This window comes from Bicyclus anynana, chromosome 23 (assembly GCF_947172395.1).
Source record: "Bicyclus anynana chromosome 23, ilBicAnyn1.1, whole genome shotgun sequence".
NCBI lineage: Eukaryota > Metazoa > Arthropoda > Insecta > Lepidoptera > Nymphalidae > Bicyclus > Bicyclus anynana.
In genome coordinates, this window is record NC_069105.1 from 7,470,297 (window position 1) to 7,758,654 (window position 288,358).

A 288,358-nucleotide genomic window follows, 5' to 3' on the forward strand; every position below is an offset into this window, starting at 1 on the left:
TTTATGTCACTGTCAAGTTTGACATCACACACCCAAGTTTAATGTGATAGTGAATACAGAATAATCAAGATGAAAGATAATCATTTTAGGCCACAATATCTTTACGTTCGCGTATCCCGTCGTTAAAATTACAGCAATTATATAATAATTATACATTATATACAATGGGAAATAAATATACTATATGCACGACGAATATATAACCGTGTATGTACATTCAAACGCCCGAGACCAAACCACCTGCGTCAATATATCACAAATGTAATTTTGTCTATTAGCGGTGTGCGACTCGAGCGTTCAGTTTTTGGCTTAGCTAGGTTTTAAATGTAGCAATTATTTCACTATCCACGCTGTGTACCTACTGTAGCGTTGGCGAAACCACAAAATTAACAAAAAAAAATAACTATAACAAAGAGGAAAGAAATCAAATAAGTATAGTAAACCCATAGACAATCTTCTTTTTTTGAAAGAGGAATACTCAGCGTTTTTAGGTTCCAGTCATTATCTATGTAGGAACAGATAATTAAGGACTTCTTATTTAAGTTCAGTTGTTTTATCTGTCTATACTATGCATAAAATGAATGTCTAAGTTACGAATAGATACTTTTTAAATATTTTTTATATTTTATCAGGGTTTGGTGTATAGTGGTGTTGAGTCTAAAAACGAACCAGATTAGTTACATTATTATAATATATAGTATAAAATATAAAGCCTATATTGTAATTTACTATAATTAGTTGTAATTTTGTGATTTCGCCCATCACTTCAACTAAGTCGGTCGTTGCGCAAATTATAACCTAAGTCAGTAAACGTCACTAGAAGTCAATTTTTTTGGTTTCCACATTGTACAAATATTCTCGAAAAATACGCCCGCCCCACCCGTGGTACCGTCAACACAACAGTCGACTTTTTTTTAAAAAGTGTACAAAATTGGGCCGCGGAAATTATGCACGTCGGGAGATATAAAAAGCGTCTAAAAGTTTTCACAATAATATGCATATGAATAACAAATTGTAGGTCTATTAACATAGGCCGGTAAATTAAAAACGCCTATACTCTGTTGCCTTAGGCCTTTATATAAAGTATTGGAATATAAGGAGAATCATGTCATCCGGGATATAGCTAATAATGTCCGATTGTAAAATGATAATCGTAGTACAAAATTCAACCATAATTTTTAATTAATAAAATTAAAAATCCATTTTTTATAAAAGATATGTCAAAATTGATATTCCATAGACTACCAAAATCAACAGAGTAAGGTTGTTTCTAATTGGCCACGACGTTCGCACAACACTTTCGAGTGATATATTGCAGCTATCCACCGCTTGATGGCGCTGTCAAATTTGTCACAGGATCGTATCGCGCAATCTTACAAAGTTTCTTACAAACTAGTAATAGCCCCACAGAACTCAATGAAGGATGAAATGATTCATAAGACCGTTTAAAGCTGACGACCGACACGTGGCTCCGTATCGCGATACGTCCAATGTCAGGGTCACAATCAGATCTTGTCAGGGACATCCTTCATACAATTTGTATGGAACTGTTCAAACATACCTTATTTACATCGTACCCAATCCTACATGGGCGTAGCGAGGTACGGGCAGGGAAGGGGGAGGTAGCTGGACCCCCCTCCCCCACAACAGAGCGGTCGGTTACTTAAGAAATAATCGTTTCGGCTAAAAAACCGGCCGAAACCGAAACTGAGGCTGAAGCTGAAAATCGAAATGATTCATAAGACCGTTTAAAGCTGACGACCGACACGTGGCTCCGTATCGCGATACGTCCAATGTCAGGGTCACAATCGGTTATTGTCAGGGACATCCTTCATACAATTTGTATGGAACTGTTCAAACATACCATATTTACATCGTACCCACTCCTAGGGGCTTCGCCCCCCCCCCCCGCCCCTCCCCACAGAGCGGTCGTTATCAGTTAGTAATGTGAGTTATTCAATTTAAGTATAGACCCCCCCCCCTCCTCTTTAAAGGGCCACTTTTCACCTAACACCACTTTCTGATAACTATTGGATAGCTTAATCACAAGTTTTATAATTGTTATTTGACATTTATGTCAAATAACAAGTGAAATGCCAATTTCTCGGTAGTCAACAAAGTTTAGCAATTCAAACAATAGAATTAAATTAAATTAAATTTCATGATAGACAATGTCCCTGACAAGTTTGACAGTTCTGGGCGGCCTGACCTTGACATGTCCGAGTATACTCCTAAACTGTACTATATATTTATTTTAAACTGATTCAACAACACCTATTCTGTCAAATTGTAAATTTTAAAACATCTTTTGATCGAAGCGTAAAAATTCTAAAGATTTTTTTTATATGCATCTGAAAGGCCCTCCGCGCACTACAGTCTATAATTTAAAAAAATAATAACAATTAAAAATGTTGTTTTTTTAAAATGTGGTGATTTACATAAAGTCAAGTGCTAATACTTGAATCGAATTCAATATTTGATTAGTAGAAATAACTTAAAAATTTGGCGAATCGGCAAAAATAAGTGTTGCCAGTTGCCAGTGTGATTTATTAAAAAAAATAAATTAAAATATGTACTATTTTAAACAATTTCGAGATGGCATTTATATGATGGCTTATTAATTAATATACAACTAAAAGTGCCAAGTGGGATCTCTGTTTAATACATATCTGCTTCTCTCTAATAATCGCGACACAATAAGTGGGCCGTTATGACATTCTCACTTTGTGACATTTATTCCATTTTATAGCTGTCCTTTTCTATAAAGTTATGGTAAAACAAAAAAAAAATACAGTAATTTATTGTAAATAGAAAACAAAATATGGAATATGGTTATGTATGGTATTTTTAGAAACTGAAATGAAAATTTAAAAAAGAAAAATTTCGTAGAGATAAGTCGGGAATGGTTAGTATTAATAATATTGAATGGTTAAAAATATATACAGCGGTGGATGTATCATGAAACAATAACTAGAAATAGCCACTTTCTTCATATGATAAATTCCAATAATATATATTACTATTGGAATTCATCAGGGTTCATATATATATATATATTTTATTATCACAATTTAGCTGCTATCTCGTTTAAACGACAACAAACGTCAAAACGGGCCTATTGTTTTGTGTCGAATATAGTAGCCAAGTCAACTGCGTCACAATTATAAGAGAGAAATAGTTAATTTTACAACGAAAAGTTTTACATTTTGTATGAATCAGATGTACCTAATGTTTATGTACTAAAATATGACTTAAGTGTGACTTCACAGGAAATTAATTTGACATACAAATTACATTACAATACGCATTTATCTCCGTTTATTTTTCATACAGCAGAATAACAATGTCAAGTTTCAATTCACTTTTGAATAACATGCGATCTGGCGAGCCAAATGTTACTGAATCGTGCAATAATTATATAACCCGCCAACCTACATTGGGGCAACATGGTGGATCTAAGCTATATCCCCTCTCCTATAAGGAGGAAGGATGCTGTGTAATGGACCATTAGTGGTTAGAAATGATGATGGAGACTTTTGAAACTCAAATTAAACCGCAACATTTGTGTCCAACACAAGGAAACCCTTAGTTATATTAAAAATGAGCTGTAATAATAACTAATCAGTAACATTGGCTTCACAATTGGTCTTCAAACTCTCACTATGGCAGTAGCCATCTTTGTAGCCAACTTTTTTGCGTGCTTCTATAATAACTATCGACTCTAAGAAATAGAATTGGATATTCGAAATTGCCGTTGCTTGTAATTTTTTTTCCCAAATAACAGCCTCGTTTTTACTTTCATTTGGTGACAATGTCCAATATCAGCATAAAAATACTCATTTCGATCACAAGTCATAGCTGTCAGAGTCCTTGGACAAGAACTCAAAATTTGACACAAGAAGTTACGCACTTGCTTATGTGTAAGGGCCTGCGCAGACTGCAAAAGTTACGCGTTTTGCGTTTTCTATGTATACAATTCAATTCCATTCAATTTATTGTGACGACCCAACGATTTTATACAATTAGACATGTTACGTGCCTACAAAATCACCGCAAAAGTGATCGGAATTTATCTACTGCACTGAGCGCATATTATGTGCACAATTTCGTGTTTTTACACTTCCTGAACGCACAATAATTTAGACGATATTTAAGTATTATTTGTTTAAATAACTAAGCGATTAAATGAAATTGAGACAATTGGCCACCTTATTTCGCCTAAGTTTTCACGCGCCAGTGACATATCTAATAGTACCTTTAGGAAGACCCAACAGCTTAATAAGACCAAGGGGACTCTCACGCCACACAGCAATGGATTCGAACCTAGTTTATTGCCGTGCTAATTCCTAACACAGTCTTTTTGAATAATTGGAGGAGAAAATTGGTCATATTTTAATGATTTGGCAAATATTCTAAAAAAAAAAAATAGTCTAACCATCTGGCGGTTATTTGCGGGTAATTATTATCTGTGCGGTGGTGTAAAGTTACGAAAATGAGCAAATCGCTGAACGCAGAAGGCCAACTCTTTTCTGTCTGCGCGGGCCCTTAACATTGGCTCGACTTCGTACAAAGACAAATGGCAGCCATCTATTTTACAGGTACCTACAAATCGCGCCGAGTAATTACAAATCGTATACGCCCATCGATCAATAGCAGCAAAATGGATAATATTTCTGTCTATATCCCTTTATCTTTCGTCTCATCGCGAAAAGGAAGACCTATGCACTATAAAAGTACACAATTATCTCGTGACGAGTTAAAAACATACTATCGACCAATAGCGAGAATAACGAAAATATTTTCAGTCTTTCTATTGCAACGAAATTTTCCGATGGTTTCGCTATTGGTTGACAATATTTCTCACGTCATGAGATAACCTACGCTAGGCGTGAAGAGCGACAATTTTACTAATCGCTTCGCTTTTGAACAGCTACATAGTTGTTGTTGCGGACTTGTTGTTTTAGCTATTTAGACTTGCATTTAATATTGAATAGTACGCGTTACGCTTCGCAAGTGAAGGCCTAAGAAGCACTGCCGGCGTTGCTACGCGACGCGGCGAAGCTCGCAGAAGCGCTAGTGGCCCACGGGCTCCACGTAGTTGGCGGGGTAGAGCCCCACGCGCCCGTCCTTGCGCCCTTTGCACCAGCCCTGCTCGTCTTCATCCTCTAGTTTCTCGAATAGGTCACCTGTAACACAAATTTATAAAAAATAAATCACTATGTAGCTACTAATTACACTTATTTGAAGTGATTGTTATGGGAGGGTAACGGTAAACAGCTTTGTAACGTTACGCGATTCGACCATTAATAACAGGACCTGCCTCGTTGGCCGTTACCCCTCTGGCAAAGATCAAAAACCAATGATCTAACGCGTTTATAAAAACTGTTGCTATAGAATCGATGCTTCAGTGTTGTAATCGTTTTATTCGTGTAGAGAGCTCCCTAAAAATGCCGGTTTGTGTAGTTGAATAGCATAAAAAACGGCCAAAAACTTGTAGTTTAGTAAAAGATGCGAGTAATGTTACATTTGTAAGTATTTCTACCTTAATTTTATCAAATTTGTAATAAAAAAAACAATTCCTTAAAAGAATCTTTTGACGGAACAACAAAAAATCGATCAAGTAATCGAACATTCTTTGTATATATTCTGTGGATAGTCTAAGCGATATGTTGGTTAGTCTGAGTAAAAATTACGCGTGTGTGTATTGCGAGTCTAATATATAGTTGTGTGTAGTGTATGGACACAGAATATACTTAATGGTGTTAAATGTTTTCGATGTGTGAGTTTACCTCGTCTCCCTCAAAAAACGCCAGATAATTTTGTTGGTGAATTTGACTGAGGTATCGCGCTTTCTTATTTCAGTCTAGATATTATTGTAGGTACCTTGTCGGAAGCTGAGCTCGTCGCTCTCGGCGCCGGTGTAGTCGTAGAGCGCGCGTACCGGTACGCCGGGCTCGCCGGTGTCGGTGAGCGCGCCTCCCGACTCCTCGTCCCACTCCTCCTCCTCGAAGGGGTTGTCCTTGCCGCTCACGCTGTCCTTCGCCGGGGAGGTCTTGGCCGACTTGGGCGCGGACGCTGTGCCGTTTCTGGAATTACAATGTTATCATCACAGATTAAGAATAATAGGTAGATGGAGCGCACGGAACACGACGGTGTCGTAGCTTCTCCAAATACAAAAAAAATAAATTCTTGAGTCAGTACGGCACGAAGCGTCGCATCAGTAATTTTCAATATTATTCAAGAAAAATGGCGTCTTATGTTTTTAAATATTTTAGAAACTGTTCACAAAATCTAAAGAAATAAGATGGAGTATTTTTTATTGGTAATTATTGATTATTCTAATAATTTACGTAATTTTTGTACTGTTAAATTTTAATTACAAACTATGATAAAAGTTTGTATATGCGGATGTCAAGCAATACGCGTGACTTTTTATAGTTTTCACTGGCTTCACCACGCTGCTTGTAAAGACTTACAAGCACTGTATCATCTTTACTATGTGGTTATCATATAAACTTATTGTGCTCTGTGTTTTCAGTTCATGTAACGTATTTCCTTTTCGCGTGGGAGCTCTCAGAGAGTCGTTTCGCCCATCTACTCTGCTTCTGCCTTCGGGCTCCATCAGGCAATGCTTCAGCACTTACCCAAACCCTCAGACTAATCACATAAGGACCGCCCTCGCTAGACGTTACTTTTCTGTCAAAGTATATGGTCAACGATCTAATGCATTGTAAAAACTGTCTTTAGAGAATCGACGTTTCGTAGTTGTAATCGTGTTCCTCGGTAAAAGAGCTCTGTAGAAATACCTTGTCGTGTAGTTGTATAGTGTAAAAAACGGTCAACAACTTCTAGTTTAGTATAAGATAGTTTATCCTCAAAAAGTTTACAGACAATTTTGTTCGTGAATCTGAGTGCGATACTAGTCCTTATGTTATTAGTCTGAGCCCAAAAACCCCGGTGAGGTCTCATTAGCGATGAATCTGCAGGCATCACAGCTTGTGCCCTGTCTTATTGTTATTATTCTTATTGTTCTCTACGAGGTCCTACGATTTCGAATTCACTCGCGTGGAGGCTGGTCCAGGGTTTGTACTATGCTTTCATAAATACCTACTGTTGCTACTACTACATTACTAGAACTCGATAGAAAGGTACGATTGCTACGAATAAGTTACTTTACATTTTACTTAAATACTTTTCTGTTTACTACAAAATGTGTCGAATATCCACGTAACTAACACATAGACAACGTCGCTCGTATCGCAGATGGTGTACCGTGAGAGCGAATGGTTGCACGCGCCGCCGCCGCACGCGTATATTTCCAAACGTTGTATGCTAGAAGGTTGGGATAGGTTAGGTAAGGAAATAAATTGTTCTAGGGATTAAATCATTAAACATTTTGTATGTGGATAGGCCCAAAATGAGCGCGAAGAGATGACGAGATAATTTTGTCTACATACCCATATTCGGGTCACTGCTGAGCTCGAGTTTCCTCTCAGAATGAGAGGGGTTAGGCCAATAGTCCACCACGCTGGCCCAATGCGGATTGGCAGACTTCACACTCGCATAGAATTAAGAAAATTCTCTGGTATGCAGGTTTCCTCACGATGTTTTCCTTCACCGATTGAGTCACGTGATATTTAAATTCTTAAAATGCCCACAACTGAAAAGTTGGAGGTGCATGTCCCGGACCGGATTCGAACCCATACCCTCCGGAATCGGAGGCAGAGTCACATACACTGGGCTATCACGGCTCTTTCCTATTGTATTCTTATTTATACGCACGCAGTGAAAAAAAGAGCGATTTAATGCTAACTTTTTCGTTGCGATGAGACCAAAAGAGAGAGCGCGATATGTAGAATGTAGAAAATTATTTTGTTATCTCTTGGTCGTCGTCTCGAGCCTAGATAGTACGAAGTGTTCCGTAAGTTAGGTGGGGAGTAGTAGTAGACCGCTCGGGTGGTCTCGCTCACTCTTGTCACGTTCACGTTCGATCCGTCCACACCTTTTGTTGGTTTTTTTTGGGATAGGCGGAGAGAATATTATCTTGAGTGGATAAGGGAAGTGTTAACTAGTTTTAAAAGACGTCTTTAAACCTACATACAACGGTCACAAGTGCGGGACTTCACTCAAGTTTATTTTCTGCCACTCATATTGGGAATTGTTAGACTTGATAGGTTCCCATTTATTAAATGTGTTTTGCTATTAAAATCCGCTTATGATGTTAACCCGTTTCTCCGACACGCGCGTGTCAATTAATGAATAACGAAACCGCCCGCACCTCACTCCCGTCTGTCGTCACACTCCGACCCCTGTAACCCGCGGGCGAGGACTCAATTATGCAACTTTTTTTTGTTTTTTTTCCTTGACTACTACCTCACCTGATGGTAAGTGATGATGCAGCCTAGACGCTAAATCGCTTGGCTGTACGTCTTTGTCGGTAGGGTGGTAACTAGCCACGGCCGAAGCGTCCCAACAGCCAGTCCTGGACCAATATTTGACCAACTTGCCCATAGATTAACAATTTTCTTGTTCTTTTGGATTTACTGGATCTTAATGTGGTTAATAATATTTTTGTAAAATTGGCTTGGAAATTGGGTTTAACAAGGAAAACATCTTTAAATAGAATACTCAAGATTTTGAAAAAGGTAAAACACTTTGGATTAGGATCAACAGGGTAAATAATGATTGAAGTCAGATTAAATTTGGAAGTTAGTAAAAGGTATAGACAATGCAAAGTACATAGTAAATAATTTAGAGAAAATTAATGTTATGTAATGGTAACTCACGTGACAGCTATGGGTGCGCTAATGGTCTTCTTGTCTATGGTATTGTTCGCGCTGGTGTTGTTCTGCATTATGGTCGTGTTGTTCGCTGGCGGTTCCGTGTGGTTGTTGGCGGTCTTTCCGCTTTTGTTGTTAGCTGTGATCGGCGGTAGTTCCTGCACCATAGACAATATTTAGACCTTTTTTTTTTTGACGGTACAATTTGAAAGATATGTACTTATATAATTGGGTAATTTTTTTAGTTTTTTATGTATGTTGAAAGATACAATTTACTTTACTTATTCCATAAACTAAATATTTAATAGTAAAAAACTTGATAAAATATACGTTTTACATAATAATAATTTGTTAATATTTAATATTAATGATAATACAAAAAACATATAAAAACGTGCAAATATGCATATCGAAAGCGACATCCATCATGCAACATCGATAAATATAAAAAAAAAAAACAATATTGAGGTCAAATGAAGCACTATTTTTTATAAATAAAGATCGAAATGAGAATGACCCATACACCGGTTATTCGATATTCTACGAAAGTTCTATATAAAAGATTCCATGCAACATTTATCTATAAATAAATAAAAAAAAGCAATAATATGCTAATCTTGGTCTCTTACTATTTTAAACTCTTCATTCTCATTTGAATCCCATCTCTGGGCCTAACCACACTTCTAAAACTAAAACATCTCTAAATATAACTTCAAAACAGCCTTATTTCGTAAATTATATAAAAATGTGTTTAGCCCCTCAAAAACTTGCCTTACTTTTTCCTTTTGACATTTTTACGCAGATAACAAATTGAACAAAAAGAAATATTTTTGGTTCAATTGGTAATCTGAGAAAATTTAACAACTATTATTTAAACGCCTGTGTGATCTCACTCAATAACCATAAAGTAAAAAAGATCAGCCAAAATTAATCGGGACTTCAAAAACAAACTATAACTTAACTCAAAACAAATCCCCTCGAATCTCCGAAATTATTTATGAAACTTCTACACGGGAACTAAATTGGATGGAAGGAAAATTATTTACATCGTAAGTCAATACCATGGCCATCAATACTATTTTTTTTATTGTAAAATATATTATAATTATCAGACTATTAAGCCAATTGAACTATTTTTCAATTTTGTGCATTTTCACAGCAACCACGCCATAGAAAATACCATTTATAAAAGTCACACAATTCCCAAAAGTATTGGTAATAAAGTAATGTCATTTAATACCGATTAACAAATGCTATTGAGTGAGATGCTACAGTGACAGCGTTTTGTTCGCATGTGGAACGATACGCCATTTTGTCATTTGCCATTGCGCAAATATTATGAAAATATATTTTTCAATATTATTGTATATGTATCCAATCATTGTCGATTTACAGGACTTATTTTATAAATCACATTAGTAAAGCGAAAATCTCAAAGGTTTCTTTGAACAGTCCAAAATATGGAACTTTCCAAAATGGCGTATACATTCGTGCGTACAAGACGCGCACGCAGGCAGTGACACGTACGTCTTCGCTGACTGGCCGCTGGTTGAGCAGCGTGATGGGCCCGGTGGGCAGGCTCTCCTTGGACTTTCCCTTCGCGATGTCCCGGAACTCCTCCGTGTATTCCTGGGTCGACACACGCGGTCACAAGCGTTGGCGCCGGACAGACAAGTTGGGACACGATTTGTACGCGATTTGTGTTCACTTTATTGATTGTAAGCGTATAATGTCTGACTTGAAGAAGGATCATAGACCAAAAATCAAGGAAACTAATATGGAGGAAATTCTTACAGAAGAAATAAGGATCAATAATACATAGTCTGATTTAAAGAAATATCGCAATATAGGAAGTCTAAAGGGAGCAAGATAGGACAGGAACATTTCAATGATGACTATTGTAAATAAACAATTTCAGATTGAAGGAAGGATCATAGTTCACAGATCAAAGAAACTAATATCGATGATATTCTAAGTAGGAATAAAAAGGAATCAACAAGGTTTAAAGAAATATCGCAATATTATAGGATATATTAGGATCATTTCAAATGATGAGTATTGTAGGTCTACAATTACAGAATCGAGGAAAGATTATAGACCAAAGATCAATGATAGTTAATCTGATCCAGTAAATCCATTTGGCTTTAGATGTAGAAGTAAGATGACAGACCAAACATTATTGTGTAAGTAATGGTTAGACAAACTAACCATTGATTATTTGTAATCAAGAATACTAAAGGGTAAGGAAATCATAAAGACAATAAGACGGAAGTGTTTAAGAAAATATTGAAAACAAAATTAAAGGAAGCAAAACAAGGAAGGGTGAGGACGGGGTAAAAAAAAACATATCCCAACTTGTCCGTACGTGAGGGCAAAATTAAATAAAATGAAAAAAAAAATTAAATTAATAAATAAAATAACATTGTAACACATCCATTCAAAGCTCGTGTTTTAAATATTATTCGACATGGCCAAAGTCAAGCTGCGCACACTCTGGTGTGAGACAACGACAAATACGGGGAAGATGTTGATGTTGCAAGTGACCATGCGTCTATGGGATGAAATGAGCGATGCATGGTGTGTTCAAATTCGTGTGATTGCAGAAGAGTTAAAGTATTACAGAGGCCAAGTTAGAACGAGTATAAAAGCATCAGTTTGTAATAAGATTTATCGTCAGAAGCAGCATTTATTAAATTAGGTATAAGAAATAAAAAGTAATTAATATAATTATGTTAATCAGTATAGCATTAAATTTTGGTAGTCATGGCAACTGTACCTTTAGTAGACCTGCTATAAACTATATAAGCAATCATAACCTTTTTAATAAAAAATCTATGGGCGATTAAAATTATTATTTAAAGAGTCTTTGATTAATTAATTGCAATTTACTTGTTATTTGCTGCCTACCTTAAAAATAAATTTAGCTTTCTTCCTTAGCTTAAACATATTTCTCATTTACTAGCATCATCCAAAGACTCTTTTTATTATATTTTCTTAATTATCCTTTCTTTTAACATCAGTGTTACTCCCGATAAGTGCTAGTGGGTTGTCTTTTGATGTACTTAAGTGTAGTCAGAATTGACAATGTTCTCTCTTACAATTTTCATTGTGTTAAATTGTTAACAATTTGTATTCTGTTCAAGTTTTGTTTGATTTGTATCGCTGTGATTTTATATTATAAATTAACTGCTGTTCGTTAGTCTTGATCAACAGATTTGAATATTTGTTTGTTGTTCATTTGCTCTAGTAGTGATAAATAGAAAAACCCCAAGGGACCGCCGCCTAATCAAATCAGTCGATATTGGTAATTTTTGTAATTTGACTTTAAGAGGTGATCTGATAATTAGAGACTTCATATTTACTAAGTTATTGTAATTATTAAGTTTCTTCAAATCTTCTTTCTAGGTTTCAAAATTAGTTTTTTAAGCTGTACAATAATGTTGTCATATTTCAGTTATTTTTAAGTATTGCTACGATAACATTAGACTGTGACATGTTTTACATGTGTGAAAAAGCGTCATGTATTTCCTTGTAGGAAATCGCCTACTACACGAAATAATAAACTAGATTTTTGTATATCGTGTAGGTATAACTTTTACTAATGTCGTTCAACCAAGATGTAATTAATCTGTTTGCTGAGTATAAAATGCATCAGCCGTGGGTGCAATATGATGTCCATTGCAGCTTCTAAAAACATCAATGAATTAAAGCTTCTGTGCCCATTCCAGGTTTTGTGTTCAAATCGGAACAATTTTGAACCACTTGGTCGAATTGATCAGTGGAGAAGAATGGATATTTGGTAAGTGGACAATTTGCAAACATGTGAAAGAACTAGTTAAAAAATTGTGGACAAAAAATTACCAAAAATATTTGGCGTGGAAAAGCTGGTGAAAAATTGTCGGGCGTTTCAGTGTGCCGTGCGGATTGACTAAAATTAGGCGATTTTCAGAGCTGATTGGGAAATATTTGGGAATACTGAGCGCACTTTAGCGCTGAAAGGGGAAACCAGTTCGACGGACTCTTGTTTAGAAACGGTGCTGAATTTGCCAATTGTTTCATGCAGGAATAATGGTGTTGGATTTGAATATCTCCCACAATTTTTGGTTTTAAATTGAGAAAGATACATTCGAGCCTAAGTGTTCCATGGTGGTACGATCCAGCTCTGCCAACCGTCCCAACACCGTGACCGTACCGTGGGCACCGGTGACGTACCAGGAACGCGATGTTGTAAGAACAGCCGTTGTTGCAAACGCTGGTGGTGTCCGAAGGGGCGACGCGGCGCTCCCTGTCATCTCCGAAACAGATGGGCAGAGCGCGGCGGAGTCTCCTCTGCGCGCGTGCCCACAGCGCACCGATGTTGAGGGATGGTGGGCGTGTGGTGACGACGCGCGCTAGCAAAGCGGTCGCGCCGGCGGGGAGGTATTTGAAACGTTTTGGCTCCGTGGTCTCAGGCGGTTCGTCCTTTTAATGTCAATAATCGTCAAAAAAAGCATTTTTGTTGCAACTACAGAAGCTGGCTCACTCCCAACAACCGATTTTCATCATGAACACAGTTAGGAATTCTTAAATGTTGAAATCAAACTGTAGAGTAGTCTCCTCTTTATCAACAGGTACAAAATCCTAGAGATTAATTTAACTTGTAGTAAGTAAAATACGACCTTGATCATAGAAGCTTCTTACAAAACTTGCCTCACGATGACACAATTCTTAGAAAACCCTAGTTGACACATACAGTGCTAAAGAATTTTTATTTTAAAAGAATTTCTTTTAGGATTCCCAAGTTAAGGATTTTTAAAATTGCTGCTTAATCATAATGTGAATATTGGTTTTGTAAAGTCTTTTAAAATTGCCATAAATTCTTCTACTTTGTATAAACCCTGACAAAAATTATCATCTTTCTTATTCAACCATTATTCATTCTTTATAAGCTTTTAAGACAAACGCTTCAAAAAGTTTAAAATGCCTTACGTACTTTGTGCCGAGTAAACTTTTAAAAGGCAAAACTTTACAACTTCTTTTCTTTACTTAGCTATATATTCATTAAAATGCGGGTCGGTATATCAGCGTTCATGCCGTATTTAGGAATACAAAAATAAAATGAATTACATGTATGTTTTAAAAAATATAAAATCTACAATGAATATTATTTTTGTCACATCCATCATACTTTGATATGCTACTTTTTTTACATACATTTTGTTCTCTTTCAGATACATCAAACTATTTTTAATTAGTTTTCTACCTCCTTGTCTTTCCATATTTAATATTTTTTCAAGCAATTCAATTAAAATAACTTGTTGAAAGTCAGCAATTCAACTTTCATAACACAGAAAATTCTGTATATGCCTACGAGTATTTGAACTTTAATAAAAATTGTTCTATAACTTTCTATATCAACTTACTTCTTTTTCATTTAAGTCAGTCAATAACACCTCTTTGTTTTTGGAAGTCTTGACAAGATATTCGTACATTTATAATGTATATACCGTCAGTTCCTTACAGTTCGTTTCAAGGCATGACAAGCTAATCCCCAGGAGAATCAGCTGGGTCCTTTTATTAGCAAGTTGACCCAACCGCTGTCAATTCTAACTACACTTTGAGTACTTTATACAAAAGGGATCCCTTGCTCTATATTTTAAGATCTTGCTATTGAAAGACTACAAAACACAACGTCTTTGGGTTACACAAAAATGGCCTGTATAATTAAATGTAGAATTTCTAAAATTTTCTGTTTGTTTTCTTTTTTATCTTAAAATTTTATAATTTTTCTTCCGATTGTCACTTGCGAAAGTTTTTTTCCCTGCAGTTTAGTTAAAGATACTATTGACACAATCTAAATATTGCTATTTTGTCTGTGGTTTTTATGGTTACCCTATTTATATTTTAATAGCTTCTTAGCCAGTATTCGCTTATAGTAAAAGTATTATTAAAGCATTTTCTCGGAAAAATGGTAAATGACCGTGGTTCGAAAGATCCGGTTACTGACATTCTCCATTATTATATTAATTAAATGAATAAATAGTTACTTGGTGCTCGATAGTAACAATTGTTTTAGTTACTTTAAAACTTGTCAAGGAAATTAGCTTCACCATTTACATAGATGAACACGAACCTACCGCTTCTTAAAGCCTACCTACGTGTTTGCCAAATATTTGATCAAATGTTCTGCAATCGGTAAACCAAATAGACGCAGTGTCAATATTGAAGTTAGCGGATGACTCAAGACTATGAAGGTTGCTCATAAGAAGCGCTTCTACTTTATCTAGTGTTAGAACTTCGACGTTTTAAACTGCCTACAGACGACCCAATTTGGTTGGCGCTAATCGCGAGACGACCTATTGTCTTCGTTTGGTAGTTTTTTTAGTTTTTGGTAGTTTAATAGTTAAAATATAATGGTTTTTATTGTTGACCGCCGAGTTACGGATTTCTTAGTTTAAGGGTCCATAAATGAAATTGTCATTTGTTATTTGGAACATATGTAAACTTATCATTCTAATGATGCAACTCATATAATAATGATCTAACTTCACTATTGCTTACTTGTTTACATTTCATAAATGAATTAGTCCCTGTAAATCTATTATTTATTATGTTAAGTTTATATATTATAATATATATGTATGAATATGTAATAGAAATAGATATTACAGATATTGCTGTAGATGCGTTATTTTAGTTGTTTTAGATTGTTGTCATAGTAATTACGGACATAATAATTATGGTAACAACTTGCTACTACATACTCCCCTTAGACACGAGAATTGTTAACAGATTTCTTTAGCACATCAGAAATCGTTTAAGAACTCGAATTTTAAAACTTATAACTTAATAACCTATGGATTTTTATATCAACAGATTTAAGCGTAATTTAGACAAAAATTGTTATTACTTATAATCAGTAAGTATCGTGAAAATGAGATCTCTGATACCTACCAAATTGGATCGTCTGTAGATAGCATTTTATCAGTTTCATGAACTACTCGTACGAAAATAAAGTCTCAGCCAATAAGAAAAGAAAGAAAAAGTATAGATAATATTATATGCGTACAAAGACGTAGTTCGCATGCCACTAATACTCCTAACTAATACTGATGAAACACCTAGATCTATTAGGGGTTTATCTATCAAGCATTCAGTTAATAACGGCATACATAACGCTAAAATTGCATATATAGTTATATGCTTTGTTAAGTTTTTGGGGTTCAGGACAAAGTATATCGATCATACAGTACGGAAACAGTGGCGCCGACAAGTAAGCGTTTTATGCTTTGCTTTAATTTAAAATTAATTTTTAATCTGTGATTCTGAGATTAAACATATTCCATTCGGAGATAAATTATAACTATATATATTAAAATATATTTTTACTAAAATATATATTTTTTTAATTTGTGGTAATACAAAAGCCGAAATAAGCCTTTTAACAGTATTCAGCATAAGGCGCGACTGAGACATCTCTATATGGCTACATACAGCTTACTAAGGACTATCATAATCAAGTTTAATTTTATAATGTGCTTTAACCATGTCTGCCACTAGAAACATCCTCGTTACATTAAGCCTTAATAGGTATTAATGCTTACGAGTACGTTAAGGAGCCGGATTCAAATTTAAAAGGTCTAATGGTTGGATATCCGCACAAAAAACTATTCTTGTACCCACTCCTAGCACAAACCCGTTTACTTGGAAGGTAAAGTGGTATATTACTTATGTATAAATTTAAAAAAAGAATGAATGGCGCTTACATGGCTTCAATTTTTTTTACCATACAGCCGTTTCCATACTGTACGATCGCTATACTATGGACAGGAAAGGCTACAGTGTGTTGGCGTGTGGTGGTTACCTCGAACTGCGGCCACGCCATGGCCATGTTGACGCCGTGGTTGTTCGCCCACCACTTGAGGTCCTTCTGGTGGTCGGCGTTGTTTATCGTGTGGTGGAATTCTTCGTATATTTGTGGTAATCTGGAAATTGTAACGGTGACATGTTTAATGTCTAACAAAGTCTCCGATAGGCATTGAAGTGAAAATTAAATGTAGAGACGTATAAGCTGTGATTAAGCTTTGACTTGTACTGTTTATAATACTTAATTGAAGTTAGTGATAAATGAAACATCGGAATAAAAATATATTTTTATTTGTTAATAAGTTGATTAATCAATCTAGGTAATCGTATATTTTCAATTTTAATATGCGTAACAACTCTGGGCCTCATCAAAGCTGAACTCACTCAGCGGGCATTAGACGCTTGAGCTATATCTGAGCGATCGAATCAGAAATGAGATCTGCAGAATTCGAAGAACCGAAAGACGTTGGGGTCCCAAGGAGCAGGAACATCGGCCAATGCAGTGTCGGTCGACTAGATGGACTTACAATTCCAAACAAGTTGAAGGAAGCCGCTGGATACAGGCCGTTCAAAACAGCGTTGTTTAGAAGTCCTAAAAATTGGGATATACCTACGAGTAGTAATAGCCGTCAATCGGCTGATTATGATGATGCTTTAATGCTATTATACTAATTATAGTCTGACAAGTTCGTTGATGACGCTCCCATGATATGCGGGCGACGGGGAGAAAGACTGCGTGGGTGTGAAATCGTGATACGAAATACACGCCCCCCGGCTCGCGCAGACCATGGAGAGTGTTACGAACGAAGTTGCCACGTTACGTGGTTCTTTTGATAGGTGGGTTTGGGTATGGGCACGTGATGAAAGTCACATTACAAGAAGAATGTGGGAACGAAGATATATGTGTAAAAAGAGTTTGAAATATGAGTTTTGGCTGGTGGATGGCTTGGCTAGTTATCACCCTACCGGTTCCGGTACGATGCCGTGTAGAAACCGAAAGGAGTGTGGATTTTCATCCTCCTCCTAACAAGTTAGCCCGCTTCCATCTTAGATTGCATCATCACTTACCATTAGGTGAGATTGTAGTCAAGGGCTAATTTGTAAATAATAAAAAAAAAATACGTGATTTTTAAGCGGATATTGTGAAAGGATAGATAGTGACATAGGCTACTTTTTGTCTCTCTAACCACCCACTTACCTAAAATGAGGGTAGGTAGGTAGGGAAGAAGGTCTAGTATTGGTATACTTGAAATTTTCTTAGATGTCAATTTTAAACAACAATAATGGCTGACTATGAACCAAAGACAATCAGTAGGGTTGAGAAGTTAACCGCGGGCATCGTAACGATATCAAGTAGGTATCGTTATATCTGAAATAACTAAACTAAAATATCCGTTACTATACGTCATCTTAAAAAACGAATATTCCATATTCGTTTCGTTTTCCAACTTTTCAGTTGTGTGCATTTTAGGAAATTAAATATAATTTTAAGAATATATACTCCAAGGAGAAGAAGTGAATCATGAAATACATGAAAATGTTGGATATAATAATAATAATAATAATAATAATAATAATAATAATAATAATAATAATAATAATAATAATAAAGCCCCCAAAATCCTACCTTACGTCCGGCCCCCAAAATCCTACCTTACGTCCGCGCCGAACATCTGGCCACGTGGGGGTGGAACGTGTATTATTTAAACTTACACGGCTAACAAGGTAGGTGACCCATCATGATGGAGAAAAATAAAAGAAAACGTATAGGGCCGCTTCCCGGGGGCGATCGCCGGGGCACGTCTGGAGCTGACGCTGGACGTTCCAGCATGCAATCCGTCAGTGACTCCTTACTGAGCAGGCGGGTGGGAGTCGGGGAACCCGAAGATAGTACAGCCGACCAACGGGGTGGGGAGGGGGCGGGTGATGCTTTGCAGAACAGGGCTTCGCCCACAGGTTCTGTCGGCTCAACCGCATCGACCACAGATAAGATAAGTGACGATAAAAGAAGAAAGTGGTCAACAGAAGAAATGTTAGAACTAATGTTTTGCTACTTCAAGGCAAGATCAGAAGGTCCTGGTTACATAGGTAGGCTACAGCAACTTTTTATAGAAAGAAATTCCAATAATCCAAAAATACACAAATTTAACGGAAACACTTTATCAAACCAAGCTCGTAGAATTTTAAAACAAAATGTCATAGCACAAGAATTACTGGACCGGGTACAGAGGCAAGCGGAGGGCCTGGTACCTAGTGAAAACACTGAACCGATTGCGAACCAGGACCACATTGAAACACAAACATGCAGTACACAAATAAATATACAAAACAGTCAACGCATACAACATACACCCGAAAAAGTAGAAGAAGTTAACCAAATGACACGCAACATACAGGTAAATGAAGATCAGGACCCGCTCATTTTACAGTTTCTTCAAGTACTATCTGAAGTAAAAGAAACACCGATTGATAGACGTCTACTTCTGCCTAAGGCTAAAATAAATAAACAATTCATAAAAAACTTAAATAGCTTAAATACTTACCTACCCAACGTATTAATTACAAACAGTACACTGCGAGAAGTAAATAATATAATATACGCTGCTGCTAAAACGCTAATATTAAACAATAAACAAACACCTTACACACCTAAAACTAATATAAAACCTAAAAATGATCCACCTTGGAAAAAAAGAATTCAAAACAATGTAGAAAAACTTAGACGAGAATTAGGACAATTAATAGAAATAGAACGGGGGGTCAGCACACGAAAAATGATAAAAACTAAAGAAAAACTATATGCTAAATATCAAATTCGGAATGAAAATGATCACAGTAACACTGCAGAAATAATAAAACAAAAAATTAAAGCTCTCGCAGGTAGAATTAAAAGATATGTAGATATAAATACAAGAATAGAACAAAATAAACTATTTAAAGTAAATGAACACCGGTTGTACAATAGTTTAGGTAATAATAATTTAAATACAGATATTAAGGTGCCCGATAAACAAACAATTGAAGAATATTGGAAGTCTATTTTATCAAATCCTGTAAATTATAATAATGAAGCTAAATGGATTAAAGAAATCGAAATTTCATCAAATGAGGTAAAAACAAGTGAAGTAAATTATATTACAGAGGAACAAATTAGAATAGCTATTAAAAAACTGCTGAACTGGAAATCACCTGGCATTGACAAAATACAAAATTACTATTTAAAATATTTTACTAGTACTCACAAATATTTGGCTTCATTATTCACTAGTATAGTTTCAGGCGCGGAAGAATTAGAGGAATGGTTTACCACAGGTCAGGTTATACTTATACCCAAAAACGAAAACACAGATGATCCTAAAAATTGGAGGCCAATAGCGTGCTTGCCAACTATGTATAAATTACTAACATCCGTTTTAGCTAATATAATGTACACCCATTGTCAAGAAAATAACATAATGGCAGTGGAACAAAGAGGTAGCCGACGTGGAGCTAGGGGCTGTAAGGATCACCTGATGGTTAATAAATGCATACTAGAAGATGCACATGAATCCAAAAAAAATCTAAGCATGGCGTGGATAGACTATCAGAAAGCTTTTGATAGTGTATCTCACGAATGGCTCCTTAAAATTCTAGATATCTACCAATGTCCCCCTATGATTAAGAAATTTTTAATGTTAACTATGCCAATTTGGAGGGTTATTATGACAGCGCGTGGCTCACAGGAATCAATTACTACTGAACCGATTTATATTAGACGTGGAATATTCCAAGGAGATTCTCTTTCACCACTATTGTTTTGTTTAGCCATCAATCCTCTCTCATTCATACTAAATAAGTATGAATTGAAAGGGTACAAACTTAAAGATAGTTTCTGGATAAATCACCTATTATATATGGATGATTTAAAAGTATATGCGAACAATAAGAGTAATTTAAAAGTACTATTAGATAGTGTCGAAATTTTCACAAATGATATAGGAATGCGATTTGGGTTAGACAAATGTAATACAATACATCTTTCATCAGGACACAGAAATAACACAACAGGAGAGGGACATATATTATTGAGTGGGGATACTGTTCAACAACTTGCTATAGGAGAACAATATAAGTACTTAGGAATACATGAATCTGGAAAAATAAATCACAGTGAAATTAGAGATAAGATATCCAAAGAATATTTCAAAAGAGTCAAAAAGCTTACAAACACTCATTTAAATTCTAGATTTTTAATAAAAGGTATTAATACTTATGCGATACCAGTTTTGCTGTATTCATTTGGTATCATTAAATATAAAATCAGCGACCTAAAAAAATTAGATGTTAAAACTAGGAAACTGCTAGCAATGAATAAAGCTCACCAGCAAAAAGCTGAAGTTGAAAGGCTCTACTTACCTGTTGACGAAGGTGGGAGAGGTCTTATTAATATAGAGTACATGTATAAATCACAAATAGTCAATTTTAAACAATATCTTAACAATAAAAGCGATTACCTAATAGAAGCAATAGTAAAACACGATAAAAATAGGGATAAATATTCAATAATAAAAGAAGCAGCAGAAATAGAATCAGTATTACGGTTAACACATAATGACACATACACTAAAAAAGAAATTAAAACTGCAGTAACAAAAAAACAAAATGAACAGTGGCGCAGTAAGCAATTGCATGGGCAATTCCCTAAAAAAGTTTTGGACCAGGCAAATATTGATCGTCAACTCTCGTTTAGGTGGTGTAAAAAACAACAAATATCCCCTAAAGTAGAATCATCAATATTTGCCATACAAGATCAAGCAATATTGACCAGACAGCATCAGCGAGATATACTCAAACAACCAGTAGACGGCAAGTGCCGATTGTGTTCAAATAAAGATGAAACCACCCAACACATAATTTCCGGATGTGAAAAACTGGCAGGGACCTATTATGTTAAGCGGCATAATAACCTTGTTCAGTACGTTTACTGGTGTTTAGCTAAAAAACACAAAATTGAGGTTTCTGACCTCTGGTGGAAAGAAACCTTAATTCAACCACAAGTTAAAGAAATAGAATCCGCGAAGATCCTATGGGAAATGCCCGTTCAAACTGATAACACCGTTACGCACAATAGGCCTGATTTAATTTATATTGACAAAACTAACAATACAACTTTTCTAATTGATATTACAGTACCATCTGATTACAACATAGGGGCAAAAGAAATAGAAAAACTCAGTAAATATCATTTGTTAAAAACAGAAGTAAGTAGATTATGGAACACTAAAACGGTTGTTATCCCTATAGTAATAGGTGCAACAGGTGTTGTGGCTAAAAGCTTGGAAAGATACATAGATAAACTAGACGCCAATATTGATATAACTATTCTACAAAAACAAGCAGCAATTCACACCTCGACCATAATAAGCAAAGTTTTAGGAGACACAGTATTTGTACACAACACACAAGTTACAGACCAAAACACACATGAATCACAAAACAGCACTATTACATTAAATTTAACGAATCAAACATTAACCACAACAAATAGTCAAACACAAAACACAACGCAAACTCAGCAAAGAAGGAGAGGAAGGGGAAGGAATAGAGGAAGAAGGAAAAATAACTGAAGGGGAATAAATGTTCTTTTTCCTGCGAGCCGCAGGACGGAATGTTTATTAAAACCGACTTTTGGGTCGTGAAAGAGAAAACTCTCAACACATATAATAATAATAATAATAATAATAAATAATAATAATAATAATAATAATAATAATAAGGCTTTTATATATATTTATTTTGTACCGGGCGTGAGAGTAGAATGCATGTATAATAATAATAATAATAAACGCCGTGTGGCACCGGCAGATTAGAATGTTGCCACCCCTATCTTTCCCGAGGGTGTCGTAAGAGGCGACTAAGGGACATCGGAGAACCGTTTGGTATCTTTTGGTTCTCCGAAATCAAGCTAGCTGGCTTAAAAAAAAGCCTCCTCGGGGACCTGAGTGGACCCCGGGTGATGTAACCTCCACTCACCCCCCCCTAAAAAATATGATGATGGAACAACAGAGAGCGCGATTAGGGCCGCTACCTGGGGGCCGCCAGGGCGCGTCTGGGGCTGGCGCTGGACGTGGCAGCATGCGAGCCGCCAGCCAACATAGTCGACCGGCACTACCACCTGACCGGTCGACACTTCCATCATCCCCATCAGAGGGCTTGGCTTCGACAGGGTCCCCTAGGGCCCAATCTTCGGAGCCCGCCGCTGGTGGCGTACGGCGCATGAAATGGACATGCGACATGAATAAAAATGTCATGCGCGCGTACTACAGGGCTACAGGGGGAGAAACCGGACGGACTGGCTACCGAGCAGCAATGTACCGCGAGTTCTTGCTGCTTGAGCCGCACTTAACTGTCACGGAACAGAACCTAGCAGATCGAGCTCGGTTTATTCAGCGTTCTAACATCTTCAACGCGACCGAGCTCGAACGATTACGACGTGAGGCTGTTCCCGAAGTGCCAACCTCTTCTGCAGAGCAAATCGTCTCACCGGCGGCGCCTGTCCGCGAAGAGACTGAACCTATGTCCCAAGATTTGCATGCAGAGGAGGAGGACACTGAGGGAACCGTCTCCCTTGATTTAGAGCGGATGAGAAGGATCCTAGAAGAGACGATTGCTGAAATCCGTAATGCTCCTCTAGAGAATCGTCCGCGGCTCTCCCGTATTGCGCTAAATATAGCGACGCGGGATGTCATTGAGGCTGTCAACAAAATGCTGCCCCAACATCTGGCGGGCAGCACTGGTCTGGATGATACGGCTTCTATCCTTTTCGGGGCAGCCCTAACCGTCCACCGTTTCATTGGTATCAAAACCAAGGAACCTGGACGCCCGGGGCGTTCTGTTAATAACATCAGAGCAGAACCAGCCTGGAAGAGAAGGATAGAACGCCGTATCACCCTTGCCAGAGGCCTCATTGGCAGACTGCTATGCTTCAGGTTGGGCAATAGAAGGCCAAGGATTGTGCGCTCCGTCAGAATAGCCTTTAACGGGCTAGGGGTTAGGCTGGATCAGCCGGACATAACCCTAAAACTGACGGAGCGCATCGACGACCTGAAGCAGAAAATCGCTGCATGGGGGAACCGCATACGACGATACTCGGAAAGAGTTGAGCGATTTCAGCAAAATCGTCTTTTCTCGAGTGATCAGAAAAGGTTCTACAACAGATTGGAGTGTCCTGCAGTCTGTTCTACCTCTCCACAGCCGAATCCGGCTGACCTTATCGCTTTTTGGCGAAACATATGGTCAAGAGAGGTAGAGCACGATGAGGGTCCTTGGATTTCGGCGATAGAGGAGACATGTGCCGCAATCAGGCCGATGAACCCAGTCGCCATCTCTACGGAGGATGTAGTTGGTGCAGTAAGGCGGGCCGCGAACTGGAAAAGTCCGGGGCCCGACGGACTGCATCACTACTGGCTGAAGGCGTTCTCGACTTGCCATGTCACCTTGGCTCGCCAATTCCAAGAGGCTCTCGAGCAAGGGACACTCCCGAACCTTTTCACCACCGGGATCACTCATTTAGCTCCAAAGACCACCGACACCGTAGATCCCTCAAAATACCGCCCCATCACGTGTCTTACTACCATCTATAAGACACTGACATCCGTTCTGAGCTCTAAGATAACTCGTCATGTAGACGATAATAACATCATGTCTGGGGCTCAGAACGGATGTCGGGGTGGTAGTCGTGGTACCAAGGAGCTCCTTCTCATCGACTCCGTCGCGGGCCAATTGGTCAAGCGCAACCGCCGGAATTTTGCCGCAGCCTGGATTGACTATAAAAAGGCATTCGACTCGGTGCCTCATTCGTGGCTCTTGAGGGTCCTTGAGCTGTACAAAATCGATTGTACAGTTCAAGACTTCCTCCGGTCATGTATGGGGCAATTGAGCACGATCCTTTGTCTCCATGGCGAGCGGTTGGCGGCTGCCGATGACCGGATTAGGATACGCCGGGGTATCTTCCAGGGTGACTGTCTGAGTCCACTATGGTTTTGCTTGGCCTTGAATCCTCTCAGTACATTACTAGAGGGTTCGGGAACAGGCTTTCAGTTTCGGAGAGGAGGGACAAAAGTGCCTCACCTTCTCTACATGGACGACCTCAAACTGCTAGCGCCCAATGCTACCCGACTGCAGGAATTACTGAATCTCACCACGGGATTCAGTAATTCCATCAGAATGGAGCTGGGACTAGACAAGTGTGCGGTCTTGCATGTGGAGAGGGGTCAGGTCACTCATACGGTCGGGATCAATCCTGACCTGCTTAACATCAAGACCCTTTCTGAAACTGAATCTTACCGGTATCTGGGCATGTCACAATCTATAGGGGTGCAAGAGGCGGACATGAAACAGTCAGTTTGCGAGGGTTTTTATCGACGTCTGACAAAGATCTGTAAAAGTTATTTGTCGGGCGCCAATAAGATTCGAGCTTATAACGGCTGGGTCATGCCTGTTCTCATGTACACCTTTGGCGTGCTCAGATGGACTCAGACCGAATTAGACGTCCTGGATAGAAGGGTCCGCACGACTATGACTCTCTATCGTATGCATCACCCAAAATCGTCTGTCATGAGATTGTATGTCCCCCGAAAGTGTGGTGGTCGAGGCCTACTTAGCGCCAAGACCATGCACAATCGGGAGATATGCAGCCTCAGGACCTACTTCGAGACGAAAAGGGAGTCCCCGATGCATACAGAAGTCATAGCATGTGATAAAGGACTCACCCCGCTATCCTTGGCCAACAGCGAATGGCAAAAACCAGTGGTACAGAGCATCTCTGACCGGGAGACCGTATGGAAGGGGAAGGAGCTGCACGGACGCTTTTTTAAGGCTCTTCATGAGCCCCATGTCAGTAAAAAAGCGTCTGTGCAGTGGCTGCGCTTCGGTGACCTCTTTGGGGAAACCGAAGGGTTTGTCTTTGCGATACAAGATCAGGTGGTAAAGACGCGGAACTACCGAAAGTACATTCTGAAGGATGGCACTCACGACATCTGTCGAGCCTGTCGCCATCCCGGCGAGTCACTCAGACATGTCCTTTCGGGTTGTTCAGCTCTTGCCAACACTGAGTATCTGCACAGACACAACCAAGCAGCCAAAATCCTTCACCAAGAGCTTGCTCTGACGTACGGTCTCCTGGACCAGAGGTTGCCTTATTACAAGTACACACCGGTGCCAGTGCTTGAACGCGACGGAGTCCGGCTCTATTGGGACCGGTCCATTATCACGGACAGGACTATTCTTGCGAATAAGCCTGACATCGTGGTGTTGGACCGGGCACAGTCGAGGGTGTTTTTAGTGGACATCACAATTCCATATGACGAGAACCTTGTGAGAGCTGAGACAGAAAAAACGTAAATATCTAGATCTGGCTCACGAGGTTACCGCCATGTGGCATGTGGAGTCCACTGAAATCATCCCCATCGTTATATCTGCCAACGGTTTGATCCCAGGCAGCCTCGCTCACCATCTGAGGCGGCTGGGGTTCCGTGGCAGTTCGCTCGCAGGCAAGATGCAAAAAGCGGTCTTGCTGGACTCGGCTAGGATAGTCCGCCGGTTTCTCCACCTGTCGCCCTGACCCCCGGCCGTTTGGTCTCCCTGCCGGGGTGAATCCTCCGCCCGGTGCATATATGTATTTATGTAATATATATTTAAGTTTATTTATTTTGTGTATTTAAGTAAGTTTATTTATTTTCCCTTTGGCTTTTATATATATTTATTTTGTACCGGGCGTGAGAGTAGAATGCATGTATAATAATAATAATAATAATATAGCCTTTATTTCCAAGTACATAAATTACAAAAATTTTACAGTTTACATTTTTAAAAATTACAAAAGATACAAAAGTTACAAAAGTTAAAAAACATTAACATTTCATTTCATTTTGTTGGATATAGTAGCGACATTATTTCCGCATACGAATATTTTAGAAATAAAGTCAGTGGCAATTTATAATGGAAATTTTTAATTTTTAAATTGTTGAAGAAAACAATTGAGAAAAACAAAAAAGCGACAAAAATATTTTTCTATTGAATTAAAGATTGTTATTTCTTTCTTTTTTTACCTTGGTTATACACCACTAGTCCAAATGACTATGTAGAACATAATTGGAATTAATGTACACTTACTGTCTGTCTCTAATTATAATTCGTAACATTTTTCTAGCTCTAGAACCTACTAAATTTATTACCGCATAATGTCATATATTCAAAAATCTTTATACTAAAGTTTCGGCCCCTTGTACATCACTATCTCTCAAACTTCTTTATATAATATCCTAATAACTCTGACTATCACGATTTACGTATACCAGAAAAATAAAAATCTCACCATGTTGCGAAACAAAAGTAATAAATTTTTTTCCATTAGTATTTCAAATCTTTTATTTATTTTTCTGATCCAGCAATCATAATATTCAAGTCGTATTTGTGTATTGTTTTCTTTATTCTTAACTTAAAAATTTTGCAAGTGATTGAAGAATCGGTTTATCGGTTTTTTAATAATTTTTGATCGTGCTATATAATTACAAACATTCGGGAGCACTCGCGCCGCGATCGGTTAAGCTCGGTTTAGGGTGAGTTAACTGCGAGCAAAAAGTGCCACATTGTCGCTTCCATGCTCACAGTGAGGTCGTGTCAATGTTTGTTCCATATCATCATTACTTATTTGTTTCGTTTGCAATTGTTAGTCTTGTTATTTATTTGTTGTTTGGTTGTTATATTATTGCTGATTGCTGAGTAGTGTATGACTAACAATAATATAACTAACCGAAAATTCCGACTTTCAGATGGGTGGATTTTAGGTTGAATTTCATATGGATTGATTTATTTATTAGGTATATTAAAAATATAAAAAAAAAATATTATGAAAAAATACAACCGACTTCAAAATGTTAACGTACCCACGAAACTAAAAATGGGAAAGATAACCTTATTATATTTTCTACTTATTGATCATTTTGAAGTCGCTGCCAAGCCCGTCTGATGTTGACTTAAGTCGTTACTGAAAAAAACACATGACAGACAAAAATAATCTCTGAGAAACAAAAATCTTTACGATAGGGTACACCTTGAATTAATAGATTGAATACACTGGCTTGGCAGAAAATATAATGATATTATTTTTCCCTTTTTTAATTTCGTGGGTACGTTAATATTTTGAAGTCGGTTGTATATATTTTTTTAAATCATTATTTGTTTTTTCTCAATTAGGTCCTTCAACTATTTTAAAATTAAAAATCTCCATTTAAAATTGCCACTGACTTTATGAAAAAATATTCGTATGCGGAAATAATGTCGCTGCTATGTCCAACGTTTTCATGTATGTAGATTTACTTCTTCTCCATGGAGTATAATATATTCTTTGGTGCTGTGTTAATAAAGATACACATTTATTTTATTTATAAGCCACAAAGGACACAAATATTAAAATTAAAAAATATGTACATAATTATCGACAAGTTATAATTTCATGTATCTTTCCCGTCTCTTCAATTCATAGACAATCTAGCATTACGAAATGTCAAATTCGCAACATTTTCGTTAATCTGTAGAAATAAAACTTGTTGTGATTTCGTTTTTAGTGAAATAAATGTGATATAATAGTTAATTACAAGCAGTTTTTATGTAATTCGCGGTGTGCGCGTTAAATGAAGTGATGTGTATATAAATGATTTAGTTTAAACGGACGGTTTGTGAGAAATATGTGAATGTCGTGACGACGGATCTTTGTTTACCTTTTTTGCCATGTAAGGAAAAAAATGGTATATAATGATGAATGATTGGTACTCACGTGGGTTCCTTGCTAATGTCCAGGCATTTGTGGAAACTGAACAGCACGTCCTTGAAGAACGTCAGCCTCTGCGCCTCCATCTGCTGGCAGCGGTCGAAGACTCCCGTCATGTCCTCGATGTACCGGGGGTTGTACGCCGTGATCTCCGCCAGAGCCGCTTGGTACTTGTCGCGGTTCTTGGCGACGTCCTCGCGACACTTTGACACGCGCTCCGCCATTTTCTTTATCTGTTCGCAGTAAAGAACATCGTCATAAATAAAGTTAACATTAATTGTGTTAAAGTTTGTTGGGTGATTACGAAAAATAATTCTGTTATATTAGGGTCAATCTCAGAGCAATTATTGTATAGGACCTGCCTCGCTAGACGTTACTTTTCTGTCAAAGTATATGATCAACGATCTAATGCGATTATAAAAACTGTCTCTATACTATCGATGTTAAATAGTTGTAATCGTGTTCGTCGGTTTTAGAGCTCCGTAAAAATACCTTTTTGTGTATTTGAATTGTGTAAAAAACAGGCAAAACTTGTAGTTTAGTATAAGATATATACCAAATCTAAGCTCGTTTTCTTCAGAAAATGACAGACAATTTTGTTCGTGACTATGAGTGCGATACAGGTCCTTCTATAATTGATCTGAGGGGTCAATAGATTTACATGTTCCCGACAAATATGTAAGTTGCCGACGTCGCCAGTTATTTGCGGTGCCGTGTGACAGAACTAAAGTTAGCCAGCATGCTCCGCTGGCTCAAGCGCTGCGCCTGCTCAATGATCTCACTCGTAGAAATTTAGAATTAGACATTTTTCACACTCCTGTTTATCAGCTTGTAAATAAAATTAAATTGTTACTAGAATAGATTTTATGTATAGGATATTTTTAATTTTGTTTTTTTTTTGACTAGTTAATTTTTATTGTTATTTTTTTGTGTATTCTAATTCTTGACTATTGTTATTAATTTATTTGAAATGTTTAATTTAAATTTATTTGATTCGGTTAATGTTAATTTATTATTAATTTTTAATTTGTTTAAATTTGAATTTAATTTATTATTTTTAAATTATTTTGATTATTTAATATTAATTTTGTAATTTTAGATTTATTGTTGTAATTATATTTCTGATTGCTCGAGAAACGAATTGGGAAACTGTAATGTTTTTCTGGCCATATTATAAAATAAAAAAAAATGGGGGAAATCTTAAGGATGACAAAAAAGTTCTTGTTATTCAAAATCTTCTAAAATAAATCATACGTAACCGCGGTCGAATATTTTTCTTAGTTTTTACAATATGTTTGACTACAATCTTTAAATATAAAATAACGAATTATAATTTAAATATATAAAAAAAGTTCAAGTGAGCCTAGCCTTACTCTTAATTAAACGGAAGTTAAGTTTCCTTCCATAAACTCCTAGCAGATTATGGTAACCTGGTACCTATTTCATCGTAAAAAATAAATAAAAAAGCCGGTTGTCTGTAAAGTCGGTTTACTGACGATAGTTGAACGTGACAACGTCATAAGAAAATACTGATGGAATGGTTGCATTTTTCAAAAGAAAATGTTCGTTTTTTTAAATACTGTTTAATAATCCTCATAGACCAGAATATACTTTATTTCTTGTAAAAAAAGTTGGGGACGCATGACGTCATATTTTTTCGAGTGTGCAGTGTTTCGGTTCCATCGATATATGAGACGTTGTCACTTCAAAAATTGTTCAGCGTATATAAATCAACAACCGTAGACAGATACTCCGGTCACGTCAACTTCCTAATGTTCTCTACTACACTAATTATTTATTTGAAGCTTTTGCGTTACGTGACATACTGGCAGTTCAGTCTTACTGGAAGCGACATTGTAGAACTTCGCTTGATATATAAGTTTTAAGGGCATTGTTAAAAAAAAACAAATAAATGACATTATTTTTTTAATAAGAAATTAGAAAACTAGAGCGCACAGGTACTGAACGAGTTTAACGTAAACCATAATTAGATCTCGGGCGGCGTCGACGAGCGCCGTCACCCCTCGTCTGGGACTTAATTGCTTTATTTCCTAACCAGACCCACCTGATGGGGGCTACCTAGACTAACTACGTAACAAGTGTACTTCTGTTTGTTATTACACCACAAAACAGAAACAAAGTACCAAATAAGCAGAATACAAAAGGCGAGCGATTTATTCAATTTTATCTAATTTACATGATGTACCTAATCATGTTTTTTTTTTCGAAAATGTTGAAGTCAATTCAAGTGCGATTTGCTAATTAATATTTGTTCCTTACATGTGAAAGTTATCTTTATCTTATAATTATAAAATAAATTGTTTTAAAGAATAATATAGATAAATAATAGCTACATGTTAAAATTTTCGCAAAGGAGATGGTCCAAAATTGTATGGAGCCTAGGATTAGTCATTGTACAATAGCGGAAATAAAAGAAGATATTTTTGTTAACTATTTTTGATTATACAAATCTACGAATTTACTTTAATTCTTTCGAAATAATATTCATTATCTCCCAAGAAATTCAACATTATTAGGGGTAATAATGGCGAATTAATGACTAATTTTCAAAGCAGTAATCGATTTGACGTTTGCTGTCAATTGTCATGTCATAGTTGCTCTATGGGCGCCATCTTGTTAAAACTCAAAAACTTGGGGTTTTATTGTATTTCTTTCTTTTTATTTAATTAGTTTTATTCACTTTAATAAATTGTAATACGGGGAAAATAAATAAAATAAATAAATAAATTGTAATACGGGGATACGGGGTACAAGATGGACCTGAAATGGATCATCTCCTTTAATGTTACCATTGCATATATACTAATACTTCTTTTAATACAAATATTATTTCAAAAAGTGATACCTCGAAACGGCATCGTTAGATTGATTAATAGTTTGCCAAGGGCATGGAGTTTTGGGCTAAAACCCAAAACATTAGTATGATATTAAAATATACAAAGAAAAACCTATTTATCTCATAGATTCGAGACCATTCCATAGCTATAGAACTACTTAAATACATGAAGGTATAATACAATGTAAAATTTAACATTTTCTAATATAATAGCGCAAAAATGTCACAGTTAAAACTATAATTAGAATATTCAAAAGCCTCCATTAGCCGGAGCAGCGGAAGTCGTTAAGTTAAATATTCAAACAGATAAAACTCGCCGTGTAGTTGATTTCCCTCGCGCCCAAACTCATTACACTTCGTACGATCCCAATATCTTTCACTAAAACCTTTTACATTACAATTCTAGTATACATTTTAAATTTATTTACTCTGGGCATGATTTTTTTAATTAAAATATTTGGCATAGGTATCTTTTTTTTACTCCATTCTTTTAATAGTTAAAGAGTCGGAGAGTTAAAGAGTCCGAGATTTGGATATGATAGATCCCTGCCCGTTGCCCGTTGTATAAGAATAATAATAATGACCATACCACCTAGTTACCACCCTACCGACAAAGACGTACCGCCAAGCGATTTAGCGTTCCGGTACGATGTCGTGTAGAAACCGAAAAGGGGTGTGGATTTTCATCCCCCTCCTAACAAGTTAGTCCGCTTCCATCTTAGACTGCATCATCACTTACCATCAGGTCGTAGTCAAGGGCTAACTTATAAAGAATAAAAAAAAATACCGCTGATATTTTATATTATTCTGACAATTTACATAAACTATTTCGACTTTTTAACCGACTTCCAAAAAGGAGGAGGTTCTACGTTCGGCTGTATGTATGTTTTTAATTTTATTTTTGATTTTTGTTTTTATATTTTTCTTAATATATTAAAAATTCATTTATTTCAATCATATACCGCCTGAAATAAATGATTTTTTTTTAACTATTGTCGTAGACATTTCGATTGCAGGAATGCGGTGTATCGGTTTTGTTCAAATAAAAAAAAAACATTTTTTAAAGAACATTCAAATTAGAACGATAATAATTAACATTTATTTCACTCCAACTTTTCGTCCCAATTAGTAGTGTCTACTTCACGGAACATTGTAAAACTTCGTCCCAGCATAAGCCACGCTGCGAGTTTCGAGGTGAGTTTTAAAGTTTCCCCCTTTAAAGTCTTTTTAATTCGAACGGTTCTAGCAAAGTTCTACTTGCGAGCTTCACAAGTACTTATAGCCAAATACTTACATGTTAATATTGCTACCGAGCTTTTGATACAAAAACACACAAAAACTTTACTGAAAAAGTTGTCATACTTACCAGCAATATTCTCTGTTAGGCGCATACAAATAAAAAATAAATAAATATACAACATAAATTCCATTTTTATTTCAATAAATAGGTCCTGGGTTCGATCCCCGGCTGGACTGGTTGAAGTTTTCTTAATCAGTCCAGGTCTGGCTGGTGGGAGGCTTTGGCCGTGGCTAGTTACCACCCTACTGAAAAAGACGTACCGCCAAAGAAATTTAGCGTTGCGGTACGACGTCGTGTAGAAACTGAAAGGGATGTAGATTTCATCCTCCTCCTAACAAGTTAGCCCGATTCCATCTTAGATTGCATCATCATTTACCATCAGGTGAGATTGTAGTCAAGGGCTAACTTGTAAAGAATTAAAAAAAAATATCATTTATACACAATTCACAAGTGCTCTTCCTAATTAGGGTCTGACAGAATACCAGCGATGTGGGTATCAGTAAGTACTCTCAACAATATTATCTGATTTAGGTAATTTTTTTTGGCCCAACACAATTTCTAGGGTTAAGGTAAAATAATTAAAAGAAAAAAAAAACATTTTTAAGCTGTGTTGTGCTAACAATAAAAATATTTTTTATTATATTGCGTTCTCTTTTCCGTAACCTTTTTTAGGAGTCACGGGAAAAAAGAGCATAAAGCCATTCGATTCAGAAGAAAATGTAGATGATTTATGAAAAAAAAAAAACAAGTTCCGCAAATTGCAAAAGGTTCTTTACTGGAGTTATTTTTTAAAAGGTTTCAAAATATATTTTAGCGCAGTAAAAGTATCGTAATTTCGGTTGTAAGTACACATTTTCCCCAAAAACAATGTGTTTTCAATATTCCGTGTCAGGCGGACAGCTTCCATTTAATATAAACCGTTTCAGCTTGACGGGGAAAACAAAAGAGAAACAATATCTGACAAAGCTCTGTATGTACTATACATTTGTTATTACAACACTGTTCATAATGTTTTAGAAAAAAAGAATGTTTATTTTTAGGCGTTTAATCTTAACACAGGCCAGCAACCGTACAGTTCAGGAAATAAAAATAATGAATATATTTGTGATACCCCTGATCTTACCGTATATGTAACAATTAAACAAACACACTCAAACAAAGTATTTTGATATTATGATTTGGTCACATTTTATATAGGAACCATAGTAAGTAATGTACATTTGCTTATTTACGAGTATGTAAATTCTACAAATGTCAAGCAAGTTTCATGACAACATTGCATTACACACTCTTAAAATTAATTATTGATTCAAATGATTTACCACTTCCGTTTATAAATATGTAAGCTAACGAAATAAGGATATCGTTGACGGCACTAGGTACGTGTTGATTTCTACATTACGAGTAATTACTAGTCAGCAATATTACGCGTAGTATGTATAAGAACGTTAAATAAAAAAACTATATCACAGTGCCGCATCTAGTCGCACATTACTCTCTAGTAATGTCGACCAGCCGCTGTTGGTATTTTTCTTTCAATGACTACTTACAAATAGTCATTAAAAATTTAATTATTATGTATTTTTGTTTATCACGTTATAATTCTTACTGTATATTTGTTGTTATATTATTGTTTATAGTTTATTTGTTAACACTACTATTACTATTATTACTATTCTTGTACGCTCAAACTGAAATGCCTGTAAAGTGAATTGAGTTAATTCTTAGTGAAATAATAAATATTTTAAACCCAAATCAAACTCGAAAAATATTATCAAAATCTTCTTGTAGTATATGTTATCCCAGTTGTAGTTATTGTCTATATAAATAAAAATGTATAATCGAAATGTATGTGCGCGCATAACTATCGAATGACGGCACCAATTTGAATGATTCTCGGTTTTATGTATTCGTTATTGTTAGGACAAGGACAACAATACAAAAATTTAAAAAAATAAAAAGTCTAATATACTTTGTAGGGTTGGGTAGGGTTAGGGGAGATTAGGTGGAGGGTGGGAGTAGGCACAGTTTAGTAAAAGTAATACCAACTTCTGTCTATATATAGCATTTGCCAAACGATAGTTTGCTAAACCACGGTCGTAGGCGGTCGCTACACAAGTGGCAGCCCGCGGCGTCGCCTTTGATGAGTGACGGTTCAAAGGAACCTAGGGGACGTCATGGAGCTAGGAGTATCTAGCTCTTTGTGACGTAGCTCAATAGGAAAAGTAGGTACTACACATTATTTTATTTACTTATCTTTTGTGGCCAGGCGTTCACCGATCCGCATCGTACCTACGTATCCGACGCATCGCATCAAATGGATTTTAGTATTGTCTGTATAGAAAGCCATACAAGTAGCGTCCACTGATCCGCATTGTAAGGATTGCATCAAACGGATTTTATCTACCTTAAAATTAAAAATCCGTTTGATGCGATGCGTCCGGTACGTACGATGCGGATCAGTGGACGCCTGCCATTAATAAGTATTGTAATTTTAAATCAACATTGTAACAAATAATGCAGTTACGTTTCACAGATATAAGGCCACTTTGATTACAGTAATATAAAAATTACAAAGTAATACAAGCGTCACAGTAGTGTTACATAAGGAAAAGAATAATAAAAAATACAATTTAGTAAAATGTAATAAGTATCTGCAAATAAATACCTAAATTGATTGATTTATTGAACAAAATTCACAATGTAAGACGGTCAATTATTCTCACGTTTCTGCAGCGCAAACGGCATCGAAGACGTTTTATAAGTCGAGCAGTCATGCACGCAGCGACCAATACCCGATCAATTATAGTCGTGGGTGCTAAAGAAACGTGAGAATAATTGATCGTCAATGGCGTGCGTAAGTATAACTCGCTTACGAACACACACATTCGCATACTCATACTTACACGGACACACACATTTAAATATTATGTAACTCGTTGACAAGCGGCATCGTAACATAATGTATACCCAAAAAGTTTATGTTTATACACAGGAGCGTAGCTACCGCCGCATCAGCTGTATCAATGATAAGGGGCCCCCAAAATACAGGGGCCCCTTACGTGCAAAAATTTGTAAAAAGTAATCTACAATAAGTCTCAATTACAATGATTCTCGGGAAAAAAATACATAAGTGAAAAAAGTAAAAAAAAGCTATAGATTGTGTTGAAAGCCTTAGAGAGTAGAGTGAATCAATAACTAAACCGATTTTTCGGGATTTGTCGCTCGTCTATGGGGCCCCCGATCAAATTTTCATATAGGGCCCCTCTACGCCACTGTTTATACATAAACTTTTTGATGTACAACCAAAATGTGTTTTTTTATAGACTAAGCTTAATACCACTTAACATTAGGTGGATTATCTCATCTTTCATGTAACCCCTTCAATAAGTGGTTGCGCAACATAGCGCCGATATAAGACCGGCGCCGCAACTGACGTCCAATTTCCTCTACGTTTCCAGGTCAGTGTGAATAGACCCCCGTCCACATGGCAACTCATGCCGTGCGCCAGTTCTCATCTCATCTATTCCTAGAACACGAGACTATTGAGATTCCTATTGCATGCAAATTTTACTCGTGTATATGTATTTTCGCTAGTTTTTACCTGGTGCGAACACACTATGTGTCTATGAATAAACTTAAAACGTGACATCGTATTGAAATGTTCGATACTGATTTACGACTCTAAGGGTAAACTTTAAGACTAAAAGGGTTTCTAAGGGTGCCCACACACATTCAATAATATTGTCAAAGATATTTAAAAGGTATATTATGACAGTATGATTGGTATGGGATCCTTGATAGCCCAGTGGATATGTCATACTCGTATGACCTCTGCCTGCATACCTGAGAATTTTCTTAATTCTCAACGTGTGTAAAGTCTGCCGCATTGGGCCAGCGTGGTGGAGTTGGCCTAACCCTTCTCATTTTGAGAGAAAACTCGTGCTCAAAAGAGAGCCAAATATGGGTTGATAATGATGATGATGATGATGATGAAAGGTATATGACAATATACCTTTCATCATCATCATCATCATGTATAGGTTATATACCTTGTATATTGTCATAGTCTTGGCAGATAGACAGAAAACCAAGTAGATTAGATTTTTCCTTCCAATATCCGAAACGGAATCCTAGAACATCATTTATTCTACTAAAATACACAGGTAATCAAGAAAAGTAGTATCTACACAGAATACATACGAATAAATTCAAAGAGTAAAAAAAAAACAGAAAGGCACACATTGCATTGCATTAAATATTATAACAAAAGTAGGTAAATACATAAGTAGTAGACAAATATACTTTGTGGATTATATTTTAAAGCATCCAAGCGCTCGCTTGATATACCTATGTAGGTCAAGAGTATTATCATTGTTGTGGAGAGGAGAATTTCTAGCCACAACCGTACACGTGTAGCTAAACTAAATATTCAACATTATTCAAAGAGTTAATTAAAAATACTTTTTTATTAGCGGACTTCGTCCGCCCTTAAGAATTACTAATATCTTTGTTATTTGTGCGTTTATGTTTATAGTTCATTTATTAGAAAATGTCACATTTAATGTAGGAACTTTACGAATTTTCATCTAATTACGATAAAAGATTTTTAAAAGATATTGAAATTTTATAATCTTATTTATATTGCAAATCATGTTAACTTATTTATACATAAAAAAACATCCTTTGCTTTTTATGTATAAATAAGTTAACATTGACCTTATTTATCCGAATGTATCATAAAAATCAATATATTCAAACCTAGTCGTCATCCCCATTGTAAATCTTTTATTTTACAGTATTGTAGAAATTAGGTATATTTACATTCGTCATTCACGTTTAGGTTCGGTAGCGTAACCGTGATGAAAATTTGTGTTTACGGGCGTCGAGTGAGTCGTAAAAAGTGACATTTTTAGGTTACCGCCGTTAAAGCATGATCGTAATGTTCTTCTGGGTTATTTGCCAACTTGGTGCTTTTCTGTAGCCTTTTTACACCTGGCAACATTTGTAGAATAAATATTTAGCCCCTAGAAACTTTCTCAAAAGACCCTTACTTAGTTTGAAAACCGTTAGAGAGGTGTTTTTCAAAGGGTTTCCACGAAGCTAAGTGCCTGGCGGCTGGAGACATGATGTCAAAGACAAGAGTGCAAGTTTATTTATTCCAATTAGGTTAAGTTTGTTTTCTGTCTGTCTGTCTGTTCCCTTTTCTCGGCTAAACGGCAGAACCAATCAAGATGAATTTTGGTATAATGTTAAATGGGACCTTGAAGCAAAACATAGGATACTTTTTGACCCTAAAATAAAAATAGAAGAGGGTGAAATAGGGGTCGAAATTTTGTACCGAATCATAAAAAAAGATATAAAGTGGTTCAAGTATTTTTAAAATTGTGGTGAAATAGGTGTTAAAAGTTTACATTGATTTCCACGCGAAGTCGCGGGCGTCCTCTAGTTATTAAATGAAGAAGCGACGCCCACTAAACAATAAGTTCGTGTTCCACCCACACCTTTCCGCTAAGCTCAAACCACTCCGACCGCAGCACGTAAGAGCTCGCCACGATCACTGATAAGGCACGTCTCCACTGAGACGGAAGGGGTGCCAAATGCCAATATGTAACTAACTAAGCTAAAAAGCCGTGATAGCCCAGTGGATATGATACCTACCTTTGATTCAGAGGGCGTAAGAATCCGGTCCAGGACACCAAGTACTTTCCGTGATAGTCCAGTAGATATGACATCTGCTGATCTGATTCGGAGGTCGTTGGTTCCCATGCACCTTTTAAGTTATGTGCATTTTAAGAAATTAAATGTTACATGTCTCAAGCGGTGAAAGAAAACATGGTGAGGAAACCTGCATACCTGAGAATTTTCGTAATTCTCTACGTGTGTGAAGTATGCCAATCCGCATTAGACCAACGTGGACGACCATTCTATTAGCCTAAGCCCTTCCATTCTAGGAAGAGGTTCAACATGGAGCCGAATATGGGTTGTTAGTAGTGAATAATGAAGATCTTAAAGGAAAATATCATATTTATTGTCTGTGATTAATGTTTTAGCTTTCAGCCAGAGCTTTTTTAGCAAAAATATGAAAAACAGTACCTTATCCTACAATATATTTACTTGCAGAATGGATACTTATTACTCCATCACAAATATGTACTTTACGAAATGTTCTTCAAGATTTCAAACAATTTAGGTCAATAAATGAATGGGCGCAATAAATAAGTTTTGCCCTTGCTGGTTAATTCACAATTTTTGACGTATGCTAGTTGTCATACTTATACGAAATTGAAATTCCATGTGAAAATGTCATCCGGTGCTTACTGGTGGATATCAGGTTAATGACATTTTGTCAATTGATTTGATGTTAATTTTTATAGGTTGTTAATAAAGACCAAAAATCATCGAGACGCTGGAATGCTAGTGGCTCGAGACCATTGTACTTGGAGGTTCATGCAAAAGGCCTGTGCCAACAGTGGACGTCTATCGACTGATAAGGTAAGGTAAGGTAAGGACCAAAATAGTGAATAGGCCAGCTGGTTTGACATTACTCGTAGTTCAACGGTTAATTTTTCTTTCTTTTTCTTTCATACAGTAAGCGATGTGAAACGTACACGCAATTCCCTCGCTATGCACAGCTCGTTGGTAGAATGCCCTAAATAAAATGTGAAATAAATAATCTTAATTCACAACGACAGGTTAATACGAACACAATCCAAACAAAAACAAACTTTTTATCAATTCGAACCGAGAAAGTAAATCGTAATGCGATACAAATCGCAGCCGAGCACGCAACTCGAAGCCCAATCGGCGTTGCATAAGTTTTCCGCGGCCGTCCTTGTCGGCGCAGGTGGGAAGGAGCGAGACGGGCGACCCCGTCACCCCGGTTGCTATTGTGCGGCACGCTCGTAATTAGGCAATTATATGCGTGCACACATGCTTTTACTGGTGACACCATGATTTCACCTTTTATAGGATAAATAACCATCATCATCATTATCAACCCATATTCGGGATTAAGTCAAATAGTCCACCACGCTGGCCCAATGTGGATTGGCAGACTTCACACATGCAGATAATTTGGAAAATTCTCTGGTATGCAGGTTTCCTCACGATGTTTTTCCTTCACAGTTTGAGACAAATGATATTTATTAAATAACTTTAACAGACATAATTTGCAATGTTAACAATGCTACTTAAATAGAATCGCGCGCTATTTGTCATAAAGCTATTTACTGATTGAGAAACTATCCCGTAACATGGACAAATAATAATAATTAATAGTAAAATAATAGTTTCACTTCTGTTTGCAGTCCCCATAATTGTCTTTAAAGTTTTTATAAAGTGCTGCAAGTACAAGTTTTCAAATGCTGTAATAAATTTTTCCTTAACAGTTAGTACGTAAATATAGGCGATTTTGTATGGAAATAATCAAATTACTTTAAATATTAATTTATTAATGTCTATGGCTGGATATCTGACGGATCAGCTATTTTAAATATAATTTAAATTAGATAGACAGATATATAAAGCCTTTAATACACAAAAAATATTAAGTGACACAAGAAAACACAAAAGAAAAAAGTGTGTCAGCTCCGTCGCACGAATGGAGTTTACTCTTTTCAATAGCAACGCCTGAAAAGTGAAAGGTGCGCAACCGAGGTGCAGCGCTGCGTGCGCGCCCGCCAACAGAGTGCACGTGCGTGCGGACGCGCTAGGCATGTGCACGCTATGGCGGCTACGTACGCACGGTAAAAAACGTACCGAGGGGTATAAATGAAAAATCGATTGTTAAGGAGTAAACTCCAATAAGTTATGAAATGACATGCGTTACGTTTTTTGTGCGCAACCTATTCTGCGCACCTTTCACCGTGCGCTGTGCCGCCAACAACTTGCACATCGCACCCATGTGCACGCTGTAGGCGGGTGCGCACGCCGCGGCCTGCTGCACCTCGGTTGCGCACCTTTCACTTATAAGGCGCGAGTATTGAGACGTGCTTCGAGCTAACTTTTTGTTTTTTTTAACATACACTTTTTTTTGTTGGTAAACAGTGCACATCGAGTAGGGCTTTAGTAATACTTATGTTAAAGAAGACTAAATGTATAGAATTGTAAAATAACTAATAGACTTTATAATATACTTCACATTATATATTTTACTCTTACAATGATATAATCATTAAACAAACAAGCCCAATAACATATAGTATATAGGTATAGTCGCCTATACAGCATACCCTATGTACGTCTCAATACACTCACAGCTAAATTAGAAGTTGCGCACTAAAGGTGCGCACCAAAAACGTGACACTTTTTCGTTAGTTCAGTTGGTTTTACCCCTCGGATTTTTCTCATACCGGGCGCCTTATATATAAAAAATCGATTCTTAAGGAGTAAACTCCAAAAATAAATTTCGCAAAAACGGTCTTATTGCTAAATGCGATAAATCTCCTCCATAGGCGACCTTCATTGAAATATTTAAAGAAAGGAAAACGGATACTGCAATAATAAAAATAGCTTGTAACTTAACAATTCCGGTACGATGTCGTGTAGAAACCGAAAGGAGTGTGGATTTTCATCCTCCTCCTAACAAGTTAGCCCGCTTCCATCTCAGATTACATCATCACTTACCATCAGGTGAGATTGTAGTCAAGGGCTAACTTGTAAATAGTAAAAAAAAAAAAAAATTACAAATGTTAGATTGAAATCAATAAATCAAAGATAACGATCACGAGAGAGCAATCTTCAAACTCAATTTAGCTGAAACATTTAGTTTCTCTAGCCTACACCTCGAGTACTAGTCGTGTCCCGTTTTGATGTACAGCTAGTTGGTCACCGCGGATCATGAGGACATTCCCATACGTGTGATCACGTACTCGCAGTTTCAGATGCAATCGATCCCACTTCTGATACTGTTAAGGTGTCTTTAAAACATCTTACTAAAGCTATTTGGGAGTTATTTAAGTCAACAAATCGTTTCATACTCCTAGGTTCAGTGTTTCAGTGGTGGGGTGTAAGGGGGAGGCTAGTACCAGTCAGTCTCCCTAACTGCCAACCTCACCTGCTCGTAGTGCACCCTGCAAATGGACTGACGAGGCTCTGGCGACCGACAAATGGCGGTATATCCATTCACAATTACTAGGTTTTTTAAACTCAGGTGTCGGGTCAACTCACATGCCCAGCGTGGCCAGTATCCGGCAAAACTTTATATGGACCGAACAAATATAACAAGTCCCTACAAAAGGCCAATGTCCTGTAGTGGACGTCCATCAGCTGATATGATAATGATGAGGATGAGGTTCAGTGGTTAGGCTATGCAGCTTCGGAACGACAGGTGTTGTTCTAGACGCCTGTTCACGGCCTGTTCACGGCCTGGGAAATGTTGATATTTTCCTTACTGACAGTAACTGAGGAGTCGCCAAGTAACCCCGTGCCCGGAGATTTTATTGGGTCATACCTGATGGTTATCGTATCAAAAATTGGCATATAGATATTGTTAGTATAAAATACATGTATGACTATATAATACGTATGAAAATATAAATTGTACCTATCCCACTTTGTTTCATAATTCATTAAAATCGTTTCAGTAATTAAGGCGCTACTTAGCCAGCTAACATCATAACCTATAACATTTTCCCGTTCGTCGCCATAATCTGATAAAAAAACGGAGGGTCTCAGTTCGGTGTCCCCCATTTATAGCGACACGTCTAAACTGCATCGTGGGAATCCTCATCTGAAAGGTAGCCACGTAACTCAGTAGTAGAGCAACATAAGTATGATATTAGTTACTGTTATTGCGATCGTCACACAGCGGGCGATGGAACGAGCTATGTTAGAAATATCTCTGCGTGATCGAATCAGAAATGACGAGACCCGCAGAACCAAAGTCACCGACATAGCTCAACGAGCTGCGAAGCTGAAGTGGCATTGGGCGGGGCACATAGTTCGAAGAGCCGATGGACGTTGGGGTCCCAAAGTGCTGGAGACCCCGCACTAGTAAGCGCAGTGTTGGTCGACCCCCCACCAGGTGGACTGACGACATCAAGCGAGTCGCAATGATCCGTTGGATGCAGATATATGGAATTGATATAGTGATATTTGGAAGTCCCTACAAAATGCCAATGTCCTGCAGTGGACGTCCATCGGCTGATATGATGATGATGATGATGAGTGCGATCTAGTGATTCCCATCAGCTGCTCATCGTCACGACACGTTTTCTTCGTCCCACGAGCAACCACGATGTTCTTCCTCATCATAAAAAAAGCCATAAACGGCTCACCGTCGAGCACGAGTCTTCTCTCAGAATAAGAAGGGTTAGGCCTTAGTCCACCACGCTGGCTCTATGCGGATTGGCGGACTTCACACATATAGAGAATGAAGAAAATTCTCAAAGACCTCAAGACTCTTAGAAGGGCTATTTCTCAATAGTGGATGTTTTTAAGATACAGTGTTTTGTCATTGTACGGCAGCGATTCTACCTATCTATGATACTTGTCTATTTTTGGATAGCAAATCCGCAGCTGTCACACGAGACGTACGTTCAGCGGGCCGTAACGCTGCCGTAAAGGGAGGGTCGGGAGCCTTTGTGCTCGTAAAAGGATTCCATCCCTTAAAAAGTTCACGCTCTATTCGCTCCGCACAGAACTTTTAGTTACGCGTTTTTGAACTGTAGTTTTAAACTAGAACCGCTTAACACTAAGGTTCGAGTTCACCGACATTTGTTTTAACATAATCAACCGTTTAAATAAGTTAAACGCCGTTTAGTCCAAATTTCCTGTTCACCACAGCGCATATGCCGATTAAGGGCGTAAAACGGGCGTTTATCTTAACCGACCGTGCATTCTTCTGTTATGACGTCTTTGACAGATATATTTGCAGGCTATGTTTTTGTAACAATGGCAAGTTTCGTGAAGTTTACTCTCTCAAACACCAAAATGAAAAGGACCCGTAAAATTGTACAAGAGTATATTTTTCATTTTAGAAATAATGCATTGTCTCGCATAAATCAATCACTGCATAGCTTTCCTCAATAAAAACACTCCTTGTTCAAATTACGTTTAATATTTGACGGGACAGTTCTGTAAACACCGTTTAAATGAAAGTCGGTAAACTCGGGTCTAAATTACTCAACCACCAGTTATATCGTCAGTGTTATGGGTAGAATAACTTGTAGAGTTTTTATATTCAACGTGCTTCATGTAAGCCTTTGACTGCAATCTGCTTCTGGTGTTCTGCTTCTGAGCATCGGAACGAGACAATGTATGTCATTGTGGCTGTTAAATTGTATAACTATCAATTAAACAACAGTAAAAAAAACAACTGGTTAGTAACAACTTTTGGTAAACTCCCCTCCCAACTTGTTTCAATAACGAGGTTATTAACGACCCTGGGCTTCTACTCATAATTAGTCGTTCTAATAATAACCATAATCAGAAATAAAATTACGTTAAGCAGAATTCAATCAGCGTGGTGGGTTAAAGTCCTACATCCTCATCGCCTGTGAGAAATAATACTAAGGCCTTCAATAGATATACTTATAGACATAGAAATTAGATTAACTCTTAACGTAACTAAGAACAACAGTTAAGAATCGTTAAGCTTAAAGGATATCCCGCAATTGGTCCCATAAAACCATCATGTAAATAAGGTGCATTATTGCGTGCTCATAAATGATCATCCCAAGCAATTACTTTAATACTAAATGGTGTTTAATTATGGAAATATCGACCGTAATTACCCCAGTGCGACGCTCTATGGGGGTCAGGGGCGTGAGGAAGATTACTGTGATTGCTTTTAAATGCTTATTGTATTTATACAAATGCCTCCTTGGTCTAGTTGTTGATTTACAAGGGTACGGATCAATAAGTCCATGGTTCGAGACCCGGGTCAGAGCTATAGACAATGTTCTCTCGAGCAAATTTCGTCTATTGCGGCCAAACTTATTTGGAGACTAACCTTCAAGAAACTCAGCAACCTTTAGGTTGCTACTCGAAATGACTAATAAAAGTATTGAATGAATATAAGAAGAAGTCTGAAAGTGGCGCCAGTGACAGAAAAATTATTGAGTAAAAAGTTAGCTTGGTATGGGCATGTATTGCGGAGATATGAAAGTTATACGAGAAAAATGTTGAATTTGCAAGTGGACAAAATAAAAAGGAGAGGAAGGCCAAAGACGAATTGTTTGGAGTGTGTGAAAGAGGGCATGTGTGTAGAAGTGGATGATGAGTTGACGAGTAATAGAGACGAATGGAGAAGATTGACACATTTCGCCGACTTAAGTGGGAAAAGGGAAAGAAGACGATGATCACTCTTCCTGAATCCGGTTATCAATACACGAAAAAAAACGTTTACATTCCGACTTGCAGTTCCAGACATTAGCGCATTTAAACAAACATACTCTTCCGCTTTACAATAATGTATAATGAATCTTTAGGTTGTGTACTAAAACGGAATCCTTATTTCTATATCACAAATGCACTATCTCGAACATTTCACGCCATACGAAGAATTTAGCAACAACAAGTAAAAATATCGATTAAGTATGTCGATAGTATCTTAAACCACTCATTATTGATACGAAATACAGAGAATTGAATAGGTGAGTGTAGTGGAAAGTTATCGACCAGGAATACCTACACGTACCTACACGTACTCGATATTAACAGATAGGTGATGGTGAATCATAAATGAGTAAGTCAGTCAATGTGCTGGAAGAATCGAGCGCCCCAGATTTGGTAACCACGTCATAAGAAACTTTCGTAAGAAACATCAACTAAAGTCTTGAACTTTAAACTTACGAGCATCATCCAAAACCTTGATTTGTTTTATATAAATAAGTATTTTATATTTAAACATATTTTTTTTTGTTTACATTCCAGGGTTCTTTCAAACAGTAAAATTATTGTTCTAAGTACAGCAAGCAAAAAAATATTCCTTGATTTACCGTAACAAAATTTAACTATGAAAAGAAAATTACGTACTTATAAAATGTATTTATGAATGAGTTGTTTTATGGAGAATCTTCAAAGATGGAAACAACCCTTTCACTCCCTCAAAGTTAGGGTTACCTATAGAGTCAAAAGGCTGCTCCTAAGAAGGAAGTCACAAAGCGGGCGATCGAACTAACTATACTCGTATATCTGCGTGATCCAATCAGAAATGAGGAGAACCGCAGTCACCGACATAGATCAACGTGTCGCAAAGGTGAAGTGGCAATAGGCACATAGTTCGAAGAGCAGATGGACGTTGGGGTCGCAAGGTGATGGAATGGCGACCCGCACTAGAAAGCACAGTGTTGATCGATCCCCCATCAGGTGGATTGACGACATCAATCGAGTCGTATGGATTAGCTGTTTGAAAGTCCCTACAAAAGCCCATTGTCCTGCAGTGGCCATCCATCGGCTGATATGATAATGATGATAATAAAAAAGGCTGCTAACTGCCAAAAGTTAAGAAGCAGCACAGTCAATCAAATATTGTGATGACTTTTCGTTTTCACACTGACTTAGTCTAGACTTAGAGAAAAGTTTAAAGGTGGTCCACTGACCTGGTCTGGACTAAGCGAGCTGTCTCCACTAGCATTTCGCTCCTGGTTCTGCGCAGTTCGCTCCTGCTTGCACGCCGTGTGGTACTCGAGCCTCGTCCTCTCCACCTTCTGAAGGAACTTCGCCCACGGCTTCTGCGCCTTCTTGAACGCCTCGTCCATTTCTTTGCGCTCTTTTAGCTGGATCATTGACTGTGGACAAGAGAAACGTTGTAGGTTACAATATATGCAAATACTTGACGTTTAAATGAATTTTGAATTAATTGCTAACTTCGCAATTAATATTTTGTTTTTTCTTTTTTTAATATTTGCTTCTTTTCTCTATCTATTAATCGTAAAGATTGTGTTATTTTTTTTTTATTCTTTACAAGTTAGCCCTTGACCACAATCTCAACTGATGGCGATGATGCAATCTAAGATGGAAGCGGGCTAAGTTAGTTAGTGAGTTACACGAAGCTTACAGCAGTAAACGTCCACCGTCTGACGATGGACGCTATCAATCCATCATTCACCCTTAGTCATTTATTAAAAAATCGTGAAAGAGTGGTTGTTTGTTTTGTTCATGCTCTAAATACTCCATCGATCATCTGCAACGTAAACACGTTGTCAGGGGTACGGAAAAAGGCTTTCATCTCGGAAAAAGCGTGTTCCCGAGGGATGCAAAAAAAGTTACACGCCAGCATTACTGAGTTAACCATGGAATACTATGTGACAGTAAATCTGTTTGTTACTTTTTTACGTCTCAACCACAGAACCGATTTGGGTGAAATTTGACAAAGAGATAAATTGGAGTTTGGAGGAGAACATAGAATATATAACACGGAAAAAACGGAATTTCACGCAATCAGAGTCGCGGGCGTCCGCTAGTTTTATTTTTATAAAAAATTTTATAAAAAAAAAGAGTTTGTTTTGTTCTAAATACTCTATCTATCATCTGCAACGTAAACACGTTGTCGGAGGGACGGAAAAAACGGCTTTCATCCCGGAAAATCGTGTTCCCGATGAAAAAAGTTACACGCCTGGATTGCCTACATTTACTTATAATATCAAAGTTTTAATCAAAAGATGTTTGTTCTAGTAAATTGAGGGAAGCGTTTGTGGCTTAGTGTAAGTAGGTTTGAGGACATTCGCTTCAATAACGTTTGCAGAGATCGCCCTGATTGGGTGATAGTATTGATTACTTAGCGTTCTAGTTTCTTCAAGGACCGAACTAAGTACACCTCTGTGTGTCCTAGATATTAAACTCTTGCATGTAAATATGAAGGTGTATTAACTATAATAAGGAATACGCATGTGTATTTTTTACATCTATACTCAATCGATTTCTGACAACTAAACAATAAGACTTGTAAGTGTAAAATCCCGAGATAAAACCATTATTTTCTGCAAAATAAAATGTTGAAAAATTTTCCGCCATTATTATTAGCGTCTGTTATTGTAAACGAAGAAGAGCCTTTGTCTATGGGTGTAAAATAAATAAATCCTGTGCGTAATAGAGATAGATAAATAACTTATAGTCCGCTCTGAAACTGAACATGCTTTTTTTCCGATTGAGTAAGTGTCGTAGGCTCCTTAGGGGACCTCAGCGGCGTCACCGGGGGGTTTGGGCGAGCGCAGAAGCATCGCCTGATGGGGCCCGAAGGCAGAAGCAGAGTAGATGGGCGGAACGACTCTCTAAGGGCGTCTCCTCTGAGACTCGGACCTCGGCTTAGAGGGCCGCTCGGGAAGGTTATTTTGGCCTGAGTGCCTACATCGATACGACAAATAATTGAATGTAGAACTATCCCAATTTCAGTAAGCAGTACCACTGATATTTTAATATTCAATGTATGACATATTTAACGAATAATCCATCGGCATCGTACCGTAACGCTGAGCCGCTTTACATTCGAAAATCCAATCCGAACGCGAGTCAATACCGTGACCGAATTTGTTATGCAAAATTATTCAAAGAAAACGAACGATTATAATAATTATTATTACGATGAAGGTGAAAATAGTGCTAAAATATTACACTGCGCGCAGCACTTGTTCAAATGTAATTTTAATTTAGCCCTTAAGGCACGTATGAATAAGGTTTATAATTACGCTTTAATCCGTCTGTTAACTGTTAATGTTAGGTCTGGGCGTGATGTTGAATACATTACAATAAATTTGAACACAATCGCATCATCTAAATGTAAATGTTAAATAGTGGATGTGTTTATGTGACGGCCCGCACTGATAGTTTTCGGGTGAAATTATATTTGTGCGGAAAATTTACCGCATACTGCCATGTTAGGGCCGTCGCTCACCGGACGATGCGCGGCAATGCGATGTTTTTTAACCGACTTCCAAAAAGGAGGAGGTTCTACGTTCGGCTGTATGTATGTTTTTTTTTTTTTTTTTTATGTATGTCCAGCGATAATTCCGTCAATTATGGACCGATTTTGAAATTTTTTTTTTGGTTTGTAGGGTTTACTTCCAGGGTGGTCCCATTTTTTTTATGTTAGGATCTGATGATGGCATCCTGGAGAAATTGAGGGAAACTTTCGAAAGTTGTAGAGACAGCTAGTGCGTTTGTTAGAGTTTCCATAAGGTATTTTAAACCACTACAATTTTATGAAGGTTTGGAGTTGGTCTGATGATGGAGCCGAAACACAGACGATGGAACTCTTCAACGATTTACAGCAGTCACCTTTTGTTTGGGTTTGATTAATTTGTATTGATGAGTACTTTCCACCTATATGGATTGTGACTGTATTAAGGGTCTGGTGATGAAGACGAAGCACAGTGAAGAGAACTCCTCGACGGCTCACAGTAGCTACCTTGTGTTTGGACTTGATAATTTTGTATTGATAAGAACTTTCCACTTAGATAGGTTGTGACTGTACACACGCAGTAGGTATGCTAACACTAAAAATAAAAAAATAAAAATTTTAATAAAAAAAATTCAACCGACTTCCAAGTCAAAAAATAACTTTAACTAAAAAGCAAAAAATAACATCCTACCTATGTGCTACCTTCTGATCAGTTTGAAGGCGGTGCCAAGCCAGTGTCGTGTTTTAATTAAAGCTGTTTCTGAAAGAACCACAGAAATTTTGTAGTTAAAACGTGTTTAATTAAAACATCACTGGCTTGGCACCGCCTTCAAACTGATCAGAAGGTAGCACATAGGTAGGATGTTATTTTTTGCTTTTTAGTTAAAGTTATTTTTTGACTTGGAAGTCGGTTGAATTTTTTTTATTAAAATTTTTTTTTTTATCCTCTTTGACAAGTTAGCCCTGCATGCAATCACACAAATTCAAGATGATTTATAAATGCCGTAAAACGTTGCAGCAAACTTGGTAGCTGTTCTCTGTGGCGACTGTCAACTGTCAACTGTCACCTGTCACCGGGCTTTTAAGAGGGAAAAAAAAGATTGTCGTGTCATTGAGGACTGAGATGTAAAAAGTTAAACTAAAAAGTGTATAGAACTATAAAAGATTGTGTATCAAAGGACTTTAAAACAACAGTGATTATCTAATTAACAGTGTAACAGCTTTAATTGTTGTTTCTCTTTCAATAAGAGCAACAAAATAAACTACAAAACAATAAATAAAAAATCTCTTAACTTACAGTGTATTGTTATTTTAACATAAATGACATTATATATATTTATATGCCGTATGGGTAAGGTAGATCAGGGCCGAGAATGGTTCTCTTTTGAAGGGTATCAAGCGAAGGATATTCACGAAAGTTAGGATGTGTTAACTGAAACATGATTTCTCATGATTAATAACACCACGGCGGAGGCCGGACTTACGAGGTGGTGGTTGATCCTCGCTCGCTGGACTATTGTCGTACCCCTAAGTCCTTTTGGACTAATTTTAAAACTAATTGGAGAGTTCTTTTTTTATTCTTTACAAGTTAGCCCTTGAGTACCTGATGGTAAGTGATGATGCAGTCTAAAATGGAAGCGGGCTAACTTGTTAGGAGGAGGATGAAAATCCACACTCCTTTCGGTTTCTACACGGCATCGTACCGGAACGCTAAATCGCTTGGCGGTACTAGGGTAGTACCTGCGGGCGGTAGGGTAATGGGGAATATTGGTCATATTTAAAAGATACGGAAAATATTCTTTAAAAAAATCACTTATGGATATACCTACTATGTCACCAACGCATAGTATACATAATAACGTTATAAATACCATTTTAATGATAGCACTATCGGCGCGTGTTTAGTATTCTATTCCATTCAACCGTGACAAGGTTGTATCCTCCCATATTTACTGATACTTATTGCACGACATGCGCTATAGTAAAACTCAGGGTTGCCAAGTACAACACAAACTGGCTCGTTCGTCTTGTGGGTTCTATGCTTTGGATATAACCCCAAATACACACAACTGAAAAGTTGGAGGTGCATGCCCCGGACCGGATTCGAACCTACGCCCTTCGGAATCGGTGGCAGAGATCATATCCACTGGTCCACTGGACTATCACGGCTCTATAGCGACGCTGTATCTACGAGTATCCTTTGGTATTGAAAATTGAATAAAGGCTGAATATTTCATAGCCCCAAACTAAAACTAAATTTTTAATTATTTTTCATTAAATTAAATTTAATATTGTTAAATTTTCATCACCAGTGGATACTCGAAGGTATAGCGTGGATATGACCTCTGCCTCTGATTCCGGAGGGCGTAGGTTCGAATCCGGTCCGAGGCATGCATCTCCAACTTTTCAGTTGTGTGCATTTTAAGAAATTAAATATCGCGTGTCTCAAACGGTGAAGGAAAACATCGTTTTACTCTGGAAATTCGATTTATGTGAAAACTGAATTCCTCGCGGACGAAGTCGCAGGCGTCCGCTAGTGATCAATAAAATAAGCATGTGTCGACAACCCTAATCCACCTGCACAACGATGACACAGCGCCAGTCACGTGAAGATGAGATAATATCGTGAATATTGAGCAGGCAGCTGCTACTTGCGCCTGTACATTTTCTCTATACAAACACTTACAACTATTTCCATTGATTTCTCATACAACTAATGTAACGTATTTTGCATGATTGCATGATTGGATTGTTAAAATTCGCTCCCGAAGTTGGGAAGTGGTCACTATCATTAACATCTGATAGTGTCTGTAAATTTAACAACATTACCCTCATACCGCAAACCCGCAGAGAGAGCAGAGTGGTGGGTGTAAGCTCCATATCCCCTCTCCTATAAGGAGAGATGCCTGGCTCGCGAAGTGTAGTAAGGAAGCAAAAATAACTCTATTTAAAGCATATTGCCAAACCTTCTACACCGCGAGCCTGTGGGTTAACTACACACAGAAGTGTATGGACACCCTAAGGGTGCAATATAACAATGGGTTCAGGGTGCTGTTGGCGAACGCTACCACTATTATGTTAAAATCCTAAATTCATGCGGACGAAGGACAATAAAGGAGGCTACATCTAGTCTGTACTAAGAGGTAATGTTTGTGATGAGAAACCGAAAGGGGTGTGGATTTTCATCCTCCTCCTAACAAGTTAGCCCGCTTCCATCTTAGACTGCATCATCACTTACCATCAGGTGAGATTGTAGTCAAGGGCTAACTTGTAAAGAATAAAAAAAAAAAAAAATGTTGTAGGGATAATTGTTGTAGGGGAAAGTTGTCTGGATCTATTCAACAGATATTAAAAATTATTTTACCAATAGAAAGCCACATTAATTTGTCATGGCTATATCTTATCCCCATATTCCCACAGGAACGCCAACTACACGATGATTTTCTTACACCGTTTCAGGATATTTAATTTCTTGAAATGCACACAACTGAAAAGTTGAACGTGCATGCCCCGGACCGGATTCGAACTCACACCCCTCCGGAATCCGGAGGCAGAGGTCATATCCACTGGGCTATCACAGCTCTACGGCACGGGTATTTTATTTACTATATCATATAAATCCTATTAGCAAGTACCCACGATACTCGTACTGTATGCATCGTGTTACTTTCCGCCCAATGTAACGCCACACCCTCATCCTCTTTACGGGAATTAATAGACTCCACTACATTGTAATTCTATTCTTCCTTCCGCGTTTACGTTACCTACTAGGTATAAATTATTATTATTAAAATTTTAACTTACAGTAGGTACTTGTTATAGTATTTGTTAAGGAATATGACCCCCCCCCCCCCCTCCCCACCAGGTAGAATGACGTCATCAAGCGAGTCGCAAGAATTTGCGTGATGTTTGGAAGCCCCTACAAAGGCGTATGTCCTGCAGTGGACGTCCTTCGGCTGATATGATGATGATGATGATAATGATGAGCACAAAGGTTTTATCTTATTGTTGTTGATCTGGTTTAGTTTTTCAATTTCTATTGCCTATGTTCGACTGGTATCATCAGATCACCTTTTTTTATTCTCTATAAGTTAGCCCTTGACTACAATCTCAAGTGATGGTAAATGATGATCCAATCTAAGATGAACGCGGGCTAACTTGTTAGGAGTAGGATGAAATCCACACCCCTTTTGGGTTTCTACACGACATCGTATCGGAACGCTAAATCGCTTGGCGGTAAGTCTTTGCCGGTAGGGTCGTAACTAGCCACGGCCGAAGCCTCCCACCAGCCAAAAATTATAGTCGCCTCCATAATAAAGTTTACTCACAAAAAACGAGTGCACGTACACGCTAATCTCCAAAACTAATAAAAAAAAATTTCATTCAATCCGCACAGCAATACATACTATTAAGAAAAATAATTCCGGGCGGAGGAATTCGCGGGCTTTCACAAAAAATCTAATCATTTCATGTCAACGTATCGTAAACACTTGATAAACTACAAAGTAGGACTCTATGTAGGTATTTGTGCCAAAGATATCGCGTTCTCCGCACAGATAGAAAAATCATAATAAAAGAAAATATTTATAAAATTTGGCCAAGTTCGGCACAAGGCGAATGTTTTATCAATGACTTTTATCGATAAAATAACTGAAATGTTTAATTAAAACGCATCATCATATGCACTCACGGTGCTTCATAAATGGTAGATACTGTCATTACTAACACACTAACATATTTTAATTTAGTTTTTTCAAGTACCTATAACTACTAATATTACTAACAATAGGATATTAAAATTTAATCAATTGAATGTAATTTATGGATTTTGTTATCTGAAATAAAGATTTATTATTATATTATTATTATCATAGTCTAGCTATATAGATAGATAAGAACTTAATCCGCGCTATAGACGTTCAGTTTTAACTGTACGGTTTATCTAACCGAAAATTCAGAAAAACATGTAGGTACAGTAAAACTGACACTACACGGACGATTTAACTTTTTATTAGTTAACTGTGTGTACATTTAATAGTTTAGTTAAAATTGTAGATCTGTAGCACGAATATTCCTCTCCTCTTGAACTGAGTGAAAATCTTCGAAACAACAATCTAATGAGTGGGGATTATTTTTTATCTGTCGGTCTGCCTGTCCGATTTTAATGTTGAATTAATTTAAATGAAACTTGGCACTATTTGAGACCATAATACGTAGAAAATTACAGGATACCTACTTTTAGTCGCGAATATTAAATCAAAGGGGGGTGAAACAGGGGTTGAAAGCTTGTGTGAAACGAATGATTTTAAACTTATTTCGTGGTTGTTCATTATGAATGATATTTAAACGGGTACATACCACGATAAAAACGCGATTGTGTGAAACGTCCTTTATTTTCAAGTTACATTTCCAAAAATTGGTAAGTGTGTGTGCTACCAAAAAAAATATTAAAAGTCATGTCTTTCAAGATTTTTTAAAAATTCTACCCCTAAATGTTCATGTTTTGAGTTATAGTTTCACATATGCGTGAAAATACATACAGAAAGGAATGAAATAGGAGTTGAAAGTTTACATCGATTTCCACGCGGACGAAGCCGCGGGCGTCCGCTAGTTTTACAATGAAGCGGTGACACTGAACCTAATCCCCTAATTCTAAAAGCAAGCAAACCAAGCCAAGCCCGATGTTTGGTGGCCACATAATCTGGTCACGGTTTCCGCATACTGGAGGGCTTATCGCGTATACGTTATCTGTATTGCGGAGTTACGCACAAAAATGCGTATTGGTATCCACGCCAGCTGTTTATATAGGCTGTGGGTAAACATTGTATATATCCGCGAGGCCAACATATTTATCGCTAACAGAATCATTGCAAACACTAGGTCTTTCGAACAAGTTAAAATTCTAAATTAAAAAAAAAAACTCCAGACAGTCAATAGCTAATACATAAATAGTTGTTATAACAAAAGCAGAACTTGATATTTGATATTTATACATTTAGTGTTATATGTCTAGTGATACACATCGGCCGTGGCTAGTCACCACCCTATGGGCAAAGACGTACACGTGCTGCCAATCAATGACATTTTATAATAATAAAGAGGGCCAGCTTGGTGGACTAAGGCCTAACCCCTCTCATTCTGAGAGAAGACTGGTGCTCAATCGAATATAGTTTGTTAATGATGGGTAATAATATTTCGTACCAAAAATGTTGGAAACGGCAAATAACTGAAAGAATATCGCTGACTTCTTGGAGAGATTCATAAGAGAGAAAGAAGAGAAGAGAAGAGAAAATGAGAAATACAGACAAGAAATAGACAACTATGTTTGCAGAGTTAGGCTGAAAGGCAAAGGTAAATAACTAGAAGTGTATCGCTGACTTGAAGACAGTCTTATGAGAAAAAAGGGAAAAGGAAGAGAAAAGAAGAAAGACAGGCAAGAAATAGACAACAATGTTTGCTGTGTTAAGCTGAAAGGCGGGTACTTGGACAACAGGGAGGACTCATAGACACTATAGTCTGGCAAGTTCATTGATGACACTCCCATGATATGCGGACGACGGGGGAAAGACAGCGCGGGTGTAAAATCATGCGTGCGGAGAAGTGAGGTTTTTCATTCATCGCTACACGCCCCCCCCCCCCCTCCCCGCGGACCTTCTCGAGTGTTACCAAGCTATACCTAACGCAGCTAGTTATGACCTAACCATGAGTATTTCCCCGTCTGTATACGGAAAAAAGACAGGATTTTTTATATCGTATGCCCAGCAGTGGACGTCAATCGGTTGATAATGACTGCAATAATGACGACAATAAAGACCGCATTGATGTAATATTCAAGATAAGATAGTAAAATATTTAGCTTGAACAATATGTCGCAAACCTCACGTCTTTGCTCAATACATAATATCTTCACGTATTCTGCATAGTTGTTGCTTGTCATACATAAACGCATGTATCTATTTGTATTGTATTAAACTTGATGTGTATACATAATAAATCTATACCTACTTACTTACGTACTTACTTTAATATGAAAGTTATAAAACTGACTGCCTTTGAATAAAATTTTTAAAATTTCACGTTAGAACAAAATGAACATAAACAATTTAAAAAAAAAAACCTCTATTTGAGTTACAAAACTGCTTTCCAAGCAATTATCACAAGTAAATTTAAAAACATATAATAGACATACAATTTTTTGTATCGCTATTTCACCGAACCCTAAGAAACCTTCATATACCGAATCCGAATGGAATCAAAATTCGAAAATTCAGTTTACAAGCACTATTTCAAGATGCTACCACCGGTTCAGAAGGCAGGTTCTGCTGAGAAGAAGTAAGAACTGGCAAGAAACTCAACAGTAAGTTGCTCTTTTAAATAAAAACAAAAAGTATTATAATTTACAATTGATGACAACATTACAATTCCTTATACTTTTACTTCTTGTGTGAAGGTGGAAGCTGGTCCCATACCCACCAAGCACCTTTATCATTAAGGAACTCATCAATGATGATAGTAGCCTCGACTAAGATCGAACCCAGTATTACTTAAGGACATAAATCAAAGCATTAACACGTGAGCTAGAGAGATGGTACAAGAAATTTTCCAATCAGTCAATTATTGATAATGGAAAGTTTTAAGATTCAACATTTAACTAAAATTTCCTTTTACTGAAAATTTTATTTTTATAGATAAATCCCCAGTACGTTGAAACCCTGAATGGATAAAACGTGGGCGATAATTCCTTACTATCACAAAAAGGGTATGGAAAATTTTAGAACCCGTTCGGTGGACAAAAATACACGTAATATTTTCCTATATTAAAGTGTATTTAGATGAATATATGCCCGGCACAAAGGATTTGGGAACACGTGGGCGAAGAGTTATCATCATGGAAAGGTCACCGACAGGGTCGTTGTGTTTCACACTTAGCTAGGCATGGCTGTGTAAAATCGATTAGACGCAAAATCGATTAGGCACATTTTTTAAATTAATATCTTCAAACAGTTTAAAAAACTAAGAAACACGATTTTAGCACGCACTAAAAATTACAAATATTGGATTTAAGTCACGTGACTATTTTTTCGTATTCCTGACAGCAAACCCTTTCATTTGATATCCATATCATGGGGGTGGATTTCAAACAGCCAGTCCGCCATCTTGGGGAGGCCGCCATATTGGATTTGTAATGACGTTTCTTAGCTAGTCATGCATTGTCATCAGAACTCAGAGCGTGTGCAAAATTTCATCCTAATCGAAGACCGGGAAGTGGGTCAAATTAAGATTCCAAGACTTGTCTTTCTTACATAGTTACAAGTCATTGGGGAGGCCGCCGTGTATTGTCATCAGAACTCAGAGCGTGTGCAAAATTTCATCCTAATCGAAGATCGGGAAGTAGGTCAAATTAAGATTCCAAGACTTGTCTTTCTTACATAGTTACAAGTTATTGGGGAGGCCGCCGTGTATTGTCATCAGAACTCAGAGCGTGTGCAAAATTTCACCTAATCGAAGACCGGGAAGTGGGTCAAATTAAAATTCCAAGATTTTCTTACATACATAGTTGTTACAAGTGAAGCTTTTAAATGTAATGAAAAGCAATTATTTACATTGAACATTATTTTTAATTCCCATTAAAGTGTATTTGGATGGATAAATCCCCGGCACATCCCGGAGTGGAAAGACGTGGGCGGGCGAAGAGTTGTTGTCATCATAGAAAAGTCACCGATAGAGTCGTGGTGTTTCACACTTAGCTAGGCATGGCTGTGTAAAATCGATTAGACGGAAAATCGATTAGGCACAATCAAAAAATATTATTTTTCAAATTAATAAAATATTTTTAACATAAAATTCAACCGACTTCAAAATCACAAAAATAAACTATAAAGCGAAAAATAACAAAATAAACACTTCACGCGCGTGAAACCGCGCAGCGTCAACTAGTAACCTATAACGAGAAACCCTATTGTTAAAAAAATTACTAATAATAATATAACAAGTGGGTATACTTATTTTTCAAAATATATAAGACAACTAAAAATAAATGAGTAAGTATAGTATCGCGTCTCACAATATTTATATAACATATGGAAAATGCCGTGGGAACCATGTTAGGGCGTCGCAGATGGGTTAATTGACAGACAGAGAGTGTTAGTTACTAGAACTACGAGTCAATTAGTAATTCATTCAAAAAGTCAATACTAAAATGTTTAATGTACTTTTTTGAAGTGATAACTTCTTATGGGAGGGTAAACCGCTCCTACTGGTCTTTGACTTCAGAATGTCTGCGTTTTCTGAAGTGCTTATATTTTAATTTTTGTCAGTATGTCTGTCTGCTTGTTATACTGAATTTCACGCTAACGAAATCGCGTAGTTTGTTGTATGTTTCTTTTACAAAATAAATAAGTAAGCATACTGCATAATAAAATGATCGATTATTCAAAGATCGATCATCCAATGATGCAGTAGGCACTACTCGATCAATCTACAATCGAGATTCATACACTCGATTTGAATCGAATCTAAAATCGATTATGTTCAGAACGAACGGACATGCCTACTTAGCAAAAGAGCTGGCAGACGGCCAGCACGTGACAGGCATTGTAAAAACTGAGAGATCGAGTCGTTCTCGACTCGATGAAGTTCTTTGTTCATCATATTGGCTTATATGGTTAAAGAGTTTTGATCAAATAGATTAGAGAGGAAGAAGAAAATACGTGGAGTAGGTATCTTTTTTATTTATATTCAGATTATGAATGACATATATTTTTTTGTAAAAACGGTTTCCAACACAAAGTATAAAACTATAATTTATTTGTTTGAAGTCGACGACCTTTGCACATCGGATTTCGCTTTTTTTTAAACAAATAAGCAGTAATTGTTATTTTGGACTGCTATAATTTCAGCGGAATTTTCATGACATTTTCTGAGCTAAATTTAGCTCGTTTTTATGGCATGCGAGAACATACTGTGATTGAGACAATTGAAGCTATTGTCAGTCACTGACGATCAAGTAATCATGAAGTATGCATGACATCACGCCATCGCGACCAATACACGAACAGTTTTGTCGTGCGTCAAGCCGTTAGCGCTGCATGCATGTGAGATTACTGGATCGTCCGCGGCTGACATAAAAGGGCATCGGTAATCAGGGATGAAGACATATTAAACACGTATACAGATGGCGGTCCAAGTCGCTAACGCCTACTAGTATCTATCTAAATAAGATAACCATCAAAATGTCTGTAACGTTTACCTGTCCGTTTTAATGTAAAATAAAAGATACTTCTCTCACGTTATCAGTAGAGTGGCCCCGCTAAAGGCGTGATAAAACTGTTTTACGACCGTACCTACATACTTACCTGTTGCGAAACGTCTCACACGCATATCTCCCGTACCTACTTAGAATTTAAGATAAGCTATGTACCCAGCATCGAAACGAATTTTTTTTTCTTAACTTTATTTATTTTTGCGGCTCTATGTCCTTTTATATTCCGTATAGGTTTTAGTTAAGCTGGGTTTAAATAATGCTAGTTTTTGAAACTGCTATTAAAAAAAGATAGCTTTTAGTAGCTTCCACTTTTAACATAATATTAAGCTTATAAATAGAAGGGTACAAGAGGTATAAACAAGAGGAACCTAAGTACATTGTTTCTTATTCTTTCAATATTATATACTCGTAGTAAATGTAACTTGACCGAAAGGTACCTATTTACTATATTTAAAATTGTATGGAGCCCAGGATCAGTCATTGTACCCTGGCGGAAATAAAAGAAAATATTTTTTTTAACTATTTTCGATTATACAAATCTGCGAATTCACTTTTAATTCTTTTTAAATAATATTCATTCTCTCCCAAGAAATGCAACTCTAATAACAATGGCGTGAACAGGGTGACAGGGTGAACTTTATCCCTATACTAAATTTAGTTGAAATATATTGAAATAAACAAACAGACAGCCCGACTTACTTTGGCATTTATAATATTAGTATAGAAGTTTAGATATACTCGTAATAGTTCTATGTATTTTTATAACAACTTTTTCAACGATCCGCGATCACGTGGGTATCAATTGGAATTTCTTACAAGCGATCTGTGTGCCTAATGGGAGTTTTCAATATTTTCATACTGTTACTATCGCGATAACGTAAACGCGAATTTATATGGAATTGAAACACTTACGCAGTAGTGCCACTAGATGGCGCTGTTTTAATTCCTTAGAAATTCACGTTTACGTTAACGCTATCGTCACAGTATCAAACTGCCATTAGGCCCTCTGTAAATCGTGTGTAAATAGAGCCGATGTTTCAGACAGTTACATAACTATTCGGCAACTATTGGACGTGTAATTAGTTTATTACTTTTCTCCCTCAAGAGTCGGTTTACTACTTCATTAAGTTTGGTCGATATATCAATTGATGGGCTTGGTAAAAACGCTTTAATAGCGAGCCTTATAAACATTTCAACTATTAACTTATATTAAACCTACAATAAACGAGCATAAAGGTCAAAATATTTATGCATAACACACAATTAAATGTCACCGTAACCACAAACGTAATGATTAAATTAATCGCCAACATGGACAAAGAGCCTGAGGTAGCTAGATATGAAACATTTAAGGAAGGCTTAAAGTTTGTTATCTTATGCTTCTACCATAGGTATGTAGGTACGGAAGCCAATTATGATATTTTTACTGTGGTAACTTTGGAAGACAGCAGGTTTCAAGTGACATGCGACCAAGTGACTCTTCACTTGGTCGCTTGCAATTGACAAAGTATCGTCCAATGGCGGCGGAGATATTTCAGTTCCATCTTTGTCGTTCCAACACAATGAAAGAGATGGCGGCATTTCCGGTTGCACCGCCATTAGTTGAATTTTGTCTATAACTCTTTACGAGATTATCTCGTTGGTCACTTGTTAACGCCACAGACATAAAACGTAATTTTTCTCAATACTTTCTCCAGGAATTACACCAGTCGCCCGAACCATAGCTTCGTGGTAAACTTCTCTTTAAAACACCTTTAATGCAGTTTTAGAACGTTTCCGCTAAGCTAATTGACTGGCGATTAGGGAAATGATTTATGCCGAGAAAAAAAAAACTCTTGATCCTACCTATCAAAACCACCACAGTTCAAACTCCATAATTGGCTACCGTACTTATAATAGGACGTTAGTTTGACGAAATGAGGTATGTCTCGCTACGACAGGCTCTCGGTTCAACACGATCACAGTTTCAGTGAACCGTTACGAAATCACCAACGTATAGTAAACAAATCACGCGAAATCAATGTGTGATACAATCACAATTTTTGTGATTAAAATAATCACAACGCAACATGCCGCGCGCCGCATTCCGACCAGCTCGCCGCCAATCATAATAATCATATGAGTCAATTGCAAAGGTCATCGCATGATCGAACCGTTAGGGTATTTACACACGGGTGCAATTTAAATTGATGTAATACCTAATAACGAAGTCACTGACGCATTTGAGTATGCTTTTATAAACCCACAGTTCTCTTGATCAATCTTTCTATTTTTGTAAGTGTAGGCTTGTTAATGGGACCTCAGCAGCGTCATCGTGGGTTTTCACGAGTCAAAAAAGTAAACTCAAACCACAACCAAATTAAAAAAAAATCAAGTAAACACACTCGAAAAGCCTTTTAACCTTGATGACTTCCAACCAATTTGAAAAACCTGAGAGCTTCACTTACTAAACAATGCCCACCAAGTAAGAAATAAAATACAGACCAAGGACAATCCCAGACCCTGAAAAACTTGGCTATGGGAAAGTAATCCTAAAACAATCAGAGAAGATTGATATCCTCATCCAACACCTAGGTACCCTAAAGGGACTCCTAACGACATTAACAGACCAATGTAACAAGTAAAATCCTTCAAGATTGCTACATGGAAAGAGAAAGGGGGAACGATAAGGGTGTCTTCTCTGAGACCTTGACATCGACTTAAGAGGGCCGTTTTGGAAATGCATTTCGGCCTGAGTGTATTCATATACGAGTATGTTTCAGACAGTTGCGTAACTACTAAGCTACGATCGCACGTGTAATTAGCTTGCTCCCTCAAGATCGAGAGAAGTCTGTTGCTACTCCGTTAACTTTGTTATAAGTTAGGTTGATCATACAGATCTTTTGCTTATATACCGATGTTTCAGATTGTTGCGTAACTATTCGACAAAGATCAGACGTATCTTTTAATAGTTTTCTCACTCAAGAGTTTGTTTTATATTTCATTAATCTTGTTCAAGAAATTAAATATGACGTGTCTCAAACGATAAAGGAAAAAAGCAACGTGAGGAAACTTGCATACCAGAGAATTTTCTTAATTCTCTGCGTGTATGAAGTCTGCCAATCCGCATTGGGCCAGCGTGGTGGACTATTGGCCTAACCCTTCTCATTCTGAGAGGAGTCTCCAGCTCAGCAGTGAGCTGAATATGGGTCGATAATGAACCTTGATATTAGGTACGTCGATCTGATCGAAAGATAGGCAATGTATAAACTGTGTTAAGCACTTCAGAGTAAAAACTTTTGCTTTAGAACAGAAGTCATTTAAGATACAGAACCCTTAAACCAAATCAAATTAAATCTTCTCCGATGCAACATGTAGGTATACAGAATACCTTATCCATATTAGGAAGTCGTTTAAAAACAACAGAGTTTTAGCATAATTAATTAATGCATACGTACGTGACTCCACAAGTGGGTCACACGAACACACGCTCGTGTAACGAAGCCTCATTATATATAAGTTAGTTAGATAAGTAATCGGTCATGTATGTGTGTGTATCTATGTTTAGGTGGCGATTGTTTCTCAGTAACAATAGGTAGTCGTGAGTCAACTCCGGCGCCCAATACAGGTGATAGTGTTCGGTAGAATAACTAATGTCTGTAGCCTCTCCGCAGTTAAGGGTCCGATTTCAATCAAAGGGGCCTTGGGGTCGATCACCGCTCGAAGTTTATAATAGCGGAATCGCACCCCTGTAGTAATTTTGAATGATTCGATCTTACTGCGTTAGATATTTAGTGCATCGAGATCAGGCTACGGCTATTGAGGTAGCGCATTTTTCCGAAAAGGTGGTCATGTTTAAAGATACTTCTTAGTGATGCGTCAAATTGTTAGACGACCTCCGTGGCGCAGTGGTATGCGCGGTGGATTTACAAGACGGAGGTCCTGGGTCGATCCCCGGCTGGACCGCTTGAGATTTTCTTAATTGGTCCAGGTCTGGTGGGAGGCGTCCGCTGTGGCTAGTTACCACCCTACCGGCAAAGACGTACCGCTAAGCGATTTAGCGTTCCGGTACGATGCAGTGTAGAAACCGAAAGAGGTGTGGATTTTCATCCTCCTCCTAACAAGTTAGCCCGCTTCCTTCTTAGATTGCATCATCACTTACCATCAGGTGACATTGTAGTCAAGGGCTAACTTGTAAAGAATAAAAAAAAAGAAAATAAGCCGATTCCATAAAAACGAACCACGAAACCATAAACAAGATTTGGTACACTAGGTATGTCCTTAATTTTAGCCATGGTGTATCCAATGACCTAGAGTACGTACGGCTACATAAGGACACGTACATAGGACGTCTGAATAGGGTTGGCCATGACACACGGATTGACGGACACTTCCTTGACAGAATACCAGCTAGTCTATCACAGACCGTTATAGTGACCTATTGCACTAGAAGCCTGCGATACCATATTTCATAAAGGCTGGTAGTTTGACAGCCCATGTTCGGATAACACCGTGAAAGATTTATTCAAAGAGAATCTGAAGGGTCTCTAACGAAGGGTTGCCACAACGCTAAAGGTCTAGCGACTAGGAAACATGATTCCCGAAAAAACTATAAAATACTATATCGGTTTATTAAGACAATTTGATAATCTGGATTTCTGGACCCTTGACGAATTATATCGGGACCTGACTCGCTAGTTACCCCTCTGTCATCTTTGGCACAGGGGTAACTTCTAATGTAAGATCAACGATCTAACGCGTTTATAAGAACCGAAAGGGGTGTGGATTTTCATCCTCCTCCTAACAAGTTAACCCGTTTCCGTCCTTAGATTGCATCATCACTTACCATCAGGTGAGATTGTGGTCAAGGACTAACTTGTAAAGAATAATAAAAAAATAATAAAACTGTTTCTATACAATCGACGTTTTACTGTTATCATTTTCATCGTGTAAAGAGCTCCCAAAAAATTACAAAAATTGTAGACAATTTTGTTGTCTGTGTTGAATTTGAGTGCGATGCAACTCTATAGTTAGTTACATACAGGTAGGAAGCTTGTAAAGAATGAAAAAAAAAAGCTCAACCAACTCAGCATTCACAAAATGAATTATATATAACTATCTCAGATTCTTAGACACAAGCACGTATTGAATTCGAACTCATTTTAATGCAATCGGAACCGTTATTCTATCTGTCAACTGCACCCACGGACACCGTCAAGTATAATTCGGCTCATTACAATAAATTAACAATTGAAAGCGAAATTAACACCGGAAAGCGGTTTTCTATTTAGTTTTATATTCAGCTCGGTGTTTGTTTACGCGAAAGCTTGCGTTGTGTTGATTTTTTTTCTGCATCCACTTTTACTTTTAGCTGTTATTTATTATTGTGATTATTGCTAATAGTGCGTTATGTAACTTCGTTGACTTTCGCTGGGTATTTTGGGTGCACTTTTTCGTTTCTTTAATGTCACCACAGAATATATAAGGAAGCACAAACCAGATTATTATTTATCGTAGGTAAGTTTAATTTTTCAAATGGTGATAGAATGATTTTTTATAATATTGCAATATATATAATAGTTGCAGATGACCCACCTGCTGGGTCATTATATGTATCGGTGTACAATTCAAATAATTTATCACCGCATCGTTTTTCATCATATTTTCGTTTTTGTGATCATCTAACAAAGTTATTACAACGAAATTACCGCAACAACGTAATTTTTATTGGCAGTGGTTGTTTTTGCGATCATCTAACATGATTACTTCAGCTAAATTACGTTAATTACCATTACTTTGTTAAAATAAGTTTACTGCTTGCTATTGCCACTACTTTAATAATGCCATGTAATTTCGTTACAAAAAACAATTTTAGATGATAGATAAAAAACGATAACCGGGCAAATGGCCAATCTCATTATTCCGTTAACTATATTTACTATTCAAACCTTTTAAACCCAAATATCAACGTGGTAGGCTGCAAATCTTAGACGAGGCATGCGCACAGTGGCTCATAATACGGCAGGATAAATGATGATGAGTTTAAATAAAAATACGAGGACAAAATCCTCGTTTTCGTTCGTTAACATGTAAATGTCCGTCTGGTCATAGAAGCTCATCGCTTCATACTGGCTGGACGCTACACGCTGCGTTAACCTCACAAAGACGTGTTTGCACAGCGACCAGCCACCGACGGATATTGGGGCCTTTCATCGCCTTCTTTACGGATTTTACGCTCAAAAGAAACGAGCATGGATAGCTATTTTCAATAGTGTCACTAACATTTGTATATACGAGTACAATATAAACAAACAAATGTTAGTGACAGTATTGAAAAGCAGCGAATTCGGTTTAACGTTGAAGTTTTTGTTAATTATTGTTGGGTTGTTTTATATTAATTGCATTTAAAAAATTAAAGCATAGTCTACATTAAATAACTACGATATTTGATGTTTGTTAAGAACTAAGAGAATTGTTAAAAAGGTAAGATTAGAATATAGTATAATAACTATTTGACTTTTCATTTAAACTTTTAATTAGATTTGTTATTTTACCTTGAAAAATATCATTTATGATTTATCAACGGCTGAACTAATCCGGTTGAAATTTAGCAAATAAAATAAAAATGCATTTAGAATAGCACTTTTAATTCTCTACGTCCACTTCACGGGTAAAGCAAAAGCAACCGCAGGGCTCTTAAAGTAATACATTAAACTTTGACTTTGGTTTAAACATTAAATAGTACGTTTTATAAAAGAGCTGTAATGTAACGTTTACACAAGAATTTCATAATTGTTATAATCCACATGCCGACTGTAATATATGTTAATCGAATTAAGGATTACAACTGACTGGACTTCTAACTTCACGTATGTTATGTAATGAACATGTTTTCATTGATATTTGTAAAAAAAAATGTAGCTGTAACTTTCTACAATACCAACTAGTTCTACAGAGTTAACAAAATAATTTGGTGTTAAACAAGGCAACTATTTGAAGCCGATTTCATTAATTATCCATACATAACATAGAAATGACGTGGGAATAAAATTTCACCGATATTTTGTAAGCAATTATAGACAAATATCAAATTAAGTATTTACTGACCTTATGATAGGTATCCTTTTGCCAGTTTTTGATCTGAGCGATGACGTCGTTTACTAGACGATCTCGTACGCTTAAATGTAAATCCGATAGTCGTTCCGCTTCAACCATGCCGCCTTTCCATGCTGCCTCCATTGTGCCATATTCTGGACCTAGAAATGAGAAAATTACTTAAGATACAGACGATATTTTCTTAATAAATAACCAATCATCTGCAACTTCCCCTTAATATGTTTTTAAATACATACGAAGAATGAGTTTGGTATTTTTATTATGTCATCACTATTTTTATCGATACAAACGATCAACAAACTAAACCTTGAACTTTTGATCTTGAACATTTTATTATAACGAATGGCATGATGAAAGGCCCAAGACACTGACTGATGCATTAGCGTTTGCGTTTAAAGTAGCAGTAGGCAGACGTATCAATAATGATAACAATGAAGTACTTGGATTTCTAGTATTAGGAGACTCCTTGATTTAATAAAACGAAATCGTAACATGCTTGCGTCCTAAAGTCTCTACAACAACTTGAAGTTACATAGCGATTGTAAACTGGGTAATAAAAACATACAAACGCGAAAAGTAGATCATCACGATATCTTGAAAACCGCTTAACGTTGAAAGATGTTTGGCAGGTAAGTAGTTTATAATTAGTAGACACTCGTAAAGAATTTTGAAACAGGGACGGATTAAGGAGGTTCACTAGTTTAAAATGAATATTTTACACAAAATCGTTTACACATAAAGTTTGATACATTATTTTACTCGAGGAAGACGGCAATACCAATAAGGCTTTAGAAATTATTTTCATTTTCAATTTTCCTTTCCTCTCATTCTCATGACCGTTGCACAACCACCCTAAACGGGTTTCATTAACGAAAATTCCGCCATGCGCCACACATGGTGGTTGCACAAACTCCCATCTCGCAACGTCTCCAATGCCCGGTTATTATATAATTATTCATCTCAACAATCAGTCGTAAAAACTGGTCGCGGCGTCAGCGGCCGGTGCGGTGAGTTTCATAACTTTCCCCGCAACCTGCCCAGGGTTGACGCAAGGTGCTGCAAGTGCCTTTTGTGGACGTAATCTCTTTACTATAGGTTACTTGATCGCCCTATCCCAACAATGTGAAAATCTATCTGATACACATTGCTAGCAGAAACTTGTGGTTTCACCCGCGTACACAGAATCTATACTAATATTATAAAGCTGAAGAGTTTGTTTGTTTGTTTGATTGAACGCGCTAATCTCAGGAACTACTGGTCCGATTTGAAAAATTCTTTCTTTGTTAGATAGCCCATTTATCGAGGAAGGCTATAGGCTATATATTATCCCCATATTCCTACGGGAATGGGAACCACGCGGATAAAACCGCGCAGCGTCAGCTAGTAAAGAATAAATCCAAAATTAGTGTTTACAAGTTGCGCAGTGAGGCCGGTGAAACCTCGACATCCACTTTAATTTTTGTGAACAGTTTTTAAAAATATTTTAAAAACATAAGTTTTCTTGAATAATATTGAAAGTTACTGATACGACGCTTCATGTCTCGATAATGTGTTAAGAGGAGGATGAAAATCCACACCCCTTTCGGTTTGGTTGTCGGTAGGGTGGTAACTAGCCACGGCCGAAGCCTCCCACCAGCCAGACCTGGACAAATTAAGAAAGCCTTAATCGGCCCAGCCGGGTATCGGACCCAAGTCCTCCGTCTTGTAAACCACCGCGCATACCACTGCGGCAAGGAGGCCGTCTAATTGTAATAAAAAAAATACTTATAAGTCATCAAATATATAGAGCTTGAACTCGCAAAGCGGGTGGGAATCGAACCCACGACCGTGGATGTAGAAAGCAGGGTCACCACCCACTTCGCAACGCGGCCGTTTTTAATTGTAAATAGACATTGATAAATATGAACATGTGATTGTAATGATTGTCCTCGTCGCAGGTCAACCGCCGACGTTCATTTTACGTGACGCCAGCAACACCTACGCAACGGAACCGTAAATAACTTTCGATTTTACAAACAGTGTAACGCATGTTAACGCACTTTCGGCGCACGACCCGATCCGTATCGTGCTCGTATCGAATTCACTGCGCGTATTGAATTGCCGATAAATATAACGCCTGGTTCACACGAGCGAGGGATCATCAACATCATATCAGCCGATGGACGTCCAGGACATAGGCCTTTTGTAGGGACTTCCAAACATCACGGTACTGAGCCGACTGCATCCAGCGGCTCCCTGCGACTCGCTTGATGTCGTCAGTCCACCTGGTGCGAGGTCGACCAACACTGCGCTTTGTAGGCGAGAAATATGCACTTTAAAAATGAATTTGTCTATACCAATATTATAAAAAGTTAAAGTTAATGAAGTTGCACGGGGTAAACCAGTGGGATACTCACTTAAAATAATAATATTTAAATAAGTTAACTTTTATATAAATTTATACTCAATAATGAATGAGGCTTGGCCCTGCACTGTCACCACAGACCAATTATAGAAGGATCTGTATCGCACTCATAGTAACGAACAAAATTGTCTGTCATTTTCTGAGGAAAATGAGCTTAAATTTTGTATATATCTTATACTAAACTACAAGTTTTTGCCCGTTTTTTACACAATTCATCTACACAAAAAGGTATTTTTACGGAGCTCTTTAACCAACGAACACGATTACAACTATTTAACATCGATACTATAGAGACAGTTTTTATAATCGCATTAGATCGTTGATCATATACTTTGACAGAAAAGTAATGTCTAGCGAGGCAGGTCCTATACAATAATTGGTCTGAGACTGTCACCAATGAGTACACTTCCCTAATAACTTTCCATTTCGTTTTTTATATATATAAAATTCGAGACAATCACTTACGAAAGTCGTAACAACACATATGTAGACGAATTTAAATCGAGCTATTACGTGTACCATTAGCATTATTTTGGCGACAGGTTACGTACAAGTAATACATTACAATAATACGCGCCACGAATATAATGACAACCTTCTGCTGTGTACAGAAGAAAGCAAAGTCGGTTATATGAACCTTATACTTAATCAATAGGGATGATGATAGTTTTTTTAAATTGTATACAAATTAAGAGTACGCTAATAGTAAAGCAATTTTGTAAAAGGAACAGGGTATCTGCGATCATTACTTTCGGAGCTACAGGGATTTAAAGGGTCAGATTTGCGGCGCTGCCACGGGTCCCTGAAAAACGCCCCATACAAAATGGCACGAACTAATGACGTCGTAGGCAATGTAATGGTCGTTAGATTTGTATGTGCGTACAAATAAAATTATTAATATCTTTGTTATTTGTGCGTTTATGTTTATAGTTCATTTATTAAAAAATGTCACATTTAATGTAAGGAAGCTAAAACTGTATGAATTTTCATCTAATTACAATAAAAGATTTTTAATAGACTTTGAAATTATATAATCTCATTTATTTTGCAAATATCCAGACAATCTTCGCTTTTTATATAAAAATTAGTTAACAATGACCCTATTTATCCGAATGTATCATAAAAATCAATATATTCAAACCTAGTCATCATCCCCATTGAGTATATGAAATGCGTATATTATTAAGTACATTCCGCACCACCAGGGTAAATATGTGTAAAAAGTATAAGCATTTACACCAAATAGCAGTGAGTTTTAGTACCAACGGTCATCTTACAAGGATGTTTCAACAAAATGACGTTAATAACATCTTCTTATATCAAGTGGTATTAATATAGCAATGATAGTGGGCAAAAAGTCGTATACCAAAAGAATGTTAAAACTGCAAGTGGAAGGACACAAAAAGAGAGGAAGGCCAAACAAGAGATGGTTGGAGTGTGAGAAAGAGGAAACATGTGTAAAAGAAGTAGGAATGAGTAGAAGAAATAGAAGAAGTAGTGTATACTACTTTAACGAGAAGAAACACTAGAGGTAAACACGAGCGGACAAGTACACGAAGCGACGACGGAACAAACAAAGTATGTCTATCTCTTTTTATCTTGTTTATTTGCTGTCCGCCGCACTGCTCACGCTGGCATTCCGTTTGTTTACATCTGGTATTTCTTCTTGTTGGCACCACTATAGATGATCAATTGATAAAGTCCGGGCGCTCAGAGATCGCGTTACTGACAGGTCGTGATCGAATGGGCGATGTAATATGAGAGAGAGAGAGACAAAAAAACGAGACAATTGTAATTAAATATGTTTGTCCCATTCTCACGACCTCTCAGAAACAAAATCTTTAACCGGCCGAACATAATGTCTCCTCTGCGCCATAGGATTTATCGTAAGAAAGAATGTTTGCCACAACAGTGTATCGAGTTAGCGTACGTTGCGATAATCATTGATGGGCTAAGTACTGATAATCCAGTTATCACATCGCTCGTGGTTATGCAATAATACTTATTGTACAACGCTGCTGGTTAGTAGTACATTAGTGGCTTTATTGGTGTCATATTATAACATTGATGAGTAATAATAATTAAAAAAAACCCATAAGCTATCTTTCGCATTTTAATATATTCTAGGGAAACCTACAGTTTCATCCGCGTTTCCCTTCCCCGTGAAAATACCGGGATAAAATATAGCCTATGTCACTAGTTGATAATGTAGCGATTATAAATTGCAGGGGATAAAATATAGCCTGTTACTAGCTGATAATGTAGCAATTTAAAATACGAAGAAAAAATATAGCCCATGTTACTAGCTGATAATGTAGCAATTGAAAATACGGAGATAAAGTATAGCCCATGTTACTAGCTGTAAATGTAGCAATTGTAAAATACGGAGATGAAATATAGCCCATGTTACTAGCTGATAATGTTGCAATTAAAAATACGGAGATAAAGTATAGCCCAAGTTACTAGCTGATAATGTAGCTATTAAAAATAAGGAGATTAAATATAGCCCATGTTACTAACTGATAATGTAGCAATTGAAAATACGGAGATAAAATATAGCCCATGTTACTAGCTGATAATGTAGCAATTAAAAATACGGAGATAAAATATAAATATAGCCTATGTTACTAGCTGATAATGTTTCACACAAAAATGCATCTACACCTTATTACTACATTTAAAACCAAAACAGTCTTCCGAAACTAGAATATCTATACCAACATTCTATTTAAGATGAGATAAAATGATAAGTTCGCGCAAGATAGTGAGATTTTGAGATAAAAATTATTTCATCTATGAGAAGCGGTGACTTTTGTCACGTAATGATTTACCTACTAACAAAATTGTCTAGGCGATCTTCAAAGACGGAAAGAAAACCACAATGCCTTACGCTAATTGTAGTGTGTGAGGTATGTGGAGAACAAAACCCAAGTAAATACGGCCTCCGTGGCGCAGTATAAGCGAGGTGGATTTACTAAATGGAGGTCCTAAGTTCGAGCCCCGGCTGGACCGATTGAGGTTTTCTTAATTGGTCCAGGTCTGGCTGGTGGGAGGCTTCGGCCGCGGCTAGTTACCACCGTCAAAGACGTACTGCCAAGCGACTTCGAGTTCCGGTAGGACGTGTAGAAATCGAAAGGGGTGTGGATTTTCATCCTCCTCCTAACAAGTTAGCCCGCTTCCATCTTAGATTGCATAACCACTTACCATCAGGTGAGCTTTTAGTTAAGAGCTAACTTGTAAAAAATAAAAAAAAAAGAAATAAAGAAGAAAATACACCGCAAAGAACATACAAAGCAATAGATACAAAAAAATTACGAAATGCACAATAAAAGTCGCCCTTATCGCTAACAAGCGATTTCTTCCATGCAACCGAAATACCCGTAGTAGCAGCACAGAAAACTCATGTACAAATAGCAGTATCAAACACCACTTTGTCATGATCGGCACAACCTTGAAAAATTAACCAGCTCATCATATTTCTGGATGACCAATTATAGCAACTTGTCCAGGTGTCACCACGAAAATGCATAGAGACGTACCGACAAAAACTTAAGCTTAACAAATCTAAACTTAAATAAAGCCAAAATAATAATTACTTACACATGATATAATTAAAGTAATATATAAATGAATCCCTATTTCCCTTGGTCATCGCATCACAGATTTGGACCCAATAAATCAACCCCTATAAGTTACTAGCGGACCCGTTCAAGCTTCGCTTTGACTTATTAATTTATTTATTTGCACTTCTTCCCTATCCCTACTTTACACTACCCTATTCCTACCCCTACCCCTACCCTACCTCTCCTCTACCCCTACCCTAAACTACCCTACCGCTACCCTACCCCTACCCTATCCCTATACCATAAACCTACCCTACCACTACCCTAACCTACCCTAGGATTTAGGGGTTTGAAAAATAGATGTCGGCCGATTCTCATACCTACTGAATATGCACAAAAAGTTCCATCATAATCGGTCAAGCCGTTTCGGAGGAGTATGGCAACGAAAACTGTGACACGAGAATTTTATATTTTAGATAACATTAGTTTAGCTGTAACCTTTATTACGTTTAAAAAAAACTGGTGCTAATATGATCACAATTGTAGACAAGTCTTGGCCAAAGTTACGTATACAAAAAAAAAGAATTCTACTTTTATACTTTTACATCATGTGGTTTACAATAGAAACGCGGAGAAAGTAACAAATGAAAATTAAAAAAATTAAAATGATGAAATTCTACAGAATAAAAAGTGTTTTTATTTCGGAATCATGACTACTGACTAAAGAAAGAAAAAAAAATGCTTTTTCATCAAATACATGATGTATGAAAAAGTAGATTACAACGTAAGATCCAGTTTATAAGAAATCTCATGTGCAGTGAGATTATAGACAAAGATACAGTGGCAACTTCTTCGCTATTACCGAGATTACATTTATTTAAAGAAGTTTCTCATAAAAGCTCGCATTAAGTAAATGAAAACGATATTTTAAATAATCACATATTAAAACCGTTCTAGATTAATTCTCAAGTGCTAGAAAAAACTTACTGATCCGTGTCTAATTGATCATCATATAAAACAATGTCCACTGATTACCTACGAGTATGATTGATGATTTGATGATGTGATGGATTAACTACTTCATTAAGTTATATGATTACAACTATATTAATCATTATTAATAGGGTTCACACACAATAAACTAAACTCTAACTAAATTATCACACAAAGTAAAATCCGATTATTACATTAAATATTAAATAATTTGTACCTATAACTAACAATTTCCGGTGAGAATATTTCCTTTTCAAACTTTTCAAAGCGCAATTTACAGATGGCGGGTTTTAGTTTCTACCCGACTACAAGAAGAGTTATGTTTTTCGCGCTTATCTTGTATGTATGTATGTATGTAATATTCTTTACTAGGTATATCTTTCAAACCGCTGCACTGATTTAAATAATTAAGATATCGTTAGATTCGTCTTAACAACCTAATTGAAATTAGTTAGATAGGTGAAGTTAAAGAAAAAAAACACGACGACTGTGAGATGCTATAAAAGACTCGAGGTAAAAAAAATAATTATTTTTCGAATATTGCGATATGGGTATAAAATTCAAGAGCATTTCAAAATGGTATATCTTATCCATATTATAAAAACCTACAATTAGAAAAACGTTATTTATTAATCGATCCATAAAAGCGCGAAGAGGATGATTGAAGTGGAAGGTGCGAGCATGTTAGGTAGTCTGGTTTTTTAAATTACCATGTTGAACTTACATTTTTAGTTTATTGTATTTAGCAATGTCTTTAAAGATTCTACTATAATACGGTCGTCTCCTGCACTACAACTTCAATAGATGCGGGCGCACGGCTGCGCTGCCGACATTATGTCCAAGTCCTCAATTCGTAGGCATTCTTTGCTAATGAAAGCCGTCTCCATCAATAAGCAGTATGAATAGATTTCCGCCACTAGAGGAGACGTCAAAGATATCGCATTACCTATTCCTTTCAACGCGTCACGGTTTGGATTGTCAATTTACAATTCATTCTGTAATAGACCGTATTGTTAATGGTTATTTTGTGATGTTAACGGAATGTTAACATGTGCATGACTTAATGGTTAACTGTTAAATAAGCGTTCGTTAACTAACAATTCGAATCTGTTTTTTTGTTAACTGTTAACTAAGGTAAGATAAGTATTCGTTAACTATTGTATTTTTATTTTTGTTTGCCTGATTGATAGATGAAGCTTTAACACTAATGACGAAATATTTATACATCATTTAATAATTGAGTGAGCCCTCATTCGCACGAGTGAGAGTGAGCCCTCGGCTCTCGACACGTAGTAGTATTATATCGATGGTTGCACGTTAAAAATTTGTTACTAAAATATGATAATATTTTTGAATTTTCGCGTATTCGTAGTTTTTTTTTATTTTCCAAGATAACAAATTAAAAATTCATATTTTTTAAATTGACTTAGGTCTGATTTGACGTTAGCTTTTGGCTTTTGCTAATTACCACCCTATCTTGTAATTTTGCTGGTCTCCCAGAACGTCGCCAGTTATCAACTACAGTTGTTTTTTTTATTCTTTACAAGTTAGCCCTTGACTACAATCTACCTGATGATAAGTGAGGATGTAATCTAAGATGGAAGCGGGCTAACTTGTTAGGAGGAGGATTAAAGTCCACACCCCTTTCGGTTTCTACACGTCATCGTACCGGAAAGCTAAATCGCTTGGCGGTAAGTCTTTGCCGGTATGGTGGTAATTAGCCACGGCCGAAGCCTCCCACCAGCCAGACCTGGAGCCTTGTCACCGCAAGTAGTGGGTTAAAATTTACCTTTCTCTATAAGGTCGTTCCACTTCTTGGCCCAGCAGCGCAGGCTCTTGGCGTACGTCTCCTCGATGTCAGCAACGCCTGCTCGTCGCTGTGTCATCAGTCTACAGTCCTAGCACTAGTTAGTTACCTTTCTCTATAAGGTCGTTCCACTTCTTGGCCCAGCCGCGCAGGCTCTTGGCGTACGTCTTCTCGATGTCAGCAGCGCCTGCTCGTCGCTGTGTCATCAGTCTACAGTCCTAGCACTAGTAACAGTTACCTTTCTCTATAAGGTCGTTCCACTTCTTGGCCCAGCCGCGCAGGCTCTTGGCGTACGTCTTCTCGATGTCAGCAGCGCCTGCTCGTCGCTGTGTCATCAGTCTACAGTCCTAGCACTAGTAACAGTTACCTTTCTCTATAAGGTCGTTCCACTTCTTGGCCCAGCCGCGCAAGCTCTTGGCGTATGTCTTCTCGATGTCAGCAGCGCCTGCTCGTCGCTGTGTCTTTAGTCTACAGTCCTAGCACTAGTTAGTTACCTTTCTCTATAAGGTCGTTCCACTTCTTGGCCCAGCCGCGCAGGCTCTTGGCGTACGTCTTCTCGATGTCAGCAGCGACTGCTCGTCGCTGTGTCATCAGTCTACAGTCCTAGCACTAGTTAGTTACCTTTCTCTATAAGGTCGTTCCACTTCTTGGCCCAGCCGCGCAGGCTCTTGGCGTACGTCTTCTCGATGTCAGCAGCGACTGCTCGTCGCTGTGTCATCAGTCTACAGTCCTAGCACTAGTAACAGTTACCTTTCTCTATAAGGTCGTTCCACTTCTTGGCCCAGCCGCGCAGGCTCTTGGCGTACGTCTTCTCGATGTCAGCAGCGACTGCTCGTCGCTGTGTCATCAGTCTACAGTCCTAGCACTAGTAACAGTTACCTTTCTCTATAAGGTCGTTCCACTTCTTGGCCCAGCCGCGCAGGCTCTTGGCGTACGTCTTCTCGATGTCAGCAGTGACTGCTCGTCGCTGTGTCATCAGTCTACAGTCCTAGCACTAGTAACAGTTACCTTTCTCTATAAGGTCGTTCCACTTCTTGGCCCAGCCGCGCAGGCTCTTGGCGTACGTCTTCTCGATGTCGGCGCGCTCCTGCACCAGCGCCTGCAGCTCGCCGCACAGCCGGTGGCCGTCGTCGACGCGGCGCGTGGTGCGCTTGTAGTTGCCGGGCTCCCAGAACGAGTCCGACGTCACCGTCAGCAGCGCCTGCTCGTCGCTGTGGTGCGACATGGCGGTGCGGCACTCACACACCGCCCCTCTGCGGACAAATAATACTTTTAGTCATCATCATCATCATTATCATCATCATCATCATCATCATCATCATCATCATCATCATCATCATCATCATCATCATTATCATCCTATTTTACCAGTCCATTACAGAGCCAGTCCTCCCTCTGCGTAGCTTCGTAGAAGAGGGCATTACATGATTAAAGGAACCTTAAAAGTAGATCTCCGTGACAACAGTTTTGGGCTTCCAATCATCATCATCATTAATGAACATTATCATTATCATCCTATTTTACCAGCCCATTACAGAGCCAGTCCTTCCTCTACGTAGCTTCGTAGAAGAAAGCACTAGATGATTAAAGGAACCTCAAAACTAGATCTCCGTTACAACAGTTTTGGGCTTCCAATCATTATCATCATTATCATCCTATTTTACCAGCCCATTACAGGGCCAGTCCTCCCTCTGCGTAGCTTCGTAGAAGAGGACATTACATGATTAAAGGAACCTCAAAACTAGATTTCCGCGACAATATTTTTGGGCTTCCAATCATCATCATCACCATAATCTATCATTATTATCATTATCCCATTTTACCAGTCCAATACAGGGCCAGTGCGCCCTCGAAGCATCGTAGAAGAGGGGCTTACATGATTAAAAGTACGTCAAAAGTAGATACGACAATAGTTTTCGGTTTCCATCTATGGTCGAGTCAGATTTTAAATCAAAACAAGTTATCGAGTGATGTCAATAGTTACAAAGAAATTGACATGGACGAGAACATGAATCCAATATTATCTGTGTCAATACGCAATCAATGATAACAATGTCAGAGATTACGAACATCGTGATCGCTTCAGTCAACGTAATTGCATTCCACATTTTTTATGCAACTCAAAGTTAACATTTGACTGCAATATCTTCAGACCAGCAGACGCCCGCGTATTTGTCCGTGTGTAAACCTTATTACCTTCAAAAAAAAAAAAAATTTGCATAGAAGGTTTCCCCACTCTTTCTTTACCGTTTACAGTAAGGCTATGTCGTCCCCAAAAGTCCCTATCATATACAAACCTTAAGTTCGTTAGATAGTTCCAGAGATTGGTGAGCTTAAGCGAAGATACAAATAAACAAACTTGTCGGCTTTACAATATTAGTATAGATGTTTGTTTGTGACATATAAGAATCTATACTAATATTATAAAGCTGAAGAGTGTTTGTTTGTTTGATAGAACGCGCTAATCTCAGGAACTACTGGTCCGATTTGAAAAATTCTTTCAGTGTTAGATAGCCCATTTATAGAGGAAGGCTACAGGCTATATTTTATCCCCGTCTTCCTATGGGAATAGGAACCAAGCGGGTGAAACCGCGCGGCGTCTAGTAGTTTAATATAATTGACTTTCATGCAAGGGTTTAACCCCTTTAAAGTAAGGCTCACTCCCCATAAGTCTGGCAGTATCATATGCAAAACTTTTGTCAGACTGTTAGTTCCAGAGATTGGTGAGCAAACATACAAACAAACTAACTTTACAATAACTTTACAATATTAATTTAGATGATGCAGCTGGTGATGATCACAATGAAGAGGTCAAAACCTGCCACCGAATAAAACAAGCAATCGTGAAAGTAACATAATGATCGGTATAACGTATCACGCAATTTCAAAATTAACCACCGGTTATATTACATGCCATGTACTTAACTGCTGCTTAACCTGTGATTTAATACGAATTAGAAGTAATAAATATTTATAAACGTAGATATTATATCTGTTTGTTAATTTTTTATGGCTTAACTACTGATCTGATTTTAACATGTTGATGAAACAAGCAAATGACCAACCAGCAGGCTAATTCACTATCTTTTATGTTAGTTTGACGTACTTATGCTAGAGTACTCATACGAAATTGAGATTCTATGTGACAAATGTCATCTGGTGGATATCATACAGTAGGCAGCAGTGGCGAAGGACGGAATTTAGATAAAGGTAAGCTGTCCCAAAGAAAAAGAAATTCATATAGTGTGATACAAACTCCGGTTTTTCATATATACAGTACAATAAAGAATATGCATGGGTTTTAAAGGTAGTCCGAAGGGAATCGGCTTGCATGAACTCTTCGCCGTTGGTAGGTAGAAGATACTTGTGAATTAATTTGATGTTTATTTTAATAGCTTGATAGTAAAGACTAAAATATCGAATAGTCTGGTCTATCTTAAGTTTTACGCCACTAATGGACCGATGGGCTTAAGTGAAAATCCATTGTCCAGGGCATTATCATCTCACAGAGTATACCCACCATAAACACGTCCTACTTTACGTCCGTCTACTCGATAAAATATACGTGTAAAAACCTCAAGCTTTTGTTATTTCACCCATTTTATTTTTTAAATAATCAGCAGTTAGTAAATATAAGCAATCTGTAGATATAAGCATAGTGATAGTACTTCCGCAAATTAAACTACATTTTTCTCCAAAAAATGAATACATAAAGAAAGAATGGTAACAAAAAAAAAAAAAACAAACGCGAGCAAGCGAGCAAAGCAACGGTCAACAACTAGGGCGATATGAAACACGTGATGTAAGTATATTACCAGTCGGCGGTAGGTGGGAAATATTTGTAATGTTAGTAATTATTTTGCAATTCATAAAGGCACTCGCAAAGGTTCATTTGTTGCGTTACATGGTATGAATATTTTTATTTTTAAGTTTTCAAGATTGAGTACAAATTCTCTGAATCACTCCTATCTGAAAGAGTAGTTTGCGCGCTACTCTGAGAGATCCAAGGTTTGATTCCCAAATGATAATCAGTGGCACATGCACACCACATATGCACGAATGCCCTGCTTACCCTGAGGACTCATTACGAACCCTGCATTAGAGAAAGTATTTCCCACTTTGTACATTTGTTCACATAGTGCATACCCTAGTTAAGAACCCTAAGCACGCCACTGATGATCGCTAACTTCTAATGTGCTCTTTGAGATACGGGGGGTGTACCTACCGGACACTTTCTAATTTCGGGCTCAGAAATGTTATTGTACTTGGAAAAAATAAAAGCTCACTACTTTCAGGGCCAGGGCTTGAGAACCCAGGACCTCGTGATCTTATGATGCCACGTGGACTAACCATTGCACAAACGAGTTAGTTCTGGACCAACAATACATTTCGATGCTTCATTCATTATCAGCCTATTTTCTTTTTAATTCTTTACAGGTTATCCCTTGACTACAATTTCAGCTGATGGTAAGTGATGATGCAATCTAAAATGGAAACGTGCTGACTTCTTAGGAGGAGGATGACAATTCACACCCCTTTCGTCGTTTCTATTCGATATCGTATTGGAACGCTAAATCGCTTGGCGGTACGTCTTTGCCGGAATTAGTCACGGCCGAAGCTTCCTACCAGCCAGACCTGGACCAATTACGAAAACCTCAATCGGCCCAGCCAGGGATCGAACCCGGGACTTTCATCTTGTAAATCCACCGCGCATACCACCGCGCCACGGAGGCTGTCAAATTTCGAATTTCAACAGCCCACTATTATGCCATGCTTTCTTTCTTATGGAGAGAAAATATGGAGCTTACACCCACCACGATGCTCCAATGGGGGTTAGCGGGAGAGTACGATGACGCTCTAATATAATAAAAATAAATACATCCAAACAACATCCAAAAACACATTGCCACAAAGTTTCTACAACCTTGAAATGTCATAGATATGATCGAATGTTCGAAATGTATGAAACTGTATACAAAAAAAAAAAAACAAATTCACACAAAACAGTTTGTCAATAGATCGTGGAGAGATAAAAACTTCATTCATCGATAGATCAAGGTCGCGGCATTGTAGTATACAAAACAGTGATCTCTACCATTGCTGTTTGCATTGATTGCATTTGCCTATACTTTTTTACATTTCGCTGTTTTTGAAAGAAAGAAAGAAAGAAAAGATGTTTATTTTAAAGTTGTCTGATGCCTCAACGACTTGGGCATGACGAGACCATAACCCAAGCAGTGGGAAGCATCAACCACCACTTTGTCATGTTTGACACAACCGGATAAAGGTACCAGCTCAGCATTTTGTCGCATGACGAAGCATACAACGCTGATTTTCAAAATCAAAAATAAAATCAAAATTCATTTATTTCAAGTAGGCTCAATTTACAAGCACTTTTGACACGTCAGTTGACTATTTGTAAAGATACTACCACCGGTTCGGAAAGCAAGTTCTGCTGAGAACATACCGGCAAGAAACTCAACAGTTGCTCTTTTGAAATGAAAAAGTCATACAGTATTATAATTTACAATTGATAACAATTACAATTTCTTATAGTTTTTGCAATGCGTCCGATACGTACGATGCGGATAAGTGGACGCCTATGTTTACTTATCAAGCCATAATAACAGAACGGATTGAAAAATTCCATTGAATTGATTCACAGCGAGTATGCACAGCTAAGTAAGGATGGTAGGTATATGACGTAACGCGTGGATCCGCGATGACGTAAACTGCGCCAACCTCGTGGAGTCGGTGCGAGTCGTAGACAGAGAAATATATAGACAGATAGAATATAGATACCACCCAACACATTTCCACAAAAAAGAGTACCTTCCTACTAACTCCTTTGGCTATTTGTCTTATAACAATAAATCGCTGAATGTTTTGTTAAGCTCAAATCTCGTGAACAGCTTACCGCTTTCGCTAATTCTTTTTTTTAGAATATTCCTTGAAGTACAAGGATGGTGGGTAGAATGGGGGTAGTGTGGGGGTAGGTAGGTAGTACATATAAGACAGAGCGAAGCTTGACCGCTTAATAAGAATTAGTAAAATATCATGTTTTTCCTGTATGTATTTGCACTCAAGTTGTTAAAATAAACAAATATTAAACGGTGAAATCTGCGATGATCGTGGACTCTGTTAAATAATCTAGGCTAGGCGATTCCAAACTTTAGTGTCATGACGCGAGCCGTGCACCGATGGGACCAACAAGAACAAAACTAGTGTGATCACGATATGATAACCTTGTTACAAATTAGTATTTAGTTTAAAATATATTACTAAAGAAAAATGTTTTACTGTAGTGTTGTGGGATTGCTAAATCGTAGTTATATCTTTCGACATAAAACCGCATTCCCACCAGTCATCTATTAACTTCTCTGTCTACGTCACTCTCACCGATTCCGTGGTTCAAGTGAAGCGATGATAAATACACAGATACTAATGACCCACTTGTACAGTGAAATACAAAAGCTACAAGTACTTTACATGCTCACATAATTACTGTTTACTACTCTTTATCTGCCAACATGCGCCTAGTGATCTTTAACTTTAAAGGTAGATTATTCATGATTTATAATAATATTATACACTTACTATATTGTCTTAATAATTAACTATGAAATTAATAAATGTGAAAAGTCATTCATCATGATACAAAAACACTTGGGGTACGAAATTGAAGTTTGGCAGGGAGGTGGCTCATAGTTAGTAGACGTCCACTAGCAATGGATTTTGCGAAATGGTCAGATTAAGGGTATCTTAGGGCGGACGAAGTCGCGGGCGTTAATTAGACAATAATTGACTTGTCTACTTGAAGCACAGAAAACATTATAAAGGTACAAACTTAAAGGCGAAAATTAAATTAAAAAAAAAAAAACAATATTGACTCGACTTAATCGAACCCGAACCCTCTCAGTTATAAACCATACATTTTCCGTATACATCGAAATAAAATAGAAGTTAATTATGAAAATTCTCCCTAAGTCTCTTACCCAAGGTATTGAAGCATGTGATGCATCTTCCCTTTACATCTCCGCGCCTTATGTCTGTTTTTCAGTTTCGCCATAACTAATTCACTTTCGACAGAATCGTCAATTCACTTCACTTCACTTTCTCATGTAAAAGTGTTGCACTTTAGGTGTTCACTTATTTATTACTACACTACTATCGTGTACCAAATAGCAGGTAAGTAATAAGTGATGAGCTATGTACTAGTTAACTCTTTCGAAATTGTTATGTTTGAATTCACAGAAATCAAAGAATAGATTCGGAAAAATTAAAAGCCTTTTAGGAGAATGGACTGTTTAAAAGGCTTATACATCTAAAATATACCAGGTAAATAACGAATACCTGAATAAAATATAGCCTATATTACTCGTTGCTATGATGCTTGAAAATGGCATCTGCCTTCGATTCGGAGGGTGTAGGTTCGAATCCGATCCGGGGCATGCCATCTACAACATTTCAGTTATGTGCATTTTAAGAAATTAAATATCGCGTGTCTCAAACGGTGAAGGAAAAACATCGTGAGGAAACTGAGATTTTTTTTAATTCTCTACGTGTGTGAAGACCGCCAATCCGCATTTGGTCATCTGTGGTAGACTATTCGCCTAACCCAGAGAGGAAACTCGTGCTCAACAGTGAGCCGAATATACTTTAATAATGAACGATGCTCATCAAACTGTTGTTCCATTATCAATATGTACTTAGGTACTAATATTATAAAGAGGTTAAAGTTTGTTTTATTGTAGGGGGTAATCTCTGGATCTACTGAACCGATTTTGAAATTTTTTTTACCAATAGAAAGCCACTTTACTTGTGAGTGTCATGAGCTATTGTGCCCGTATTCCCACGAGAACGGGAACTACGCGGGTGAAACCGTGACGCGTCTGCTTGTATGATATAAAAATGGTCTCCTCCCACTACCATTACAGCACTTGTTGTTATAAAACGATTCACTTTAAATTAGAGTTAATTTGCACGCAAAATCGTGCTCCACTATCTGAGTAACGTGGTTAAAAATGATGTACGTTTCGACCAGATTACGTAATTGTTAATCGCGCAGTTAACGCCCGAGGTGGTAACTATAACACAGGAAAAACAACTTTGATAACGTTTAGTGACGATTTTTAGTATTAAGTAGTTACTTATAGATAGATCAACCCATATTCGGCTCACTGCTGAGTTCGAATTTCCTCTCAGAATGAGAAGGCTTAGGCCAATAGTCCACCACGCCGGAGACTGGAGACACGATTGGCAGACTTCACACACACAGAGAATTAAGAAAATTCCCTGGTTTCCTCGCGATGTTCTCCTTCACAATTGAGACACGTGATTTTTTTTTTCTTAAAAAGCACACAACTGAAAAGTTGGAGGTGAATTTTACAAAAAGAACATCGTAAGGAAACCTGCATACAACCTCCGGAATCGGAGGCAGAGGTCATATCCACTAGGCTATAACGGCTCTTTAGATAAATAATATCTTACTCTGACTGATAAGTAAAATGTTAAGCCCTAATAAGTTAGTCGAGTAGTGATATGGTGTGCATCACAGGCCTAACAGAACAGACTAGTAGTTTATTTAACACATCTGCTCCCCAGTTACACTCCATGAGGCATTCGGCGACCTGGGTGGCCCGCTAAGCTTCTGGAGTGTGCTCGATTGGCTGGAGGACCAGGGACGGATCGACGCACAACGGCAACGAAAAATACCCCGGAAAGAAGAAGAACAAGAAAGAAAAAGGAACTAACCTAACCTAACACAATTACATATAATGTCGTCATAGAGAGACAACACACAAGCTTAAGCGTAATCTAGATCTGGGTGGCCTGCTAAGCTTCTGAAACCTGCTCAGTTGGCTGGAGTAACTCCAGCGAGGACCAGTACCAAACGCATCTACGCACAACGGCAACGGAAAAGACCCAGGAAAGAAGAAAACGGAGAAAGGAAGCAACATAACTATGATGTCGTCAAAGAGAGACAACATACAAGCTTAAGCGTAATCTAGACCTGGGTGGCTTGCTAAGCTTTTGAAGCCTGCTCAATTGGCTGGAGTAACTCCAGCGAGGACCAGTACCAAACGGATCTACGCACAACGGCAACGGTAAAGACCCAGGAAAGAAGAAGAAGAAGAAGAAGGAGAAAGGGAGTAACCTAACCTAACATAACTATGATTTCGTCAAAGAGAGACAACACACAAGCTTAAGCGTAATCTAGACCTGGGTGTGCTAAGCTTCCGAAGCCTGCTCAATTGGCTGGAGTAACACCAGCAGGACCAGTACCAAACGGATCTACGCACAACGGCAACGGAAAAGACCCAGGAAAGAAGAAGAAGAAGAAATAAAGTAACCTAACCTAACACAATTACCTATAATGTCGTCATATACAAGATACAAGATAGAGCGTAATCTAGAACGCAACTAAGAACGCAAGTAAGAACGAATGCTAGAACGCATGTAAGAACGCACGCTAGAACGCAAGCCAAAAAGCACTCTAGAACGCAAGTAAAGTCAGAACGCACGCTATAACGCAAGTAGTAACGCATCAGTGTGTCCGTCCCCTAAGCGCCTAGAACCGGTCGGACTTGTCTTAACCGTCGGTATCATTTTCCTTGGACTTGAATCTCGGAAACCGGAATAAACAATAAACGTGGATTCTATTTTATCTTCGCGTTAGATACAAAAACACCACAGACGAACAAAAAATACTTACATAAACTTAACGAGTGTTAATGTATTTGCAGTTGTAGATTGTAGGATAGGTATTTTTTAAAGACATAAATTGCATGTATTCAAGGTTTTAAACTATAAATGTGCACCAAAAATCCATTCAACTTAACTGTTTTCGCGTGGTAGAGTAACAAAAATCAATTTACTTAACACTAGACTAGTTGTGAATCCAAATAGTTCTATAAAGAAATAGTATAGACCCGATGTCTAACAGCGTTCTATGAGAGTTTCCCATTACCAATTTTCTAACTAACAAAGCAAAGAAAACTATCTAATAATGTAGATATTTTTGTAACCCAATCAATAGTTATTTTGGAAATATATTTCATGTACAGAATTGACCTACAGATTTATTATAAGTATAGACAACCGAACAACTAATCAACAGAGAACATATAAAAAAAAATCGGAATCTATTCTCATTTCTTAACTTTTGAAAACACACAACACAACTTTCTTTACACCACCCGTCGCACATAAATAAACACAAAATGGCGTCGTGCCTTAATAACCCACATCCTACACGCGAATTATATTATTAGAACACGATATTAAGACACTGTTTCCTCCTCCCCCAACGCGAACTGATTGCAAAACTGAACTACATACACTGTCACTTTCATGTATAAATTATAACACGAGACGAATAATTAATTCCATTCAAGAAACGGATAATTAGTCACTAATTCAAGGTCCTCGGCAACGTAATTTGTGACACAAAAAAACATGTAACATTACATATGCAACGAAATGTAACTTTACGCTCAACTTGTTACGCGATCCTCAGCCGATGTACCGCACGGGACTGGTGTGGAATGACGGAATAAATCTCACAAAACTCGACCGTGACCAAATCGTTCGGTTTTCGACTCTATATTGTGCCGAAAGTTGACGGAAATTAGACGATCGCCGAGCGGAAAAATCTCACATGCAAGCGGCCTTCCAACTATGGAGCGGTGAATCACGAACGGGCAGACATCGCGTGTCTTTTGATACGGCATATCGAGAACAGATCCTCGGTTTTAGGAAGTATAACAACCGGCCGGCTTCTATAATACAACCAGAGCCTGTCATAGCGAGACATTTAGAAATGCTGAAATTTTTGTCAGCTCATGAGACGAATATTAGCTTTCCATGGATTCACCGTGCGGATGGTGCGCTCAGAAAAACTCCTAGCAGAGTCCTGAACTTGTGACTACAGGATGTAGGGTTAAGGAATTCCTTGGCGATCGATCAACACTCCCCGTTCTCTGCTCGTGTTGTTCTCCCTGCCTAGTCAAATTTGCTAAGATCCTATTAGAGCAGCTTTGGATACTCATTCTAATATAGAACTAGCTGCACTTCTAGAGAGGCCAAGGTCTCTAAGCAAGTTATAAAAAATTTAAAATTTTTAAAAACCCACCGCCCACATCTTTTAAACAGCTCAACCGATTTTCATCAAACATGTCTAACAACACTCGCGTAAGTCAACTTTAATAAAAAAAAAAACTAAATTGAAATCGCTTCATCCGTTCGGGAGCTATGGTGCCACAGACAAACTGACAGACAGACACGTCAAACTTATAACACCCCACTTTTTGCGTCGGGGGTTAAAAACCACACTTAATCATTGGCGTTGAGGATCTGGACCCTTAAAGTCTCAAGGCGCAAAGCCACCGCGGTTCAAACTTCATAATTGCATGTCATACAGACCTATGCATGCCGAACCGTGTCCAAGGTTTTTAATTAGGAAAAGCACTATAAGTACGTTCAAAATGGAATATTCCTCCTCCTTCTTCTTCTTCTTAATAAGTCTCCGTAGACAGTGATTTTTTTAATCCAAGACGTGCAGCTTTTCATCGAAATTTTAGCTTCTATAAAATGAAGAAGGTCTGGATATTCTAGGCCATAATAACTGGTATATCTGTAAAATATCCGTGCTTCGTAGATCTTGGTAATTGTCTTTCAACGGTATAAGTTTGGATGAATCGAAATTCTACTATCCTAGGCTTGTTTGAATGTAACAGAAAAGGTAAGTTTGACTGACTTTAGTGATTTTTTGAAGCCAGCGGCTTCGCGCATTATTCTCCATCCTCGGGAACAACTCCTAACACATTACACAATATTAACGTTCGTTAGTTAGTTATCAACCCAGTCTTCTTTTAGAATGAGAGGGGTTAGGTTAATAGTCCACCACGCTGGCCCAATGCGGATTGGCAGATGTTGGGGTCAGCGCCTTGTGTCTTCGGGTGAGAAGGAGATCTGACCGTGGTATGTTGTTGATAATAATTTAAGCCAGCGTAAACTGTATTAATATCAAGTTTATTTAATATAAGATTGTACAAGTAAAACGCGACAATTTGATCGGTCGTTCAATGCGCAGTGCCGTGTCGTGCGTCGCGCAGGTCTTGGTTCCTCGTCCCGCGCCCCGCGCTCCGCTCGCCCGTATGCGCAGGCGCAGCCAGTAATTGTCGTGAACAGCAGACATCACACACGCAGACAATTATGAAAATTCTCAGGTATGCAGATTTCCTCACGATGTTTTTCTTTACCGTTTGAGACACGTGATATTTAGTTTCTTAAAATGCACACAACTGGGCTGTCACGGCTCTATAATAATATTGAATATTGGTTGTATTTTAAAAAATAATGCCCACTTTATAAAAAAAAAATACTTGTTAACCATATCTTAAAGCACCTAGTTTTGCTCGTTTATCTACAAGTAATAGTAATGTGTTGAGGTAGCTATCTATCACTGCAGACGAGCACAGAGGCCGTCTAGTGATGGGGCCGCGCACAATCATCGGACGCGTGACCGTGACGCTTGTCTGCGGTCTTACCGAGATGGGCCTTAGGGCGGGTTCACAGCGATGCTGAGCGATTGCGTAGATATAAGCAGGGTAATATAATGGGTATGAAATATACATATATAAAATATATATAGATAGGGAAAATACCCTAAAATTTCGTCATTGACATCCCATAATCGGCTCACTACTGAGCACGAGTCTCCTCTCAGAATTAGAGCGGTAAGTCCACCACGCTGGCAAAATGCGGGTTGGCAGGCTTCACAAACGAGTGAACTAAGAAAATTCTTAGGTATGGAGGTTTCCACACGATGTTTTCCTTCGCCGTTAGAGACACGTGATATTTAACTTCTACTGCATATAACTGAAAAGTTAGAGGTGCATGCTCTGGACCAGATTCGAACCTACACCTTCCGAATCGAAGACAGAGGTCATATCCACTGGGCACCCTAAAATTGACTAACATATAAATAAAGTTGTATTTTAGATGATGAAACACTACTATCGTACGTCATCAACCCATATTCGGCTCACTGCTGAGCTCGAGTCTCCTCTCAGAATGAGAGGGGTTAGGCCAGTAGTCCACCACGCTGGCCCAATGCGGATTGGCAGACTTCACACACGCAGAGAATTAAGATAATTCTCTGGTATGCAGGTTTCCTCACGATGTTTTCCTTCACCGATTGAGACACGTGATATTTAATTTTTTAAAATGCACACAACTGAAAAGTTGGAGGTGCATGGACCCGGACCGGATTCGAACCCACACCCTCCGGAATCAGAGGCAGAGGTCATATCGACTGGGCTATCACGGCTTCTATTAATTTACAAAAAACATGGACGAAGCTAGTTACTTTGTATAGATAGACTAATAACTATTCATTTTAGTGGCTTTAATAAGCTTAGCTCTGGTGGAAAGTAGGTTAGTATGGCTAAATTTGATTTATACGCCGGGATGTGAGCTCTGAAGCTGCACTCGAGATGCACTCTACAGATTCAAGAGAGGAATATGTGTATTATGTTTTGTAAAAAGAAAATGTATTTATTTTTAGCATGCATTTATACTATGTTTACTAGGTGACCACAGAAACCTTTTCTGCCATATTTTCTTTCTAACAATATAAAAGCATTAAAAATGTTATAAAAAATGGTGAGTAAAAAATAAAAGTGAAAATATTTACGGAAATAAAAAAAAATAACAAAAAATACGTTAAGCCTTATTAGTTAAGTTATGCGGAGAGAAGATAACTAACAAGGTGGGTATAGTTAGAAGTGGGTAAATCAGTTGCATTTATCAATTAATTGTGTATATAATAAAAATTACAATAATAAAAATACTGGCCACGTGCGTGTAGGGCCACGTGCAGTGTAGGCAGATGTGTATGTTCCGCAGATTAAATTAGCACTTTTAATGCACAAAAATACCGACAACGATACCCTACACCGCGGGATAGTTGACAAAACAAAAATTCTCACTTTGCATGTAGGGTAACCCCAAAAGCTATTATATCTAATAGTGTGATCACTGAAATAAGTATAAATTATATTATTCAAATAGGCTTAGTTTAGAAGTACTATTGAAACGAGAAGTTTTCTGTTGGTACTGACTCTACTAATGGTTTCGAAAGGCAGATTCGGAGCCGGCAAGAAGCTTTGTAGTTGCACTACTAAAACAATAATCATGTTATACAATTTCATACATGGCAGCTAGCTATAAAGACTTGTATAGCTCAGCTATCTAGCACAGCTTTAGTGGATAGTCGCCCTAAATCGATGATAATAACGCCGCAAAGCGCACTAAGTAGGTATTGAGTTAATGTTTTGGTTTTTTAGTTCGAGTAAACACCTCTCGCTTCTATTTGTTCTAAATCTCGTTCCGGTTATTGTTAAAGTTAAGATTGTTAAACGCACTTTGAGAATGGTTAAGTACTAACGGTACTATGATAATAGTAATTAGTAGAATAGTAATAGTATGGTAAATAGTAGTGGTAGAGTGGTGAATTTTTGAGCCTGGATCTTTAGACGTAATTTAGCCACAGACCGATTACAAACTTGAAAAAAAAAATCTCAGTCGGGAACTGAACCCAGGAGTTTCTAATATAAATTGTATGTATGTTACATAGCAGGCCAAAACTTATCTATACTACTCGTAGTTCTAGCGGAAACCCGCGACTTTGTCCTCCCTAATACCTCCTTATTCTGACCCTGTCGTTAAATCCGTTCTTAACGGATGTCTACTATAAACTATCTCCCTGCCAAATTCTCTGGTATGCAGGTTTCATCACGATGTTTTCCTTCACCGTTTGATACACGTGATATTTAATTTCTTCAAATGCACACAACTGAAAAGTTGGACCCACACCCTCCGGAATCGGAGGCAAAGGTTATATCCAATGGGCTATCACGACTCATCAGAAATAGTATAGTAAGTAATATGTAATGGTGGAGTGAGGAATTTCTTGGTCTGCGTCTTTAGATGTTAGGTTAGTAGTAGAGCATTTTCTAGGGAGTTTTTTTAGTTAAGTGTTGCTGCCTTGGAGGCGACGATATCGACTTTACCATTAGATGTGCGATGTATTTTTGTTCCATCAAATATACCTTAATAAAGATATAATTATATAACTAAACAGCCAGTGAATTCGTGCTTCGGGCATGCATGTAAGTTCAGTAGCTCACAAACTAAGTAGTCAGTCGCAGCTTTCAGAAATTCGTGTCCGAGATAAAACATTATACATGTAACTACTTATTTCCAAACTGAGATTTTACTGGGGAAACAGCAAACGTTTAGCTGCTAGGGCTACCACAGTAAGTTGTGCAATTTCAAAACATTTATTATTCGTAAAAATATGTAAAATATCTTTTATACAAGTTATACATGTAACTTATATTTTTCGTTCTTCTCCATCAATATCATCATCATCATCATCATCATCATCATCATCATCATCATCATCATCATCATCATCATCATCATCATCATCTTCATCATCATCATCATCATCATCATCATCATCATCATCATCATGAGTGAGAAAGTGCAAGTGAAAGAACATAAGAGAAGAGGAAGACCAGAGATGGCTGGAGTGTGTGAAAGAGGACATGTGAGTAAAGGGAGTGGATGATGAGTTGACGTGTAATAGAGACGAATGAAAAAAAATACATATTTTTCCGACTTCACTTAAGTGGGATGAAGGAGATGTTATCATCATCTCCTTTCCCTAACCCATCATAGTGGTTGATACTACTTCCTTGGATGAAGAAGAATCAGAACCCTTAGGTCTAAACATATTATTGGGAGAAGCAACCCTAAGAGCCATCTGTGGTTAGCCTGCACCGCAGATATTTAAGGTCATGGGAGCCGGCGGAGTCGCGTCGCTCATCTATTGTTCACGTAACCGCCGCCCGGCGTGCCTGTTCGGTGGTTTGATCTTGGAATACAAACTTGGCTTACTCATCTATAAGGCTAAAAGACGCCCGCGACTTCACCCGCCCCTTAATCCGGCCCTATCGCAAAATCCGTTCTTAGCGGATACCTACTAACTATAGACTACCTTCCTGTCAAATTTCATTTTTGTAAGTCAAGCAGTTTTCGAGATTTCGTAATGAAAGACCCTTCGCATTTATATCTATACTAATATTATAAAGCTAAAGAGTTTGTTTGTTTGAACGCGCTAATCTCAGGAACTACTGGTCTGATTTGAAACATTCTTTCAGTGTTAAACAGCCCATTTATCGGGTAAGGCTGTAGGTTATATATTATCCCCGAATTCCTACGGGAACGAGAACCACGCGGGTGAAACCGCGCGGCGTCAGCTAGTATTAAGATAAGATTTAGAGGTAAAAGTCTGTGAGTTTGCAACCTAAAAAAGTCTCTGGTCTGAATAAGTCCTCACGCCCATTAATATAATGTCTTCAACCCTTACTGGAGAATATTATTTTGTTGGATTATAATTTTAAAAAAATATTATTATTTTTATACCTGTTTCTACTCGTAGATATACAACCGAGCCGCAATAGCCCAGTGGATTCTCCCAAAACCATGTTTAGACCTCTGCCTTCGATTCGGAGGGCTCAGGTTCGAATCCGGTCCGCAGCATGTATGTACTTCTAACTTTGCAGTTATTTGTATTAAAAAAAAAAATATATCACGTGTCAGAAACGATAAAGGGAAACCTGCACACCTGAGAATTTTCTTAAAGTGGTGAACTATTTATTAGCCTAACCCCTCTCACACTAAGAGGAGACCCGTGCTCAACAGTGATCCGAATATGGGTTGCTAATGATAATGATGAGGTATACAACAAAGAAAGAAAAAAGTGTACTGCAAATAATGAAACAATCTAAGTTTTCACGAATCTGTGTTCCTGAAAGCTGACAATAATGGTACCATCAGACCTGGGGACCACCCGTGAATCGCGGAAGAAGCTTGTAAAGCACAAACGCTTTTGGGTTAATTACAGGCAGCCCATTAAAACGCCGCTCTCTATTACAATAATTAAATCTTTCGCCGCACATCGTCGGTCCAATGTAACGGAATCACTGGGTACGATGTTTTGATGAGTGGAAATATACTGGATACAAATCCTTCTGTTTTTTGTTCATGTAAAGCAAAAAAAATCATGTGTTGTTTTAGAATAAAATTGCAATTTAAGATAACAAACTTCAATCTGCAAGACTACGTTCAAAAGTGTTATTATGTATCTCAGTGTACCATTTAAATAATGAGTCACTACTGTCGTTTTCATGGTATTTTCGTTTATGTAATCAGTCGTTTTACATCATATTTACATTTCATCTAACATTTTTTTTTTTGGGCGAAATAACATAGTTATTAGAGATGGGCCGAGTACTCGGTTGATACTCGGTACTCGGCGTACTCGTCGGATTTTTTGATACTCGTACTCGGCCGAATAACTCGGTGGGTGAATGCCGAGTATACTTTGCTTAAGAAAAGCATTAAATAGGTAGATATAATTAAAACAACAGTGTTAATCAAAAAGTATTTATTAGTAATTTAGGAAATCTTTGAAAATCTCGATTAAATTTAAATAAAATTAAAATGTTTAAGAGCAACTGTTGAGTTTCTCGCCCTCTCGTCTTAACAGGAGACAGCGCCTCCCGAGCTGGGTGGTAGAGTCACTACAAATAATCAAACTTGACGTTTCAAAAGTGCTCGTAAACTAGGCGTACTTGAAATAAACAATTTTTTACGCGCGCGAAATAGAAATTTGATTGAACCGAGCTACTCGGCCGAGTACTCGGTTGAAAAAAAATTTAACCGAGTAAAACTCGGTACTCGTTACTCGGCAAAAGTGTTACTCGGCGCATCTCTAATAGTTATCATCATTTTACATAAAGTGGCTTTAGTATAGTAGTGGTAGTAGCAAGTAGCAACGTTTTTTTTAACTAAAACCGTTATTTACATAATTTCGATAATCACATTAGATGATCGTAATAACAAAATATCACTGCTGGTCAAGTCAAGGCCATTTCGTTGAAATAACATGTTAGATGATTACAAAAACGAAAATACGATGTAAAACGTTGTAGTAACTCATTATTTCAATGGTACACTTAGACACATAACAAACTTGCAGGTGAAAAATCCAACGCGCGTTTTCCAGTCACGCGTCTAATTAAGTAAACACATTTTAACGTTCATGGACCAAGAGCCTGCCTTGGCCAGACCTTCGTAATTTTATAATACAGGTAGAGCGACGCGTGCGTCGACGGCGGCGTTCACTACGCCTATTGTATGCTAATTGCTAAGTTGCTAACACGTGACCATGTGGTTCAAGTTAAGAGATCCACAAAACAATTAAAAAAATATTTTGATACTAACCACGGCAGCCCACGATAGCCTGGGCTATCACCCCAGTGGATATGAGCTCTGCTCTGCTGCTGCTTGAGTAAAAGCACACTTAACTGGTTTCTTAGGTACTTGAAACGGCGCACCGAGCGTGACGGGCGATTTGTTAACGATCCACCCGGGAAGGTAATCCTATTATAGACGACGAGTAGGTTTTACCCACAATGAATGGGCACTCACTAATTACGTGATAGCCCAGTGGATATGGTGGGTTCGAATCCGGTCCAGGGCATGCACCTCCAACTTGTCAGTTGTGTGCATTTTAAGAAATTAAATATCACGCGTCTCAAACGGTGAAGGTAAAACATCGTGAGGAAACCTGCATACCAGAGAATTTTCTTAGTTCTATGCGTGTGTGATGTCTGCCAATCCGCATTGGGCCGGCGTGAACTATTGGCCTAACCCCTCTCATTCTGAGAGGAGACTCGAGCTCAGCAGTGAGTCGAATATGGGTTGATAACGACGACTGGGCACTGGTCACTGTCCACGATTTGGTCCGCAGCTAAAATTAATACAAAACTAAATATATAAAAGCGAAATATGCACGCAGAACAGCCTCTGTGGCGCAGTGATATGCGCGGTGGATTCACAAGACGGAGGTCCTGGGTTCGGTCTACGAATGGGCCGATTGAGTTTTTCTTAATTGGTCCAGGTCTAGTTGGTGGGAGGCTTCGGCTGTAGCTAGTTACCCACCCTACCGTACTACTAAGCGATTAAACGTTCCAGTACGATGTCGTGCAGAAACCGAAAGGGGTCTGGATTTTCATCCTACTCCTAACAAGTTAATCTGCTTCCATCTTAGGTTGCATCATCACTTATCAGGTGAGATTGTTGTAAAGAATAAAATACAGTACACAAAGAAGCACGGACTTAGTTTGCAGTTGGTTTGCAGTACGTCCACTAAGAACGGATTTTGCGATGGGGCGGAAAAAAGGTAGAAAATCGATTTCCACGCGAAGTCTCAAGCGTCCGCTAGTTTTTCACAAAAACAATATTTAGCCGTGTTTTATTAAATTCGACCATTTTTCTGAGTGTACCACCACCGATTACCCAACTCAAAGCAGATTATTTTTACTGAAAATTTCTTGAGCCTAACCCAGGTATCGAACCTTAACTAAATTAGATAAATATTAAATTTCGAAACTGAAACAACATAGGCATTAGCCTATACGAGTATATCGGTTAATAAACCGACCCAACAAAGCATTTGAAATGTTAGCTAATAATGAACGTACGCAATTTTTTGGTTAATTAATACGAAATAAATGGTTAATTAGCGACTAACTGCGTATTGTTTGACTTCAAACGCCAAGAACAACAAACGCAACAACAACAAAACAACAATGGCCAGCTCACAGCTGTCAAACATTTCCCCTTCGAACCGAAGGCAAAGGGTTATTTCATTTTTTACGCGCGTCCCACAATCGCTTTTGTCGCATTATACTTGTACATATTTTTCTGTGGCATATCAATGATATTTTAAGCTACTAGATATGTTATGTGCCTACAAATTCAAAGCAAAAAGTGATTCGAATTTAGTTACTCCACACAGCGCTCACATGCACAATTTTGTGTTTATTTTAATTATATATACAATATACATACACTTCCTGAATACAGCTCGACATTGTAGACAATATTTAGGTGTTATTTGCTTAAATAACTTTTGTTGTTTACTATGTGACTAAATGAAATTAAGACAATTAGCCACCTTTGTTCGCCTCAGTTTTGACGCGCTAGTGACATATCTAATAGTATAAAATCTTTGTGTAATAACGACTACAAAACATTTTAGTAGGTAGAGTCACCCTAATTATGAAATAAGTAATCATATAAATTGCAATTCCGGCTTATTTATTTTATACTAGCCGACGCCCCGCGGTTTCACGCACTTAGTTCCCGTTCCAATGAGAATACAGAGATAAAATATAGTCGATGACATTCACAAACAACGTGGTCTTCTAGTGATAAAAGAATCTTCAAAATCGGTGTAGGAGATTTAGCTATTACCCCTACAGTACCTACTACAAACTTTACCTCATTATAATATCAGTATAGAAGTATATTACATTCCTTATTTCTCAAGGTCACTTTAGGAATTTCGAACTCATGGTACTCAACTGTTTTGAAGCCAATGTAAAAATACTCCCAGCCTCGGAGAGCACGTCAAGTCCTTATAGCTTGGGCAACTTCGTTCGTAACACTCCCGATGTTGCGCGCGGTCCGGGGGGCGTGTAGCGATGAATGAAAACCCCACGACTGATGCACGTCACTTCCCCGCACGCACTTTTTCACACCCACGCAGTCTTTCCCCCTGTCGCCCGCATATCATGGGAGTGTTATTAGGATTATCAACCGCCAATCCTCATTGGAAAAATGTGGTGGACACATACCGTTTCCTACAGAGAGGCATGGCCTTGTTGTGGCCTAAAACAGGCTGATAATGATGATGAGATCACAGTCAAGGACTTTAGCGCATGTTATCGTTTATAAACAAATCGTTTATAATCATACATCGATATATTTATAGTCTTTGGCATTGAAAACCCCACCTGAGCACACACCAACAATGAGGACCCACATGTAATCGCGTATAATAACACTTGTTATTACGTGACATGCAAGAGATACCACAGCACAACAGAGCGGACATTGAGCACCTTCATATTCATCATCATTATTAATATTTTAACGGCCCAATACAGGGCCAGGCTTCCCTCCGTATAAAAGAGGGGATGTAGAGCTTAGATCACGCTGCTCCGATGCGGGTTGGCTGAGAATTTTATCTGAAAAATTCCTTAGAAGAAAGAAAAGCTCAGTATCTCATACATCCCAGGAACTCTTGATCCGAAACTACGTATAAGCATAAACATTAGAACAACGAGGCAGGGCAGAACTTTCATATTGATATTATTAATTGGAAAGTAAGTTTGATTATCTGAGTAACTGTTGTTTCTTGCTGGCTTTTTTCAGCAGAATCTGCCTTCCAAGCCGATGGTTGAGTCACTAGTCGCTACAAACTGACAAACTTGACATTAAATTATGTATAGCCTTAATAGCTCTACGGTAAGAGTCGTTTATTGAGTTCATTAACTACAATTTCAATTGTACACTAAAATCCAATAAAAGCTTGTAAAATTATAATATCCCCTCTGTCACCACAACACTAATAATATAATCTTTAATCATGATTGCCAATATGGGAAAAATATATCGTTACAATATAAACTCTATACCGATCGCTATAAAGTCTAAAATATGATAACAGCAGTAATAAATGTATAGTGAACACAAAATACCTTGGGAGCGGTGGGCGTGCTGTGTAAGCTGTAACGGTACGTGCTTAGCTTGATTTGGGATAGGCTGGCTAGTGATGGCGAAAAAATATTTGTCGATATTAATTAATTAGTATATTGTACTTCCATCAAAAGGGAAAATTTTATAACACAAAGTTCAATCAATGCCAACAAAAACCAAACATCCTTTAGTATTCGCATTCGGTTGTTACGAATGTATTTACGTGAGAACATCTCGATTGTACTAAATTACAAGGCCTAAAATGTGCCAATGTATGATTTACAGGGAAACAGACACCAAACTATTCTTGTTGTAAACTTTGTGATAAGCAAAATTTTAATATTTTCTTTTTCACTCGAATTCAGCTACTTACCTATTTTATAAATTATATGTACAACCTTTAACATGGCAACTTTCTAAATAAAAATCAATGTTACGTGATGGTTTAAATATGCAGACTTTCTTAATCACCTATGACATTTGTTTTGTAAAGTTTTACAGGCTTTCTAAAAGTTCTCTATTTATAATAACCAAGTTTGCTTTTTTCGCATCTTCTCCTTATTTCAATTTTAAAGCAGATGTTTACTAGAGGATTTTTGTCTGCTTAATTTCATTAAATATATAATTTACTTCCTATTTTAAAATAAATCGAAAATAACATCTTTTATCGACAAATATCGTACAAACATCCCTATTATGATTTCGCAGTTCTTCCGTGACGATAATAGGATTCCATCGCCGTATTTTGGTCAATACGTGGTGTATTTATTGTGTCTGATATTTATTACTTTTATTTTTATTTTTTATTTAACTTAGGACATAATTATATGACTTTCTTTTTCAGAATTAAATGACTTTATACATAATGACTTTCGTTTACATTAGACTAAAACAAATAGTAAGAGAAACTACACTATAAGCTTTTTTTCCGTGCTTGTAAGACTATTAATATAAAAATATAAGCCTCTTATATTTTACATCATGATTGGTCGAATCCACTCGTACTTAGCGTTCGGATACACTCAACGTTAATATTTGCAAAATTTTGTTGCCTCGAGCGTTTTCTTGCTCGAAAATTTAATTGCATATTTTTCTTATATTATTTTATTCCGGTATTCTCACAGGAACGGAAAGTACGCAGGTGAAACCGCGGGGCGTGAGCTAGTTATCAATAATCTGATAATTTTATTGGTGGAATTTACACACTGCGTTCGGAATCGAATACACTCAACCATAATGTTTACAATACGCTAAGAGCACAAGCCGGGACGTGGGCGAGCGCGGTGAACAATTTAACTTTGCATGCAATTAATAAGTACAGGATGAAGAATAACATACATTTAACTTAATCTCAGCCTCACGTTACAAAGTCCTTCAAAGTATACGAACGTACTCGTGGATGTAGATAATTTGATTGGTCGAATCCACACACAGTGTTCGGATACACTCAACCATAATGTTTACAATACGCTAAGAGCACAAGACGGGACGCGGGCGAGCGCAGTGAAAAATTTTACTTCGCATGCAATTAATAGTTACAGGATGAAGAATAACATGCATATATGTAATATCTTATCCTCAACCTCAGGTTCCAAAGTCCTACAAAGTATCCGAACGTACTCGTAGATGTAGATAATTTGATTGGTCGAATCCACGCGTGACGTTCGGATACACTCAACCATATTGTTTACAATACGCTACTAAGAGCACAAACCGCGTACGTGGGCGAGCGCGGTGAACAATTTCATTACGTCACTTTCACTTCGCATGCAATTAATACACGATATCGTAACTCGTAACGATTATGAGCGTCGGTGCGGAAAATTACGGCGTTTTAATATGTTGCGGCGATAATTTGCGAACGGGCGCGCATAAAATACTAATTATAATTTTGTGTCCAAGATTATGAACGTTCATTCAGGCCACCGATACAAGCCGCCGGCTCCCAAAAAATTAGCCCCCGACACAAAAAATACTTCCAGAGGGTGAGGGTGACTAGCAGCGGCGAAGAGTCAATACAGTCCGATTACCGCCGGGTTACCTTTTAAAAATACATACCTACATACATATTCATTATTGTAATGAATTTACGTTTGTATCAAGTTGTATGAATTTTCTTTTTATTGAGACGGCTTGCCTTCGTCCAAATCTTTCATCTTTCGCCACTGGTGACTATATTCTATTGAAATCTTCTCATAGAAACCATTCATATGAACTCTCAGTACAGTACACCAATATTATACAGAGGTAAAGTTTGTGTTATTGTAGTAGAGGGTAATATAAGGATTTTCGGAATCGATTTTTACCAATAGTAAGCCACGTTATCTGTGAGTGTAGAAGGCTATATTTTATATCCTGTATTCTCACAGAAACATAAACCACGCGGGGGAAACCTTGAGTAGTTGGCTAGTCTTTACTAATATTATAAAGAGGTAAAGGTTTGTGGTATGGTAATCTCAGAATCTTCTGAATCGATATTAAAATATATTTTACCACTAGAAAGACATATTATTTGTGTCAAAGCGATTTTTTAGCTCACGATCTCGGGGGCGCCCGGACTGATATACTCAGGCCAAAACACCCTTCCCCGAACGGCTCTCTAAACCGAGGTCCGAGTCTCAGAGGAGACGCCTTCAGAGAGTCGTTCCTCTCATCTGCTTCTGCCTTCGGGCCCCATCAGGCAATGCTGCCTTTCAAAGGAGCCTACGGCACTTACACAATCAAAAAAAAAAAAAGCGATGCTTAACATAAAAGTCCAACTGACAAGATATTTTTGTGTTACAGTCACGTCCTGCAAAGCATCACCCTACTCCAATTAAACCAAGGAGTTAAACTTGACGTGGCTGTAATTTCACCATTACCGCGGTACAGAAAGCACGTGGCGCTCCGTATGTGGATCAGTAGGTAAGTGCGTCGGCGTGGACTGAAACAACCGCTTATACACAGCGTTGGGTTATTTTTACAATCTTTTGCGAGTTACCGGCGGTGTTTAAATAGATCAAGGGAGGCATCATTACCAACTATGTGAGCTTGTTTTAGGTAATTATGGACTTATTTATCCTATTTTTAACCCCCAATTATCCTTTAACGCAAGAAAAGGTTTCCGACGCAATAAAGGGGGTCCTATAAAGTTAGCTATGTGGATATATTATGTCCACATAAATGGACTGGAATGGATGGAAATGTAAATGCATGAACGCGACGTATGCAGATTTTTTTTATATGAAAGCTTGATTTCCAGCGACGGTCCTTAGATATTGTTTATCAAAATTTTCGTTAGATATGGTTCAACTATTAAAACAAGACCTGGGGGAGAGAGAAACAAGGCGAGGAGAGGAATAATGGAAATATTTTTTAATCGAGTTGTGTAACAAATTAAAAAGCATTTAATTATGTAGGTACATTACACAACTGTAAATTGCCAACATTAGGAATGCTGGTATTCCGTAACTTTTCAATAAAGATCATTTTCCACAGGTTTTTAGGTGTAGGTATAGATATGTGCTATGTAGGATAACTAATAAGTCATACAAAATGGTTCAAAACCTCGTCAGGTTAGCCTACCTACCGCCAACGGTAGTTACCTGATGGCGCCAGGGTATAACAGAGTAAAGTAAACGTAACATAAAAATTCATAAACACCACAGTTTACAGCCGCGGCGCGTAGCTACATAAACATGGTTATTTATAATGCACCTCTCGGAAAGTCGACAAGCGATTTATGGCGGAAGACGGTATAAACTTGCTACTTGTATACCATTATTTGGTATATTTTAATGGTACCTTATGATACATAATAATGGTACACAGCTACATATCAGCTATATGAAATCTTCGGATGGAGTCTGAGCCGCATTATGAAATAATGCGTTTTTGTAATAAATTCTCGTTACCAGCTCGGAAAAGCCCGGAAAACTGGCGCAAACAAATGCAGATCACACGAAAGACACGAACATCTTAACATTCCGTAGAGTAGCAGAGCCCGGGAGTAGGGTTAAGGAACTCTTCATAACGTGTCCCAGCCAATGATATGACCTTTACCTCCGATGCCGGAGGGTGTTGGTTCGAATCCGGTCCGTGGCATGCACCTCCAACTTGTCAGTTGTGAGCATTTTAAGAAATTAAATATCACGTGTCTCAATCGGTGAAGGAAAACATCGTGTGGAAACCTGCGTACCAGAGAATTTTCTTAATTCTCTGCGTGTGTGAATTCTGCCAATCAGCATTGGGCCAGCGTGGTGGACTATTGGTCTGTCATTCTGAGAGGAGACTCGAGCTCACAATGATGATCAGATGTTAATGATAATGACCGAGACCGGCGACATAACGAGGCAGTCAAGGCAGCCTCAAGGCGTGAACCCTAAAATTATTTGCCATTCTCGCTAAATAGAAAAGTATGCAAATGTACGCACGCCCCTGCGGTATACGAGCGCTGCGGACACGGACAATCCTAACGTCTCATTAGCATACATTGCTCTTAGGCCACGTTCACAATGATGTGTTCGTCTTCGTTGAGTTACTATGTACTAAGTCCTAGTACTAACCTAATTTTGTTAGAAAATATTTGCCATATCTTTTTTTATAATATGACCAATATTCCCATTCCCTTCCAACTAGTCGTAAAAAGACTGTGCTAGGAGTGGGTACGACAATAGACCAACGGGGCGGGGATCGAACCACCACTCCTCGGTGATGAGTCCAACCGCTCTTACCGTTGAGCTAATTGAATCTTATGACTCCTCAGCGGTGATGGGTTTCCACAGCAAATATTATGATTACCTATCATGGTGACATTGCTAACATGTCAACGCAATAGTTTGTCCTGCACAACCTACTTAATTCATTATATCTTCCGAATTGCCATTGATTGGCTGAAAAATAGAAGAATTTATAGATGTGACCTAAGGTGGAATGCCTAAAAGATGACTATTCACTCTTTATCTTAAAGACGTTCAGGTTCTAACAATCAAGAAACACCACAGAATATAGAAAACAACAGACTTAAGAAGAGAATTCCATATGATAATCACACTTATTAGAATTAGCAAAATGCTAACGAATTCTATGGAGACATCAATGACATGTAGAAATGGCAACCCATGCGTTGACTTTACGAGGGTAAAATAGGGTAAAAAAGCTCAAATAGCTCCTACACACACTCTCCTATCCTATCCTAAAATATCGACAGACTAGCAATTGTTGTGATGGTCAAGAGTTTTTAGATTTGCCAGGTGAAGAGAGATTGCAAAGAATGCATTATTGTGGCCATGACTTAAGAGCACTTGCACTGTACGCAATCTCAATAAAACGCGTACCGTACAACAAATTAATGTGGAATCACACTCACGAAGCGGGCAATCGTGACTGCGAGTACGTATCGCTCGTCATGCCGCGACTCGCTTGCGACTAATGAAGAAATGACGACAACCTTCCAGCGCTAATGACAGTGCCACAATTGAAAGTATACATTCGCGAGACGAAGCTAAACACTTAAATTATAGCGCGAGTGTCATTGCCAGATCTTTTTCATTCATTTTATAAAAGTGGTTATAAAGACAGAGATCATATCCACTGGGCTCTCAAAGAATAAAATAAATATTCGCTTTGATTGAACAAGGCTACACGTTTATTGCGTACGAATGAATAGGTATGTTTTGTGGTTCGTCTCAAAGGTGTGATTTTAGTAGGGCATGAACGTTTTCATAGAAAATACCAGTAATAGTCACAAGAAAGGCAGCGGAAAGTAGCTTTAGATTATTTATTTATTTATTTTGTATATTATTTTGTATATATTATGTAATATATATTTTTCAATTTATGAACTCTCTTAATTAAGGATCTGCTATATTTTTTTTTGTAAAAATACAATTTTGATATGATAGAGTGAATGACACAAAAGTTGACGTCCTTTTCTGAACATTTGATTGTTAAATGAGAAAAAATCGTCGTATTTGAAACACCTTGACTTATCTTTTGATAAAAAAAAATTTACATACCTACCTAGCTAATACTACTGAATTTTGAATACTCCATTGATAGCCCTCCATTCTACAGTTAGTTACAGTTTGCCTGGTGGGAGGCTTCGGCCGTGGTTAGTTACCACCCTACCGGCAAAGACGAACCGCCAAGCGATTTAGCGTTCCGGTACGATGCCGCGTAGAAACCGAAAGGGGTGTGGATTTTCATCCTCCTCCTAACAAGTTAGCCCGCTTCCATCTTAGACTGCATCATCACTTACCATCAGGTGAGATTGTAGTCAAGGGCTAACTTGTAAAGAATAAAAAAAAAAGAAAAAAATATCTTTTTCATTTTATAAAGACAGAGGTCATATTCAATGAGCTATCGATATATAGCTCTCGATAATATTAGAAAAAAAACCGGAAGACAAACTGCATTTAACACCTTTTATACGATCAACGTAAATGGAAGACCAATATAAAGGGTCCTTGTCGTCGATAGAACAATGGTACATCGAATAGGTATTCTATGGGTACCCGGTCAGCAGTTAGCACTAAAGTTTAGGGTCCAATTGTTTCCCATATATGATGTAAGATGGCCAATGATGATTTGCATGTAACATGCGCATTCCGTTGCTTATAAATGAACCCACGTACATATCAATGACATCAGATGATATTAATTTTCGCGTTCATAATCTATATTTAATAGACGCCTTGCAGTTTCATCCACGTAGTTCCCGTTCCCGTGGGAATATGGGCATAAAACATAGCTTGTGACACTCGCAAATAACGTAGCTTTCTATTAGTAAAACAATTTTCAAAATCGGTTTAGTAGATACAGAGATTACACCCTACATATACCGCACAAACTTCTTTATAATTATACCTGGTTAGTTCAGTTTGATGTTTCGAGTCCTAGTTAATTATGACAAGTAGCAAAGTTTTCTTACAGTTAATTGTTAAATAATCAATTGTACATAACTGACATAATATTACTTAATGGTAATTACATAATATAATTTGTAGTTAATAGCTTCGAATCGGTATCGTGGTCAAAGTTTATCTTAATGTACATAAATAACAACGAACTCGTTATAGAGGGATTTAAACTTAAGTGCTTAACCATTTAGAAACATATTATTTAATATGATTAGTAATGATAATTATAGATAGAAAGTATTAATACGGGTCCAAAACTTATCACTTTTCACATATTTATAAATACCCGGCGTCCATTCACTCGCGTAGTTCCCGTTCCCGTAAGAATACGGTGATAGCAGCATATAACACAAATAACGTAGCTTTCTAATGGTAAAAGAATTTTCAAAATCGATTCCGTAGATCCAGAAATTACCCCCTACAATACCACAAACATTACCTCTTTATACTATACAATTAATAAAGTTATATAGATTTCCGAGCGGAACAAATCCCGCGCGTTCCTAACGATTTGAGACCTTGCTATAGTCAGAGGCGTCTCTAACTCACGTCGCGCGTGCAATCATCACCCTAGCACCCTTGAGCTCTCTAGTACCGTAAAGAGCACTTCAAGTGTACTACCACACACTGTCTATGTAGTAAACATATAAGTCCAAATCCGTGTAATGCTTTACTACTTACTCGGACGCCCCTGAGATCGCGGCGCCCGGGTGCACCATAGGTAAAGGCGCGTCTGGCTATAGTATACATTCCGAATGAGAAAAAAAGATAAAGCCTTACGGAATTCCAAATCGAAATAACGCATTAGGGAGACGAATACGGAAAACGAGCGGCAGGTCTAATACGAGGATCCCCGTTATTATCATTAAAAATCGAATAGGTCACAAAACTGCATTGGAGCAGTGTGGTGGGTCCAAATTCATTTTTTTTCTTTTTCTATAAGTATGGAGAAAGACGTCTCTGTAATGGGCCATTTAAATCGTCTGATAGTGACACACAAAAACAGGATCAATAGTTTGTGAGATAATCGCCACATTATAAACGAGTGTAAAACAGAACCTCCTTTTTTGAAATCGGTTATCAAAAGTAGGTTGTCCAACACATAAAGTCGGTCTAAACACCAAACATCCGGCGCTTATGTGTAACCGTTCAGCCGAGACGACTACACATTCAGACCATGCAATAGAGTTGCTCGAAATAATAGTCTCGGAGGATTATAATAGACTTAGATGTAATATGCTCGGAGAATTAAGGCTCAATAACTCAATGATCCAGGTTGAGGATAGAAATGCCCCTAGGATATTGTTTATTATAGTAGTCTTGAAGGTTTAAACATAAATAATTCCACCAGCTTATAGTGGTTGTTCAAGTTGTGACGTTTGTAATGGTAAATAAGACCACGGATGCTCGACGATTATATTATTTAATAGGATAGATACGTGTACAGACTTTAGGACATGACAGTAGACAATAGACAAGACAATTAGACAGACAAGTAACATAACATTGACATTAACAGTTACTATAAATATTATTAATGCATATAACACAAGTATTACGTAAGCACTAAAAGAGGGAGGGCGGGGGTGTTTTGCTTTATTTATTTTTGATGACCTATTTTTGATGGGTGGGGGGGTCTAGATGGTAATTACGTCAGCAGTAGTTGTTTACATACAGCCCATGTTTGAAAATTAAACACATTTTCGAAGATTCCCACAAATAAAAAAAATGCATACGTAACAACGTTTACGTAAGCTTGAAAGGGGGGAGCTTGGAGCTTTTACTTATTTTTGCAGACGAGGCTATCTCTAATAAACAGATAAACCTGTCTTTTCTAAGATCATGTAATTTTGAAAGCATTGCTTTCTTGAAATAAGCGAATTCACAAGAATTATTTATGACCTTTTGTATGAATTGTGTGGGTATTGCATAACACTATCCCCAAAAAAATTAATCAATACAACGACCAACTACACTGGAGCAACGACCCCCCCTCATAAAGCCGTGCCGTCCAATTTACTAGATTGTAACTGACAGCTGGATATTTTATTTTAAAAAATAAAAACTCAAAAAAATAAATCATACAAAAAAATGCTTTTACTTATAATAGTACTCTAACATGTTCGTCACGATAATTGAGCCCAAACTGGTTCTAATTAAGATTCCAAATTTGATTTACACTTACTAGACAGGTTAATTAAAGGCTTGTGAAAATAACAGCTGTATAAATATTAACTTGAACCTTGCTCACAAGATGACCGCCATGTGGAAGGTTGAGTCAACCGGTATTGTTTATGACTTTACAGCGAAAAACTTTGACCATCGCCATAAAAAGCTTTCGCCTGGCTGTTAGACGAAAGGTCTCAGATACAGAAGCCGTATTCTTAAAAAAAAATAATAAAAAAAATTCAACCGACTTCAAAAACATAAAACATACTGATTAAACTAAAAAGCGAAACATAACATCATACTAAGTTATATGTATCATATTACGTTCTAACAGATGATCAGTTTGAAGGCGGTGGTAGCCCGATGATGTATTAATTTATGCCATGTAAGAATATCATAAAGATTTAGGTTTTTCAGACAGTGTTCTTTCATGTAGTTCTTTCAGAAACGGCTTAAATTAACATAACACCGGTTTGTTACCAGTCAGTATGTTTTATGTTTTTGAAGTCGGTTGAAATTTTTTTTTATACGATTTTTAGTTGACATTCTGTTAAATAATTTGGAAAAGAGAATCTAAAAAAGAACACACATTTTTACCTTTTGTATGGATTGTGTGGGTACGTATTGTGAGACGGTTCCTCACTTCGTAGTCCTAACTCAAAATTGCAGAATAATTTCCGTTTCTGTTTTTAATTTTAACAGTGAATTTTTATACGATTTTTTGTTGACATTCTATTTAATAATTTGGAAAAGAGAATATGAAAAAAAAGTCAATCAAATAAAGACACATTTTTATCTTTTGTATGGATTGTGTGGCTATCGCATAACACCATCCCCCGTACAACTCAATTCGTACAAAATCAACTAGTCTGGAGCAACGACCCCCCTCATGAGATAATAGTAAGACTATTCTCGGCCGCGGACGGTCAATTCATCTGACGCTGAGTCGCTGACAGTCCGCCGGCTAATCTAACGAATTACGTAACTGCCCCCTAGCCAAGTAGCACGTCGATTCTCTTTCTACGATCGCTAACGCTTCGAAAACTAGAACTATGTATGGGAATGACAGATCTTGATCACGTGACCTGTCGATAGCAAATGTCACTCCCATACATCTTTCTAGTTTTCGAAGCGTTAGCGGTCGTAGAAAGAGAATCGACGTGCCACTGGGCTAGGGGGGCTGGTGACAAATGGTCCGACGAAGGAGACGCGGATCATAATTCAAGATTGTATCGCTACTTACAATTTTTATGACACAGTATAAGTCGCGAACCTCATTAAAATTTTACCATCGTATGGAATTTTTTTTCATAAAACCTATAAAAATAATTAAGTACTTTCTGGTGCAGTTGGTAATATTCTAGTGTTAAATACAGAGGTCCTGATTGCCTCTGCCATTTATGATTTTATAGTTTCTAAATTAGCTCAAGTCTGGTGGCTATAGCTTGGCAAATTCGTTCGTAACACTCCCGATGGTCCGCGAGGGCCGGGAGGGAGGTAGCGATGTCCCACGCGCACGACTTCACACCCGCGCAGTCCTTCCCTGTGCCCCGCGCGTACTACTTCACACCCGCGCAGTCCTTTCCCCCCCGTGGCCGCATATCATTGGAGTGTCATCAACGAACTTGCCAAGCTATAGTTACCACCCTACCGGCAAAAACACGCGTCCAAGCGTAGAAACTGTCAGAAATGTGGGTAGATTAAACATGTACTACTTCTTGCAAGTGACTTCGCTTCCAATTTAGACTATATCGACACTTTGAGCACAGGTTGTGTCGTTTTGTTTTTATTCTTCACAACTTAGCTCTTAAATACAATCTCACCTGATGGTAATGCAATCTAAGATGAAAGTGTACTTGTTGTTAGGAGAACTTGTTAGGAGAAGAAAAAAAATCCACACCCCTTTCGGTTTCTACACGACATCGTACCGTAACGCTAAATGCACGTAACTTGAATGAAAAAACGTCACAGACCAACACGTCGCTAAAGGAACCTGACGTCGATTCTCAGAACAGTTTTCGAAATGTCTCCATTACCGTAAGGCACGAGCTTCTTCTCTTTATGCACTTATGCCGTCTACACACTCGGTTTCGCTTGTATGCCTATCAGGCTAGTCAGACTGTATATATCCATTATCCAAGTATATCCAACCGGCCGACACACATCAAACAGTGTACGGTAACAGATTAATTGTGTTACAGTTACCTAACCATTGTGTCACATATCGTGTGAATGCTCAGACCAATTATTGTATAGGACCTGCCTCGCTAGACGTTACTTTTCTGTCAAAGTATATGATCAACGATCTAATGCGATTACAAAAACAGTCTCTATAGAATCGATGTTAAATAGTTGTAATCGTGTTCGTCGGTTAAAGAGCTCCGTAAAAATACCTTTTTGTGTAATTGAATTGTGTAAAAAACGGGCAAAAACTTCTAGTTTAGTATAAGATATATACCAAATCTAAGCTCGTTTTCTTCAGAAAATGACAGACAATTTTGTTCGTGACTATGAGTGCAATACAGGTCCTTCTATAATTGGTCTGAGTGTGAATGACATTATTTTTCAACGCTTATAGAGCCATGAATGTAAAGACACTTTAAAACGCTTCAAACGCACCATCTACTGAATGATGAACAGAGAAATTAACTTAGGATTTTAGAAAAACTTAAATGTTACATCTTTACTAATATTATAAAGTTTGTGGTATTGTACTGGGGTAATCTCTGAACCGATTCTGAAAAATCTTTTACCACGAAAAGGCTACGTTATTTGTGAGTGTCTTAGGCCATATTTTATCCCCGTATTTTCACGGAACTAAGCAGGTGAAAACGTGGGGCGTCGGCTAGTTGTAAATATTCGTGTTACAGTAATTTCCTTTCGCTGCGTTTCCTTAATTTTCTGCATTTCTTCTAACTTGGTATTCGGTTTTAATTTGTATTTTCGTTTTTGAGAAAGAATAAATTAAGAAACTTAAGCTGATTTATGCTAATATAAAAATAATGCCCATATATAATTGTGGCAAGAATACCGGTTGCATTTCAGCCTTGGTCAGCCAGGCTGATACTTCGCGAAAGAAATGTGCCAGCACTTCTGTCACCCAATGTGGAGGCAACTAGCCACGTGTAAATAATTCGAAGATTTTTTGGCAATACGACTCCATAGCCTAAGGATATCAACAGCAAAAGGAACAAACATGTAACTCTCGATCAGAGAGGAACAGACTATGTTAAAAAGTATTTACTCACAAGTAAGTAAAGCACGCAGTGTGGCGGCGGCCGCTCTCCTGCCGTCACTAGCGGCGTCTCATCGATACACTTTACACTTTAATCTGAAAACAAAAGTCCCACATTAGTCACTACTTCAATAAGCAACAAATTGAATGACATACTCGTATGATTGAATGGCATTTATTGACGTCTTGTGGATTGTATGTAGGTATCTCATATTTCACAATTTGCAGAATGACATACTTAATAAAAAAATCCCTTTTAGTTAAATCAGTTCACATTCTTTTCATTCTGTTTTCTTGTAATAATAAGACGCAAAACGGTAAGCAAAATGTGCATTAAGATTTGAGGCAAAGTTTATATTAGCAGTAGAGCATTTCGTAACATCACTCGTCTGGGGAAAGACATAGAGTTGCTTAACTATAGGCATATGATGCTTCTCACCAACGCCTCAGGTTGATGATGGTCAACAGGGGACGTATTTCTTGTATGATCTGTTTATAGACGTTGGTTTTCCACTTAACATCAGGTGGGCTATCTGCTTAAGTCACTAATTACAATAAAAAAAGATAGATAAACTTTATTGCGACACAAAAGAGACAATACAAAACATTAACCGTTTATTAAGGTTAATGCTTTAATAGATCAGCCACCTTGTGTAATAGATTAGATGTGACCACAATCAGAGCCATTGGCACAAACTGATGACGCAGATAACGGAATCTAGAAACGATCTACAATAGTTAAAGAATGATGAATAATATAATAATATTTTACAAAAAAATATTTGTAAGAACTACCTACCATTTGAACATTGCAAAGTCAACAACTGAATTTCAAGTGATATGTGCTCAAATAACCTGTGCATAAATATGACAAGAAGGACTGATAGATGTCTGAGTATAAACGTACTAAAATATTTATAACCCTTTCACTAATAGCTGTTTCCAATAACCTACCAAAGGATGTATAGCAATCCTCGTAAAATCAACAAGATTTAAGTTTTTAAATGAAAAGAAAAAGTCTTAGGACAGATGCTTTCGTCTTTCTACAATAGGACTGATGGTGCGTTTCATAGATCTGCACCGCTACGTTGTCGATATCCCTTGGACGCGTATTACACGATTTGGTTCTTTTTTGCGCATACTACAATGCGCAATGCAAGGATATGGAATGCTTTTCCAGCTTTCGTTTTCCCATTCACCTTAAATTTGGGTACATTCAAGTCAATCGAGAATTGGGATTTTCTCGGCAAGCGTGTTCCACCATAGGCAGCATTATGGCGTGATAGCAATGAAGCGCTATCTCCTAGTATACAAGATATACAAGATATATACAGTATATAGAGTGACATACACAAGACGTTTGATTATGGTAATCATTAAACGTAAAAAATTTACAAAATGGTAAATTCCTCTCCAATCCTCCTCCTCCAAAAAAAGGCGAATAATGAGTCCTCAAAGGCAGTGAATTTTTGCAACTGGAGTGCACGTAGTAGGTTAGTAACTCCGAATATGCATGGTCAGCAGTGACATATAACGCAGAAATATTCTGTCGTCTATCGATAACATACATAATGATAACGACAAATTAAAAAACATTGCTTCTGCAAGATGCATTTTCAACCAAGGTCAGCGTTCCTACAAACAAAAAACAATTTAGCCCCGCATTTCCAAGAGACAAGAGGTTACATAACAAATGATTTATTGTTCCTACCTACATCCATACAAGGCAGGGCGACTTACCGGATCTCCACAATGAATGACCTTGGACAACCCTCATCTGTGGAGCTAAGTATCTATTTTGCATTACACAAAAATCGCATCTAATTCACAAGTAAGAAGGCGTATTTTCGTATGAACTGGACGTGATTAAGTACACCGGTGTTAGTGATTAAGGGGGAAAGAAGCGGACATTTCATTTGAATTAATCTCTACATTGAGGGATTTGAATGTCATATGCGGGGATCTCGTTTATAGAATCATGAGGGGATTTTATTTTCATGCAATGTGTTTTTGTCAGATGGGAATTATTTGGATATTCATTTTTAATATCCGTAACACCTAAATGTGTCATCAGTGAATTAGTTTGCCTACTTTTGGAAGTTGATTGACTTTGGATGTGGACTGTTTGTGTTTTTGACTTTTTAACAGTAGACAGTTGAAAGACAGCGTAATACGGTATACGATAAGCGTAATGTGTACGATGCGGATCTGTGGACACCTTACATTACAGTTAGGTGTCCACAGATCCGCATCGTACGCATCGCATCGCAAAATTACATTAAAATTCCATTTGATGCGATGCCATGTGTCTGATATCTACGACGCGGATCTGTGGACGCCTCATATTATAAAAATCAAAGAACGTACTCAACAGTTTATACACACAAACGTTATAGATTGACTATAACTATTCTAATCCACAAAAATTATAGTTTTGCTAGACTATTTTCATAGGAAATTCCAGGTCCCTCAGAAACTACTTGAAAACCTACGAAAAGAAATATCACGTTTGATATTATTGGATATTCAAAATCTAATCCAAACGACATCCAAAAAGCTACCTAAACCTAAAAACCGCAAATCTAACTTTGTCTAAAATTATATAATTCGTATAATCGTCTCACAACGGAGGCAAATGTGCTTCGTGTATAGAAACTGAATTCGTCGGAATAATATCACCAGTTACATAATATAATTTCGTCCTAAGCGGTTTCTGTACAATTGAACACAAATGAAGAGAGGCATTGTCCGAAATTCCTCTAGCACAAGAATGACTAATGATCTCGGCGACAGAATGATGCTCCGGCGGCGGTTATGCGGCACTTTACACGTAATAGCGGATGCTAGGGCTCTGCATCGTATAAGTACATTGCAAAACATATTAAAGAAACAACTATTTTCTTGTATACAAGTACCTACGCGTTATATATCCTTCTACACACTGCTAAGGTATAGAATGCCCATCCAGCTGCCGTTTTCCCTACCATCGTGGGTACTACCACACCTTCAACTTTTCAGTTATGTGCATTTTAGAAAATTAAATATCACGTGTTTCAAATGGTGAAGGAAAAACATCGTGAAGAAACTTGTATACCTGAGAATTTTCATAATTCTCTGCGTGTGTGAAGTCCGCCAAACTGCATTGGGTTCATTCTGAGAGGAGACTCGTGGACGACAGTGTGCTGAATATGGGTCTTTAATGATGATACAAAAGCATTAGAAGCTAAGCGCCAACCCTAAGATCTTTGGAACGGCATCCGTCGTTAGTAATGGTCATTGCTCGAGGACACGCGATCTCGCAAAACAGTTAGGTTAACTATACACTGCGGACCAGATGCTCTGAACTCTGTATTCCCTGATAATAATTCTGGTTATTCATGATAAATTATAACATTCTCAGATTATTAATCTCTATTTTGAGATAACGTTATGCACATTCCGGTACGATGCTATGGAGCCGCTATCAGTTGAATGGTAATTATGTTTATCTCGATAGGAATAAATTCATCTTAAGGAATATGATTAAGTTGGATCTATTTCGTTTAGTTGGTTTAGCATTTCATCGTTATCAGGTAGAGTTAATAAGAAATCTGCAGGGTTATTCGGTTCCTTTTTAAGGATATAATTGACCCACCCTTTTTGTTTTTATATAAAAACAAAAAGGGTGGGTCAATTAGGCCAGCACTTGACTGATGGCAAGAAAAGAAGATCCTACAGTGGTACGCGCTTGCCTAGAAGATGCTTATTCTTGACTTTTAGATACTTACGTTATAGGTGGCAGAAAAACGGAAGCTGGAAGGGCATTCCATAACTTCGCAGGGTTTAGGAAATAGCTTGTATGGAAATTTAAGAACCGTACCTGAGGTGATTTAAAAAAGACGTAGATACTTTTGTAAAATATACGACAAAACTTAGCACATGAAAGTCCCTAAAATTTAAATTAATAGAGTATTACTCTCTCCGCCATGTTGTCACAATGCGGATTGACTGGCTTCACACACGTAGCGATTTACGAAAATTCTCTGGTATGCAGGTTTCCTCACGATGTTTTTCCTTTTGAGACACGTGATATTTAATTTCTTAAAATGCACATAGCTGAAACAGCATACGGGCAACGGCATAGCATGCCCTGAACCAGAATCGAACTTTGCCCTCCGAATCGAAGAGGTCATATCCATTGGGCTATCACTGCTCTTCTATCATATAAATCCTCTTCTGGTATAACTACTTGAAACCCTTGGTCATCGTAGGAAGGTTGCGAATCTCTCAGTTTTTTACAAAATATATTTCGGAGAGTGCACAGGGTCTATTTGAGCTTGTACCACCGTCACCTTTTTACCATCGCACCGCAAGACACCGAGTAGGTTTTCATCCCTATGTCATTGACATTGACATCCCTACAACTCGTTTCTTATACGCATAGCTAGGGAATGAAACTTTCTTCTGAAGTCAGTATACCCTAACTCTTACAACCTGAGCTTCTTTAAGATGAGAGTGAATGGCATCTTCTAGGCAAGCGCGTTCCACCTTAGGCCACATCTATTCTTACCATCAGGTGAGATCGTGGTCAAACGCGAGCTTATTCCTTATAAAAAAAATAGTCAAGTTAATATCTATAATACTGAGTAATTGCAAATAAAGTCCTTCATATCAGCATCGACTCCAACAACTTTGTATACAAATAGGCGCATGTTATTCAATTACTACATCGCGGTACAAAAGGACAATGCGTCGATTCATCCGTCGGCCAATGTTCCCGTCTCCCCGGCGAATATCTACCGCGGTGATGCGACGCGTGACCGGTTTTACAATAGTTCTGCATGATTAGGACTAAGTGGGTACTGGCATTCAATACATAATCAAAATGGCGAGCACGAGATTTTTAACTAGGGTAGGCACTATACAAATTATACTAAATGGAGATTTCTTTCAGGTTCGTACTGAGTTCTGAGGTTAGGCAATGCATTTTTGCATCTATGACATCCATATCTTAGCGATTTTATAAAAGCTAAATGTCTTTGAGCCCATGTTACTACCTAGGCAAGCTATGTACGTAAGTACTTATGGTAGGCAACTATGGAGTTGGACTCTGGTGGCTTTGAGAGGTATCAGGCTCCAAAGCAGGCAAGTCCAAACATGTAGTTCCATATTGTACTAATCTTTTAGGTCAGGCCATCACAGGCTTTTAGTCCATCATGATCGGCCCTTAAACCTCCTTAATTCGGCGTCTACTACTAACTATAGGCTACCTCGTTTCCAAATTTGGACGTTTTTTTTAGAATACCAGCAAGGTTATCCGCCAAAACTACTAAAGTTAGCAAGTTGGAAGGACGGTAGTTTTATTTTGTGGCAAAGAGAGACTCACTTAATATGTTCCTGGAAATTTCAATTACTTTAAGAAGGGACACTTTAGATAATCTATTCGAATGCGTTAGCAGGGTCAGTGTTTCCCAAGCTGACAAAGAATCTTTTTTTTTATTTCCAAGTTAGCCCTCGACCACAATCTCACATGATGCTAAGCGATGATGCAATATAAGATGGAATGGATGGCGGGCTAACTATAATAAAAACAAGTGTTCAGCAGTAGTGTGAAGGTGGCCTATTAGGCTAGTCTCATTGGTATGCGGTTGGATAGTTTAGTGCACTGGGCAATGGGCATTCAAGTCGATTGAATGTTGAGCACTAAGCCTAACGTTACATTCTAATGAAATTCCATTCCTGTGTTCAGTTACGTAAGTCACTTGGAAACTTGACGTTCATTTGATGACAATAATAACAATGTAATCTTGAGGGCCTCTGTGGCGCAGTGTATGCGCGGTGGACTTACAAGACGGAGGTCCTGGGTTCGATCCCCGGCTGGGCCGATTGGGGTTTTCTTACTTGGTAAATTAACATGGCGAAACGATAAGTGTTCCTTGTTGATTACGGAATCCTAAAAATTGCCACGTAAAATAATCTTTTTAACATAAAAATGGAATCGACTTCAAAGACGTATTTCAGTTATTTTGTTTTTAACACATAATTACTAAACCGATTTCTATGAAAATTAAATGGGACTAATTTGGAATTATACTCTTTCAAACAAAAACAAAATTTCAAAATTGGTTAATAAATAACATAATTATGAGGTAACAAACATAGAAAAATTCAACGGTTAATGAAAGTTTATATGACGGTCGAAGCCGCCAGAGTTCGCTAGTAAAGAGATAAGTGAGAAACAAACCCGCACATAACTTCGATCTTCGGATAGCTTAAGTGTCTGCTTGCACAACTTTAACTGGATTAAGAACTGTCTCTCAAGATGGTGCCTCAAAGTTTAGAAGACCTCACATATTTAGCCAACTTGGTCCCACGATCAATACAAAACTGTATTTGACTAACAGAATTCGTCGGCCGAAACACATTCAAGTCATACATACATGTGTACATAACACATTTACATTGTACTAGTAGACGCCACGCGGTTTCACCCGCGTGGTTCCCGTTCCCGTTGGAATACGAGGATAAAATATAGCTTATAGCCATTCTCGATAAATAGGCTATCTCACACTGAAAGGATTTTTCAAATCGGACCAGTAGTTCCTGAGATTAGCACGTTCAATCAAACAAACTCTAAATCCATAGTAAAATCCATAGTAAACTAAAAACTAAGCTAACCATTGGACCAACTAAAATCTATACTAATATTAAAAAGCTGAAGAGTTTGTTTGTTTGTTCGATTGAACGCGCTAATCTCAGGAACTACTGGTCCGATTTGAAAAATTCTTTCAGTGTTAGATAGCCCATTTATCGAGGAAGTCTTTATATTATCCCCGTATTCCTTTAGGAACAGGAACCACGCGGGTGAAACGGCGCGGCGTAATCTAGTCTATAATAAACTAAAAACTAGGCTGACCATTGGATCAATGAAGCAGTGTTCTGAATGCTTATTAAGACAAATGAAAAATTTACAACCAAATATCCACCACCCAAACATGCTAATCGTATAGGTAAACAAAACAACCCCCAACAATCGAAGCCAGAACCCAAGGCTATTAACGACTATACCGTACGTATAGGTTCAAACTACCGGAAACACAGTCTAATTCTCTCTTCCACTTGATCGCGGCATTCTAACTCCGGAATACTTGTCTATACAACAAGTTTGCTGAGTCCGGCCGGTGACCATTAAAATACCTTAGACTATACCATAGATTACTTAATAGGAACCGCTCAGAAATGGCTTGTTAGAGCAGTGATTATTATACAGGGTGCTCGGGAGTATTTCCCATAACTCTGCGGTTATATTCTTTACCGAAAATTAATTAAAAATATTCAAGGAACATTTGTTCTAGATATAATAATTTCGGGATAAATAATATGTCTTTTCTAAATAGATCTTAAAATGTGTCCTCTAAACGCATCCTTATAATTATGACGTAGCCATGTTTTGCATATTTTACAAGAATAGATAAAGGCTTGTGCTACATATGGATAGTCGGAATTATTTGAATTGCTTTGTATAAACACATAAAAAGTTTTTATTTAATAAAATATTAGTTATGCAGTTCGGCTCCTAAAAGTGGACTTGTCAACAACAGTTATGCGAAATACTCCCGAGCACCCTGTATAATAATCACTGGTCTAAGCCTCAAATGCCGTCTTCTATAATGAGGGAGGTCTGGCCTCTGTCGCAAAATGATTTATTACCACTAAAATATAACGTCACTTTACGTAAACGCCATTTCTATAGTTTTGTTAATATCACTATGGTCACAACCCACGCGCGAGATAAACGCAACCGGTTATGATTCTTAATGTGTATAAGCAAAAAGTCTACTTTCCCTCACCCCCGCCAGCAGACAGGTTCGCGAGGCGCGTAACAACTATTAGATGAAGAGCCAGCGACAGCCAGACCTTTGTCATTTTATAAAAGCTGAAGTTTGTCAGCTCATGCTCCTAATATAGGTAAGTACGGTAGACAACTATTGAGTTTGGACCGTGGTTACTTTGTTTTTAAGGATCCAGACCCTCAGCCGTCTAAGTATAATGTGTATTTTTTTTCAAGTGATAATGAGAGTGTAAAGTAAACCGCTTCGTAACGCGTTACGACGCCACTCTGTCTGGCTTCCCTTTCTGTCACACATACGGCAGCAGGTTTATGTTAACACTTCTGTCGAGCATCCCGAGACACAATTGTTTTTTTTAATATTTTCCTCGGCATAATATGTGAAATTATATCCCCAATACCCCAGTCATGTAGCTAAAGTTATGTAGTTAATGTTCTTATAAGATAAGAAGTTATCACTTCAGTAATATTTATAACCTAAAAATGGAACAGAGTTCAAAGACGTATCTCAGTTATTTTTATTACAACACAAAATTACTAAACCTATTTTCATGAAAATAAAATGGGACCAATCTGGAATTATCCTCTTTCAAACAAAAAAAGATTTTTTAAAATTGATTAATAAATGTCAACGTTAGGTTAAAAATTACATGACGATAATTTTATGACTACTTGGGGTCTGGTCTGGACCCTTGAAACCTTCCAAAGTAGCCAAGATACAAACTCCATAACTGGCTACTGTGCTTACCTACAGTAGGCGCATGAGCTGACAAACTTCAGCTTTTATCAAATGACGAATGTCTTGCTGTCGCTGGCTCTTAGTCTATATAGATATATCGGCGATGTAACGTCATACATTGTTATGATTTACAACCGAACGGACCATGCGCATCCTTGAGAAAGTCGTTTTCTAACCGCACCACTATGTAATAAATATAAATGCGAAAGTAAATCTGTCTGTGTTGTTTAATCACTTCATGGGTATTCAAATCGATTTTATAAATAGCTTGATGGACTAACGTCGTATCTACCAAATACTAGACACTTTCGTTTTCATTAAGGAAAAACAAAAGAAAACACGGAAAATGAAATCGCCGTTATCATATTACTTATTTCCCCTCTTAGCATGCCCTGGGGGGTACCTACATAGGGCGTTATTGTTTTTTATCTTTCTGTTTTATGAAGGTTGAATATTTTATATAAAAAAAAAAAACATTTTTATTTTGCCGTTTTTGGTGACCTGGAATTACTTCATTGTCAAAAAGTCACTACATAAAGTTATTACGAAGTTCATCTCGGACTAACTTTTGAATTTAAAAACCAAACCAAGTACTTAACTGATTCTTTTAAATACTGGGGCCACAGCATTTGAGAAACTCTTTCAAATAAAAAATTGGTTAATAAATGATAGAGTTATGAGGTAACACGGGCAATTAATAACAGACTTTTACATTGTCAGGTAAAAACGCGTCGAATCGTCTTTATTTTAAGTTGAATAAAAACGGAAGTCAAGCTACTTCAAATCAAGTACAGTCAAGAATTACTTAAATTATAACAACAAAATTAATTGTTAAATACTAAAAAATTAATAAAAATTTAATTTTGTGCAACAACATTACATTACTTATATCGTTAAGAATAATATCGTTGAGCAAAATCAAGCATTTTTCATGATTTTCACAGCAAATTAAGCGTACCTACAGATAATTTTAGAAAACGCTTTTTGATAACGTGACGGAGGTAACGAAGCACCTCTCGACTTCTCGAGTCTCGACCTACCTTGGATTTGACAGTAGATTGCTTCACTCGAGGAAATCCCTTGATTCAAGGGTCTCTTCGAGTCACTGTGTATATGACATAGGTAGGTACACATAACTCGTTATGTATTAATGATTATCAGGTCGAGTATGCAGATACTTGAACTTAGAACAAATACTAATATTTTGAGTAGACAGAAACCAAATTTAAAAAGGCTCATAGAATATCAACCCGTAGTCGGCTCACTGCTGACCTCGTGTCTCAGAATGAGAGGGGTTAGGCCAATAGTCCACCACGCTGGCATAATGCGGATTGGCAGATTTCATCACTTCACACACGCATAGAATTAAGAAAATTCTCTGGTATGCAGGTTTCTTCACCGTTTAAGACACGTGATATTTAATTTCTTAATATGCACATAACTGAAAAGTTAGAGGTGCATGCCCCGAACCGGATTCGAACCAACACCCTCCGGAATGCAGAGGTCATATCTACTGTGCTATACTGCTATAGACAATATACTAATGGTATATTATTCAACTGTGCCATAGGGCCGGTAATAATTAATAAAGATAATAGAATAATGCCCATTGAAACGGACCACCTGGACAATAGTGTAATATGAGATTGTATTAAGGCGAGTACGCACCGGCGTTACGTTATGTATTGTAACATTCGCAGCGAGCATATTGTTACGCCTTGTACCAAATATGTAGCAGCGAACGATTCGCTTAACCTATGTATAGACGCTCGCCCGCTTTTTATACATTTTCTATTGACAGGGTTTGTTTGTATTATTCGCTTGGTTCGATTACCGTAACTCGTACCACATAATTATGTGGTTCATATAATGAAACGCCGTTAAACGAGGATGTGATCTTTCATACTCTCTGATTTTAGTAGCGCCTAAGTACCTACTATAGTTTTTTCTGATATCAAATACATACGGAAAAGCTTGCCAGCTTCGCTATTATATGGCTATGGCTTTATTAAACGCCTCACATTAATTGACAGTGCGGCAATTTATTACAGTGTGCCTAGTGGCAGTTATCAATGTTTTCATACTGTGAAGATCGCGTAACCGTAAACGCGAATTTCTAAGGAATTTAAACAGAGCCATCTAGTGGTACAATTGTTTCAATTCCATATAAATTCGCGTTTACGGTTACGCGATAGTAACAGTGTAAAAACATTGAAAACCGAAACTAGGCACTCTGGAAATAACTAGACGTTACAATACAGGGGATCTGGATGTGATTAATAACAAGTAATCTGAAAAGTCATCAACAATGTTAAAAGCTTAACACGTTACGATGAATGCCTGATGATAATAGAATCAATAGCTCAACGGTAAAAGCGGTCGGACTAATCACCGAGTGAGTGATGATTCGATGATTCGATCCTCGATCCTTCGGTCTATTGCAGGGTTTCTCAAACTTTCGGCTCCACGAAGCCCTGTTAAAACTTCCAAGTGACAGCGAACCCTACTAATTACTGCCCGATTACTGAAGAAAATAAGGTTTTTATTTGAACAAAAGGTTACACATAAAGTACCAAAATATATGTTTTCGCAATATTAATGTGATGGGTGTGCTTGTTTCGTGTCTTGTTTGTTGTTGTCGCGAACCTTCTGCCGTCAAATGGGGTTCGCGTACCCCACTTGAAACCCTGGTCTATTGTCCCACTCCTAATACAGTCTTTCCCGACTACTTAGAGGGGAGGGGGAAAATTGGTCATATATAAAAAAAGATATGTCATTTAAAAAAAAAAATGATACACGAAATCTCGTGCGAATGATGCACATGTGAACCCATCTTTACGCCGGTCAGTGGCCACCTTTACACGCGTGTGGCAACAATACAAACTGTGTGATCCGATACTCGATACGGGTTCTCGAACGTATCGACTTACAAACATAACGAACAACTGTCGATGATACATCTAAATCATTTTTTTTATACAAAACTGCGTTTTTTAATGGCTCTCTCTAGACGGCGAAGGTTCAGTTTAGTTTTTTTAATGGTAATAATAATAATAATTGTGGACCCCAGCTGATGGCTCAACTGGGGGAATAGCATACGACCAACGAATCCAACGAGATATCTATACTAATATTATAAAGCTGAAGAGTTTGTTTGGTTGAACGCGCTAATTTCAGGAACTATTGGTCCGATTTGAAAAATTCTTTCAGTGTTAGATAGCCCATTTATTGAGGAAGGGTATATATTATCTCCGTATTCCTACGGGAACTGGAACCATGCGGGTGAAACCGCGCGGCGTCTGCTAGTATCTTATAAAGAGTAAAGGTTTTTTTTTAATATTCTTTACAAGTTAGACCTTGACTGCAATCTCACCTGACGGTAAGTGATGATGAAAGCAAGATGGAAGCAAGCTAACTTGTTAGGAGGAGGATGAAAATCCACACCCCTTTCGGTTTTTACATGATATCGTACCGGAATGCTACATCGCTTGGCAGTACCTCTTTGTCGGTAGGGTGGTAACTAACCACCCACCAGCTAGACCTGGACCAATTAGACGAATATGGGTTGATAATGATGATGAATGATGCAAACTGCAAATGGCTTTTTATTTCGTTGGAAATTCATGTTTACGATGAGCAAAAATCGTCAATTTTTTACAAATAGGTACCTACATAATAACAGTTTTATAATTTCACAGTCATCGGAATCCGCTTCGATTACGATCAACGGATAACCGTAACGTCCGAAGGTCGCTGCACCTACTTGTTACTTGCGAAACGAATATAACAACCGGACAAAATTACACACAACCGGGGAATGTTTTTTAAACGTACATCACTTAAACGTTCACTTATTAGCCGACGCCTTGCGGTTTCCCGTGAGAATACGGGGATTAAATATAGCCTATGACACTCACAAATAACGTGGCTTGCTACTGGTAAAAGAATTTTCATTGAATTGCAATTGTAACTTCATTTGGTAATTATGACTGTTGGTGTTGGTGTTATTTTTTTCTTTTTTGTTTGTAATTTCATTTAATTTAATTTAGTAATTGTACTGTATTTATCTTTTTCTTAATTTCATTTCATTTATTTTGGTAATTGTGACTGTTTGTATTTTTTTTTTTCACCATGTATAATATTTGCACACTATTAATTTAGTTGAATGTTGTAAAAAACAATAATTCTTGCAAATAAACAATTATTACAAACTTCACCTCTTTATAATATTACTTAATATAGAAAAAGATAGGCAGTGTTCGTATAAAAAGTTACTCTTGCACGTTTCTACCTGGGCTGGGCAGGGAGATTTGATTGATTTTTAAATGTCTTTATTATATAATATATTGTAACAGTGTTGTTAGAACAATAGACTTATAAATATTTCTTATTGCTAACATGCTATGGTCATTTGTTTGTACAGGCTTACACACCTTTATAAACATTTAGAATAATGGCAGGAAAAACAATTTGGACATAATTTACAAAGTAATAAACTATTATTACCTTAAGACATGTAGGTACCAACCTACCACTGCTGAGCGCCCGTTTGTTGCAAGCACTTATGATAATACATGTAGGTACATTACTATTAATTATATTATTACACAGAAGTAATTTTACAGATGGTAACTTATTCTACTAAGAGCAGGGAGAGAAACACTATCGACGAAGGCAAAGGTTGACGCAAAAAGTCCAGAGCACCGCTCGGAGGTTTTCTCTCAGTCACACCATGTGTTGTGAAATTTTGACCTGGGCTAAGATGAACGTATAGAGCGATGTATTAATTAAATTAGATCAGAAAGTTTTTATGGCTAGTATTGTTCGCTGTACCCTAATAAGAGGTTGATTTCAGGTTCAATTCAGCGTTGAACGTAACTGAAACTTACTTACTTTATATTTATTTATTTATTTATTTATTGTGACAGACGATCAGTTTTTTGCAAGAAAGAAAAATCTATACTAATACATATATAGTATTATTAAACTGAAGAGTTTGTTTGTTTGATTGAATGCGCTAATCTCAGGAACTACTTGGTCCGATTTGAAAAATTATTTCTGTGTTAGATAGCCCATTTATCGAGGAAGGCTATAGGCTATATATTATCCCCGTATTCCTACGGGAACGACAACCACGCGGGTAAAACCGCGCGGCGTCGTATAATAATATTACTACTACATTTTCACAGGCAGAAATATTAAGTCTTGCTATTGGTGGACATTCCGGATCTTTTGTATCTCTTGCAGGCGGTTTTTTTTACATCACGAAAATCTGACTTTTCCCCTTACTTAGATATCAAGAGGAGAAAACTGCTTTGACAATAAAGTATTTGAGGGGCACCTCCTAATCTTATCATTATTATCATCTTATCATCTAAAAATTATTTCAGATTAAACTGGAGCTAGGTACCTAATTTAATAATTCTCAAGTTCGCCTGAAGAAATTAACAAGTATAATTGTATAATCTCATTTAAAATTATAACTCGATTAAAACACTCGAGCGTAGAAGGTAATAGATAGGTACATACCTACTTATTATGCAAGTATGACCAATCAGAGTGATTACAATGTAATTTACGCTGAATTAAAGTAATTGGATCATCAGTCATCATTATAACTGGGTTACGTACGTGTTATAACTAGATATATCTACATATATGATTTACTTTCGCGTGTTGCTCTGTCTGTCTTTGCGTAGATCATCATCATACAATGATATGTAATTATATCATAGGTATACACATATACATACATATTACATACATACATACATACAGGGGCGAGCACATCATAATTGCATGAACTGATTCATTAGGAACCTATATTGAAGGAGAAACTTTCCATTTTGTACAACTAGTATGTATAGCCTACTGCCTACCCTAGTTAAAAATCTTGTGCACGCCACTGCAGACATATTCCATAGGTATACGGATCACTGCTGAGCTCGATTCTCCTCTCAGAATGAGAGGGATTAGGCCAATAGTCCACCACGCTGGCCCAATGCGGATTGGCAGACTTCACACAAGCAGAGAATTGAGAAAATTCTCTGGTACGCAGGTTTCCTCACGATGATTATCCTTCACCGTTTTGAGACACGTGATATTTAATTTTTTAATATGCACACAAGTGAAAAGTTGGAGGTGCATACTCCGAACAGTATTCGAACCCACACTCCGGAATCGGAGGCAGATATCATATCCACTGGGCTATCACGGCTCAAAGATACAGACAATAATTCCATTAACGATTGTTATTTTATTTGACTGCAAGGGTTACGCTTTTCGCGCGTATCTTGTATGTATGTATGTACTTTATTAGGTCATATCTTCCAAACCGCTGAACAGATTTACGTATTTAAGATATCATTAGATTCGTCTTTATCTCTATGCAAAACTACCTGTTTTATGTGTTGTATGCACAAAAGAACATAACTGCATTCGTACATTACGAAAAAAAAACCCAATACACACAAAAAAGTACCGGTGTGCTTCAAGGCGAGAATTCGTATCCGGAATTTTCGGAATAAATCATACAGATACAGGTTTACGGCCTCCGGACGGCGGACCGCGGAGCTCACGTACGGTCCAATTTCTAAACGTTTCCGGAAATAGTTCGGATTGCAGCAGAATCAGCGGCGCGTGATTCCGAAATTTACGGTTCCGTTTCAAGTGTTTCGACGGGAATGCATCGTTCTCGCGGCTGTAGCGCCTTCCGCCACAATCGCCGGGGCCATCGCGCCCTATCCTTGCGTTCTCTAATTTCACAACACTTGGAAAATCGGCAAACAAAGAATTTATGCTCGCACGCAACAATTTCACACTATTAGATATGTTACGTGCCTACAAAATCACCGCAAAAGGTGATCCGAATTTAGTTACTCCACTGAGCGCCCACATGGACAATTTTGTATTTACTTACATTAGGTATATATTTAAGTATTTATTTATTCTTTGCAAGTTAACCCTTGACAACAATCTCACATGATGGTAAGATGATGTTACTAACTAATTGAGATGGAGGATGAAAATCTAATCCTTTCGGTTTCTACACGACATCGTACCGTCGACATAATTTTTAACCGACTTCCAAAAATGAGGAGGTTCTACGTTCGGCTGTATGTATGTTTTAATAATAAGCCTACCTTTTACTCTTAATTTATAAATAGTATAGATGACTCTTGACTAATAGTATATATATTTTATTATTTTTCATTTCATTTGTATTATTTCTGTATTGCTATTTACTTGATTTATTATTTACTTTTTTTATTTTATTTTTCCCTTTTATAACTGTTTCCCTGTCGAGTCGTGACGCCACCAAGGTTCATGCCTGAAAATCAGCGTTGCAAACACTGCAGCACCATGCTGACGCAGCGACCTTTTCAGCTGAGATAAATATAAACTGTATATGATATTATATACAAACTGTATTAGGTAGACTATAGAAAATAAATTAAATAGAACAACATAGGGAGGCACTATTTGCCCAGGAGTGCGGTCGTGTTTTTTAGTTATATCTTAAGATTAAGTTAATTTAGTTTTAACTATTTCTGTGAAGTCTTAAGCTGAATAAATGAGTTTTATTATTATTATTACCGGAACGCTAAATAGATTGGCGGTGCGCCTTTGCCGGTAGGCAAACTAGCCACGATACCTCCCACCATCCAGACCCGGACCAATTAAGAAAATCTCAATCGGCCCAGCCGGGAATCGAACCCAGGACCTCCGTCTTATAAATGAAACACGACTGATGCACCTCACTTCCCCGCACGCACGAGTTCACACCCGCGCAGTCTTTCCCCCCGACGCCCGCATATCATGGGAGTGTTATCAAAGAACTTGCCAGACTATAGCTAAACTCATGACGGTCGGGGGATTTACAAAGTTAAACTTTGTAAATCCCCCTTTGTAAAACTTTAAAATTAATATTCTGTCAAGTTGATTACGATAACGTATGGTGACTTTAGTTCGTCCGATTATAATAATTGAAGCGCACTTAACCAAGGTCACGACGTGAACCACATGTGTGTGACGTCACACTCCGACCACGTCAAGGTTGATGAAGATTCTTATTTAAATACACAACGGAACGGGTTTTCATATATTAGTCTCCTTGCAAGGTGAGTAAAGTTCAGTGCAATAGGTGTAGTCAGTGTTTATTTTATAAAATAACTAGCTGACGCCGCGCGGTTTTACCCACGTGGTTCTCGTAGGAATCTTAGGAATATATAGCCTATAGCCTACCTTGATAAATGGGCTATCTAACACTGAAAGAATTTTTCAAATCGGATCAGTATTTCTCTCAGTTTTATACTAGTAACTCTTCAGTTTTATATACTAGTATAGATATAGATTCCAATAGACCACAACCAAGTCTTGTCCAAAACCAAATAGACTTGGTCGCTAACTATGGTCTTTATAAGAAAGCCTCACTCAGCGAGTGATTGAGTGAGCTATACTCGGAGTATCTAGTGAGCACTACACTAGTGATTGAAATAGAAATCAAAAGATCAGATTTGTTATACGAAAGCCTAAGGAACTCCATCGAAGATCGTGGTTCCTAATTCTTGCAGCCTGGGCATCTTTAAGATAAGAGTGAATAGGCATCTTCTAGGCCAAGGTTTCTCAAAGTAGGGTACGGGGTACTCAAACGGATAAATCCGAGGGGTAATAGCTAATGTCATATAAAGGAATAAGACGTTCAAACAAGCTCTTGTTATCATAATAATTAAAATACTTAAATAGGTATGTCCGATATCTTCAGATTGGCTTATCAAATCTGTATCGTACTTACTTTAACCATATCGATTAAGTACATCAACTTTCAAACCGCATCATAATCGGTCCATGGGTTTAGAAGCTACGACAAACGCGTAAAAATAACACCCCCACTTCACATCGGTGGTAAAAAGTAACCCAACGCTCTGATTTATAATAGAATTAAACACAATTCGTCGAATGGTAGGCGTTGCTCAATTAAGAGGCCGCATATATGCAGCGATAGATAAGCAATATCAGTTGATCCGCTAAGCCGCGGTCAAGGCGGCGAACAATGGTATGCCCTACATAGCGCAGTGTTATGGTATTTGGGAGCTGGCCGCGCCGCCCGCAAGGTCGTTTTGCGCCCTTTCCACAGACAGAGATTGGATTATGACTGGGCTTTACTTGTGCTAGTTCTTACAGTATAATATGTCTTATCGAATAAGTGGCATATACGTCGTTTATCGATAAGGAAATTAAATATCTCGTGTTCTCAAACGGTGGAGGAAATACATCGTGAGGAAACCTGCATGTAACTGAGAACTTTCCTTTTTCTCTAGGTGTTTGAATACTGCCAATTCGCATTTGTCCATTTTTTCGTATTGAGTAAGTGCCGATGGCTCCATGTGGGACCACTACGGCGTCACCGGGGGGTTTGGGCGAGCGCAGAAGCATCGCCTGATGAGACCCGAAGGCTGATATAATGATAGAGGACGAAACGGCTCTCTATGGGCGTCTCCTATAAGCCTCGGACCTCGGCTTAAAGGGCCATTCGGGAGGGTGTAACCGTGACTTGAGTGAATCAGTCAGGATGCCCCCGAGATCGTGATTTGAAGAAGTTAGTTCGCCGGCGAAGACGCTGTGTTGCTTGTGATTGTGTTGCCCGGGAAGCATCATCGGTCGTGGTGGACTAAGGCCTAACCCCTCTCATTCTGAATTGAGACTCGTGCTCAACAGTGAGACGAATATTGGATGTTAATGATGATGACGTTGTTCACAGTTGCGTGCACTGTACACTGTACGAATAAATTATACAAACTAGAAATCTTTTATAATAAAGGTTTTTAATCCAGTTCTTAGGGCTTAAGCAGTGCATTTTTGCCTGTATGAAGTGAAATCTATGATGATAGTAATGATGATGATGATGATGATGATGATGATAACAACGATGCTAACAAGTTAGCCCGCTCCATGTACCATCAGGTGAGATTTTAGTTAAAGGCTAACTTGTAGAAAATAAAAAAAAAAGTGCACGCTACTGGTTGTTTATAAAACCGTACACACGACGTTACAACGTTTAGACTTGTGCTGTAAATGATAACTTCCTCCTTTTTTTGAAGTCGGAAGAATATGTATGTAATTAAAAAAAAATGTAACATTAAAGGTAATCATGTTACATACATTTACTCTAAATCAATATCCCTCCTTTGTAGGTACAAAAAAAAATCAGACGAGATACAATAAGATCGCTTACGTAGTCACATTATTATGTAGGCACTGGTCAGTTAGACACATGTTTATGAGTTACCCAGCGAGCTCGCGTCATGTCATCATCTCGTCATCTCCGCTAATCCCTCTCGTCAATCATCGTCCCACTTTGTTTGACGACGCTGTAAAATATTTACGCGCAAAACCACATGGCCATAAAACTGTTAGATTACAAATTTCGCGTTATCTTATAAGCCCGTATTCGCACGAGAGTTTTTTAATGTCAAATATAGTATAAAGTTAAATTAATGTCTATCTCCAACGCCCAAAATTGAAAAGAACACTGCTCGAGAAAAAGCGTCGCGTTTTAAAAACGCTGTCGTGTGAACAATTACTTGGGAACGCATTTGTTGTATTTGAATGTTATTTTAACGTTTGTTAAAAAAAACTCTGCAAATTGGGGCTATAGCTCATGTTGCTATAGTTATATAACTTATGGTCAATAGTAGGCTTGTGCTTGACTACAATCATGCATAACTGCATCATTGGCTCATAGTTCTCAATCATCATCATCATCATCATATTAGCTGATGGCCAACCATTGCTGGAAAATTGGACATCATCCTTTTGTAGAGCCTTCTATACCTAACAGTCCTAAGCCGCCTGCAACTAGCGGGTCTCTGCAAAAGATTCAATGTTATCAGGCCATCTATTCAAGGGTAGATAACACTGCAATTTCTGGTGCAGGTTCAGTATTATAGCAAGTTGAGTGTTAAGTCCATATTTTGTATAGAGCCCTCCACCAGATACCTCAGAGTAAATCTTTAAACAGAACCCGGGTCTTGTGAACCAGATGAAGGGTTGAGGGGTTTATAACACTCTCATTCTCTGCTCATGATGCTTTTTATGCCCAGCCTAACTTAGAGGGATCCTTATTTACAAAATATCAAATATTCTCAATATTAAGAAAGTATCTTGTCTTTTGTTAAGAAATGAATATTTTTATTTTTATTCTAAAGCATCACCTAGAAGATAGGTGATGCTTTAGAATAAAGCATCACATCAACACCTTTTTTTTTAACATCTTTATGAACATCAGATAATGCCAGACAATAAGTAATGTGATTAGGAACATGTATTGAAAAAACTTCAATTTTTTTTTATTTCAAGTAGGCTCAGTTTACAAGCACTTTTGATATGTCAGTTGACTATTTGTAAAGATTCTACCACCATTTTGTGTCCCTAAAAGTAAAATCAAAAAAAAGTCCCTACTGTAAGTAAAATAATATTAAAAATATGGTGAGTATTCAGATATACTCAATATAGTTATTATACAAAGGCTAAAGTTTCTGTTTGTCACCAATAGCTTATTGGTTGCTTGCATAACTGTACTAGCCAATGGGTGAAGTTCTCAAGTTAAATGAGTCGAAGCAAAGCTTGATTGGGTGTGCTAGTACATATTAAATATGAGATGAATATATGTACATTCTATGGATTCATTGATTTGTAAGAGTGCCAGGTCAAGCATGTGGCAGAGAAAAACTTTGAGCAAATTCCGGAATATGCCTGTAGGCCTAACATTAGCCGAAGACCAAATAACAAATTTCATGAGAAGAGAAATACAACAAATCTCAAAATATTACTGTATCTTTTGTTGTGTTGGGACAAGAGATGGGGCTAGGACTACTCTGCTTCTATCAATTGACATTTTGTCTATTTCTTTTCAAAAGACATTTCATTTATTAGGTTATAATAATTATTAGGTTATATTAATTTCAGGCTGGTTTAATTTTATTGATAATTGCATAATCAAGATATAGGCAAGTACTCACATTATAAAATGCATGATTTCAACAAAAAATACACATTAAAAAATATGAACAATTGTGAATTCTAATTATTTTGGGTGATTATGATTTATTGTGAAATAAAGGACTGTTTGATTTTTTTTTCTGTCACATGCTGAGTCCAAAATGTTTGGTCTCCCTTGGTAAGATCCTATTACCAATTTCATTATAGGGCTTGCTCCAGTGCCATATCGAGCTGGTTATTTTGCTATTCTTCTTGCACCCACTTCTACTACTCCCTCTACGCTACTTTCGCACTAAAGTGTTTTTCAGATAATATGGGTATGGTGACAGTCACTTATATGATGTTCATAATACATACTATTATCATGTAACGCGGCAAAACTTTCAAGAGTGTAACAAAACAAAACAAACTGTCACGGGCACCATCCTACATGAAACAAACTGTAGGCAACTGGTTTGTGTGTAACAACATAATATTTATTCACTTTAATATGTTCTTTCAGTATGTTAGTCTCCCACGAAGATTCTCAAAGACTTTAACATAGTAAATATTATTGTAGTTTGTTTGCAAAAAAGGGATATGTAGGTCTACGGATGCTATGTGACAATGCAGCAGCAGAGTAGCTTACAACAGTAGCTTTCAGTAGCATTTTATACAAGATACTCTTGCCTGGTTTTAGTTTTACACCCAAACCAAACCAAGAATTTAATCACTCAGTAAAATGTCTTTGTCCGGAGAGTCAAATAGTCAGATGAGACATGAGTCAATTTGGAAAATACAAAACTTGTTGCTTCTGGGAATTTAGGTGTGGGCTTTTTTCGATTTCTCCCCAAAGGACAGGCAAAGATCTGTGACCTTACAGCCTTTAATACAGTTACAGTTTAGTCTCAACTAATTTTCTATCAATGTATTTGTAAGGTAACAATTTAATGTTATTCAATTTATGCGAAGAGAGTGAGCAGCTCTTAATGACTAATGCAGCACCGCTCACTTTTAAATTATCTCAATAAAAATTTAACTTTCAAAGGTAAATAGAGCATAAAAGTTTACGAATCTACACTTGAATCTAATACTGCCGAAAGGGAGTAGGGTCCTTTTTCGTGATTTATGAGATATGGGAATTATATAATGTAGTAGAATCTAAGTTTGTGTGTAAGAAATCTTATCAGAATCAACGCAATCTCCAATTTGTATGGCCCGTTATCTCAAGACTTAAGTCTTACGCGACGAGTTGTCGTGGCATTGCCTACATTTGCACCAAATATTTATCAACATCACATTCTAATTATAAAGCTCACCTGGCCACTCTATTAGCTGTATAAACTGGAAACAGTAATCCAATAATATAAACGATCACTCAGATCCTATTACTTTAAGGACACAACTAACATTCTTTGAGCGAATTCACGTATATTTTAGTCACTATGCAATTCACAAACTCACACAAATCGTTTTGAATTTAATTTAATTCACACTTTATCGCGATTTTAAAAGAAACTTGAATTTTTCAACTCAAAAATTCGGCAACAATCACTTGCCTCCATTCCAACTGACGGACGGCCATAACTAAAAATGTTGCCACTCTAGCGTTTGATAACGGTCACGTTATTTCACAACAACCAAAAGTTAGTGTTACCGGCTACGATATCTGTTTACCCTATAAGGACATATTAATTAGTAGCATTGCATTAATTACAATAGAATATTTTTGGGTGGGCGTGAAGTCCAACAAACACAATGATACCTTCTCAGAAAAAATAACTCATGATTTAAGAATATTGCAATATAATAAATAAGTTGAATTTAATAAAAGCAATATTAATTTCGTGTAGTACAGGGAGCCCGAAATATGTCTATAACAATTAATGAAAGTTAAGGAACTTAATTTATAAATTATGTATTTTACAATTTTACAAACGTCAAAAACGCCGTCGTCCATTTTGTGACGTCACAATGTAACTTGATATACTAAACGTCAAACTAATTAATAACTAATATTTTTGTCTAGCTTTCACCGATCAATCTCATTCGTGCCTTCTCCATCTACTCGACACTGGCGAGATAAACCGTGCCCAATTGGCACAAATGAAAGCCATTAAGAAGAATTGAATTGAATATTTTTGTCAAACGCTCTGTTTGGTAGAGGATTAGATAGAGTGACGACATGAAACAGTTGAAATATAGACCATTATGGCCAACAGCGTATTTTCAAAAAAATATTTAAAAAATTTAAATTTTCAGGAATCACGTCTCAATAAAACATGATAATTATTTTGAAATCTGGTACTAGAACGATATTGATCAGTTCAAGACCCTTTTAAAAAGTGTCAACTAGCCAATTACAGATATAGTTACTATAAAGCAGGAATACTAGACTCTGTACTGTTTTTTAATATGCTTTATGACACGCAATCATTTAAGTTATAAATAATTTTACTAAAAGAGTTGATATATTTGCCATTTTTATGTGTAAATTTTTATTGTGAGTAACATTATAAGAGAAACTCTCAAGGCTAGTATTTACTTTATGATATACTTTCTACCATTTTAGTAGGAATTTCCAAGATATCCGTGTAAAGAAGTACGTAAGTTCGATTTAATTATATAATGATTTTGGATTTATTTTGGCTCATACGTATCTCGAGGATTAATCCTTTAAGTATATGATCGATTAATGGTCGGGTTTGGATAGTGGTTTCCATACCTGTTCATTGAAAAAACAATTCAGAGGGTAATAAAAAACAGACATAAGAACATTAAATTTTAATTTTAACAATTCCTTTTTATACCTAAACAGATAGTAACAACCATTTTCTTAGATATTATATTGTTCAACACTTTCAAAGTAGGCATGTTTTAGTTGTTAACATTACAATACAAAGGTTATATTATATGCAACACTTAGAAATCCAATAGTTTAGAGACTGTAAAAGGTTTGAGATGTTGAGAATATTATGGAAGTTTCTTTCAATACAAAAATACATTCGTCTTCCTTCATAATACCTACTCGTAAAATGATAAATTTTATAAATATTATTAGTATAAAAATTTAAATGAATGTGTATAGAATATTATAAACATATTAGCCAAAATTATCATTATAATATACTTATGATAAAAATCTATATCTTTGCGGACTAGTTTCACAGTTCTGAATAGCTGCTTCCACATTAAGAAAAAGTAAAGCAATGATTAATTTAAAGAATAAAAATAAAAGATAGCACTCATTGAATTATTTCATATTCTTTACACTTCAATATACAGTGTAAATAACTATCGAATATATTGTATTATAAAAAAAGTTGATATCTGTATACATGATATTATGCTAAATATAATACAGGTTCAAAGTACGAAACTATTAAATTGCCGACTCATAGGCACCTAGTGTTACGCAAGTTTCAGGGCGACGTTTTCTAGGTTTCGGAAAATATAAACATGGTTATGTTACGGGATATGTAGGGTACTAATATATTTACTGAAAGTATTCGGCCTTTAAACCTATTTATATATGTATTTGTAAACATTCTAATAAAGAGAAAAATATCCTATAGTTTTACACGAATATATGAGATACACTGATGTTATTTTAAGACTTACATTAATGGAGCGAAAAAGTCACTTGGATATGTGGTTCTAAACCTTCTACGAATAAAACTCACACACATTACACATGACAATGAAGCTATTTTATGTAATACAGGCACAATTTTTTATACATATATAAAATGCAGTTTTTTTATAAAAAGCGAACATTGCCACAATTAGACATATCAGGCAAAGATATGGTAAAGTATTAGACGAAAACGTTGTTTGTATATTACGAGTATAGATAATTTATACTCTAATTACATTAATAAAATGGAATGGGCAGTGATCATCAGTCGACACGAGCTATTAAAATTTCTAGTTGGTGTTTAGTTCAATTTTATTAAGCATTTAATATGTTACGGTACTACATAAATTATTTTTATTTAGCCGACACGTTTAGAGGCGTGAACATACATTGTATGAATGTTGTTTGTACACTTTTACCGGGTCGCACGATGCATGTTTCCGCCTTAGAGCTAAGTGTGGCAAGATCCTGCGCTTATAAAATAACACCAATGACAAGATGACCATTCACACTTTATGATAAAGATGTAACAATAAGTGGCACATTTGCAATTATCAATAATTTCCATTTAATATAAAAATTTGATAAATGTTATACATATGTTAAGTTCTTAAAACCGCTACAACGTACATAAATATTATTTATACACGAATCCGTCATTTTATATAAAAATTACATTGGTTAGTTGGCTACGCAAAAAAAAACTTGATTTGCTAAATTATGAAATAAATAATAAATGAAATTGTACACCTGCAACCAAGCATGAAAAATACTATCTGCGATTTAGCAAAATTGTTATTAACCATTTACATTTTAACTTACAATTCAGTATCATTCATTATCACAAAAGGATTGGGTAAATATAGAAAGTAGTATATATTTAGAAACCAAGTAATCAAATATACAGAACATTACAAAAATAAATACCATATATTCACAATATTCAATTTGTATCATATTTGTTAACTTACATTCTTTGACACAGCCTATTTTAGTTTGAGATTAGATGTTTATACTAATAATAATTACAAATATAATTTATTTTGGTAAATTTTTGCAACTGAAAATGGCAACACTGTTTTTTTTTTCTATTGTAAAGGCCGGTTTCACCACCTTCTGAACTGTTAGATAATTCACAAGTTTTACATTTGAAAGAAAGTAAGAATGTGACAAACCTGAAACCCTACAGTTCGGATACTATCCAATACAAGAAGGTGGTGAAACTGGCCCTAAAGCTAGTAGTAAATCTGCTAATGACTTTTAACAGGCTAATATCACAAATTAAGATTTTATATGATAAAACCTACGACGCTAAAAGTTTTAGGTACAATAAATGCAATCTTAAGTACGATATATTATAGTATTTTATATATTTATTATGATTATATTCCTTTTGTTTACCATGGTAGGTATATAATGCTGTTAAAGAAAATCAATTCCATTTTTAAACATGAAAATATCTAGCTTTTATACTCAAACCTTATTCAATGTAGTCTCAGTTATGTTTAAAATAAAACAGCAATTAACGAAAAACAAAAAACTTGAAAATTTACGCAATTTTTTAAAATTAATTGATTAAATTGACCACATAGATCTGGTATATGATAAGGTCCAAAACTTTTAATCAATTTGGGTCTGACGTACTATTAAAGACTTGAAAAATACAGATAATTAAAATAAGTCAATCGAGTTTCTTATCGGTTTTTCACAGCAGAACCTGCCTTTGAAACCAGTAGTCCTTATATTAAAAATTTGTTTACATTTCAAGTTTTAAACTAAATATACTTGAAATATAAACAAATTTAAACAGAACAGAACAGTTTCTGTAATTAAGTTTTCTAGTAATTTGTTTGTTTATTGTCAAAATTATAGGTATAATGTTAAAATTCATTCGATTATATATTCAATCCATAATTGTTAAATTATAATTTCATATGTAATAAATAAAAAAGAATTATTATAAAATAAAATATTTTTAATAAAATTGTAAAAATAGCAAATTTCAGTTATTCGTTTCTATCTAAATGAAGTTACATGTTCATTTAGCTATTCAAGAACTCAACTTTATATTGCACCAAATCACTTATAAAATTTTGGTTTCCTAATCCTAAGGTTTCCTGCCGCAGGGTATATATTGAATACTAGGTGATTCTTGCGACTTTGTTTGCCTATATTTTTACAAATATACTCAAAGGCACAATTATACGCCCACTTGAATATGACGCCAGTATATTAAAGTGGGCGGATAACTGTGAGTATATATTTGTCATTTTCACAAATATATTTGGCATTTCTGGGTCGTTCTGCAAGCGGGAATATTACCCATGACCTCTTGGTGTTGAGTCCAACCTCTTTACCGTTGACCCATTGAGACTTGTAGGCATCCGCTTTGAAGAATAATTCATTAATTTTTTTTGGAAGCTGTTCATATATACAGAACAATCAGCAGTCATTATTAGCAGCAATTTTAAGTAGATCCGTGATATGGAAGCCTATACTTGTAACTGGAGGTCATTAATCATTGGTCGTCGTTTTATTAAGTAATACACCAATATAAGTGGACCTCTTTAATGGAAGCCAATTCATATAACTAGAAGTCGTTTAATATTGGTCATCATCTTCAATCGACTATTTAGAATAAATTCCTACAGACATCGTCCAAGGAAGCTTCACTATCATGCTTATTTTGTGTTCGAAGCAAATGATTTGCTATGACATGACCATTGATGACCCCTTAACATTAGGGTCTTGGTCAAACCTTCAAATATTTGTCAAAATAGGTTTTGTCAATTAGGCAGATGGAAATAACTTGTTGACTTAATATAAACTTTATGGCCATAGTCCTAAGGTCCATAACTAGTCGTTAGTATGAAACTTTGTTCGAGATTTCCTATTAAGAAATATTATACATGTTTATAAGTATTATCATTTACTAAATTGTTGATCAAAGGTAGTAGTTTATTAAGTAACGCCAATATAAGTATCTTAATGTCCAATATAAGTAGACTTCGCACGCAGAACACTTTGCAATTGTCTAGAGGTCAACGGAATATAGTAACATCAATCCAATAAAGTCCAACATCCGTTGACCTCCCATTTTGGAAGCATCATATGCAACTAGAGATCAATGATCAATGAATTTTATTAGTTATTTAAATACATCATTATAATCGCCGCAACAAACGGTTAAATAACCCAATATAAATAAGCCTCTCACGTCAAAACATTTCCAGGCATCTAGAGTTCAATCAAAAATGATTGTCTTGTCATTAATTTACACATGTATGGACGCTGCATCAAAAATGTCGATAATTTCCAATATAAATGGGCCTCTCACATATTTGTACTTGCAGGCAACTAGAGGTTAATTTAAAATGGTAAACTCACTAGTAATCTAAACACATTAATGTGGACTCCACATCAAACTATTTCCAATATAGATGGGTCTCTCATGTGATAGTGCCTGCAGGCAACTGGAGGTCGATATAAAGTGGCCGGTTCGTTAGGGCTGTAACACACTAAGGCTTCTGGTCGCCGCAACACGCGGTACAGTCGAGGCAGCGCTGTGCCCCGCCACGTGATCGCTATCTCTTTCCGCGGCAATTGTTAGATATTTGTTCCTGGAATGTAAAAAAAATGCATTTTTGTAAAAATTACAAATATTTAAATTTTTTCATTAATGTTTTTAGTAGTAATTAAATAAAATTAACAACCATGTTAAGTTAGAAACCATGACAAATATCAGAGCAACAAATTGTAGGATATTATTTAACTACAGGGGACACGCCCTACAATATGTCGTGATACGAACATGGTAAGCATTATATGCCTTTTTTTAACAATCCCTAAGTCCACAATCAAAGCCTACCCTCATATTAGATCTAATTGTCCCAAGTTGGGAATCTATCCCAAGATTTTACGATTTTAAACTAGCGCTTAGACATCTGAGTCACAGGGATTATCTAATTTTATAATACAATAAACATATTTGACATTATTTAATTTAAAAGCAGTAAGCAGTAGTCCACAGACAAAAAAAACTCGAATTTATTTTGCGGAAATAAAACATTTACTGTTTATTTTATAACAATCCCATTTACTTCTAACTACATTTAGAAGTATTAATTAATATAATTTGTAAGTAGTTAAGTCAAACAGTGAATTACAAATTCCCATAATACAGCCAATCGCCAAAAGTCGAGAAACACAGAATCGTTACGACCACAACTGCCGTGTGCATTTGTGCATGATTGAAAATAATCATTATTTTAAATATTCGCATTATTTCACCTATTTGCTTAAACAGAAAAATTATAAAAAAAATATATATTGTTACTTTCCACGTGTAAAGGGGTTTAACAAAACCGCATACCTGCAGTAACCGCACGGTTTCTATGAGGTCGTGTTTGTCTGCCAGTAAACTTGCCGCCTCGTGTTGCGCTGCGTGTGCACACTGCCTTAGCACCGACGCCTCTTCCACTTTCCTGTAACAGCAGAGTGGTAGGGTGCTTTGTGACAGTGGTCATCCAGTGAAGTATTACATCATTATTGGCAGCCTGTTTTAATGCTTCCTCACGAAGTCTTGGCTCTCCGTCTATATGGAGTTTAGACCCACCATATTGCCGCAATGCGGGTTGGCGGGCTTGGAGTGATATTATTAAATTCCTTATCGACTACTAACAGATGTATAAGCGGAACCGACGTCTTCACGTGCTCTCAGAGGCGTAAGAGTTTTTTGATTTTTTTTTTCGATAAATGGTAAACACAACAACACACAACGTCATAGCTTATTTGTTTTGTAAAAATAGATTCATTTATATGTTTGTTAAAACTTCAAATGATTGTACATGCGCGCTTAACGACTTAATATTTATTAGAATTCAGTGAGTAAGTGTTTAATTACACGAGCGGCAGCCGCTACCGACGACTGCAGTACGTCTCGGCGGCAGCCAACGGGAGTCGACTGCAGTTGGTGACGCCGTCGCCTGCCGCCCGCAGTCGTCGGTAGAGTTGCCGCTCGTGTAAATTAACCCTAAAAAGTAGCACTAAAAAAGTCGACTTACGCTCTTAACTCCCGATTATCTTCAGCTATCCGGCTCAAAGTGGCCAATCTCTTCTTCAACTCTTCATTCTCCTCGTTAAGCCTCTGTAGTTCTTCCATAGCTTCCTGCAGCTGGGGCGCTGGACTGCTGGGAGAGACTGTCCTGGAGCTGACCGGTGGGGGGCCCAAGTGGATGACCCCCGAGGTGTCTCTGGTCAACCGGAGAGTGGTCAGGTCTAGGTCCAGCGGTTGGGGCGGCGGTGAGGATATAGATCTGGTTGGACGGTCCTCGACCAAGTGGAGTTTGACGTTCTCTATTAGGACCTGGAAGTTGAAAGAGATAGAAAGATGTATTATGTTCAATGTTCATACTAATAATAATAATAACAATTAGTAGCTACTGTTCCAATGAGGAGTTCCCTTAACTATCCTTCGTCTTCATTACCAGACCCCTAATGATAGTCACAACCCATCTAGGTGGAAAGTTCTTATAAACACTAATTAATCAAGCCCCATCACAGGGTAGCTACTGTACACCGTTGAGGAGTTCCATTAAGTGTCCTTCGTCTTCATCACCAGACCCCTAATGACAAGCACAAACCATCTAGGTGGAAAGTTCTCGTCGACACGAATAATTCACAAAGCCCAAACTAAAGTTAGTCTTAAGTTTGGGCTTTGTGAATTATTCGTGTCGTTCTAATACTGTAACCGTTGAAGAGTTCTTTAAGCTCCAGTATCAGATAGACTTCAGACCTTCATGAAGTTGTAATGATTTAAGGTTTTTAATGAAAAAAATATGAAATAATATAGTTGCCCTTACGATTTTTGAAAGTTCCCCTCGCTTTCTCCAGGATTCCATCATCAGATCTGACATGATGACAATGGGACCACCTCAGAAAACGATTACAGTTGAAACAGTTTTTAAACGAGTCAATGCGTTAGATCATTGATCTTATACTTTTACAGAGGGGAAACCTCTAGCGAGGCAGATCCCTGTAAGGACCTTATAGCAAATAGTTCTAAACATGTAAACAATATATAAAAAGTTTCCATACCTCAAGCGGCATAGGAGGGAACAGCACCTCGTCCTCTATGAACTCTGACAGCGCCAGCGTGGTGCTCATGTTGAGAGCGATGCTCAACTCTCTGATGCGAGCCTCGAGGAGTTCCACGTATGGCGCCAGGCCATACGGCTCACCCTGGAAATTATTCAAAAGGTAAATAAATGATCTTTATTATCAACCTATAGTAATGGCCCACTAGAAGAGAGATTTTCATTTTTAAACGAGTGAGGATATGGAGTTAAGACTCACCATGCGTCTGCATTACCTGCATGATTTTTTTTTGAAAATTGATACCTTAGCAGTTACGTAAGGCTGAAACTCGAGAATGTCTTGATGGATTTCGATAATTATTTAATTTTATTTCATCTGCTGTTATAAATGAGTAGTTTAGAAAAAGAAGAATTAAGATAAAGGAATAGATAAAATTTCGAAAATAATTTTGAATGTGAATATGGCGGATACATCGTTTTGACACTCGTAGTTGTATCATACATGACTGTTATTCTTATTATTTTTTTTAATCATAAATGCGGCTTATGTAGAACGTAGCATATGGCAGGACCAAGCATGCAAATCAGGTGGCATAGCCTTAAACCTACACCCAAGACCACAAGTCCTGGGAACTGTTTCCTCTACAAGATGAGGAGATCCTTGTCACTGCTACCCGTAGTATATAGCTTGTAGTATAAAAATAAAAAAAAATCAAAATTCATTTATTTCAAGTAGGCTCAATTTACAAGCACTTTTGACACGTCAGTTGACTATTTGTAAAGATTCTACCACCGGTTCGGAAGGCAGGTTCTGCTGAGAAGATACCGGCAAGAAACTCAACAGTTGCTCTTTTGAAATGAAAAAGTCATACAGTATTATAATTTACATTTGATAACAATTACAATTTCTTATAGTTTTACTTCCTGTGTGAAGGTGGAAGCTGATCCAATGGCCTCCAAGCACCTTTATCGTTAAGGAACTCATCAATAGTGTAGTAACCTCGACTAAGTAAATGTTTTTTTAACACATTGCTTAAAGTTGTGCATTGGCAAGTCCATCATATAAGTCCAATATATATTAACCTACCTTTTCGTTCAATAACCTCGGCAACTCGGTCCGCAGTAGCCTAGCTGCGACGCGCGGCGTGTCTCTCGGCTTCAGTATATCATCCTCATCAGTGGTAGGCTCGGACCACGCGCGCGCTCTCATCGAGAACTTATTCTGCGTGAGAATATTATGAGTCATGGGGGAATTGGTTCATTATAACATGGGACATTTCTATTTGCGTGCAAAAAGCTTCTAAAATATATTTATACCTGTATTAAGTATCAAATGAATATAACGTTTAGACCGTATGATTCTAAATTGATTCGAACTTTTTTGTATGAAAGTTGGCATAATTGACCCACCGCCATTTTGTCATTTCATTACTACATCGATGCCAAATGAAACTTTCCGAAATGGCTTGACTATATTGTACACATTTTTTTTGCCTTTTTATTAATATAAATAAATGGGTAGTTAGGCCTATGCACTGTGCCCGTGTTGAAGAAAATACAAACACTTTAGAATGAAAGAGCAAATTTATTAAAGTCCGGTCGCTCAGGGATTGCGTTTCTGACACCTGTCAATGTCAATGAGAGAGATAATGTCAATCTCAATGAGATATTTAAATATCTTTTATTAACCTTAATAACGAGTAATAACATAAAAAATGGAATAATTATGCCGACTTACAATAAACGTATTAATTTTGAGCTAAAATGATTAACAATTCATTCATTAACAAATATAAAAAGGTGTCATTGACAGGTGTCAGAAACACAATCTCTGAGTGGCCTGATTTTACTTCCTAAGCGATTTCTTCGAGTTTAACTGACTGGTGGAACCACTGTGCGTTATGATATTGCGTAAATTATTGTAACATTTAAAGATATATAGTTCTCGTTAAACAAACAGTCGGACAATACAATTTGTTTAGCGAAAACTACTCTTATACTAAAGGTTATTCATACATGATTATGTAAATGTTTTTGTTAGTTTATTAGTATGGGTTTTTTATGTATAAATTATTATGGGTTGTGTATTTATACATTAGTTTGTTAACACTAAAGACTACTTGTAATCAAGCTGCATTCCTAGCGCCAATTGCGTGCAAAAAAGCGACATGAAAAACATATGAAATGGATGCACTTTACTTTGCAAGCCACATAAATGAGGATCCGTTTTCTTTCTTTTCTTGTTATTGGATGTTCTATTTAAAGTAAAGGTATTCATTCCAGTCAGTAAAATGGCATTTCAGTGACAGTTGCACTTGCCATTTTATTGACTGGAATTAATAATCGTACTTTACGGAGGATGGTCTAGATTTTGGATGCGTTGGTCTGACAAGATCCGCACCAGACTCGATTCTACTATCTACGATGCTCTCCAAACAGCCACAGATAGAAATAAAAATGGCGCAACACTTTTAGGAGATGGAGGTGGGTGATCGTCTATCTGTAGCTAAACAACTTTTTGGTGAATTCCCAAATTTTGGACCCTTTGTAATTCTGGTAGAATGCTGCGTACAATCAACAGTTTAATAATAAATTATATATTGTACTTATGGGTAAGTATGAGGATAAACACAGACACAAAATACGATGTACACAAATCTTGTCGTATCATCATGGTACTCATTCAAATATACAAATAGAACAGTAGAAAGAATTAGTAGTAAAATATATAGTAGAATACTTCCAACTATACTGTGCGCTCGTCAGTCACATTGCATTGCTGTTATAGCATATTGCATAATTCGAGGACCACAGTCTGTTTACAGCTTTGAAATACCATTATGCTGGACATCAGGGTATAAAAAAAATAGACTAACGAACCTCCTGGCAACATGCAGAATCGTAATGTGCTTGCTTTTCTAAGTTCAAATATGTAAACAGAATGTCTCAAATTATGTACCCTCAATATCCCACAGCACCTGGTCTATTAGGCTGTATGTGCTTGTAACTTAACCAGTGACTTCTTCGGCCAGATACTGCTAAACAGTGCTGTTCGGCAGCATAAATGAGAACGTACTTTCCTGGAGGAGCTCTGTCACCAAGAGTCCTATTACTAGTAATGCATGCAGCTGAATACATTTTTATTGAAGCGCTAACTTGTCATAAAAATAAAAAATAAAGTGAGAATTAAGCCAACAAGCATGCAAATGCTTAACACACAAATGGTCTTAAATATAAGAATAATAAAAGCTTTTTTGAAAGATATTGCCATGTCTTTAAATGTATTTTTTTTTATAAAAAAAAACTATTTTGAATGGAAGCTGACATAATCGAGCCGCCATTTTTTTTTCGCGAAAACGCGGCGCCCGACGATAGTTGTATTCATGTATGTACGGTACATAGACGAACATAAAATGACAAGTAACATACTCGTAGTACCCTTTGGTCTGAATGATACAGAAAACACCAGAAGCCACGTTCAGCCGTCATTATAATGCACGCCATATACCTATATAGGTACAATTTTTGGACATGGCTGTGTACAACACGACGTATACATAGTGACTGATCGCTTGTTTGTAACATTACAACAATAAAAAAGAGTAATTTCAACGGCTTCATTCCTACGAGCGCTTACACATTCTGGAGTTTTCTTTATTCTGAACCTAGTGTCATATTACAGAGATATTTGGCGGTAAATATCATATCATACTCGTATGAGTAAAGACTAACATTCAAAATAGGCTCTATATTAGTATTTACTCAAGAAAACTTGGTAAATGTGACAATTTAGGATACCACGTTACTTAACATTTTTTGTTTGTCTGTGTGTCTATACCCATAGACATTTACATTTACATCGTGCGCCGCGATTTCGAAATAAAAATCAAAATGATGACGGGTCAGCTTTATCCGGCCGCTCAGAGATTGCGTTTCTGACACCTGTCAATATCACCTTTTTATATTTGTTAATTAATCAATTGTTCATAATTTTAGCCCAAAATAATACGTTTATTGTTAGTTGGCATAATATTCCTTGTTTAATGTTTTTTTTACTCGTTATTTAGGTTAATAAAAGATATTTAAATATCTCATTGACATTGACATTCTCTCTCATTGACATTGACATGTGTGAGCAACGCAATCTCTGAGCGGCCGGACTTTAATGTATGTCGAAGTTAATAATAAGAAGGAAATGGCAATTTCTTCCATCATCCACTCGGTACACAGACAAACCCCCTTGGCTACGACACAAAACCTCTACAAACTAAATTGGGCTCAACAAAATGGTACCACTACGGTGTCATTATTTAAACACTATAAAACCATCTTCAAACCGTTGCAAATACCTTGAGTCGGATCTTTCGCACGATAGCCGAGCGGGCGGGAGTTGCCATAGAGAAAAAAAAACACACACATAGACAACATAGTTTAGAAAAAGGAATGCATTCCAATTTTGAATTACATCATATAAATAAATATATATGAGAAAAACAGCGGTTCCGAATTATGAGTGTGGGAAGGGGGTACACGAAATACGATGGGGCCGTGGAAATGACACGTGATCATGCAATGTAATTAAGCCTTTACCATTTGAAACCCTCGTAACTTTAATTAAAGTTTTCGACTAATTATTATCACCATTGTCTTATTATAATAATACCTGACGTTTCGAAAGTGCTTGTAATTGCTAATTGAAATAAATGAATATTGTCTATTGACATTATTTTTATTATTAGCCCAGTAGTTTCGCGAATTCGAATTCGTCCGTTTATTTATAGTCTGCTTACGAATTTGTCTAGGTAGAGAATCAAGTATATTTAAAAAAAAAAGTCCAAAGCTTAATGAAAGCAAATAAACAAAATTCAATTTCTGTACTTTGCCCAAGTTTTTTACGATAGGCACTACTCTCTGTATCTTCTTATGTACATCTGACAACAAAATTCACGATAATTGGTCGATTAGTAAAGAGATGTAAACTTTATAAACAAATTTTCAAAAAATAATAATAATATACACAAGAGTTCAAAGTTTTTACTCGCAGACTAATATTTAAAAAAAAATCAATGTCGTTAACAAAAAAAATTCAAGAAAACGCTGTAAACGAAAAAAATTTCTATTTTTTAAATTTTTCCGTTAATAGGGTCATGGTAAAGGCTTTCAGAATATGATGATTAGAAAAATAGATTCGGAGAAAAGGTGAAGTTAAACATGCCATAGAAAACGATTTTGCATGATTTTGACGCCATAGAAAACAAATGTTGAAAGATATAGAAGAAAAAAAAAATGTGCTCTGGATATTCAATGTATAGGAGTATGTTCTGACAACATGTTGAATGTATGTGGTGTATACAGCATGTTCCTGTTATGTTGTACAATCACGCTGTATATTGATGGGAATAAAATGCTTACAATATGAGACCATGGAAATACAATTTAAATATGTTATAGAATATACAATACTTAAAAATAATTAAAAATGTATAGTTAAAATAGTTTCTATATTACAATGAAAATGTCGATCCATTTTCAACTGTCTGTATCTATAAATCACAAAACACTAAATAATAAATATACGCCATAACTCACAATGCTCGTTGAAAACAAGTCAAACTTTAAATCACAAATTAGTTTTAATTAAACAGATTCATTTTTTTAAATAAAGTTCTGTATCTGTTTATAGTGACAACGGTTCTAAATGATTACAGTACAGTACTGTACAGTATTGTATTGTGTAAACCCAAAAATAACAACTGATTTAGTATCTTAAGTTAACATGCTTTGCGAGTCGTGGCATATTGTATTATAATGTTTCCCAACAATGTCCAAGTGTAGTAAACAGTAGATAATTGATTAATTTTGCTACTCTCCTACAAAATAACTTGAACTTCCACAAAAAATCCTCTATGTACGTTTTACTCCGAAATCAACTCTTGAAGATACTCTTCAAGAGTTCTAGTTTTGACGACTAATAGCACCAATAAAAGGGTCTTATGACTTTTGTGGCGGTAATTTGAATACTTAAAATATGTGAAATAATAATTATATTTATTTTGCACTAAATAATAATTTTTCTATTAGTGATACAACGTTTATAATTCTGCAATGTAAGAAATCGATCAAAAAAAAATAAAAATATTCATGTACATTCTTCATTTTTAACGAAAAAATTTAACTGATGATTCGCTTTAAATACACTCTTAATTGATAAATCAATTATTCACAGTTCACAATAAACTTTCGCAAATTATTATCGTTTGTAAATTAAATAATTAGTGTAGTGTTTGTTGAGATACAACAAGACAGAAAAAGGAATTAAAATAGATATATTTATACAAGAAAGCATTGAGTTTACCTAATCGCGAAATTTCGACTAATGATTCTAATAAACAACTAAGAAGTTCAAAAAAATGTAAATTGTATGTACCGAACTTCATAAATGGGTATGGTAAGAGAAGGCTGGAATATATTGTTCCAACAATCTTTAACGATCTTCCGGATGCGGTAAAGAATCTTCTAAAAGATACCAATATACTCACGAACGTACATAAGCGGAAACTAAAGAATTATTTTTTGGGACAGCCTGTGTAGCGTCGCAGCACCGGTTCACTCACACTTTTATTTAACTACCCTATAATGATTATTCTTGGTATTTATCCTCTTCTGTTTGTTAATAATGTTCTGTTTGTTCCTAAATATTGTATTATGCAATAATAACCAGTGCACAGTTCACAATAAACTTTCCCAAATAATCGTCTGTAGATTAAATATTTAGATTAGTGTAGTGTTTGTTGAGATACAACAAGACAGAAAAAGAAGGAAAAAGATATATTTATACAAGAAAGCATTGAATATACCTAATTGCGAAATTTCGACTAATGATTCGCCTTAAATACACTCTACAAAAACAAAATAAATCAATTATTCACATTTCACAATAATATTTTGCAAATTATCGTCTGTAGGTTAAATAATTATATTAGTGTAGTGTTTGTTGAGATACAACAAGACAGAAAAAGGAGGAAAAATACATATATTTATACAAGAAAGCATTGAGTTTACCTGGAACTCGTCCCAGGGTATGGAGGAACACTCGTCTGTCTTCAGATCGTCGGCGACTATCCTCAGACACGACTTGTTGTTTGCGCTCTGCTGCAGTATGTGAATGTTGTTGAGGCGCCATGTGCACGTAGATATCTTGAATAACATAAAATTAAAAATTTCAAAAACCCTGAAGGTCATGAAATTATTAATTACACTCTCGAGGAAGTCAGCAATAGTTCTCTTTCAGTGCGCTTTCATTTGATATTTGCAGGCATTCGGTTATTCTTCCCCAATTTCACCCCCCAAAACTTTCAAATCATCAATATATTTATTTATTTTGCTATTATCCGCGAAAAACCGACGAACCCATGCGACAACGTCACCCAGGTCCGACAAAATACTCTCTACGTACGTTTCACCCTGAAACCGGTGCATCCTCAGGAGATGTTGTACAACGTGCAATTGCACTCTGTAGAGTCAATTGGGATCGTCCGTTTTTCGCGGATAATAGCAAAATAAATAAATCATTATATGATTTATTTAAAAAAATAAGTTATATTACTATAGTTTATAAGTTACTAACACATTCTATTTTTATTTTTACTAACATAACTATGAGCCTATTGAAGCTTGAAATAAATATTATTATTATATTATTATTATTATATATACATGATGAACTTCCGCAAAAATAACGCCTGCTTCTATCCAATATTTAAAATCATCATCAATGTTTCATCAAATATGTCTAGGAACACTTGCACATAAGTCACCTTTCATACAAAAGAAAAAAAAACTAAATTGAAATCGCTTCATCCATTCGGGAGCTATGGTGCCACAGACAGACAAACGGACACGTCAAACTCATAACGGGTTAACGGGTCAAGAAACAAGAACGGCGACAAGAATTGTACAAACAAATGACTTACTAGTGCGGTAGAGGAAACTTCTCGTGAAGGTGCCCGCACTTGTGACCTTGGGTGTATGTTTTAATGATCTCTTCAGAATGCATTAACACATTCACCAATTGTCTTTGGAATAAATCTGTTCTATCTAACTGAAAGAACCTTCTGAACTGAAGAATTTCTTGATTTTTTCGATGATGATATTTACCACGTCTCGTCGTTTGCACGAGCTGGTGACGGAGTGGTCGCTAGGCGATGAGGAGCGCTCCACCACCTCGGCTGCTACCTCTACGCCGCTCGACAGATGACCGTGCTCGAATTCTCTGCAAATTATTAATATTTAATCGTTAGTCCTTTTTAACAGCAACACTGGGCCTACTTATAGGATGGGGGGTTATGAGCTAAGACATAGACAAGCCATGCTGCTCCAATGCGGCTTGGCAACTATTAGACGTTTTTGACAGAGATCAATGCTCTACGAGCACGGGATGAGCCGTGTCAGCCTTCGCGATTCCCCCCCACCATGACGTAGCGGTTGCTGTCGGAGCTGGCGGTGGACGCGGCGTCGCTGCGACAGTCGTCCCGCGTCAGCGCGCTGTCTACCGACGTCACTAGCGACGTGAGACAGTCTCACCTAAAGGCGAAGTCGGCATCGTCCGGCGACTCGGCCGCGAGCCCCACCACGACGTAGCGGTCGCTGTCGGAGCTGGCGGTGGACGCGGCGTCGCTGCGACAGTCGTCCCGCGTCAGCGCGCTGTCTATCGATGTCACTAGCGATGTGAAACCGCGACGCATCGATGAAAAACCTGGAAATTAATTGTTTTTATCCAATTGTAATAAGTAATCCTGACAATAACAGACAAGCTATAATACTTGTTAAAGCCTTTTTTAAACATTGTGCTGAAAATGCAAACCTTATTCTACAAAAACAAACTAAGGAGTGTCACTGTTTTTACGTCTCCTCATCATCGTCGAGTGCAATTCTTGAACCGAAGTTGACGGGTTTATTTCGTGTAAAACTCATATATTTCAGTCGCTCCTTTGCTACGGATAGCTAAACCCCTAAAGCCTTTTACCTACCTCCAAAATTCAACCCTGGACTGGGCGGAGGTATCTCCTCGGCCCCCAGGGGTTGAGCTGTGCACACTTCGATGGAGGCTTGCGTCGCCAGCACTCCGCTGTCGCGGTCCAGCATGGACGGCGCCATTGTCGCTTCTGAACCTGATAACACGAAAATCGTTAATAGTGCGAATACATGAGGAATAATTGCGATTTTTTTACATAGAAAATGTTGAATTTAGAAAATTGTATTTATTAATATGCTAGTTAACACTTTTTTTAAATGTTCTTAAATTGTTCATCATCGTTCTACTAGATTGAGACGTGATTACATGAAAATTTTAATTTTAAAATAGTTTTTTGATAATACGAGCCCTGTTGGCTTGATGGTCTCTATTTCAACTGTTTAATGACATCACGTTAACAAATTCTTTACAAACGGAGCGTTTGACAAAAAAATATTTAACAATTAATTTGACGTTTAGTACATCAAGTAACATTGTGACGTCACAAAATGGACGACAGCGTTTTTGACGTTTGGAAAAACCTTACCTACTATACGAAATTAATATTGTTTATATTAAATTTGATATGAGTCAACTACCCCATTTAATCTGCTGAAATCTTGCAATCGATCTTACCTAATCTAAAATCATTAAGACTGGAGGAGTCAAGCGGTACGCTGTCCAGATCTCTGGAAGACTCTTGTCCTGGACAGTTGGACGGCAGCACCAGGGTGATCTCCACAGCTGGCACTACCAGACCCACTACTATTGCTCTGAAAACAACGTCATAAGGTTGTATTCATCATATTCGGTTCACTGTTGAGCTCAAGTCACCTCTCAGAATGACAGGGGTTAGGCCAATAGTCCACCACGCTGGCCCAATGCGGATTGGCAGACTTCACACACGCAGAGAATTAAGAATTAAGAAAATGATATGATCTGGCGCATGCGGTGACGTGATATATCACATCACTGCAAACGCCAATCACGCTGTTATCTCTATGAATGACGTCACCTGCTAATGTGTTGTGTTTAAACGGCAAAAATTTTACTTAGATATTTTTTCATTTATATTAAATTTTTTACTGGTTTAAATTGACGGGACAAAATTCTTCCATAATTCAGTTTAAACACTGTTTACAAAAGAGACAAGTAGTCTATTGCTCTACATTCTAGAATTAGCTTTTTTTTACAAGATCTGATCTTTCTCGTTCACTCTCGAGAGTGTGAGGTTCCGAAAAATGAGCATTGGTAAATGAAGTCAAATAAAGTATTTAGGAAAGACAAATCATACCCCTGCTCATCCTCGGGCAGTCTGCTGGCCTGGTGCGCGAGCCACGCAGTCAGCTCGCTGATGCGCTCCATCTGCCGCAGCAGGAACAGCAGCTGGTAGTGGTTGAGCTGGACGCCACTCAAGCCACACGTGCGCCCTATCACCCATATGCGGGAGAAGCCTTCCTCGAAACATAACTGCAAAAAAATTAATGCTATTAAGTAGCTAAATGCTAAATAGTAAAGCGGTTTGTAAGTCTAGACTTGTTTATTCAGACATGGATATTTTCTTATTTTATTTATTTATTCATTTAAGTTACATTTCCACATGTCATAAATAAAATTTCATAATTATTACAAATGGAACCCTGTGAGGGTGTTGTAACTACAAAGTAAAACTTAACTTAACTTAACATAACATAAGATAAGATAAGATAATTATATAGGATAGGATAGGAATATTGAAGGCTCGCTAAACCAAATGTTACTAGGTACTTACGTTATTGACCCAGGGGGGTGATAATGGTTGTGATCTCCTGTAGCCCTCCTAACATATCACAACATAAGCTAATAGTAGCGAAATTGAATCGCCCTCTCTCTTTCGTTGCGTCGTTAAAGTAAAGAAATATACATGGCAAAACAATGGTTACCGATACAGCTAGGTATTTGTAACTTACCCACGCAGTCAACGGCGTGGCATCCAACAGTGGCGACGGCTTGTAGTTAGTGGCGCGCGCACCGCAGAAGTCCGCCCACAGAGGCTCCACGCGCGCGCACCACACCGCCCTGTTCTCGCGCCACAGCATTTCCGGAGTGATGTCCGCGCCGCGCTCTATGTCGTCCAGATCTAACACAAATATAATATACAAGCCGACGTCACGTTGTTTCGCCCGCTAACTTTCCGTTCCCGTGAAAGTACGGGATAAAATATAGCCCATAACACTGACAAATAACGTGGCTTACTAGTGGAAAAAGTTTTTAAAACACAACAAACTAAGACAAGAGCAAGAGGTAAACCTGCTAAACATTAGTGCTAGCGGACGACCGCGACTTCATCCACGTGAAATTTAGTTTTTCACAAATCCCTCGAGAACCTTGGATTTTTCCGGCATGAAAAGTAGCCTATATGTTAATCTAGAGTAAAACCTATTTCCATTCCAAATTTCAGTCAAATCGGTTCAGTAGTTGCGGCGTTAAAGAGTAACAAACATCCATACGAACTTTAGCGATATTAAGTTATATTAAGTATTAGTATAGAAGTATAGGTAAATAGCAATACTCAATAAGAGTATTGAAATACTTTCTATACTAGAACATTATTACAACAGTTTTAGTTTTTTGTGATTTGTCGAAGGCATTTGATCATCATGAAACATTAGTCAGGAAACCACAATATTACGATAGAATTATTGCTAAGTTCTTATTGGATGAATAGAATTCAGAAAGTAGACGTCAATGGAAAGCAGTCTTACTGGGTCTGTTGTAAAAATGGGGGTTCTTCAAGGATCTATACTAGGGCCATTTTTTTTATCATTTATGTTAATGACTTGATTAAGATAAAAAAAGCTTGGTATTGAACACGTTGAATTGCACTATACGATTGTGTACTGTAAAATGTAACAAAAAAGTTTATAAAATAAATAAGTTTGACAGCAGAAATAAGCTTGGCCATTATTATCCTATGTTCTTACACACAACAAAGTTAAATTAAACTTCTAAAATAGTTGCTAACTTACTATCGGCATGCAACAGGAACTGCTCGTGGATGGGGTCCATGTCTTCACTGGAGCACGGGAACTGTCCTCGGGGAGGTGCCGATCGTCTGAGGGATGATATTATGGACGCTAGGTCGGCTCTGCTGCCGGCTGAATCTAACAAAATAAGAGAAAATATATAAGTAATAAAGTTAAATATTAAGCTACACAGTTAAAAAATAAGTCGCACAATTTTATATCCAGTCCTGTATCCGAACCCTACCTACTGAATTCACTAAGATGAGGTGGCAATAGGTGGAAGAGTCAATGGAAGATGGGGTCTCAAGGTGCTGGAATAGTGACCCCGCACCGGAAAGCGCAATGTTGGTTGATCCGCAACTTGATGGACAGCAAATAAGGCGAGCTGCTGGATGCGGCTCAAAACCTTGGTGTTGGGAACTTAATAAAAAGTCTACGTCCAACAGTGGAGATCAATTGGTTAATTAAGATGATGATGATGAAAAGAATGTTTTTTTAAATAACAAATGTATTAAAATATTTGAATATCATTTATGTTGCCTATAAATAAATCCAATGATAGTGTAGTGTAGTTTGTGGGGATAGTTATATAGACGACACATCTTAAGTAAAACTTCTGTCAAAAATAAAATAATTCATGAAAGAGAAACTCCAAAATTAGTGGCGCCACCTCTCGCCTTGCTCAAGCTAGTCAGTTCACAATTACGCCGTTAAAAGACTTAACGGTTTCGGCGCTGGGCATAATAGTTGTGTCGTTTAGCAATGTTAACACAGATGCTATATTTTTAGACGGTATATTATTTTGATTACACTTTTCGTAACGCATACACCAGCTTACTTCTAAATATTAAATCTATACTAATATTATAAAGCTGAAGAATTTATTTGTTTGATTGAACGCGGTAATCTCAGGAACTACTGGTCCGATTTGAAAAATTGTTTCAGTGTTAGACAGCCCATTTATCGATGAAGGCTATAGGCTATATATTATCGTACTCCTACGGGAACACTATATGTTACCGCGCGGTGTCAGCTAGTACTAAAATATTTAAGTTCAAAACACTCACTAGCCCTCGGCGATTCCCGTACATTGGTGAGGGTAGCTCTGGCCGTGCATATGTGGAGCTCCTTCGGCCGGTCGCGTTGTTGCGAGATGTGCTCCGAGCCCGCTTCTAGAACAATCTGAGACGAATCACTTCACAACATTTGACTTGGAGGAGAGTTAGTTAACTGTCGAGGACATCTTCAAACCATCACCATCGGTCACAAGTCATAAGTGCCACACAATGGACCCTCCGAGCCCGCTTCTAGAACAATCTGAGACGAATCACTTCACAACATTTGACTTGGAGAAGGAGTTAGTTAACAAGGACATCTTTAACCCTTCACCATCGGTCACAAGTCCGGGGATCTGCTCAGAGTTTTTCTCTCTGCCACACAATGGACCCGGCACCCGCACGTTAAATTCATGGAATGCTAATATATTTCGTCTCATCTCTGTACCCAAAAGGTAAAAACAGACTTATAAATAACTTATGTCCTTCCTCTGGTTCTAAGCTTTCAACCAATTTTCAACCAAATCGGTCCAGCCGTTCTTCAGTTATAAATAGTGTAACTAACACGACTTTCTTTTTTATATATAGAAGATTACGTCGCTCACCTTAGGCATGATTGCTTCCGTCCGTATGTCCATGTACGTGGTAGTGCTATCCTGCGGCGCGTTGTCCACCGCTGCGGCGCCCACGTGGGGCAGAAAGGCGGCTAGCCACAGTATACTGGCCACGTCCACAGATATCCGCACTGGACTCAACTGGACGTACAGTTTGGGCGCTGGCACTGCAAAGAACAATCAATACATCAATACATATAAAAAATAATTAAACATCAGTGATGTCTGTGCTGTGATTACAAAATACAGTGAAACTCTATACAACGTCACTAAAGGGATTGTACATTTTATAGCGTTATAGAGAGTGGTCGTTATACGGAAAGAAGAAAAATGTATGAGTAAAATTTTTTCGTCAGTACACAGTGATTTTCTTTCACTAGCCATGTTGCTATTTGAAAGTTTGTGAAAAAATAAGAATATGATAACATGTCACGTCCATGACTTATACTTATTACTCATGGACAGCAACAGTGTACACGTGCGATCCCAATTTGTAAACAAAAGAGAAGGGAAAATTATGTAATAGTCGTTATAGAGAGTGGGTGTAACGTTATATAGAGTGTATCATTGTAGGGAGAGCAAGCCAAACCAATCAAAGCCATGTGATTTTGACGTTTTAGCGAGTTTGACGTTAAATCGAGTTATGGAGTTTACATTGTAACTGATTTTTTAAAATACTTATAGCTATTTACATGATACATTTTAGTATCGTGTAAATAATACTGTGAGAAATAAACGTTTTTGAAAATTCTTTTCTGTCTGTCTTTTTTCTAGTCTTAGCCAGTTACTGGTTACCATCCTATCGGCAAAAACATACCGCCTAGCGATTCAGCGTTCTGGTGCGATGCCGCGTAAACACAGTCGTCCAAGTAAAACGGCTTCCATCTTAAATTGCATCACAACTTAACATCAGTTGAGACCACAGTTAAGAGCTAATTTATCATAGAATAAAAAAAACAATACAAATGGATCAGATCGAATTACAAACCTGGAAAACATACATCTCCGGGGTAGTAGAAAAAGGTCAGCTCAGCATGTAGCAGGCCAGCGTCCCCGGGTAAGGTCGCTTTCTCAGCACTCACCAGTGGCCTTGGTGCTTCCCTGGACTTTGACCCTGTTGATACCTAAGTGAAACACAAGGGTTAATACTCAGACAAATTATATAGGGTCCTGTCTCGCTTGGCGTTGCGTTATCCCTCTGTCAAAGTGGACTTTGACCCTGTTGATACCTAAGTGAAACACACCAGGTTAATACTCAGACGAATTTTAAAGGGACCTTGCCTCGCTTGGCGTTACCCCTCTCTCAAAGTGGACTTGGACCCTGTTGATACCTAAGTGAAACACAAGGGTTAATACTCAGACAAATTATATAGGGACCTGCCTCGCTTGGCGTTACCCCTTTGTCAAAGTAGAAGATCAAAAATCTAATGCTTTTATAAAAAACTATTATTATACAATTTTTTTCGTTCCTGTAATCGTTTTTGTCTTGTAAAGAGCTCCCCAAAAATGCCAGTTTTTTTAGTTGAATGGCATAAAAACGGTCCACAACTAGTTAACTAAAAGATGAAGTTACGTTTAATTTTTCAGTAATTCTAATTTCTTTCTCTAAATTCATTTGTAATGTGTTCCAAATTTGTAATAAATAATATCTAAAAAAATCGATTCTTCAGCCGGAAAAGTAAAATATGAATCAAGACATCATTCTGTGCAATGACGTGTTCGTTAAACTGTGTAAAAATGTGTGTTGCGAATCAAATTTAAAGTTGTGTGTAGTGTAGGACACAAAATATGTTTATTGCTATTAAATATCCTCGATATGTGGATTTATCTCGTCCCCCTAAAAAAAACACACAATTTTGTTGGTGAACTTGGGTGTGATGCATCTCCATAGTTAATTACTCTATGGGTTAATATGATAACTGCCTGGTTGGTCCAATGATTAGCAAATGTTGCTTAGACAATGAGGTCCTGGATGTCTTAGATTGACGTTACTAGCAAATAACGTGGCTACCTAGTGTTAAAAGAACTTTTTAAAATCGGTTTAGTAGATTCAGATATTAATCTTTCACCCTTTATTTTATCTTTTTTATAATTTTAGTATTAATTATTTTTTTATTTTTATTATTTATATAATTTAATTATTTATATAGTTTTTAAGATAATATAGTATGTACCTTATATACAGTGAAGTCATCTATCCTAAGTATGAGGCAGGTGGTCATCAGTTTCCCCAGTTGTTGGAGTATCTTAGTTCTAGTAGGAGATGCTGTAACAAATGAGAACCAAAAACTGTTATATTTACACTCGTATATTTTCTAAATTGATATATTTAGATCTAGAGAGGCACTTAGGGTTCTACAAATCTTAAAATATATTCTACAGACTTCTAAACTACAGATTAAATTTAAGTTTTGCAATTTAAATTCAATTCAAGTTCAAGTTTTTTCAATTCAAGCCAAGTTTTCGCACCATGTGCAGTTTGATCGTACTTGAAAGAAGGCTAGGGTAGAAAGAAGTAAATGCATATAAGACAAAGCGAAGACTGACTGGGTCCGCTAATATACATATTATTATTATGATGATGATGATGATGATGATGATGATGATGATGATGATGATGATGATGATGATGATGATGATAAGGATGATGATGACGATAATGATGATGATGATGATGATAGCGACGGTGATGATGATAATGATAATGACGATGATGGTGATGATGATAACGGATGATGATGATGATGATGGTGATGATACTAAGTTTGATGATGAGTGATGGTGATGATGATGATAGTGACGGTGATGATGATAATGACAATGATTGATGACGATGATAATGATGATGATGCTGATGATGATGATAATGATGTTGATGGTGATGTTGCTGATGATGATGATGATAGTGATGGTGATGATTATAATGATGATACCTTGTGATGCGAGTGTAGTAGTGTTGGCGTTGGACGGAGCGTTGGTCGGCGCGGGCGCGGCGGCGCAGTGGTTCACGCCGTTGGGCACTGGCTCGTCGGCCCTCTCGCCTTGAGTAGTCTACAAATACAATATTAAGTATTGTTGATGTAAAACTTCTTTACACACACTTGACTTGCAGAGTGAGTTGATGAAATACGTTACGAAAAATGTAATCAGGCGATGCGTGCTCCTACCTATGCCTATAACAGTGTTTTTTAGATGCAAGTCTCATAAGGTCAATTTCCAGAAAGATCTACATTGGCCAAATCAGATAAATAACTTGTTAAGGGTTTTGTGCAACTTGATTGGTTCCGTTTGACATCAAATACATTGCATTATCTGTGTCTATGTCTATAAATATAAAAAATATAATTATAATAGAGACTGTTAATATGCTCGACACAATGCTGAAGCCTGAATTTCAAAATTACATGACCTATATTTAAAAAAAAAAAATAGAATGTCAGTATGTTTTGTTTTAAAACTTAGTAAGTAAATCCTTACCTACCGTAGTAGTTACCTTGGCACTCGGTGTTAATGGTCTGGGATCTAAGGTCTCTAGTAGTGTGGTGCAGAAGGTGGACAGAGCTTGTGATAACCACTGACTGTGTGGTGTGGCGGCCTCCCTGGAAATTATTCATTTTTTGTAAATTGTTTAATTTATTCCAAGGGACGTTGGGGTTTCTACAACTTCTGAAAGTGTCTAAGCCTATTTAGGTTAAGTATATAAACATTTAATACAAAAAGTACTACTAATAAATAATCTTAATTAAAAAAAAAATATTATTAAAAATTACAAGTCACTTGTTTGTCCTCTATGGACTCATAAGCTACTCAACCAATTTTGATCAAAGGAAATGGTCCAAAATTGTATGGAGCCCAGAATCAGTCATTGTACCCTAGCGGAAATAAAAGAAAATGAAATTTTTAACTATTTTCGATTATACAAATCTACAAATTTACTTCGAAACAGAACAATTTACAAATTCTTTCGAAATAATATTGATTCTCTCACAAGAAATGCAACACTTATGGTAATAACGGCGGATTGATGACGTGTTCAATGCATTATTCGTTTTGATGTTTGCTGTCAATTGTCATGTCATAGTTGCTCTATGGGCGCCATATTGATATTACTCAAAAACTTGGGTTTTAATTTTTTTTCTTTCTTTTTATTTAGTTAGATTTATTCACTTATTTAGATTTTAATAAAACCCATGAATTTTTTTAAATTTCAATGATGCGGGGTACAATAGTGGACCTGAAATGGACCATCTCCTTTGCACACAGTGTGCAGTATGATTCAACGTGCACACTGTGTGCAGTTTGATTGAGCTTCAAAGATAGGACACTTAGGGAAGGGTAGTGGTACTGTAGGGCAGGGGTAGGGAAGGGTCTTAAAAATTGTTAAACCGATAATCACCTGTACCCCCTCCAATGTCGCCGGTCGTTGGAAGCCTTGTGGTAGGGGAAGAGATCTGCCTGCATGCTCACCAGTGTCACTTGCAACGCACCACCGTTCGCTAGCTGAGGCATTTCTGACCGACCCACTGTAACAAGGTCAATTATTGTTTTACCCACCCCAAACCTTAGCCTGTCAGAGGCATTTCAGACCGACCCACTGCAATAAGTGTTAGTGTTAGAAGTTCCTCGAATACATTCATTATTTATGTTATTGTGGAGGAGAGATATCAGTGTTGGTATAAATAAGAGGGTATTTGATGACTTGAGCTCAGAGTTGTTTGTTAGGCAGCATAGAGACCGTCACGCTGCCAGTAGAGTTAGTGATTTTGTGCAATAATGTTTTGTGTTGTAATTATTGTTAATCATAAATTGTTGTGTGGACATGGAGAATATGTCGGTCAGGGAAGGTGAATGTTAATGCTAAAACTTCATCCAAATTAAGTCATTTAGCCATGAAAAAGTAGGAGATAGACAGATGTACAAGTACTTTTTAATAATATTAGTATAGACAACTCACAGCCAGGGTCATCGCACAGGTGGAGGTCTATCCTGGGCGCCAGCAGATGGTACGAGGTCTCGCGGACGTCGTGTTTGGCGAACATTCGCGCCAGGAGGTCCTTGTCACCCGAGTTGGGTCTGCTTTGGATTTGCTCGCGAGGCTCTTCTATCTGTAAACAAATAATTAGTTAAATAGACTATATAGAGCCGTGAAAGCCCAGTGGATATGACCTCTGCCTCCGATTCCGGAGGGTGTTCGAATCCGGTCCGAGGCATGCGCCTCCAACTTTTCAGTTGTGTGCATTTTAAGAAATTAAATATCACGTGTCTCAATCGATGAAGGAAAACATCGTGAGGAAACCTGCATACCAGAGAATTATCTTAATTCTCTGCGTGTGTGAAGTCTGCCAATCCGCTTTGGGCTAGCGTGGTGGACTATTGGCCTAACCCCTCTCATTCTGAGAGGAGACTCGAGCTCAGCAGTGTGCCGAATATGGGTTGATGACGATAGACTGTACCAATAGTTTAGTAGTATAAATAGTATAGTAAATCTCCGGCGTTATTTGGATAAGGATTTAAGCCTCAAATAGGCTAGTCGACACTTTTTTTAAATGGTCTTAAATAGTTCATAATCGTTCTACTAGACTGAAAAAAACATTGTTTTCGAGACGCGATTACATGAACATTTTAGTTTTTAAATATGTTTTTGACATCACGAGCCAAATTGCCTGTCGGCCATGACAGTCTATATTTCAACTGTTTCATGACGTCACTATAATCCCATACAAATGGAGCGTTTGACAGAAATTTTAGTTAACAAATTATTTCGACGTTGATGATGGTGATGGTGATAATGACGGTGAATGAATGAATGAATGATATTTTATTCATGAAAATGTAGATTTAACATGAGGGTACATTTATAGAATTGAGCCTTTATACATTTTACTATAACCGGTGTATGAATTATCTTAAATAATTAAGTACATTTGAACGAAGAGAAAAAAAAAAGTGATGGTGGTTATGATGATTATGGTGATGATGTTGATGATTCATGATGATGATGGTGATGATATCTTTCTCTTTCAACGCTAAATAAACTAACCTTATGAGCTGCCTTAGTCCTGGTCGCCATTTGCGTGGCCTTCTGTACCGGGCCGGCCAAAGCCGCCGCACAAGCCAGCGCCGCCCGCAACTGACCGTCCGTTAAAGCCCACGCTAACGGCTCGGGACGGAGAACCAACCTTGAACCTAGGACTGCACAATCTGAAATAACAATATAATCTGGATATACAGCTACGCAATAACATAAAATCGATCTTACCATCCCATGGCAACGGAAGAGAGCCATATTACCGTACGGTTCAGAGTTAGTAATCGACAATATAGCCGTGCTAGCCCAGTGGCTATGAGCTCTTCCTCCTATTCCAGAGGGTGTGGGTACGAATCCGGTCCGGGGCATGCTTGGCAATAACATAAAATTTAATTTTTTTAAAAACCCCCGAATGTCCTGAGATTATTAATAGGCTAGTTAACACTTTGTTTTTAAATGTTCCTTAATAGTTCATTATCGTTCTACAAGATGTAAAAAAAATAAAATTGAGACGTGATTACATGAAAATTGTAGTTTTTAAATATGATTTTGACAATACAAGCTAAAAGACACTGGTCTACATTTCAACTGTTTTATGACGTCACTATAACAAATCTCTTACAAAAATATTACTTGAAAATTAGTTAGACGTTCAGTACATCAAGTGTGTTAGTGACGTCACAAAATGGACGACAGCGTTTTTGACGTTTAGTAAATTTGAAAAAATTCGAGATATTTAAATTAAGTTTTATAAGAAATCCTTAACTATTATTAATTAATATCGATATAGTTCGAACCCTTATTCCATGTACTATACAAAATTAATATTGTTTATATTAAATTTGATATGAGTCAACTACCCTATTACACTCTCGATCAAGTAATCAATATTCTCTTTCAGTGCGCTTTCATCTGAGACCCCACTCGAGTATATTTGTAGACATTCAGTTGTTCTTCCTTACTTTGAACCCCACAACTTTTAAACGGCTCAACCGATTTTCATCAAACATGTCTAACACTCGCCCATAAGTCACCTTTGATACAACAAAAACTACATTGAAACCGCTTCATCCGTTCGGGAGCTCTGGTGCCACAGACAGACAGACTATATTCACTTGATCATGGTCAAATGCGAGCCTACTTTGCATTAAAAAAAATACTAAATGTGTATTATAATACACTAGCGGATGCCCGCGACTTCGTCCGCGTGGAATTTAGTTTTTCACAAATCCCTCGGGAACCATGGATTTTTCCGGGATAAAAAGTAGTGTTAATCCATATGTTAATCCATGGCTATAATATATCTCAATACCAAAGTTCAGCTAATTAGTTTCAGTAGTCGAGGCGTGAAAGAGTAACAAACATTCATATCATCAAAATCATCAGTTTTCGCAAATCTCGGGAAACCATAGATTTTTCGGGATAAAAAGTAGCCTATGTGATAATCCAGAGTAAAATCTATTTCCATTCCAAATTTCAGCCAAATCGCTTCAATAGTAGCGACGTTATAGAGTAACAAACATCCAAACAAACTTTCGCGTTTATAATATTAGTAGGATAAAGTATACCTGCGAGACGTTTTTTGATAACGATCCGGCAATGCGTGTTGCCTAGCAACAATCTGAGAGGAGGCAGGTTCGCGGCAGCAGCTCCCAAAGCCTTCGCCTCTATACGAGCACTTTGCCATTCCAGTTCCTAAAACACATAATCATTTGAACTCTGTTTAACAGTTTAGGTGGTGAAATGCTACAAAAAAGGAAAAAAAAAGAACTTAAATCAGCGCCACGGTACGAGTAATTTCATTATTTTAATATTAACACAAAATTACTGAACCGATTTTCATGAAAATTAAATGGGACCACTCAAAAAGTATACTCTTTCAAACAAAAAAGAATTTTTAAAAATGGTTAAGAAATGACGAAGTCATGCGGTAACAAACAAAAAAAACATACGCATCAAATTGAGAACCACCTCCTTTTTTTGAAATTGGTTAAAAAAGAACTTAGGGTGACAAAGACTCAACTTGAAAAAGAATTAAGTAAAGAATGAAATAAATATACAGTTTTTTTGGCTCGCAAAAACCCTTTTCTTAATTGTTTTCAAAATTATCAAACTATTAAAACACTTACAAACTTTTTGTTCTTTCCAATCGGCAGAATAACATTTCTTTAATTTACAGTTCGTTATCAACTGATCTTTGATGAGCTCGTGTCTCTTCTAAGAATGAGAGGGGTTAGGCCAATAGTCCACCACGCTGGCCCAATGCGGATTGGCAGACTTTACACACGCAGAGACTTAAGAAAATTCTCTGGTATGCAGGTTTCCTCACGATGTTTTCCTTCACCATTTGAGACACGTGATATTTATTTTCTTGCATATGCAATGCACAACTGAAAAGTTGGAGGTGCGTGCATGTCCCGGATCGAATTCAAACCCACACCCTCCGTAATCGAAGACAGAGGTCATATCCACTGAGCTATCACTGCTCAGTGAATATGACTTAATTTACAGTTAAATGTTTGAAGATAAGAAAATACAAGCGACAGTCTTGACACACAGATGGACAGTCATTCTATTGGAGTTCCATTTTGTTCCTTTTGAGGTACAGATCAATTCTAATACGACACAAATTCAAAAAATCATGTTTTACCTATCGATCTTCTATTAAAAAGTGGATGCATAATCAGCGACCAAAAAACGCCCCCAATGAGTGCCAAACACAGCTTCTTGGCACTCAATTCAAGTAGTCGCATTTGCAAATTCAACCTTAAACTCAATCCTTAAGGTTGAATTTGCTCTGAATTTGGGATTTTATTGAATATTATACTATATTTAAAGGCCTCTAAGTATAATTTTCTTTACCAATGATTCTAAAACTGTCAAAGCAAAATTGGCCAGTTTTTAAGTGAAATTTTCTATCTGATTGTGCGTCCTTTTATTATAAGAGGTCAATGTTATACCTTAAAAATAAGTAGTTGGCCAGTATCGGGAGATTTGATTCTAGTCAGTCTTAAGTCACCCTTGCGACCGTCCGGCGTGCGGGACTCCACTGTCACTCTTGAGATCTGCAACACACAGACATCATCATTAACAGCCCATATTTGACTCACTGTTGAGCACGAGTCTCCTCTCAAAATGAGAGGGGTTAGGCCTTAATCCACAACGCTGGCCCATAGCGGATTGGACTTTACACACGTCTTAATTCTTTGCTATGCAGGTTTCCTCGCGATGTTTTTCAGACAACAAATACATATATATTATTACTTTTAAGTTAACATATTTTATTCAAGGGGCATAATTTACATCATACAACTTAATAAAATCATGACAAAGTACCACTGTTTCGGAAGGAGCACAAATCTATGAGATGTGGAAAATCGAACAAGCCCAACATTGACTTTCTGCTAGATTTCATCTAATAAGTTTTATGAGGCTTGCCCATTTGGATTTTCCAATTTTTTAATTCTTTCAGTATATCGAAATTTTTCCTCTGCGCAAAAATCTGTATAAACTTTTATAGTACTTGACCATTTTAGATATTTATGATATTTATAATTTTAGATATTTATACATCATTATCATTAGCTACCCATTTTCGGCTCACTGTTGAGCTCGAGTCTCCTCTCAGAATGAGAGGGGTTTGGCCAATAGTCCGCTGGCCCAATGCGGATTGGCAGACTTCACACACGTAGATAATTAAGTAATTCTCAAGTATGCAGTTTTTTCCTTCATCGTTTGAGACACGTGATGTTTAATTTCTTAAAATGCACACAACTGAAAGTTAGAGGTGCATGCCCCGGAGCGGATTCGAACCTACACCCTCCGAATCGAAGGCAAAGGTCGTATCCACTGGGCTATCACGGCTCTCATCAGAGGCAAACCTTAAAAAATAAAAATATAAATAATAATAACCTGAACACTACTGGTGAAGGCGTCACATTTGAAGTCTATTTGAACTTGGTTCACAGCCACCGAAATGCCATCTATTACCTGTAACATTTCTCATAATTAAACATCTCAATATACAGGGTGCTCGGGAGTAGTTCCCATAACTCTATTACTAATTCTATACTCTATTTTTTTTTTGATTTATGAACAAATTTTTAAAACTAACTCTAATAATGAAGGATTTCCCATACAAACTTTCAACCCCTATTTCACCCCCTTCAATTTTTATTTTAGGGTCAAAAAGTATTCAATGTTTTGCTCCAAGGTCCCATTTACCATTATACCAAAATTCATTTTGATCGGTTCAGCCGTTTAGTCGTAACACGTTCGCTGCGGCACGAGGTCGATTGACCTCGTACGTCTAGCGACTTCACGAGTTACGGGGTCGATTGACCTCGTACGTCTAGCGTCTTCACGAGTTACGGGGTCGATTGACCTCGTACCGAAAGTACAGAAAAATCAGGCCGCAGCGAACGTGTTAAAAGGTAAATACTTACTTTCGCATTTATTATATTAGTATAGATACCTTATGTATGTAGCTGTACTTGCCCGGAATGGGCATAGCCGACGCGGCGCTGGCATTCACAGTCCGTGGCTCCTCGCATACTTCTAGCGCTATGCTCACTTCGTCCAGATTCTGAAACAAAGTGTTTAATAATGCATCATCATCATTAATAAATAATAAATAAAAATTATTTATTAATCACACAGTAACATATTTCTAATACAATAAAAGAGTAGATCCCTGGCTCCCAAACTAGCTGTAACTGTATCTTGGGAGCCAGTGGATTCCCATTAGTGTTACTTTTTGATAATCTGTTACTTAATTAAGATAATCTGTAGTAGGCAAAACAAGAATCAGCTTATTTAGCCTCACTTCGGGATATAGAGCTTAGACACCACGCTGCTCCGATACGGGATGGCGGGCTTAAGGTGGTAATGTTGTATATTCATTAACGACCACTATCAGATGATAATGATATTCAATTAAATTCAAATTTCATTTAAACATCACAGACAGAGACACTTCAATTTTCTTTATATGTACGAGTATTGGTGTATTATAAACTAAAATTTGGTATATTAATTAAACTTCTAATGGTTATCAGCAAGTAACTTAGATCTATAAGCTATTCAAGTCAGTCCCCTTAAGCTTGATTCTTTTAATTGATGATTGACCACAGAATAAAGAATGGTACAGAATGAGTCTATACAAGCAGCGCCGCGAGGCCGCTGAAACTAAGTGTCAAAGGCTCAAAAAAGCGTCACGCGTCTCCTTGACAATCCGCATATACAAACTTTTTTCATAATTCAATGTATTTTAAGATGTTACCTTGTCAAAAGATGTAACCTTAGATACATAGACAATTTCAAAGGATGTAGCACTAACAACAATTACGTAAATTGATATCATAAAAGACTAATAAAATCAATAATAATATAAAAAATACTCCATCTAGTTTTTTTAGTTTTTGTGAACAGTTTTTAAAATATTTAAAAACATATGACGCCATATTTCTAGAATAATATTGAAAATTAGTGATGCGACGTTTGCGACGATGCTGACTCGAGAATGTATTCATTTTTGAATATGTATTATCTGCTATTTTTTTTACACTCTATCTACCTTTTATTCTTTAATCTGTGTGATTGATTCACGTTACGGATGAAAGATAAATCGAATGATTGAAGTCGGATCTAGCGATCTGCGCGAAGTACCATACATATAATTTTATCACTACTTCGTTACGTATTTTCAGATTCGGCGGCTTGTCTTTAGATACTATACTAATATTCGCTAGAGACGAGCCGTCGAAGGTTAGACGAGCGGTCAAGCGGTAAATTGACGATGAATAAAAAAACGGTTTGTTTACAAGTTGAGAAAATTTCCCACTATATTGTCTCCAAATGTCTTTGTATTTTATTTAAAGAGAACTAGTTGATACTCCGACTTCGTCTACGTGAATTATGTTAAAGGAGGTCTGATTACAACCTTTTATTTTTAATGTGTCTAAGTATTCCAATGTTCGAACCTATTTAAATTTTGAAGTCTATTCTATATGGTTGCTATGTAAGTTGTTATTCTTAACAAAATGTCTTTTCGTATGTTATATTGTAAGTTTATTATAAAGTAAATGCTATCTTTGATTTCCTCTTCTACCCAGTTATGCCCTTAAAAAATTATTGTTTTTGTAGGAAATAGTAGTCTGAGACGGATATGACGTCACGTGTCGCGACTTGTTTCCGCTAAGAGTGGGGAGTTAGAGAGGGATAGCAGATAGCAGGCGCTCGTCGTGCGAGGTAGGTCCTATGGCAATTGATCTAAGTCCGCAAAGAACAGTTCTTGCAATAGGGGCGGATTAAGGTTTAAGTGCGGCCGAAGTTAGTAGATTTCCGCAAAGAATGGATTTTGCCACAGTCCAAGGGCGGACGAAGTAGCAGGCCTGCGCTAGTAGATTATAAATATACGCTAAATACCCAAACACGTTTTGTACACGCTTGTGCAATGTGCAGATCGATAATAACAGATATTATGTATCTCATTATGTACACAAAGTGAACGAACGGATGTTGTAAGTCTGCCGATGTTATTTACGGCACGAAAAGATCGTAGTTCGTAAACATGCGTTACACTTTACCAAAATCAATGCTCTTAGTGTAGGACGACCTCTTTAGATACACCTAGATATGTCGAAAGCTTATTTTGAGAGAGCCGCCACCCACCCCAACCAATTAGCGGTTGAGGCTTGCAAGTACACCCCCGATCAAAGATTTTTTTAACATTTCATTGAGTCGCATAGTAAACAACGTAAGTTATATAAACAAACTAACGGACGCCCGCGATTTCGTGGAATTTAGTTTTTCAAAAATCCCACGGAAACTATGTATTTTTCGGGATGAAAAGTAGCCTATGTAGTAGCCAAATCGATTTAGTAGTTGCGGCATTAAAGAGTAACAAACATCCAACATACATCCATACAAAACTTTCGCGTTTATAATATTAGTAGGATAATGTTTAGGAACTTTAAAAACTGTATATACATAAATATATAATGGATTAAAACACAAAATTGTACATGTGTGCGCTCAGTGGAGTAGCTAAAATCCGCTCACTTTTTTTGCGGTGATTTTGTAAGCACGTAACATCTCTATAATATAAAATGTCGTTGCCCCCGAACCCAACGCCGATTGTAGAACTAGACGCCCGAAAAACGTCCTTTACGATCCTGACAATGACATAACGATCGACAATGCTTCTCAAGCAACACGAACACAAGCTACACAGCGTCGTCAGGCGAAGATGAGGTCCCCGATATCTGACGTCACCAGGACGTGGGTGTTTTAAGCCGCGATCGCGTAGGCGCCCGGACTGATACACTTGGGGCGAAATACCCTTCAAGAGCCTCTAAGCCGAGGTCCGAGTCTCAGACCCGCTGAGGTCCCACTACCACTACAATACTAATGCTACTTTTCGTAAAATTACGATAACTATGTCATTGAAATAACTAAACGAAAATATGATAAAAAATTATGCAGTGACTCATTATTTGAATGGTACAGCAAGATACAATATAATACCTAGACTGAGTTGCAAAGGCACTCACTGTATATCTAACTGTTCTTAGCTTATTAATAATTTTTTTTTCTTTACTAACTTAGCCCTTGACTACAAAATCTAAGATGAAAGCGGGCTAATGTGTTAGGATGAAAATCCACACCCTTTTTGGTTACCCTAAGAGTATGAGTACTTCTTAGTGCTTATAAAATACAGATTTTTCCTATTTGCTAAATTTTATTACTAGTGCATACCCTGATAGTGCATACGGCAACCTTATGCACGCCAACCCTGTACGTTATCCCTGTATTCCAACAGGAATGGGAAACCATAGGGAAGCTGTTAATTCAATCAAAAAGAAATATTTCTACTTCTTACCAAAACAATAGGAACTGTCTTCAACTTGGTCCATTGTATCCTAAATGAGGCTCTGTTACACTTGGCAGAAGTCAGTCGCACCCAGCCAGGCAGTTCCAGGAGGTCTGTCAGGAGATCCTCATCCAGGGTCAGGTCTTGGAGCTCACCAGACCCTCTGAGAGCCGAGAGGGAGATCTGCTCCGGTGACAGATTCTTGGTGTATCTTTAAAAATGCATACCAAGTTTTAGTATCAAATTGTTGAAAAATTTATTGCTTACAAAATAATTAGGGCTTTATTATTTACTAATAAAGCCCTAATTATTAGGGCTTTATTATTTACTAAGTTATACATGTACAAATGAAATGTAAGTGTATTGAATTGATTTGATGATTTCACAATTTTCTCAAGTACATACTTATTATTGTTTACACAATACTAAAACCACAAAATACACAAACAAACTCAGCTCAAATTTTTATCTATCTGATTGTCTTATCTCTGGAAAGGCTGAAACAATTTTAGTGGTACTTTCACTGGAAGATATGCAGCTTGTGAAAAGCAGAATTTCATGTGTATGAGGTTGTAGGCGCCCTCTAGGTATAGTCTATACTACAATAAGAGAGTAGACATCAAGTGTTCGACTTGAACTGAAGAAAATTTATGTAATTACCATAATTTGTTAAAATTACCAGTATGCCAAGATTCAAAAAACCTGCAACTTGATGTAGGGGAAGTTTTGAAATGTATAGAGAAACATTTACTCTGGAGTTAAGTTAGATGTGAACACCTTAATATGCGCTGGACCTTAATAACCGCTCTCCATGACTCGCTCCACGAATGTGCTAGGAGAGCCACTCTACGGGAGGAATGGCGACGGATAATACCATGTGGTGTGGTGGCAAGCCGGATAGTGAGGCTTGCCACCACACTCAAATGACGACTGTTAAGAGTGTAACAACAAAGAACATATTGAAGGTATCTGATAATAATAGTCTCATAAAAAGAAGAGAGATCTCTCGGCTGGCAGCACTGGAAATATGGGTGACATTTACAATTGGGTTACAAGAAAAATGTTTATTTACGCATTACAACGAAAACTACAGTTTCAGGGTCTAATAAATCACAATTGAAAACAAGACGAAGTTTTTAATAAGCCACGAAACAGTGACTCATTAGCAAATAAAAGCCATCAAGGTTACACCAGCAGCCTAGATACAAACAAATTATAGAAACAATGTTAGCAGATATTTTATTAAATTAGAATTAAAACACTTGTAAAAATAATCACGTATTTTACATAGTATTTCAGCAACTTACCTAGAGAGATGTTTCAATAATTGGTTTTTAATTATGGTCACCATATTAGAGAGCACTAAAGCACCTTTATCTAATTATTATCAGAGAATTTTAACGAAAAATCATTATTTTATCCATAAATTTTCGCAGCCCATTCAAGAATTAATTTTCTTTCTTCGTCTATGAATGAATGGTGAATGAGGTATGAAGTGATATCCGAATTAAACGTCAAATGGAGTATTGACCATAGAGCATGAGCGGTATTGAATGAATATTGACATGATATTGACTGATACTGAGGTTAATAAAGTTAATAACCAATCAAATCAAAAAACATGAAAAAAAATAAAAATATAATAAAATATCCAGCCATTTCGTTCATTCAAAGTATTCGAGCCGCACACTTAATAAAGAAAGAAACAGAAATAATTATTTTTAGTCTGTCGCATTAAGTTTTTCTCTATGGTCTTTCGTCTCCGTCTGTTATATCCACTGTGGGTGGCGGGCAATTTGTAATATTTGGTTGTTATTGTTACTTGTTGTTATTGTATTTTATTGATTTTTCATAAATTGTTCATCCAGATGCACAATAAAAGAAACTTTATTGTAACAAATACAAGAGGAGAGTTATTATAAATCTGGCCGCATATGACGGACTTGCGCAACTTGTAAGATTCTAAAAAAACAAATATTATTTGTCACACATGTATGTCAGTTTTATTTACATGTTTTTCGAGTATTCCTTTAATAATTTGTATCACCAATGTCTCTAATTTTATATATTTGCTTATAGATAGATTAATTCTTTTGCATTACCTATAATTAACTATAGCATATTACTTGCATTACGGTATTATACCTAGTAGGTAGATAACTTTAAAAAATATTCAATTCAATTTAGTGTTCTTTAGAGGCACATTGTTAGTAGTAAGTAAGGTTTTTATTTTAAGTTATCGCAATTTTTGAGAGGTATTTTAATGTAAACCAAATAAACTACTAGATATCCACGCAAACATGTGAAAAGAATTCGACCTATATTTAGGTCAATTGGTTTTACTCACAAATTTATATCTAAAGCTAAGGCACATTCAGGCCCAAAAAGCCATAAAGTTACTGTTAATCTATTTTACTAAGTAGCTACATATTATATTATGTTTGTATTTTAGCTGCAGGAGCAAATTTATTTCTTAAAGCACGCTTATCGCAATGGCACTAAACGAGAGCAAAGTAGAGAATATGAGAGAATACATAGACACTAGCTACTCTTCTGGCGATGGAATGAAATATAAACAGTTTTACCAGGAGGAGAATAATAATGAGATAGATGAAATCACAAAGGACTTCTCAGAGATGGGCTGTATTGTGGACGCAGTGAAAAGACCTCCAAATATATGTATTGAGACTTGTGTTTACGAAGAACCTGAATCTGTTAATGATAATGAAAGGTAAGAAAGTATATTGAAGTATTATTTTTATGGGAATTGGGAGAATTTGGTAATTTTAGTTGTACAGCATAACAAATTTATATACAAAGCAGGAAGCAAGCAAAGCTCAAGCTAGATGTTTGTAATAAATCAGTTTACCACATAGATATGGACCTCTTGTACAGATGTGGACACTGACAGTGAGGCTAGTGCACAAACTCCAAGTCGCTTATAAGCTTATACTACATCCTTTATTGATGAGTACTATTTACCAACAAAGTAATTAGAAATGAAGGTAGAAAACGCATGTACTTTCATAACTTATTTATTTTAATTATGTATGGTTTGTTTATAAAATATATTAACCATATCTAATTGTTCTAAGTTTATTAATCAAATTTATTTACATTAATTAAAAAAATAAATCAAGAATATACTGGAGTTTTATCCGGTTTAAGCTTTTCTTTCTTCCAAGATATTGTCAGTAATATAGTATTTGGTATACATTTTAATCAATATTGGATAGAAGCAGGCGTTAATTTCCGGAACTTCATCATGATTATATAATGATTTATTTATTTTGCTATCATCCGCGAAAAGTCAACGAACCCATGCAACAACGTCACCCAGGTCCGACAAAATACTCTCTACGTACGTTTCACCCCGAAACCGGAGCATACTCAGGAGATGTTGACTCTACAACGTGCTATTGCAATTGCAAAATAAATTAATCATTATATAAGTATACATTTTCATTAAACAAATTAAAAATGAGGGTATAAATCGTTAGTCATTTCACACTTAATAATAATAATTAAAAAATTTCTTTGTTGGCAAACAGTACTCATCAAGAAAGGCTGTATAGCTATAATGTATATGTATTTTGTCTTCGCAGATCTCACAATGATGATGAGGTACACTATTCAGATGAGTTTGAGGAGGAAGACCTGAGTGACATAGAGTTAGAAAAGCCACAAATCAAAGCTCTAAGCAGCAGTAACAGTAAGGCACAGATTGATAAGTCGTTGTCCAAATCTACAGTCAAATTGTCAAAGAGCCAGTCATGTATGTCACGGGTTAGTCAAAAACAGGGCTCTGTTAGTGGAAGGTCTACAGATTATGGGTAAGAATTCTCTTTTATTTTTAGTAAAATGATGAAAATTAGGTTAACTCACAGACTCTTGGTAACTAAAGTACCGAACCGAAGAGATAATTTTGGGATTTACTCAAACACTAACTAAGTCTAAGGGAACTTTCATGCTGTTAAGTATCTCCACCAAGTACCTACATATGCCTGAAATATAGGTGGGTTGGTATATACCTACTTAACCAGCACTTCAGATAAAGGTACTTAAACTTAAGGTGGGTTAGTGAATAGCTATAAACTGTGCATTTGAAAATTTGACGATTTGTGTATCCAAATTTACAAAATAGATCTCGCAACTCTCGAGCTTAGCACCATGGGCACCTTTTCCAAAGGGTATCCTTCTGATGAACAACATAGACTAGTTGAGTCCTTTATAACCCAGAGTTCAGGGTCCTCAGGTCCTATTGTAAATATAGGAAACGTTTATTAGGTAGGTACTTGGGGTTTTCTCCTACTTATTATATTATATCTGATTTCTTTCCCTGGGTTTTGCAAGATTTAGCGAAATTACCCCCTAAAGTGTTAGATCAGATAGCACAGTTGCCATAAGACGTTCATAGTACGTTCTATTATCGTCAATCGCGGCAAACTTTCAAGAGAGAAACGAACTGTCACCGTACCCATGAAAAACAATATAGTCGCCTAATATCAAGGTGTCGCCAGTAGGTACAATCGCAGAACTACTGTGCTGTTTCGCGGTTTTTGGATAACCACAATGAATGTTATCGTGTGTGACTTTGCTATTTTTTTTTGTAAAGAAAAGAAACGTTCTTGCAATTTTGCTCTTTTTGCTGTTTATTAAAACGTATTTTTATATTTTGCTTGAAACGCTAGCAATCGTGTTATCTCGTCGAAACACTGCTGATGATCTATCAATCTAAGGGTAGGTTTCCCTAAACTTACAGTTGCTTGAAAATATATAATTATAAAACTCCAGGTCGGTGTCAGTGCCGTCCACTCGGCGCGTGAACATGTCGTTCACCAACGAACGGTTGCGCGAGATCGAGAGGCACAACCACATCTTGCTGAACAAGATTCTGTGCGCGCGCAACTCGCGCAAGTCCTCCATACCGCCGCGCGACGAGCGCAAGAAGCCGCCGCCGCCCGCCGCCGTGCAGAGGCGGACTATGCAGAGGAAGATTGACCACGACAATATGGTGAGTTAGTTCATCATCATCATCATCATCATCATCATCATCATCATCATCATCAGATCCTGCGCAAGTCCTCCATACCGCCGCGCGACGAGCGCAGGCAGCCGCCGCCCCCCGCCGCCGTGCAGAGGCGGACCATGCAGAGGAAGATTGACCACGACAATATGGTGAGTTAGTTCATCATCATCATCATCATCATCATCATCATCAGATCCTGCGCAAGTCCTCCATACCGCCGCGCGACGAGCGCAAGAAGCCGCTGCCGCCCGCCGCCGTACAGAGGCGGACCATGCAGAGGAAGATTGACCACGACAATATGGTGAGTTACTTCATCATCATCATCATCAGAGCCTGCGCAAGTACTCCATACCGCCGCGCGACGAGCGCAAGAAGCCGCCACCGCCCGCCGCCGTGCAGAGGCGGACCATGCAGAGGAAGATTGACCACGACAATATGGTGAGTTAGTTCATCATCATCATCTTCATCATCATCATCATCAGATCCTGCGCAAGTCCTCCATACCGCCGCGCGACGAGCGCAAGAAGCCGCCGCCGCCCGCCGCCGTGCAGAGGCGGACCATGCAGAGGAAGATTGACCACGACAATATGGTGAGTTACTTCATCATCATCATCCTCACAATCATCATCATGATTATCAGAAGAATGTGCCACCCGCTAATTGGCGTATCTATAGGATTATTTGATAGGGGGGGGCCTAGCCCCGACATTAAGTCTATTAATAGTACCATAATAGAATGCCATATGGGTAGCCCACAATCGTATAGGTCCATTCTTGGGTGAGCGCGGCCCACCAGGAACCCCCCCCCCCCTCTATATACTATAAACGCCTATGCAGCCGCTCCTATCTATTACCTTGCTTAACTACGTGGTTGAGGATTCCTTTTACCGTCATCATAACTGTCAGTTAATGGATGTCCAGTGCTTAAGGAGGACTCGTTAAGCTATCGATAGCTTTGGATTGCTATGGTATTCGATCAGGCATATAACTTTCTTATGAGATCTTGGGTTGCCAAGGCCCACCAAGGCTCAGACACAGGAAACATATTATGTACAAGTAGCTCAGAAGTAGGTAGGCTGTAGCCCAGATATGACATCTGTCTTCGATTCAGAGGGCCTAGGTTCGAATATAATCCGGGGCATGCACCTCCAACTTTTTAGTTAGGTATAGGTATGCAAGAAAATAAATATCACGTGTCTCAAACGTTGAAGGAAAAAACTTCCTGGGGATACCTGCATACTTACCTGAGATTTTTTTTAATTCTTTACGTGTGTGAAGTTTTGTAGGGGCCTGCGTGGTGGACTATTAGCCTAATCTTTCTCATTCTGAGAGGAGGCTTGCCTCAATAGGGGGCCGGATAGGTTGTCAATGACTGTTTATAAGTTAATAGGTACCTACCACCTAAATATTTTCAAAATTGTGCGTTGTCTTTTCCAGATCCTATTGAAGAAGATCCAGCGCGCCAAATCGTCGGCATACAGCCTCCGCCGTTGATACAGATGCCGCGTCCGGCGAGCGGGCGCATGCTCCTATTTGTTAAATAAATTTTATATTGCTATTACATGTGTTTTTTTTTATTCTTTACCGGCAAAGACTTACCGCCAAGCGATTTAGCGTTCCGGTGCGATGTCGTGTAGAAACCGAAAGGAGTGTGGATTTACATCCTTCTAACTTGTTAGCCCCCTTCCATCTTAGATTCCATCTTGCATCATCACTTACCATCAGGTGAGATTGTAGTCAAGGGCTAACTTCTCTTGACTACAATCTCACCTGATGGTCAGTGATGATGCAGTCTAAGATGGAAGCGGGTAACTTGTTAGGAGGATGAAAATCCACACTCCTTTCGGTTTCTACACGGTATCGTACCGGAACGCTAAATCTTTTGGCGGTACGTCTTTGCCGGTAGGGTGGTAACTAGCCACGGCCGAAGCCTCCCACCAGCCAGACCTGAACCAATTAAAAAAATCTCAATCGGTTTATCTGGGGATCGAGCCCAGGACCTCCGTTTTGTAAATCCACCGTGCATACCACTGCGCCACGGAGGCCGTCAGGCTGATAATGATGATATGAATAAGTTTTTGTATATATTTTTTACATCGGGACTCGGGTAACCGTGATAGCCCAGTGGATATGATCTCTGTCTCCAATTCCGGAGGGTGTGAGTTCGAATCCGGTCCGGGCATGCACCTCCAACTTTTCAGTTGTGTGCATTTTAATAAATTAAATAACCGTGACTCAAACGGTGAAGCCAAAACATCGTGAGGAAACTTGCATACCAGAGAATTTTCTTAATTCTCTGCGTGTGTGAAGTCTGCCAATCCGCATTGGGCCAGCGTAGTGGATTACTGGCTTAACCCCTCGTTCTGAGAGGAGACTCGTGCTTAGCAGTGAGCCGAATATGGTTTGATAATTATGATGATGATATTTGTAATACACACCACGTATTTCCAGCAAATCATAATCTGTTATTGTTTTCATAGTTATTTCGTATTAGTACGTAATGTATTTATTGCCAGTTTGTTATTTTCTGATAAAATAAAAACCTACAAACCAATCAGGAACAACATGTTTATTAATAAGTCAGAATAATAAAGGATAAACATTCAAACCGTGTGTGGCAAATGCACAAATGGGGTCAAAGGTGCTCTGTTGATTAAATCTATACTAATATTATAAAGAGGTAAAGTTTGTAAGTTTGTAAGTTTGTAAGTTTGTAACAACTTTTTTGAAATGGGGTAATCTTCGGAACTACTGGACCGATTTTAAAAATTCTTTCACCAATAGAATGCTACGTTATCGGGGAGTGCTATAGGCTATATTTTATATTTATATCATATATAACTACTGAGATATCGCGGGTTTTCTCTTACAGGTCAGACCGAAAAACTTACTTATTCGCATGCGCTGCCTCAACCATTGCGTATAACTGAAATAAATGTATGGAGGCTTTTTGAACCTTTAAAAGTTCTACAAAAAAGTCCGCGACACCATATATCTATCTTTTATATTTTAGCAGATATAGTACCTTTAGTACTTTAATAAATTATTTAAATTTTAAACTAAGGTTTACGTCATTATTTACACAACTAAACTTAAATCCTTATCAAAATAAATTATTTAATAATCACAAGGATATTATAGAGATAAGATTAGCCCTTTACAGTATGTTAATTAGTTATATAGTTTCGGAGATAATACAAAATTTCTGAAAGTCGCAGAAATGCCGCTATTTGACGCCCCGCGGTTTCAATTACGTGGTTCCCGTTCCCGTATGAATATGAGGACCAAACATAGCCTATGACACTCGCAAATAATGAAGCTTTCTATTGGTAAAAGAATTTTCCAAATCGGTCCAGTAGATCCAGAGATTACCCCCGACAACCACACAAACTTTACCTCTTTATAGTATTAGCATAGAAGTCGCTTGGGAAATTATAGTCTTTTTGTCATTGCACCACGCACAAAAGGCTGGACCAATTTTGCTGAGGGTAGGGATAGGATAGAGGTAGGGAAGGGGTAGGATAGAGGTAGGGTAGGGGTAATTTAGGGAAAGTGTAGGGTAGGGTAGGGTAGGGTACGGATAAGGTAGGGGTAGTGTAGGGTAGGGGAAAGGTAGAGGTAGGGGAAGGATATGGAACGTATAGGGTAGGGGAGGAGTAGGATAGGGGTAGGGTAGGGTAGGGGTAGGGTTCGGGTAGGGTAGGGTTAGGGTAGGGATAAGGTAGGGGTAGGGAAGGGTTAGGGTTAGCGGTAGGGTAGGAATAAGGTAGAGGTAGGGTAGGGGTAGATTAGGGGTAGGGTAGGATAGGGTATGGATAGGTTACGGGTAGGGTTAGGGTAGGGTAAGGTGGGGGAAGGAAGGGTTAGCGTTAGCGGTAGGGTAGGAGTAAGGTAGGGGTAGGGTAGGGTAGGGTTGGGTAGGTTTACGAGCAGGATAAGGTAGAGGTAGAGAAGTTTACATCAATTATTACGCAGACGAAGTCGCGGGCGTCCGCTAGTTATTTATATTATTATTGTGTTCAAACTTACTGTGTGGTAAACAGAATAATTGTTTTTTTATAATACTTACTATACTAGAATTAATTAATTTATCTTTTTTTTATATTTTTATATTAACTTTGTTAAATGTTAATATAACAATATAATCGTCGTCATCAACCCATATTCGGCTCACTGCTGAGCTCGAGTCTCCTTTCAGAATGAGATGGGTAAGGCCAATAGTCCACCACGCTGGCCCAATGCGGATTGGCAGACTTCACACACGCAGAGAATTAAGATAATTCTCTGCTATGCAGGTTTCCTCACGATGTTTTCCTTCACCGACTGAGACACGTGATATTTAATTTCTTAAAATGCACACAACTGAAAAGTTGGAGGTGCATGCCCCGGACCGGATTCGAACCCACACCCTCCGGAATCGGAGGCAGAGGTCATATCCACTAGGCTATCACGGCTCTCTAACAACAATATAATACAAAACACTATTAAAAATGTATAAGAAAAATAAACCCTCCTGCTGCGGGACATTTGAGTGCCCAAGCAACCGGTGGTCAGGGCTCCAGAGTGAAGAACCTCCTCACAATACGCGCCGTCTTAAGAATCACTGCCTTTTGTATCCCACTCTTGATCCAACAGTTAAGCGAAAGCTTCTTATGGTGTTGGTCGAAGCTTTTCTCTATAAGACCATTGACTGAAACAACTATACTCAACTCGACTCGATAAATGGGTTATCTGACACTGAAAGAATTTTTCAAACCGGACCAGTAGTTTTTGAGATTAGCGCGTTCAATCAAACAAACAAACTCTTCAGCTTAATAATTAGTAGGTATATGGAATATTTCATATCTTATATTCGTACGTATTTCATAAGAATTCAGTTTTTCACAAATGCCATTTGACGACCTCCGTGGCGCAGTGGTATGCGCGGTGGATTTACAAGACTGAGGGACTGGGTTCGATCCCCGGCTGGTTTGATTTAGGTTTGCTTAATTGGTCCAGGTCTGGCTGGTGGGAAGCTTCGGCCGTGAATAGTTGCCACCCAACCGACAAAGACGTACCGCCAAGCGCCAAGCGATTTAGCGTTCCGGTACGATGTCGTGTTGAAACCGAAAGGGCGTTGAATCTTCATCCTCCTCCTAACAAGTTAGTCTACTTCTATCTTAGATTGCATCATCACTTACTATCAGGTGAGATTGTAGCAAGGGTTAACTTGTAGAGAATAAAAAATAAAAAAATCCATACGTCCGATTGGTTTTTTTTTTATTGAGAAAGAATACAATATGGAACTTAAGCTAACTTATCCTAATAACTATACAAATCATGGCCCGTGGAATGGTGATGATCCTTAGCGCAAAAAATGAACCAGCCCTTCTGTCACCAGTCGAGGCAACTAGCCGCGGTGAAATTATTCGATAAAATTTTTTGGCACTGCGACTCCATGGCCCAAGGGTCTCCACGGCAAAAGGTACAAATATGTAACTCTCTGTCAGAGAGGCATAACTCGAGCCACTTACCGGTTTCAGCTTTTTCTGCTGCGACTCCCGGTCTTGATTCTGTCTCCCTGATATGATACGGTGCTAATGTGTCGACACATGTAGCGTCCCACATTAGGGCCCGCCCCATTTCCCAGGGAACCAGCGTCAATCCATCAGGTCTCTTGCCATCATCCCGACTGATTCCTGACGGCTCGATTAGCGCAGGAATATTTATGGTGGCTAGAGGGTTGGTAATTAGTTCTAGAGATAAGACAGTTTGAACAAACATTAAACAAGCAAACTCTTCCGCTTTAAGTTTGAATGTAAAACATTAGTAGGCTACTTCTTTTGAAAGACACCGAATTAGTGAATAACCGACTAGTTGAGAATTGAGATCGCAATCGATTTCATTTTGACGGTTTTTACGATCAAATTGAGAACCTCTTTTTGGAAGTCGGTTAAAAAGGCAAGTGCACTCATGCTATTCCTAATAGATGACGACTGTATCCACAAGATATTAATTAAGTTGATTATCTTAAGTATTTTCTATAAATAGAAATTGTGCAATCTGGGGCATACCCAATTGTGATAACATATCTCAATAAAGTAGATAAAGAGTCAACGTGCAGGTGTATTAAGGGTTTCTAGCTAAAACTAGTTTAATATTTATCTTTCATGAACTGCTGCCTAATATTGATTACTTAACTATGTCATTGATCAAGCTATCAGCATCATTAGCAGCCGATGGACGTCCTATGCTAGACATAGGCCTCTTCCATAGACTTCCAAACAAAAGTCTCAAGCCACCAGCATCCAGCGGCTCCCAGCAACCCGCTCGATGTCCTCAGTCCTCCGGTGCGAGGTCGCCATTCCAGCACCATGGGACCCCAACGTCCTTCGGCTTTTCGAATTATATTTCGCGATGCTGAAGTGGCCTGAAGTGACTTTGGTTCTTCTGGGGATCTCCTCATTCGATCACGCAGAGAAACTCCAAGCATAGCGCACTCCATCGCCAGTGGCTATATATTATTATTATGTACCTACATATTATGATTTATGAAACATTGAATGAATGAATTTGAAGAATGTACCTAGATATAAAAGCAATAAAATCACTTGTCCGGGACGGGACACTCAGATAACTAGTGCCCTCCTATGACACAACCTAGGTATATTATCTAGAGATTATATACTGGGAATAGAATTCGAGGTCACCAACATTTAATATCAACAGGGCCAAGGAGGGGCCTAGAGATAATAGGTAGGTAACATACCTACCTAAGTATTTAGGTAATGAAATTCCCATACCTAACAGTTTTGTTTTGACGTGTCTGTCTATATTATCAAATGATAATTCCATGTCTTGACAATAAATAAAAAACTACGCATTATTTTATGTTCGACGTAAATTACACCTCAGAATTAACAATATCAGAAGATAATTAGTTATTATTATTCACTCGAACCCGATAACTAGGTATAATCAATTGATAATAAAAACCAATACGCAGAAGCAATTTAGTGTTTGGTTTGGTCTAAGGTTGTTTTTAAAAATAATGTCCTTATCTATTTACCATTTACATATTTCAAAATTACAAAAAAACAATATATCTAAGATCATAATAAAACAAGTTCTTTCAATTGATGTATCACACGATCCAGTTTGAAAAAGGTTTCTGTCAACTTTCCATCTTGCCCCCCAATTTCATCTAATTCATGGTACACTTCCATGTTTGGGACATAGGAATTGTTATTTCAACTTAATTGGTCCAGTAGATTTATTGATTGTGTTCATCACGGACATTCAGATGTGCGCGAGTCTTCTGTGGGTTCCGTTTTTACGTTCGGAACCCTGATTGAAAATTTATCAGTTAACCCCAATGTATTATGAAGAAAAAAATAGTCATAGCGTCAAATAGTAACAAATAAGGAAAATAAAACAAAGCTATTAAATTGGGTAAACCTGTAAACTTTTGTACTAAATTAAAATACTTATGGTTTTTAATGAATAAATAATACAATAATTAATTTGATAAGAGTATAATTTTATTTTAATTTTAATTAATTTAGCTGACGGTTTTACCCGCGTAGTTCCCTTTTCGGTGGAAATAGGAATATAGGAACACTTTTAAAATGGTAATCAGCGTTTTCAGAATTCCGCATTAGAATTCGCTGTATGCAGGCGGCTCAAGATCGTGATGTTTGGAAGTCCTTACAAAAGGCCTACGTATCTATTGCAGTGGACGTCCATAGGCTGATATGATGATGATGATTGATGGCAGGGGCAAGAAGGGGCCCCCGAACTACAGGGGCCCCTTCTTGAAAGCGAAAATTAGTATAATGTAATCCACAATCTCACATAATCTGATGTTTCTGAAAAAAAAGTAGAGTTTTCACTTCAAAAATGACAAAGTCAAAAAAAGTAATCTCTTTATTCGCTGGATAAGAGGTAACTCCCTATATCTCAATTATAACAGCACTAGCGCTCGCGCCGTTCCCGACACAGGACTCGAATCCAAGACCTCGTGATACGAAGCCACCAATGAACCAACAGGTAGTTACAGGACCTAGGTGTAATTTATCTATACTAATATTAAATAGAAAATTGAGTTTGAAGTTGTGAAGAAAAAATCTGTAGATCTACTAACCCGCTTTTAAAACTTCTTTTACCGTTAGAGAGCCACGTTATTTGTGAGTGTCTTAGGCCATATTTTATATCCGTATTCTCAAAAGAACGGCTACGCCGCGTAGCTACTGTATCATCATTATCAACCCATATTCGGCTCACTGCTGAGCTCGAGTCTCCTCTCAGAATGAGAAGGGTTAGGCCAATAGTCCACCACACTGGCCCAATGCGGATTGACACATACACAGACTTCACATACGCAGAGAATTAAGAATTTTCTCTGGTATGCAAGTTTCCTCACGATGTTTTCCGTCACCGTTTGAGACACGTGATATTTAATTTCTTAAAATGCACACAACTGTTATGTTGGAGGTGCATGCCCCGGACCAGATTCGAACCCACACCCTCCGGAATATGAGGCAGAGGTCATATCCACTGGGCTATCACTGCTCTTACTGTATAATACGGATATAAATACGCGAGTAAAACCGCGGGGCGTCGGCAAGTACCTTATATCGTCATAGATAATGATATCCTATTAGTAATCGTATAATATCCACGCGTCAATTTAACTGCCGCCATAAAAATTAAAGCTTATCGTAATCTTGTATCCGTGTGGTTAAAAAATATAATAAATAACATGCAAATATCTTAATGACCGTGGAATTGGCGTATCTATTCTATTCATTCTAGACGTCTGTAACTTTCCGATAGGAATCCGAAAATACGCGTTTTATAAAAAAAAAGTTCCCTCGTCACGCCTGTTTGCTTTATTTTTATTTTTTTCTTAATATGGGTCATATTTTTTATCATTATATTAGATTCTACATTATCTTATGATTAAACGACAAGCCACTACAATAAAGCCAAAAAACTCTAGACTGTAGGTTTTGAGTCTAGTTTTTTTAACCGTATAACACAATATCTATACTTATAATAAATCTGTAGTGAGGTCAATTCCGTACATGAAATATATTTCCAAAATAAATATCAGAAGGTGATAAGTGATCGATACTGGTGCCAAAAACGCAATCGGTAAAATTTTTGTATGTCTGTCTGTATATTCGTTACTAGCGGACGCCCGCGACTTCGTCCGCGTAAAAATTAATGTAAACTTCTCTACCTCTACTTTACCCTGTTCATAAACCTACCCAACCCTAACCTACCCTACCCCTACCTTACTCCTACCTTACCGCTAACGCTAACCCTACCCTCCCCCACCTTACCCCTACCTTAACCCTACCCGTAACCTATCCATACCCTATCCTACCCTACCCTTAATCTACCCCTACCCTACCCCTACCCTACCCCTACCCTACCCCTACCTTACTCCTACCCTACCGCTAACCGTAACTCTTCCCTACCCCTACCTGACCCCTACCCTAACCCTACCCTACCCGTACCCTACCCCTACCCTACCTTACCCTACCTTACCCCTATCCTACTCCTCCCCTACCCTATACGTTCCATATCCTTCCCCTACCTCTACCTTGCCCCTACCCTACACTACCCCTACCTTATCCGTACCCTACCCTACCCTACCCTACACTTTCCCTAAATTACCCCTACCCTACCCCTTCCCTACCCCTATCCTATCCCTACCCTCAGCAAAATTGGTCCAGCCTTTTGTGCGTGGTGCAATGACCAAAAGACTATAATTTCCCAAGCGACTTCTATCCTAATACTATAAAGAGGTAAAGTTTGTGTGGTTGTCGGGGGTAATCTCTGGATCTACTGGACCGATTTGGAAAATTCTTTTACCAATAGAAAGCTACATTATTTGCGAGTGTCATAGGCTATGTTTGGTCCTCATATTCACACGGGAACGGGAACCACGTAATTGAAACCGCGGGGCGTCATATAGCGGCATTTTTGCGACTTTCAGAAATTATGTATTATCTCCGAAACTATATAACTAATTAACATACTGTAAAGGGAAAATCTTATCTCTATAATATCCTTGTGATTATTAAATAATTTATTTTGATAAGGATTTAAGTTTAGTGGTGTAAATAATGACGTAAACCTTAGTTTAAAATTTAAATAATTTATTAAAGTACTAAAGGTACTATATCTGCTAAAATATAAAAGATAGATATATGGTGTCGCGAACTTTTTTGTAGAACTTTTAAAGGTTCAAAAAGCCTCCATACATTTATTTCAGTTATACGCAATGGTTGAGGCAGCGCATGCGAATAAGTAAGTTTTTCGGTCCGACCAGTAAGAGAAAACCCGCGATAACTCAGTAGTTATATATGATAGAAATAAAATATATAACCTATAGCACTCCCCGATAATGTAGCATTCTACTGGTGAAAGAATTTTTGAAATTGGACCAGTAGTTCCGAAGATTACCCCATTTCAAAAAATTGTTACAAACTTACAAACTTACAAACTTTACCTCTTTATAATATTAGTATAGATAGAAACAAAAACTACTCGACGGATTTTAATGAAACTTGGTACAATTATTCTTCATACTCCAGAGCAGGTTATAGTATACTTTTCATCACGCTACGACCAATAGGAGCAGAGCAGTGAAGGGAAATGTTGGAAAAACGGGAGAAGTTACTCCATTTTCTCAGCGTAAGGGCTGGATTATTGAGGTCTAGAGCGGACGAAGTCGCAGGCGTCCGCTAGTACTTAATATAAAAGTACCTACAAAACTACAAAACAGATTTCACGAATAGAAGAATTTTTAATACAATTGAATTCCATTGATTCATTGTACGTGTGCCAGATTGGATCCATCTCGTGGCAGGTAAAATCTCCGAGAACAGATTCCGGGACTTGTGACTCAGGTGCAGGTTTCAGATACGCCTTGAAGCGTAGCATTAGCGTTTGTAGAAAGAGAATCGACGTGCTTCATGGTTGCAGGCCCTGGTGATATAGGACTTGCTGCAGTATTCGCACGAGAGCTTTTTTAACGTCCGTTAAAAACTCTCGTGCGAATGTGGGCACGCTTCGGCTTATTACGAGTATAGAGAGATTTTTCTTCTCTATCCCACTACTACATATTGAAAACTAACCGTAATCATATTTGTTAGTTATTTTGTTAGGTTATTATTTATGCAATTTTATAGTGTTTAAGGCACAGCTTTACAAGTATCTACCGTAAAAGCTCCATAAGATTGTAGGTATACACTACACGTTACGTTTATTTTTTTTGGAAAAACGCCACATCTTTGGGATTTTATAGTGTTTTTCATACGTCTCCATTAATACAGTCTGTAGTAGCAGTTCAGTATTATGACGGTTTTGACGGCCTCCGTGGCGCAGTGGTATGCGCGGTGGATTTACAAGACGGAGGTCCTGGGTTCGATCCCCGGCTGGGCAGATTGAAATTTTCTTTAATTTGTCCAGGTCTGGCTGGTGGGAGGCTTCGGCCGTGGCTAGTTACCACCCTACCGGCAAAGACGTACCGCCAAGCGATTTAGCGTTCCGGTACGATGCCGTGTAGAAACCGAAAGGTGTGTGGATTTTCATCCTCCTCCTAACAAGTTAGCCCGCTTCCATCTTAGACTGCATCATCACTTACCATCAGGTGAGATTGTAGTCAAGGGCTAACTAGTAAAGAATAAAAAAAAAAAAAAAAAAAAACGGTTTTAAACAGTTTAATATCTTGAAAAACAATAAAAAGAACATAAAATAGTCACTCGTCAATGCGCCGAAACCGTATCTAAATTATAGTGAACGCAAAAAACTACGTTTTGCGTAGTTCTGCCGTCATTACAAGTACTTTTAGTTTTTATTAGTTCCGAGTCATTGTTTATTTTATCGCTTGATATACTGAATGACGATAATGATTTATATTTGAAACTTTCCACGGATTTTTAATAGTAGGTTAAGCGCAGAACAGTATCGTTGGGTTTCATGTGGCTTTATTAACTGCGCCCCGCGGTGTTACATGCGGAATTTAAGTATGTACGTACACGTAACTTACCTATTCCAGAATACAAAGCCTATGTGCCTATGTATATGTAATCCAGGCTATAATCTATTTCAATTCCAATTTTTAGATAATTCGGTTAACAGTAGTCGCGACGCGAAAGAGTAGGTAGAAAACAAACATCAGTTTTACTTAGCAAATACAATGGGTTTTTTCAGGATTAAAAGTAGGCTTTGAGTAAATCAGGGTATTTTCTGTCTTTGTTTTAAATTTTAGCTCAATCGGTTCAGAAGTTGCGTTAAGTAGTAACAAACATCAATCCCTCAGAAACAATGTATTTTTCCAGGATAAAAAGTAGCCTATCTGTTAATACTTCTTAACTTCCCAAATCGCTTTAGTAGCCGCAACGCAAAGATGGAACAAACATACACACTTACACACAAACTTTTGCCTTTATCTATATTAATATTATAAATAATAATAATAATAATTTATTTATTTCAAGCTTCAATAGGCTCATAATTGTGTTAGTAAAAATAGAATGTGTTAGTAACTTATAAACTATAGCAAAACTTATTCTATTAAATATATCGTACTAGTAATATGTGTGTCACTGCCGCTCCAATCCATTTGACATGGAACAGCAGTGATTCACATATTTACAGTTCAACCTGCTCGCAATCATTGCAAGAATGCTGTTGGTGCCGCCCCGCACCCTGCGCACCAAGGATCCACAACGTTTGCGCATTGTGGCGTAAAAACAGTCGACACGCGCATCCGCGAACATCCCCGATGCGCTACAAAAGCGGGGCAACCCCATCAACACCCTGAATGCGTTGTTGTATTGTACACGGAGAGCGTTATAAGATTTTTGAGAGTATTTGGCCCACAGACTGCACGTGTAGAAGCTAGTGCAGTATGCTCTGAACAAAGTAATTTTAACGGTATAGGAACACCGCGCAAACCTGCGGGCCAGCATATTAGCTCTTACTGATAACGCTCTCCGTTCTCTCTCGATATCAGTGTCGTCTCTAAGGTCAGGGGTCAACATGTGTCCAAGGTACTTGACTTTATTCACTCTCTCTAATGCTACGCGATTCAGCGAGATGGGTGGAAGGGTTAGATTTTTAGATGTTTTACCCTCTGCCTCAAAGACCATCACTACACTCTTTTTAGTGTTATAGGCAAGACCATGTTTCTCCACATAAGCCTCACATACAGCTATGAGCTTCCTGAGACCACAGATTGACGCACTCAACAGCACCATATCATCGGCGTAACTTATGTTATTTAAACACACTCCATCTATGTAGCAGCCGGTTCTAGTGCTGCTGAGCTCGCCAAGCAAGTCATCCACGTACAGGTTGAATAGCGTAGGTGAGCTTAACCCCCCCTGCCTCACTCCGCACTCCAACCCATACGAGTCTGACAATGCGCCTGCCCACCGGACATTGTTGACCTGGTTTCTATACCAATATTTAAAAATATTGGTGAGTTCTGGAGGTAGTTTTGCTTCCTCCATCTTTCGCCATAAGATGTCATAAGAAACCAGGTCAAATGCTTTAGACAAGTCCAGAAAACAGGCGTAAATCTGAGTCTTCCTCTTGGCATAGTATGTGACAGCATGCTTCAGCCCCAAAACAGCACTCTCAGTAGACAAACCATGTCGGAAACCAAATTGATTGTCGTGTGGTCTAAAGAAATTATTTAAGTGAGAGTTAAGCATGCTGTCAAATACCTTCGAGATGACAGTAGCCAATGAGATGGGCCTATAGTTGGTTTTATCGGATAAGTCCCCGGTTTTGTTTTTCACTATAGGCACAACTATAGTACGCATCATCTCACTGGGCATGTAGCTGTGGCTAATACAAATGTTGTACAACATGGCCAAGACCCTTGGTAGATGTGGCCCAGCATGTTGTAGATGCTCGATGCTAAGACCATCATGGCCCGGGGATTTACCTCTGGTCATATGCTTGATAGTGCTTTCAATTTCTTTATACTTGAATTGTATCCCCACCACCCTGTCAGTCTCAACATCAGGCATCAAATGAGAGGGCCCCAATGGCGATTTTACAAAAAAAGTGGTCCTTGAAAACATTGGAAATCGTTTCAGGGTCGCTCACGCCGCTGACGCTCACGGGTATAGAAGGCTAAGGCTAAGGCTAGGCTAAAACCCCTAAAGTCATTTTTAGAATGATGTGAGGCCAGAATGTCCATTTTTATCTGTTCTTCGTGGTTTTGACACCATTTTAAACGTACTTTGAAAATTCTTCTGGCCTCAGAAAAGCTGAAAGCTTAAGAGTTAAAAGCTTAAGAGATACCTAAAGCTGAAGAGTTTGTTTGTTTGATTGAACGCGCTAAACTCAGGAATTACTGGTCCGATTTGAAAATTTCTTACTGTATTAGGTAGCCCGTTTATCGAGGAAGGCTGTATGCTATATATTATCCCCATATTCCTACGGGAACAGGAACCACGCGAGTGAAACCGCGCGGCGGCAGTTAGTACTTAATATTAGTGTGATTTAAGATAAAGTCACCGACATAGCTCAACGAGTCGCAAAGCTGAAGTGGCAATGGGCGGCTCACATAGTTTGAAGAGCTGATGGACGTTGGGGTCCCAAGGTGCTGGAATGGCGACCCCGCACTAGAAAGCGCAGGGTTGTCGACCCCCCTACCAGGTGGACTGACGACATCAAGCGAGTCGCAGGGATTCGCTGGATGCAGTTGGCTCAGGATTGTGGTGTTTGGAAGTCCCTACAAAAGGCATATGTCCTGCAGTGGACGTCCATCGGCTGATATGACGATGATGATAAGATTAAAGCTGTACATTACAAACAGACACTTCAATTTTATTTATTTGTATAGATAACGTTAATAAATTGGTTACCCAGATCTGAGCGAAGCTTCCAGTGACGTAGACGCCCTACCTGCGTCAATACGTATTTTCAGTGAGCAGTTAGTACGCGCTACGTGATGTTTGAGTTTTATAGCACACTTACTCGTGCCACAAACCTGTACCTACTGTAGTGCAGGAGCTAGTGGGAAATATTGACGTATAGCTTGGTAAAACTGTGCGTCCTGCTATAGTATAGGATTTAGTGGACAATATTGATAAAAGTGTCAGTAAATAACTCGGTGCGTATTTTCACGTAGTACTTGTACTTACCTACGGCATGATATTCGATTTTTAAATCAGTATGATGTCGAAAATATTGCTCTCTCTTTTTGGCGAAAGAGATTGTAATTACTGGGACCGCTATTGGTCGACAATATGTCCTTTCTCTTCATAAGATATTACGCAGATTCGCACGTTAATAAGAGTGTTGTTTAAGTAAGAATGTTATTTCAGATGTACCTATATTATTTTATAAGAAACTTACTGTCGAACAGTAAAATAGTTAGTTAAGTATCTAATAATAATTTTAGAGCTTATTTTTTACAGCAGTAAGCACGTTCCAATGTGTAACAAATAATTTTTCTAAACAAATCTTTTCTATACCAAGTTTATAAGCACACATTTTTTTATTAATCTGCCAAAGGCTTTTGAGGTTTTTTTGACGTTTTTTTTGACATTACATTGTTGTTATAATTGCGAGCTTTTACTAAGCAACACTGCATAATTGTCCATCATCTCTTGGACTACAATGCGTGTGCGTGTATAACAGATGAAATTATAAGCGCTACTGTAAGCTTCTCGGAACAAGCTTTATAGCGAGAGTGCTTGCGTCAGACTTACTTCCTAGATACTCAAGCGTGGGCGTGACGTATTCACAGGTAGGCACTATAGCTTCGCAAATTCGTTCGTAGCACGTGGTAACACTCCTGATAGTCCGCGCGGGCCGGGGGGCGTGTAGCGATGAATGAACTATGCCTAATCAATCTGCTGGCCTATTCACTAATTTGGTTTTTATTAACAACTTATTAAAAGAAACAAATCAAATAAGAAATTTCATCTGATACTGTATATAATATTCATGGGTTGTCAGTATGCACCGGATGACATTTGTTACATAGAATCAGTGGCGTAGCTTGCCTGTATCAAAATAGTTGGCCCAATAGACGAGCGGCAAAACCCGAAAATCTCTTTATTTATTTTATTTATACTTTATTGCACAAAACAAAAACAATAACAATGAAAACAAAAGAAAGCATAGAAAACAAGTATGTGCAAAGGCGGTCTTATTGCTTAGTTTTTTAGGTTTTTTTCTCCGGGAAGTAACAGATTAAGAAAGATTGTTTGTTAAATTTTTTTCTAATTTTTGCTTCCACACTTACGGGGCCCCTGTAGTCACTGGGCCCGCACTACCCACACGCAATAAAAAATACAAATATTAGATTTAAGTCACGTGACTATTTTTTTTCGTATTTCTGAAAAACCCTTTCATTTGATAGCAAACCCTTTCATTTGATATCATCAAATTATATTTATTCATTATAATTATTAATTATAATTATAGATATTGATGGGGGTGCATTTCAAACAGCCAGTCAGCCATCTTCGGAAGGCCGCCATATTGGATTTGTAATGACGTTTCTTAGCTAGTCATGTATTGTCATCAGAACTCAGAACGTGTGCTAACATCCTAATCGAAGCCAGGAAGTGGATCAAATTAATATTCCAAGATTTTCTTCAAGTGAAGCTAATATAAAGCGTGTTAAAAGTAAAAATTTTAATAAAAAAAAATACAACCGACTTCAAAACCTAAAAACGTACCCCCTAAACTAAAAAGCGAAAAATAACATCATAATATGTTCTACCTGCTGACCAGTATGGAGGCGGTGCTAAGCCTTAATTGACCTTGGTCTTCATCATCAGACCCCTAATAACAGACACAACTCATCTAGGTAGAAAGTTCTCAGCAATACGAATTAATCAAGGCCAATCAAGGTAGTTACTGTAAACTGTTAAGGAGTCTGGAGTTAACTGTTAAGACCCTTAATTGTCCTTGGTCTTCATCACCAAACCCCTAAATGACAGTCAAAACCTATCTATGTGGAAAGTCTCATTAATACAAATTAATCAAGCCCAAACACAAGGTAACTGCTGTAAATCGCCGAGGAGTTTCCTCTTCTGTTTTATGGCTCCATCATCAGATCGATTTTAAACCTTCATGAAATTGTAGTGCTTAAAAGTACTGAATGGAAAAGTTTACGAACGCACTAGGCACCCATATAATTTTCGAAAGTTCCCCTCAATTCCTCCAGGATTCCATCATCAGATCTTGACATGATGGCCAATGGGACTATACCGTTTCAAACAAAAAAGATTTTTTGAAATCGGTCCAGGCGTCTTTGAGTAATCGGTGTACATACATAACAAAAAAAAAAATACCGACCGAATTGAGAACCTCCTCATTTTTGAAGTCGGTTAAAAGTAGACTTTACTGCGGGTACTGCATATTATCTCTACGTATTGTTGACGTTACAATTCGCTATCAATATATAAATTGAAAGTTTTCCGTCGCGCGGTCATAACGGATTACATTGAAAGCGATAATTATACTGTTTTCGTCCCTTATCAGTCCCTGATAACAGGCCGCTCGACATTATTGTTTTCGAACTTAATAAACTACTCATCAGTAACATATTCGGGTCACTGTTGAGCACGAGTCTCCTTTTAGAATGATAGTTAGTGTTTTTTTCGTTCTAATTTGGCACGGGGGCAGATAGACAATAAAACTTCTTCTTGAGCTTGAATCACATTTATGTAATAATATTTAACATTTATAAAATACAACAATTAATGTAATTTATAATTTGGAGAAAAATATTAGCTAATACATGGCGATGACAAAAAGGTAAAAAAAAAGTAAGAGTGACATCTCGACAGAAAGTTGCCAGAGTGCAAAAATACACAGTGTTGTCACATTTAATAGGAGCAATAATTTAGGATGTACATACACACAATTCAACATTTTTTTATTATTTACAAGTTAGCCCTTGACTATAATCTCACCTGATGGTAAGTGATGATGCAGTCTAAGATGGAAGCGATCCATCAGCCAAAAAGTCTACCACACTGGCCCAATGTTGGTAGATGTCACGTCATACACGTAGAGAATGCAGAAAACAATCAGATTTACTCACCGTGTTTTTCCTTTACCGTTTTGCGACACGTGATATTTAATTTCTTAACACACATAACAGTAAAGCTGCATGCTTCGAACCGGATTCAAACCTACGCCCTCAGAATCGAAGGCAGAGGTCATATCCACTGGGCTATTACGGCTCTTCTTACATTGAAAGCGATAATTATTCTGTTTTCGCTCCTTATCAGCGCCTGATAACAGTCCACTCGACATTATTATTTTCGAACATAATAAACTACTCAATGAGTGTAAATGTTGTGATATTAACTCATTTTCAACTCATCACTCATCGGTAGGTAAGATATATAGGTAACTAGCTGACGTCGCGCGGTTTCACCCGCGTGGTTCCCGTTCCCGTAGAAATATGGGGATAATATATAGCCTATAGCCTTCCTCGTTAAATGGGCTACCTAACACTCAAAAGAATTTTTCAAATCGGACCTGAGATTAGCGCGTTCAATCAAACAAACAAACTCTTCAGCTTTATAATATTAGAATAGATTTTGTTATTGTTTTTCGATTAAAACTATATGATAGTGTATTTTTCACAGAACATAATATTACACTAATATTATAAAGGCAAATGTTTGTGTGTGTCTGTGTATGTTACTTACGCTGAAGCGATTTGGCTAAAATTTGGAATGGAAATAGATTTCACTCTGGATTAACACATGGGCTACATTCCATCCTGGAAAATATCATGGTTCCCGTGGGATTTCTGTTAAACAGAATTTGACGCAGACGGAGTCACGGCTAAGCTGAAATTACTTTGAGAATGCTTCATCCCGGAAAAATCCGGACGAAGTCGAGGGCTTCCGCTAGTAATAGATAAAGCGCTTAAGCGCTATAAAGCTGGTATTTTTATTAGCAAGAATTCAGTTTTTCACAAATCCCGCGGAACCATGGAATTTTCCGGGATGAAAAGTAGCCTATGTGTTAATCCAGAACTACCTATTCTATACTAATATTATAAAGCTGAAGAGTCTGTTTGTTTGAACGCGTTAATCTCAGGAACTACTGGTCCGATTTGAAAAATTCTTTCAGTGTTAGATAGCCCATTTATCGAGGAAGGTTATAGGCTATATATTATCCCCGTATTCCAACGGGAACGCGAACCACGTGGGTGAAACTAGTGTATGATAATTTCACCCACGTGTAATGATTGATTGATTGACGAATAATGATTTCTGTAATACACATGCCACGTAATTCTATGAATTGATTTCTATAAGTAGGTACATTATCTCTAGCTCGTGCTCTGTTTTTATCTAAAAGAGAATTGTTATTATCACTACACGGATAAGGCTCCCGTGGATGGACATAGGTAATACATTCTATCTATTTAATAAAATCCTTTGCTATTATATATTACCCAGAGCCGTGATAGCCCAGTGGGTATGACCTCTGCCTCCGATTCCAGAGGGTGTGGGTCCGAATCCGGTCCGGGGCATGCACCTCCAACTTAACAGTTGTGTGCATTTTAAGAAATTAAATATCACGTGTCTCAAAACGGTGAAGGATAAACATCGTGAGGAAACCTGCAAATTTTCTTAATTCTCTGCGCGTGTGAATTCTGCCAATCCGCATTTGGCCAGCGAAGTGGACTTTTCGCCTAACCTAACCCCGTTCATTCTGAGAGAGACTCGAGCTCAGCAGTGAGCCAAATATGGGTTGATAATGATGATATATTACTAGTCGGTACTACTCGTAGTAGAAATTACAACAAATATTATTGTTATAGAGCCTATAATAGCCAGACCTTCCCCATTCAGTGAAAGCTGAAAAATTTACAGTTCTTACTATTATGCCGTGTTTATTGGCAACATTACGTCGGGAAAGGTAAAAGAAATGCGTGTGTTTCGATTCCAGTTTTTTGTTCAACTGATTTTACATTTTACAAAATGCATTGGTCTTAGTAATTTAGTAGAGCTAAAATTATATTCTATTTGTAGTTTAGACCCTCAACTATCTGAGTATAAAACATATCTAATGTACAGCTGAAGAGTTTTGATTGATTGTTTGAACGCGATAATCTCAGGAACTACTGCTATGATTTGATAATTCCCGTATTGCTACAGGAACGGAAACCACGCGGGTGAAACCGCGCGGCGTCTGTTAGTTTTATTAATATTTTCATATATCCCTAGTTGCAAGTCACTTAGATTCGTGGCAACCCTTTGCTGACAAAAACACCGTTGAAAATCAAACTTTAAGCATAGGTATGTAGCAAAGGGTCGTCAAGAAGCTCAGTGTCTGTTGAAGATCAACCTTTAAGGGTTTTTAGTGAAAAGTTGCCACACGCTGTCACGAAATGTCTCGCAACTGGAGACATGATCTTCGTAAAATCCCATAGACAATATAAAATAATTAAGTATACGTTTTATTCTCGGACTGCCAAAATCACTATGATCTAAACTCCTTTGTTGCCTACCGTACTTATAAACATTCAGCTTTTATAAAAAGAGGAAGGTCTGGTTAACTTAGGCTCTTAGTACATTAGTTATTGCCAACCCAAGGCACTTGCGTTCAACAGTTGCTTGTTAGCTTTAGTCGTAAACGTCAGTACCTGGCACGTACCGAAACATGACCGTAACCCAAACACTCCAAACAACTCGTAACGTACGCGTACGCAGTTGTTTGTTGTTGTACTCAACAACAAAGGATATAGGAAGTGTCATTTATCCGTCCACACCTACCTAAAGGCACCTTTATAATATGCAGTGTATGATAACCAAATGTTTGGAGAAAATTGCAGGATTTCTAACTTTTAAGACGTAAGGCACATTGCGCACTTGACGATTATGACCACGACTAGTCGTTGGCCGCGGTCACAATGTGCCCACAACCACGGCCACAAGTGGATGCTGCCAATCGTCGGGCAGCTGCAGTAGTGTTATTCTGTCTGCGCAATTCTGGCAAGCTGAGCTGTATTCGCCGTCACAGAATTAGTGAGCGATTGCTCATAGCAAACTGTATCGTACGTAATGATTTTTTTTTCGTGTTTATTAAGTGCCGATGGCTCCATGTGGGACCACTACGGCGTCACCGGGGGGTTTGGGCGAGCGCAGAAGCATCGCCTGATGAGACCTGAAGGCTGAAATAAAGATAGAGGACGGAATGACTCTCTAAGGGCGTCTCCTATGAGACTCGGACCTCGGCTTAGAGGGCCATTCGGGAAGCTCGTATTGATATTAATACTGTCGTTGATCGTACGTATAGGTCGAAACGACATCGTTATAAGTCTAAAATCTAGGTAGCTATACACGCCCTTTAAATGACGCCAAACAGTGTAGAATTAATTGTAATACTGCTTATAATGACGCAGGTAAATATACTTATATTTTCATAGTTCATACAAAACGTTGCAAATGTCAACTCCAACAATTTGATCAGCCGTTAATATAATTGCTCCATAATACTGTAGGTAAGGCAGACCGCACACCTAAACAGCATAATGCAAGAGTACAACGTAGTTACGTACATCCTCAGCGATATTCCATGAGGCGATCTGGGCGGGCTGCTAAGCTAATCTGGAGCGAGCCTCGGCTGGATGGAATGAATCCAGCGAGGACCTACACAGAATAACCCACGTACAACGAAACAATCACGTAGCCAAGTGCGGAGACGGCCAAGAAGGAAGAAGAAAAAGAAGTAGATAACATAGTTTAGATTTAGAGTTCTGGTACGATGTCGTGTAGAAACCGAAAGGGATGTGGATTTTCATCCTCCTCCTATCAAGTTAGCCCGCTTCCATCTTAGATTGCATCAACACTTACGATCAGATGAGATTGTAGTCAAGGGCTAACTTGTAGAGAATAAAAAAGGTAAGTACATTTTTAGTAGGGAAGCACCAGATTAAATGAGGTTGTGGATTACATTTTTTGCTTTCACACGTAAGGGCCCCCTATAGTCCGGGGGCCCCCTATCATTGATAGGACTGATACTAGACTGATCTAGTATGCGGCTTAACTAACATTACAGCCAATGTTGACACAACTGCCGCAAAAGATGAGACGCAATAACTTAACGTTATTGCAAGTCATTATTTACTAAATCGACTTCATTAGTTTACTAACCCAGAGAGGATTTTGCAATGTCTACCTAGTCAACGCTACGTTACTTAGCCTTCTAGACCTGCAGGTAATCCACAGAATTTAAAGCGAAAAATTAGAATTGCCTGAGCACTTAATAATGGGAAAAGCTGTTCTTAATACTTACTCATTTTTAGTCGAAAATTTCCTTTAGCATATTTTCCACTACAGGGCCAATCTTTTAGCCTTATCACAATTCAGGTTCACTGTTTAGCACAAGTCTGGTCTCAGAATGAGAGGGGTGCGGCTAATAGTCCAACACGCTGGCCCGATGCGGTTCGGTAGACTTTACACACTAGAGAATTAAGAAAATTCTTAGGTATGAAGGTTTTCTCACGATGTTTTTCCGTCACCATTTGAGACACGTAATTTATTTTATTTTTCTTAAAATGCACATAAATGAAAAGTTAGAAGTGCAGTTTGAGAACCTGTCTCATGTCATACGTCTCTCGATTATTCTGAATAGTGTTAGCTTTTAGCGATGTCAGTTCTGTGCTCTAAATTCTGCTCTGTTGACGGTGATCGCCATTTTGCAAAAGAACTATAGGTATTAAAAGGGCGACAACAGCAATACATTCACAGGGCCAGATATGCCCTCTTCTTCTTTTTTTATCCTGGGCCTTTTCCGCACTTGGCCTCAGATAAAAACGCTAAAAAAACTCTCGTGCGAACGAGGGCTAAGTTTGTGGATACCTGTGGATGAAGTTTCAAGACAATTCCACTGAATCCGAGACTTTTGGCTCCTGTAAACAGAAGGTGTGTTTTGTTTCTGTTTTCATTCGGCAAACGTTTTGGTCCGAAGCCAAGGTAAGTATAGGTGCGTGCCGTACAACAGGTTTCCTTGGAAATACGGTTTCCCAAATAAATCAGCCACAGTTCACTGACGCAATTTCACGGTACGTGTAAGCATTAATTTTGTTTTTTTTTACGTGAACATTTCTAAGATCGTTGCCCGTTTTATCTATTCCAAAGAGTTGTAAAATCGGAAAATTCGCCGTACGTTTTATTGCTCGAAAATCCCGAATACGTTTTCCGTTGGGGATAATCTGTGTTTTCAGGTTAAAATATAATAATTTATTGCCATAACATTTCAAAGGAACTCGTGACTATTTAACAGTTTTCAAAAAGAATAGTTGGTCCATTCGACTATATTTTCTTAGGTTTATCCCGTTATTTGTTAATTACAACTGTTGAGTTAAATCGTACATCTGTAGTGTTTGTTATTTTTATTCTATGTAAGTGAGCCCTTGACTACAATCTCACCTGTTGGTAAGTGATTATGTAATCTAAGATGGAAGCAGGTTAACTTGTAAGGAGTAGGATAAAGATCCACACCCTTTCGGTTTTGATTTTGTTTTAATCTTTTTTTATTCTTTGCAAGAATAAAAAAAAATTTGCTTTGCTTAGAAATAAAATTTTTTTTAGTTAAAGGGCAGTACAGTTAGTAGCACCACCATGATAGGCCAATAGTCCACCACGCATTGGGCCAGCGTGGTGGACTATTGGCCTAATCCCTCTCATTCCTCTTCTCAATCCTCTTCCTCAGAAAACCTCTGTAAGTAAGTAAGTACTATAGCTTGGCAACTTCGTAACACTTCCGATGATCCGCGCGGGCCGGGGGGCGTTAGCAATGAATGAAAACACCACGACTAATGCACGTACTCCCCCCGTCGCCCGCATATCATGGGAGTGCTATCAACAAACTATAGTAACTATTATCTTTTCTAGGTTTCTTCCGACGTTCGCGATAGGTATCCAACACAATGGAGATTTAGATTTGATTCAAGAACTGTCACACGGCAGACTTCTCACAGCTAAATAGATGTTTTACAAAAAATACTAGGACGTTCGCTGCTGATAAGAAATTTAATTAAACTTGTGAAAAAGATAATTGAAAGTTAAATTAATTGTTGATAGTCAATGATGGTTTGAATTTGTAGTTAATTGTCAATTACGTAAACTGATGAAATGGAAAATTGGTATTAAGTAACCAATACACTAATTATACCTACCAGTTATATTCAAAGTTTGTAACCGGTCAGAATTTAATTCAAATAGGTCTTTCTAGAAAGTTTATTAAGGAATGGAATAATGGAAGGGTATTAGGCCTTACCTAATACAGCTTTATAGTCTGAAAACGCAGCTAAGCGAATGGGTTGTTTCAAATCATCATGATGGGCAAGATTTTTTTTTATTGAGAAAGAACACAATAGGCAACATTAGCTAACTTATCCTAATAACTATACAAATCATGTCCATTTTCTTCTTCTTCTTTCCTGGGCCTATTCCGCACTTGGCCATTTGTGGTTAAATCATCATCAAATCCATTTTGTATCTGGACCTTAAAATACCACCATACTTGACAGCTAACACTAGGTCCCTATAGGAAGTAGGTAGGCATGCCCAATGCCCAATCTAGATGTTATCAGCAACACCTTACCTTACATAATAGTAAAACGACATACCTATGTATATATTATCTGATAAAAGTATCTTACTCTTAAAATTCGGTAAATAATAAATAAACTTACATAATTAAGTCATAGTTAGCTACCTAATTGAGTATAGAAACCGAAAGATTTTTTATCCTCTTCCTAACAAGTGAGCCCGCTTCCATCTTAGATTGCTTCATCACTTAACATCAGGTGAGATTGCAGTCAAGGGCTAACTTGTAAAGATTAAAAAAAAAATGCAAAGCTATTTTCGAAATAAATCCAAGATAAATAATAGTAGGTACATAGGTATTATATAGTAGGTACTAATACTATAATAAGTTTATTTTTTGTAACTTTAACAACGTAAACGTAGGTAGATATTTAATAAATGATACAATATTCACTGGAAATTGGGACAGAAAATGGCGGGCCTATTAAAAACTAAATACTAGGAACCTTGAAAGTAGGTATTTCCCAGAGGTGTCGGCCATTTAATGAATTTTACGCTTAATAAGAAATGAACTATAAAAACTGTATAAAACATCGGGCACGCTTAAGTAGGTTAGTGAATATAGATGACTGATGGGCGGATTATTTACTGGAGTGCAAAAAAGAGAGTAATGTTTTGTAACTATCATATTAATTACATTTGTCTGCCTCATTGGTACCGTGGTAAGCTGGTTCAGCTTCGGACATTGAGGTCCAGGGTTCCCAAGTAATACCAACAAAAAAAATTACGTTTTTGGGATTTTTCTTACAATTAAAAGTCTTAATAGTTAAATAGTCCCACAGACTCAGATAGTCCGTATATACTCCTAACTCCAGGAGTCAGGAAGTATAATAATCTCCGAGGTGGACGGTGTTTCTGTGTAATAGCTCCATTTCATGATTTCAAGTCCACTGGACCAAGGAGATATTAAATCCACTTTCTATGTGCTTCTCTATCTGATACCTTTAAACTGTTTTTATGATTGAGATTCAAAGAGTATTTCACTGTTACAGTCAAAAGACTTCCGATAATGTTATGAGATATTGGTGATAAGTAAAGCCATTTATTTTAACATTTAATTAAAATTACGAGGATTCCTTGGTCCGAGAAGAGCCCACAACAAACTCAGCCTTAGTTGTTTCATTACATTTTTCAATATTCCCTAAAATTCAGTAGACATATCTATACTAATCTATACTAATATTATAAAGAGGTAAAGTTTGTAAGTTTGTAAGTTTGTCACATATTTTAAATGGGGTAATCTTCGGAACTACTGGTCCGATTTCAAAAATTCTTTCACCAGTAGAATGCTACATTATCGGGGAGTGCTATAGGCTATATTTTATATTGGTATCATATATATTAGCCGAGTTATCACAGTTTTTGTCATACAGGTCGGACTGAAAATCCTCTTAAACAGACTTATTCGCATGCGCTGCCTTAACTATTGTGTAAAATTGAAATTTATGTATGGAGACTTTTTGTATGTTTAAAAGTTCTACAAAAAAGTCCGCGACACCATATATCTATCTTCTATATATTAGCAGATATAGTACCTTTTGTGTTTTAAAAATTATTAATTTTATATACTTAGGTTTACGTCATTATTTATACAACTAAACTTTAATCCTTATTAAAATAAATTGTTTAATAATCTCAAGGATATTATGGAGATAAGATTTGCCATTTACAGTATGTTAATTACTTAAATAGTTTCGAAGATAATACAAAATTTCTAAAAGACGCAGAAATTCCGCTATATGACGCCCGGCGCTTTCATTTACGTAGTTCCCGTTCCCGTGTGAATATGAGGATCAAACATAGCCTATGACACTCGCAAATAACGTAGCTTTCTATTGGTAAAACAATTTTCCAAATCGGTCCAGTAGATCCAGAGATTACCTCTTACAACCACACGAACTTACCTCTTTATATTATTAGCATAGAAGTCTCTATTTCTCTTGGTCATACCACCACTCTCGAAGGACTGGACCGATTTTGCTAAGGGTAGGAGTAAGATAGAGAAGTTATAGGGTAGGGTAGGGTACGGGTAGGGAAGCGTAGGGGTAGTGTAGGGGTAGGGTAGGTTTAGGGCCGGGTTTAGGGTAGTGGTAGGATAGGGGTAGAGGTAGGGTAGCGGTAGGGTAGAGGTACGGGTAGGATAGGGAAGTGGTAGGGTATGGGTAGGATAGGCGTGAGATAGGGGCACGGGTGGGATAGGGGTACGGGTGGGATAGGGGTAGGAAAGGGATAGGGTACGGGGAGGGTAGGGGTAGGATGGGGGTAGGGTGTAGGTAAGGTAGGGATAGGGTAGGAGTAGATTTGGGGTAGGGTAGGGGTAGGGTGGGGGTAGGGGTAGGGTAGGGTAGGGGTAGGGTAGATGTAGGGGTTGGGTAGGGTTGGGGTAGTGGTAGGGTAGGGGTAGGGTAAGGTAGGGGTAGTAGTAAAGTTGACATCGAAATTTACGCGGACGAAGTCGCGGGCGTCCGCTAGTATAATATATTCCCAGTCATACCTACTTAGTGCAATTCATTAAAGTAACAAACATCTAAACATTTATTTGCAATGTTATAATAGGATTAATAGACAGGGAAACATTACAACTAGCTTATATAACATTTTTCACAGTAATGCGAAATATAATTCTAATAAGTAATATAAAAAGTCTAACAAAAAGTGTCACCACGAAAAAATATTCGGGCGTAAATCACATTGTGTCCTTTGACATTTTAGGAAAAACAAACTTTTCCGAATTGGGTCAGGGTCTGAAGCCGGCGCCACGTCATGTCACGGCGTCAGACCGATCTCTCAGTTAAGCAATCAAAGCCAAATCGGGGCCGAGGCGAGGAAAGTGTTTCCCCTCAATCATTCACACTCTTTATTACGCTATAAACGGCTCGCGATTTGGGGAAATGGGGTTAATCTTTTGTTTATATACAACAAGTTATCGCTTTACTGTGATTTAACTTGATATTTCTCTTTTTATTGATAACTAGCGACTCATTCTGCGAATAATTAGTGTAAACTTCATCATCCATCTACATAATATTTCGCATGTCATTGCACAATTTTTTGTAACTGTAACTCTAAAAATTAAGGACTTTCCATACAACCTTTCAACCCCTATCGCACCTCCTTCTATTTTTTTTTATGGACAAAAAGTAGTCTATGTTCTGCTCCTAGGTCCCATTTATCATAATACCAAAATTAATTTTGATCGGTTCAGCCGTTTAGCCGTGAAAAGGAAACAGAGACAGATAGACTTACTCTGGCATTTATAATATTAAGTATGGATGAATAAAATAAGAAACTTAAGGCGAGCTTACCCTTAAATAGCTATACGTATATGTCGGAGCATCGACTATATTCCACTTCTGATGTCGGTGGTGCATACTATATATTACTTCTGATAACGGAGAATCCGTAGTCTAAGAGCAGGTTCTAAGCTTTACGTGTCAAGGATGGCAGATACACAAAGTAACACTATAAATCGTTAGCGGAACGACCGCTTAACTTACAACTACAGGTCTACCCTCTAATTACACTTGATCAAGTATAGCGCTGATACTATCAGATGTAAACCAGGATTGACTATCGTATGGCAAGGAGTCAGCCACAAACGGATGTCAGACTTGTAACTGATCCAGTTGGGTTAAAGACGTCTTTTACAGTATACTAATATATACAATTATACATATTATGTCCAAGTGGAATGATGGCCAGAATACTGGCTGCATTTCAGCGTTGGTTATCCAAGCTGATCCTTTGCGACTTTGATTTTAATTTTAACTTGGTAATAAGTCTTCTTTTTCTGTTTTTAAATTTCATGTAGATTATATAATTAAACTGCAGTCACCGCGACTTTGGACTAGCGTAGATACTCTGCAACAGTTCAAAAGCAAGATGGAGAATGGTATAAATCATGGGAACCCAAATCCAAATTGATTGTATTATGCAGACTAACTTTTGCTGGATTACGTTTATATACATTTTCCTATTCTTTCTTTTACAAGTTAGTCGATCCCTCGGGAATAGTATTTTTTCAGATACACAAACTAAGATATCCTATATTTCCTGCCAACTAAAATTTTAGCAAGTCTCGCTCATAAATAACTAAGCAACTAACTATAGAAATTATAGTATCTAAGATATATAAAAGATCATAAAGAAACATTGCATTTACTTAAAAGCACGAGTTAAGTAATACTTGTGCCTGACCACTGTCATCTGCTCCTACGTGCCTATCTTCAAAAAACTGTTATCTCTAAATCACCTCACGAGACATTCGAATACGTGACACAGAACACTTAAGTGTCCAACGCTCATTATGCAAAACATTGAATAGAACTGACTGGATATTCTAATCTTCTGTGCAAGATGACACATGAGTTTTCAGACGCATCTAGTATTGCCAATCAGCTGTCTGTCTCAAGCAAATCCTCGAGTACTTGTGGCAGCATTGCCAGGAAAGACGGCGATACAAAAAATGCTGATCTGGTACCTTTTTCAAGGTTCTGCCAAACATGACAGTGTTTGATGCTTTTGCTGCTTGAGTTTAGGCCTTGCCTTGCTCCGGTGGTTGAGGCATCGAATGCTAAAATAGAGCTTAGGCATTGTGGTGTGTGGCATAATTTTAGAATTAACGTTTTTTCTTTCTTTCTTTCTGATGGTTATTGGAAGAGTGGAAGGAAGAAGACCGCATTGCTGCAGCTTTGGTCTTACCAAATTCGAACCACACTCGACTCCATGGTCTACGTTACTCTCTGTCCAAACCAAGGATAAGATTGCACAACATTGTAACATAATAAAATGGGGCCTTATTTGTTGGGCATGAGTTTTAACAGGTCCTAGTAGATATTTTTTTTTTTTTTAAAGAATATTTGCCATATATTTTTAAAATATGACCAATATTCCCATTTCCTTTGCTTTGCTAGGAGTGGCTACGACAATAGACCAACGGGCTGAGGATCGAACCGCCACCCTTCGATGATGAGTCCGACCGCTCTTACCGTTGAGCTGTTGAGACTACAAAATGGGCTATGCTTTGATATATCAATCATAGTGGGTTTTGTATAAATATATAGATATACCTAATATATAGAAAGAAAAAAGAAATGTAATTTTGACGTGGTATGGTGGTAATCAGTGGTATGCGCGTTGGATTTACAAAACGGAGGTCCTAGGCTGAGCCGATTGAGATTTTCTTAACTGGGCCAGGTCTGGCTGGTGAGAGGCTTCGGCCGTGGCAAGTTACCACCCTATCGGTAAAGACGTATCGCCAAGCGATTTAGTGTACCAGTACGATGTCGTAACAAGTTAGCACGCTCCCATCTGACTGCATCATCACTTACCATCAGGTGAGATTGTAGTCAAGGGCTAACTTGTAAAGAATATTAAATAAAATATAAGTATATATAGAAAGCTGGAGTGTGGCCTACTGATTAACATAGATACCGGGACTAAACCTTTTCCTTTTCACTTGCTGGGAGTTGTCAAGTAAGTGGCTGACAACACTCATAATTTTCCTCTAGTGCGATTGGAATCTCATTAATGAAACAGTAGTTAATTGTTACTAGGTACAAAGTTCCGTTTTTCCTCGTCAAACCATTACTGGTATTTCCTCAACATTTTCCGTCATTTGTCCGTGGATATCTAAGTAATTAAGTATTCTAATCTAAATTAAATTATGCTTTCGGCTATGGAGGAAAGGAAGGTTTGTGTGAGAATTCGTCCAGGGAAATACCCTAAATACCTACCACGATAATTGTTCTTATCAAGCAGATTGGCTGTGTCGGTTCGAAGGGCATGGTTACCGACAAAATTTAAAGACCATGAGGATTTGTAAATAAGGCGTGTGTCCTTGAAGATACCCTGTTTTTTATAAGCAATATTTACTGTTAATTTAGACTATGTATTGCGGCGCTTGCCTTTGAAACTTTAGGTCATCAGATACCAAAAAAATTGTCAATGCTATGTGTGACAAATTGATCTATCAGGTGGCAGGATGGTGACCCAAGAGTTGGCGCTTATTTGGCCCAAAGGTTAAGCCTTGAAATCCAGAGGGGTAATAGCGCCAGCGTGTTTGGGACCTTGCCTCTGGGTGAACATTTAGGTGGTGTGTATTTCTTATAATTATTTTATTTATTATACATTTAAATTGAATATACAGTTGCCAATAAAAAAACAGTTAATTTAGTAAGAAACAAAGTCAGGCGTTTATTTTCAGAAGTTTTCCAGGTAGAAGTTCCCAGAAGAAGTTCAATCTGACAGTTGAACCAAGGGAGGGTTAGTAACATATCTCCTCTAAGCAGTCATGGATTTTTGAAAGAGATCTGCCTCCCGTTACAACAACAGATACGACATTTTGCAGTGTCCATGGATTGGATCGTTGCTATTGGCAATAACTATATACAAAATTCTTTACAATACTATGTGTGACCGCAGAAAATAATCTTGTGGGTACGAGCATGACCATGGGAACATAAACAATTCGTAAACAGACCCATTTACGGTTTTAACACAATGATAAAAGTTCAATAACAAACAACATTGAACAATACAATCAATACGTTTAATGAACTAAGTACAGTTATTGAATTATGTACACAAACACATGGACGTGCGTGTTATCTATTTATAGATATCAACTGTATGCAAGTTGTGTGGCCTAGGGGTGATAGTGAAATGGAAAATAAGTATAACTCCACTGTCTTATGCATTAACTGACTCATCTATGTAAAACATTCTATGAAAGAGGTTTTTTATGAAAAAAAAAAACAAAGGCTTGCATTTGACTACAATGATTTTACTGATAGAAACTTAAGAAAGCAGTAATGTGGTTAAGTTGGAGAGGATGTCTATTCACCTTAAACCATTTTAAAAGGACCTGCTGGCCTATTCACAATTATTTTGGTCTTTATTAACAACCTATTAAAAAAAATCAAAGTACATGACAAAATGTCATGGACGTACTACGAGTATGTATATAATATCCACCAGTAGGTAAGCACCGATGACATTTATTACACAAAATCTCAATTTCGTATAATATGTTATCTAGCTTATATCAAAGATGGTGAATTAGCCTGCAGTATCGCACCCAGAGGCGTGATAGCCCATTGGATATGACCTTTGTCTTTTGGGTGTGGATTCGAATACGGTCCGGGGCATGCACTTCCAACTTCTCAGTTTTGTGCATTTTGTGAAATTAAATATCACGTGTCTCAAACGGTGAGGGAAAAACATCGTGAAACCTGCATATCTGAGAATTTTCTTAATTCTCTGCGTGTATGACGTCTGCTAATCTGCATTGGGCCAGCGTGATGGACTATTTGGCCTAGCCTAACCTAACTTACCCCTCTCATTTTGAAAGAAGACTCGATCTCAGCAGTGTTTCGAATATGGGTTGATAATGATGATGCTTGAGCTTGAATCTAAAAGACACGATCACACCTGATGGAAAGCAGTCTAGAGAAAGTGAGTCCAGGTTGAAGTTGAAGCGCAATTCCCTAAAAGGTGCATAATATTCACTCTTGTGTTGAAGGTTTTCAAATTGTAGGCGGCAGAAAACACAGATACCGGAAAGGCATTCTACAACTTTACTGTGTGAAATAGAAACATGGTTTCAAAACGTTTAATATTGAATTGGATGTCAATAATGATAAGGAGATAAAGATTAACTTACTGGCCCCAAAATAGATTGATAATTTAATAATTATGTACCGTGATAACTCTTCAGTGTAATGAACGGAGGAAAGGAGCGTTTTATATTGAATATGATTACAAACAAACGAAAGATGATCATAAAAATGAAATGAAAATGAAAAACCCTAACCCGGGACTGACAGCAAATGACATGATGGTAATCAATGATGATGATCGTCATGATTTGCGGGTGCAACAACTGGCCAGCTAGTGAAGAATGACAATTCACGCTTGACCAAATAACAGTTCAATTCAAAATCAAGTTAAACGCTAATTGTTCTAAAGATACATAGGAGTAGGACTGTTTCTCTAACTGTCCAATGGAGTCTAATGTAATCTCATACTGCTCTAGTCAATCTTTGACCTAATATTTTAGTGTAATAAATGAAGAACAGGAGCTTTATGAAATGAAAAACCCTAACCCAGGACTGACAGCAAATGACACGATGGTAACCAATGATCATGATTTGCGTGTGCAAGAACGAGCTAGCTAGAGAAGAATAAGCTTTACATAATGATAATTCACACTTGACCAAATAATAGTTCATTACAAAATTAATTTCTCTAAAGATAAATAAGACAGTTTTCTTATATGTTTAATGGAGTGTAATGCCATTTCCAATTCCATAAATTAATTCCAGTAATTCGTAGAGCCTGCAATGTAACTAGAGTAGTGTCCAATTGAAAGTCTTTTAAATCGGAAAGAGTTCATCAAGTAAGTGCAGTTCTTGCAAATGATTATCTGCACATGTTATAGAAAAAATAACAAAACCCAGTCTCTATGTATTAATTATCCATCATGCTGGTTCAATGCGGATTGGCAGTCTGTACACACGCAGAGAATTAAGAAAATTCTCTGGTATGCAGATTTCCTCACGATGTTTTCCTTCACCGTTAGAGACACGTGATATTTAATATCTTAAAATGCACACAACTGACAAGTTGGAGGTGCACGCCCCGGACCGGATTTGAACCCACACTCTCCGGAATATCTGGGCTATCGCGGCTCTCATCATAGTTACCTACATCTATATAATGTTGCAATCTTGATAAAGTATCTGGACAGATAATCATCAATTTTGGTAATCCGAATTTGATTGTATTATTTGTTTTTCCATCTTACCTTGGTAAATAATGCAGACGGGTAACTAATCCGATTATCGCTTATGACAATTTTAATAAGTTTTCCATTGTAGCAAATTTCAAGGCGTGATAAGTAATTAGTATTTTTTTATTTTATTATTTTATTTGGACATTAACAGATTACAATTAAATACAATACATGTATTATCAAGAACTAAACTAATAGAAGTATACATAATTGTAAATCTACTAGTACTCGTAGGTATTCACAGCATGCTTATTTAAACTACTATTAATTTAACAAATTAAAGAAAAAACAAAACCAAGGAAAAAATAACAGAAAAGGAAAAAAAACTAAAAAATAAAAATTATTATAACAAACAGAAATTAAAATAATATTTAAACTACTAAAAATGAAGAAACTAACATTAAAGTGAGGTTATTAAACCGAGTAAAGTGATAAAAACTAGATTTTTAATTTTGGTAATATTGTTATGCAATATTTATTCTACAACAGTCAAGTTAGGAGTAATCAATTTTATATTCATTCAGTAGGTACAGGAAATGAGTTGCGACGGAGGAGATGAAAATGCATCCCAGAGGAGAGGGGTGCTGCAAAACATCAATAAATGTGCCGTACAATGTTGTGAAATTGTAATCGCGAAGGATATCAGAACCGGCGCGCGGCGTCACAATATTCAGCGTATGTTTGCTTTACCTAATGCCACAGCCATTGTCTCCATTCAGGTACATTATACCTGCGTATATAACGTATACGATCTTAATTGTGACATCAAAACGGTTCCCCGATAACATTGTTGTTTACCGTGAACAATCGCGGGCCGCGACGCTGTGGACACAGTCCGTGACGCCAGCCCGCACACACGCGCAAGTCTGCGTGAAGCTATAAATTCGCGGCGCTCGCCGCCGCCCCGCACTTTGCTTTCGGCGATCGTAGAGAGCAAACGTTTACCTTTAACTCAGAAAAACCTTATCAATCATGGTCGTGAAACTATCACACGCTGCGTTGTGCGCGGACGTTTACCCGTCGCTTCAGATTCAGAAGTGTCGCGGACGGCAACTCGATTGCGTTGCGGAGAAGCGACAGAAGAAACAAGCATTGCCAGCTCTCGTTGAAGATGATTCCGAAGTCGAAGCTTTCGAGCCAGAAACTGAGAGGTCGTACATCTTGCACACCGAGGGTCTGCTGAGGAGGCAGAAGTCAGTGTCTCCGCAGCGAAGGGAGAGGATGCGCCGACAACTTGCCCTGCCGTCGTTGTCGGAAGACGAGGAGCCTTGAACTTCAGGCTGGAGAAATTGGGAAAAGGAGTTTATGCAGAGAAACAGATGGTCCTGTTTTCACGGTCCGCGGGTTCTTCGGTGAATCTCGCGCCAGATCTGCACGTTTACTGCAAAAAAGTGAATGTAATGTGACGGAACAGTTTTGGAAGCTGGTGTTAGTGTCTCTGTTTGGTTACGACAGATAAATGTCTAAATTGTAAACTGTGGTGTTAAAACCAATGTTGTAATTTGTCACCAACCGTTTCTACGCCGTTTTTATGTACATGTAATAAGTGTAAAGATAAATGTAAGGTCATGATAATAAATGTTGTGTTTTTATAATGAACTTCTGTATTTTCTTTCCAACTCCACCAAAACCTGCAATTAAGTAAGTAAATTATTTATCTAAAGTAAATTTAACTGCATTAAGTGAGGATTTGAATTTTATAAGATCTAGGAAAATAAAAAGTCAATATCAAAATAACAATTTTTAATTATACTAATGAAAAACCAAGGAGTTTCCGGTATATTAAATGTCAATAAATATGCTTTGCCTCTGGATATCGTAATAAACTAATTTGTTGTTAATTACACCATTAATATAAATTAAAGTTTAACCTTCAACCGTAAAATCCATTGAGTTAATAATTTATTTATAATTAATTACAATACGGTAGTTAAGTTGATGGTTAATAAATGTCTTGTAAATTACAAGTTATACCTACCTTTGATCTTGGCCTAAATACCTACTTGTCAACAATGCAAAAGTGTATCCTCAATATTATATTTACCATTTGAATCACCTGTTGGCCTATTCACTATTTTGGTCTTTATTAACAACCCATTAAAATAAACATCAAATTAATTGACAAACTCCACCAGTAAGCACCGGATAACATTTTTTACGTAGAATCTCAATTTCCATCAACTAGCTTATGTCAAAGATAGTGAATTAGCCTGCAGATCTACTTTGGTAGAATGGTTAAAGTTCTATAGATACTGAAACTAGTTGTGATAGACAAGATCCTGAGAGATTAACAACATAATTAACAAATTAACCAGAGACAAGAGGAACTTATTTGTTTGTTTCTGTTGTCATAATCACTACCAGTACCAATACGCATGCACGGATGTTAAAAAGTAAATCCTTGAAACATGATAATAAGAGACACGCGATAAAAACTTCTTTTAGTTCATTTATTAGAGAATTAATTTTTTAAAATTTGACGCTTAAGCTTGGGAAATTAAACTTAAACAGAAACTACAAAATTCGGACTTTTAATTTGGGCTTTGAGCTTTTAGGTTTACTAACTTATCCTAATAACAATACAAATCATGCCCACATGGAATGCAGTAAGGCTGCATTTCCGCGTTGGCATTTCGATCGAATAATACATAATTCTATTTCAATACATTTGCTATGGATACCAATTAAAAACACTGTGTCTTTATGGCTGTCCTTGACGAATAATGTCTTTATTAAATCTTTTTGTATATTTTTAAATTAATAGAGTGAAATTGGGCAATCAAAATAGGCAAAAGCTAAAATTTTCTTGATATAAAAATTCTGGAATATTTACTAACGCAACATATGCAATAGATATGTATACATATAGCATTGTATATTGACACCTTCCACTTATGGCGCCATTTACAAAATAATATTACGTCCATATGTCTAGCGTAATTTGTTACAGTAGTTGTCGACAAAACTATTGACCTATGCTGCAATTGCTATTGACCTGCTTATGGTCCTCACATTCCTGATTAATGAATACAGCTTTTGTATTATACTTAAATGTCAGCTACTTTAATTTCTTTTACGAACACCCTCTTCTAAAATCTTAACCAACACTCATAACAATTCTGCCATACCTACTTGATTTTTCGTAATTTTTGCCACTTTCGCAGTGCACTCAAAGGAAGATTTTTCCATTTTTACCACATTTTTCATTGATGTTCTGCTATTATTTGTCGAAGCATTATGTTATATAACCTAGATAACCTTCATCGATAAATGAACAATCCAGAGGAAACAGTTTCCTTGTTCTTTAATTTTGAAATATTTTTGAAAAATGAAGGGATAAAGAAACACCTAGATAAGGTAAAGTCAAAGGTATTCAATCTGCATCGAGATACTGATACTGGGGTGCGAGTATGAGATAGTTAATTTGTTAATTTTGTTGTTAACCTATCAGAATCCTGTCTATCAGTTTCAGTATATAGAACTATGATTACCATTCTACCAAAGAGACGAAGTAACAAGTTAAAAGTTTTAATGAATGCGCATTTGAGACAAATCAGAATCCGGATTGAGCATCAAACAATTTGCATAACCTTAATGCTGTTGTTATATTAGCCTCTATATAAATAACAGAGTGATTTCAGACTAGCGTATTTTTTGGGCGTATACGATCGTTTCTTCTACGCGCGCTTAATTACATGCATTAAAAAAACTGGGCTCGCGTAAACCAGCATATTTTGGCGTGTTCGCTCGAACTGGTGGTTTCGTGTCAGTATCTCTGGGAGGTCGATCTCCTGTTAAAGAGGTCAATAGGGACTCGCGACTATGTCTCTCGCGGCTAGCGCTTATACGAGCTTAGAAGGGGCCCCCGGTTTGCAGGGGTAGCTTTATCCGTCATATTTATTTTAAGCATGTATTTTTGTTTCTTTTGTGAGAAATCTTGGGCCATCATTGGGTCCTTCAACTAAGTCTGATACAGGGCATCTCCTAGACACCGCTACGCAACTAACGCCTACATGCGCTTCCAGAAACGAGCTTACACGCGCGTATAAAACGCTAGTCTGAAACCGTTCATAAGGACACACGCATATCGACGCTTGTCCTAATTCCGATGCGTGTTTAGCAGTCGGATGGGAGCCGGTGATATCATCGTGGCATTATGATGCAACCGCATGACTGTTTGAACTTCTGGCAGTACTTATTACTAGCCAACGCCCCGCAGTTTCACCCGCGTAGTTCCTGTGGGAAAAGGAGATAAAATGCAGCTTAAGACACTCATAAATAAGGTAGCTTTCAATTGGCAAAACAATTTCCAAAATTGAGAGATCCAGAGATATCTAATATAATGAAAAGCCTCAATAGCTTAACGGTAAGAGCGGTCGGACTTATCACCGAGGGGTGGTGCTTCGATCCTCACCCCGTTGGTCTATTGTCGTACCCACTCCTAATACAGTCCCGACTAGTTGGAGGGGAATGGAAATATTGGTCATGTAAAAAAGTTATGACAAATATTCTTTCTATATCTTTATAATATTAGTATAGATAAACTAGCAGACAACTTCCATCATCATCATCATTATCTTTATCACCCATATTCAGTTCACTGTTGATCACCAGTCTTCGCTCAAAATGAGAGTGGATAGGCTAATAGTCCACCATGCTGGCCCAATGTGGATTGGCAGACTTAACACACACAGAGAATAAAAAAAATCTCAGGTATGCAGGATTCCTCACGATAATTTTCCTTCTCTGTTATGTGATATTTAATTTCTTGCGGCTTGTATGTTCGCTAGCTATGATTTACAATTTTATTAACGAACGAAGACTCTTGCATGTACAAATCCTATAAACATTCCGGAAGAAATTTTCTAAATTATAGAGAAAAGCGTATTGAAATCGGTTGTACAAGCAATATAGAACCGTGCTCACAGAAATACACTTTTAAATCGGTTGTGCAATCCATGCTCACCGTGCAAAAACCATGCTCACAGAAAGACATGCACGGTGAACCATTAATGTAGCTATGTACAGCTCGTGCGGATTACCTTGACACCTGGCTCGAATGATGTTTGTACTAGGATTGTATGGATGTGTTTAGTAGCCATGTGGTTAATTGTTTGTTTTATTAGGCACTAGCTGACGCCGCGCGGTTTTATCCGCGTGGTTCCCGTTCCCGTTGGAATACGGGGATAATATATAGCCTAAAGCTTTCCTCGTTAAATGGGCTAACTAACACAGAAAGAATTTTTCAAATCGGACCAGTAGTTCCTGAGATTAAGGTGTTCAAACAAACAAACTCTTCAGCTTTACAATGTTAGTATAGTTAAAGTTAGGTACTATTTAAAGAGACAGATTCGTCATTGACAGATGACTTGCTAAACTTACTACGAGTAGGTTTAGTACCCATTGTTAATACTTTATGCATATTTGTTTCAGAGTTAATAAGACAATAGACAAGCAATATTATTATGAGACTTCTTCTTAGGTACTTATAGTTACAATCATAATTATCTCATCCTTGAGACGTGTTATTCACGTATGAGGGTCGTGACTACGACTACCCAGTGGCGTGCATTCCATAGAACCATAAACACAATGCGTACCCTGAGGAATCATTACGTACCTGTATACATCATTATCAACCCATATTTGGCTCACTGATGAGCTCGAGTCTCCTTTCAGAATGAGAGGGGTTAGGCCACAGTCACCACGCTGGCCCAATGCTGATCGGCAGACTTCACATACGAGAGAATTGCACACCAGAGAATTAAGAACACTGCACACCAGAGAATTAAGAAAATTCTCTGGTGTGCAGGTTTCCTCGCGATATTTTCCTTCACCGTTTGAGACACGTGATATTTAATTTCTTAGGATTCGAATAGCGCATACCCTAGTTAAAAACCTTATGTACGCCACTGTGACTATCTATACTGTGTTAAGCCCATAGATATTATTTTATAAGCCCGTGGCCATTGGATCGTCACGTAATTGTTTAAAATTTAAATGTTTGATTTATTTAAAATTTAAATGTTTGATTACTTCTGAAAAAGATCGCAAAACGAACTGCGAAGAGGTGTCGTCATACTCATCACGAAAAATAATTCCAGTTGTGGGAATTGAATCTACGACCTTGGTTGTAGAAGACAGGGTCACTATGCAGTTATGCAATGCGCTCGGCTTATAGGTATTGTTACAGATGACTTGATGTGACGTACTTTGACGACCTCTCCGACGCAGTTGGTAATACTATAGTTTTAAGAGTGATGGCCTGGGTTCGATCCCCAGCTCGAATTAGCTTAGGATTTTATAATTTCTAAAATCTGGTAAAGGCTCAGGTCTGATCTGCTAAAAAGCATAGGCCGTGGCTAGTTTCCACCATACCGGCAAAGACGTACCGCCAAGCGATCTAGCGTTCCGAAAGAAACCGAAAGGGATGTGGATTTTCATCCTACTCCTATCAAATTAGCACGCTTCCATCTTAGACTGCATCAACACTTACTATCAGGTGAGAGTGTAGTCAAGAGATAACTTGTGAAGATGACTGTCGTTCTCAACAGGGCCACATAATTTTAAATTAAAATAAAAAAAAAATATTTTGAAATACTGGTCAATTGATAGAAACATTAACAAACGCACTAGTTTTATATAAAAATTTCGAAAGTTACCCTCGATTTCTCTAGGATCACATCATCAGATTCTGATATGATTACTATGGTACCAATTGCATACCCATTCAAACAAAAAAAAATATTTCTCAAATCGATTTAGTCGTCTTCGAGTGAACATACATAAAAAATCCGACGAATTGAGAACCTCCTCCTTTTTTGAAGACGGTTAAAAAATATAACGAAAGTATGTCATGTGTATTTAATGCAAGATCGGAAAGAGTGGTTTAGCCACTGTTTCCGATCTTGCATTAAATATCTTATCTCAATATTGACATTGAATTTCCTGTGTAGAGATAAAAATGCCAAGAAAAAAGGTACAAACATTGTTTCTGTGATGTTTACTGTACTCGCGATGAGTTGTAAACAGACAAATTCTATGTTTTTTTATAGATATCTCCAAGGTTTCACAACACTCGTGACAAGCTATGGTTTTTGCCAGATGTATACTTCTTTTTAACTGACTTCTAAATAGGTAGTAACTAACTAAGCAACTATTTATATTTTTACAAATTATTACTTTATTGTCCTGTTGGACTACGAGCCTTTTTAGTCACTGACCCTTAAGATTAGCTATCTAGTTTAAGGAGCAGGATGCCATTGTAAAATTAGCTGAGCATTATCTAAAAATGAATATTCTTGCATGGCCCATTGTATAGCCAGTTTTGGAATTCAGCAGACTACTTAGAATAGTGTATTGGGCCTAATCTAAATGCGCCGGCCTATTAAGCTTTAATAGAATCTAATCTATTTCTTTATTATCATTGCTACAAATACAAACTAAAATAAATTAAGACTAAGAATAATAAAATCTAAATTTAAAATAAATAAAATAATTATAACAAATACACACCAACTAAATATTCACACATGGGCTGGCCATGTTACCCCTCTAGGTGGCAAAATTTATCCTTTGGGCCAATTATGCGCCAGCTCTTGGGTCACCTGACGCATGAATCAAATTGTCTGGCATAGAATTACAAAAATTTTTGGTATCTGATGGCCAAGGACCTAAAGTCTCAAAGGCAAGCGCCGCTAATACATACTCATTAGATATAACTGAGTATTTACTACGCCTAAAAGGTATTGAACGTATTTATATTTTATTTGTTTTTCGCTCAATTTTCTGTCAGCAAACTCGCCTCAAAATTTTAACGGTATCGGATAAAAGATGCGGACAAAACATCCATAGAGAACGACAATAACAAAATTACCATTAACAACATTCTGCACCATAATGACCCATCTGTCACCTAGCCTCCAAGGCCTATGTGTTCCCACGGAAAAACCTGTCTAGGTTATATCTACGGGCATCCAATTATAGTTATATTTGTATTGTTATATTATGCCATCAAGGATCAAGGCTAGATATATTAAGTACTAACTGACACAGTTTGGTTTTTTCCAATAATGTATTGTTTCAGCATCCGGTCGTAATAAAATAAAGCCCTTAAGTGACTCCAAATTCCTCTTAATCTAGCTGTGAAACTATCATGAAAATCAGTTTATTAGTAACGGAGATTAGCGTGAAAACTCACTGTTCTAACAACCGCAATTTCAAAAAGGAAATAATATTCAATATAATTTTAAAAATGTATTTTACTTACGCTTTCTTTAAATTCACATTTTGCAGAAAAGACGGTTCATATTATACTAATAAAGATTTTTTCATTTTTTATTTTTTCATTTCATTTTCACTTATTTAACTTTTTTTTAATTTCACTAGCTGACGTCGCGCGGTTTTACCCGCGTGGTTTTCTTTCCCGTAGAAATATGGGGATATAGCCTGTAGCCTTCCTCGATAAATGGGCTATCTAACACTTAAAGAATTTTTCAAATCGGACCAGTAGTTCCTGAGATTAGCGCGTTCAATCAAACAAACTCTTTATCTTTATAATATTAGTATAGATTATAAATATTTTATTGTTACCCACAACCTAATTCACATGAAAACGAGTATTATTTGGATTACTTGTCTTCCGTAGGTTCCATTTTAACGAAACAAGTGGAAAGCAAGCAAGAACTAATAAAAGAAAATCCTTTTTTGAAATTTGAAGTGTAGATTGCTAAGGATCATACAGCCTGTCTTAACTAGGACGAGGATTATGAAAAATTGTATAAAATTTATAAACGCATATATTTGCATTACATTAATTTTTACATTATTACAAGTTTAAAGAGATTCGAATGAATATGTGTGAATATTACTAATATTCTGTGCTCTAATATATTGAAAAACCAAAAGTTTCAGGTGACCTACTTAATTACAGGACCAAAATAGCCTTAATTTGTAAACGAATCCAACTTATTTTGGGCGGTATTTAATAAGGCCGCAGACATTGGATACGGATACGGAGCACGATATTAAATCCGCATTCGGCTCGGAAACGTATTAAATAACTGAGAGACGGTGCCAGTCGGTCTGAGCTCTCAGTTTAACTAAACGATTTATATCCGATTCTATAGTTAGTTGTGCCGCGTAGGTGTAAATGTCAAATGTTATACAAGAGGAAAGACGGATTTTCCACACGCTTTTCCCTTATACAGCTTGTGATAGCTAGAATATTTTTTTTAAACAGCTGACAATTTGTCAGCCCATGCTCCTATCATACATAAGTACGGTAGCGTATTAATGAGTTTGTATAACGATGGAGATATTAGCAGGCAACAAAGATGATACATAAATTAGAACGTTTAGTATTGTTTTATATATTTTCTTCAAGACAGTATTACAAATCATAAGTCCAGTAACTATATCTTTAGTGGAGAAGAAAAAGACATCATTTTTTATTTTTTTTTGTCATAAAATATAAAGAAGCATAGACTGACAGACTTTCATCTTTTATAAAATGAGGATGATCTAGTTGTTACAGACATAATTTTTTTAGATTATATTTAAATTCTGATTCGTTTAAAGATTCTATTTTTTTAACTATTAAAAAAGTATGAAAAGATTTTTGATGGTCAATAAATTAAATTGGGCGAGATTAGTACTATATTTTCCTCGTTAAATAATAGCAACTTACTATGTGTTTGCTATGTTATGTTAGTTAATAGTTTTGTAGCGTTTTTCTGTGAAAACTCAATGGGAAAATTCTGGATACCATAACATTGTAGTATGTATTAAAAATATTTGACGAAACACAAAGACGTCAGTTGCGAGTTAAAAATTACGCGTCGAATAGGAATGATGACAGTTTTTTAAATTGTATATAAATTAGGAGTATGTTAATGGTAAAGCAATTTTGTAAAAGTAACAGGGTATCTGCGATCATTACTTTCGGAGCTACAGGGATTTAAAGGGTCAGATTTGCGGCGCTTCCAGGGATCCCAGAAAAACGCCCCATACAGAATGGTACAAACTAATGACGTCGTAGGTAACCTAAAGATCGTTAGATTTGTATAATCGTTCAAACAAAATTACTAATATCTTTGTTATTTGTGCGTTTATGTTTATAGTTCCTATATTAAAAATGTCACATTTAATATAAGGAAGCTAAAACTGTATGAACTTTCATCTAATTACGATAAAAGATTTTTAATAGATTTTGAAATTTATATCTTATTTATTTTGCAAATATCCAGAAAATCTTTGTTTTTTATGTATAAATTAGTTAACATTAACCTTATTTACGCGAATGTATCATAAAAATATTCATCCCCATTGTACTTCAATCTATTTCGTCAGTAAAAATCAGCATTGAGTAAATAACATAACACAAAAGCAAGTAAACAGGTAGGTATATACATGTATTGTAACATACTCGTACAAAAGGTAATCAATGCATACACGATCAGTGTCAAAGGGGGGTGATTCACCTCGGCCACAAAAATACTGCTCGCCTCTAGAACTTACTCGCATTGTTTTGTTTGTGATAATTCAATAGTTCAACACAACTAATAGGTATCTGGGTAACCCAGCTTCGTTTAGTGTTTCATTTATGTGTTTCCAGTATTTTTAGTAGGTATGCGTTATAGAGAAAGATCATCAGATGTTGATCATAATCAATATCTGATCATCTTCACACAGAAAGAAGAATTAATTTTTCATACGAGTAAGAAATATTGTAAAAACACATCATTATTAGCAGTGATAGAGCAGTGATAGCCCAGCGGATATGACCTCTGCCTCATATTCCGGAGGGTGTGGGTTCGAATCCTGTCCGGGGCATGCACCTCCAACTTTTCAGTTGTGTGCATTTTAAGAAATTAAATATGACGTGTCTCAATCGGTGAAGGAAAACATCGTGAGGAAACCTGTATACCAGAGAATTATCTTCATTCTCTGCGTGTGTGAAGTCTGCCAATCCGCATTGGGCCAGCGTGGTGGACTATTGGCCTAACCCCTCTCATTCTGAGAGGAGACTCGAGCTCAGCAGTGAGCCGAATATGGGTTGATGACGATGATTAACAGCCGATGGACGTCCACTGCTGGACATAGGCCTCTTGCTTGGTAGTCCAAACAAAACGGTCTCGAGCCGCAGCATCAAGCTGCTCCCTGCAACCCGTTGATGTCCTTAGTCCATCTAGTAGGGGGTACGACCAACACTGCGATTTTCAGTGCGGGGTCGCCATTCCAGCACCCTGGGACCCCAACGTCCATCGGTTATTCGAACTATGTGCCCTGCCCATTGCCTATTTGTAATAAATGATGATATTTTTTTAGAATTTAAACTATCGTGAGTGTTATTCATATTAATTGATTATGAAACACGGCTAAAACTCACGTGCCCGACTAGTTTCGAACCCATACGGGGCCCTTAGTCATGAGCTGGTTCTTGCATAATGATAATTTATTGAATTTTTCTTTCTTTCAGTTATTTTATAAGTTAAGTAATTTTATAACTTAAGAACGGACTCACCTATCTAAATAAAATGTTTATGGCTTGTTCGGACTATTTTAGCAGTTTAGTCGAGTAGCGTAAAGTTTAGCTGCTAAACGTGTCTGAAAACCAAAAAATTTTGGTGTTCAGTCAGAGCCCTTGAGTTATAAAATTACCACGGAAACTGGCGTTTTATATACATATAGGTTTTTTTATTTTATTTATTTATAGGTTTTGGCAATTTTTGGGAAAAGATGGGAAAATTATGATGTATCATTTTCCTAGTGAATGTGATGGTGATGTATGAATCATACAGTTAATAGTCAATTAGTTCAAGCCACGTGTCTGAGTGTAAAGCTCGTTTCAATTACACACGAGGTCAGGGCACGAGACGTGTGCCTGCAGCGGGCCCCGTGAGACCAACACGTGTGTTGAACACGTGAGTTAATTTACCAAGTAAATTATATCATTCAAACTTCTGTAACAATGTGACTGTGAAAGGCGATCATTTTAAAGATGTTCAACCATTCTTCCATACTCATGTTAATTATATAAACATGAAAGCTCATTCGTCAGGAAATCTCAAAAAAAACCAGTTGGCGTACAAATATAAAATTTGGCAGAGAGGGTAGTTTATAGTTAGTAGATGTTCGCTAAGAACGGATTTTGCAAGAGGGCCGGATTAACGAGGTCTAAGGCAGACGAAGTTAGTGTTATATAATGTAAAAGTATAACTTTGTCTCTATGTCTATTATCTTTTCACGGCTAAGTCGCTGAGTCGATTTCGTAAATAAATTGGAGCTCGGAGCAGAACATGGGCTACTTTTGCTTCCCGGAAATATTCATGACTAGCTGGCGCCGCGCGGTTTCACCCGCGTCGTTTCCGTTCCCGAAAAATACTGGAATAATATATAGCCTACAGCCTTCCTCGATAAATGGGGTATCTAAACACTAAAATATTTTTTCAAATCAGACCAGTAGTTCCTGTTATTAGCGCGTTCAATCAAACAAACAAACAAACTCTTCAGCTTTATAATATTAGTATAGATTTCCACGGGATTTGTAAGAACCGTCTCGATCACGGTTTCAAACATAATCGATCAAATTCATGAAGAAAATATTAAAAAAAAGTCATAGGACATATCTTTATGTCGGGGGTTAAAAAGAGCTTTGTGGCATAAAGTTTCTGTATTTATAAACTAAAATTAAAACTTTTACACCTTGGGTTAGATTATTGGAGTTTAAGGAAGGATCCCTGATTTATTTTGAAAACATAATAATAATAATATAATAATAATAATAATAATAATTTTTTTTTTTTTTTTTATAAATTTTTAATAATGTTTTGTATTTTATACTTATATTGTTAAAAATTTAAAAAAAAAGAAGTAATAAATAAATGAGAGAATTCATAATAATAATAATAAAGCCTTTATTTTCAATAATATACAAGTAATTTCAAAAACAGTATTCATCATAAATCTAATATTATTCTTTTAAACAAACATGTCAATTCTAAATAAAATTTTTATAGATGTTTTATGTCAGATAAGTTCTTCGTCATTGTTAGTAAGTATTTCTTTAGTCCAATTTAGTCAAAGAAAATTAGTTCTATAAGTTTACGTCACTGCTTGCTGTCAATTAATTATTATTGGAACGCCCATTTTTGGGCATAGGCCTCCTCCATCCTTCTCCATTTATCTCTGTCTCTCGCCAACCTTGTCCAGGTAGTCCCCGCTGCATCGACGATGTCGTCGCGCCAGCGTCGTCGCGGCCGGCCTCGCGACCGGCGCTCGTCACGTGGGTACCAGTGCAGTACCTTCTCTGTCCACCGCCCGTCCGTTGTTCTGGCTATGTGTCCAGCCCAGCGCCATTTTAAGAGACATGCTAGTTTTGCCGCGTCTATAATTTTTGTCTTATTTCTTATTACTCTATTTTTTATTTTATGCTTTATTTTTAGGCCTAGCATGCTTCTTTCCTTGAAAACATAATAAAGGCTATATTATGTTTTCATAGCACTCAGAGATAATGTAGCTGTCCAACGTTGTAAGAATCGGTTCAATAGTAGTAATAGGTATGACAAAAGCGTAATAATAAATCAAATGCATATCTCTACAAGTTATTGTATCGTAAATGCGCATTTAGTAAATCGTGCCCTTATATGTGCCGCTAGCAACTCAAGTACATAATGAGCATATGATATGTACTTAAAAGGTATTGTATCGGTTTCTAGGTCATCGCACTGGTTTCCTACTGTCGCGTGCCGTGAACACTTTCGTGAGATTGCAGATAAGATAACGTGTTGGGAGATTTAGTCTTAAGCTGTCTGTCTTACGTCTGATCTCTCTTTGAATGATTGAGAGACAGGGATCATCATTGACAAACTTATTCGGCTCACTGTAGAACACGAGTCTCCTCAGAATGAGAGGGGTTTGGTACACCACGCTGGCCAAATGCGGATTGGCAGACTTCACACACACAGAGAATTGAGAAAATTTTCAGGTAAGCAGGTTTCTTCACGATGTTTTTTCTTCACTGTTTAATAAGTATTTAATTTAAATAAAAAAGAAGGAAGAGGAAGGGATAAACAGTCATTTTTTTTACTCAAAAGTTAAGGACAAACTTGTCATTGATTAAAAAAAATTGTGATGACGATGTACTTACGAGTTTTTAACTTGTAACTTTAACTCGTAGTTTAAGATAACATACTTGGAAGAGGTAAACCTGAAACAACTGGCGAACAGTGATGTGCTAAAGGTGCTTACTAATAAAATGCTTGTGTAACCTCAGAAAACACGAATTTAAATACAAAAAAAAATGTATAGGACGAATCTTGTAAGTTTTTATTCAACAACTAGCGAACGCCCGCGACTTCGTCTGCCCTTAGATCTCTTTAATCCAGCCCATACAGTAGTATCGCTGTAAAAATGGAGTAACTTCTCCCGTTTTCCCAACATTTCCCTACACTGCTCTGCTCCTATTGATTGTAGCGTGATGAAAAGTATCTAAACTATGTCCAGCCCAGGAGTAAGAAGAACAATTGTACCAAGTTTCGTTAAAATCCGTCGAGTACTTTTTGTTTCTATAATGAACTTACAGACAGAAAGACAGACAGACAAAAATTTTACTGATTGCATTTTTGGCATCAGTATCTGATAGTTATTTTGGAAATATATTTCATGCACAGAATTGACCTCTACAGATTTATTTTAAGTATAGATAGATAATCACGATTATTATCCATTGAATTATTATTCTCATGACTTCTAGACCTCAGCGAAGGGCGTACATTACATTGTAAAATGTAAACTTCATGCGTCTTTTATACGATGAAGGTTTTTTTAGTGAAGGTCAATCGTCCATTTGTAGACATGCAGCTTGAGGCATTCTTCATCTGACAGATTGGGAAACTTGCTCAAACTTGCGTATGGAAGTTGATCTGAACATCATCATCAAAATCATCACCTTTTTTATTTTGTACAAGTTAGCCCTTGACTACAATCTCACCTGATGTGAGTAAGTGATGATGCGATCTAAGATGGAAGCGGGCTAACTTGTTAGGAGGAGGATGAAAATCCACACCCCTTTCGGTTTCTACACGGCATCGTACCGGAACGCTAAATCGCTTGGCGGTAAGTCTTTCGGTAGGTAACTAGCCACGGCCGAAGCCTCCCACCATCTAGCCAACAGCCTATTGGCAATAACAGGACTTCTTATTCTAAAAATAGAGGACCTTGAAGTTTAGAGCTTGTGTAAAAACCTGGTGCAGTGGTATGCGCGGTGGACGGAAGTCTCGGGTTCGATCACCGGCTGGGCCAATTGAATATTTTTTACAGCCGACACCACACGGTTTCACGCTCATAGTTCTCGGGGATACGGGGATAAAATATAACTTATGTTACTAGCTGATAATGTAGATATTCATTATCAGCTAGTAACATGTAATCAGCTGGAAGGACATAGCATAGACAAATTTACCGCTGTAAAAGTAGCAAAAAACCAGCACAAATCCAACAGATAACAAGTTTTATCCGCTTAGTAGAATTTTGGCGCTTACGCTTATCAGGGATTTCCGGCTTGTTCAAATACAATTGAATTTACACAAAGACTTACAATTGTAATTACAATTGGAAAACCCGGCGACGGTGTTTGTATAGTGGCTTTTAAATGAATATCTATTTACAATTCAATAAAAGTGTATGTTTGTGTTCTGTTATTAAACCTTCATCCTGATCAATTAGGAAATTTCTGTATGTGTAGATGTCGGTTTATATGCTAGCAACATATAGATATACAGATATACAGGGTACCCTGTATATCTGATATATAGATATACAGGGTGTCCCGTAAATAGTACGACATACTCTACAGGGTGATAGCTGACATCAAGGCCTACTAAAATAACGCAATATATGTCAGCCGAAATTTTACGGTTTTCAAGTTATATCGATTTTTGTACAAAATTCAAACCGTAAATATATTTCATTCAAACTGTACTGTATGTATATATACAGTACAGTTACCTTTAGTGCAATTTTGTCATACCATGTGTTGAAAGTTTGAAAAGTCATTTGTGTGCATTTTAAGAAATTAAATATCACGTGTTTCAATCGGTGAAGGAAAACATCGTGAGGAAACCTGCATACCAAAGAATTATCTTAATTCTCTGCGTGTGTGAAGTCTGCCAATCCGCATTGAGCCAGCTAGGTGGACTATTGGCCTAACCCCTCTCATTCTGAGAGGGGGAGCTCAGCAGTGAGCCGAATATGGGTTGATGACGACGATGTGCTGAAAAATTACTGAAGCGTTGATTTTTTTACTTGGTAATCATTTTTGAACAGTTGTTTCAAGTGATGAAAGTTTAATTGTTTCTACTGCAAAGTAAGTTTTTTCATAAAAGATTTTGGTAGAGGAAACCTACACCCAAGGTCACAAGTCTTGGGACCCGCTCGAGGTGTTTCTGCTACCACAAAATAATGGTACAATCCTTTTAGAATGCAACAACACTCACCTTTTCTGCTCGACATGTTGTCCATGCTCATACTAAACAATAATTATAACACTTAAAAAACTAGAAAAATGTATGGGAATGACAGATTTTGACCTGTCGTTAGCAAATGTCATTCCCATACATTTTTCGAAGCGTGAGCGATCGTAGAAAGAGAATCGACGTGTAACTTGGCTACAGGGGCAGAAGTGGGATCCCTTTACAATGCATCCACACTCACCGGCGTGTGCATCGGTTACACACCAATGCTGGTTACCAGTAGGTACATCCACAGACGAGCTTCGCCACAAAAAGCTCTACTAGTACTAAAATCTGAATTTTCATGTAATTACGGGAGACAAAGCTAGAGTATAGTGACGTAGAAAGAAACCTGTAGTCAACGCTCGGCGAATGACTTCTAAGAACTTCGAAGGTCGCAGTCTCAGATCAAATACCTCAATAAAGTCGACTTCCACTATTCAGACTTTAAATATAACCAGTAAAAGTTATCTCAATGTCTGGTACAGTTGGTAATGCAATACCTTTACTACAGAGAAGGAGAATTCGATTCTTAGCTATATTGGATTTTATATGGTCGTAATTGTCTTAGATCTAATTTTCAAGCTGAAAGGTGCCCATCAACTATACAAATTTTTCATCAATAGGTACTTCAAACATTTCTTAGAAACCAAAGAAGGGACTTTAAACGCGCGCTGCTTACTCCAGAGGTGGTAACATGCGACTAGTGAAGAGAAATATAGACAAAATATAGTCCAATGGCGTCGGTGTTGACCCAGTCCCATCTCTTTCGTACAAAGGCAATGAAAGAGCTAGCGGCTATTTGTAAGCGCCCCTATTTGTTGAATTTTTTCTACTTCTATACAACGTTACACTACTGTGTATGTACTAGAAATAAGTAATTATAAAGTGAAGGCCTGCGTGACGGTAAAGTATATTTTTGACGGCCTCCATGGCGCTGTAATATGCGCGGTGGATTTTCAAGACGGAGATTTTCATCCTTCTCCTAACAAATTAGCCAGCTTCCATCTTAGATTACATCATCACGTACTTAGGATGAGATTGTAGTCAAGGGCTAACTTGTAAAGAATAAAAAAAAACATCATACAAGATTACAGTTAAAAGACAGTAGCGCTAGACAAACCGGACCTTAACACAAAGCAAACAGTTTAAGGAACTGATTGTACCCACTACGGGTTCTACGTCTAGGAAGATAAACAGCAAACTACCAGTTAACTGTGTCGAAATCTAATCAATATTATAATTACGATATATCCTTGATAACACTGATAACATGTCAAAATTTACAACACGTGGCCGATAACTTTGACATGTTGACATTGTTATCAAGGATGTAAATAACTTCGTAAATAATAATTTCTCGGTAGCCCGGAGTTGGGAAGTTGATGTTGGTGTTGTAGAAACTGCGCCATATTCAATAATCATTGATATTAAATACATGCTAATAATACGTACAAAGACGTGCCGCCAAACGATTTAGCGTTCCGGTATCGTGAAGAAACCGATAGGGGTGTGTGTGGATTTTCATCGAACTCCTAACAAGTCAGCCCGCTTCCATCTTAGATTGCGTCACTTACCATCAGGTGAGTTTGTAGTCAAGGGCTATCCATATCCCCTCTCCTGTTGTTCCTGTATCAACTAACAGTGGACCATGTATATAACCAGATAATGTTGATTTTTTTTGTTTATTCTTGTAATATAATGTTGACAAGTCGTCGCCATGCTCTTCAGAACACAGCTATACTGTTTGGCGGCAGAAATTAGTATGGCGATAGTACTTCCCCGGATGAGGCCTATCACGAAAAGCTCTACCACTACGTCGTCATCAACCCATATTCGGCTCACTGCTGAGCTCGAGTCTCCTCTCAGAATGAGAGGGATAAGGCCAATAGTCCGCCACGCTGGCCCAATGCGAATTGGCAGACTTCACACACGCATAGAATTAAGATAATTCTCTGGTATGCAGATTTCCTCACGATGTTTTCCTTCACCGATTGAGACACGTGATATTTAATTTCTTAAAATGCACACAACTGAAAAGTTGGAGGTGCATGCCCCGGACCGTATTCGAACCCACACCCTCCGGAATCGGAGGCAGAGGTCATATCCACTGGGCTATCACGGCTCTTCTACCACTTTAATCTATCATGGTTTTGAACGCGCCCTTACCATACTTACAGAATCGCTATTAATACTGTGAAAGTAAATATTATCCGGCTGTTTCTTACCTCACGGCTAAACCGATCCGAGATGAAATTTCTTAAAGAGATAAATTGGGCCTTGAAGCAGATCATAAGCTATTAATTACCACGGAAAATCCATGGTTCCCGCGGGATTTCTAAAAAACAGATTTTCACGGAGTAGCTGGCGTCCACTAATACAAAATAATACAGATAGTTTAACAGTCACCACAACACACTCACTTAGGTAATTTTTAATCTGACGTGTTTTGGTTTTATTAAAATGGAGTTATAAACTGTGAATAATATTAAAATGTCATAATCATTAACCATAACAACAGCACCTCGTTGGGGTTTTTGTAAACGTTGACTCATACACGCGGCCGGCAGTTTCGCGGTCTGCTGTAAACAACTAACTGCAGTGAGATGTTATTACGCGTAGATATAGTATTATTTATACAGTTATTATCTTCGGTGACCGAGCTGCGCTATGTTATCTAGATATTGAGTTAAAATGATATGTAACTATTCATAGGAACTGATGGGGTGAGTTCTCTAAGTGAGATAATTCTTGACGCTGCCTTGATCATAGTTGGAATGAACGATAGTTTATTAACATTGGTTGCAATTTTAAAGTAAAAAAATTTGCTTATTATTTCGGAAATCAGTGGTGAAATCAGTAGTGGTGGTTTCAGAAGGAAGTGGTGAATCTATTTAGGTTTATTGCATTCCAATAGGAGAGAGTTCATTTAGACATACCGTTAAGACAGTACATACAGTATACATAAGAGTAAGTTATATTTAAAAAGCATATTTACTGCTTCTTAAAAAACAAGCTGGCATATTCACTATTTTGGTCTATATTATCAACCTATTAAAATAAACATCAAATTAATTGAGAAATGTCATCTACCTACTGTATGATATCCACCCTTAGGCGCCGGATTATATTTGTTACATGGAATCTCAATTTCGTATAGGTATGTCAATTAGCATACGTCAAAATTAGCCTGCTGATATGATCACCTAATTAGCTAGATAGCTAGAACCTAGCTGAAAAGTACTTTGTATGTCATATTTACCACTACATCTAAACTGACTCTCTAGATCTCTAGTGGTAAAAACATCTCACTGACTTACTCGGAATAGAAAAACAATTTCGCAAGCTTCAAACATGGAGAATGTCCTTCCAACTTGTTGACAATTATCACCGTATTTGTGTTATAAAGAAAAGAAACCTTCAGTGTATTGGAAGTGTTGTTTGCTTTACACTTTTTACGAACATTTTTTTAGATGGGACGAACTTGGTTGACGTCATAAGAAGACGTAAAGTTCAATTGCTTGGCCATAAATGGTAATGCTTTAAAGCAATGATGCGATATATTAAATAAATGAAATAAATAATACTTGTAGGTTTGCGTCACTAAATGTTTAAGGTTTTTGTGAGTATTACGAGGCCTTGGGACTTTGGATTTCTTCACTTCACTTTCTTTCTTCACTTTTCTGGTAAATTTTCAGTTGTGTTTACGGTGACTAGGACTAGGATTAATAAACCCAGCTTCCAGTATAATCCATTTATAACAAAAAACAAAATAAAACTAAAGATAATAAAAGGTCAACAACTTAAATAAATACGACATTACCTATTTGGCTTGCCATCACCTTCAAAGGGGTCAGTAGATATGTTTTTTTTTGTTTATTTAATGTCAACTTAGGTGACTTAGGTTTCGCTTATTATTATATGCAGTCTAAAATAGACGAAGATAGGACATAGATACGATGTTAATTTGTATTTAAAAAAAAAATTACCTATTTCCTACCTACTCGTAATAGATACCTACTATTATTAGCTATAAGCCACGAACTCGCTTAAATCCCGTTTTTCATAGGGCCTTCCTTACCACAAGCTCTTAAATCTTTAGCGATTTCATTATGGATTTTGGACGTCCATTTCATTACTTAAGTACTGAGGTATATTACATAAGCCTTAAATAAGAAAGAAAGAAAGAAAAAACATTTATTTTAAAAATAGTGACACTGTTATCGTCCATGTACGATTTTCTAGACTATAATCTATCCTAGATAAGATCTTTTTAGCCATTCCTCATTCTAAATTGTTCAACTAACCGGAGTTTGTTTTGTATACAACACTAGCCGACGCCCGCGACTTCGTCCGCGTGAAACTCGATGTAAACTTTCAAGTACCCCTATCCTACCCCTACCCTACCTCTACCCTACTCCTACCCTACCCCTAGCCTACCCATAGCCTACCCCTACCCCTACCCTACTCCTACCTATCCCTACCCTACTTTCCTGGTTGATTTTTTACACCTTGTGTCCGAAAACCCCAAATATCTTATATCCGGAACCCTATTTTTTTTTTCGAAATAAAATGTAGCTTATTTTACTTGTGGATAATGTAGCTTTCGAATGGTGAAAGAATTTTTAAAATCGGTCCAGTAGTTCTTGAGCTTATTCATTACAATCAAACAAACAAACAAACATACAAACAAAGTTTTCCTCTTTATAATATTAGTATAGACAAGCTTAAAAAGTACATACGTCCTACAGATAAATTAGTCCTAGAGATAACCTTGATACGTTAAGACACGCTTTGAAAGCTCCGGTGCAACAAGCATTGTTTGGGCGCAGTCAAAATAACTTGCTCAGACGGTAGCCAGGTGTTCCGGCAAGGTCGGAGCGTGCCGCGTTACGTAACTAGTGTTATTTAACATTACGCCTCGGTACATTTGCATGTCTGTACGCATATTACCAAGGTTTTTTCTGACGGTCTCCGTGGCGCAGTGGTATGCGCGGTGGATTTACAAGACGGAGGTCCTGGGTTCGATCCCCGGCTGGGCAGATTGAGATTTTCTTAATTTGTCCAGGTCTGGCTGGTGGGAGGCTAGTTACGTACGTACGATGCCGTGTAGAAACCAAAAGGGGGTATGGATTTTCATCCTCCTCCTAACAAGTTAGCCCGCTTCCATCTTAGACTGCATCATCACTTACCATCAGGTGAGATTGTAGTCAAGAGCTAACTTGTAAAGAATAAAATATTTTATAAAATATTTTATTAAGGGCTAGCTTGTAAAGAATAAAATATTTTATTCTTTACAAGTTAGCCCTTGACTACAATCTCACCTGATGGTAAGTGACATGAAACCTAAGATGGAAGCGGGCTAACTTGATAGGAGGAGAATGAAAGTCCACACACATTTTGGTTTCTACACGACATCGTACTGGAACGCTAAATCGCTTGGCGGTACGTCTTTGTCGGTAGGGTGATAAATAGCAACGGCCGAAGCCTCCCACCAGCCAGACCTCCAATTAAGAAAACCTTAATAGGCCCAGCTGGGGATCGAACCCAGGCGTACGCCTTGTAAGTCCACTGCGCCGGAAGCCGTCAAAAGTGAGTAGAAGTAAGTAGAAAAAGGAAAACGAACGTTCTGTGCTACTTTTAGCATTTATGGATATAGCATATAAGCATAGATGATGAATCATGTGATTCTCGTGTTCTGATAAGGTAACTGAGAATTGTAAACAATATTATTCAACGTCTCCAATTCAGGTCAACGTTTTGCTCTGAATTCTTCCAAGAACAGTGCTGCATAATTCGTTCTTGTTCACGTAACTCTTGCAAGAGTAAAAACAAGAACAAGACAATAATTTAAAAAAATTAACCGACTGCCTAACCTGCTCGCACCTATACGCCTTTCTTGATGAGTACTGTTTACCAACAAAGAAATTAGAAATGAAGGTAGAAAATGCTCAGACCAATTATTGTATAGGACCTGCCTCGCTAGACGTTACTTTTCTGTCAAAGTATATGATCAACGATCTAATGCGATTATAAAAACTGTCTCTATAGAATCGATGTTAAGTAGTTGTAATCGTGTTCGTCGGTTAAAGAGCTCCGTAAAAATACCTTTTTGTGTAATTGAATTGTGTAAAAAACGGGCAAAAACTTCTAGTTTAGTATAAGATATATGCCAAATCTAAGCTCGTTTTCCTCAGAAAATGACAGACAATTTTGTTCGTGACTATGAGTGCGATACAGGTCCTTCTATAATTGGTCTGAGAGAAAATGCATGTCATTTCATAACTTATTTATTTTAAATTATGTATGATTTGTTTAATAAATGTTATAATAAATATTTTAACCATATTTAATTCTTCTAAGCTTATTAATCAAATTTATTTTCATTAATTGAAGAACAAGTTAATTATAATTATTGTTAGGTGTGAAATGACTAGTGTTTTATAACCTCATTTTAAATTTGTTTGTAGGTAAAGAGTACTCATCAAGAAAGGCTGTAGTAAAGTCAACTTCCTCGCGTATTTTGTATATGACGGCCTCCGTGGCGCAGTGGTATGCGCGGTGGATTTACAAAACGGAGGTCCTGGGTTCGATCCCCGGCTGGGCAGATTGAGATTTTCTTAATCGGTCCAGGTCTGGCTGGTGGGAGGCTTCGGCCGTGGCTAGTTACCACCCTACCGGCAAAGACGTACCGCCAAGCGATTTAGCGTTCCGGTACGATGCCGTGTAGAAACCGAAAGGGATGTGGATTTTCAACCTCCTCCTAACAAGTTAGCCCGCTTCCATCTTAGACTGCATCATCACTTACCATTAGGTGAGATTGTAGTCAAGGGCTAACTTGTAAAGAATAAAAAAAAAAATAGCGATTAATAAACAACGTTTTTCTAATATGGCCATGATATATCATTTTGAAATCCTCTTTATGAGCCCTTGTGTTTGATACCCATATAGCAATATTCGAAAAAAAAAATATTTTTCTCCTCGAGTCTATAGCGTCTCACAGTCGTCGTGTTGGTTTTTTTTTAACTTCACCTATCTAAAAACACTGTGGTTATTAAGACAAATATAAAAATATCTTAATTACGTCTGTTTTCTGTGATTGTGATGATTTCATACACCAGTTATGGTAAAATGTATAAAGGCTCAATTCTATAAATGTACCATCATGTTAAACCTACATTTTCATGAATAAAATATCATTCATTCATTACGTATATCTGTTCAGCGGTTTGGAAGATATGAGGTAATAAATAAACCAACTGATATTCCTATTTTAAAAATTAGTAGGTATATAAAGAACACTACAGAGACGCAGTAGAACATAAAGACAGAAATGACGACTTAAGAATCTTAAGATGACCAATGTTTCATGTAACGACCGACCTTGATCATAACACAGTGTAGGCACTCGCACTAAAATACAAAGGCAATATTTATTGCATCATTTGTATTCCACGTTGTTTTAGTTACAACGGTTATACCTAGAAACTGATTTACGCCATACAATAACTCTTCGTTCGATGTAAACATTGTACCTGATTCTGTTTCGGCAAATGTTAACAAAAATAATCTATTAATCTGAGCTCTAGAAATAATAATAATGGCATAGAAGGCAGTGATTCTTGAGACGGCGCGTATTGCGAGGAGGTACCTCAATCTGGAGCCTTGACCGCCGGTTGTTTGGGCATTCAATAATCCCGATGCGTAGGGTTGAATTTTTCATAATTTTTGTACGTCAAGCGATTTTCGATATTTCGTGAGTACTTACTTAATTATATAAGTATAATTAAGTAAGTACTTCTTGGTAAGAAAAAATATAAATAGTGGCAGGCATACCATAGTTCAGTTAGGTATCTGTAATTCTAATAAAGCAAAAAGTTTTAGATTGTCTTTTTTAATGAATGTAGTCATTTGTTTAAATTGAGGAACCCAACGAATTCACCGGACCTCGCTCCTTTAGATTTTTGCGTGTCCACCTCAGAGGTCAGAAATTTGATCATGAAAGACGCAATGATCGCTACTGTACACGATTTTTAAGGGATCAGGACGAATTTTTTGTTTAGAAAAAATATATACCGAGTGTATACCTACTTATAAAAATAACGTTGAAAAATAAAATAGCATTTAAAAAAGATAACTGCATCTTAGTCATTCTCTCTTCATGAACAACATAGATATAGCGCCTACCCTAGTTATAAATATTGGGCACGCCACTGTGAAGAAAAGCCATAACATGACCTTCGCTTCACATGAGCGGGCACAGACCGTACCCATACCATGATTTATATACCAATAGTCCAATCATTTACTTTATTTATATAATCAGAGCCTCAATAGCTCAACGGTAAAGCGGTCGGACTCATCACCGCGGGGTGGTTCGATCCTCGCCCCGCTGGACTATTGTCGTACCCACTCCTGATACAGTCTTTCCCGACTAGTTGGTGGGGAATGGGAAAATTTTAAATAGTTAGTGATAGCCGTGATAGCCCAGTGGATATGACCTCTGCCTCCGATTCCGGAGGATGTGGGTTCGAATCCGGTCCGGGGACTATGCACCTCCACCTTTTCAGTTGTGTGCATTTTAAGAAATTAAATATTATGTCTCAAACGGTAAAGGAAAAACATCGTGAAAAAACCTGCATATTAGAAAATTTTCTTAATTATCTGCGTATGTGAAGTCTGCCAATCCGCATTGGGCCAGCGTGTTGGACTATATTATCTATACTAATATTATAAAGCTGAAGAGTTTGTTTGTTTGTTCGGTTGAACGCGCTAATCTCAGGAACAACTGGTCCGATTTAAAAAATTCTTTCAGTGTTAGATAGACCATTTATCGAGGAAGGCTATAAGCTATATATTATCCCCGTACTCCTACGGGAACGGGAACCACGCGGGTGAAACCACGCGGTGGTAGCTGGTATTGTATAAACTTACAAGATCCTATGTTTATCAAGGGATAACATTGTTTTGAAACCAATTTAGTATTCTAAATTGGCATTGGCATGGGTACATCTGCAGAACCCTGCAGATGTCCCGACACACACTTGGCTGATTTTTTTTTCATTTTTAGTTTAAGGACGGCGGCATGAGCGACGCTTCATAAAAATACAATTGCCTGTTTAAAAAGTAAAATGGCGCCGAATGCGTCATCGAGTAAGGACTGTTTGCGACAGTTTCGTGATCTTCATAACACAACAACGTAATACTGAATATATTATAACCGACTATCAAGAGGAGGGAATTACTGTATCTAAATATATAAAACTCGAAGGTGACAGACTGACATAGTGATATATAAACGCACAGCCCAAACCACTTGATGTTATGACGTAAGCATCCGCTAAGAAAGGATTTTGATCAATTCTACCCCCAAGGGGATAAAATAGTGGATAAAAGTTTGTATGAAACTTTGTAAATTTTGCGGCGATTTGGCTAAAATTTTGAATGAAAATAGATTTCACTCTGGATTAATACATAGGCTACTTTTCACCCCGGAAAAATACGGATCCCGCGAGATTTGTCAAAAACTGAATTCCACGCGGACGAATTCCTACGAATATTATTGATTAATCTGTGGTCATATTGATAAGACCACAGATATATTCGTCAGGTAGCGTTTCCTATGTTCTGTAGATTGGATGATTAGGAGGGTGGCTGGTAGAGAGCCTACCGAGGAGTGCCATGAGTGTGACTGCCCCTCTGATACCGCACAGCATACTCTGGCTGAATGTCCCAGTTGGGTGGAGCCACGCGAGGCACTCGTGGCTGATATCGGTTAAGACCTATCTCTTTCAAGCGTCATCGAATTCATGACGCATAATTAGAAATCCTGGGAGACCTTCTGTGAAATTTAATGTCACAGAGGCGGCGAAAAGGTTGAGAGAGGTTGACGTGGTGTGCCATTCTATTTGCCGTAGAAGAACAGGACGAAGGGCTCGCTCACGACCGTCATTTGCCTCCTTAACGAGGATCTTTGGGTGATAGATACGGGGAATCTGTCACCCACTGGCGATAAATCCTGTAATGGGGATGATGACTAGGTATGAATATATTGATTTTTATGATACATTCGGGTAAATAAGGTCAATGTTAACTAATTTATACATAAAAAGCAAAGATTGTCTGGATATTTGCAAAATAAATAAGATTATAAAAATTCAAAATCTATTAATTTTTTTTTATCGTAATTTGATGAAAATTCATACAGTTTTAGCTTCCTTACATAAAATGTGACATTTTTCAATAAATGAAACTATAAATATAAACGCACAAATAACAAAGATATTAGTAATTTTGTTTGAACGCCCATACAAACCTAACGATCAGCGAGCCAACGACGTCACTAAATCGTGCCATTTTGTATGAAGCGTTTTTCAGGCAGCGTCGCAAATCTGACTCTTTAAATCCCTGTAGCTCCGAAAGTAATGATCGCAGATACCCTGTTACTTTTACAAAATTGCTTTGCTATTAGAATACTCTTAATTTATATACAATTTAAAAAACTGTTATCATCCCTATTGTAGACGCTTTCAGTGTTCCCGAATGCCGCTGGCTGGGTTGCGGTAGTTTACGATATGTTCCCGTGGCTCAGTCATCAGGCGACGAGTCCGACCGTGGGGTTTTAGTCGGTTGAAATCCGACATTAACCTTTTGACAGCCTCCCTGGCACAGTGGTATGCGCGGTGAATTTACAAAACGGAGGTCCTGGGTTCGATCTCTTAATTGGTCCAGGTCTGGCTGGAGTCTTTGGCCGTAGTTAGTTACCTCCCTACTGGCAAAGACGTACCGCCAAGCGATTTAGCGTTCCGGTACTATGCCGTGTAGAAACCGAAAGGGGTGTGTGGATTTTCATCCTCCTCCTAACAAGTTAGCCCGCTTCCATTAAGACTGCATCATCACTTACCACCAGATGAGATTGTAGTCAAGGGCTAACTTAACGAATATAAAAAAGCCGTATTTATGAGGATTTCCCCACGTTAAAAAAAAGTCCAAGGCCAGGGATGGATCCTTTTCAGATGAGAGATTTTTCGTGTTTCTTAGTTAGCACTTTGTCGACCCAGGTGCTGTAACCAAGTGGCACGTCGATTCTCTTTCTACGATAGCAAACGCTTCGAAAACTACAATCTCACCTGATGGTAAGTGATGATGCAGTCTTAAGATGGAAGCGGGCTAACTTGTTAGGAGGAGGATGAAAATCCACACCCCTTTCGGTTTCTACACGGCATCGTACCGGAACGCTAAATCGCTTGGCGGTACGTCTTTATCGGTAGGGTGGTAACTAGCCACGGCCGAAGCCTCCCACCAGCCAGACCTGGACAAATTAAGAAAATCTCAATCTGTCCAGCCGGGGATCGAACCCAGGACCTCCGTTTTGTAAATCCACCGCGCATACCGCTGCGCCACGGAGGCCGTCAAAATCGCCTTGTTGGTTATTTCACTGCGGAACCTTAGAGTTCCGTCCATTTTTAACACCGAATCTTTTATACAACAGTAATGTTTGACGTGGAACCAACGTGACAAGTCACCCAACACCCGATTATCGGACTGAATATAAACACTCCGTCAGTAAGTAGGTAGGTAACTCTGATCTATGTAAAAAACTAACATTCGCCACAGTGGCTGAATTTCGTCATGAGGTTGATAAGAAACCAATATCGTACGTTTGTTATGATAACATATTGAGTTAACGTCACTAGACTGAATGTATTATTATTTTTTTAATTCCCGACGATGAAACGGTCTAACGAATTTGGCTGATTAGGCCGTGGCTAGTTACCACCCTACTGACACAAACGTACCGCCAAGCGTTTAAGCGTTCCGTTATAGTGTCGTGTAGAAACCGAAAGGAGTGTGGATTTCATCCTACTCTTAAAAAGTTAGCCCGCTTCCATCTTAGATTGCATCATCACTTACCATCATGGAGATTGTAGTCAAGGGCTAACTTGTAAAGAATAAAAAAAAAATCCATTGGCGGCTGCAGGGGGTGCAAGAGATTACAATTGCTACCCCCCTGTGGAGATTAATGTCTGGGACTAGGCCGCAAACAGTTTAGGTCATATTAGTCCAAATGTCGCAGCTATTAGCGGGTTAAAATGGTTAGTTAGGAGTCCTCCTAGCAAGCCTAGCAGGGTGTGCATTTGCACAGGATATAAAAAATACGGTAATTATGTTTTATTAAAAAAAAGAATGTTTCTAGGACCAAACGGCAAAGGATGACGCTTTTGTAACTTGTGTTGGAGACAAATACTCCGAATAATAATTAGTAATTAATTAATTAATTAGTAATTTTGAGATAAACTTATTTATACTCAAAATCCTAACTCTTTAGCTGCCATAAGCGAATTCAAAATGAGAATATTCTGCCATATGAGAATTCAAAGGATGGACGAAATTCTCGAGTAGGTAGGTACTACGCTCAGCAACAGTATTCATTAAAAAATATAAAATGCAATAAAATAAATATAAATATTTTTAATTTTTTTTTTTTGTACTCCTACACCATTTTTTTTTAATTTGATTCAAGGAACTTACTCTTATACTCTCTCATTATGGTAAGTACCTACGAGTAGCATAGAATAAAACATTTTCCTCCTCCTAATAAAAGTTATAGGAGATATTATTGAGGAAGTATTATTATTTTCCCCGCCCAAACAACATCCGCTTCATTGTTTCCATTGTCACTCATATGTATGTTAAAACAATAATAAAAACAATTAACTACTCGGTATTATATTAATCAAAGCCTTACGTCAGCTATTATCACCATTAAGTACCTACATAGGTACTTATCTGTTACTATCACTTAAAGGAAAACCAGGGCCTGTAGCCATCTGGCACGTTGATTCTCTTTCTACGATCGCTAACACTTCTTTTAGCAGACTCAGAAGTGATTACAAAAATAAGAAAACTAATGTCGAACAAAGGTTATGATTCACAACATTTGTCAGGACAACTTAATTAACAAATCAAACTGTAACCAAAATAAGACCCTAGAATGGCAGAGAATAACCTTGAGTGAAGTCACGCACTTGTGAACGTTGTGTGTAGGGTTAAAGGCGCCTTTGACTGTTAACAAACACTCCCCTTTTCCACTCAAGTCAATCTCCCCTATCCCAAGTAACCCATAAAGAATTACACACCAAGAGATGTGGACGGCTCGAACGCCACGAGCACACTGAAGCCAACCCGAGATCGAGCGACGTCATATCCGTCACAGACTACTATTTACAACACTAAACGGCGATAACAGAAGGGATTACAAAAATAATAAAACTAATGTCGAACGAAGGTTATGATTCACAACATTTGTCAGGACAACTTAATTAACAAATCAAACTGTAACCAAAATAAGACCCTAGAATGGCAGAGAATGACCTTGAGTGTAGTCACGCACATGTGAACGTTGTGCGTAGGGTTAAAGGCGCCTTTGACTGTTAACAAACACTCCCCTTTTTCACTCAAGTCACTCTCCCCGCCTATCCTAGGTAACCCATAAAGAATTACACAACAAGAGATGGACAGCTCGAACGCTACGAGCACACTGAAGCCGTCCGTATCGCAAGTCGTTGCAACGCGGCGATAACACTTCGAAAATTGAAAAAAATCATAGGAATGACATTTGCTATCGATAGATCATGTGAGCAAATTATCGATCGGATCTGTCATTCCCATATATTTATTTAATTTTCGAAGCGTAAGCGTGTGTAGAAAGAGAATCGACGTGCCATGGCCTAAGACCTTATCTTACACAATTTCATACAAAATGCAGCTATTATCTAACGTCAGCAGGCTTATACACTATCTTTGATGTATGCTAGTTGACATACCTTTACGAATTTGAGATTTTATATAACAAATGTCATCCGGTCCCTATTGATGGATATCATAAAGTAGGTAGATGATATTTTGTCAATTGATTTGATGTTTATAGGTTGAAAATAAAGACCAAAATAGTCGTACCTACATCAAAAAACTTATTAAAAACTAAGATAAACGAATACTGCTTCGGAAGAAGATATCTAATTTGTGAGAAGAAATAGCTTAAGCATTAGTGCAAATTTTTGTGATCAGATCAGAAATGAGGAGATCCGCAAAAGAACCAAAGTCACTGACATAGCTCAGCGAGTCGCGAAGCTGAAGTGGCAATGAGCAGGTCAAATAGGTCGTAGAGCCGAAGGACGTTGGGGTCCCAAGGTGCTGAAATGGCGACCCCGCACCGGTGCAGTGTTGATCGATCCCATACTAATTAGACTGAAGACATCAAGCGCGTTGCAGGCAGCCGCTGGATGCTGGCGCCTGGAGACTATGGTGTTTTAAAGTCCATGTAAGAGGCATATGTCCAGCAGTGGACGTCCATCAGCTGTTGATGATGATAATGCTATAAATAGACAAGGTATATCTCGAAATACAGGACAGTATTACATCGCTACACACCTCCTTGAGGGGCTGGGAGAGTCTGTATGACGTCATCAGCACAATCAGATCTTACTCACCGCAGGCCATTATCACAAAAATAGGATGCGCTGAGCTATAAATAGCTTGCTATAACCCACGTGTTCCTCGCAAGTAGGGTGACCATAGTGGCGTGCCTCATAGATTCGCAGATTCACATGTCCAGTGCCACTTCATAGATTCACATGTCCAGTGCCACTTCATAGATTCACATGTCCAGTGCCACTTCATAGATTCACATGTCCAGTGCCACTTCATAGATTCACATGTCCAGTGCCACTTCATACATTCACATGTCCAGTGCCACTTCATAGATTCACATGTCCAGTGCCACTTCATAGATTCACATGTCCAGTGCCACTTCATAGATTCACATGTCCAGTGCCACTTCATAGATTCACAAATGCACTGCCTACCTTAAGGACTTAATGACTGGACACACAGAATACATAGTTGGACAAGGAATTTTCCAATCTTCACTTATAGTTTAAAAACCTTTTGCACGCTCCGGGTAACCATCATGCCTGACTATCCAGAGTGTAGAAAAAGATTCATAACATATTAAAAAAAAAGTTGATAAAAATTAAAAATCCCTAAGTACGTACTAATTGGTGGGAAAATCCAATACAAATTAAATACATAGCCTCTGTTACGCGCAGATAATGTAGCTTTCGATTGGTAAAAGAATAGTAAATCTTCAATAGACTTAGTTTAGACAAAAATAACACCACTATTATTAAATTAGCCGATGGACGTCCACTGCAGGACATAATCGTTTTGTAGGGATTTCCAAACATCATGATCCTGAGTCATCTGTATCCAGCGAATCCATGCGACTCACTTGATGTAGTCAGTCCACCTGATGAGTGGCGAACTGTGAGCCCCGCTCATTTCCACTTCAGTTTCGCGACTGATTGAGTTATGTAGGTGACTTTGATGCTTCAGCGGATCTCGTCATTATTGATTCGATCACACAGAGATCTCAAATATTTGTATACCTACCCCCAACGACGTTTTATACTGTCATTGCCTACCGGACTGGTTCCCAACACTACTAACTAGCCACGACCGTTGCCTACAATGAGGCAATAAAGACTGTCCTACTTGAGTTAAAACCCTGGTCACCCTACAAAGGGGCGTGTTTGATACACAAGTTGGTAATAGAACAATGTGTTGAACGTATCTCCGTCGCCATAATACTCGTCTACACATATTCATACAAACAAATATTATGTTTAAACATTTTTTACTAGCAAATAGCAATAGAATGATTCACCTTTTAAAAATATGGAAACACTATTTTACGTAAAAATAAACTGAAATGCTGAATTTGGGGCTTTACCCCAAATACAATCCCCGCCCATTGGACTATTGTCCTACAAAGTACTTAGCGTGTCCTTTACGATCCAGACGATGACATGACGACCGACAATGCTTCCCGGGCAACACAATCACAAGCAACACAGCGTCTTCGCCGGCGAAGACGAGGTCCCCAATATCTAACGTCACCCGGACGTGGGTTTTCTAACTAACGATCTCGGGGGCGTCCGGACTGATTCACTCAGGTTACTCTCGAATGGCCCTCTAAGCCGAAGTCCGAGTCTCATAGGAGACGCCCTTAGAGAGTCGTTCCGTCCTCTATGTTTATTTAAGCCTTCGGGTCTCATCAGGCGATGCTTCTGCGCTCGCTCAAACCCCCGGTGACGCCGTAGTGGTCCCACATGGAGCCATCGGCAAAAGATATGACATTTTTTTTTAATAAAATAAAATTAAAGTGTTTTCAGATAGCATGGGTACGGTGACAGTCGTCTGTATGAGGTTCACAATACGTACTATTATCGTGAATCGCGGCAAACTTTCAAGAGTGAAACGAACTGTCACCCGCACCATCCTACATGAAACGAACTGCAGAGCACATTATTCTAATACTAGAAACTTGCATAATCGCTAATATTCATCCGGACGTACCTATGAGAGTACGGAGATACAATATAGCTCATGACACTCGCAAATGATTGTGACTTTATTTCTAGAAGAATTCACAAAATTCGTTCAGTAGATCCAGAAATTAGAGCCTACATCACAAACTCACATACCTCTTTAAAAAATCAAAAATCATTTATTTCAAGTAGGCTCAGTTAACAAGCACTTTTGACATGTCAGTTGACTATTTATAAAGATTCTACCACCGGTTCGGAAGGCAGGTTCTGCTGAGATGAAACCGGCAAGAAACTCAACAGTTGCTCTTTTTAAAAAATCATACAACATTGTAATTTACAATTGATGACAACATTACAATTTCTTATAGTTTTACTTCCTGTGTGAAGGTGGAAGCTGATCCAATGGCCTCCAAGCATCTTTAATAATGTTAGTAGGTACTTATTATACATATAGTTATAGTGCCCAATTCATTTAAATAAATCCCATTTTAAACAAACCACAGAATACATATTTACGAGAACAAACATTAATAGTCTAAGAATACAGAAATAATAAAGAACTTTTACAAAACATTAATATCATTTACCACATAATACGAGTTATTCCTTGAAATAACCCACATTTAATATCGTCGTCACAAATATGAAATAATATTCAAAATGTCCGTCTCAGAAAAACCTTTGTATTGTCTCACTGTCATTGTTAAATAAAAGTAATTACATCTTAGAAGTCGTGGGGATTTTACGCACGCGCGGAAAAAAAAATGTATTTTCCGCAAATACGGGCTTGCATTGGCGCGATTGCTATCTACCAATCGGAATCGGAATCAATGTTTTACATGCAACAGATAACAAAATGTTATGTTGGTTGTTTGTCAGTGCATGCTCCTACGCCAGGTAGGTAAGTCATCATCATTAACAACCCATATTGGCTTACTGTCCAGTCTAGCCCAATGCGGATTGGTAGACTTCACACACGTTCTATTGTGTGTAGGTTTCCTCACGATGTTATTCCTTCACCTTTCTGTGAAGGAAAATCATCGTGATATTTAAGTTCTCTTAATGCACGTATAACTGAATAATTGGAGAGCTGCAAAACCGGATTCGAACCAATGTCCTCCGAACCGAAGGCAGAAGTAATAGCCATTGGGGAATCACGGCTTTACGCGACTGTAGCCAATTTATTTGATAAAAAGAATATTAGTTATGTATCTTAAATCATCATCATCATCTTCATGCATATAGAGAATAGACCAGCCAAATTCAATTCAATAAAGAAGCGTGCCGCGTAAGTATCAGCGAGAAAATATTTACCTTTTACTTAGATAAGGAAAATTGAGAAAAATAGATTTAAGTGTCGCCTCACACGGGCCACACGAGACAGCCACAAACGCCGCTACAAGAAGCAAGAACCTTGACGGCGCAGTGGTATGTGCAGTAGATTTACAAGATGGAGGTCCTGGGTCCGATCCCCAGCTGTGCCGATTGAGGTTTTCTTAGTTGGTCCAGGTCTGGCTGTTGGGAGGCTTCGGCCTTGGCTAGTTACTACCCTACCGGCAAAGACGTACCGCCAAGCGATGCCGTGTAGAAACCGAAAGGAGTGTGAGTTTTCATCCTCCTGACAAGTAAGTCCGCTTCCATCTTAGATTACATCACTTACCATCAGGTAAGATTGTAGTCAAGGGCTAACTTGTAAAGAATAAAAAAAAATTGATGATTTTGATGATATCAATGTTTGTTACTCTTTCACGCCTCAACTATTGAACCGAATTAGCTGATATTTGGTATTAAGATATATTATAGCCTGGAATAACACATAGACTACTTATTATTCCGAAAAAATCCATGGTTTATGGGATCCATCCATCACTAGGGATTTGTGAAAAACTAAATTCCAGTATAAAATGTATGAAAACTACAGAAAATATGCCGGCAACGGCGTTTCGTAGTTGGTGGCCATAATGAGTATACTTTTCCTTATGTAAGTATGTTAAGCTTAGACTTATTTAATAAGTCCATGTTTATTAACATAAAACGATGTTTAAAAGGGAAGCACTTGTAAAGTCTCAAGTGTTTAATGCAATTTGTTCGAGACTTGTACAAGGCTTCGTACCGGAATGCCAGGCTAAGCTGTTGTGTTATTATGTAATTTCCTCTTCTGTTCTCGTATAGGCTTGAAATATTTTCAATATGTTGGACTCATGGACCTCATCTATTCCTACAAAATTTAATAAAAAAGCTGTTGTGTTATGTAATTTCCTCTTCTGTATACTGTTCTCCTTTAGGCTTGAAATATTTTCACGCCAAGAGTGATGTTTTTTTTGTTGGTTCTACCCAAGGTTGGACTCATGGACCTCATCTATTCCTACAAAATTTAATAAAAAAGCTGTTGTGTTATTATGTAATTTCCTCTTCTGTATACTGTTCTCCTTTAGGCTTGAAATATTTTCACGCCAAGAGTGATGTTTTTTTTGTTGGTCTACCCAAGGTTGGACTCATGGACCTCATCTATTCCTACAAAATTTAATAAAAAAGCTGTTGTGTTATTATGTAATTTCCTCTTCTGTATACTGTTCTCCTTTAGGCTTGAAATATTTTCACGCCAAGAGTGAAGTTTTTTTTGTTGGTCTTACCCAAGGTTGGAATCATGGACCTCATCTATTTCTACAAAATTTAATAAAAAAGCTGTTGTGTTATTATGTAATTTCCTCTTCTGTATACTGTTGTCCTTTAGGCTTGAGATATATGCACGCCAAGAGTGGCAATGTTTTTTTTGTTGGTTCTACCCAAGGTTGGACTCATGGACCTCATCTATTCCTACAAAATTTAATAAAAAAGCTGTTGTGTTATTATGTAATTTCCTCTTCTGTATACTGTTCTCCTTTAGGCTTGAGATATTTGCATGCCAAGAGCGGCAATGTTTTTTTGTTGGTCTACCCAAGGTTGGACTCATGGACCTCATCTATTCCTACAAAATTTAATAAAAAAAAAATTGGTTTCTTATCCTCCAGCTGACCTATTCACTATTTAGGTCTTTATTATGTGAAAAATGTGCATGCCGTGTCTACCTTCATTTGATTGTGCAGAGCCTTGTGTTTTGTGTTTTTTTTTTAGATTGTATTTGTGTAAATGCTGCAACAGTCACTGGTGGACCAAATAAATAAATAAATTATTAACCTGTTAAAATAAACATCAAATTAATTGAGAAATGTCATCTACCTACTGTGTGAAAAAAACGGTTGTCTGTACTCTGTAAAGTCGGTTTACTGACGATAGTTGAACGTAACAACGTCATAAGAAGTAAATAAAAAATTTTAATAAAAAAAATTCAACCGACTTCCAACTCTAAAATTAACCTAAACTAAAAAGCAAAAAATAACATCTTACCTATGTGCTACCTTCTGATCAGTTTGAAGGCGGTGTAAAATTTTTATTTTTTCATTTTTAGTGTTAGCATACCTATTAAGTGTGAACAAAAATTAATAAGCAATTAGCTAGTACTATAACTCATATACAAATTTCACACCTCCTTTATCCACACGTAATATCAAATCAAATGTCCAGAAAAACGTGAACGGTATCATAACTAATGAGAAGTACTGTGAATCGTCGAGGAGTTCCCTTAACTCTCCTTCATCTTCATCACCAGACCCTTAATACAGTCACAACCTATCCAGGTGGAAAGTTCTCATCAATACAAAATTATGAAGTCAAAACACAAGGTAGGTACTGCGAACCATCGAGGAGTTCCCTTAACTGTCCTTCGTCTTCATCGCCAGACCCTTAATACAGTCACAACCCATATTGGTGGAAAGTTCTCATCAATACAAATTAATCAAGCCCAAACAAAAGGTAACTGCTGTAAATCGTTGACGAGTTCCATCGTCTATGTTTAGGCTCCATCATCAGACCAACTCCAAAACTTCATAAAATTGTAGTGGTTTAAAATACCTTATGGAAACACTAACAAACGCACTAGCCGCCTTTACAATTTTCAAAAGTTCCCCTCGATTTCTCCAAGATGCCATCATCAGATCCTGACATGAAAAAAATGGGACCACCCTGAAATCAAACCCTTCAAAACAAAAAAAGAATTTTCAAAATCGGTCTACAAATGACGGAATTATCGCTGGACATACAAAAAAAAAAAAAACATACATACAGCCGAACGTAGAACCTCCTCCTTGGAGATATGTGTTGTGACTGTATTAAGGGTCTGGTGATGAAGACGAGGGACAGTGAAAAGAACTCCTCGACGGTTCACAGTAGCTACCTTGTGTTTGGACTTGATAAATTTGTGTTGATGAAAACTTTCCACCTAGATGGATTGTGACTGTATTAAGGGTCTGGTGATGAAGACGAGGGACAGTGAAGAGATCTCCTCGACGGTTCACAGTAACTATCTTCTGTTTGGACTTGATAAATTTGTATTGATGAGAACTTTCCACCTAGATGGATTGTGACTGTATTAAGGGTCTGGTGCTGAAGACGAAGCACAGTGAAGAGAACTCCTCGACGGCTCACAGTAGCTACCTTGTGTTTGGACTTGATAATTTTGTATTATTAAGAACTTTCCACTTAGATAGGTTGTGACTGTACACACGCAGTAGGTATGCTAACACTAAAAATAAAAAAATAAAAATTTTAATAAAAAAAATTCAACCGACTTCTAACTCTAAAAATAACTTTAACTAAAAAGCAAAAAATAACATCCTATGTGCTACCTTCTGATCAGTTTGAAGGCGGTGCCAAGCCAGTGTCGTGTTTTAATTAAAGCTGTTTCTGAAAGAACCACAGAAATTTTGTACTTTAAACGTGTTTAATTAAAACATCACTGGCTTGGCACCGCCTTCAAACTGATCAGAAGGTAGCACATAGGATGTTATTTTTTGCTTTTTAGTTAAAGTTATTTTTAGAGTTACAAGTCGGTTGAATTTTTTTTATTAAAATTTTTATATATTTATAGTCAACTAGCAAACGTCAAAGATAGTGAATTAGCCTGAATGTATTAAACGTCCGATGCCGATTATAGTTGACAATTGGACTAACATCGGTATACATACGTCGCTCGGTGAGTCACCGTGGATTGGAATGATATTCCATTCCGAGTTAGGAAGGTAGTATCTATTATAGTGTTGGACGTTTGTGCACGCATTCTAATGGGTTCTAATTTTTTGCATGTCATGTATACCTATATATACCTATAGTTTAGCTTACTCATTATTTATTACGTTACATGCTGGCACCCACGAATTTGTCCACGATAAAACCTTCTTGAATTGGGGAGTAAGGAAGGAAATAAATAAATTAATTCAGATTTAAAAGTTACAAACAGTATCCTACCCTAGATAGCATGTCTGTCTGTAACCCTTAAAAAAAGGGTGTACAGCTCAGCATGCCGTGTACTTTACAAGCATAATACACGGCGCTGATTTTCAGCTGAGACCCGTGTGACGCCAGAGCTAACATAAAAAAAAACAAAGTAGGTAAGTGAATTCGTTACGAATAGTGTAATCTAACGAGGCGAAGGCACGATGAGAGGGAGAGCTAAACAAGTTTTACACTTTTTTAATGTGCTTGGCGGTGATTGATATGTTTATTGTTATACTTGAACATTTTACATACGATTAACTTAGATACGATGAATTATTCCAACACTAGCAGGTGTTTCGTCTAGTTCATAGGTTCCCAAAGTGTGTAATAAAATCTCCATTTTGATTGTCAGCATAGAAAGTTCACAGCATTTTCTGGCTCATATATCAAGCCTTTCGCTCATGGCATCGAGATGACATAGAAAGGAAATATAAAGCTAATTAAGTTTAGACTATTTAATTAAATGATAATTAAATAGTCTAAACTTGAAGACTGTCAAAATAATTCTATTAAAATTCACAAAATTATATGAAGATTGACTTATCTGAATTTGCATACAGGTCTAATTAAATAATTGGATGATATATATGAGATCTTGTAATAGCATGACGGAGTTAATCCCTAGAGACTGCGGTTTGCAGGATGCTTAAGAATGTGGGCAGAGTAAAAATATCGAAACATGGTTATAATGTATACGTGTCGTTTTATTAAGTTTTATAGTTTTTACTGCCTACATCCCTAAGTGTGCTGCAAACTTATTCGTCTTAAGACTGGCGTAAAAATGATGAAATATTGTCAGAGGTAGGCAAATTAAGGTTGAGAGCCTATGGTCTAGTGCTACCAGTTCACAACGAGTTTACCATTTGTGCGCGATGGAAAATCTGCCATACACCTTATCAATAACATAGGATGCATTATGCATGGGTTTATAAATAATAAATATTTTCCAACGAGAAAACCTTCCGTCATAACTAGGAAAACACGATTAATTACACAGTTTTACTTTTGAAATGGAAAATGGCTTATTCTTTAATGACAAAAATGTTTGGGAACTCAGAACCCACCCCATCGAGGGTTGACGAGGGTGCGTTTTCTGAACCGAGTTTCGTTGCGCTGCATTGCCATAGGTTTACATTGGCGTAGCCAGGATTATATCTAGCTATACATAAATTGAGTATCTCACATTATAGTTTGGCAAGCTCGTTGATGACACTCCCATGATATGCGGGCGACGGGGAGGGAAGGGCTGCGCGGGTGTGAAGTTGTGCGCGCAGCAATGCTCTGTTTAAGCATGTCCAATTGGTGATATATCATGAATTCAGTTTCGGTTGTAGTTTCAGCCGACACCGAAACTGAAACCGACGGTTGGACACTTTATTAACAATCTCGATACACGATGCCGACGGACGTCCAGCAGAGCGAAGCACTGAGATTGAATAATGGGATTGTAAAACAAGAAATAATGCGCATCGCATTCGCTTTTTCATCCTGCATTCTCCTCACGCACTCCTTTCGCAAGCTTTGAAGATTGAAGGGAAGGGGGTAGCGGGGCGTTTGTCTAGAGCGGCAAAAACGAAGTGTGTTTACTTATTTCGCAGCAGACTTATTTTACCTCTGCGTTTGGGTCACAGGAATTGATATGTGTACTAAAGGAGATGGTCCATTTCAGGTCCAATCTTGTACCCCGTATTATTTAAATTTAAAAAATACAAGGGATTAATTAAAATTAAAATAACTAAATAAAAATAAATCAATAAAATTATAACCCAAGTTTTTGAGTTATCTCAAGATGGCGCCCATAAAGCAACTTGACATGACAATTGACAGCAAACGTCAAAACGACTAGTGCGTTGAAAATGTCATCAATCCGCTATTACACCCATAGCAGTGTTGCATTTCTTGGGAGAGAATGAATATTATTTCGAAAGAATTAAAGTAAATTCGTAGATCTGTACAATCCGAACAAGTTAAAAATTGTATTTTCTTTTTTTTCCGCCATTTTCATGACTGACCCTGGGCTCCATACAATTTTGGATCATCTACTTTCAACTTAATTGGTCTAGTACATTCGGAGAAAATTGACTGTGACAGACTCTCTCGCTACGCCCTATGTTTGTTTGTCTTCAATATTGTACCTAGTTATCTGTTTGTGTATGTATAAGGATGACTAATAACTGTTTTTTGTTTTTTTGAATATGTAGATAACACATGATCCGACAAACAAGAAACAGTTATAACACAGTTAAAAACACATACATCGTCGGTTGTTTACAAAACAAGCCCACCTGACCGGTTTACATTCATTTATTTTTATTTTTTATTTAACTAGACTTTAACTAGAGTAAAAAATTAAAACATATTTGCGAGGTAAACTGGGCTAAATAACCAAAAGGTCATTGTCAGTGAATTTACAGAAACAAGTTTATTTTTAATTTTAATCTTTGTTGACTCGTTGGTCAGAACGGCTGAACATATCTGGGTAACATTTATCACAACGATCAATTTTAGTCTGAAACCAGTAGCAGATTTTCCCTAAGACCCAGTAGGCCTGGGTCTAGGATGGCCAGATGTTAGGGGCGGCCATTTATGACAAAAAATGTGGAAATAAGCAATAATAAATAACTAAGTTGCAATAATTTCCAATATCGACACTTCCTTTTTTTAAACTTTAAACCATTTACAGAGTTCTATTTAAATGAGCAATTATCCCCAAAACCTCATGAAATATTACAAAATCATTATATTTTGATAATAGGCATTTAATGACACGCGTCAACAGGCTCATCGGACCAAACTGATTTTTAGTATTCTCTGTATAAAGTCTTACTAGTGCGTCCACTGATCCGCATCGTACGGATCGCATCAAACGGATTTTATCTACCAAAAAAAATTAAAAATCTATTTAATGCGATACATCGTACCCACGATGCGGATCTGTGGACGCCAGCCATAAATGTCCATTATAGTATGGGAGCTAAAAACGGGCGGCCGGTACTTTGGGACCTAGAGCTACAAATCCGCCACTGTCTGGACCAGAACTGGGCTATTCATCTCAATACTCATATGAACACGGGATCTACGCGGCAGGAAATGTAGTGTAAAAGTTTTCCCACCTGTTGTAAGCTAAAATATACAGACTTCCACTATGTTCTTTGAAGAAAACATCAACTTTCCTTATCGATTCCCGGAAATTTTAATCTATTTTTCAACAAGAATCAACATACCTATATCGTACGTGCTTCTGTATTTACTCGTGGTATTAGTATTCGAGAGATATGAACCTTGTACTGTGTAAGAACCGTGTAAATAAAAATTGTGTAAGCAAAAAGTTGTTTTTCACGCTGAGCTATAAATTGACTAGACGCCTACTTATCAGAAATTGTTTATTTATAACAATTGCATTGTAGCATTTTTACATTAAATGCGGTTTCTGGTTGCACATGTTTTAAAGCAGGTCTTAAGTTATACAGTAAAACCCGTTTAATACGATTTCGCAGGGACCCAACTAAAAACGGGAAACTTAGACGGGAAAGCGTAATACACGGGATATGGGTAAGGAATAGTGAAAAATATAACGACTAATGTACACATACATAGTTAAAAAAATGGACTACCTAATTTTTTTTTTTTTTTATTTATTCTTTACAAGTTAGCCCTTGATTACAATCTCACCTGGTAAGTGATGATGCAGTCTAAGATGGAAACGGGCTAACTTGTTAGGAGGAGGATGATAATCCATACCCCTTTTTGGTTTCTACACGACATCGTACCGGTACGCTAAATCGCTTGGCGGTATGTCTTTGCCGGTAGGGTGGTAACTAGCCACGGCCGAAGCCTCCCACCAGCCAGACCTGGCCCAATTAAGAAAATCTCAATCGGCCCAGCCGGGGATCGAACCCAGGACCTCCGTCTTGTAAATCCACCGCGCATACCACTGCGCCACAGAGGTCGTCAAAATTATGCTACTTAAATTAATAACTTATTCTGGTATGACAAAAAGATTTTGATTCATTAGCAATTACGAAATATTCAATTAAATTTTACTTTTGCAGTGCGTTTTCAAAATTTTCTGTTTAAAATCGCATCATGTCAAGGGTCGTTTGCTGTCAGGGTCTTTCAGTTCTTTAAGATATCATGTAGTCTTGTCCTGTTACCTTGTTTAAGAACTTTTACGATGTCCTGTCACATTTGGAATTACACACGTGTGACATTTAGGCGTAGTAAAGCACGTCTGATGTAAAACAAAGAAAAAAGAAGAAAAGATGTCTGCGGTGTCATTCTCTCGCTTCGAATGTGTGGTATTTGGATAACCCTCAGTTGAGGGTTGTGTTGCGGTGTTTCTTTTCTGGGACAATAACGTGTTGCCAGTAAAAAGTAGGTAATTTAGATATAATTAGACATATTGATATAATTAATCATATTGATAATTCCAATAACGTTTTAAATATTTTTAACTCGTGATTAGGATAAAAATAAATGCAAACATTGTATACATTGAAATTAGCACTTTATACTTTAAATAATAAAATTGATTTTAATTTGGCTAGATAGAGAATAATTGTCTTTACGCCAATATTAGCCCACCTACGACGAATAAGACAATGCTTCTTAACGTTTAGTAACGGATTGGCATTTAATTGATGCGTAATTCGTAAAAAAAAAACTTGGTTAATTACCGTCAACACGTGATAATCCACGTGCTTCCTTGTTCATTGTCTTTAAAAATAAACATTTAAAAATAAGAATGGTCTGCGTATACTCCGCGCCACGAAACAAGTCTCGTAGACGCGACGCTAATGTCTTAATTTTAATTCTAATTATTGTATTATTTTGTAATTGTAACTCTATAATTTTCTCGTTTAACTTGTTAATTATGACTGTTTGTGTTATTTTTTTTTCTAATTTTATTTCTTTTAATCTAGGACTGTAAATTTTTGAATTTGTGACTGATTGTAATTTAAAATATTTTTTTTTCTCTTAATTTTATTTCATTTATTTTGGTAATTGTGACTGTTTATATTTTTTCTTTTTCACTGTATGTATAAGTAATATTTGCATGCAAATAAATGATATTGTAAAGAATAATATTATTCTTGCAAATAAATGATTAATAATATAAAATAAATTATTATTATTAAATGGCGCTCTTCTATACCAATATTATAAAGCTGAAGGGTTTGTTTGTTTGTTTGTTTGTTTGATTGAACGCGCTAGTCTCAGGAACTACTGGTCCGATTTAAAAAATTCTTTCAGTGTTAGATAACTCATTTATCGAGGAAGGCTATAGGCTATATATTATCCCCGTATTCCTACAGGAACGGGAACCACGCGGCGACAGCTAGTTGTCAATAAAATTGGTAATGGCAGTCTTATTATCATTTGTGTAAGGCGCTGTCAATTTTAGTTCAGGTTTTCTTTCGTGGCGCGAAGTCTATAAGCTGTGGCGTGCAGGAGGATTTTGATTAGGGATTTTTGCGTAATAGTCCCTTAAATAGAGGCCGAATAGGGAACTAATGACAGAAAATTCTTACTAAATAAACACCTTTCGGTTCTAGGTATAACCGGCAGACGGCAGTCCTCTGTGCAGAGCATGCATGGAGGAAGAAGAAACACCAATACATGTGCAATAGTTCAACAATAGGTAGTTTATAATTTTTAACTACGTACTTAATAGGATTTCAGGTATAGATTCTTTGCAAGTAATAAAAAGTAGTTAAAGAATACAAGTACAAGAAAAAATCTCAAAACTACATATTTATAATTCATCAACATCATGATCAACCCATATTCGGCTCACTGCTGAGCTCGAGTCTCCTCTCAGAATGAGAGGGGTTAGGCCAATAGTCCACCACGCTGGCCCAATGCGGATTGGCAGACTTCACACACGCAGAGAATTAAGAAAAATCTCTGGTATGCCGGTTTCCTCAAGATGTTTTCCTTCACCGTTTGAGACACGTGATATTTAATTTCTTAAAATGCACACAACTGAAAAGTTGGTGGTGCATGCCCCGGACTGGATTTGACCCCATACCCTCCGGAATCAGAGGCAGAGGTCATATTGTATTTATAATTAAACCTTATAAAACAGGGGGTCTGAAATTCGGGAAAAGCTGGGCAGAAATTCGATTCCTGAACTATTTATAATGAGCACAGTGGGCGAGTCGGTTTCGCACTTTTTATTTAGATACTGGACTCCCGGGACTTTGTCCGCGTGGAATTCAGTGTTTTACAAATCCCACGGGAACCATTGATTTTTCCGGGATGAAAAGTAGCCTATGTCTTTATCCAGAGTAAAATCTATTTCCATTTCAAATTTCAGCCAAATCGCTTCAGTAGACGCAGCGTAAAGGAGGAACAAACATACACACACTTTTTCGCCTTTATAATATTAGTGTGATACCCGTGCAAAGTCGGAGCGGGCCGCTATGTTTTTATATACAACGTTCACAGTTGTTCTGTAGTGTGTTTAATATTAGCATTGCCCCCGTGCGAAGCCGGGGCGGGTCGTTAGTTATACATATAAACCTTCCTCTTCAATCACTCTATCTATTAAAAAACCACATCAAAATCCGTTGCTTAGTTCTAAAGATTTAAGCATACAAAGGGTTATAGGGATATAGGGACAGAGAAAGCGACTTTGTTTTACAGTATGTAGTTATGGGGCGGGTGATAATGTGAGACGCTACATGACACATTAGCACCGTGTCATATCAGGGAGACAGAATCAAGACCGGGAGCCGCAGCTGAAAAAGCTGAACCCGGTAAGTGGCTCAAGTATGCCTCTCTGACAGAGATTTACATATTTGTACCTTTTGCCGTGGAGACCCTTGGGCCATGGAGTCGCAGTGCAATTTTATCGAATCATTTCACCGCGGCTAGTTGCCTCGACTGGTGACAGAAGGGCTGGCTCATTTTTTGCGCAAAGGATCAGCCTGATTGTCCAGCGCGGAAATGCAGCCAGTATTCTTGTCACTATTCCACGTGGCCATGATTTGTATAGTTATTAGGATAAGTTAGCTTAAGTTCCTTAATGTATCATTTCTCGGTATGGATGATATGCTGTTGCTGAACTATAAGAGATTACGCTGACATTGTAGATAGGTAGGTAGCAACGTCGCGTGGCGCGTGTAGCTACAAAGTTATAAAAGTTAAAAGGTCATTGATTCAAAATGTAGGTAGATATACACGGTAGGTATTAATACTGTGTTGCTATGTAGGTATTACTTTCAATTTGACACGCTCTGTTCGTAACGACCACACAGTGGAAAATAACTAGTGTTTTGCATTATTTAGATCGAACCTACCTACCAAAACGTAATGCTAATTAGTTCATAGTTATTAATTAGACTGTTGCTAGACGTCCGATAGTAATAATCGGACGGTCCAGCTGATAATGATGAATGGAAAAATTAATCAAATGTCTTCACCGTACAATCTATACCTACTAATATTACAAAGCTGAATAGTTTGTTTGTTTGTTTGATTGAACACGCTAATCTCAGGAACTACGGGTCCGATTTGAAAAATTCTTCCAGTGTTAGATAGCCCATTTATCGAGGAAGGCTATAGGCTATATTTTATCCCTGTATTCCTACGGGAACGGGAACCACGCGGGTGAAACCGCGTGGCATCTACTAGTAGGTAATACTTACCTAAGTACCTACCTGTCTAAGGGTTCATTTACACGAGCAGCACGTTGACAATGGTAGCTGGCAACTGCTACTGACGACTGCAATCAACGGCAGGTCGACTGCAGTCGGCGACAGCCATCGACTGCCGCCGAGACCTCGCCCACTGCAGTCTACTGAAGTTGACTGCCGTCGACTGCCGCCGAAACGTCGGCGACTGCAGCCGACTGCCGTTAACTGCAGACGTCGGTAGCAGTTGCTGCTCGGGTAAATGAACCATATAACGCTTGGGAACTTTTTAACTTACGATACTTAAGTCAAAAATGCTGATTCGGCAGCATCCCTGTAACTCGCTTTGTGTTCGATGGGAACTGGGAACTTGTGAGAATAAAACTTTTCCCTCGTTCCCATTTTATTTCCTATTTTTTTTTAAAGTATCGGAAGTTTTTGAAAATATTATATCCACTGGTATTCAAAATCAAGATTCATTAATTACAGGTAGGCTTAGTTTACAAGCGCTTTTGAAACTTCAAGTATGAATATTTCCAAAGAGGCGAAAGAGAGAGAATTAACTCAATAGTTGTTCTTTTGTCTAAAAATCATACAGTCAAAAGATCATACAGTATTAATCAAGCTCGCACATCTCATTAAACATATTTTTTATTTAATAATACCTACTCATTTCACCAATAAATGAATATTAAACAAGCATTCTATCTCCACGGTGTACGTAAACCCTTAACAACCTTTTCTATTCTGAGCTTTATTCCTTGAATTCGTAGTTCGTAAAGACTAAGGAACACAGTCCCAGGAAACGCCATACTTCTCAGTAACCACGCCATTACTTATTGTAGCGATAGATATGAGTAGGTGATTGAAAATATCATTGTTAGCACTTTACAAGTCTATAAATACCTACTTAATGTACTTAGATATAAAACTACAAAGTTATCGAACCTGCGTTACACGTGTCAGTCGCTAGGCAGGGTACGTATTTAGGTATTATATCGATCAGTCAAGGACTTTACTCAACCGTTCACTCAGAAGAAAGTATCTCGTATCGAACACAAATATAAAAATATAGGTGAAACAGAATCTGTATATCCATAATTTTTTTTTCTATTCAAATTGGCCTCAATAGCGCAGAGGTAATGAAACTGGGCTCACTGAGATTTCACGGGTTCGATTCCAGCAGGGCAAAACTAGAAGACAACAGAAGACTAGCAGAGTGAACCCAAGGACACAAGAGAGGCTTTTGGCTGGTGGGAGGCTTCGGCCGTGGCTAGTTACCACCCTACCGGTAAAGATGTACCGCCAAGCGATTTAGCGTTCCGGTACGATGCCGTATAGAAACCGAAAGGGGTGTGGATTTTCATCCTCCTCCTAACAAGTTAGCCCGCTCCCATCTTAGACTGCATCGTCACTTACCATCCGGGTGAGATTGTAGTCAAGGGCTAACTTGTAAAGAATAAAAAAAAGAAAGATAAGGACCCCTCCTAGTTTTTACGTATGCTTCATGCTTGTTTAAGGGGGTTTTAATGCAATTCTCTTCTCTGTGACTTTGGTGTATTTTGGCGATGCTTCTGCGCTCGCCTTAACCCCCGGTGACGCCGCTGAGCCGCCATTAAGGCCATGCGGCACTTACACGATTTGAAATAAAGCAGCTGACCCCTCCCCCTCACGTAGGGGTAGCTACCTTCCCTGCTATTCCTGCACTATGTCGACGGCCTTAGTTACCTACTAGTATAGCAAAGCATCAAAAATCGCCAAGTATTTCGATGTAATGGCAGCAATGGTTTTATTATTAACTTCCGCAAGGTAACCCTTTTTTTATTCTTTACAAGTTAGCCCTTGACGTTGACTACAATCTCACCTGATGGTAAGTGATGATGCAGTCTAAGATGGAAGCGGGCTAACTTGTTAGGAGGAGAATGAAAATCCACACCCCTTTCAGTTTCTACACGGCATCGTATCGGAACGCTAAATCGCTTGGCGGTACGTCTTTGCCGGTAGTGTGGTAACTAGCCACGGCCGAAGCCTCCCACCAGCCAGACCTGGACAAATTAAGAAAATCTTAATCTGCCCAGCCGGGGATCGAACCCAGGACCTCCGTCTCGTAAATCCACCGCGCATACCACTGCGCCACGGAGGCCGTCATTCTCTGCGTGTGTGAAGTCTGCCAATCCGCATTGCGCGTGGTTGACTATTGACCTAACCCTTCTCATTCTGAGAGGAGACTCGAGCTCAGCAGGTGAGCCGAATATGGGTTGATGACGTTGATAACGAAGTGGTTACATCCATCAAAGATCGCCAAGCATTTCGATGTAATGGCGGCAATAGTTTTATTATTAACTTCCGCAGAGTAACCGCCTGTTGTTCTTGTAACTAATTCAAAAATCGAACGCCCGACCTGCATTCTCATGTATAGATCACGAACACGTGTCGGTATCGATGTCAAATCGATTGGCGCGCAAAAATCGAACACGAAGCGAAACCTTTTGCGTAATCGCTTGTTAGTACTACACTTCCTGGTTTATTGGTTTTGATAACGTTATCAATACGTTATAACTAGCCGTACGTAAATACCTACATCGCTACACACGTAGGTTCAGCTTATAAATTACGTTATAACCTAGTAGGTAGCTACAGAGATAGATTTGGCTTTGCTTGCAGATCGAGATGCTGGTTAGAACTTAAAGTGTTTTTCAGATAGCATGGTGACAGTCGCTTGTATGACGTTCATACGTACTATTATCGTGAAACGCGGAAAACTTTCAAGAGTGAAATGAATGGTCACCCGCACCATTCTACATGAAACGAAACGTAGTAATTTTTATAAAAGCTATACCTAAAAAGGAGGATGAAAATCCACACCCATTTCGATTTCTACACGACATAGTACCGGTACGCTAAGTCCACTGCCGGAGCCTCAGTCTGGAACTGGACCTGGACTAATTATGAAAACCTCAATCGGCCCAGCCGGGAATCGCACCCAGGACCTCCGTCTTGTAAATCCACCGCGCATACCACTGCGCCACGGAGGCCGTCAAAAATTATGTCATGTTTCCTTGGCGAGACACTTGGGCTTCGTGGCAACCCTTTGCTGGAGACCAAGTTTATAATTTAGGGGTGCTTTTCGGAGGTTTATCGCGAAGCTATGGGACTGGAACAACAAATTTTCTTCGTTATCTGAGTAAGTATGTGAAATCTGCCGATCCGCATTGGGTCAGCGTAGCAGTCTATTAGCCTAACCGTTTTAAGAGGAGACTCTTGCTCAACAGTGAGCCGAAAATGGGTTGATAATGATGATGAGGATGAAAAATAAAATATCTCGCTATCGCATGTTCTTGTCGTCCAGCCTAAAGAACTCTCTATGATGAAAGTTTTATTTAGAGTAGGTATGCTAAAAGTAAAGTAATTTAGTAGTAAGTAACAGTGAACATTACTTTCGGAGCTAGATACCGCGCCACGAAAGAAGTCCCGCTGCTAAAACCTGAATTAAAATTGACAGCGCTTTACACAAATGACACTAAGACCGCCATTACCAAATTACAGTGAGCGCTATTAAGACATTAGCGCCGCGTCTACGGGACTTGTTTTGTGGCGCGGAGTAAACAAGGATTTAAATGGTCAATTTTGCACCGCCATGAATCGCTATAAATCGCTCCTACTAAATGGCACGAATTAATGACGTCGTCGCTGAGATATTGTTGAATATTATGTACCTATGGACGTCAAAACAAAATCACAAATATCTTTGTTACTTGTGCGTTTATGTTTATACTTCAATTAATGAAAAATGTCACATTGAATGCATGGAAGCTAAAAATGTATGAATTGTCATGTAATGACGTCAAAAGATTTTTATTGAAATTTCATAATCTTATTTATTTTATAAACATCCAGACAATCTTAGTGTTTTGTGTATTAATTAGTTAATATTGACTTTATTTACCCGAATGTCTCATAAAAATCAATATACCTTGTCATCATCCCTATTTTTTTTAACACGCATATATTAGCTTCACTTGTAACTATGGATGTAAGAAAATCAAATCTTGGAATCTTAATTTGACCCACTTTCCGGTCTTTGAGATGAAATTTTGCACACGCTCTGAGTTCTGATGACAATACATGACTAGCTAAGAAACGTCATTACAAATCCAATATGGCGGCCTCCCCAAGATGGCGGACTGGCTATTTATAATCCACCCTCATGATATGGATATCAAATGAAATGGTTTGCTGTCAGGAATACGAACAAAATAGTGACTTAAATCCAATATTTTTAGTGCGTGCTAAAAGCGTGTTTTTAACCGACTTCAAAAAAGAAGGAGGTTCTACGTTCGGCTTGATGTATGTTTTTTTTTTATGTATGTCTGAAAGAACGACAGAAATTTTGTAATTTAAACGGCTTGATTTTGTAATTTAATTTAAACATCACTGGCTTGGCACCGCCTTCAAACTGATCAGAAAGTAGCACATAGGTAAGATGTTATTTTTTGCTTTTTCAGTTCAGGTTAATTTTAGAGTTGGAAGTCGGTTGAATTTTTTTTATTAAAATTTTTTAGTTTTTAAAACTATTCAAAGTTATTTATCGCAAGTTTTTTACAATAAAACAAAATAGGGCAAAAATTACGCTTCAAATGTACCACTTTACAGTAAATGTAAATAAACAGAATTTAAATTCGATAAACAGTAAAAATAGCAACTGAAAAGTCATTGAAAGTCTGAACATAGCGGTACACAACACATCTATGATTCATTAGATTCGTCGCGAATCCGTTACATCGATGTATTTCAAGTAAACGGGTATCCCGTTGTTATGTAAACTCATTTCGTAACGGTTCAGTATAGGGCGGGCCACGGACACCCACGCGGTGCGAACTGCGAATTGCGAACTGCGATATGTGTGATGCAGCGCACAGCGGCAATATTGAAGCGAAGCATCTATATTCTATACAGACGTTCGGGCCGCTTGTCGCGCGATCACACTATTTAAACGGCAGTTTTTACAGTTATCTGTTTTTACACGAAAGCGTCCAATTCCGATTTAATACCGTTATAAGATATACAATATGAATAGGGGTACGCGCTTGCCGCTGCTACCACTTTGTACTTTAAAGTTTCGCGTTCGGGCTTAAATGGAAGTGTTTGTTGTCGATTCAATGTATATAATTAGAAATCAGATCGATATATCGACTATAATATCATCATCATCATCATATCAGCCGATGGACGTCCACTGCAGGACATAGGCCTTTTGTAGGGACTTCCAAACATCATAATACTGAGCCGCCTGCATCCAGCGAATCCCTTCGACTCGCTTGATGTCATTAGTCCATCTGGTGGGGGGGTCAACCAACACTGCACTTTCTTATAGGAGACCTGAGATTTGGAACTGAAAGGCATCTCATATTACAACGAGGAACGCATGAACTTTTATATATATCGTCGTTATCAACCCATATACGGCTCAGCTCGAATCTGCTCTCAAAATGAGAGATGTTAGGCCAATAGTCCACCACGCTGGCCCAATGCGCATTGGCAGACTTCACATACGCAGAGAATTAAGAAAATCTCAGGTATGCAGGTTTCCTTACGATGTTTTCCTTCACCGTTTGAGGCACGTGATATTAAACTTCTTAAAATGCTCACTGAAAAGTCGGAGGAATGCATGACCCAGACCGGATTCGAACCCACACATAATATGTGGTCAGAATAAAATCGCATCGTAGTGGATAGTTCGACTCAAAAATCGCGCCGCGCTTCGCTCCGCAGTTGTCGCCGCCGGTTCCCGTGGCCCCGCGGGAATGTATTCAGTTTTGTGGACTCACTGAAACGTGAAACAATCGAGAGAACGTTTCCATTTTATTTTAAAAATGGAATGCAGCATCATCGCATTTTTACACAATAGTTATGTAACTTATATTTAGATTATTATTCAAATGCAGAAAAGTGTTACAGTTTAACACAATCATTATGAAATACTTTTGAGATTAATTTACTACATAACCCCTTTCTATGTACATAACCCATGTATCTTCTTCGTATAAATTTTCAACCTGGAGTTCTCTCTGAGAGCACGTTCGACAGTCGGTCCCGGCTATTGTCTACTTACTAGGTACTTAAGGCTGCGCCGTACAATTTAGATGGAAAACGGTAGTTTTGTTTAAGTAGATTTGGCAGTTTTTTATTAATTGATATCGATATATTTCGGACTCTTATTCCATGTACTACACAAAATTAATATTAATATGAACATAATATTAGATGTTATGCGAATGGCCCATGGTGGGTCACGAACGCAAACTGTATACAACCATTTTTTTTAAATATTCAAATTACTCAGTTTTTGATTGAACCGCGCGCGCCGCCCGCCAACAGCCATGTCACGCACAGAGAGCAATCTGCATTTAAAACCCATTCTGCAATAAAAGCTCGGCGCGGCCTTAACATTATAAAGAGGTAAAGTTTGTGGTGTAGTAGGGGTTATCTATCACTATATTTATCACTAGAAAGCCACGTTATTTGTGAGTATCAAAGGCTTTATTTTATCCCCGCATTTTCACGGGAGCGAGAAGTAAGCGGATGAAACAGCGAGGCGTTGGCTAGTCATTAATATAAATTATTAGAGTTAATATATTATAATAATTAATGTTTTTTTGCGAAATACGTGTCATCACAGCGTGTGATCTTGTAAGCATTAATCATTTGCATGTGATGTAGCCGGTAGCCCGCCAACAAGTCTGGCGTGCCAAAAACAATTAATTTTTGTAATCATTTATAAAAATACATGTTTTTTAAAAATCCGTCTCCACACCAGTCTGTTCAACGACCTAATTATAATACTTGGACGGGCATGAAAAACGACAAATCGACGAGATTTTTTATTGTTGCAGATAGGTCATCAGTAATAATAATTTATGTCTGTGTCTAGTAAGACGGATGTTTAGATCTCCTTTACAAACGAAAACGTGTCTTACTAGACACGGGCATAAGTTATTTATATCCGATTATCGTCTTCAAAGAGTAAAAAAACATTTGTACTCTTCTTTTGTTGTAGGTTGGGTGTACTCTTCTATAACAAGATCCCCAAGACTGTGATGGACCTGCCAATGCATAGCTTTAAGCAATGTGTTAGAAAACATTTACTTAGTCGATACCACAATAATTGATGAGTTCCTCAATGATTAAGATGCTTGGAGGTCATTGGATCAGCTTCTACCTTCACACAGGAGGTAAAACTAAAATTTCAATAATGTCTACAATTGTAAATTATTGTAATATTGTATGATGTCTTTCTCCAATGAGCAACTGTTGACTTTCTTGCCGGCTCTTCTCAGCAGAACCTGCCATCCGAACCGGTGGTAGAATCTTTACAAACAGTCAAACTTGACGTTACAAAAGTGCTTGTAAACTAAGTCTACTTGAAATCAATTAATTTTGAATTTTGAACCCATATTCGGCTTCGAGCACGCGTCTTCTCTCAGAATGAAAGGGCCAATACCACACGCTACCCCAATGCAGATCAAACTAACCCCTTGAATGAATTTTGACTTTGACTTTGACTCAGTCATACCAGAATAGCTGAACTGTTGTCCTCATATCTGTTTCCAACGGTAGGTATAAAGCCCAAGCACTCATGTCCGAGCGGCCCCAAATAATCGCGTTTCCCAAGAAGCGACCCGATTGCATTGAAATAACATTTCGAGATAAAGATTTATTTATAATGAAACCAGGAACGGTTTTGCGTCACTGGAGCTATATCGAACTGAGGTCAAGCCACGTCGCCATGCCGTCTACTTTTTGGATCGACAGCCTGCGATGGCTAGACTCGCCTCATTTTAAAAAGACTGTAATGAAAGTGTGTCTTTGTCTACTAAGTAAATGCAATAGCCAATTATGGAGACTGGACCGTCGTGGATTTGAAAGTTAGAAAGAAAGAAAGATCTTTATTTTTAAGTAATGCTATGCTAATATCATTATTCAATTTTAAATTAATTAACTGTCTACTCAAACAGTGGATCAATAAAACCACTAAACGTCATACGTTGTGAATATTAAATTTGGTAGCGAGGTAGTTTATAGTTATGCTCGTTCGTTTCTGATACGTACTTATGAGTTATGCAATGTCCTTCCAGCTTCCGTGTTCTCTACCACCTACAATATGGGTATATTCAAGTCAAAAATGAAAAGGCATCTTTTAGGCAAGCGTTCTACTATCGGCTAGATCATCGCTTACTGTCAATTATGATTGCAACCAAACGCTCACCTATATAATGTAAAAAAAACCCGCTAAGAACGGATTATGCGAAAGGGCCGGATTAAGGAGGTCTAAGGCGTCCGCTAGTTTTTTGATATTTTCTTCAGGGTATGCATGTGCAATCAGTAGCTAGACCCTCATTGTTGTGGTGTACCTTCTCTAAGATCCTTAAAGTTCTTTTTTGAAAAATCTTTAATAGTGTTTTTGAAGGGTGGCGGCGAAGAAAAATGTTTGGCGATTGGCGACATCATATATATCTCATAATATGCTGAGGAAAATATAGGTATACTATTACGGTTGAGGGTCTGGACCCTTGAAACGTATCTTCCAAATCCACCACAGTCAAAGCTCCATAATTGGCTATCGTGCTTAGTAGGAGCTTGGGATGACAAGCTGACAGCCTTCCTAAAATAGATCAATGGTAAAGCAGTCGGACTCATCACCGCGAGGTGGTGGTTCGATCTCAGCCTTGTTGGTCTATTGCCGTACCCACTCCTAATACAGTATTTCCCGACTAGTTTGAGGAGAATGGGAATATTGGTCGTATAGAAGATAGGTATGGTAAATATTCTTTAAAAAAAAATAAGTTGATCTGGCTAGCGCAGGAGAAACTGGTTCAATTATAACCTCGTCGTAACTCTTGAGGCGTTGACGGTGCCTATTAAAACTATAATTTGCCCTTTTACAAGGCTATAATAACTGTAAAAGTATTATAAATCCATGACCTTCGCTTAATTAAAAAATAGGTCAGTCACGGTAAGATTTTAAAAAATTCATCACCGATATTTTTATTCAATTACGGTCGAACAAATACACACATACAAATTTTTAAAAATTTGTATAACCACTACCACAATTTTGACGAACTTAATTTCCCTTGAAAATATGTCAAAATACGTCCAGCTGTTTAGGCTATAGAGCGCGCCAAATAAATGTCACAAACATACATATGCTCGAAAAACATTACCCTCCTTCTTACGCAGTCGGGTAAAAATAGGCCGTCGGATGAAAAATTTGTAGGGATCAAAGCGGTTCTATACCGCCTGTAATCGGGAAGAGAACTCATAACGACCATCCGAAGAGATCGGATCGCCAATCCAATACCTTGTGACCCAAACATCGGTTCGTCCAAACATGTATACCCTATTCATCGCGCAGTTTACAATACGTGGTCGGAAATCATTTAGATCACCCCAACATCCATCCAGTTAGATTGCGTAGTTGATAGTGCGGGGTCGCCGATTAAGCCAAAGATTTTATACTATAGATTTGTCACTATCGCGTCGAAACTGAGGCGATCAATGGCAGCTAATTGTCTTAATTTCATTTAGTCGCATATTAAACAACGCAAGTTATTACCTAAACATTGTCTACAATGTCGAGTTGTGTGTTCATAAATATTAAATATATAATGTAAGTAAACACAAAATTGTACATGTGTACGCTCAATGGAGATACGTTACATATCTATAGTATAAAATATCGTTGATCAGTTTGTAACCCCAGCATCCATCAGTTCGTCGATCTAGCCCCGCCCATTACGCAGTTGAATAGTTGATGCAACCACAAAATTTTCCACTTTCCCATACGACAAGTATCGTTAGCACTTAATTCGTTAGCATCGGATCAAAGGAGATCAAAGACGACCTTCCGTGTCAACGGAGCCGATACTCGGCGTGACTGGTGACGGTGAGGCTTAAAATACGCCTCACGTGTAGTTAAATTTAACTGGTGAACTGCGAAGTTTATTTTGTACTTGCATGTTTAGCGATTGACTTGATAATCTATACTGATATTATAAAGAGGTAAAGTTTGTGCTATTGTAGGGGGTAATCTCTGCATCTACTAAAGCGATTTAGAAAACTCTTTTACCACTAGATAGCCACGCTGTTTGCGAGAGAGGCTATACATATATATTTTATCCCCGGATCTACACAAAAAAGAGTTGTGCTAGTTTGATATAAAAAAAACACTTGTCATTGTTTTAATCCCTGATGTAATAAAAAGAAGGGTGACCGCATAGAGTCTGTCTGTAGAAATTAAACGGGTGAACCGAATTTGATGCTGTTTTCTTTGTTTGATAGCTGGTTTGAAATATTCATCATCGTTATCATTTCATTTTATTGTCCCACTATTATGCTTATATCAGAGGAGATGAAAGTGTAATATCGAAAAATTATGTCGGAAATGGGTTGTCATTGGATTTAAAGGGCAAAATACAATTATTGAATGAAAACTTATCAGGTCTAACAATTCCCACCAAGAATGTTACCAATAATCCCTAGAGCAAAGAATAACAGTGAACGAAGTCCCGGACTTGTGACCGATGGGTGTAGGGTTAAGGATGTCGTTTAAAACCTGGCAAGATCCCTTCAGAACAGCTCAGGATACTGTAACATAGACCTAAGTCATGCTATATACGATATATTTCTAAATTCTCCCAAGATAATTTATACGTGGGCAACAGAGGATCTGGTGTCTGAACCCTTGAAATCTGCCATCTTTCACTACAGTGAAAACTCCTTACATACATTGAATACGCCATCCACGAAGCTAAGAGTTTGACGACTGGAGACATGAATCCTCATAATATCCCGCAGAAAATATCAATACATTTAGTGTTATATTTGAACAGAATCAAAACAGTAGGTACTCTGGACTCCGTCTAAACTTCATTATCAACCCATATTTGGCTCACAGCTGAGCTCGAGTCTCCTCTCACAATGAGAGGGGTTAGGCCAATAGTTCACCACGCTGGCCCAATGCGGATTGGCAGACTTCACACACGCAGAGAATTAATTCTCTGGTGTGCAGGTTTCCTCACGATGTTTCACGATGTTTGTCTTCACCGTTTGAGACACGTGATATTTAATTTCTTATAAAAAATTTTGCGCTATTTACAAATAGTCAACTGACGTGTCAAAAGTGCTTGTAAACTGAGCCTACTTGAAATAAATGATTTTTGATTTTGATTTTTGATTCCTTAAAATGCACACAACTGAAAAGTTGAAGGCGCATGCCCCGGATCGGATTGGAATCCACACCCTCCGGATTCAGAAGCAGAGGTCATATTCACTGGGGTATCACAGCACTCAACCCTCTAAACTTGCTACCACTCAGCTCTCTAAGCTTGCTACCTTCCAAGGCCATTACAGTCAAAACTCCATAATTTACTACTGTAGTACTTATGGTAGGAGCATGAGCTGACAATCTTTTAGCTTTCATAAAATCAGGTACCTATTTTAGCAATCACAATCTCTGGGTCTATGGTTAGCACACAAATCTGCACCTTTTTAGCATAGGCATCCAAAGAGTCGTAGTGACATCAACCCTTTTAAAGGCTCCCACTGAAAACCAGCAATGCAGCTAGATGCATCTTTATGCTGAGTGAGAGACCTTTATTTGGTCACTGAGTTTTTTTATTGTCTGATGTAATTTATTTTTTTGTAGCTTAGCTTAGTTTGAAGTTTTCCTGATAGAATAAAAATATCTTGCTCTATTTCAAAGAGACACCTAGAAGATAGGATTGAGCAAATATGGCATCAGCGTGTACAATAAACAATTCTTCTCAGAAATTCATTATTTCCCATATAAAGCGGTAGGTATTAGATGCCAGCACGTCGTTAACTTGGGAGACGAAATGAGTTATGACACTATGTGACATTCTTGGCACGCTATGAGTGATTACGATCAGCTGACGATTAGCGGCGACACTCATCTTATTGGCATGCCATTTTTTTTTAGACAACAACACTTCGTGATCGTCGTTTTTGTTGACTGGTGGCATCCACTCGAATAGTAGTGTGCTTTGAGTGGTTTGTTCAACAGTACGATGACTTAGTTCAATCCACGATGACACGCCCTACTCTTTTTGCAATCGCTTACAGTGCAAGTGTGCAATGAAAACTGCAAGAATGTGAGTTCTATTACTACGCAACGAGTATCAATGTGTGCACACGCACACAAAATTAAATCAAAATGAATATCATATTTGATTAGAAGTAAACAAACAACCTCGAGAGCTGTGATAGCCCAGTGGATATGACCTCTGCCTCCGATTCCGGAGGGTGTGGGGTCGAATCCGGTCCGGGGCATGCACCTCCTTATCAGTTGTGTGCATTTTAAGAAATTAAATATCACGTGTCTCAATCGGTGAAGGAAAACATCGTGAGGAAACCTGCATTCCAGAGAATTATCTTAATCCTCTGCGTGTGTGAAGTCTGCCAATCCGCATTGGGCCAGCGTGGTGGACTATTGGCCTAACCCCTCTCATTCTGAGAGGAGACTCGAGCTCAGCAGTGAGCCGAATATGGGTTGATGACGACGACGAAACAACCTCGCGAAAAAGAGTGGGGTGTGTCTTCGAGAATTGAACTTACTTAAACATACTCGTAAAGGAACGATATATTATAACGCTGGGTTGTAATTTGTAGCTCTTTCCCGGAGAGTGACTACTGATTACTAATCCTGGCCAGAGAAAACCTAAACTACTACTAGAAGTAGTAGTGGTAGTAGTAGTAAAATACCTATTAATTTCTAAATTAACACAAGCTGAAAATCTTTTGGATTTTAAACAAGGCATTCAAAAGGTTATGAAATAACACAACTTCGACAAAATAGTCGTCTAAAGTGATCATGACGATAATGATGATGATGATGATGAAGATGATTATGAAGACGAAGATCACAAAGTGTATAATCATCATACCATCAATAATACGAGCATGTTGCAATTAAAAATTATAGAATACAAGTTAGATATTGGATTTGGGTGATATTGTCGCTGGGTTTCTTCAGTTTTTTAGGGTAGCAAAATAAATCTATAACTACCTAATCCAAAATCAATATAAAAACGTAACTTACTGTACACATAAACAAGCCCAAACAATATTTACATAAGTAAATCGGATCAAACAGTTAATTCACAACTAACAAGTAATATAAACAGTCACAATTTCCTCTGAATTAGCACTACACGATCCGTCCAAATAACGATTTAACAAGAACGTAAATGTAAGGTAGTTTGTTACGTTTTCAAGGAAACGTGTTTTCCTTATTTACAAGGCGTTGATTGACTCCGATGAAGACAAACTTATTATATTTGGACCCGGGCCAGACAGTTGCTGCTCAAGTACTTGGTATCGGCTTTATGATCTCACTATCTCTATGCTTAGATAGAATCGATGATAACTCTGTATTTGCATCATCTTGCTTGACCAAAGACCAATCACTCCTTTACTGCCAAATCTCCTATTCCTAGATTATGTAAGACCTTTAACAATATCAGTTCTAAAATGAACATTTACTCAGAATCGATTTATTGTTTTCAGAAAAAAAAACACCTCCACTTGGTACTCTTGTGACTAATGTGCTCATCTTATTTTATTTCTTTCCAATCATAAGGTAGCTACTGTTAACCGTTGAGGAGTTCTGTCCTTCGTCTTCATCATCAGACCCCTAATGACAGTCACAACCCATCTAGGTGGAAAGTTCTTGTCAATCAAGCCAAAACACAAGGTAACTGTTGTAAACCGTTAAAGAGTTCCCTCGTGTGTCTTTTGGCTCCATCATCAGATCGACTCCAGACCTTCATTCAGTTGTAGTGCTTTAAAGTGGGTAATGGAAAAAATATAAAACGCAACGAAATTCTAAAGTTCCCCTCGATTTCTCCATGATCCCATCATCAGATCCTGAAATGGTGGTAATGGGACCGCCTTAAGAGTACACCCTTTCAAACAAAAAAAAATTGTTCAAATCGGTCCAGGCGTCTTCGAGTAATCAGGTAACATACATACAAAAAAAAACATACAGACGAAATGAGAACTTCCTCCTTTTTTTGAAGACGGTTAAAAATACAAAATATAATGTGATTCAAATTTTTTAAAATTCAACCCCAAAAGTGGTGAAATAGGCGTCCGCTTGATTTTCAATGAATTAATTCGGACCAAGTCGCGAGCATCAGCTAGTGCAAGACAAAGCACGATTAAGTCGTGGACCTATATAATCTACAATGGCAATTCTATTTCTGTACACAATCAGGGGCGTAGCAGAGCAGGGTATTCTCTAAACTAAAATATACATTTAGGGCAAGGTTGCCGACCGTTTACTCGACCACATTCGTTTTATACAAACGTATTGTTTCTTGGACGCGTCAATTCATTTCTCTTTTGTTTTTAAAGTTACAGAGGTTTAAAAGTAGATATTTTAGTGACCATCTGGGGATGTGTGTTACTAATTACTACCTCCAAGCGATGGCTTATCTATATAAGCTATAGTAAAACTAGGGTTAGCCGTGAGAGCCGTGATAGCCCAGTGGATATGACCTCTGCCTCCGATTCCGGAGGGTGTGGGTTCGAAACCGTTCCGGGGCATGCACCTCCAACTTTTAAGTTGTGTGCATTTTAAGAAATTAAATATCACGTGTCTCAAACGGTGAAGGAAAACATCGTGAGGAAACCTGCACACCAGAAAATTTCTTAATTCTCTGCGTGTGTGAAGTCTGCCAATCCGCATTGGGCCAGCGTGGTGGACTATTGGCCTAACCCCTCTCATTCTGAGAGGAGACTCGAGCTCAGCAGTGAGCCGTATATGGGTTGATAACGAATAACTAGGGTACTTTACATGTCATCATCATTATCATTAACTGATGGACGTCCACTGCTGGACATAAACCTCTTGCATGGACGTCGAAATACGAAGAGATGCCCTGTCTCCAAGCAACAACGTCCTGAATATCCCGACAAGAATAAAAAAACCTTGCCACGTTCCGGAAGAAGGAAACCTATTTCTTCCAGATTCATTAGAATACTAAGCACAGACTACTAAAAATACTGCAATGTAAGTTTTTTATACGATTTCCAAAATTTTATTTAAATTACTGCTCCAATGGACGATATCTCAAAATAAATACATAATTTTATATTAAAAACATGTCCGACATGTTGTACAGTGCAGTATTGAAGCCAAGTCTATCTTGTCGAATAAAAATAAAAAAAAAATAAACATTTTAGTGCTACAAAGTGGGAAGTACATAGAAACAAAGTTTGTTTACAAACTCTAAAACTAAATTTACACAAAATATACGGACATAATCTTTAAATGCACATCATTCGCAGAAGCTGTTTGGCGCGGGGCCAGAGCGGAATGTTAGTAAAAAAAATATATGGACTCAGTGCGCCCTGCTTTAGATCATTACTCATACTGTACTGCGCCTTATTTACGCGAAAAGCAAGGCGAATCGTGTTTAAACAGAGAAGACAAATCACAATTTATCCCTCTGCTAAAACATCGGACCCGTGGGTCTTATACATTTAACCTAATAGAATTATCATATTTTATTTATACGTAAAAAGTATTACGAACGTTTATGAATATGGAGATGTATTTTTGTATTTGGAGTCGGAGATTTAATAATTGTTTTAGCAGACTCATTACAAAAATAAGAAAACCAATGTCGAACAAATGTTATATGTGCTCGCAATATTTGTCAGTACAACTTAATTAACAAATCAAAGTATAAACAAAATAAGACTCTAGAATGGCAGAGAATGACCTTGAGTGGAGTCGCGCATTTGTGAACGTTGTATGTAGGGTTAAAAGCGCCTTTGAGATTTAACTAATACTCCCCTTTTCCACTCAAGTCACTCTCCCCGCTCCCAAGTAACCCATAAAGAATTACACAACAAGAAATACTGTTTCCAACAATTATATATTTATTATATCGTGATATTGCAACTACGATAGTAGTTGAAAGTCATGTCATGTATCACCAGTTTGTAATAAATATTTCAGGTATTAATTGAAATACATAGGTACTAGCTTACTATCGATGCGATGACGATAATATCATAGAACGCATATAGTAAAAGTACAATTTTATGTCATAACATGTTACTCGTACATTTTTATCGTAGTTTCTGAGAAAGACAGTTAAGTAGATAAATTTATGAATCAAAATCATTAAATACAGAATTAATTAACCTTCGCACTCGTTTTCAAGATCTCTAAATACATTTCTACAGAATTGCTTTTTAAATGTTGAATGTGTGTCGGTGGGTAGATTGGACATTGTCAACTCTTACACGAGTTGCTTAACATTTAACGAGTACTGAGAAAAAAATGTTTTTTTTGAAAAGTTCTTATTATGATCTCGCTTGATGACACGTGATTACTTCCAAGACATGTAGGTTTTTCGGAAAATCAATGAAAATCTTTAAAGCTAAGCATGGGATGAGTCACACGCCTACTCGTACATATAAGAGTACTGATCATTTTCATTTGAGGGTAAGTAATAGGTTCGTGATTGAGTGCGATCTCAATCTGACGATGAGTGACGACAACCTTGTCGTTTATTTATCGTGTACTCCACCTAGCGGTGTGAGGTTTCCGCCATTCCAGCACCTTGGGACCCCAAATCTATCAGCTCTTCAAGCTATGGCCTGCCCAATGCAACTTCAGCTTCGCGACTTTCTGAGCTATGTTAGTGACTTTGGTTAGTCTGCGAATCTCCTTATTTCTGATTCAATCCCGCAGAGAAACTCCAAGCATAACTCGTTCATGTTAGCGACCAAGTCTCGGATCCGTAGGTCATCACTGGCAACACGCACTTTTCGAAGACTTTCGTCTTAAGGCACTGAGGAATTTCGGACGGAAAGATGTCGCGGAGTTTCCCGAACGCTGCCCAGTCGATTGGGTGATTTGTCTCTTTCTCGAACGATAGGTCCAACTACCTAAATGGAATGTGTATCCTAGGTACGAGTATACACTAGGTACGAGTATACACTAGGTACGAGTATATCTATACTTAATATTATAAAGCTGAAGAGTTTGTTTGTTTGTTTGTTTGATTGAACGCGCTAATCTCAGGAACTACTGGTCCTATTTTTTCTTTTTTTTTAGTGTTCGATAGTCCATTTATCGAGGAAAGCTATAGGCTATATTTTATCCCCGTATTCCTACGGGAACGGGAACCACGCGGGTGAAACTGCGCGGCGTCAGCTAGTACTTGTATATTCGTCTACAATTTCGATGTTTTATCTGAATCGCTATCGTCAGTGAGATCGTAGTGAAAGCAACTTCTCGTTGAATTAAACATTTTCTCTTCAAAGTCTCTGACACTAAAATTGACTATGATATATGAAGACAGCGAATGTCATAGTTTCCATCACGCGAGTGACCGCATGAGTTACACCTCGCCATGAGACTAAATTATCAATTGGTGTCAAGGCGATGTTTTTATATCCAGTGTTTGGTAGATAGGCGGCCATTAGCCGACGGTTAGCCTCCTTGAGGTTATTAATTAACTTTGACTGAAAAATTATTACTAGCAATTAGTTATATTAAGCCATGATAGCCCAGTGGATATGACCTTTGCCTTCGATTCGAGAGGCGTAGGTTGGAACTTATCAGTTAATGCATTTTAAGAAATTAAATATCACGTGTCTCATACGGTGAAGGAACATCGTGAGGAATTTTCTTAACTCTTTATGTGTGTGAAGTCTGTCATTCTTCATTGGGATAGCGTGGTGGAATGTTAGTGTTTAGCCTTACCCCTTTCTGAGAGGAGGCTCGTGCTCATCAGTAAGTCGAATATGGATTGTTAACGATGATTAATTAATTATTATCAGCTTATTTTTAATGGCATACCAGAGAGCCAAGCATTCCTTATAGGAAGTTTATTTACACCCATCACTCTGATCCACTGAGTATTGGTGGGTCATGGCCAGATTTCTTTTTTTTTTTTTTAAATATTAAACGATAACGATTTACTTCGTCCGCGAGACTATCCTACCCTATCCCTATCCTACCCCTACAGTACCCCTACCCTAAGTATCCTATTTTCTGGTTCTAAGTTATATTTCCTGGTTCTAAGCTACCTCTCCACTAATTTCAGCCAAATCGGTCCAGCCGTTCTTGAGTTATAAATAGTGTAACTAACACGACTTTCTTTTATATATAGAGATTTTTTTTGGTGGGAGGCTTCGACCGTAGCTAGTTTAGCGTACCAGTATGATATCGTGTAGAAACGGAAAGGGCTGGGGATTTTCATCCTCCTAACAAGTAAGCCCGCTTCCATCTTGGATTGTATCATCACTTACTACAAGTGAGATTGTAGTCTAGCCCTTAACTACAATGTCACTTAAACGTAAAACACTGTTAAACAGGTATTTACAAGTAAAAGATGCTTTCCACTTTTACCTTTACATTTGGTAAATATGAAAATGAATACCAATCCATTATTCATTATTTTTCCAGGAAACGAAAAATAAACCATCATTACCATTCAGCACTTAATTAATTTGGGGCGTCGAGCCGAATTCATGGCAAAACAACCCCATTAGTGCGAAATACAGGTAGCTAAGTATTTCAAGGTTCCGGGTAGACTTCCCAGTAATGTATGAATGAATGAGTGAATGAATGGACGCTAATGAATGAGTAATTAAATGGTGTCTGCCGTATGTAAATTGTACTGTGGAAAATTGCTTTTCAGTACTCGGAAAGCCCTTGGCTTTTATTATCACCTACCTACGTATTTCAATAGTATTTTTTATTATTCTTTACAAGTTAGCCCTTGACTACAATTTCACCTATTGGTTAGAGATGATGCAATCCAAGATGAAAGCGGGCTAACTTGTTAGGAGGAGGATGATAATCCAAATTTTTAATATCTTCTATATTCTATTTAGAAAATTTTTCAAACCAAAAAATCGATCTTTTGATTCGATATGTAGTACTGAATCGATTGAGTGAATCGGTATTTCACACTTGAAAATCGACATTCGATATTTTCTGTCCTTCTCGGCCATGTCAAGCAAAATTCCTTTTTAAAAAATATTCCCGTGAGATTACAGGGATGAAAGATAGCCTAAGAGACTAACAAATAACATGTCTTTCTATTGGCAAAAGAATTTCCAAAATCGGTTCAGGAGGTCTAGAGATTATCTCTAATATAAGTATAGTGTGGCCGCCGCCCAGTTTGACCCCGCGCTGCGTTGCTTAACCAGCTAATGATTAAGGTCCCCGTATGGGTTCGAAACTAGTCGGGCATATTCCCACGTTGTATCATGTGAGTTTTAGCCGTATTTTATAATATGGGTAACACTCACTATTGTATAAACATTGACGGCGTCCGTGACACACGGAGGTCCTGGGTTCGAACCCGGTTGGACCGATTAAGGTTTTCTTAATTGGTCCAGGTCTGGCTGGTGGGAGGCTTTGGCCGTGGCTAGTTATCACCCTACCGACAAAGACGTACCGCCAAGCGATATAGCGTTCCGGTACGATGTCGTGCACCATCACTTACCATCAGGTGAGATTGTAGTCAAGGGCTAACTTGTAATGAATAAAAAAAAATCTAAAATGCTCAATGCTCATGGTTAAGAACCCTGTATGTGAATAGGTTCGAAACTATTTACAGACATATCGACAAATTCACGAAAAGGCTCTTATCTATTTCACTATCACCCGTCAGTACCCGTATCGCTTACAATAATAGGTAGGAAAATAGATTTTCCTTAAATAGATCTCGTTTTCCTGGTCTATTTTCGTATCAAATGAATGTCAGGAATACGAAATAATCACGTGACTCAAATTCAATATTTGTTATTTTTAGTGCGTGCTAAAAGCATGTTTTTTAGTTTATTTTTTATATTTAAAGTTATTTATGCAAAATCGTCGGATTTTCTATCTTCTCTTTTTTATCTTCATTCCCCTTCGACTAATGAGGATCGGTTGATCGTGATTTATAACGGCGATTTCGGATTTTAGCAGGCGATTTATTTTGTGTACCTAAGCGATATTTTGTCAGTATTGTCTTGTATGTTTTTTTTATAGTTTGTTGCCTCGTTTGTCCAGTGGCTCAGTTCAGTTCGCCTGTGGCTTCGATCCTAGGTTCGAGTCTTGTGTCAGGTTGAGTTTATTGTGTTTTACTTTCAACATTTTCTCAGCTTAGCTCTAGTGATTCGTATGAGGAAGGAGGCTTTGCCTTGATACTATTATTCTTGACGAGCTTGCAACTAAGCTACTTTTTAAAATTCACTTCTGGTAATACATATTATGGTGGTAAGACATCCTAAGGTATAACTATAATTATAAATAGATGTTAATTTATTAAGTAGACAACAATGATACATTGTATATTTTTCATTTCATTTCAATGTAAATGCATGCAATGTAAAATGTAATGGTATCGGGGAAATAGAAGCAGAAGAAGGGCATTCCATAAATTTTAAGTGAGTAGAAAGAGGAAACCATAGACATATGATATACTATGATATGAGTTATGTTCTGTAATCTGTGGAGGAACTCAACCGCTTAGAACGTGTCCAAGGGATATCAATTACGTAGCAGGTCTACATAAAAGTGCCTTTATCTATACTAATATTATAAAGCTGAAGAGTTTGTTTGTTTGTTTGATTGAACGCGCTAATCTCAGGAACTACTGGTCCGATTTGAAAAATTCTTTCAGTGTTAGATAGCCCATTTATCGAGGAAGGCTATATACTATATATTATCACCGTATTCCTACGGGAACGGGAACCACGCGAGTGAAACCGCGCGGCGTCAGCTAGTAAATATAATAAACTTGATGGAACAGCTTTACGTAAGTATGACGTAAGCAAAACAGTGACGCACTATTTCAGTATATTTTTTAAGCGTCTCGAACATTCATGAATGGACACAAAACTACGTTCTATTTTTTCATTTCCATAACAAAAGAGGACTAAGAGCCTGTGCTAGCCAGATACGAGTATATTAGGTACATCATTTGGCGGCCTCCGTGGCGCAGTGGTATGGCTTTACAAGACGGAGGTCCTGGGTTCGATCCCCGGTTGGGCTGGTTAAGGTCTTTTTAATTGGTCCAGGTCTGGCTGGTGGGAGACTTCGGCCGTGACTAGTTACTACCCTACCGACAAAGACGTACCGCCAAGCGATTTAGCGTTTCGGTACGATGTCGTGTAGAAACCGAAAGGGGTGTGGATTTTCATCCTCCTCCTAACAATTTAGCCCGCTTCCATCTTAGATTGCATCATCACTTACAATCAGGTGAGATTGTAGTCAAGAGCTAACTTGTAAACAATAAAAATAAAAAAAATTAAGGCTGAAAGTTTGTTAGCCATGCTCTTACTATAAATAAGTACGTTAGTCAATTATGGAGTTTGGATTATGGTGAATTTGGAAAGTAGCAAGGTTCAATGGTCCTGATTCTCAATTTTATTTTTATTATCCAAGTATAAAAGGTAAGTTTTTTATATTTTCTTCATGATATCATGAGGAATCCAATCCTCCAGTCGTTAGACCCTCAGCTTTGTGGCAACTATGTTACTCTCTGATAATGAAGCTTTCTATTGGTGAAAGAATCTTTCAAATCTGTCCAGTAGTTTTCAGTGTACCTACATATAATAATACAAATCTTTCCCCTCTGCTATTAGTATGATACGTTTAGGCTTCGGCCGTGGCTAGTTACCACCCTACCAGCAACGGCGTACCGCCAAGCGATTAGCGTTCCGGTACCATGTCATGTAGTAACCGAAAGGGGTGTGGATTCATACTCCTAACAAATTACATACATCTTAATGATTTTAAATTTATTTCGTGGTTGTTCATTATGAATGTTATTTAAACGGGTAAGAAAAAGAACGAGAAAGAGGGTAGATCGATTCTGCCCCTAACAGCTGACTTCATTTCTCATCTCGCAACCTCACTTCCGTCGTGACCACGATCCATGCAACTGGGTCGAAATATCGACATTAAAAATCTCGTCTTTTTATCGTGGTATGTACCCGTTTAAATAACTTACATACATCTTAGATTGCATCATCACTTACCACCAGGTGCGATTGCAATCAAAGGCTAACTTGTAAAGAATTAAAAATAAAACTTCCAAAACCACCTAAGTTCAAAATCCCTATTGGGCTACCATTCATAAAATGAGGTAAGTGTGGCTATTGCAGGCTATCCATAGCTGTGTAGGTATTTTTTCAGAAATGTCTCGAACATTCATGAATGGGCACAAAACATCGTTCTATTTTCGCATTTCCATTACACAGAACTGTTTGAATAATATGTAAATCTGCTCTGAGGTCGCTATTTACATTGACAACAAAAAACAAAACATCACATAAATATGTAAATGGTTTAAACATTAGGGACAAAAATAAACTTGTGAAACAAACAAAGTCTATATTAGCTTCATGGGCTATTGCCTGGACTTAAATAAGACAGGACTAGGTATATTTCAATTATTTTGGTTTTAACACAAAATTACTAACCTGATTTTCCTGAGAATAAAATGGGACCAACCAATCTTGAAACTAAAATAAAAATTTTAATAAAAAAAATTCAACCGACTTCCAACTCAAAAAATAACTTTAACTAAAAAGCAAAAAATAACATCCTACCTATGTGCTACCTTCTGATCAGTTGGAAGGCGGTGCCAAGCCAGTGATGTTTTAATTAAATACGTTTAAACTACAAAATTTCTGTGGTTATTCCAGAAACAGCTTTAATTAAAACACGACACTGGCTTGGCACTGCCTTCAAACTGATCAGAAGGTAGCACATAGGTAGGATGTTATTTTTTGCTTTTTAGTTAAAGTTATTTTTTGAGTTGGAAGTCGGTTGAATTTTTTTTATTAATTTTTATTTTTTTTTATTTTTAGTGTTAGCATACCCACTGCGTGTGTACAGTCACAACCTATGTAAGTGGAAAGTTCTTATCAATACAAAATTATCAAGTCCAAACACAAGGTAGCTACTGTGAACCGTCGAGGAGTTCTCTTCACTGTGCTTCGTCTTCATCACCAGACCCTTAATACAGTCACAACCCATATAGGTGGAAAGTACTCATTAATACAAATAAATCAAGCCCAAACAAAAGGTGACTGCTGTAAATCCTTGACGAGTTCCATCGTCTGTGTTTCGGCTCCATCATCAGACCAATTCGAAACCTTCATAAAGTTGTAGTGGTTTAAAATACCTTATGGAAACACTAACAAACGTACTAGCCGTCTCTACAACTTTCGAAAGTTCCCCTCAATTTCTCCAGGATGCCATCATCAGATCCTGACATGAAAAAAATGGGACCACCCTGGAAGTAAGCCCTACAAAACAAAAAAAATAAAACAAAAAGAAAAAAAAAAAAAAAAAAAAAAAAAAAAAACATACAGCCGATTGTAGAACCTCCTCCTTTTTGGAAGTCGGTTAAAAAGGAAGAACGTTTTTAAATTATTTTAAAGAATTTTTTAAACAAAATTTGTAGAGATTTTTGTATTTTACAATATTGATAATAAATACAAATAGCAAAACAACCCATAGGAAATGAAAGCGCAAAAACCGATTTTTGTGACGTGAAGTTGGATAAAAATACGTGACTTTATTTTTAAAAATGACTTTCTTTTCTTCAAAAAATTCGAATGGCCAAAGACAATATGAGATGGAAGTACAAGAGAGGAACACCAATTATTATATATACTCGTATTCTATATCTCTCATCACAATCCTCAGTTATGAGGGATCGATTGGAGAACTACTTTCAGAAGTTCATGTAAACGTAGGTACGTATTATCTACTATATTATCTACTTAATAAGCACGACTAAAAAAATACAAAATCAACTTTAATTATAACATCACTCATATTTGATGAGTAAATTTTAACGTCACTCACATCTGTGCAGTGTTTAAACACACATACAAGTATACACAGTGTAATTCTAAACCCTTCATATCTCCCTCTCAATTATCCCGTCGCGAGGGAAGCGGTGCATTTTCCCCCGTTTTCCTCTCCGACACCCTCCGCTTGACGTTATCGGTTCAATGAACTGCACCTGAGCTTTCGGCGCGATTGTGAATTGCAGAGAACCATCGGGATCGACATGCAAGTAAAGCTTTTCAGGACTGTATATTTATTATTTATGTTACGAATATGTTACTTTATTTATCATGAATTAAAAATTTAAACATGTGACGTTGAAAGAAATGACGTTTTCTTAAAATAATATTCACTGGAAGGACTGCAAAAGGCTCACTCCATTAGGTATATGTAAGTACATACTAGCGGACGCCCGCGACTTCGTCCGCTCTTAGACCTCTTTAATCCGGCCCTATCGCAAAATCCATTCTTAGCGGATACCTACTAACTATAGACTACCTCCCTGCCAAATTTAATCTTTGTGTGTGAAAGCGGTTTTTGGATTTCGTGATAAATGACCTTTCGCATTTATATATTAAGATAGTACCTACGAAGTAATTTGTTGAAAAAATAGTATAAGAATTTAGACTATCGTGAGTGTTATTCATATTAATTGATTATGAAACACGGCTAAAACTCACGTGATACAACGTCGGAGTATGCCCGACTAGTTTCGAATCCATACGGGGCCTTTAGTCATGAGCTGGAGCTCGTTGTACCACGTGGGTTTTAGCCGTGTTTCATAATAAATTAATATGAATAGTATAAGCTTTAGCTTTAGCGTTTTATTATTTGTATGGTAAAGACTTACATTAAATATATATCATGAAATTCAGTCAAATCAATTTGTTTTAATATAAAAGTTTTTAATATCTCTTTGGAACCATTTAGAACTTTTGCGAGACTTACGACATAACAAAGTTAATGGTGTCTAGCCAGTAGCTATAATTATTTCATCATTATCAACCCATATTCGGCTCACTGCTGAGCTCGAGTCTCCTCTGAGAATGAGAGGGGTTAGGCCAATAGTCCACCACGCTGGCCCAATGCGGATTGGCAGACTTCACACACGCAGAGAATTTTCTTAATTCTCGGGTGTATAATTATTTAGTTTTGGTAAAATAGATACACGAGAAATTCAGACTGACCGGAGAAAGTAAATGGTTTCCTCATATCAAAACCACACGAAAAGTTTCACCAATAATCAACCTGATTCGGGTGTATGTACTGATGATTTTTATTGCGATAGATTCGTTAGGTTATGGTTGATATAAAAGATAGATAAAGTGGCGTCTTGGAGGGGCCCTGTATCAAAATTAATTGGGAGCCCAATGAAGAGCGAAGATTTCTCACAAAGAAACAAAAATACTCTAATACTCGCTTAAAATAAGTATGACAGTTACTTAACTTACTCGTATTATGTAGGATGTTTCTAACATTGAATTGTGCGTTAACCTGAGAACTTAGTTTTTTTACTTATTTTCGGGGTAGCACCAGATTAAGGAAGATTGTGGATTACATTTTACTAATCTTTTGCTTTCACACGTAAGGGGCTCATTGGTCCGGGGGCCCCGTAACATTGATACGGCTGATACGGCGATAGCTACGCCCCTGGATAGATACAATACAGATAATCTCTAGTTTACAATAGTGAGATTTTATTCCGATTCCGATTGCAATCACAATAGCACGACCGCGTGAAGTGTATTCAATCGATGCAACTCCAGCAGATGCGTGGCTCGCGCCGGTGCATACTGCACGTTTTCACTTTGTTTTGTTTACAGAGATAAGTGCATTGGATTGAAAGCTTTACGATTGCATTGCAAATATAGTTACACTAGCAAACGCTTGCAACTTTGTATAGGTTGAATTTAGTTGTTTCTGTTAGGTGAAAAGCTTTTTTTACTTCGGCGGTTAAAAAAAATTCCTTAAATCTATAAAATTTTCTTAAATCTAGTACTTACCAATATAAATAAAAAGCTATTTTTAAAATATTCATTTATCTGTCTGTATTACGACATTTAAAAGAACCGACTAAATAGCTTATTTATAAAAATGACAAAAATGTTTATTCAGAATCATTAACAGCCAATGGACGTCCACTGCTGGACACCTGCCTTTTGGGTGTACTTTCAAACACTACGGGTTCGATTTTCGCTTAGCGGTACGTCTTTGCCGGTAGGGTGGTAAATAGCCACAGCCGAAGCCTCCCACCAGCCAGACCTGGACCAATTAAGAAAACCTCAATTAGTTTAGCCGGGGCTCGAACCCAGGAGACCTCGGTCTTGTAAATCCACCGCGCATAGCATATCATTACGCCACGGAGGCCGTCAAAACTGTAATCCCAGTAATGTGTTATATGCAATGATTATTTTATACTACAGACGTGCCTACAAAATCACCGCATAAAGTAATACAAATTTAGCGACTCCACTGAGCGCACTCATGCAAAATTTTGTGTTTACTTACATATATTTAAGTATATAGTTTTTACACTTCATAAACACACAATTCAACATTGTAGACAATATTTTGGTATTATGTGTTTAAATAACTTTCGTTGTTCAATGAGCGACTAAATTATATTGTTTCTTCTTCTTTTCTTTCTTTTTTTAAAAGAATATTTGCCATATCTTTTAAATATGACCAATTTTCCCATTCTCCTTCAACTAGTAGATATTAGGAGTGGGTACGACAATAGACCACCACCCTCAGTGATGAGTCTGACCGCTCTTACCGTTGAGCTATTGAGGCTCTAATTAAGACAATTATACACATTTCCGCCTCAGTTTTGACGCGCTAGTGCCCTATCTCTAGTATAAAAAATCTTTGGTTGTATACCTACTTTCTACGATCCCTGTAGATACATAATGTGTTTTGTGCCTACTCACGCCAAGTTATGTTTACCATAAATATTCACATAGCAATTAATAACCGTAAACATACGGTGTTGTTGAACCAGTGTCTATGGTAACCGATAGCGCGGGTCAAGGTTCGACCCAGTGGTGAATTGGGTCACAGATAACTATTATTTATTGTGGTCTAAATTTTCAACGATTTATGGTCATTAAGTGTTACGGTATTCATAGAAATGTTGCGTTGCGTGACTGTATGGTTTTGTTACAATGTAGTTTTGTAACGTTTACTTCCTGATACAATTTATTTATAGACTAGGTTGGGTTTTTGTCTGTGATGCTTTAATTTGACTTGAATTTTTTAAAAGCTGTCAACTTATGCTCGGCCCAGCTGGCCTATTCACTATTTTGATCTATAAACATATTAAAATAATTTATACTAATATTATAAAGCTCAAGAGTTTGTTTGTTTGTTTGGACGCGCTAATCTCATTAAATACTGGTCCGATTTGAGAAATTCTTTCAGTGTTAGATAGCCCATTTATCGAGGAATGTTATAGGCTAAATTTTATCCCCGTATTCCTACGGGAACGGGAACCACACGGGTGAAACCGTGCGGCATCTTGTCATCAAATGAATTGACAAAATGTCATTTACCTAAAGGTCGTTGCATTTACCTACTGATATCCACCAGTAAGCAACGGATAACATTTTTATATAGAATCTCAGTTTCGTATATGTCAACTAGCATACGTTAAAAATAGTGAATTAGCCAGCAGCAGTCTAATTCACTATCATGGATATCATGCAATAGCTAGATGACATTTCTTAATTGATTTGATGTTTATTTTAATAGGTTACATACTTTTTTTTATTCTTTACAAGTTAGCCCTTGACTACAATATCATTTGATAGTAAGTGATGATGCAATCTAAACTGTAAGCGGGCTAACTTGTTAGAAATAGGATGAAAATTCGTTTTCTTTCGTTTTCTACACGACATCGTAACGGAACGCTAATTCGCTTGGCGGTACTTCTTTGCCGGTAGAGTGGTAACGAGCCACGACCGTAGCCTCCCACCAGTCAGACCTGGATCAATTAAGAAAAGCTCAGCCGGGGATCGAACATAGGACTTCCGTCTTGTAAATCCATTGCGAATACCACAGCGCCACCGTCAAAAAATGTAGGGCCGTACGGAATATTTTGAAAAACAATTGATTTACAATGACACAATAAGGTACCTATTGCATCAGATCAGAATAGAGAATAAATTACCGAGCCATAGACTGAATATATTTGATCCAGAGGTCAAGTAAGAAGTATAACATTCATTAAAAAGCCATAAAACAATTCGCTATGTTACATGACTATTGACTCCCCTTCATTCATCATCATCATCATCATCATATCAGCCGATGGACGTCCACTGCAGAACATAGGCCTTTTGTAGGGACTTCCAAACACCACGATACTGAGCCACCTGCATCCAGCGAATCCCTGCGACTCGCTTGATGTCGTCAGTCCACTGCGCTTACTAGTGCGGGGTTGCCGTTCTAGCACTTTGGGACCCCAACGTCCATCGGCTCTTCGAACTATGTGCTCCGCCCCGCTCAGCTTCGCGAGTCGTTGAGCTATGTCGGTGACTTTGATTCTTCTGCGGATCTCCTCATTTCTGATTCGATCACTCAGAGATACTCCTAACATAGCTCGTTCCATTACCCGTTGTGTGACTCTGAGCCTTCGTATTATTCCCCATGATTCTCCATCGAGTTATGGTCTGGCTGAGGTCATTGTGGACTCTTCTCGCACCTTTGGCTCGTTTGTAACCCTAAATAAGTATTTAATATAAATAATAATACAAAAAAGAGGAAAACGGAACCCTTATAGGATCACATTATTATCCGTCTATCTTTCTGTTTGTATTTCAAGACTCATCTCGGGAACGCGTGGAGGTATCGAGTTGGAACTATAACTGTATGACACAGGTCTACGAAAACTGAAAATTAAAAAAAAAACAAACTTTCATTTTATAGTAAAAAAGATAAGGTCTTATAAACCACAATAATCGTAAAAGAAACTCATAAGGAAATCTGAATTTACAGGGCATTTTACAACTATGAAACTTGGCTAGAAATATGTACTGAAATAGGCATTTCATATTTTTTATTATTTATCAGACGCGTTTGCCCAGTTTTTTATACAATGTGAAAAAGAAACAATATCAAATGCATTGACTATTCAAAATGAATAATAAGAATTTTTACTTGACTTGATTGTTTCATTGTAATTAAAATTAGTTTCAGGCTCGGCACATACCACCGAATGTACAACCAGAATTTATTAGATACAGAGGTCAACCAAGTACACCTATAGCATGTCATGAAGCAATGAAACAATTCGCGCTGTTTCATCATTCCAAGAACTACAGAGAGTAATCATGAAACAATCTGCGGAGCTGTTTCATTATTCAATTCAATTACAACCATTGAAAAAATTTTTTGTTAGATTTCAGTGTTGAAAATATTTTTAGCAGACTCAGAAGTGGGTTTCAGAAATAATAAAACCAATGTCGAACAAAGGCTATGATTCATAACATTTGTCAGAACAACTTTATTAACAAATCAAACTGTAACCAAAATAAGACCCTAGAATGGCAGAGAATGACCTTAAGTGAAGTCACGCACTTGTGACGTTGTGTGGTTAAAGGATCCTTTGACAGTTAACAAACACTCGCCTTTTCCACTCAAGTCAATCTTCCCGCCTAGGGGATGATGACTAGGTTTGAATATATTGATTTTTAAGATACATTCGGGTAAATAAGGTCAATTTTAACTAATTCATACATAAAAAGCAAAGATTGACTGGATATTTGCAAAATAAATAAGAATATAAAATTTCAAAATCTATTAAAAATCTTTTATCGTAATTAAATGAATATTCGTACAGTTCTAACTTCCTTACATTAAATGTGATATTTATTAATAAATGAACTATCAACATAAACGCACAAATAAAGATGTTAGTAATTTTGTTTGAACGCCCATACAAATCTAACGATAATTATGTATGTATGACGTCATTAATTCGTATCATTTTATAAGGAGCGTTTTTCAGGGATTCGTGGCAGCACCGTAAATCTGAACCTTTAAATCGCGCGCGAAATATAGTAGAAAATTAATAATGGACTACTACTGTCTTCTAATGTGTCGAAGTTTTAATAAACCAGTATGATCTGGTCGCGGTGCGGGCGACGTAGTACGGAGCGCGGATGTAGTACGCTCCTATAATAACCGGCCGCTGATTGGCGACCCGTTCCTGAAATTGACGCGTCATTCCACTGTCACTGCTTCTAGTGAACCGTTCCATCATTTATTATTAACAAGATGATCACGTAGCGACCCATGATTTCGTCCACGTGAAATTCAGTTTGATACAAATCCCGCGAGAACCATTGACTTTTCCTCTATATAAAGTGTAGTAGGTAATAGTGGATTTCTGTGGGAATTTGTGAAAAACTGAATTTCGCGGGCGTCCGCTAGTAAATATTTACATCTGTGTAAGCCGCAGACGTGGGTTTTTGTAATTGTTAAAACAAGATTCTTAATTATGCATGATGATGATGAACCATCCAAAAATATCAGTGCTTTTCCATTTTGAACATGCAGAAAAATTTTTGACGCGAACATTAATTAATTCTTGCTCAATTAGCTTTTATCACTAATCTGTAAAGTCAAAGTACAAAGAGATGAAGATACTATATGTTACGATTTTAGTAGGTATACTTAGTAATAATAGATAGATAGATAGATATACTTTATTTGCACACCACAAAGACAAATACAAGTGAAATAAAAACAAATTAGGAAGAGATCAGCATACAAAAGGCGGCCTTATCGCTAAGTAGCGATTTCTTCCAGGCAACCTTAATACCTTACTTACTTACTTAAATAATGGGTAATCTGTACTTATAAAATTAATGAGTTGTTTTAAATGTGGGTAGTTTCAGGTTCCATGTACTATAGATTGTACAGAATACGAGTACATGCCATTGGTCGCAGTTTATTTATTATTAAAAATATTAAAAGATGTAAATTTTCAATGATGAAATTGTCATTTGAGTTAATTTAATAACACATAATTAATAAATAATTTGCATGCCAAATTGGCAAGATACATTTACCATCTACGTTTACCGACCACCTGTATATGTACGCATGTATCTGCAAATAAACAAATTGATCGATTGATTGATTGATTGAGGCTCAAAATAAATGAAATGAAATTTCAACAAATATAATATAAGAAACCAACCCCGCTTATCGCTCCTTAGAAAATAAATAAACACCTTAAGCTCCACAAGGCACCGTTATATTTCACTTTCTAAAGCCAGCCTATTTTCCAGCCCCTATTTTGTGCCCCTAAAACGGGTCAACGAGACGAAAGAGGTCGCCCCAGTTTTTCAGTTTTTCAGGTGCCTCAATATGAGGGGATCACATAACCCACGGATATAAAATTTTTGTAATTCCCATTCTTTATACCGGAGATCCCCGATTTTTTTTCCTAATCCACTCTACATTTTAAATTCCTGAGTTTATTATGTTACCTTTTCACGTCTAAACTCTAGAGCCGAATGTAGGCTACTTTTATCTCATAAAAAAACCTGCAAGCAGTTTTATTAAAATACAAAAGGTTTAAAGGTGTAAAGTTTAACTAAGGTAACAAAACAGGCATACATTAAAATAAATTAACTAAATCTATAAACTAGAAGTATGTATATTTTATTAACATTGTACAATTATTTACACCAACTAAAACAATAATATTAACGTATTTTTTACTACCTAAAACCTATTTTAGAGATAAAATAAAAGGAAATATAAAATTATATCTACAAACTTAAACGTCGTAGAATTTATCTGAATCGTTTTCGTGAAATTTCATTGGTACGAGTAAAGTGCCCAGAAGGCTGGCTGTATTGCCACGTTGTATAAAATTAAAAAAAAAAAAAAATAAAACTAATAGGTACTTACAAATACTTATCAAAAGCCGCCCTTGGTAGGGTGCCCATCACGCATGCATCATTTACGCGTTGAATTGCGATAGAAATTCAATGCGCAAGAAAACTGCCCTGAGGCGTTTGCTTAGGTCCTTGTAGAGAGTCTGGGCGCTTCTGCTTACGGACCCACTTCTGTCTTGACGTCAAACGGGACAAAATATATTGGGCCAGTGTAGTGTAATATAGCCTAGGCTGTCAACAGATTAGTCAATAAATTCAGCCCCATAAACAGTCTAACGCTTCGAAAACTAGAATGATGTACGGGAATGACATTTGCTATCGACAAGTCACGTGATCAAGATCTGTCATTCCCATACATTTTTCTAGTTATCGAAGCGTTAGCGATTGTAGAAAGAGAATCGACATGCCACTTGGCTAGGGGGGCAGACCTCGGATAAAGGGGGGATAGTCGCACTTGGGAGCTACAGTACGACGTGGTACTAAGTGGTAAGTTCAACCTAGAGGAAGTAATTAACCGAGTAACCAAGCAAACATTAGAGCCAGAAAAAATGGTGCGGGATTTGTAAAAAACAGTATTTCAAGCGAAGCGAGTCGCGGGCGTCTGCTAGTCCTCCTAAATGTATTTTTAAATATATTGAAAATGTAAATATAGACGTCATAAATCATAATTACCATAACATAGTATATCGTGACAGCAACTGGTAATAACCCGAGTGGGACGTTGTATGTAAATTGTTAAAACCCGACATTGCTCGGCAACTTGCTCTAACCAATTAGATGTTACTTAATGGTACAAAAATAACGTGATAATTACGCGTCACTATACGCTAATTAAGCGTCACAGTGTGCTAATTACGTGGTAATTACACTGCTTTAATGGATTTGGAAGCAATCAAATAATTCAAAATTAAAAAATCAGAATCCCTACAAGAAAAAATTGTACTTGTGGTATAAAAGTATGTTGGCTGAGTTTGTTGTGGGTTCTTCTCGGACCCCTTGGGACCCTTGCAACATTAATTTTAAGTTTTCGAATGTTATTATCAGCATCTGTATCTATTATTTCTTTTCAATATGACTTTATAATGTATTTATTAGTATATTTTGATATGTATTATATTCATAATCGTTGGTATTTGTGTAATATTATTTTTGTATTAGGATGTAAATTATTTGTATGTATGTGTATTACTAATACTATGGTTATTTTTGTTTAACGCCACCTGCTGATGTCCTTAAGTTTTCTTAAACCGAAGGCTGTCTGTAGGAAATCGCTTCTTAGCGATAAGGCCGCCTTTTGTATGCTGATCTCTACTTAATAAGTTTTTATTTCACTTGTATTTGTCTTTGTGGTGTACAAATAAAGTATTATCATTATCAATCCATATTCGGCTCACTGCTGAGCTCGAGTCTCCTCTCAGAATGAGAGGGATAAGGTCAATAGTCCGCGACGCTGCCTGGTCCAATGCGGATTGGCAGACTTCACACACGCAGAGAATTAAGATAATTCTCTGGTATGCAGGTTTCCTCAAGATGTTTTCCTTCACCGTTTGAGACACGTGATATTTAATTTCTTAAAATGCACACAACTGAAAAGTTGGAGGTGCATGCCCCGGATCAGATTCTAACCCACACCCTCCGGAATCGAAGGCAGAGGTCATATCCACTGGGCTATCACGCAAATAAAGTATATCTATCTATCTATCTATCTATATTACTGGGCTTCTACTACGCTGCTATCTACATACGTATGTGATAAAAAAACCTGTTACGTGAACATAACCGTGTACTTATTAGTAGTTAGCGATATTTACGTACGTTTTATTTTTAGATACTTTATCTACTTAGCATAATTTAGGCATGGAGATAACACTTATTTGGGAAGTTAAGACTGACGACTCGTGTTATTTTAATAACTAACGGTATATCTTGTCTGTACGTCTTATCTTTCTACATATAAGTACCTAATACAACTAAAGATAAAATAATAAAAAAAACCAAAGCCGTACGAAGTAATGGGAAATCCACCAGTAGGGTATGTATTTGGTCTAATGTCACATATAGGGTCATCATATCAGCCGATGGACGTTCACTGTAGGACATAGGCCTTTTGTTGGGACTTCCAAACATCACGATACTGAGCCGCCTTTTTTTTCGCAGGGGGGGAAATACTGAGCCGCCTGCATCCAGCGAATACCTGCGACTCGCTTGATGTCGTCAGTCCACACTGCGCTTTGTTGTGCGAAGTCGCCATTCCAGCACCTTGAGATCCAAACGTCTATCGACTCTTCGAACTATGTGCCCCGCCCATTTGCCACTTCAGCTTCGCAACTACTAAGCTATGTCGGCGACTCTCCGGGCTCGACGATTCCGGTCTTATGAGGCCCATAGTTAGCTAGTCTCGGAACCATAGGTCATCACTGGCAACACGCACTGTTCATATATATGATAAAGGGTATTCATCAACAAACTATTTCAACGGCCCAGTGCCAGGCCCTCTTCCTTAAAGAAGAAAAGGTATTTTGGACTGAAGACTTAGACCCACTACTTGAAAGCGGTACACTAATATCTGATTGCAAAATCACAGGGTCATTACACACATATAGAGGGTGAGAGGCAACAAAAATGCTTGTGTACCGATCACCGTTTATTGTTCAAGGGTTGACGTGGGACATATAATTGCGTTATCAACATAAGGATAAGCTACAAACTAAATATTAGTATGGATACGCTACACAGTGATTGACCTTCAAAAAGCGACCCTGCACAGGATAGCGCAGTGTTGTCGACCTCCCAATGGTTTTCTGCAAAAAAATAGGTGTGTGTACCTCAGTGGCGAAGGATGGAATTTAGATGATGATAAGCCTCCCCAAAGGAAACGCGGCAGGCCATTAAGAAGATGGGAAGATGATTTGAAGGTGACAGCAGGAATACTTTGGAAAAGTAAAGTTCATGATCGCAAGGCATGGAAGATCTTGGGGGAGGCCTATGCCGAAAGGCAAGACGATTTACCGGTGTCGTAATTTTTTTATATTGTATAGTTTTTTATATTAAGGTAAATTGTTAATAAAGGCTATTATTATTATTATATATTATTATATAAGCCGTCCTAAAGAAAAGGAATTTAATTCATATAGCGAGAAAACTCCGGTTTCTCATAATATATTTATATGTACGACAATTTAATGCATGATTTTTATAGGTAACCCGACAGGAATCGGCTTGTATAAACACTTCGCCGCTGGTGTATCTAGGTATACTCTACTTCCCGTGTAAAGACAGTGCGAATCGCCGGTGTAACGATTAATAATAATAAATGTTCTTCATACGACTCGGTTGTTTGAACACATTGTCCTTCACACAATGTATGTTTTTGCCGTTTTTACGTACTTCCAGTATTGTTTGAAAACTGTGAAATGTAACTCTTTTGTTATTCCTTTGCGACGTTTGGTCTCGAAAACAAATAAATGAGAGATGTATATGTTTTGAACGAGAACATTCTTATGGTAATAATGAAACACAATTATCTCCAACGATGTTTTACTAAGGATACTTTATAGATGACTAGATGAGAGAATGGGGATGATGACTAGGATTGAATATATTGATTTTTATGATACATTCGGGTAAATAAGGTCAATGTTAATTAATTTTAACATAAAAAGCAAAGATTCTCTGGATATTGGCAATATAAATGAGATTATAAAATTTGAAAATCTATTAAAAACCTTTTATCGTAATTAGATGAAATTTCATACAGTTTTAGCTTCCTTACATTAAATGTGACATTTTTGAATACTGGAACTATAAACATAAACTAACAAATGACTTAGATATTAGTAATTTTGTTTGAACGCACATACAAATCTAACGATCATTACATTACCTACGACGTCATTAGTTCGTGCCATTTTGTATGGGGCGTTTTTCAGGGATCCGCGACAGCGCCGCAAATCTGACCCTCAAATCCCTGTAGCACCGAAAGTAATGATCGCAGATACCCTGTTACTTTTACAAAATTGCTTTACTGTTAGCATACTCTTAATTTATATACAATTTAAAAAACTGTCATCCCTATTATGGTTAGCATAAGGGATTTGGGAACACGAGGTCCTGGGTTCGAATTCTGGCTCGGGCTACATGAGAGTTTTCTTTCTTCAATGAAATTTTTAGTTTAAATTCAGCCCTGAGTTGGCAAGATGGTACACCCCCGTGCCTCGTAGTGCAGGTTAAGCCGTCGGGACTGGTCACTATCATTAATATCTAACAGTGGTTGTTAAAGAAACATTATTACTCTAAACCCGCCAACCTGCAATGTAGCAGCGTGGTGGGTCTAAGCACCATATCCCCCCTCCTATTAGGAAACAGGCCTGACTCTATAGTGGGCCGTTTTTTTATTATTTACTAGTTAGCCCTTGACTGCAATCTCACCTGATGGTAAGTGATGATGCAATTTATGGAAGCGTGCTAACTTGTTATAGGCGTAGGATGAAAATCCATTAGGGTTTATACACGGCATCGTACGTCTTTGCCGATGGTAACTAGCCAACTTAAGAAAACCTAAAGAGATCTTGGAATAATATCACATAATATTCATCATCAATTAAATTAGTCAGTATCTATACTGTCTTAAACGCTAGTGATGTTCCAGGCAGATCATTTAAGTTAATAAGAGAAAATAGTCAGCTTTTACTGACAGCTTGTAAAGGCGTCATGTTATATGCATGCGTTGCATTACAGAAGAATACATAAACATTGAGAATAATTGACGTTAGAGGCGACAAAGTCTCTGTCAGGGCTCGTGTGTCCATGCATTATGCATGCCCAGTGTCAAAGGAAAATGCTCAGGTTTCCGGTTTTATTATCATCTCGCTTGTATTCTCGCTCGCGCAAAATTTTCTCTACGCTACAGAATAATGTGAAAGATTTATGCGTTGCAAAGCTTTCGACATATTATTCATAACTGAATACAGAGTAGGTACTTTCATTCACCTATGATTAACTAGCGGACGCCCTGCGGTTTCATCCACGTTACTCCAGTCTCCGTGGGAACACGGGGTTAGAATATAACTTTTGTTACACGCCGATAATGTAGCTTTATTTTGAATTTTTAAAATCGGGTTAGTGGTTGCTTCGTGAAAGCGTAACAAACAAACTGATGTACGCAACGTATTTCGCCTTTACAATATTAGTGTGACTAGTAACGCCCCCAGGTTTCACACGCGTATAGTACCCGTTCCCGTTTGTGTTATATATTAATAGTGTTCTAAATAAGCACGCCAAGGTGAGGTCTGTCACAAAGAGTTTCATCATTATCAACTTATTCGAACGGCCTACTAAAGGGCCATACCTAGGTTAGACCGGACGTCTCGTTACCCGCTTCCGTGCGTGATAATCCTGCTCGGTAGGCGTCCGGACGTATTATCTGTCCCAATCCACATACGACTCAGACCAATTATTGTATAGGACCTGCCTCGCTAGACGTTACTTTTCTGTCAAAGTATATGATCAACGATCTAATGCGATTATAGAAACTGTCTCTATAGGATCGATGTTAAATAGTTGTAATCGTGTTCGTCGGTTAAAGAGCTTCGTAAAAATACCTTTTTGTGTAATTGAATTGTGTAAAAAACGGACAAAAACTTCTAGTTTAGTATAAGATTTAACCAAATCTAAGCTCGTTTTCCTCAGAAAATGACAGACAATTTTGTTCGTGACTATGAGTGCGATACAAGTCCTTCTATAATTGGTCTGAGACTTACGATTTAAGGAGGAAG

General features: G+C 37.6%; 3 protein-coding genes across 11 annotated transcripts; 1 reads left to right on the plus strand and 2 right to left on the minus strand.

Moving 5' to 3' along the window:
• Positions 1-2,551: 2,551 nt before the first annotated feature.
• LOC112055884 (protein kinase C and casein kinase substrate in neurons protein 1) lies at positions 2,552-130,706 on the minus strand. 5 transcript variants are annotated; one of them, XM_052888649.1, is made up of 11 exons: positions 130,414-130,706; positions 108,562-108,644; positions 75,570-75,814; positions 65,786-65,934; positions 46,139-46,327; positions 28,441-28,661; positions 16,624-16,744; positions 10,308-10,409; positions 8,787-8,938; positions 5,884-6,086; positions 2,552-5,186 (listed from the first exon to the last, which is right to left on the minus strand). In XM_052888649.1, exons 3-11 carry the CDS (start codon positions 75,784-75,786, stop codon positions 5,074-5,076), a joined length of 1,467 nt encoding a protein of 488 aa, XP_052744609.1. In that variant the 5' UTR covers positions 75,787-75,814; positions 108,562-108,644; positions 130,414-130,706; the 3' UTR covers positions 2,552-5,073. The 5 variants fall into 5 exon arrangements, with proteins under 5 accessions (XP_052744609.1, XP_052744608.1, XP_052744610.1 ...); XM_052888648.1 differs by having other exon boundaries at positions 28,441-28,667; positions 130,414-130,704; XM_052888650.1 differs by lacking the exon at positions 10,308-10,409 and having other exon boundaries at positions 28,441-28,667; positions 130,414-130,705.
• A 1,157-nt stretch (positions 130,707-131,863) lies between these two features.
• Positions 131,864-167,902, minus strand: LOC112049003 (UHRF1-binding protein 1-like). 3 transcript variants are annotated; one of them, XM_052888656.1, is made up of 29 exons: positions 167,722-167,902; positions 166,424-166,625; positions 163,016-163,126; positions 162,454-162,531; positions 161,502-161,606; positions 160,110-160,236; positions 158,554-158,714; positions 157,468-157,618; positions 156,910-157,036; positions 156,007-156,112; positions 155,447-155,564; positions 154,688-154,779; positions 153,502-153,637; positions 152,505-152,680; positions 151,912-152,026; positions 150,848-150,982; positions 149,789-149,958; positions 149,134-149,309; positions 148,476-148,612; positions 147,856-147,996; positions 147,410-147,581; positions 146,984-147,098; positions 145,889-146,023; positions 143,176-143,187; positions 139,914-140,048; positions 138,828-138,971; positions 137,795-138,096; positions 137,104-137,215; positions 131,864-136,351 (listed from the first exon to the last, which is right to left on the minus strand). In XM_052888656.1, exons 1-29 carry the CDS (start codon positions 167,763-167,765, stop codon positions 136,316-136,318), a joined length of 3,771 nt encoding a protein of 1,256 aa, XP_052744616.1. In that variant the 5' UTR covers positions 167,766-167,902; the 3' UTR covers positions 131,864-136,315. The 3 variants fall into 3 exon arrangements, with proteins under 3 accessions (XP_052744616.1, XP_052744613.1, XP_052744614.1); XM_052888653.1 differs by having other exon boundaries at positions 155,995-156,112; XM_052888654.1 differs by lacking the exon at positions 143,176-143,187 and having other exon boundaries at positions 155,995-156,112.
• A 274-nt stretch (positions 167,903-168,176) lies between these two features.
• On the plus strand, positions 168,177-173,004 carry LOC112049022 (uncharacterized). Of its 3 annotated transcripts, XM_052888664.1 has the most exons (5): positions 168,177-168,406; positions 168,867-169,145; positions 170,020-170,247; positions 171,209-171,428; positions 172,881-173,004. In XM_052888664.1, the coding sequence occupies exons 2-5, from the start codon at positions 168,907-168,909 to the stop codon at positions 172,935-172,937; spliced, it is 744 nt and encodes a 247-aa protein (XP_052744624.1). In that variant the 5' UTR covers positions 168,177-168,406; positions 168,867-168,906; the 3' UTR covers positions 172,938-173,004. The 3 variants fall into 3 exon arrangements, with proteins under 3 accessions (XP_052744624.1, XP_023942519.2, XP_023942520.2); XM_024086751.2 differs by lacking the exon at positions 172,881-173,004 and having other exon boundaries at positions 168,177-168,368; positions 171,209-171,447; XM_024086752.2 differs by lacking the exons at positions 168,177-168,406; positions 172,881-173,004 and adding an exon at positions 168,472-168,627 and having other exon boundaries at positions 171,209-171,447.
• The last annotated feature ends 115,354 nt before the right edge of the window (positions 173,005-288,358 follow it).

Excerpts from the sequence above, each read along its gene's own strand:
- LOC112055884 (XM_052888648.1), bottom strand. The coding sequence starts at position 75,786 with ATGTCGCACCACAGCGACGAGCAGGCGCTGCTGACGGTGACGTCGGAC. Across the intron at positions 65,935-75,569 it reads GAACGACCTTATAGAGAAAG|GTCCAGAATATGGCACAATG; the intron begins GTAACTGTTACT and ends TCTCATTTCTAG. Across the intron at positions 6,087-8,786 it reads AGCGCACCCATAGCTGTCAC|AAACGGCACAGCGTCCGCGC; the intron begins GTGAGTTACCAT and ends TTGTAATTCCAG.
- LOC112049003 (XM_052888653.1), bottom strand. The coding sequence starts at position 167,765 with ATGGTGACCATAATTAAAAACCAATTATTGAAACATCTCTCTAG. Across the intron at positions 150,983-151,911 it reads ACGGGAATCGCCGAGGGCTA|ATTCAGCCGGCAGCAGAGCC; the intron begins GTGAGTGTTTTG and ends TTATTTTGTTAG. Across the intron at positions 137,216-137,794 it reads GATAATCGGGAGTTAAGAGC|GAAAGTGGAAGAGGCGTCGG; the intron begins GTAAGTCGACTT and ends CTGCTGTTACAG.
- LOC112049022 (XM_052888664.1), top strand. The coding sequence starts at position 168,907 with ATGGCACTAAACGAGAGCAAAGTAGAGAATATGAGAGAATACATAGAC. Across the intron at positions 169,146-170,019 it reads TCTGTTAATGATAATGAAAG|ATCTCACAATGATGATGAGG; the intron begins GTAAGAAAGTAT and ends TTGTCTTCGCAG. Across the intron at positions 171,429-172,880 it reads AGATTGACCACGACAATATG|ATCCTATTGAAGAAGATCCA; the intron begins GTGAGTTAGTTC and ends TGTCTTTTCCAG.